General features: G+C 37.0%; 1 protein-coding gene and 2 long non-coding RNA genes across 6 annotated transcripts; 2 read left to right on the top strand and 1 right to left on the bottom strand.

Annotated features, from left to right (window-relative positions):
- The first annotated feature begins 5,849 nt into the window (after positions 1 to 5,849).
- Positions 5,850 to 48,785, top strand: IL17REL (interleukin 17 receptor E like). Of its 2 annotated transcripts, none has more exons than XM_023918599.2 (17): positions 5,850 to 6,687; positions 24,383 to 24,410; positions 30,281 to 30,430; positions 31,155 to 31,264; positions 31,531 to 31,645; positions 32,552 to 32,596; positions 33,433 to 33,572; positions 34,141 to 34,212; positions 36,330 to 36,384; positions 37,036 to 37,199; positions 39,432 to 39,479; positions 40,142 to 40,199; positions 40,521 to 40,666; positions 43,146 to 43,205; positions 44,202 to 44,259; positions 46,816 to 46,870; positions 47,850 to 48,785. In XM_023918599.2, the coding sequence occupies exons 1-17, from the start codon at positions 6,586 to 6,588 to the stop codon at positions 47,875 to 47,877; spliced, it is 1,434 nt and encodes a 477-aa protein (XP_023774367.2). In that variant the 5' UTR covers positions 5,850 to 6,585; the 3' UTR covers positions 47,878 to 48,785. The 2 variants fall into 2 exon arrangements, with proteins under 2 accessions (XP_023774367.2, XP_023774368.2); XM_023918600.2 differs by having other exon boundaries at positions 6,488 to 6,687; positions 39,435 to 39,479.
- Positions 48,786 to 49,560: 775 nt separating this feature from the next.
- On the bottom strand, positions 49,561 to 71,946 carry LOC147653460 (uncharacterized). Its single transcript, XR_015286187.1, has 2 exons — positions 69,872 to 71,946; positions 49,561 to 54,647 (listed from the first exon to the last, which is right to left on the bottom strand). It is a non-coding gene; the product is annotated as an uncharacterized LOC147653460 (long non-coding RNA).
- A 9-nt stretch (positions 71,947 to 71,955) lies between these two features.
- Positions 71,956 to 246,942, top strand: LOC111922994 (uncharacterized). Of its 3 annotated transcripts, XR_015286185.1 has the most exons (5): positions 71,986 to 72,960; positions 87,115 to 87,235; positions 214,907 to 214,975; positions 215,965 to 216,051; positions 244,205 to 246,942. It is a non-coding gene; the product is annotated as an uncharacterized LOC111922994 (long non-coding RNA). The 3 variants fall into 3 exon arrangements; XR_015286184.1 differs by lacking the exon at positions 214,907 to 214,975 and having other exon boundaries at positions 71,956 to 73,188; XR_015286186.1 differs by lacking the exons at positions 214,907 to 214,975; positions 215,965 to 216,051; positions 244,205 to 246,942 and adding exons at positions 106,969 to 107,085; positions 182,429 to 182,650 and having other exon boundaries at positions 71,995 to 73,772.
- The last annotated feature ends 938 nt before the right edge of the window (positions 246,943 to 247,880 follow it).

Below are 247,880 nucleotides of genomic sequence, written 5' to 3'. Positions count from 1 at the left end.
GGAATTCTGGTGTAGCCAGGGTGATAACTTCTGACAAGGTGGTGAGGTTATTTTTTTCTTGTTTTTCTTGTTTTATTGTGTTTTGAGAGGTAGATTTTGAAGTTCATTCTATTTTTAATCTGAAATAAGTCAGATGATTTGTTCAGAGCATGAGAAGGAGAAAGAAAGAGAGAAAGGTGTGTAGTGTGTGGAGCCTTTCAGGTACATGAGAATGTTTCTTTTAATTTTGGAAAAGCTGCCAGTTATTATGGAATTTCAATACATAGAGGGTACTCTTTCAAGTTTAGAGCAGTGCTATTTAAGAGCATGTATCCAGCAACCTCTCTATCCACCTAAACACAATAGGGTGTGCTTTTGGTCCAGACTACTACAGCAGCAACCACAGGCTGCAGCTGCTATTTCTTAAATATTGCAAAATTTCATGGTGGTACTTGTGTGAACATTCTCTCAACATAACACAATTAATTGTATATCTGCTAATTTACTGTATATCTGCTAGAATCCTACCAATTTTACAAGTAGGAAAAGTTAGCGTTTGATGATACACTGTTTTTTTGAAAGTTGCAAAGAGATAGTGACAGTTCTACCTAAAAATAAGCATCTAACTTTCTAAATCTCATGCATGATAAAGACTGTAAACACTGTAGAAGTTCTACATGAATCATTTAAAGTGAAACGATTTTAATATATAGAATAGTGTGAATGTAACTTAACTGTTTCCTTGATAGTTTGTTTTACTTTATGTGGTGAAACACTTTGCATTTGTTTAACTGAATCTGTGGCTTTAAGAGATTATCTCTATGTTTTTAGTCAAGTGAAGATTTGCTTTAGTTATCCAGGTTAGATATAAGTAGATACTCCTTTTGTAAATTATTTGGATGGGAAAAGAAATTAAGGGAAGTTGCACAGCTGATAGAATTTCCTTTCTGCAAAATGCTTATACCAACAAAACAGGCAAAAACACTTTAACCTCCTTTTGAGTCAAAATGGCTTGAGGTGTTCTCTTCTAAAGAGTGAGAGCCATTTAAACAGCTCCTGGTTCTATGTTTGTTTTGGTTTTTTATGTTTTTTGGGTTCTTTGGGTTTTTTTTCGTTATTTTTTGCTGTCATTAGTGGCTATGAAGAAGCAAAGGATATAAAATAGGAGATATTTGCATTTCTGTTGGGGAACTAAAGTGTTTTAATAAGAAGTTAAGAAAATAGAATTCATCAAAAGGAAAGAGAAAAACTAAATAGGCTAAAAAGGATGATTGAATTAAAATTTGGATTGACCCTGGATAATGGTTGAGATGACTGTATCTGGGGTTTTTTTAGTCATCTCAGATTAACAAGGGTAAGGAATGGATGGGAAAAAAAAAAAAAGATATTGTAATAGAGCTGCCAGCCATAGATTCTGCTTTCCAGTGAAGATGAACATCCCAGGGCTCCCTGCCTGGCTCGGGCTCCCTTCCTGCTGTGTTCAGCGCAGCAGAGACTGGACGATCTGCCAGGTGCAAGACTTCTCTCTGCATGCCTGGTAAACAAGGAGCCCCACCATGGAGACCTCTCTGGAGGCTGAATTTTCTCATACCCCGCAAGATGAAAAATCATGGAGGTAAGAGGCACGCTTTTAAAATCATAATTAATGTAGGGCTAGCTACTGATATGAAAAGCATTTCTCAGGCAGAGAAAGTTTCACTGTAAATCTCATCAATATTTTTGTAACTCAGAGCAACACCCCCCGCATATGCCTTTCTTTACCAAATGATTTTTTGTATTGAGGTTTGGCACAGAGTAAATCTTGATAGCTTGAAGCTTTGATTAGAGTCTGCTAGTAGATGATCTGTTTCCACAGCCCAGCTAGAAAAACTGTTAAAAGGACAAAAATCATATCCCTCTCTGAGGTCAGCTTGGTGAGGTAAATGTGTGTGCCATGTTGGAAGGGTTTCTGTTTGGAAATGTGCCATTTCCTGCCTTGCTGGGTATCACTAGAATTAATGCCATGGGCTACTGCTTACCAGGAGTTAAAAAAAATAATCCAGGGTAAAATAAAGAAAAAAACGAGAATGAAGCATCTCCTGAAGAAAAAATAATTATGTGCACATGGTGCATGAATGATTTATTTTTAGTTGTGACCCTTCCACATGTGTTAATAATTCCAGTTTCTCTGAGCTTTAAGTTCATTAAAGTATAAATTATATGTAAAATTTTTTAAGAATTGAAAATACGCTTTATTTTTATTACTGTTTTACTTTTTTCTATTTAAATTTTTTTGAACACTCAAGTTTTAGTTTTCTTCTTAAATAATTGTATTAATTTCATACAGGTCTAAAATTATTTTCTTTATTCATTTAAAAATACATTTTCTTCATTTTATTCTTTAATAATGCATGGGACTTTTAGCAACCTAAGTAGGAACTAGATTATCTTTAAAATCCCTTCTAGCCCAAACCACTTTGATTGTATGATTCTAATCTTAGGAAAGTCTTCAGCACCTGTGGGATGTACCTAGGTTGTAACAGTGCACCTAAGGTGCTGCCTACTGCAATGATTGCCTTCATTGCTGACTACTTGTGACTCTTGACGAAAAGGGATGGGGTGGGAGAGGAGAGTGAGGGTTCCCTTGAATCCCATAGATGAAATGAGTAGTGGTTGTCTTTGGACAGTGAATCAGTAACTTGTTGAATATAGAAGCACTGGGCAGCTTCTGTTTCACCAGCCTGTCTTGTGTCTCTCTGGGGTATAGGTGCCCTACTAGTACCTCTGCTGTATACCTGTCCTGGCTGCACAGGCTCACTCTGGATAGGAGATAGAGGCACACTCTCAGAAAAGTGCAGTTCCCAAGCAGCTCTGAATCCCTTGGGAGTTATTTTGTTGTAAAGATAGTAGCACCTCACACTGTTCCACTCCAGAACATGTCCAGAATGACAAGAAGCTGAAGTTATAAACAGCTGTCCTATGGTTGATTGAGTGTTCCTGAGGCAAGATGTCTGTTGTCTGGAGCAGGCAATACAACTTCACACAGAGCTAAAATAATAGCCAGGGGACTGTTGTAATATGGTATGTGTGCCTGTGTTGGTGAAATTGGGAAGTATGTAGTGATATGTCACAGGATCCTCTTGCAAAGCATAGTGTGAATGAAGCTATTGTGCTCCAAAGGAGGCTGGGACTTCTCCAATATGGATGTGACAGGGACGGGACATGCCTTCCAGCATAGAAATTGACGTTAATTTAACAAAGTCAAAAAATAATGTAGCCAAAGCAGAAATCTCTTTGGAGTTCTATGCTTAAACTCCAAGACATTGGGTCACAAAATCCATTTCTGGCTGCTTAGGTATGTCTGGTGATGCATCTGTCCTAACTTTCATTTTCAAATCTTTTCTGTAAACACTTGACCAGAGGTGGAATTATGTTCTCTTTTGAAGTGGGCCAAGTAGGTATCCAAGCATGCAAAAATTCATGAAGACAGAGACTAATTTAGAAAAAGGTACCTGAGCTGATGTTCCAGAGATCAAACTTGACCAAAGAGAAAATGGGGAATGCAAAATACTGGATTTCACTCTGTACTCTAAGATCTACCTCTGCATTTTATTAAAAACCCCCTGAGCAACCAAGCCACCATGCTGAAATGTGCAAGATTTGGATACAAACCTTCTCGGACTATGAAATGTTTAGATTCTGGCTTTTCTGTGTTCTTAACCAGTGCTCTAATAAAGATTTAGGGTGCAAAATATCTGTATTACCAAAGTGTAAAGGGAGGCTCTTCCTATTAAGGGTTTTCTAAGAGTCTTTTTACTGAAGATGGAGGAAACATTGGTAGAAGCAGAATAGTATTTTTTGCTATTGTCTATTCTTCAGGGATAAAGTAGTGAAAGCATCAAACTAAATGAAAATGTGGATTAAAATATAGGTAAGGCGTAGTAAGTAACAAGGACTAAAAGACATCTGTTAGAAAGAAATTATTTTCAAAACTATGATCAAGAATTAGAGTCCCATTTGAGCAGGGAGCCTAAGAGATATTGGCCCTGTAAACTTTAAATCCATCAATGCTTCTACATAACTGATAGTTTTCAAAATATGTGACGTGGGTCAATTATACTGCCCAGCTTTTAGTGAGAATCTTAATGGGGGTTCTGAAATATGATGTAATATAAACAGTGGATGAACACAGTAATTCCAGAATACAAATTATGCAGGAAGAGTAAAGTAGCTACTTTAGACATGATTTTTAAAAAAGGTTCAAATAAAGCAAATAACAATAAGGCTGTTCCCTGTTGAACTTAGTAACAGCTTCAATCCACACAGAAACTGTCTTGACTGCAACACTGTTCTGCATAGAAAGAGCACATTGTTAGAACTGTGCTATGATCGACTTTATTCAGAATGTGACAGAGGCACCCTAAGGAATATCAGAGAGAATAAAATTTCGTCAGGTGAATCACACCATTAATTTATGTGGAAACTAGAGGTAAATAACACACTAAGGAGAGTCAAAATGGCATTTGCTAGAGAGTAAAACATCCTTGAACTGGCCACTCCTGAATAGTGTCTGTAGGACCCCCATCTTACAAAAGGGTATAGTAAAAATATACCCCTTTTGAGTATAAAGAGGTACATTACTTATCATAAAAAATACAGGGGAGGTATGCTAGAAAAAAAATACTGCTGTGACTATTTTGGTAAAGGTGAGATGAAAATGGATATTCTGTATATTTTAAAGCAACAAGTGGGAACCCATCTGAACTATTTGGAAGCAGTTTCAAAGTCCAAACAAAGCAAATAAACATAGTTTAATTGTACAACTCATTGCTCCAAGAATTTTTGAAAATCAAAAGGATGAATTGATGCAAAGGGTTGTTTTACAAATACATTGAAGAAAGTTCCAGAAGCAGCTCTTAAAACCAGTGTTGTGTATGTGGCTTTTGGTTCAGTAAATCTCTAAGATCCAGGTCATTGAAATTTGTCAGCATACATATTAAAATAATCCACGGAAGCAGAATATTTAACTTCTTTCTTATTTCTTCTGAGTATTTTTTACTGATCCTCTTAGGCATAGGAAAATGGACTCAGCAGATTTTTGACCTCGAGTATTTTCGTGCACAGATGTGTCACATCCCACTCCTGTGAGTACTCAGGATTCATTGATGCCTGTGGTTAAAGTTTTCCTGGACCTATTTGGTAATGGGCCAGGGGGCTTTGAGCATATTTTGGTGGTTTCAATCAACCTCTGCTGTATTGACTCTTCCTTGATATCTCCTGACTCCTCCTTGCCATCAATTCTGTGCTTTGTGTGGTCACCATGGACCAGAACAGGGAAGTGGGCCCAGAAAGGTGCTGCCCTACCTCCATAGGGCCCCCCTTTTCAGGGATTTCACTGTTCTATCAGTGGCCCATCAGTGTTTGAGGTGTAGCAACACATTAACTCCTTAATGTGCAAGCTTCTGTAAGAAGACAAAACTTAATTGTTGTTTTTTAATCAAAACATTTAAATTACATTTTGTTCAGTATGGTGATGCTGCTTATCTAAAAAATAGTCTTCTTGGAAAATTGGCAAATGAAGTATCTGGAATACAAGTACAGTAGATACATTGGCAGAGTAGACCTATTTTACATGTAAAGCCAGATCCTAGTGGATGCTGTTAGTTGTGTATTCCCAACTGTAACTGATGTAAAGGGTTTTGTAAGAGCACTGAGTACTTGGGTCCTGGTACTGTCCTACAATTCTGCAATTTCTGCAATTCTGAAAGATATCTCTCAGTGGTGAGAAAGCCCTCTCTGTGGAGGAAAACTCCTTATTCCCCTTAAGCATGTTATATGTAGTCTCCATATGAACCAGAGAGTGTGTTTTTGAAATACTTGTTCCTTACAAAGGGTAACGGGACTATGTGAAATGTAGCATCCAGAGAGGCATTCCTAGGCATTCAGTTTTGCTAATTGGTATTGAGGTATTGTGACTCACTCCTACCCTGCTTTCAGAGTTGGTGATGTTGAGCTTTAAAAAAACATGCATATTTCTCAAAGCTAGAGATAGGCTATAGAACAAGATACTTCTATTGATATAATTAGATAATAAGGGAAATAAGTTCAAGGCACAGATTTCTAGGTTAACAGAATCTGGAATTCCTGCTGATGAAAAAAAAGAACCTAGTCTTCCAAGACCACCCACCTTGGCAAAGCTGGTTTTCTTTTTATTAAAAGCACTAGAAAACCAGAAAAATAAGTTTGAATACCCGTGAACCTGTCTGGTACATTACTCTAGAAGTAAAATTTCCATTTATATATGGAATTTACAAAAAAGAAATCTGTTCAAACTGATCTAATGCTGTTATGATTAAATCCAGAAGGAAGAGGCTTTTACTTGTGATTGTCAGAAATCACTGTTTCCTATTTTTCATTTTGGAACATATGAAATGACTCGAGCATGCTTTATATTTCCCAGAACTAGTAATTTTCTGTCTTTGGAAAGTTTTACAGGGAGGAGCTCAGAGGTGCTGTGGGAGGGACTAAAATTCATAATAAAGTTTTGGCACGAGGGGGAGAATTGTCAGAATAGAAGGTTTCTTCTGAGGTTTTGCTTTTTCTATTTTATTTTTTTTTCAATTTAGGATGACAAGTATTTATGTTCAGATTCTTCTAATAATTCTCTTTTGGAATGCTGATTGTCAGATTATTCCCAGGATTGAAGAATGTGGACTTTCATGTTCTCAGGTAATCTCTTGTTCCAATTTGCTGTCTATTAATATAGTAGTTATATGCTGTCAAAAAAATTGTAGGAAAAGCAAGAGAGAAAAAAGGGGAAAAATACTTCAGCTGTCCTGAACATTAACTTTATATTCCTGTCCTTCTGAATTAAGTATCTAAAGTGGCAAAAATTACTCTGAAAGGGTGTAGGAAAGTGCATCTTTACACCATTTGCAACTGATGCTGTTAGTTTAAAATCTGTCTTTTGTATTTGAAAAAAAAAATTTGGTTCATATGAATTAATTTTCCAGAGTGAGTTTTTACAACAACAGTGGTGCCAAAGAGATGTGAGAGGGAGGAATGAGAGGTTTCAAAAATTGCTAATTATGTCAGGAATATATTAGCACTGACTTTGCTGTGAATAAACGGATTAAGCGTGAGAAAGAGTAGAATATGTTTTTCATTTTGTGGGTTGAATGTAACTTCAGTATTAAATTTAATGACTTCTGTATGTGCATGAAAGGAGTGTGAACCATACTATCCCTTTAATAGCTTTGGATTTTGTATGATTCCAAATATCCCCGCCAAGGGGCAGTGTGGAGATATTCTGCTCTTGGCATTCTGAAATTGCAAGCATAGAAAGAGTACACAGAAAGATAAATTAAAAAAAAGGATATTAAATAATAGGCAATCTGACTTTCAGTCTTAGTGGAGAATGATAACTGTATACTGGCTACAGAGAAGTGGAATTGATAGTATGAAAGAATTTCTCTGTATAAACTTCTGCTTGAAGATGTCAGTATTTAGGACAAACAGTGAGACATTCTAAAGATTGTTTAAATGTGGTGGCACTACCCAGATATTAAGTTAGTTCATGTTAAAGCAATTTATTCTATATCTAATATGTGTATCCTAGAAAAAGGGTAGGAATAAAGATACTTATACTAGATTGAACAAAAAAAGCCCTCTCTATATTTAAATATTTATGTAATGTAATTAATGTTCCTGTATTCAAGTTCTGTAGTCTCTATCTACTTAGATGTTTTTGGAATAATAAAATATAGCCATAAGAGATTAATCTCTAGATGTACCCAAGTACTTTTCAAGAATTTTTATGTACTTATGTTCATGAATGCAAATTCACATGTATTTTAAATAATTTATGCTCCTTGGTCTGCTGAAATGAGAGTTTAAAGTAGAAATGATTTGCCATTCTAATTTATCCCTCCAAAGAGTGTAGTACTATCAGACTCAGCATGTAAAAATCATTAGCAACCTTTTTTGGTGGGTTTCAGCCTCGGGGATAGGATTTACCTCTGGGGACCGTAAGGGGTATCTTTCTCTGTCAAGTCTTCGATATGTATGTTACGAAGTCTGATTCATAATTGCCTTTAGACACACCCCTGAGGTTTGTCAGACTGAATCCCTTTACCTTTAAGAGTGTGTCTTACCTTTTCCAGTACCGAAGATTGATTAACTGAGAAAGGCATGTTTTATTTTTCTTATTTACACGGGAAATACATTGTTTCCAGTATAGCAGAATTAATCCATCAATCATTTGTGATATTAGGGACAGGATTCAGTTCATGTTCTGTATGTGATGTTTCTGCTAGTTGTATTCAGTAGAATCTTGAATACATTAATGACTTTTTAAGACAAAAATGTTTTCTCAGAGGGAACAATAATGATCTCAACAGCATAAACTACTGCCAGCATAGCATTTTCAATCTAGTGCAAAGCACTTTAGCTACATGAACTTTAGAATCCCATGAATAGCGTGTTAGAATAAACTTCTTCCTTTTCCTTTGAAAGTAACTTCAATTTCTCTGCATAACTGACCATGATTTATGGGCTCAGTCCAGCTCATGAGTTATTCTAAAAGGGAGCAGTCAATCTTCCCCATGATGTGTAACTCAGTGTTCTTCATAGGGGCACTGCTCAGGGTTACAGTTTGCCTTTGTGTGTGTGAAATATGTGTGTGCTTCCTTCTGCTACAGTGCATCAGATCACAAAGTAGAGAGTCAATGACTTGTTTAGATCCATTTCCTTAATGTGATAATGAGGTATTGTAGTTTTAAAACTGTCAGAGATTTCTTCAGCTGCTGTTGTTACAGTGAATATTATAGAATAGAATATATATAGAATGTTAAGTGAATATTATAGGAAATTGGATTTTTTTCTTAGGAAGTTTTCCCAGAAGTTTGCATTGTAAATTTCTCTTTTGCATTCAAACTTGAGGCTATGTGGTTCTTCATAAGGCAATAGGGATATAAAAAAACAATTCATTTGCATTTTTCTGCAATTTTCAAACTATGGGTATTGTCAGAAGTTTTTTAGCAGGTTTGATAACTGAAACTGTTGAATTTGACCAGTAGACTAGATTTTAGTGTGGCTGTGTCCACGAGATATTTGTGAGCAGTTTTGACCTCCATGGTTACTCCTTATCAGAGTAAAGCACTGGTTGTACTTAGGAGGGAAATAGTGACATAACTATCTTGAGGCATACGACTTGCAAAACATCTGCACTGAACTGTTTTCACAGCTTTATGAATCATCCTTAGTTTACCATGGGTATTCAGCATTGCCTGGTGTAAGGCAATATTTGGGTTTCATTACTGTAACACAAACTGTGCATTTGTTCAATACTGGAAAGGAAAAAAAAGAACATTGGATGTTTATGCCAGTATTAGGTGAAATTTTAAGCAGCATGAAAAATATACAGTTGTGGGTTGAATGATGGGAAATGAACTAAGCTTTTATTATGTGCTATGATTTATTTCTCCTTTGTTTGAATAGCTTGGCTGTAGAGGTCATGTGATATTCTAGAATTCAAAGATTAAATGCTATAGGTATGGTCTCCGTGCCCCACCCAATGGGAAACATGGTTATCAACCAAGTTTCCCTGTAAAAGCATAGGGAAATCCCAGCCTGCAATTGAAACTGGGTTTGTGCCCTTCTCATTTTACAATCCACATTGTTTTCAGGCTGTACACAAAGAAATAGGCTTATGCCAAATTTGATTCAACAGCTGGTAAAGATCAAGAGCACTATATTTAAAAAACACTCCCTAGAACACTATAAAGTATTATTTGTATTGTCTGCCATTTAATGCAGTAATATTTCCAAAGTCTATGGATAAAGAAGAAAACACTGAACTGAATCTGGGATTTCCCTCTAATTATAAAGGTTATTGGCAGCAAATCCTTAATATAGCTGCTGCTTGTTTCTGCTATTCATAGTCAAAATACGTGGTCTTTCTTTACTGGATATTTATACCATGGATCAGTCCATTTTTTCTGAATACAACACACTGCGAAACCAGTGCTACAATATGGCCTTTAGTCCACAAAGTCAGCTGACATAAATTGGTATTCTTTGTTCATTATTAAGCAGTTAGTATTTTTAAAGTGGTCCCAAGCCTTTAGAAAATGGACATGGTAATGTAAGTGACATAATTCAGTCGTCCTCTAAAATCTGATTGAAAACATAATTTAGGCATGGGGAATGTCTAAAGAGACTGATCAGAGACCTGGCTTCCTCAGGGTGAGTGAGAGAAATACAGCATGAAATCCCATTTTAGGAATGCAATTCAACACAGACTTTTTTGGGTAGGCATGGATATATCTGATGACTGAAGGAGATGCATAAATATGTGAAACATATCCTTTGGTAATATTTGCTCAGGTGCAGTACAATCCATGAGAGCATGCCCTAGAGAGAAAGCCTGGGGTCTACCTCTCTGCCTGTCATCAAATCACTTTTGTGGCCCTCTTCAAGTAATTTCATTATTCTGGTTTTCACAAGGACAAAAGAGTTCTGATCTTCCTGTGTGGTGTGTCTTATAATTATAGCAGTTTCCATTAACTGCTTTGAATATTATGAGTTTAGTACTCATTATTTAAAACAGTCATACTTAAGAGGCTCAATAATATTGATTTGTTGTATTAGAGTGATATTAACCCATTTGCTTAGATACCCAAGCTTCTCTTGCTTGGCTTCTCTACTGGTACTTAGAAGAGCTGAAATTAGCACATTTGGGTGGCTTATCTATTGGACTGTGTTTCACATTTGCTCTTTGGGTCAAAGACAGCTTCCTGTTGTGTCCTATGCCACTGGTTGGGTGCTGTCACATTTCCTCTCCCCCTGAGAAGGAAACAGCCAGTGACAGGTACAAAAAAGGAACTTACTGCAGTGTTCCTCAGTGTTACAGCATGTACCACCAGTTCCTATAAGAGAAGTACAGATGGAGAAAGCTCTGCAATTCAGAACTTGCAAAAACTGCAATGGTGGCTTTTGGGCTTTTTCCCTTCTCTCTTCCTCAGGAGCTCCAGAGAAAGGTTTCAAGGTCTGGAAAGAGAGTAGCTGCTGAATAGCAATCACAGAATACAAGCAGTCATGAAAGTTGGGGGAACAGACTTAAAAGGTGTTGGAACTGGACCTGACAAAGTGTCTTGGAAGTGAAACACAAGGCAGTGCTAGAAGTTTCACTGTGAGACATCAGCATCAGTCATGTGCAGCCAGTACCCATAGCAGGAGATACATATTTAAAAAACCCAAAAAGGGATATATAAGAAAGCCTAGCAGATGGGAGCAGCTGGCCTTTATTATTGGCAGTAAATTTTAGCTTACAAATCTCTCTCAGCCCTAGTCTTAGGATCTGATCTACCCTTCAGCTCCATTTGGACCCAAAATTAAGTAGTGGGTACTGACAGTTGGAAGTAGGTACTTTCCACAGCCATCTGACTGCTTTGTAGCTGGAAAACTACTTGTAATTTGATCAAATGTGGCCAGGACGGGTTTTCTAGGAGTGGTAATAACTTTAATGAGGCCACATGGTGTGACCTAGCTTGTAATTCTTGCAACAAGGTCTAGGAATAGTTTAGTTTGTACTTTTAGGGAGCTGGCAGTGCTACATTGTCATGTCTATTTTTACTATTCCATTCTTCCTCTCCTGACAGAATGCCTGTGCATAGGAGAGAACCAGGGATGACAAAAAATGAGAAGGACCAAAAGAGGTTTAAAAAACTTCTTTCTAAGGATAGGTTTGGATACTCTCCTTGCTTTTTGGCTCAGCATTGAAATGCTAGGCTTCGTGGATGGATGGATGGATGGATGGATGGATGGATGGATGGATGGATAAATTTGGACCTAACAAAGGAGTTTCCTCCTATCTCTGTCTAAAAATAATTTGGTTTCTGAGGGCCATAAGTTTCTGTGTGCTGTGTTGTGGCTTGGTGGTTGTTCAAACCAGGATCCCATATTTGAAGTTATATGAGTTTTGTTACCATTATCCCCACAAGAGATCCCTAGGTTTTATATACCAACCTGATACAGATGTTTTTGTAGTAGTTTTCATACTGTCAGAAAAATATATTTCCTTATAGTTTTCTTTCTGATTTTGTTAACATTTACTGGCTATTTTTTGAAAACTAGGAAATTACTTGCTGTCTTAAATAAATAAGAATACAAACCTGAAAGTACTTCCCAAACTGCAGTGTGTTGCTGAGGAAATTCCAGAACCCTGAACTACTTGACTGGGAATGATCATGGAACCAGTAAAATCATGTATACTCAGTTGTGATAAAGACACATCACAGCACTACTCCTGCATTCACAACCACAGGAATTCACTGGGCCAGAATTTTCTGATGTCATGAATAAACTGGAAAATTACAGTAACTAATGATGCTGAGCACTAGGATAGATTGCCTGTGGAGCTTATAGAGATCTCCACACACACTAAGAAAATATAGCTGAGATATGTCTAATGTAGCTCACATATATCTCAGAAAAATATAATTCTTCCTGAGGCAGAAAAATAGAGTAGATGACATCTTGAGTTTTTTCCTAAGACAAGTATCTCTGCTTTCATTCATTCATCCTCTTCTTTTTTTTGGGATCTACAGATGGTCCTTCAAATAGTATTTGACTTAATCCTTTGGAACAGTCAGCAGAGCCAAAGACCTGTTTTGCTCTATGGCATGTCCTGTCCTTCCAGCGTGCAAAATCTAGGACTCGCCATGAAAACTGTATGGGACATGCAGTCTCATTCAGGAAGTGTCTATGCAAAAATTAAGAGAGTTTTAGTTTTAATTTGCAAATTACTTGTGGGTCTTTCTCTTGAAAGGAAATGTTTCAACATAGTTGCTTTGAATAAGTGAGGTGAATTTCAATAATTTCTGGAAAACTGTTTGTCTTGCTATTGCCTCTACTTGTCTGCATATTTTCAGAGAGTATGAATCACATAAACAACACTGTATAGTACTAGATGTGCAGTCATTGTCTTTTCTTGGAAAAACTGAGGAAATTGAATTTATTGCAGTTATTATTCACTGTATCCAGTTTTGTTTTTCCCTTTCATCCCTACATATGCAAACTTTCGCCATCTTTTTCCCACTTTCTCATCTCCTTGACCTGCTTTTCTTTTTCTATGACTGCAATGATTTTTCTCCATTGCATTTTGAATTTTGATATCTTTGTTATAATTTTTCATAATTTCAGTTATCATTATAATGTGATGCTTCATGCTTAGTTTTGTTAAGTGTCATGGGGTAGCTTTACCTTTACGACAGCTTGGAGGGAGAGGAAGTTGAAGCTGCTGGTGGCTGATGGGAGTTTTTCCCTCCTGACCAATTATCGGTCATTTTCAAGAATTGACAGCAGATCTGACCATTAAAAAGTGAATTCAACTTGTAAACACCCCCTTAAGAAGTACAGACAGAATTCTCTTGCTCTCTTTGGTTTCCGGCTTCGGACAAGGTAGCAGGCTCTGTCTCGGCCTCCTCCCCCCCTCTCCAGGCCTACAAGGCCGCGGGGTGGAGGGGGGGGGGAGGGAGAAGAGAAGCAGCGCTGGCCAGCCGAGCTTGGTTTTCAGTTTTTGCTGCTAGACTGAAACTTAACACCATGAACTCTTGCAGTTTTCCTAAAGCTTTTAATTCTTTTACTACCTGGATAAACATACAGATTACTCCTTTTCTCAGAAAGACAGAGAGAGAGACAATCAACATAGAGGAGACATCATAGAACCACCAAAAACAGTGAAGAAAAGAGTTAAGTTTAAATAAGAAAGAGAGAATAAGGAGATGCTTTACAGCTGAAATATCTTTCTGTTAAAGCTATGGAGATGGACAATAATAGTATAAAAAGACTCCTTTAATTCATGATAAGAGTATTAGGAGGAATGAGATATTCAAAGTGTAACTTTTGAGCAGAAGAGAGAGAGAGAGAGTGCTTGTGATACTGTGAGTTGCTGGAATTGAGTTGAGTGAAGATTTTGAAGCTTTGGGGGCAAAGAGAAAACTGTTTTCCAGGAAGGCTCACAGAGACAAATGAAGAAGACTTCTGCCTTTGAATAACTTATCCTTAAAAATAAGATTCCTAAACTCTGTGACCCATACACACCTTGGAGATGTGAAATGGGAGGAGAAGATCTAATGACAGATTTCCGGGCAGCTGGCATTAGAGAAATAGAAAACTATGATGAAAAATAGTTTTTCTAGTGAGAAACTCCGTAAGCTAACAGAAAGAGACTTCTGTTTCTCTACAAAGACTGATGAAAGACTGTAGCAAGAATTAAGACTGTTTTTAACCACCAAAGTCCTAAAGTTATTTGTCTCTATGTTGTCGTGTGTACAGAGAAATAGTTAAGATGTAGAAGATAAGGGGGTTTTCTGAAAGTTTATTCTGGTATTCTCATTCTTGTAGTTTGTTAATAAACTGTCTTTATTCCTTTTAAGTCTTAAGCCTGTTTTGCTCTTGTTTTAATCCATATCTCACAACAAGAAATAAGTAGTTTTTTTGAGTTACTGGTTTAAAACCACGACATTAAGTAATATCTCTTTGGAGTTCCCACCCTCATTTTCAACATATTATATTTATATATGATACAATAGAATAATCTTTAGAGCATGGTCAGATTTGTATTACTGTTCAGTAATAACACAGTTCTCTTCCATGTGGAGGTCAAAACTTACATACAATTTTTAAGCAAATGTATGGCATAGGTGGTTTTCAGTAAGTGCTATCATTAAAAATGAGGCATAGTGTGAAACAACATATGAAAGTAGTGAACACTAATGGGTTTATTTAGCTGTTGTAAAATTAATAGTTTCCTGCTTTTTTGGAAGCCCTTCTATTGGACCTCTGCCTCCTTTAATTGTCCTGTGTGAAGTTTAGCAGCTATAGTACATGGAGGATTTATTAAGGTAAACTGATTATTGCACATTTTGTTTCCCCTTCCCCATACCCCCACAAAAGTAAAAATTTTGAGAAATAGACACATATAATGACATTTTGAATTATTAATTTGTATTGGATATGATTAATTTCTCTTTAAATTTTCCAGATTTATATACAACTAGCTTTTCTATCAATTATCTCAAACTGCGAATGTTCGTGCTACAATATACACTGGATATTTTCAGTAGGGTTTCTCTACATGGCAAATTTAGAATTTTTAAAATCTCTCATGTACTATACAGCTATTTCTGTCAGGGAAAGGTGTTTTTGGCTTTTGTTGCTCTTGATAGGAGAGCAAAGGCTTGTATGTAGGGATTCTGGTGTAGGGATTCTGATGTAGGATTCAGACTTTCAGACACCACAATAATACAAATATGAATAGCCAGGAAATAGTCCTCTCAAAAATTTTCAAGAATACAGCTGAAAAACTTTTCACGTACTAATATTTCCCTCATTTTGTTGTGGCTAGAATGTTTCTGTAACTCAAACAAGCACTATTAGAGCCAATCAGGCATGTTTAGCATTGTCTTTAATAGAAGCAGTTCTTTAACTGATACTGTGGCACCAGGCAGGAGATGTCTAATAAGCTTAGGTACCTCTAGTGCTGTGCGGCAATTCATTGGGTATTATGGATCATGGTGCTGAGCTGAGATTACTGGTTTGCTTAAATTATATTTCAAGTTCCCAAGCCCTCTTGGCTGACTTAATCCTTTTGAAAATGGCTGAAAACTTTGGCTTTATTTCACTAGCCACTAATGCAAAATCCTCACGGAGAAATTGCCTTACTTGGGAATGATGTGACCCTTTTCTCACGGGCAAAGCTGATGTTTGAATAGGTGTGTTGGGTTTGTGAAGTTTTGGTAGCTGGGCAGAGGTGGCTTCTGTAAGAAGCTGCCAGCCAGCTCCAAGACAGACCCACTGCTGGCCAAGGTCGAGACCATCAGTGACGATGGTAGCACCTCAGAATATCAGCTTTCTGTCGTTCTCTGATGGAGCAGGTGGACGCCTTAAGGAGGTTGGGGTCCTGTGGGAAGCCTATGGTGGAGCAGGCTCCTGGCAGGACCTGTGGCCCGTGGAGAGAGAGGAGCCACATTGGAGCAGGTTTGCTAGCAGGACTTGTAACCCTGTGGGGGACCTGCACTGGAGCAGTTTGTTCCTGAAGAAATGCACCTTGTGGAAAGGATCCACTCTGGAAAAGTTCATGAAGAACCTCAGCCCATGGGAAGGACTCGTCTTGGAGAAGTTCATGGAGTTCTGTCTCCTCCTGTGGGAGGGACGGCTTACTGGAGCAGGAGAAGGAGGACGAGTATAAGGAGTCCTCTGCCTGAGAAGGAAAGTGTGGCAGAGACAATGATGATGTGATGTGTGATGAACTGACAGCAGCCTCCTTTCCTTGATCCCCTGCACTGCTGAGGGGGAGGAGGTGGACAAATCAGGAGTGAAGCTGAGTCTGTAATGAAGGGAGGGGTGGAAGGAAGGTGATTTAAAGTTTGTTTTTTATTTTCTTGTTAACTAACTCTGATTTTAATTGTGAATAAATTAAACTAATTTCCCCAAGCTGAGTCTATTTTGCCTGTGATGGTAACTGCTGGGTGATCTCTCCCGGTCTTTATCTCCAACCAGGAGACTTTTGTTACATTTTTTTGTTCCTGGTCCAGTGGAGGAGGGGAGTGACAGAGTGTCTATGGTGAGCACCTGGCATCCAGCCAGGGACAACCCACCACAATAGACAAAAAAATTTATCCCCACTTGCATCAAAGTTCATTCAAATCAGTGGAATGTGTCTCACATAGCCATAGTCTTCCACAATTTCTAAATGTGAGCTGTGTGACATTTTTAATTTATAAATTTCACAGTGTACAGCTGAGCACTGTGTGCTGCTCCTGGGACTGACTCTAGACATATATTAAAAGAACAGTTGCCTAGAGCAAAACAGTATGCCAGAACACTGGAAAACCAGGCCTGCAGTATATCTCCTCTTTTTGCTGAGCAATAGTGTTAGGATATATAGAGAAGAGATATATATTACTGAGAAGACAGTATCTGGAATAGAAAAGTATCTTCAGACAAAAATAAAAATACATATTCCCAAAAGAAATAATAACTGCCTTCAGCAGCAGGAGGAGCAGTTCTGTCCTGGAGACTATCTTCTCATAATCTTCACTTGAATTCTTTCTTCTTTTTTCTTTCTTTCTTCTCTGTTCTTTCTTTTCTATGGCAATCTTACTGCCCACTGATTCCAGTCACCTCTGAGACTGCTAGTCTCCGTTGTCAGTGTTGCTGATGGATCTTTTTTCTTGTAGCCTGTTTTGTACTACAAAGGTCATTATAACATCATAATCTCAAACCACAGGATATCACCATGATATCCATGGCTGTCTGGAGGGCTTGTGGAATCTGTCCTCCAGTTTTTCAAGAAATGACCAAAATAATTGCTGTCTTGATCTGGTGCTGGTGACAGTACTGCTTCTAGCAGGAGGCTGGACTTGGTGACCTTCAGAGATCACTTCCACCCTACATTTCTTTGATTCCATTTTATCATCCCCTGTATGAGAACTCTAGTAAGTAACTGAAATAATTAATGCTGTGTCAGTGTCCCTGTCTCATTGTTATACTAGAAGTGCTGATTTGGTAGATTAGTTCTCCTTTCATGTAGCTGAGTAGTCTGAAATTTTTGACACTCTGTGTATGAGATGGTGCTGATTTATACCAGCTGAGGGTATGGCAGTCAAAGTAGATTTTAATTTTACTGTGTCTATTGTATGCTATTCTGTTTTGTTAACAACTTGTATTAATATTGTAGGAAACATGACATCAAAATGATTGACAAAATTTGGTTGTTTTTTTTCTGTTTGGTTCTTTTCACTGCTAAAAGAAAGAAGTTAATGCATACTGTTGCTTCAAGCAAATTCTTCTTCTAGCCCTGGAGCTGAAGCATACAATGGAACAGGCAGCTTTTATTTCAGGCAGTCATAGCTCCCTTTGGTCCAATAAATTTAAAAGCAACTGGTTTATATGTAAGTCCTTTTTTTGTATCTCAACATCACTTTTAAATAAAATTAATTAAAAAAAATTAGGAGTGGGGAATATTCTTCCCAGTTGAGAGACCTCAAAGCAATATTGTTTTTCTGGCTATTCACTTATAGGATAAATGTATGTCACTGCCAAGAGTTCTGAGAAATTACCGTGCTTCTAATTCTTCCAGTTGTTCTGCTCTGTGAAAGGGATTCAACCATGTAGCCACTGCAAGGGCCAGAAGATATTATATGCCACGTGCAGTACTGATAACATATGGAACAGTGCAGTCATAATATAGGAACAGGATTCCTCTGTATTAGTGCAGTGCAGGAGGAAATGCATACTGCCTGGAAAACAGAAATCTCTGTTATACCTGACTAGTAGCAGGTTAACAAAAGGATGAAAATCTAAGGGGGCTGAGGGTCTTAGTCATGTGCACTCCCTGAAGTACTGCTAAGCAGTGATGGAGGTGCTGGCCAAGAAGCAGGTTGTGGGAGACAGGGTCTGTACCTTTGCATTTACATGTGAAATGGAAGGTGGTACAATGACAATTGGTAACAGTCCCTGCTTGAGATCCCTGTGAAGTCTTACTGGAGAGTGTCAGATAATCTTCGGTAAGCACAATCATGTCTTCCCTGTCTGCTCATGGCTGTTTCACTGATGAGCTCAGAGCACATCAACAGAGCATTAACACAGCCAGATGTTACCTTGCTCTGCTGGACTCAAGCCAACTCTCATCCAAAAAGTGCATGACCTCATTAGCACTGTAGTGAGCCACAGCTTGATATCCCACTTCTCAGTAGCAGTTATTCCTTCAGCACTGTGATAATGCGATGGGATGTTTTTTAGTCCACTTGGAACACACAGGGAAAAGACCTGGAGCTGGATAATGTGTAGACATAACTCCGATATTTTGTTTTTAGCATTCTGTAAAACAATCCAGCAGCATCCAGGTGTTTTTGTAGTTTGAAGTAGTCTAAAATAATGCTTTGCCATAAGTTTGGGTGCCTGTTTCTTTTCTGCATGGATAACAGTCCAAATGTTTCCATCTATGACTGCTTAGCTAATCCCACTGCACACTGCTCATGTGTATCAGATCACCACATTGTCAGTAAAAGCTGAAGAACAACCTCATGATTTGCCAAAAACTGAAAACTGTCATTAGTAAAATAGTTTTACCTTGGCAATGAGAATAATTACATATGATGTCAAAACAAATACAGATGCTTCTTTAGGGAAAAGGTCTTTTGAGGGCACTGTATCAGCAGTAATAGCTGAATTTTTAACAGTTCTAAATTTTCATATTAAGTATATTAATCATTGCAATTTCTCTTGTTCTTGGTAAATATAACCACAGTTTTATTCACTTGCCAAGTGTGTTTTGGAGATGTATTATTTTTCCTTTTCACCCACTTCCAAAAACAAACTTTTTTGTATAAATACTTGACCATGATATAATTGTCTTCTTTCAGGGGGAGAGGTATCATTATGTTATCACTGTGATTTCTTTTACTGAAAAGAATTCTGTTTCCTTACATTTGGTGAGATAAATACAACAGTGAGCTTTCTAAGAATATAATGAGAAAAGTTCTGTGAGGTTCCAGTCCCCACCAGCATCAGTGATGTGTAAATTGCAAAGGCATTATGGCCTTTACCTATGAAAATAGCTCTGGAAAATGCTAAAACATACTCAGTTGTTTGTCTCCATGAAGTAATCCCTAGACAGTTTCTGGGGCTGAATGTCTCTGTGTGAAAGGAATTACAGTGATTTGTTGATGGTCTGTGGAGCTTTTGATACAGATAGAACTCTGAATCCTCTCAGTTTCCATCCAAAGTTCTTAAATGGTGGAGATGCATATAACTTTGTCTATGGCTGTCCACTGCTCAAAGAACTTTTCCTTATGGAGGTGATTGAGATCATACTGGCATGCCAGGTTTTTTAGTAGAGGCTGATTTTAAAATGATGCTTCACCAGTTTTTGAAAGTGATTAGCTTATATAGTATCTGTGGTTATAGTCAGGGGACTATATCCAGTGATCTGGGACCTCCTCTCTATTTGTGTGCAGAATAAGATGGATTTTTGCAGAGCATCTCCTCTCAATTGGAAATTAAAAAAAAACATGTTCAGATTAATCATCTTTATTGGCCTTTTGGCTACAGTTTGAACATCAATTATGGCAAACCCACCCTTTCCCTGTGTTGTAAAAGTACGTAGAATCCCATTCTTGCTTTTAATGATGGTTAAAGAATAGAAATTGTTGGAATAGAGAGAAACGTAAGAATATGGTCATGTTCCCTTCTCTCTGCCTTCTCTGACAACTGAACCTAAAGTAGAAATGTAACTAATAGCTTTACCAGTGAGCATTGCTAAAGAGGGGGGAAAATCTTCATTCTACATTCACTGACTAATGTAGATAACTTAATGAATCAATGTTAAATGTCTGACAACCTGGTCCCCACTAAAGAATGCATTTTAAGGCATTTTCAGGCTTTTTACTATTCCTTACAGAGCTGTGGAAGAGCTGCCACCAACTCTTCTATGAACGAGGTCCAACAGAAATAACAGGTAGACTGTGAACCCAAATTTTCCTCAGACTCTTTCCAGCATGACAGAACATCCAGGGAAGAATTTCCACAATTCTTCACTTGATTTAGTGCCTGAAGACATGCGAGGAAATGGGAAGCAGATTTGATCTTTGTTTCTTTTTCGTGGCAATTTTAATTCATGAAAACACTCCCTGTGCCCCCTAATCCAAGTCTTCCTCTGCTGATCTCACTCTCTTCTCTACAGTTATTAAAACAATGGGATATTACAATTGTCTTCGACTGAGGAGAAGTTGCTGTGCTAGCTAAAAGGTTGGCACCACATCTTCTATTCAGAGTGCTGCATGCTGGTGGTGTCTGTTCAGATAACCTCTAGCTACAGTTGAGTAATACCACAAATGGGGAAAACCCCAGAGAAATAGGAAAACCCCTAACTGTTTGTGCATTGTGTAAGTGTATTTTGCTTAGGCTCTTTGCCAAAGAAGATATGAATCAAAGATTCTACCTGTATAAGAGTAAAATGTACTATCATGTTCAGGATCTTATTTTTGCATAAAAGATGCCCTCGGCATTTGTGAAAAGGGAAGAAAATTTCCATTCTGGTTTTAGTGTGTCATGTTTTTCTATTGCACTTATCACTGAAAATTCCTGAAAAAAAAAAGATATAGAAAGTGGGAGAGGAACTTGGTTAATTCGTTTGAATTATTTTTTCAGACAAATGGTCTCTTTGGACTGTTTTGCAAAATGATTGTAAGAGAAAATACCACCCCCACCCACTTGGTATTGTACAATAAAAATAAGCACTTATAAAAATAAGAAATTTGGCTGTGACCAAATGTTGCTGTAACTGGCAAGTGTTTGTGCAAATATTTGATTATTTATGTAAATGTTCCCAGCAACTCCTCACCCAGAACTCAACCAAGTGCCCAAGAATGACGAAACATCTCCCTACCAGAACAAAAGTCACAAAGGATGTTTCTTTCTTTCCTGTGGAAAATACAAGAAAATAAAAGTAAGAGTTCATATGATAGGATTCCTTCATGCAATAGTGAAAACCAATAATTAATTAGGATAGACTAAAAGGTGTTAGAGGATTTCTTTATCATGCCACAGCCCACAGAAGGGGGTGTTTCAGTTTTCCCCCTGCAATATATGTAATTTAATTATTTTACATTTAGTTCTCAGTTTTTATTTTTCAGGTGTCATAATAGGGAGATGACCTTCTTCAAGAAAAAGGCTGAATCCTCTGATTTTTATGAAATTTTTTTTTTGTTTAATTCAGTGTGGTCTTGATTTTTTTTAAATGTGTTTTTTACACTAAGGTTGTAACCAGAAAGAATGGTTAGAGAAGTTAAAGATGCTGTTCTAAGAAATTTTGACTGGCAATTGGGAACTCTGTCAAGCCACCTAACCAAAATATTTTCAACAGTCTGGCTGCAAAATGGGAAGTTAAAAATATGGAGGTAATTTGCTGAATGATCAGCCTCATGAGAGATTAATTTCTTCCAGTAAGTAATGACTGAGAAATTAGTTGATCTAGCAGTTAGGTTTTCTCAACAAAAAAAGTGAGCTCTCTAACTCACTCACTTGATATTTTGCAGTGATTTTGTATATTTGGCTATTCCACTTCCTAGGGCCATAGAGAAGCTCAAAAGTGACTCAATTCAAGTTTTCTTGCAGCACACTTCTGCAGGATTTAATAAGAAAAAAATCAAAATTAGGACTTTGAAACAGCAGTTAAAAATCTGGTAATTTTATATGAGCTGGCATGTTCCACTTCTGTTGGCTTAGTGTTGGACTGAATAATTCAGAAAATTATAGTCTTCTTTTTATTAATGAATGTGCAGTGGGAGCATCACCAAATTACCAATGAAGCTTATTTTGTGGGGAAGAGAACAGAAATAGTTAATAAATAACAAGTATTTATATGATACAGCAGAAATTAGGGCTTATCAGTTACTGTTTTCAGTTTTTCATGGGGATTTGAGGAAATAATAAATCATTGAAATAGAATATCCCAGTTTTAGAACTGTTATGTAAAGAAGTTTGGTGTACTTTAGAGAATCATAAAATTGTTTGGGCTGTAAGGAAGCTTTAAAGGTCATTTAGTTCCCTGCAGTGAGTAGGGATAGCTCCAGCTGGATCAGTGTGCTCACAGCCTCATCCAACCTGGCCTCGAATGTTTCCACCACCCTCACTGTAAAACATTTTCTTATGTCTTATCTAAATCTACTTTCATTTAATTTAAAACCATTACCCCTTGTCTGGTTGCAACAGGCCGTAATTGGAGTGTCAATGTATTATGCTGTAGAAGCAGCCAAAAAAATATCTTTAACAATGTCACAAATAATTTTTCTAATCTTCAGTCAATGACAGTATATGACCATGTCTGTTTTATTATAAAGCATGGTTTAAAATACCACATTTTTTGCATTTGCACTTTTTTGAGCCATAGTAACAAATTGCCAATAGCAAAAGATGACAACTTATCCAAAAGTGATTGTTAAAAAATAGAAGTGCCAAAAGGACAGAAGAACAGGAACTGATTCAGGTTAGGCAGTGGTCACTGGCTTTCTTAAGGCCTCCTGTAAGAAGGAGCTTATTTAGCTCAAATGAAAAGCTGTCATGAAGAACAGGACACACTTAGGTACCCCAGGCAGCTGCCACAGGAGAACGAACATGCTGCCATTTCTCACCTGTAGCAATATGGTTTTGCGCTAAAGCTTTGTTTCTGAGCAGCACAGGATTTCCTGTGGATGAAAGCCTCCTGGAAAACCAAGAAATAGTTATTTTATGATGTGCTAATGCTTTCCCAGGCTGTAGCCTCTGAGTTTCAATTCAAGAACTTCTAGATGTCCATCAGAAGAATTTTGCTGGCTCTAAAACTCAAAGATTCTTGGCTTCTGGACAAGATCCTAAAATGTTTTAAAAGGACTAAGAGCTGCCATCCTGTTTGAGAGCAGAGGATACAAGGCGGTGCCTGCTACTCCTGTGTGTGTGATAAAAGTATCTCTGTCAACAGGACACTGCTTTTAAAGGAAAGAAAATGGGAATATATTCTCTATGCAAAAGAATACTGCTATAAGGGCTATGCCAGAGACCTGAATGCCAGAACAGCAGCAAACAGTATTTGCTGGCTAAGGAATAGTCCTTCTTTAGAATGTCATGCATAGCAGTCAAAGTAAGATTTGTTATTTCTGTACTCTACAAAATTTTAGTGTGTGGTTAAATGTTTATTCTAATGGGAAAATGGATGCAGTCTGTCTGAAAGATAGCTAGAAGCTTGTTAAAATTTCAATGCCAGGTTCACTTTGCCTCTTACAAAAACAATTTCCCTTTAACACAGTAAGTAATGTGGTAATGGAGTAATTTAATTTTCAGTCTTCTAAGCCAGATGTCAGAAATAAAAAGTCTTATTTCTAGACTGCTTTTTCAATTGCTATAATGCTTCTTTTCTAGTGGGATCTTCTAAAAATCATATAATATTCAATAATGTTCTATAATGGATATCTTCCATTATAAAATCATTGGGTTTTTTTGCTCTGGTGTGAACAATTCCATTGTAGAGTTTAATGAAGTAAGGCATAAACTCTTGGTCAGTAGGAATGCAGTATCTATAAAATTATGTCTGTATTTGATGGAACTTTTATGCTTGTTAGAACAATTACACACCTCAGTAGAAATACATGAAAATGAGGATAATGCTGATCTTGTGTCCCCATATGTATCAGGCTGTCATATGCAGCACTTATGTGCTTTTTCATGGTATTGGAAAATATTTTTTTTTAATCTTGAATATTATTTCTGTTGTGGACAATGAATAAGTTTACCTGTTTAAGGTATGTTTACTTGTGTACAATGATTGAGCAATATTTATTTTTATTATTACCTCAGTCTTAAAATATTTTGTTTCTGTTTGCAGGGGATTCACTGTAAAAGCAAGCCTTCTGGTGAGTATACATTATTCACATTTTTACTATGTTTGTTTTTAAGGATAATTTGTTAAAGATATTAAATCCACTATGCTAGTGACATCAGATCACTGTCATAACAAGGCACTTAGCACCAATTCTTTCATAAAAAACATTGGAAATTGGTAAGTTTTGATAAATAATAGGTTAATAATGACAATTGCTTTATAATTTTCCTTACCATAGTGAAGGAAAGAGAGTGTGCTAAGTCACATTACATGTTTTTATTGCTTCTACTCATTATTGATATTGCCTATAGTAATAACACAGGGGCTTGAATTACCTGAACCCTGAAGCCTCCATCAGTCACTTCTCCAGTGCACGCAGTCATTTGCTGGGAAGTACGAGGCAGCTGCCTCGCAAATAGTCTCCCCCAAGAGGACAGTCACAACCCCCCTGAGAGGACTGTCCTAGCTGGAGGCTCAGCTCTGAGTACTGCTGGACTCCACAAAGCCTTTCCTGAATCCATGTGGCAGTGAGTCCGTAGACAGGGAGAAGATGCGATGCTGAGCTCAAGCATGTGAGATGCTGATGCTATGACATGGGGCACGAACTGAATGTCAGCTGACACAACTCCTTACTTGGAATGTGTGGTATTTATGGGATTGTGTTGAGATGGAGAGAAATAATGTGTATATGGAATGGATGCAGTTAAAAGTCTCACCAGAAAAAATCTCAAGGCTTCTGCCAGTCAGCAGAGTGAACTTTCGGTGGCTGGTTCAGAGGCTGTGAATGAATCATGTTAGGGTTAGACAGTTGAGTTGGTTGTTGCAGAAACTATGTGGAAGGTAGAAGAAGAAATAGGGGTGTTGACCCTTGCTCTGCTAGCTGAAGCATGCCTTTACATCCTTGAGCAGTTCAGGCTGAGAAAATCAAGCCCTTCAACCTGTTCTCAAAAGGAAGAACACCCGTAATTCTGTTGGTTATGAGTTAAAATCTGTTCTGTGCAGTTAAAAACAAATGCAGATCTAGACAGCGGAGACTCACAGGTACCACGAGGTGGTGATTCATTCCATCCATTTTAGGACAATGGGATTTATATGCTGGGAGAGAGGCAAGAGGGGTTGTCACTCTCTGTTGACTGCCAGAGTTGTGCAGATCACAGACACAGCCTGGCTGAGGTCAGAAGGGACCTCTGGGAGCCTTCTGGTCCAATCCCCGATGCAGGGACATGCAGATGATGCACGTCAGATAAGCTAGATGTTTCACTCTTAGCGGGAAGGGCAGTGAAAGGTTTGTTAGACTAAAGATCCATGTATTTGAAGGTGATATACGTGAAGCTGGTTGTAGGTTTTTCAGTGCTGTCTGAAAAAAACTTATCAGCTGTCTTTAAGACAATTAACATGTAGGATGACTCAGCCTTACAGGGGTGGTGAAAAAGCATTTTTTGTCTTTATCCTAATTCACTTGTGCAACACTGGGTGTATACTCCTTTGCATACTTCCTTCTCTATATTATTTTTTAAAATTATTTGTTACTTGAGGTAAAATTACCTTAAGAGACCTTAACTCTATGGTAGAGAACCTTTGCAGTAGTTATTTCTTTAAGCTGCAACAAAAGGATATTTCCTAAAATTTGCAACCAGCACCTCAGTAGTATTCGGCAGTGTGGCTTTGACTCTGACATCTTCCTCCTGCTCTTCTAGACTGTTAGGTAGCACATAAGAACTACTGTAGTATTTGAAATTCACTGTAATATATCCATATATTGATATCAAAGTATGAATTTAAAAAAAAATACATTTTCAGAAGATATGGTTGGCACAGTATATCACCCTGTTGTTCAGTATCCTTGAAAGTTTGAAATGTTTTCTGAACACACAACCATGAAACCCTTTTAATTTACTGTACATTGCAATCTATTGTGAAAGAGAGGCTGCCAGTGTAAAATTTAATCAATTTCATAATTTCTGTGAGTACTTTCAAGTAGTGAATTTTGGTACTTATTAACTGAAGTTAATGCACCATGCGGTTATGGTAGGAGAGCATGTCTACTTTGTTGATGAATTTTGGTGAATCATCCTAATGAACAGATGCAGCAGACGCTGTGGTAAATCATATGCAAATAGATTTGAAATACTACTGTAATTTATACTCATGGAATGATATGCCAGTGAAGCAATTCAGATTTAGGCTTTAGAGATGCTCATAGATTTAGCCCTGTCAGTATCCTTAAGTAGCTCAGATTCTTACAATACTTGTAGGGAAGACATATCATATAAAAAAAAAAACAGTTAGGATTTTCTATTGGGTGTTGTCCCAGTTCTGTTATTAATAGGTTTTCTCTGCCTTTTTTTTTTTTTTTTTTTTCATGCTCTTCTCCAATTTCATCTCCTTACCTGAGGCTTCAAATTATTCATCTATTCATTTCTATTGCATATTCATTGCTCATCTCTGGCTTCTAACATCCAACTGTAGATAAGGTGTCCTTTAATGTCGTGACAATTCTAGGTTGATTGCTGCATCATCAGATTAAAAAAAATTATCTGCTGTGGTTGACCTGATGGCAAAAGTACAAGGAAATGTCTACATGCTGAATAATAAGCCTCTTTATGCCTGGGCTTATATATGCCCATAATTAAGTAACCTTTTATTAAAGCAACAATCCCTTTCTCATGTAGGGCTAATTACAGCTATTATTCATAAACACAAAATTTAGGTAAGATTTACTCAGCAGATAGTTTGTGTATCAAGATATATCTTTGTGTCTTCTGAGGTATAGATAAAACTACTTGTGTGAAAAGGAAAATGGGGTGTGTTCCAGAAGAAAATATCTTAAGGGGGGATTAAAAGATGATAAAGTGGGAGTTTACTGAAGAGTTAGTCAGAAATGAGTCTCATACTGTGATGATTTATGCAATGAAAATTATTTTCTGTCTGGTCGTATCATGTATTTACTGTAATCCAATGGTAGTATCCTCATGCATGATATGATCCATTTATTTTATTATTAATGAGTTTTGCAGCATATTTTGCAATTCTCAAAATCTATTATAAAATTAATGGAAAAATATCCAAAGTGGAAGTGTAATTTCATTTCATTCAGTGCATTTGTTCTCAGTTTGATAGTAGAAACCCTGATTAAGAGCAGTGTGTCTGCTGACAGGACAGCAGAGTGTTTGTGCATCTGTCTGATGCTGATCCGATATCAGTTATGCATCCAGGTTGACTTTGAGCTCTCGTAAGATAGTTCCAACTCTGTGACACCTGATGATATCACACCTCAGGCTGTAATAGCTAAGAAGAAAATTCAACTAAATCATGACAATATCCACCCCCCCCCAAAAAAAAAAATATGGCCAAATAATATGGTCAAATACACCCAAACAGAATGACAGAATATTTTGTAACTAAGCATCCACTTTGAATATCTATCTATCTATCTATCTATCTATCTATCTATCTATCTATCTATCTATCTATCTATCTTTTATCTAATATGTCTACATGCATTGCCCTCCCCTTAAATAATTTCTATGCAGACATGGGACTAGGCGAGTTTATAAGCTTGGATCAAGAAATTTACACCAATAACCAAAACTTAAGCAGAAACAGTTACTCCCAGATACCACTGGGTATCCACAACTGCATCTCATATGATGCAGTCAGGAAAATATCTTTTTGAGCAAAGAGACAGAACTCAAACTAATCATCACTTATCACATTATTAGTAATAGTTATCACGTAGTTAAGCAATTCCCAGTTAGTTGTGGGTGGATTAATTGAGTGTTGTACAGTAACTTTCCATCCTGAGATACTTTCAGGATTATTACACCACCTATTTTTGGAACATGGAATACAGTGTTCATATCCAGCTGCTGTGCACTGTACTTCTGAGGGCAGTCTCATTTCTGTGGAAATATTTATAAATTCTTCAAAAGCCAACATACTCCAGCTCTTAAAGCTTTATATGTATATTTTGAGTGATCTGTGTTTTTTCATTGGTTTGCATAAATTGTCCTCTAGTTGCCAATATTTCCTTGGATAATTCAGAGCTGACCTACTGCCAGTTGAGGTAAAGTGTCCTGGTTTTCCCATGCTTTTCTCACTTGATTCATATCAGCATACCCTGCTGCCTCCAAAACATGCTCCATGACACAAAACCAGACAAACGGAGCGGAGATTTGGGTGTGAAGGGTTTGTCTCTTCTGACTGTATGTATGTGCTATGTATCATGCAGGACTTAATTCGCCTGATATCAGGTGTGAGGGCACTTAAGGTCTAACAGATTTAAGCAAAGGTGACACATTTATTTCAGCCTGTCTTGACATTCTGCAGTATCAGTATCTGGTCTTTGACAATGGGCACTGGGAAAATGATGATCCCATAAGTTAGGAAGAAGTCCTGTTCCGGTTAATACACTTTCAGTCTTTGAATTTAGAGCATTTTCCTTCACTTGAGGGGTTGGAAGGATAAGTAAGGATACGTTTTGTCTTTCCTTCTCCACACCCTACCTTTCCTCTGCGGGAGCTGTGGATCTGTCTTCCATGTGAGTCAGTGAGCATCCACAGTTGACAACAGCTCTTGGCTTGACATTGATGGATGCACCCTTTCCTGATGATTCCATTAAAAGTGCTATCCTGAATTTTATGGCAAGCACAGTATTGTGGCACTGCTGTTTCATACTTTCATACTCTTCGCCATTCTTTCTGAAATCCTTCTAGGAGCATTTTGAACAGCTGAATTTTATATATATATATATATATATATATATATATATATATATATATATATATTGTTCTTCTAGCCTCTCACCAGGGGAAAGGATAATGGTCAATAAAATATATTTTTTACTTGGGTGGTTTTTGACTTTCATGCTATGTATGGAAGGAAGAAGGCTATGAAATATTTCAAAGAAGTAATAGTTATATAGATAGAGCTAAAAAGAGCTGTGCTGCATTGCATACCACAAAGCCAAGGGACAAAACCCAATTCCCTGGCTATTTGTTCTGATAGTTTCTTGAATTACTAGTTTTCAGGACTGCAAACAATGGACATGGAGAAGCCCAGGGAATGCATTGGGGATTAAATCCACTGTACCTATATATAAATTCATAAATAAGCAACTGATTTCTATGTAGGGCAGACTGAGAAGTAGAAAGAGATGAAATATACTAACTGATGAGGTTTGGGGCCTTATGTCTATTTTTTCCATTTATACTAGCCTACAGTTTTAGCTCTGCAAACCCATTTCCTAAGGCTTTGGAATGACTAAAATTACACGGCGAAACAGAAGAAGGCATAGTAGCTGTGTTCTTTGCCTACTGATTACTGTGTTCTGTGCCTTGAAGAAGGCCTGGATAATATTTATTCTGCTCTTGTTCTGGTCTAAATCAGAAGGAAATCCAGTAGGTGTAGGGTACTCTTCCATGACTAGGAATGCAATGGTGCCCTCTTGTGTGAAAGTGAAATTTTAACAGCAATGGAGACCATCAGAAAGTCCTAAAATTAAAGTACTATTATGAGAGTGCTCACAATATGCAGGTAATGGTTTTGAAAAAAGTTTATATAAATTATTAGTTTAGCCATGATCTAGCACATCTAATTAATTAAAAACAGTATTAGTCTAGGTGTGTTCTGCTAACCTTAGTTGGTAGAAGTGTGATTGCTTCCTCTTGTGGGTGAACATTTCCCTAAGTCTAGAAATTTATTCCAACCCCCTAAAATTGCTAGTGAAGCCAACTAGGTATGTTGGCTGTGTGAAAGTCTTAGGCAAAGTACTGGCTTTGCTGGTCAGTGGTGACATTCTTAGTGATTTCAGGAGAGCTGGAACTTCCCCTGTTGTGCTTGCTCTCCCCCAGACATCCTGTGTACGATGAGTTTTCTCTGTCCTTGTGTTTGCATTTGCAGGTGGCATTTTTAACAGCTTCTGCCATGATGTCCCTGCATCTTTATCTTCTATGGTACTGAAAAGCATGAAGATCTCAACAGTGATGAAATGTGTCCAAGGAAGCCCATGCTCTCTTCATTTAAACATTAAAGGAACACTGAGTCTGGATGGTAGGAATCAGTTTTGTTACTGAGCCCTTTGTGTTCATTTTTTGCTTATTTCAGCCAAATTTATTCCATATTGTAATATTTTGGACCAAGCTGTTTTCATGTAACATCAGAAAAATATTTTTATGAAAGCATTTTACTACAAAACAGTTCTCAAAGTGACTGAGAACTGAGATAATGAATTCTGCCTTCCAATCTAACACACATAACTTGTCTTCTGCCAGTGCCCCAAGCACACAGCTGCCCTTTTCTTTCTAGCTCTGACATCCATGCAGGCACACACACTAATTCTGTCTGCTCTGATAATCTGGACACGAGTGACTGCCCTTACAGAAGGAGAAACAGTTTATTCATCTGCAGTTACAGTTCTGCACTAAAATAAAATGGAAGTGCATGACCTTCCTGTGCGTAGTCTATTTTTACTAACACCTTGCCATTCATGTGCTTCATGTTACCATTTAGGTATTTCCTAGTTGCTTCACTCAGAGTTAATAGGTTTATTTTTAAAATTTGCATTTAAAGCTTCATTTAAAGCAATCTGTATCAAATCCTTGTTCCTACTCCCATGTGTGAGTTATATATACTGTCCCTTTTTTAGCAGAGATAAAATACATGTGCCTTTCACTTAGAAGGAAAGCTTATGATATGGTGTATTTTAATTTAAGTTTTTGTTCTTCTTAAAGATGCTTAAATTATATTTTTGCAATCTGTTCCTAACTCGTTTCAGAAAATGTCCGTGGGCTGGAAATATGTTCTTTTTCACTGGACACGCAGCAATCTCAGTGCACAAGTGTGAGATTCACTAGGAAGAAAAGCAAGATGCTTAATGGAAAGAAGGTAAACTTCTTTTTGTGAATATTTGGATTTCTAAAAGTGAAGGTGATAGCAACATCCTGGATTAGGAATAATGATACTCTTTGAAATCCTTTTATTAAGTTGTATCTACTTTTACATTCCTAATGCTACCGTATTGACTGCTTAATGCTGCTTTTAAATGCAAATATATCTGAATGAAGAATATTTATTTCTTAAACATCTTAACCAGAGGTTTTTCTGTATCTGGAAGTCATGCATGAACTCAGTTTTATAAATGTTTTAAACAGGTACAGGTCCAATTCAATTGCATTGAAGTCAATGTAGCACAACACATCTATGTGACCATGAAAACTGTACCACATTACTGTGAAGTCAAGCTGAGTCAGCAATACTATGTTGAAGGTAGGAAAACATCTTAAATCAGATGCTTTTCAAGAAATATCTTGCAAAATAAAAAAATTCAAACCAACCAAACAACCAAAAAAAAACCCTCAAAGGCAAAAGTACATTCAAACTGGGTTCTGATTTCTGGGATATGCTGATCTGATGGTAAATCACCTATGCCAGGACCAGGTTTAGTTTATGTTTCATGGGGTTTTTTTTTTTTTTGTTAGCAAGTAAAAGTCTTGACTTGCTATAAAACCCAGAGTTTATATCTAAAAGTATGTGGAAAACTGAATTTACACAAAGCATTTATCCCAGTTGCCCTTCTTGTGATTGGCACGTGCCCTTTCTCTGCCTGAAGGTTCATCCCTGCCTGCTCTCTGTGTCTTAGATGGATGGAGCTTCTGCTTCTCTGCATGGGTGGCCCAGGGGTGGCTTCAGAAGCTAAGGAAAGATTAATAGGAAAATCTATGGAAATTTATTTTTACTTTCATTAGCTAGGTGTTCTATAGCCTGTTTACATGTAACTACTGATAACAGAGAAATGAGCCTGGTAAACAACAGGAGTTGTTTTTCAAGGAAAAAGTAACTGAAATGAATATTATTACTCAAATTTTTGTTAGGTTCTGGGTAAAAAAGTGTGCTGTTATATCCTCAACTGCAGCCTTAACTGCTGATTAGGCTTCCCAGTAGAAACCCCAGACTGGGGAGATAGATCCTTAAGGCATATTGTGATATAATCTCTATGTGTGGGAAGAGTACTTCTCTCTTTTGCCATTTATCTAAAAATGTATGTAAATCTGCCTTTAAAAAGAGGGATGAGAGAAATTTCCTGCTGGGAATCTATTGGATATTTTGGCAGTTTGTTTACACAGTTATATGAATAAAGCAGCACTGAGACAAACTCTGCCTTCCACTTTGCAGACTGCAGAAACAGTGATGTGGGAAAATATATTCCAGCTTGTTCAGGTGAGCTGATCTTCTATGCAACCTAGAACTGAGATATTTCTGGTAACCTATAAAATTACATGTTTTCATTCTTACATGAACAAGGAAAAAAAAATTTTTTTCCAACTATCATTACTTATAATTACCCTGTAGTTGATAGGTAATGTTCTGGAAATGTATTTCTATTGAAATGGTACATGGTAATGTTCTGAAAATATATTTCTATTGAATATGCTACATGGGAGGTAAAGGTTTTGATAATCTATTTGATTTCTAAACTTTTGGAAACAGATTTGTGTTTTTTTAATGCACTTTGGATTGATGTTTTTATGTTTTGCCTATAGACAGACCTCGTAAATAGATCAAAATTAATTTGCCAAATTGCTATACTGCTTTTGGCATACCTGTGAATATATGTATAAAAAAATATTCCTTCCACATATTGCATTTGTCAATCATAGTTGCACATATTCTCTATGTAAGAAACTTACAATCTTGGGATAATCAGCCCTTATAATAGTATTAGTGTGTATATTTCAAATATTTGTACATAAACTACATAAGATTCCAAGTACTAAGGTTCAGGTAAAATTGGGACATGTCTTGGCCTCTCAGTATTACAAGTTCTAAGATAAAAAATGCTGAATGAAAATTATATCTCATAAAAAAGAACATTAGGATTATCAGTATAAAAGTAATAATTTCAAACATTCTAAGTAAGAATCTATAGATGTTGAGTTTCATCTCCATCAAGTTATGAAATATATTCTGTACCTATTATAAATAGATAACATAGAAATAAGAAAGTAATAAAGAAACAGTTGTAATAATTTTATGCTTGATTTTTTTTTTTTCAGCTGGAAAATTAGATTATAATTTAGACAGGGCAAGGAAAATTGTAACAGTGAATGTATCCAACTTTCCCCGAGATCAAGATTATTATGTTCGCCTGTGCCACAAATGGTTTACCTGTGAAGATGTTGGGGCATTTGCTGTGGTGAGTTAAAATCACAGTGGTTTGGGGAACTGGTGGAGGATGCCTTGGAGGTGGCAATGTTCATTAAGGTTATAATAAACACCATATATCTATATCTATCTATATCTATCTATATCTATCTATATATCTATCTATATCTATATCTATATCTATATCTATATCTATATCTATATCTATATCTATATATCTATATCTATATCATCTATATCTATATCATCTATATCTATATCATCTATATCTATATCTATATCTATATCTATATCTATATCTATATCTATTATATCTATATCTAATATATATCTATATATATATCTATATCTATCTGTGTCTATATCTATCTGTGTCTATGTCTATCTAATCTATATCTATATACCTATATATATAGATCTATATCTATCTATATCTGTGTCTATATCTCTATATCTGTATCTATATTTAATCTATATCTATATATCATCTATATAATCTCTGTCTATATTCATTCATATCTATATAATCTGTAGCTATCATTTAGCTTTATTGAAAGTCATTTACTGTCCTGGATTTATGACCATCTTTTTAATTTCAGATAAAAGGAAAGGAATCTTTTAAATCCGTTTCTCTGAAATATTCTCAGCTACTTCCTTGTCTTTGCATTGAGGTAATGCGGTCTGGAATTTGGTATATGTTTGTGTTTCTTATTAAAGAAATTTTATCAGGCATTTGTGCTAAGAAAAAACCTGAAGAAAAAGGCTTTAGATCTGAGTTTTTGACTAAGGCTTTTTTAACCTTAGGATTACATGAATGTAAGGAAGAGATTTTTTAGGAAATGCTAATTAAAATATGGCCATCAGAAGAAAATGGGATAAAATTTACAATAATTTATGAAATTTGTTGTGTAATATTATTTTGACTGATCTTTTATAAAAAATGAAAGACAGAAGACTTAATCTGACTGAATTTCAGCAGCATTTGATATAGTATTGCATGAGAAACTAAAACAGGAATTGAGGAAACTGAGAGTGAGAACAAGATTTGAGTGGAAGATAATACCTGGCTACGAGGCTAACTCAGCAACTCCTGTTGGATGGGCCTGTGCTGATAGGGAGGTTATTTAAGGACGACATGTAGAGTGATTCTCATAAAAATGTTTTCATCAAGGACATGGGCAAAAAATGCATTTTCTGGAACACAACTGGGACGTGTAATCAAACATGGAAGGGGGTCAGGGTAATTGGAAGATACTAGAGATCTTCATATGTGACGTAACTGAATGATGATGAAGTGTAAAGTATGATGTGCAAGTTCATGCACTTGCTCTAATAAAAATAATTCTTTGTAAGATGCAAGTCCTCTTTTACAAATAACAGTGGAAGAAAAAGATCTGGGTGAAATAGTTGATCACAGGGTGATTAACTAGCTTGCTTTAATGATGTAAACATGAACAAAAGTTAGATTATTACAAGCTAACAGAAAGGTATGGGCAAGGCCTTTGAAATACTGTAAGGAATTATTGTATGCATATTCCAGAAAGATTAATTCAAAAGGAAGACGTACATAAGAAATCTGTAGTGGTTGGGAAAAGAAGATACTGTTTTACAAAGGAGATTCAAATACCATGTTTCCATTATCCTGGTAAGACACATGCAAAGAGAAAATATGTTTGCTGTGTAAATAGAGACCAGAAGGGTCACTTAGAAGGAAAAAATAAGTTATGTTTTAAACAAAAGCCATTCTTTCAATGAGAATGAAGGGGGATAAACTTCATTCCATGAATATATTCAGGTTAGTTACAGATTTTTCTGATAACCCGAGAAGTGAGACTTTGGAATGTCTTTTATGCAAGGAATAAAAGGTCCCAAACAAATCTAAAATTATTTTGATAACATAGAAAGCTACGATGTGAACCTAGTTTTCTCAGTGAAATTTGGGGTTGGATTTATCTTGCAGATTAAGATATATAAATGTAGGCATCCAAATATAGATATCCACATTTGAATTAGGTGTCCAAATCCTTACAGTCAATGGAGATGTAATTAATGCAGTCAGTTGCTCAACTGACCAAAGGTAGATGGCCCTTTTGGGATGTGCTGGACAGTGCTGTAGATTGCACAATAAGACTACTGTGACAGGAATTTGGGGACTTCAGTCACAATTAGATATGTACATTGTGGGACCTAAAAGCACATCCCTAAATACACAAGCTGAACCACCAAGTCTCTTCCAAGCCTAAGGATTTTTTTCATCCCACTCTGAATATATGAGGCCACTAGAAAAATATTATTCCTCTCAGTGTATACACAGAAAATTCTGCAATAGGATTGCTGAGAGAACAGATGAGAACTCTAAATAACAGAAACATTTGCACATGAATCCACATAAATAGGGTATAGCAGCAGCCATGCACATACACTTGAAGACTGGGTTAAGTGTTAGCCTTCAGATTTCAAGGATGCATCCTTTACCATTGCCCAGGCCAGAAGATCTTATATTATGATTATTGAATGTTTTGATACTCCTAGAAAGTAATGTCACTGTGAGAAACTTAATGAAAATTAATCTGGAAGACTTTCTAAATGAAATCGGACTAAATATATGACTTAAAAATAGTAGGAATACTAATAAAATGAAAATATAGTGCAAAACTTCTTTTAAAAAACAACTTCCAAAGCTTTCTAACAAACATAGCATCCTAATCCTTTGGTGGAAAATTTTTCTGACACATTCTACCTGAAATGTTAAAATTGTCTGACAGCCTCTAATGTCCACTGTTTGTAGGGTTGGCTGGCATTTCCAGATGCAAGGAGGATACAACTTTGCCCCTTTGAAAATGGCAAGTACTTTGTGATTACTCTTTATAGGAGTGACTTTCAGCAGCTCCATTAGTATGTCACAATTTAAATTAATCTACAGTGAAAAAAATGTATTGCAAAACTTCAAGGAAATCATCATATTGGTTTGTTTTACTGTGGGTAGATAAAACAACTTACTTTCAGACCAAATAGTTCACCAAGTTCATGCCAACACAAACACCAAGTAACTTTCTAGTTATTTCCCCCATTTTCTTAAGTGACACGCAAACTGGCCAGAAGGAATAAAAGGTCAGTTTAGAAGTGAGCTGAGTGCTTGAAGAGTGAGTGCTTGAAGGAGACATTTGAAGAAGGTGTCAAATACCCTACTTAAAGGAGGGTGCAGGGAGTATCCTTGTGCCTTCCATGCTTAAGGGGAAATTACCCACAAAAATATTCCAGCAATGTCTGAATTTGTTCTGAGATGACACCTGAGAATGAAATTGTCTTATTAGCACTTATGAAAGTAAATGTTTTACCAGACAAATAGAAATGAGTGGCCTAAAAATTGTTTTATTGTGTTAAGTCCAAGATTTTGGTTTAAAGCACATATACAGTAAGTACCAGACTTGTTAACTGTGTTGATTCCTGTCTGAACATTTTGAATAATGTTTTTCCTCTTTCTTTGTGCACAGATACACAGGTGCTATGGGACAATATTGTTTATAACCCATCGACACAAACCCTTGCTTGGGAGCCAGCCTGTCCTGTCCTTGTCATGGTTAACCTATGCAGGTTCACCAAGTCGAGTGACCATTGTGAAGATATAGAAAACTCTTTCAAAAATTCTCCCGAGAAAGTAAGAGCTGTGTGGATTAATTCAAACTGTGAGATTGAAGGGCATCACCAAAGGCATAATGTGAAGAACTAGACTTTGGATTAACAGCAGTTGCCAAATTCCTCTCTTCTTCTTTGATACTTAAAACTATTCATAATCACAGTCTGTTCTTGCACACTAATCACATGATTTATTCAAAATGGTCACTGACTCATTATAAAGAAATAAAAAGTGGAGATGACTGGGCAGCTAGTAATGTTTGCTAAATTCTTTGGGGTAAATAGAATCTGCTTTTTATTTATAATTCATGTCAGATTTCCTTTAAAGTAAGGGAGACAGACACATTGTGAGGACAGCTCTTATCTGTAGATAGGCATAATAGGTTGGAGGGATTTCTCTGTGATAGTACTGCCTTCTTTCTACTGTCACAAGTGTCTATTGTGATTAGAAAAGATTTAGATATTTAGACACCAAAACTGTAAATAAGATAAAGCTAAATATCTTTAAAGATTTCTGGAGACATAACAGTACTTTGGTAGGGCACAATTGTTTTGTATATAAGATCTTTCTGAAGTGCCTTCCTCAACCTGGTCCAATGTCTTGAAATTATGGATGCTGAAATCTTGTGTCCCTTAGTTTTTCCAGCACTTTTTTTCCCTCAAGCTGAGAAAGGTTTTCAAATGCATGTGTCTTGAATGGCTTAACACTTCAATCTGAAATCTGATGATACTGAATGCTCTGGGGTTTTGAGGTTCATTAGAATTAATTTCATAATGAAAAGTAAGTTTCAGGCTTGCCTGATTGTGGAGAGAAGATAGTAAACTTAAAGAAAGTAACAACTGAAAAAAAGTAAAAACTGAAAAACAAATAAAATCAAATAATTTTGAAACTTTTGGACTAATATTGTTATTCTGATGACATGATGGGGGGGGTGTGGGGCTGACTCAAGACTGTTGAATGCTTTTGTGATTAGGAACTCCTGGCCAAGCCTTTAGTGATTCTTCAGATTTATCATTTGTGAGTTCCAACAAAGCTTTGATCTTGAAAAAACAGATTAATTTAATTTTAGATGTGGGTGATCCCTGTGGGATTATTCATCTGCTGGCAACAATTTATTGCTTGCAGGAGAGAAAAAGAAAAAAAAAAAACAAACTTAAATGAGGTCTGGCTGGTAATGGTTGTATCTGTTACCAGAACAAAATCCAACTTTATTATGGAGTATGAGTGTTTATCTGTATTTACTGATTGCATTAAAAGGCTGAGCATTAATATTAATCATAGAACCATAGAGTATCCTGAGCTGGAAGGGACCCAAAAGGATCATCAACATTTATGGATAGAATTAATTCCCTTTTTTTCCCCTCATTAATTCTGAAAAGTTTGATAATGAATTTGGTCCATTCATTGTACTGTAACCCTGAAAACCATCTCTGCAGTATGCTGGAAACCACTGCAGATTTCTCAGATAGGGCCAGCTGCTCTGTAAATCCACACAAGGCCACCAATACTGTGCACATGTGCTGACTTAGGCACAAAAGCTGCATTACTCTTTACTGAGGCTGGGGCTTTCTCTGTCAATGACAATGCTGTCTCCAGGTCTGACAGTCAGACTATCTCCAGGGACACTGTTATGTTCTCAAAGGAGGTTACAGGAAGGAAGAGTTTGGCTGTATATTGTGCTCAGTCACTTGATTTATTTAAGTAGGATCACTTATATGTGTAGCAATTGTTTATATAAGACAAAGCTTTTTGTGGTGAAGCCCTTGGTGGGTAAAGAGTTGTTAATCAAGTAAACAACATTTTGTGGATTGCTTAAGTGGATTTCTAAAATTCAGCCTATGTTCTGAAATATGGGTATGGAAAATGCAAAGATTTCTCAACTGATGGTGGAATATTTTTGGATGTCTGTTTAATTGTTCTGCTGAGTTATTCATGAGTGGCAAATAATGGGTTGATACAAGACAACTGTGTAATGACAATTTTGCACAAGACACCATGGAATCAATTAATTAAGCTCTAATGGGTCAGGCTGACCATAAAAAATACTACATGTTGCAGATAAAAAGAAGCAAATTATTTAGTAACCCAAAGCAGCAGTTGTTTCTAATCATTTTATGTGATTAACTTCCTGGGGTGTTTATGAAGTAAACAAACCAGTTGCCTTCTCAGTAATCAAAGCATGAACATTTTCAATAGTTGATTTTGTGAAACTAGTTAATAAAACTAGCTAATGCTGAGTGCTCTGTCTTCCAGCAGATTAAATATTCTCGTGTGGACACTCACCCAAGACTTTGCATGAAGGTAAAGGGATTTCTTTACAAAACATATATTAACTCTCCTTCTCCTGTCTCTAAAAAAATTGAGATGCTGATGGTCTTTATGATCAATGTTTTTTTTTTTTTGTTGCTCTGGTGAATGGGTACTGAGAATGAAAGAAAAATGAAAGATTAGATTAGAAGGTGATTGTTTTGAAGTGCAACAGCAATGATGGATAGGACACAGGTCAGATTCTGCCCTTCATTTTTTCTGTTTAAGGAAACCAAGAAAAAAATGCTTTTGGTCAATGCAGACTCTGAACAATGTGCTAAATTTAACATATAAAGTTTTTTGTAGTGAATATTTAAGAATAAAATGATCAATACAGTAAATTTAATGGCGAATCTCTTACTATTCTAGTTGAGAAAAAAATGCCAAGTAAGGCTAATACAGGCATATTATTGTTTTATTTTAGAACACTTTTAAGTCAGTGGAACCAGGTATTTCTGTAAAATATGCACGATTATAAATACCTGAAGAATTAGGGGATCTAATTTATGTCAAAGGTTGGAAGACACCATAAAGCAGGAAAGCTGTAAATTAATCTTCTGCAACTTTCTGGAATGCCCTGATCATCACTAGTTGAATATTTTGCCACAGATTGAAATAGAAAATTCATTTTTCCTAACAAGTTTCTCTGCTTTCAGTTTACAACCAAACGAGGATCTCGGATTAAATGTCCATTTGCTCATGGAGGATTTCCAGGTAAATACATATTTTTAAAATTGCATAACATTATATTGTGTAAAATATTTAAATCACTAGATATAACCTGTCTCTTAAGCGAGAAGTATTCACAATACTCTAAATTGTAAACTAAGTCAAAGAGATTTGACAGCTTGTTACTTCTGTGTATCCTCAGAACATCTAGTGTTCATTGGTATAAAAAGTAAATCGCAGGAAACAAAATAATTACTTGCACATTGTTTGATAGCACTTACAAAAAGCTTTTATTTTAGGCATCAATTTAGGATATAATGTATGGTATTTGTACATCTAAAAGTAAGTCTTTTCCCCTAATATCAGCCTGGAAAATGAGGACTGCTGCAGTTGCAGAACAAATACAAGTTTTCTTCACATCCCAAATCAAGGCACAGTTCTTAGTGCTTGTGTGTAACAAGACGCAGATGGCTTCATGTGAATCTCTTGGGATGCACCATTCAGTCTCTGTGGTTTGTATATATTATTTCTTAAACATTGTAAGACTTTTAAACATACCTAACTTTATTAATTCATGATTTCATTTATTGTTCTGCAGCTTGAATCCATTAATAAACCATGTACATATTGGAACAATTACTGGAACATTTTAAAAGCATGTAGTTCTAAATCTGATCTTTTACTGAAATAAGAAATAGAGATCCTGAAGTGAAATGAGTCACATCAGAGGATGTGACTATTGAGTGGTTAATATTCTTTTAATGTCATTTTTGTAGTGTAGTATTTGTATTATGTATATAGCAAATGTTACTGTTAATATTTCATGCATGGGTCACTGATATAGCTGACCTGGCAAATCACACATCATGAAATGTAAGACTTGAGCCATCAATCCATGATGAACTCTAAATGTCACAGCTGCCAATACAAATTCAGCATGCAAGAAGGGTTAGGTTTCAGCCAAATTATCTTTCTGAGCTGATTGTATGGCTACACAACTGCTTCTTCCAATAAAGTGGGGACAGAGTGGGAAAAGATTATGGGAGGGTGAGACCTCAGTTTCAGGCAGCAGCTAATCATGAGAGCCTCATTCCTCCCTTGCAGCTTAGTCCACACCCCACACATTTTCAGTGCAGCTCTGTGGTTTTCCCTTTAACTCTGCCAAGTTACCTTGTTGGCCCAAACTGTGATCTGCTGAGAGACACATCTGGAAAGTGAGGTCAAAGAGCAAAAGAGTGGCCATAGCATTATTTTTCAAACAAGAATATTAGCAGGATATATCCTAGTAGCTATTTGGACCACCATGCTGAAAGACATCCCTCTGGTCCAGCATCCAGCTCCTCAGTAGTCCCATGTCCACTGCTAAATATGTGCTCCTGCTGTCTGCTTCACTGACCAGGTATATGAGGTGGCATATGATGAATTTTGAGAAATTTGAGAAATCTAGATATTGTGATTTGAGTTGTTACTCCTGTTACTCCTGCTGACTTCACTTCCTTGTGGAGGGATGTGCTTTAGAACACACAAACACAGCTCCTACATCTGTCCTCTCTTTAAGGTATATTCCAGCTGTACTTATTTGCCACTATGCAGAGACACAATGTGCCTTTTTCAGGTACTTGTGATTTTACTGTACTGCTGTAGAAGAGTGCACATACCAGGGCTTAGCTGATGACCAGGTAGTTATGAACAAGGATTTCTTAAACATAATGGGCTGGACACTGAACACTGAATTTGTTTTCTGAATAATGAATCAGTTTAGATCTAGATTTAGATTAGGTGCTGAATGTAACTGTTAAAAACAGAGTTTTCCAACTCAGCTCAATCTGAGGACATGAATAAGCAGAAGATGAAAAATTGCTCCTCTAGGAGATCCCAAAGCTGAATAATCATGGGGAAAGACCTGGGAAAAAACAGCTATCTTAGTTAATGGACCTGTGTAATGGACCACAGAGGGAATTAATGGTAACATCAAGAGTCTGTCCTTATGGGAAAAGCTGTCTGGAAAGTGCTGTATTACTGGCAGAGATGGAGATCTGCATGGCAGAAAAGTTGTCAACACTCAGGGAACATTCAGTAGCACTTCCCTTCAACTGGTCTATTTCACATGAAATCTGTGGAGTTTCTGGTTTAAAAGGTTCCCTGTGTGAATTGCTAAGTGAAAGGGATAATCATGGAGCACATCTAGATATCAAAGTGTGTGTTTCATGAAGGCAATGATGCATTTAAAAATGATGTTTTCTTCCCTGTGGTACAAAGCTGTTATGTCCTCTGCTACTGTGACAGAATGAGACCCCACATAAATTACATACAGTTCCTGTCTCAACACCATGATCAGTATAGACAAAGTTTTCATCAAGACCTAACTGTGTTCCCATAAACCAATGTTGATCCTTTAACTATAAATTCCTCTTCAGTCGTGCTTGAAAAAAGAAAAAATATATTCACTTAATTTCCCCCAAATTACTTTAGGAGTTTACCACGCTGAAGAGAATGGTGTGGGATTCATAGCTGTTGGTGGAGTAACAAACATTATTTTGGGGACAAACCATAATCAATCAAATATTAAATGTCAAGCCAGTCATTTAGGACAATTTTACCCTAAGGCTCAGCTTGTTCTCTGCATACAATGGGATGGGAAGTCCAGAAGAACTGTAAAGACAGGGTCATTCCTTCAGCTCATACACCAGGGAAAAGAAGTGAAGATGATGGGAGGAAGCAAACTGAGGGGGGAGAGTGTCCTCCTTATGATGCTCGATAAAATACAATAACATTAGCCCTCTTCCTGTGCTGCCACACTGTGCTTGGTTAAACTCTGCCATCTGCTTATGGTCATTGAGATCTGGGACTATCTCTGAAAATAACTAATCTCCCATTAATTTTCCATTATTGGAAACCAAAGCAATGAGCTGGAGAGACACAGTATGTTTTCATTGTTCCAGGGTATGGAAAATAGTGATTTTCAAATTTTATTTATTCTTTTTTCATTAGGGAGATTCTGTTTCGATCCCTATGTCACAGGAAATGTGTGGGTCAACAATTTGCATTCAGGTATGTGTCTTACTTTTGCCAGGTACCTTGTACAAAATAAACTAATAAAAAAATAATTAAAAACCCAAGCAAACCAGCAGGTACTCTCATTGCTTTCTCCTCCCAGCTAAATCTGATTGCTGTGCAAATTGAGTTGGCAAAGAGCATTATTTATAGCTTGGTATGCTGCCACCACCTCTCTTTGAGATGACATTAATTAACTGAGAAGTTGCTCTCCATGATCTTGCTCCTTTGTCTGTGGAAGATAAAAGGATATCATCAGGATATTGCTAATTCTGTCTTTATATGTTCCTTCATAAAAAAAAAAAAAGTTCCAAGCTATCAAAAGACCCAAGTAAATAATAGATGAATTTTCAAAAATTGACATTGACTAGAAAAGGTGAGGTATATAGTAAACAGTGCAGCATCTGCATGGTGTCTAGAATTAGCACTCAAGAAAGTAGAACTGAGCAAATTATTTTGATATTTCTACATGCTATTTCCATAGCTGACTTTTATTAAGAAATTTTATTCGTAGAAAATGAGCATGAAGCTGATAGGTTTATGCCTCTCTGGAGTTAATGTTCTCAGCAGACACTGAGAGAAATGAAAGAGTGGAGCTCTGAGGCTCCAGTAGCTGCCCTTCTCAGCTTCACTTTCTGCTGCTGGGAAGAAAGAAGTAAGATGAAAATAAGATTGGCAAGTTCCTTCTGAGTAATGAAAGTAGTAGTTTCCCTAGTGAAAAATGAAATTTGGTGGGGAGACTCCTGCATAAATTATTTATTTTGTAAATAAGACATTTTCTGTCAGACAACAATAACAACAAAAATTATGATTAGCTCTATCAGAGACCTAAAAGTGATTACACTAGACCAGTAATCTCCATATGTTTATGTTTAAAAACATTTAAAATGCAGTCACTTGAGTAAACTAATAAAGCAATCTCATTTGTTAACAGAAGTGATTAGCAGCAGTTCTACTGAAAGGGGAATAAGCCTCAATTCTTTCTTTTAAAAGGGCTGGAGAACAGATGTAGATTATTCAGTTCCAGTGCAGATCTGTGATACCTACTGTGGTAAGTATGCATGCTAAGAAAAGGAGCATTGTGTCCTGGTTCTGTAGAAGGGAGCATTTTATGTGAAGTGTTTTTTCACTGGGAAACTGAGGGATTAACCTGACTGAATGTGGATGTGTGCGTGAGAGCTAGATGTGCTCAGATTCCTTTATAGACAATGGACAGTACCTCATCAGCTACTTTAATAAGCTGTGCAAGGGCAACTTGTGCGGCTGGCTTCTGCCTCTGCTTTTCCTGGGTGAATTTTCCACCCTGTGCCAGGTTCTGTGTGTCACACCTATATTTGTCTTGCTGTCAGTACATGAGGTAAATAGTTAAAAACTCACCTTGGCAAAGAGGCACACGCTACTGCCATTGCAGTGACTGCAGCACAGCCCTGCTGTCAGTTCTCCACCTCTGCAAATGGGAGATCAGCATTTCCCTCCACTTCCCAGCAAGCAGAAGTTTGCTTCTGGATATAACAACAACAAAAACAATAATAATAATTGTTATAATTATTTTTATTATTATTATTTGATACACTACTCAGATACACTTTGGAACCAAAATATTTTAAAATCTCCAAGCCCTGAAACTAAGGCATTATAGAAGTTAGTGAGTTCAGAGCAAACTAAGGGGCTTTATGGTGAGCAGTACAGCAGTGGATTGACTAATTTAGAACGAAAAAATCTTAAAGGAATCAAGCTGAGAGAAGCCTCAATCTCAGCATTGCCAAAAACACTTCCCCAAACTCACAACCAATCAACCAATCAACATCCTCTTCTAGCTCACTGCAAATATACTGAGTCCTGTGACAGATTTTCCCTATTGTCTAAAACCACCTGTCAGTTAGCTACAGCTTTAGATTTGGAATCCTGATAATAGAAAGAAGGGAGCTTGAAACTGTAGTCTGAATGTAGTTCCCTGTGTAATCATTCTTTTTACCAGTTCAGGTTTCTTCTCCACTGAAAAAATTGTAACAAGCCCACTCAAGATGAAAAAATTAAATAATCAGAGTATTGTGGTTCATACAGTGTGGATGCATTTTCATTTTTCATATTTTCCAATTAACAAATGAAGAGTATGATGAAAGCATGTAAAATAATTAAAAGTTCTAGAGATGTCAGTCTTGGAATTTGCCTGCACCTCATAGTGGAGAGAATATGTCTGTGTATTAAATGAAAATAACATAACTTTAAAAGCTGACTAAAGAACTTTTTGGGCACAATATTTGATTTAAATATTGAAATTTTTGTCACAAGTTTGTTTGTTTGTTTTGTGTGTATATGTGTGGGTTTTTTGTTTGTTGTTGTTGTTGTTGTTTTGGTTTTTTTTTCTTCTGATTAGGAATTTGTGAAGATTAAGAAAAAAAAGGAGAAAATGTGCACTTATCAAGAATATCAGAAGTTTAATATGTGGTCACTGTATTTGTTGCACATTAACCTTATGCTTCATGGATTCTGACATAGGTTTCAGGATAATGTGATTTACATTAGTTTGTAGATAAATCCATCTCTATCTGTGGACCAGTGTTCCCAAAACCTCCCTGTAATCAAGACTGTACAAGTCAGTGTCAAAAGTGGGATACTGAACTGGGTTGGTCTGTCTCATTGCAATAATTCCAATGTTCTTAATGACTAATTGGAAGTCACCAGCTACTTTTTTAATGTATCAGTAACAGCAAAACTCGTAAGGACTTTTGTATACTTAAATGCATATTTTCTATTACAAAGGTAATAAAGCACTTAAACACTAGCTTTTTAAAATCAGAACATGATGAAAGTTTTTTGAAAGAGTCACCGAGGGTGATAACTGTTGCACTGGGATGCTGTAACATTGTGTTTGGGCATAAGATGTTAAGAAAACCCATCCACATAAAGGTGAAGGCAATATTAACCTTGAGATTTGTCCGTAATTTGTGACAATATGATTTATACAAATGTCAAAGCAAATGACAAATAATCTTGTAATGGCATAGTGAAACAGTGAAAATATATACTGTGTACATCTTTGTAAAATAGAAATGTGCATGTTAAGTGTTACTGTTAAAAATACCAAGCACTGTCAGTGTGCACAGAAGACTCACGATGTTATTAAAAAACAAGATTCCAGTCATAACAACATCTATTATAAAAAAGTCAGTGTGTCTAACCATCAGGAAGGCTGCTCTTTCCCAGGCTTCAAGAAGAGCTTTCTGGCATGTAGAATTTATTATTCTACAATGGATTGCATTTTTCTATTAGTATTTATGCTTTGGGAATTACAGTGGCTTGCTCTTGTTTACTCTACAAAGGATGGATATGGGAAAATAATGTGGTGGTTTTTTTTAAAATTTGCATTTAATATCATTGACCTGGAGGCAAAACTTTGTGTTCCTTTTAAATTTTCTATTTTCTTTGACCACTTTTCTGGATTCTATTTAATAAACCCAAACATTTTGAAACATTATTTCACCTATAAAATAAGAAATTTATGTATTTTGTTTGAAACAATAATCCATATCAGTTACTCTGGGAATAAATATGTGAATTATAATGAAAACGAAATGGCAAACTAAATTTGAACTTGTTCCCTCAGGTTTTCATGGTCAGTCACACAGTGATGGAAAACCAGCAAAGGCCATGGCACACAGGTATCCACGTAATGTACAGTTTAAAACATCTGTGGGAATGGACTGAGTTTTTAATCTTAAAACCATACCACTGGCCTTGCTACAGGCACAGAAGGAATAGCTGAATAAATTTTGAATATAGTTAGAAGGAATATCAGGTTCTTAACTCTCCCTTTCCCACTGAAGACATTCCTTGCTTCTGTGTTCTCTCTTCTCTTGCTTTCTCTCTTTGCAGTACAGTCTGGAATCAGAGGTAGCTGCCTTGCTACCAATGTGAGGAGAAAGGGAGACAAATAACCAGTGGAAGTGGGAAGTGTAAAGTAACAACACAACCTTCAAGAGCCCTGAAACAAGCTCAGATGTGCTGTGCATGATTTTCACATTATTAGAACCTGTCCCCTGCTTTCTCACTGATGTTTGCATGCAGATCAGATCCCTCTGTGCTCTCACTGATTAGACAAGTCTGCTCAGCTGTTTCAGTACTGCTTCTTATTGCCACAGTCCTTTACGAAACACCTGTCCTAGCCTATAGAGAAATCAGTAAATAACACAGCCCATGGAGGTATGACTTGGTAGACCCTGAGCCCTTAAAAATTCTCTTCCTTTAAGGATACCTTTCAGAGCCAAACTAGAAGAGTGGGAGCTACCTAGAACTCCAGAGAAAATAGAGATGGTCTGAAAAAGCCTTGTTCAAAAATGGGGAAAAGATGCAGCCTTGCAAAAGCTGTGCAAATCATAGGGTTGAGAAGGGGCTACCATCCTTGCTTTGAGACAGTCTTTGGCTTTTCCCTTGTCAGAAGATACCATTCAGAATAAAGTATCCTGGTTTTATTTGTTCATATAAGCACTGTTTGAACTGTGACAGTCAAATACACAAGCTGTAGACAAATGGTGAGATTTATTACTTTACACCAACTATATATGAATGCAATGAATTTTTTCACACTTTGGAGAAAATAACCTCACAACAATCTTCTTTCCTCTTCTGTTTTTCTCCTAGGATGAAGAGTGTGCAGTCCTTGCATTGAATTCAACATGTTTCCAAGGTCCTCAGTATCTTCTCAACATTGTATTTTGGTGCAACTTGCAAATCTTGTCTAACTGGTCCTCTCTCATGATAGTAGTTTCTAATGACTATTAGATTATACTCATGAGTGAAGAATTTAGCAAGCTGAGCCTACTCTAGTATGACAAATTCAGATTATGATTCCTTATTTCCCAGTATTTAAAAAAAAAGTCTTAGATCACTTAGAAAATCAGGTCCATATTTCCCATTTATTCAAAACATGCTCTGAGTACTTTCATAGTACTTTGTGTACCTATAGAATAAGGATTTCAGATTTTCTTGTTTATAACCTTCATTTTTAAACCATAAGCAATAGTTTTTGAGAAATGAAGAACGGAGGAAGTTTTCTCAGCTTTGATATGTTATTTTTCTTTGCAATTTCCTGTTTCGATTTTGTCATGCCATTCTGATAATCTCACCATAACAGACCATGTTCTTTAAGGATATCTAACAACTGCTTTCTGTGTTTGCATTTGTGTTTGCCTTGGAGATAATTTTCCTGTTTGTCTGAGGTGGTACATGTCTTTGGTTTGATTGCTATTTAAAACTGTCTTGTGGAAATCTGGTCTAGAAGGAAACAGTTTAATGGAAATAATGGAAATATTTTTCCCCATTATATCAGTATTTATACTCAATTGTTCAGGATAATATTACACACTGTACTGATTATTAAACATTTGGCCTTTATTTCACTGAATAGTCCTGTCAAACATCCTTCCTGTTGTGTAACATTGGAATAAAATCAACTAAAAAATGATTAATAGCATATCCTGAAACCATGTGGAATTGATCATGTGAGATCAGGAATATGGGTGAGGTGTGAGGGTCTGGAAAAAGAAGTTGATCAATAAAAAATATTTTCCATCTGAATGTGTGGGGTTTTAAAATTGTTTTGTTTTGTTTCAAGTCATTCATTGACACATTTACAGAGTACAGTATTAGAGACATATCCACTGCATTGAAAGACAAGAATTTTTGGTGTGCCCTGGAGAGGTCAAGTTCTGCTCGACTCCTTTTATATAAAAGCTTTATTGTTTAGACTGCACATCTATTAGCTCTAGTCTTATTCCTTGCAGTGCTGCAGCTCCAAAAGCAGAGGTGGCAGGGCAGCATTCCTAAAGCACTTAATTACTCTGTCCGTGAAGTTGAAGCTCTGAGCTATCCTGACACACCTGAATTTCCTCTAATGCCTCTCAGGCTGCAGTCAGGAGCAAGGCACTCGACCATCCAGTTGAGAGAGCATGACAACGCTACTCTCTTCACTTTCTTCCAGTGGAGAAGTCTTTTCTATAGGAAAAGCTGATTTGTACAGAGTGATTTTTGTTGTCATGATATCTTAAGATCACCTTTATGAATATGTCCTCAGACTGAAAATGAATTAAAATGATACAGTTATATCTAAGACTAAGGCAAAATACCACCTCCAATGACAAGCTCATCTGAGATCCTGAAGCAACAACAGCTGTACTAAGCTGTATGCTTTCAATGAGAAAGTTCTGTTTCAGCTGCATAGATGCTGACCCTTGCAGTATATCATCTCTTGTTGACTGCAGTGCTGACAATACCAAAGAAAATATGACCAAGCACGGTCCTGTTTTGTCGTTCTGATTGGGAACGGCGATAAAGAATGACATAGACTCTCAGGGGAGTCACAACAGGAGAATTCCCCTAGTTTATTGCTCTAGGCTTGTCTTATAGACAGATACGTGGAAAAGTACAGAAAGGAAACTCTTATTGGTTAGTAAAGTGCTACATTACCATCATTGGTCAGTGGGGCTCACCACCCACCCCCCCCGACTTTCTCCTGCAAGGAGAACAAGAGGACAGACAAACAGCACCTGGCAGTTGTTTTCTGTCTCTGAGGATTGTTTAGAAATCCTCCTATGAATTTCTCAGCTAGCTTCTCAGGCAGGACTGAGAGGCCATGGGCCTGCAGTTTCTGCAGCTCTCTGCAGCCTGCTCCAAAGCTAGCATCCGTACTGTTTTACAGGAAAATTTAGATGATGGACATAGCAGATGTCACTTAACCTGAAAGTAAAATGTTCATCCAAAGATAGTAGTCTTTGGATGATGGATGGCCACTGCAGAGAGACAGGTAGTTTCCAGGCATATTTCATTCTGCTTGGGGATTTTTCTTAAAGGGAGCCTAGGAAATTCGACCTAAATGCTTACCATTACAACATTCCTGCTTACAGCAAATGTTTGCAAATAATCCTTAATAATATTTATATACTTTGGCTCAGGTCTGCCTGTTTGCATTTGTGTAGTGAGAAAATTGCTGGTAGCTTTTCTGACTGATTCCCAAGCAGATCTGTATGATTCCTTTCCTAATACTCTGCTTCAGACAAACATTTTCTCTTCTAATTACAAAATTCCTGCTCCCCCGGGACCAACTTTCCTGCTCTTCCAGATGGTAACTGGACCACCCCATACATGTAATACATTTGGAAGAAGGTCTACTCTATCTCCACATGGTGAGTGGAGATATTTTCTAGACAAGTTACAGCCTCTTCTGTTCTTGTGACTTCAAAGCTGCAAAAGTAAAAGTGTTTAATTTTTTTCACAAGACATTTTAAACACTGGTAGGTTAGTGCTGAAGGAAGATAGTAATAAAATCTTTCCTAACCCTAAAAGTATTCATTACACTTTGCTGACCACTGAAATATTTTCTTTCTCTCACCCAAAATATGCAACAATTTTGCAATATTGACCAATGCACAATTGGTCAATGGTGTTGTAACAATAGTCAAATGCAAAAATCCCCCTATGTGTTGCTTATAGACTTGGCTAATTGTCTAGAGCCTCCATTCCTTTGTTGAAGGAAATTCCCTTCATGGTTATTGTGGGCCCAGTCCAAACACCTTATTTTGAGATAACCTGCATGTATTTGTTTTTCATTTAATGTCTACATTCTTAGTATTATCACAGAGCATGAATGTCCCAGTTCTAAAATCTTAGCATGTATCAGAATATCAAAATATAGCAAAAACACTGATAAGATGCTTTTCAGTAATCTTTTAAAGACTTTATGTCTAGTGCATTGCACAAACCTGAAACTAACTTTTAAACACATACAAATAACAACATAAATACAACAACTAACTTTTAACACATAAATTAAACCAATTTTGTTCCACTTATTAATGGGCTTATTTTCTTTCTATGCTGACATGTGGTCTGGTGTGGGAAACCAGCCTGGTGCTGCTGCAGTATTCTTTATTGGCAGTGATGCAACTCAACCTAAATACATTTCCTTGATAGCAGCAAGTTACAGTTGAGTGCCATGCTTGAATTGCCACAACCCTCATTAGAGTAGCTGTGTATTCATCAAGCTGTAACAACAACCACAGCAGAAATAGTCCTGCTCTGCAGGCTGAGTTCCTGAGCTGTCTCTTTTTTAGACTTCTGATAAGCTACTTCAAAGAAATAAATGGGAAGATAAATTATGATTTCTTTTGTAGGGTTATTTTACTACTTATTTCACTTCTGGGACTACAAAATCAGGCCTGTGTGAGCCAGCAGAAGGGAAGCAGCCCAGCTCTTGGGGAGTGCAAACAGTTTGCTCGTTAGGTCCTTAGCTGTCCTTAGTTAGACTTCAACCTGAAGTCTAACACACCTGTGCTTAACAAACAGAAGGAAATGTACTTGCTTCAACTTAGCGGGAAAAGTTCCCCTTACTCATATCCTGTAATATCTGGCTTAAAAAAATGGTGAATTTATCTTATATCCCCTGTAAGTTTCTTTATTGTACACAGAAATATCTTTCCTGGACTAAGAATACAATTTCTCTATCTTATCCAGAAAGGCCTGTAGTGCAAACATGTAAAGCTGCTGTGAACAAGAGAACAAGTGAACAAGTCCAGTAGCAATGATGGGAGCTATTCTTTCCATCCTCCTGCTGGGTTTCCACCACTTCAATGAGCCAGTATCACTGACTCATATTTTGCAGGAATAAGCCCTTTCAATTGGCACTAAGTGCCATTTTTGAAAAACTTTTTGAGCAAGGGTCAGTTCTGGTATTGGGTTCACAAGCACTCTAGAAATTATTATTTTTTAGGAACCATCAGACAGATTAATTCTCCATCTCATATAGATCTAAATGGCTTAGAATATAGCTGATACAGTAAAACCAGGACATCTTATCTACTGAGAAACAGATGATAATTTCTATAGACTACTTTTTTTAATAGGTGAAATTTGTCAGATATTATATTTTCTGTCATTGACTACATTCTAAAGAATGAAACCTAAACTATCCTATTTTAAAGCTATATAAGTTCCTATCTAACTTCTAAAAGTCAGTTCTCAAAATCAGCTGTGGATGAGATTGTGTTCTCCATTTCTGTCTCCACATGAGTGCTCTAAGGTTTTTTACCTTTTCATGTCATAGAAAATAGACTAAAAAAACTCTTTCCTTTGAGTTGATAGCCACTATTCTCATATATTTCAGAGGTTCTAGTGTCTGATCACACACTGCAGAGATTTCCAAGCTTTGTTTACATTGCTTTAATGCATTCAGAGGCTGGATTTGTGCTTGATGAACAGTTTTGTCATAAGAGACTCCCTGACAGGATGTGTTTGGAAATAGAAAGGATGAAAAGCAAAAAGAATGCCCAGAGATAGGATGACTAGATAAAGGATGGGGAGAATGTACTTTGAGTCATCTATGGGCACAGGTGAGGAGATGCACTCAGAAGGAAAAGCTGTATATGGAGCCTGCAGAAGGAAGCCCATAAAGGATGAAGAACGACCTGAAGCTGCAGAAACTGAGGTAGGGGTGACAGGAGGTGGGACAGGGGAGCTCTTGACAGCTCAAGAGGGACTTGAGGGGACAAAGGCTGTGAGGCAGGGGAGGGAAGGGGGAAGTGAAGTTGGCCAGCCTGGGTGTGATTCACATTCCTGACTCACAGCTACTCCTCACTCAGAACCTCCAGGTAAAATGGCAAAATGAGTGGAAAGCAACCACAGATGTGCTGCTCTGCACCCAATATATACATTTTCCCTACCTGGTTGCTTCTCACCTTCATCCCTGTTATACACTATCTTGTCCTCTTCTTCATGGGGCACAATGCCAGGATGAGTGGGAGGCAAACTGACCCAGAACCTCTCTGTATAACAGGGAGTCCTTCAGTGAGTCTCTGGGCTTCTTACCTATGGGACTTCACAGTTTGTTGGATCTTCAACAAGTCATCTAACAACACCTTGTTGGAGCCGGTGGAAACAGCCTGTCATTTTTATTCCCTTCTTCAATAATAACTGTCCTACCAGTGGTGAAGTGGAAAGAAAAGGTGGTTCAAACAAGTGGAGAAACACCAAGATGCACAACAGCCAAACACTCTTGATAGCTCTTTCATGACCATTTACCCCCTTAAAACTAGTGAAACCTTACCAAGCTTTTCCTTTTCTTCCTTTTGCATTACGTCAGTTTCCCTTTATTTTTTAGAAGTAAATTTTCACTTTCTTTTTAATGAATCTATGAATTAATGCTATAATGAATCTTATAGCATTGGACTTCTGTGGCAGTCAGCTTCCTTTCAGGTAGCTCTTTCTCTTCTGTTCTCTGTTCACATTCCTTGTGAAATCCAGAATGTCTTTCTACACCTGTAGTTTTCACGCACTGATATTTTTCTGCAAGACCCTGGGTAGCTGAGAGGCTTCACATTGGACTGTTGCCAGTTCATTCTGGAAAGGCATGGTTCTCTGTATGCAGATACAAATATTATTATAATGCTGGAACGTTCTGATTGTTCCACTGATGTGTTTTTTTGTCTACCCTGTTCCTTATCTATGCCCTACCCAGTTAACACTAATGAACCATGAGTATCTGAAAATTTTGGACGATTTCTAGACCATATAAGCATTTTCTGTCTTTGTTCTAAGATAACTGAATGTGTAGCTGAGTATGAAGTCACATAACTATATTTCTATCATTCTGAATATGGCTAATCTGAAAAGATTTACTGGAAGTCAGATTGATTGATCAGCACTCATGTGGTTTCCAGATTGAGGATAACTTTCTTGAGCCAAATCAGAGCACAGACAGCAATCTGGTATCTATCCTCACTTTATTATATAAACAAAATGCCAGCATTTCTTTCTGGATATATGTTCTGTAGTGTTATTTGAGATGTATTTCCCAAATTCACACTTTCTGTCTTGGCTTACTTAAGATATGAGACTGAGCTGAGCCAAATGAGCTACCTAATTTGGTGTCCCCTCCTTCACAAACTCAAGCTGAGGCTGTGAGTTAATGATGACCAGAAAACTGTCATAAATATCAAACCTGACTCAAATCCTTTATCACATTTTCAGGCAGCTCACTTCTGTGGCTTTTCTGTTTTGTGACCATCAAGTTTCTTCCTAGAGGCCCATTTTTAGCTCTTCAAGGTTATGATACAGATGACATTTATTTGTAGCACCAAGGTATGAGACTTTTACCTGCTTCTAAGGCCAGGAGAATATTCACCAAATAACCAGCTATTGCAGTTGCTGTGCTGCTGCACATATACAACCTAGGCTGCACAAGCAAAGTAAGATTTATCCCATGAAAAAGACCACAAAGATAATATAAATGTACTTGTGAAGGCTGTTAATTACTGCTTGGTGCAGAGACATTGGATATCGTAGGAAATAGCTGTACAAAAAATGCTGCTGTTGTGTTACTGCCTCAGATGAAAGAGGATTCTGTGATTCCTGAATGGATGCTCTTCTGTACTCCAGCTTACCAATGCTCTGTTTGAAAAACAAGACAAAATTAGAGACTATGTTTGAAGAATGTACCACGTGTGCTTCTGGTATTTTAAAAGACCCAAACACTACAAGTTAATTTATTTTGGATTTTCAGAAGGTTCCATTCTCTTTCTCCAGCAAATACCCCAATATATATTTTCCAGCCCACAGAAATGAAGACCCATTGCATCAAGTCTTTAATGGACATAATTCTTGTATGACTCAGCATATAGGGTAACGGTATTCCCTTATCTATTTCTTAAGGTCTGTAAAGAAATGTCTTTTAAATGTAATGGCAATTTTATGGAATTCTGAAAAACTACAGCAAAGGGAGTGTCACTAAAAGAATGTTCATTGTAATATAACTCATAACCACAATTCCCCATGTCTAATCTGACAGTTGTGAATTTTTGTGAAGGGTGTCTGCTGCTCATGTGTGTGAAGCTTGAGACAAAGGGAGACAAAGAATGAACAATTGCTAGAAACTTTCTCTTGCGTATCATCTGCCCTGTGAGCCACTGCCTGACAGCAACAATATCTATGCCTGCCAGAAACAATACTGCTCCCTGACCACATAGTATTGTCACAAAGAAAACAGATATTGTCCTGCTCGAGGAAAGTATGCCTCAGGTCTGTAAGTCATCTGTAGTAATTAATAGTAGATCACAGTCAAATATGGATTCCATTTTTCTTTTGCATTACTATTTGCTTGGCAATATGTGCACACTACTGAGTTTCATTTCCCAGAAGCACAAAACTTGTAATTCTTCTATGAAGTCCAGTGATTCATTTCCAGGTAAATGGAAACCACGTTTTTAGACTATGAGGCATAAGAAGCAGTTTTTGGAGTGTGGGTAATTATAGGTTTATTTCAGAGAGAACAAATCATATGCATGAGGAATCAAACCTGTTTCTCACTAGGCAAATTTTAATCGGCTTTGGATCAGAAAGCTTCTGTGCTTTTGCTGTCATCCTTGCTAGTTCCTCTAAAGGCTAAAATTTATGTCCCATGGATACTAGTCAGGGCAGGATGCTGTTCTGATTTTTGTGGGGTTAGCTACCATTTCATCATGTCCTGTGACAAAGATGTTTCTCCTTCAACCAGGTTGCATCTCATGATGGGACAAGCTTTGTGCCATCTCTAAATCAAGTCCATCCTGAGGAAGGATTGTGAGGCTGGAGCTACAGGCACATATTCCCACTTTGCCATACAGCAATATGTCTTCTCTCCTGTTTGGGGAGCCCAGATGGTTGACATCTGGGAAAACTGAGGGAAAGGAGCTGGAAGAAGCAAAAAGTAAGGTCTGGGGAAAGTAGGAAATCCCAGACAGTTAAATCTTTTCCTCTGTAAATCTCATCCTGCCCTATCTGTTGCAGAGCGCTCCTAGCCAGGAGCAGAACTTCTCTGAACCATTCATTACCTTTTCCACATTCTATCCAGTCACCTCGGGCTTCTCTAGCTTTGTGTAAGGACATAGAGAGTTTGTACTGTGTCAAATCTAATGTTCTTCTAGTTTGCACTCTGTCTTCAACAGATTCATCTGCATTTCTTAAGAACTTAATGAATGAATTAGTCTTGTGTGCTTAGTATTTCTGGAAGGGTTTTTCTTATACAAATTTACCTAAGTGGTTTTTTTTAACTCATGTAAATCTTGTATTTTCTATTCCTCATTTTGTTAAACTCCACAGTTTAAGCAGGTGATGTGTGAAGTATCTGTCCTTGCTCTGAGGTCACCTAGTTTATGACAAAAAGAACAATGAAATGTTTCTCTGTACTTATTTTCCCACATTCCTTATTCTTTATTGACTTCTATGTTATCTTCTCTTCATCTTTTTGTCAGTTTGAAGAATTTAGTTCTATTTAATCATTCTTTATATGGCAACCACTTGAACTATATACAGTATTCAAAATATGGAAACATGATTTTATACAGTGGCATAGAGATGTTCTGTTAATTTCTCTCTTCCCTATCTAATAATGCTGACAACTACCTGCCTGTTTTTAACAAGTACTTCTAAGTACTGTACTGTTGACAACATGGAACTCTTAGAAATTCAAGATCTCAATCCTTAGTGCTTATGTCTAAGTCAGAATATAACTATATTACAAAAAATACAGCTTTATGTTTTCTTCAGACCTTACTTCTTGTAGGCTGGACAGAAGAGACAGATGCTTCATTAAAATTCCTTCAAATAAGCAAATTCATAAGGAAAACCAGACAACTTCCCACACTTCCCTTGCATTAGACAGTTTCTGGTAACTCTTCCATGAATGTTAATATGCCCTATGCCAATCTGCAGGGAAGACCCAGCCACAGGATATTCAGTCTTCACTGGGATGTTTGTACAGTAAGTTGCTCTATATGGTATATATGGTGTGGCCATGCAGTCTCTACATAGCTGGGTTTGAAGGGAAAAGAGTCCTGATCCCCTAGTCCAAATCACTTCTTTCTAGAGGAGCAAGCTCAGATACAGCAGGCTGGACCTGACAGTATCAGATATGGAGTGTAGTATTTTTCTGCAAGACACGCAGCTTTAGAAAAGTTTTGCAACTTATAATGGTAGGATTTTTTTCATGAGTCTACCAGGTCAGAACAGGACACATTCTGTATTAGTTAAGGTTCATGCTAGGACTGGTGATGGCTGTGGTGTTGCCAATGGTGTTTTCTGTAGATACAGTTAAGATTGTTTTTCTCCCTCTACACATCACTTGATTTATCAGCATTGAGAACCACCTACTATTTTATCATCAGCTGCACACTGTTGCAAAACCCATTTGTAATTTTTCATGTTCAGCTTGAATACCTTAGGCTCACTGGCAAATGTTTTATACTATCAGCTGAATATTTTACAAGCATGTTGAACAGTTGAGAAACCAACATGTGCTTCCTCTGTAGCAGTAAAAATGTAAATGTCTTCTCTAACTGATAACCTTTTCCACACCCTCCAAATTGTCCTCATATTTTTCTCACTAGAGACATCATTGTCTTCAGACAGATTGTTAATAGCACAGCTGGGGAAAAAAGGGAAAACTGTGGAATAGCATTGCACTTACTTGCAATTAGCCATGGAGTGCTCCAAGGGGAAGTGGTCCAAAGGGAAGTGCACTGCAGTGAATGATACATCTCCCTGTATTAATCTCTTAATTTATGCAAAGTAGTGTTTGCTTTGGATTAGTCTTTCTCCTTCCCCTTTTCAGCTGTGATTTTTATCAAGTGTTTCTTAACAGCTGTGTAGGTTTGATTAATTGTGAAAAACTGAACACAGCTTTTAAACCATAATGACTGGTAAGGAAAGAATAGACTACCCATTGAGCCTAGGCTCAAAACTTGCTGAATTTGGAGTCTGATGGGGAAATTTCAACCTGTGTTGAAAAGTAGTTCCACAATTGTATAGTTCCACTGAAACTGCGTCACAAAATTCTCCACACAAGATCCAGGACACTTAGTTACCTGCTTGTTTGTATTTCCTTTAATTTGTTTATTCATTTCTTGGTATTCTAGACAAATCTCTGATTTTTCAGTCAGACTATTTAGAAAACTGTCTGGATGCCATTGCTCTGTGTGTTTTCAAAGCCCAGCAAGACTCCCCAGCAGCAGTTCAGCTTCTCTTTCTCTTAAAAGTGACAAAGTGAAGAGGAAATTAAGGCCTTCCCTCTCTTATTGCACTGGAAGGGATGTGGCAGGTGAAACCAACATGTGTCTGAGCTCTGGTATTGACTTTTTATAGTGCCCCGTCTCCACAATTTGGGAATTATGCAAATTACCTATTGGGTCTGAGAGAAAAGAGGAGAAAGAAGAGAGACTCCCATCCAACTGTGCAAAATAAATAAATGCAATAAATGCAAAACAGGGTCTTGAGGTACAGTGAAGAGAACAAACAAGGTTGGAATCTCCCTCTGGGGACTGGTGACACTGAACTTTAGTGCAAACTTGTGATGGTCCCATCCCCACACTGATGTGTCTTTGAGCTGCCTTTGCCTGGTTTGAGTAACTCATGGGAAGGATGCCTTGGTCAGAGCCCAAGAGCTGGCCCCAGAGCACATGGCTGTGCTGGGATATTTGCAAAGGCAGCACTGCAGCTCAGTGGCAGAGACTCTGGGGCAAGTGGGGAATATAACATTGTGGCCGAGTGTGCTGGAAATAGACTTCAAAAGCTGGTGTCTGAGACAAACTGTAGATTGAGAGAACCAACTGTGTGCCAGGAAAACATCTCTGAAGCATTTATTTGGGAAAGAGTATATATAATAGGTAGACGAAATGCTCTGTCCTGTTCTAACACGCTTTTCATAATACAAACACACGCACATACAGTGTTGGTTAACAGATGAGGTACAGGAGGCAGGCCCAGGTGTGGCTCTGTTTTGGCTGCTGCTCATTCCAGAGGAGAGCTGCTCATCCTGAGGTGGATTATGCTGGGCGTGACTTGCCTGCTGCTTCACAGGAAAAGAAATGTGGGTTCATATAAGAAGATGAAAGTCCATTACAGATTAATCTGTTATATTCTATTGTTTCATGGTATTTGTTCCTGAGAGTGATTATCCTAATGAAAAAGAAGTAGTGGCTTTGCCATGATGGCTGAGAGGCTTTGTGCCACCTTCCATAGATTTGGCTTCTTCTGGTTCCTTAGTGTTATTCCATGTATAGCTTTCAGAGGAAAAACAGGCACAAGGCTGTGAATTGTCATAGAAGTTTTTGCAAAGCTTGAAATCCACAGTTCCCTATTTTTTTTTTTTTTGACAAGGCAGCTAAGAACTTTTTCACATCCCTTTTGTTTCTCATGTTTCTTCAGACACCCGTTTCCCATTCACCTCTATCTATCCTCAGCAGTTTCCTTTTCATGATGCTTCTGTTTCAGCTTCAGGGCTCCAACAACATTTTTTCAAACAGAACACTTAACCGCAGTCGAAACAAGTGCTGCCATTTTTTTACCTCACAGGTCTCTTACTCTTGATTTCTAACTAACTTTATTTATTAATATAGTAACATCAGACTTTATAGGAGGTCCTTTCGCTTTTTAAAGGCAAGCATGGAAAGCAAATGCCAGTTTGCAAATTTTTTTCCCTATAAAAATCTCAATTCCGCTTAGATGCAAATGGGAAAAAGAAGGTTGAAAGGATATATATGAGAAGAATGCACACGAGAGGATTGTGTAATGTATGACTAATGGACTTTTAAAACAATACATAAAAGATATATCTGCTGTCAAATTATCCCTTCTTATGAGGTTATGACTGAGGTATGAATTGCAGAGCCAAGTCATCAGGGACCACACATGCACACAATAAGACATAGTTTCTAAGGAGAGGAAATTGCTTGAATGTGAAGCCTGGCTTCTTACATTATAGAGGTATTACTTATTAGTTTATATTAATATGTCTCCCGTTATTGCATAAAGAATTATCTCCATCTGCTTATAGCATCCTGGGATCCAGCCATGCATATCCAAGATTGGCTTCCAGCTCTGCATTCTCACTAGCCCTTCTTCATTTTCATTTAGTAAAAAAACAACAAAAAAGCCCATAGAGATAATATTGTTTTACTGCATTGTGATGATACACTCTCCTTCCTACTCTATTTTCCCAGATATATTAAAATATTTATTTTGCCCTACATGTTCCTTGTGCTGAAAAACTGGCTTCAGATGTAGGTTTTGTGTTTTCTTCTTATCTCAGCCACTTTTCTTTAGTAATTTGTTATCTGCTTTACATTGTATAGTAATTTGCATCCTCCAACTGTTTATGTGGGAATACATAATCTGTCATTGGGTAGGAAAAGGTATATAGTATCAGTATTTGTCTTTCAGGTGAATTTAATTTATTGACTAGTTGTCAGAATTTCTTCCATTTTAGGTAAGAATCTAAAAGGTGTAATCAATCATCTTTTCTTATCTCTTTCATTATCTCTTTCCCCATTTATTTTTTTCAAGACCTCCCTGAAAATTGTTCTAGTTCTTGAACTTTTTTGTCTTCAGGCTGAATTCATGGACTGATTTTTAACTGGATTTTCACCATCAATAGAAAGCATTTAAAGGTAAATTCTCAATTCTCATTCCAGAGTTTTGGTTTTTTTTAGCTTTAGCTGACTGAAGAAGAAAAAGCTTTAAGGTGAATTCCAGGTACTCTTTTAAGCAGATAATATGAACAAGAGAATTATGCCAGAGAATTCAGAGAGAAAATTCATGGTATCAGTGCCTGTTCCATGGTGGCTGTGCCATTGCAGGGAACAATGATTGCAGCTTCCAGGTAAATAAGTTACTTTCTTGGCTCTAATGGCTGCATGCAATTCTGGAGAACTAAGCCTTAGTACAGAAACGGCAATAACCAAGATTATCAGCTGACATACAACCCATTGTAAAGCTGGATATCTTTTCCAGTTACAACACAGCTTCTTTTCATTTTCAGGGGATGGTAACTCAGGGAAAGTTTTCCTACAAGGAAACTAGGCAAATATAATATCAACTGTAATCTGTGTAAATTTGTTCAAAGTTGGGAATTTCCGCTTGACAAGCAATTCTTGGTGCAATAACAACTGGTACAATAAAAAAAAACCACAAAAAAACCCAAAAAAACCAATTCTGTGAAGAGTAACAGTGGGAACAACAGTTTCCAGTAAGGCTGTCATGATAAGACCAAACCACCCAGTGCTGGGAACCGCTGACAGAACTACAGAGCAACAGAAAGTGACAAAGGGAGAAACTGCCGCAATGCAGCACATGCCAGTACTGTCAATCATTTTACATATGGCTGTGTGAGGAAGTGTGACTTCCTCTTCTATGCTGGTTACGGGTTATTTCATATGGGAAAACCCATTGAAATTTGCATAGATAACACCGAATTCTGGCTTTTGCAGGCTGGGATCTTTCAAGGCTCCCCAATGGACTGCACTGCTCAGGGTATGCTCATCTGAATAATCTTTACTCAGTAGAACTGAACAAAAGTAGTTTGTACTATGGAGGGAGAAGGTCAGTCTGGAAGGTCTGAGTTACTGGGGTTTTTTTTGCCATGCTAACCAGTCATGTTCTTAGCCAGTTACCAGCTACTCAAACTGCAAGATTAATGACATTAAATTAAAAAACACCCAAACATTAAAGACCTCTACAGATTTTATTTTTCTTAATGCTATCCCATGAAGGGAGCAAGACAAAGAACATTTAGAGGAGGAAAAACAATATGGTATACCAGCTCCCTGGGTATTTGGAACATGTGTGAAGAGAAGAGGAGGCTTTAAGTGTAGCATCATCTAGCCTGTACCCTGCTGTTGGAAACTGCCCCTTCCAGTTGGGTGCTTTCTGCAGAAGGTAGGTGGAAGGCTTCTCAGTGGTTCAGCTGATGGTTACCCACTCACATTTTACACTGGTGGGATTTTGAAATGGATATTTGGGGTTTGCCAGAGGATCACACATGGAATTCCTGCTTTTAAGCTGCAGCAGTCAGAAGATGCTGTAATAGTTCCATTTTCCACAGAGCTCCAGCTGTCTCAGGGATCTGGGCATCTGAGGACAATCATGATGAGCACACTCCAAGCTGTGTGGTTTATAATCACTCCTCTCCACTAGGCTTTGCGGGAATGAACCACCATTTTCACTTTTAATGAGGCATAGTAAGTATGCAAGTTGAGAGAGTGATTGATTACAGGCAGAAATGCTCTATTTGCTGTAGATGTTTGCCCTTTTGCAGGCCAGCTCCTGCCAGATTTTTGGATGATGACACGCAAATCTGAATTATGGAAATACTTAGGAGGAATTTATTGCTGATATGCAGTAAGCCACAGGAATGTAAGCAAGTTGAGGGTGATAGGAATGTCTACTTCCTCTTTTGGGTGAACTTCTCAGCTTTCATGTGTAGGCTGAATTAATTATGCAGTCCCAGGTACTGAAATGTTGTTCCTTAGCTAATGTACTGTATAATGACTTTTTGGAAAAATAATTACCTCTGAATACATCATTCTGATTAGAGCTCTCTGAAATATCAGTGGCAAACTTATGCTGAACTGGAAAGGACAGTAAGTTTTTTCCCGTTTTTGAATCATGATAGTGTTGATCACAGTTATAACATACAATTCAAATCCTTTATCGAATGGGAAAACAGGATTTTTCCCCTCTGTAAAAACTTCTTTGGGATGTATTTTTGATCAGTTTTTCTGGCCAAGAGTCCTCTGAAACAAAAAGGTTGCTAGTATGTATTTCCATAAAGGACAGTGCCCCTTAATTAATTTCTTAAATAGGGTTAAGTAGGAAAAAGTAAGTTTATTATGAGTTCTATTTTCAAGCAGGAGCAAGCACAGCTAAGCAGCAGAAGAAACATAACAATTTCTGTGCAGATGCAGGCAGTAAAAAGTCCTCAGGGGACTGTATAATATAAATAGAGGATAAGGCAAATTTGTAAAAGTTACCAGGATTTTTAAGACCTAATTACAACCTGCTGGTTTGGTGGTATAGATAGAAGTGACAGTGAAGCAGGTGTGATTTTACTTCACAAACAGATCTGAGAATTGGAGTGTAGGTATCACCAGTCTGTCACCCTACGAACATTCCCTTCTGGCAACACCAGCCATGTGCCATCCAAAAGCTTTTTAAGGGGTATCCTCAGGCAGCTGCTCACTTTTTTGTCATCCTGAATGTATGCTGTGTTCCTCTCAGTAGCTAATTCCAGCAAGGAGCTGCGTCCTGCAGCTGGCATCTTCTCACCAAATGACATAGTTATTTATAGAAATTCTTCCTTCTCCTTCAGAAGCTAAATATTTCCACTTGTTTTCTTTTACTTCCTTACTTTCCATGGATATGGTTTAGTGGTAATATGGTATCACTGGATTAACAGTTGGATGTGGTGATTTTACAAGTTTTTTTCAATATTAATGATTATATGGAAGATGGTAAATTTTTGCCATCTGGCAAGACCAACAAACATTTTGTTGTTTTTTTTTAATTTGGTTTCCTGTAAATCATGGTTGTTTCCATGCCAGCAGAGCTACATCCTAATCAGTTGATTTCCCTTCTTACTAGCTTTTAAAAAATGCTTAGATGCAATTCCTTTTCAGTAGTGTAGATAGATGATTTGACTAATGAGTTCATTTGGATGACTCCTCATTTTATCTTAATCACAATATTTTTTCAATTTCCATTCTTCCTAGAAACCAAAGTACTTCCATGTTACCTAATTCCTAGCATGAACTTTCCCAAGCTGTTTTTTGGTTATATCATCAGGTCATTGCACCCCTTGAATCTTCTTTTGGTTTGTTTCTGGTGCTCACTCTCTTCTCCAAACCAACTGAAAAGGAAACCTCAGCCTACAGAGTGTAGTGACCATGGCCAATGTATGGCCAGTGAATCTCCCGGGGTGGCCTTGCTGCACAGCAGCTTGTGGCTCTGCAGCCCTGTGGCTCTGTAGCTAGCAATCACCTGGCTTTGCAGATAAGCACCATGGATCTACAAGCAGATAATAGATTTGCAATGAGGAACTATACAGGGGACTGGGCATTGAGACACCTGATGACAGGTGGGAGGCAGTGCCTGTGGTTCTGGGAGAAGCGGCCATTAGGAGGGCTAAGGATTAGATAAGGTTTTTGGGTGATGCATAAGGGAAGGCAATGAATTGGTACAGTGGCAATACTGAAGGTAGGTCCAGCTGTTGGGTCTCTGGAAACAGTCTGGGGAAACAGAGACTTGTTTGGGGGGTGTGAATATATACTTGTGCTTGGCCTGGCAGGTAGGGCCCTGCCCCTCCACCTCCCAGCCCAGGAAAGTGGGCTAGGTGCTGCTGTGCATGAAAAAAAGAACTCTTCACAGAATCATGGAATCATAAATTGGTTTGAGTTGGAAGAGACCCTAAAGGTCATCTATTTCTGATGCTGCTGCCATGGCCAGGACACATTTCACTAGACAAGGCTGCTTACAGCTCCACCCAATGTGGTCTTGAACACTTTCAGGGATGGGGCATCCACAGCTTCTCTCCGCATCCTGTTCCAGTGCCTCACCACCCTCACAGTAAAGCATTTCTTCCCAGTATCTAATCTCACCCTAGTCTCTTTCAGTTTGAGTCTATTCCCCCTTGTCCTGTCACTACATGCTCTTGTAAGAAGTCCCTCTCCAGCTTTTTTACAGGCTGCCTTCAGTTACTGGAAGAACACAACTAGGCCACTCTAAGTCTTCTCTTTTCCATGCTGAACAACCCCAATTTTCCCAGGCTTTCCTCACAGGAGAGGAGCTCTGGACATCTAACCATCGTGGTGGCCTCCTCTGGACTCAATGGGTCAATGTCTCTCCTGAGCTGGGTGCAACACTGCACATGGGATCTCACCAGAGTGGAGCAGAGGGGAGAATCCCTTCCCTCAACCTGATGGCCATGCTGCTTTTGAAGTAGCTCAAGATACAGCTGGCTTTCTGTACATAGAGTTGGCTTAATTGACATATGATGCTGAAATGATCATAGAGATCTGAAATGATTTCACATTTATTACATTATTGCGTTTACGTAAAAATAATTTTCTATGTTTATTGCTATTGCTCTGAACCATAGTTCTCTGCGAGGAGTCCCCAGTCAGTCTTTAAACATAAAAATGTAAAAAAACCAACTATGATTCCTCAGGGTGTCTTCCAGTATAAAAAACCTGTATCTACAAGATTTTGTACAGAATCTTAGTTATAGTAATTAATATTTTTACAAAGACAATAAAAATTATGTGCTTGCACAGAGCTGTAATTTGGCTGTGAAAAACCATTCTTTCTCACAGATTTATTGGTCCATAAAAATTACAGGCATAAAACTAGCCTTTGGATTTTTACGAAATCTGTTAAAAAAATCTAGCAATATCAAAATGTGCTATAATTTGTGGCATGCCTTAAGTTACCAAAAAAGACTGAATCAAGGCAAACCAATTCAAATTTAAACATACTGTCTACAGTGCTGCCAAAGATAAAATCATGCTTGAGTGCCACAGCCTTATTTTTATAGCTCATGCCTGAAGATAAATTTTATGGTTCAGATAAGGTCTTTTGAAAATAGACATTTATGACTCTTTTATTAAAGAAAAAATCTTCACTGGGCACCACAGTAATAAAATTGTATCTCTGCAAAACAGATGATAGTGTCACTTTGACTTTTACCATGCAACAGAATGCTGCTTCAAAGCCTGGCCACAAACCACACACAAAAATACTCCAGTTGGGATAGGCAACTGTCTGTGTTATTCATTGTGTGGAAACTGTTACATTCCCTTTAAGGCTAGTTGTCCTAAAGTCAAAAGTGAAATTTTGACATTGGAAGGTTTTGGTTTTAGAGAACTTATGAGCTAAGTATGGTTTGACTAGATTCCAGCTCTCCAATCCATGAGGGGTTCCCAAAGCTAATGATGGACCATTGTTAAATATTTTATTACAGCCTGAAGGTACTACTGCTACTAGATGTGCAAGGGCAAGGGAGGGAGACTTTGATCATTCAGTCTGTTTAGCTGTAGCTTAACATGGCTCTGGTTTGTCTCTTTCCTATCTGCTTTAGCAAGGACACACACAGCCCAGGCATAGCTCTGGGGACAGTTCACTCCAGGCTCTTTTCCCCAAAATAGATGGAACTATCCCGCCTCTCCTCCCCTCTACAGTGATTCCGTAATACATCAGCACTTTTGCCCTCTACTCACTGCTGCAGTGTATCCCTGGGCATGCAATACACACACAACATCAGTCACTATCAAAACACCCTGATGTGCTGTAAAATTCCCCTTACCTTATTTTAAACACTTTCAGATGAAAGCATCAGATCATGCAGGAGCAGCATTTTAGAGGCACCAGAGTATGACTGAGGCACAAGGGTATCAGCTCTGAAGGGAGCTAACCCTTCCTGCTGTGGCCACGAGCCTGTCTACAATGCTTAGAGGCTTTCACTCAGCCGTAGTGAACTAAAAGCAAACTGCAAGCAAGCTAAACAGCGCCAAGGCATTGGCTTGAGAAGTAACATCTATCAGATGTACTGTTTGGTGTTTACTAACCCCTGACCTGGCCCACTTTTGCCACATGACCTTTTAACCAGCACTGCTCCAGAAGGTGGCCAGGAGTGGCTTGAGGGATAATACGAGGAAAGAGGCTGGCTGCAATACAAGGTATAGTGAAGACCATGCTGCGGAAAGGATCCAGCTGTGCTGCTGTAAGCAAGACAGGCCATCCCACTCATTTGCATGGTCAGAAAACATACCCCAGTAATCAGCTGTGGCCAGTATTTTATTGTAATCAACATGATGGTTTGCTACACAAATGTGAAAGGAAAACACAAAAAGCTTCTTAAATATGGTAGGTTGTTTGCTGTAATGTCCTTTTGCAACTTGGTGAGGTGACCTAATTGGATGAACTCAGTATGATTTTAGTGCTGTTAAACAGAGCCCAGTTTCAATCCCAAGAAAAGTTTCAACATTTCAATATTGTTTTTATTACACATGAATAAAAACTGTGAGCATGTAGTTCTCCAAGAAAACAAGATGTTCCCACAAAAGTTGAATTAAAAATCTCAACGTTTTCCTGCTGTTTTTAAAATCTAAATGAAAGGTTATCATAGACCACAATCAAAAAAATCCACTTTGGTTTACTGAAGTGAGCCCAAATGATTCATTTTCAGGTCTTCACCTCCCATCATACACCCAGCATAATGAAGTAGTGTGACTATGTAGAGTTCTCAAAAGAAACATGTATTCACAATGAAAAATTTAGGGATTGAGAAGCCTCTAACCTAGTAGCGGGGGCAAAAATTTTGCTGATGGTTCCATCTGATCAGGTGTAGACATCTACTGCTGAGCTGGATGTCTGCTCTCTAATTAGAGTCACTGGAAGGAAAAAACTTTGGAAAGTGTACAAGGTTCAGGTTCTGAATGTAACTTAACCACACAGACTGAGCTAATAATAAAATTCTAGGTAATTTTAATGAATAGAAACAAGCCTTTTGGAGTGAAATCCTGTGCCAATATTAACTTCAGATTGAGACAGAAAAGGACCCAGAGGCAGGCATAAAACATATTTAATTTGCATTTTTTATTTTTTCATACTTGGGTAAATTTCTGTCAGGTATTTTACTGCCCATATTGCCCAAGACACAGACATTCTTTGTAAACTCCTCCAGCACTGGAGGAGCAGCCCAGAAAACCTGTAAATGGTCTAGCACCTCTCAGGTTAATCAGTGTCAGTAATAACAGATGATGATAATGAAGTGAAAAGCAGAAAGAGCTTTTCTGAATGCCAGGAGGTAATGAAACTTTTGAACTCATGCATATGGCATCAGATCACTCTGTGCTGCGGTTATTAGAACAGTCTGGTGGATAACTTAATCAGGCACATCTTTAAACACAAGTGAACAATCATAGATTCTGGACAATAAGGATTTTCTTTGTACTTGCTGTAGGTCTGACTTGTTTGCAGGACTCACCAAGAAGAAATGTAATTGTTTTTGTTTCTGAAGACCTCAGAGTAAGGAATGCCTTGCCAATGTCTCCTGGACAATGGAGGGATCTCTGTAAGCTTGTTCTCAGCCTCTGATTGCTACAGCTTTTTAGAAAATCAGAGGGTAAGCACATCACTTCACTGAACACAAACTCTCTGTACGCTATTCTGTTGTCCCAGGATGGAGGTGGGAGGAAGAGTACCCCATCACACATCAGCCTAAAGCTATATGGTTTCTATGATAAATGAAAATACTCTCTCTACTAATCTTTGCTACCTTAATTGTCATCAGCAAAACCTTGATAGGCAGAACTACCCAGCTTTATAAAGAGCTTTTTATGTCAGAAAGGCATTATCTAAAACTGTGTGACATACTGTAACTCTTTGACTATTGTCTGGGCACGTAAGAAGCACTGAAGCAGCCTGTTCCTAAATTGCATCATGCTATGATAGCAGATCCTGACTAACTGGACAAGATATTTCTTAAAAAATCTACTCTGTTGAAAGAGAATGGAGAATCTTGGATAAGATTAAAAAAAAATCAATGATGTTTTCCCCCAGAACTATTAGTCCCATACTTCTCATACAGGAATAGTGGCATCAAATTTATGTATCCCATCCTTTGACTTTTGAATTCTATGTTTTGGCTTTTCTTGTGAGTGTAGCTATTGGCCATGATGGTAGCAGAGGGTATGCCAAGCTCCAGTGCTAATCTCCAACTATTCTGAAACTCTCCAAAAGGATATTAGGTTGCATAAAGAACTCTTACAAGATGGTCAAGATGGACTTAGTTGTGAATCTAAGAGTATTTTTTTCATGGACCATTTTCTGTTGATGTTACCACATTTACACTTTCCTTTGTATGGAACAAAACAGAGCATCAGAGACGTTGCAGTAGTGTCAGTGAAATAAAAGACATTTGAAAAAGAAAATCTAAATCTCTGGTGACATTTTAATTTACAGAAGCCTTTGAATTTAATAGTTGGCAAAGCACTCCATACTTACTGTTCTCCTTCATTTCTGCATATTTTGAGTTTCATGTTGCCCACAACAGAAAATCCCTGAAAGGGCTTCCCTTTTGAGATGATTTCTTAAGGTAACTTCTGTTACAGAGTTTTTCAGACTGTGCTGTCTACTTTTATAAGCCTTGTTTTCCTCTGCAAGGGAACTGAGATGTTACAGGCACAGGGTGTCTTTTGTGCCCCTATCATTACCCCCACAGAGTGCATGACCTCTGTGAGTCGATATAGACAGGCATAGACAGTTAAATGGTCACAGTGCTGTCTGCTGAATATACACAGCAAAGAGGCCAGGTATGAATGCCATACATATGCCAAGAGTTCTTGCACAGCTCCACACAGTTAAAATGACTTCTCATTTCTAAACTTGTTTTCTTCTTATAATCTCATTGCTGTCTTACAGCCCATTGTGATGGTAGCTCTGGTATCATCACTCATGTAACTTTTCTGCCAGGGACTGACTTGCAGAAAGGCAGTCACTTGTCCAAGCTCAGACCCTCATTAATAAGCACAGGTACACTGTTTGTCACTTCCATGCAGAATGGTCAGAAAATTACATTAACTTGAGTACAATAAACCAAAGTATCTACTTCAAAAGCTTTGAAGTAAAGGTTTTTCCTCAGTCATAAGCAATGCACAGTACGAATGGGTGTAAGATAAGGGAACATGGGAAGAGAGAAACAAAATACGTCACAAATATCCCCAAAGGCAAATTACCACCCCAGAACATACCAGTGCCAGGATAAATCCAAGTTACTCCCCTGTCAGGGTGGAAGCAGAACAGTGACTCACCTCAGACAACCACAACACCCATCATCTTGTCTGCTTGTACTCTTGAAGCACATTTTTCAGGTCATATCTGAAAATGAAGATCTGGATTTTCTTGAATAAAGCTTTGAAATTCTTTTTCTCTAAGCCAGTTGCCAGTAGATAAGTAAAGCCATTCTCACCTGTGATACAACACCTGAATGGATGGCAAGTCACCTTATCAAATTGTTGATATTTTATATGACATAGAGTTTGAAAGAAAATAATGCAACAAGAAAAGCAAAAAGATACATTGATGCATGAAACAGCTTCTCAATTCAACTTTTTCCAAAGAGAAAGGATAATCCCCTTTATAGGAGCTATTAATCAGTAATTTTTCCACGGTAAAGGCTTTGTAGTATTACTCTGTTGTTTGTCCAATACAGAATGGGCAGTCTTTGCTAGGCTCCCAGGAATCGAGGATTAACTTCAACTGTGGCAGTCTCAGCTCATGTACAAGAATTTAAATGGCTGTGGAACTCTCTCTTAAAGTTTTTAGTTTACATGGTGACTAGAAATTATCTGGCCAACTTCAACCCAGAAAGAATGTAAACTTGTGAGTTCCTCTGCATTTCAGTGTCAATTTCTTTCTGTACCTTCCTGCATAGGGGAGGTTTTGAAATGTCTTATGTATCACAGGGTACTCATATGATTTGGAAATCTCTAATCAGGGGCCAGTCTGAGCTGTCTCCCCCACTTTCCCAGCCTCTCACACATATTCCCATGCTCTGCTCAGAACAGTTAATTTTGGTTGTTTCAGAAGGCTGTGTTGTTTATTCCAAGAACCGGTCTGAAGAATTTACACATTGGAATGCATGTTGCCAAGAATATGGAAATTATAACTGCAATACAAAGGACAGTTAATAAAACCAAGACATGATCCTAATGAGATAAATGCTCATTTGTGTCCACTCTAGGAAATAGATCACTATGCGTGTGAAAGTATAAGACAAAAATTCTTGCTGCTCAAAATGGAGGCATAATTATTTTAATAGGATAATAACTAGGTGAAGACACATTCAGATGATGTCAATGAGATCTATCTTTTACAAACGGAAGTGCAGAAACTGCTCCAGTGAATGGGAAGACAGTATTCTCGTGACTTGTTCGTAAACTGTGGACATGGTCCTGCAGCAAATAGCTTTAATGGAACAGTGGTTCTAGCTGCGTTTGTGGAAATTTGTTGAGATTGCACATGAGATTTAGTATCCCAAGTGGATAATAGTTCTTTTCCACCAATGCAAGGCATATTTCAGGATTGGTATCTTGCCAGTCTTGCGGTGAAATTAAAGCTGTGGTAAAGTAGTACCATTAGAAGCATCAAACAGTGTGACATGGAAGGGTGTGAATCGCTCCAAAAGTACGGTGCTAGTGTTTGGTGTTGGACAGGAACTAGGGCTAGATTCTGAATTCTGGCCGTCACTTAGTTTTTGACCTAGAATAGGACACTCAATTCTTTTGCCTGCAACCACGTGTACAAATGGCACCAAATCATTAGTCGCTTCTTGCTTGTACACCGAGGAATTAAGAAAAACCCAAACCACCCGTTATGCAAATGATGATTAGCGCAGCTCTTGGAGCCAGGACGCTCCTGGAGGTCACCGTGCCTTGCGTGGAATGCCCTTTTCCCGAGACAGCCGCTTGCCCAGACCCACCCCGCGCCTCCAAACACACAAACTCCCTGTGCCGAAACGCACAAATTCCCGCCGAGTTTCGTCCCTGAGACGACCCTCGACTCCTGAAACCCATTACGACTTGCTTAGTACCATCTGGGAATGGTCTGAAATTCCTGGGATTCCAGCTGCTCTTGCCTAGGAAAAGGAACATCAGGTCCCGGTACGGAGGAAGCTTGCTGCCCTGACCGCCTCGCCGTGCCAGCCGCCGCTTTCTGTGGAAAGAACGTGTCTCTGGCTCGGCAACACGGACTCCTTTCCGCAGTGACTCCCCGCTACGGAGACAGAACCAGCCGGGAAGGGGCCTGCTTGCGGGCCTGTGCAGTGAGCGCGGCCGGGAGGCCCCTCAGCCCCGTCCCGCCGAGCCGCGGCCTCCGCGCTCCCCCTGCCGGAGGCGCCGGGGCAGGGCCGCAGCGAGCCCGCCGTGCCCGCCGCGGGGGGAGCGGCCCGGGGCAGGACTGCGCGTGTGCCGGTCCCAGCGGCTGTACCATCAATTAGCCAGGAGGAGTGGACAGAAAGTGCTCTCATGTCTCTCAGTGTTCATCAGGGTGCGAGGTTTTCTATAGGTTGTTAAATAAAGCTGCGCTGTGCAACAGTGGCAGTGCTCCCTTCGCTTTCTGAGCGTTCTGACGTTACAGGACAGGCCAGCAGTATTCAGGGGCGGCCAGTGGGGTCTGGTAGGGAAGGGCCTCATTCCTGAAAAAAACAGAAGTATTTTCCATGCTGAGCTTTCCAATGACTGCCAGCTACAGTGGTGTGCCTCAGTGGTGACGGTGGAGGGCAACATGAACACTCATGAGGCCTTGCACTGCTTGTGGAATTGGTCTGAGCTGTGAGCCAGGTAGGTCCCCCTGCACCTGGGCTGCTGGGGATTGACTGGTTGGGTGACTGCACTGCCAACAGGACCTGGGATACAATAAAAGTTATTGTCCAGAAATGCATCCTTCTGCAACGGTGGCCAGCAGCATCCTGGGCTCCACTGGGCACGGCACTGCAGCAGATCGAGGGAGATGCTACTTTTCCCACCTTGGCTCAGCTTTGTGAAGACTGCAGTCAGAGTGTTCTGTCCAGGCCAGCGCTCTACAGGACAAGAAGGGCACTGACATACTGTGGTGACTCTTGGAAAGGATCACTGAGATGATTAGGGGATTAGATCCAATCCTGATGTGTAAGGATAAACTGAGAGAGATGGGACAGTTTAGACTACAGAAGAGAAAATTCAAGAGGTAATTATCAATGTGTGCAAATAACAGCAGGGACACTAAATGAGATGGACCCTCCTAAGTGGACCCAGTGAAAGAACAAGAGGGAATTGGCTGAAATATGAGAAATCCTGCTTGAATGTAAGGAAGACTTTTAAACTGTGAGGATGCTGAACACAGGCACATGTTGAGATATCCTGTGAGTTTCTGTCCTTGTAGATGCTTGAAGCGTGGCTGGACATCATCTACAAGAACCTGCTGTAGATGACTGTGCTTTGAGCAGAGAGATTGGACCACATAATCTCCAAAGGTCCCTGCCAACCTCAGTCATGTGTCTTCTTTTTTAAAAGAAATGTAATGAAGAAAAAGGCAGTAGGAGAGATTCCCCTTGTTCTCTGTATGCGAAAGGCTGAAACAGATAAGAGTTGTTTTTTGTTTTTTTTTCTCTTTTGTTGTTGAATTGAGTTAGATGAAAACATGAATAAGATTGGGAAGGGCACTGGTAAACAGAATACTTCTATAATTACTCAGTCAAAAGGATTGCAAGCCTGAGAGGGGATTTTTTTTTTTTTTTAGGCCTGTAAATCCATTTGGAATAACCTTGTGTTTTGGCTGGCTGCCTTTTTCAGCAGGGAGATTAGAAATACATTTATTTGTCATCTTCAGGCAGGTATAAGCCACCTTCACCAGTGAACTGCTTGCTATGTGTGGGCTTGTTCACTGCAACCTTTTAAAAATTAATTTTGACTATGTAATTTGAGTGCCCCAGAAATGGAAATTAAGTTTTCAGCTGTAGGCCTGAACATGGATTTGGAACATCTAGCAATACAAAGTGCAGTCCAGTGTCCAATTGGATGCTCCCTGAGGTTAACTGGAACATAGCAATCAGCCTCTCTTTGTTCAACTACACTACACTGCACTACTACTTTAATACAAAACTACTTTAGTTTTGTTAAACTAAACTACAGTGTAAGATCCTTACTCAAGGGAAATCTCATCTTCAGGCTTTGGGTAACTATTGATCCTCTTCATAGCTTTTCCATAAATACCGTGTAGCTAGTAAATACATAGGCTGACTTTTGATTGTGTTTGTCTTTCAGGACATGTATATATGATCTATAATATATATGATCTATTTATAATATGATTTAATTAGGAAATGCTTTGGTTACATCCTGGTGTTAATCCCCATTCCTTAGTCAAAATGTCAGTGAAAGAAAGTGTCATGCTCCATAATCTGTCTTTGTGTCTCAGAGTTTGCTGTGGACTGTTACTCTCTGCTTATGAAACCGTACTTTCTATACTCTTGCAGTCTGTAAAATGCGAGTCCAGATTAGGCAACATGGTAGCAGAAGTTGCAGAGTTCCCACGTGAATGCAAGAGGAAGCATATGCTTCTTTTCTGGGTTGTGCACACTTGTGTTTCATAAAGTCAGTCTTCCAAAGATTTTGATTTCTTGTACATGAAGATGAACTTTGCATGATGAGCGAGCTGATTGCTTATGAGCTAGGGTTTGTGGGCAACCAACATGTGTGTTAGGGTGAGTGTCTGTTACAGAAGGGAAGAAGTAGATGAGGTCTCCTGACTAAAAAATGCAATAAAGGAACATAGAACAAGTAGAAGCAGCGTCAAGTTATTCCTCCAAACCTTGAAGGAACAAAGACACTGTCTAGGTGTGTGGAAAATCAATAAGGAAAGTGAAAGCCCACCTGAAGTTTGCCCATTTCACATTAATTAAAACAAACCATAGAATGAAATAACTTAAATTTGAAAAGGTAGAAATGGTACTGAAATTCACTGTTTGGAGGATTTTTCTGTATTTTAAGCTATAGGGAACTATAGCAGGGAAAACTGAAAAGAGAAGGGCTGAGGCTTAGCTTGGGTGGGAAGAAGATTGAAATGGCTTTTGCCTGATTCTCCCCAAGTTGCTTCTTAGACTAAAACACTTTAAGAGTTTGTTTTTGCATAAAGTTGATTGCCCATGTCTGAAACAAAGTTGAAAGCACATGCAGGTCAAGAAGCTCACATTAAAATTTGTGGGAATTACAAAACTAAGTAATGATATTCTTAAATGTACAGATTTTAGGCTGATGTACTGTTTTGGAATACATCTGTTGGACTCAGATGCTAAAAATGTTTAGACTCTCCAATATAATCTCTCACATTTTTTCAAAAGTACTTGAAATTAGTAGGATTATTCCCCAGAATAAGAGCAATCTGCAGGTCTGCTCTTCCCTCTTCTTTAAATGAACTCAATTCCCAAGAAACTTGGAAATATTCAAGTTTATTATTGAATATGGCCAGTGGAAGTAAAAATTCATAGCTTGGGTAAGAATAAAATTTCTATAAAATACCTGTTGCTGAATGTTTCATTCTGCTTTCAAAGTACATTATTCCTCTTGAGGCTGATAGGATTGGGGTAAAGCTGGAAGATAATTTTCTCTTACTTTCATAGATGATAAAAAAAATAGAATTATCTCTTGCTTGCAGCCTGTAAAGGAATTTTTGTAGGTGTTAAACCATATACACCTTTTGAAATGCAATGTGCACTTTACATATTTATAGTTAAAACGCCTTAGGTATGTATTTTAAACGTAGTTCTGATCTTGTAGTATCAGGAAACTGTAGATTTGCTTTGAATTGTATGTTGGTTTGGATATGAGAATCAGGCTAGATCTAGAATTGATGGCAGTATGTTTTATAGCTGGCTGCCTGTTTTGTATGGCAGGGATTTTAGTACTGTTCTGGTATTTCATACACTTATTTAGTGGGGAGACCAACATTAACAACTCTCACGTGAAGCAGCAGTGCAGTAAAATGATAGCACAAAGGCCTTCCTGCTTGTCAACAAGTCCACTAGATGTCCCTCCAGCTCTTTGTGAGACACAGCTGATTTACTCAGGCTAAATGGATCTAAGACGAACAGCCCTGCATTTTATGTCCATACCTTGCATAAGTAGCTCTTTTTGGATTCCTCTAGCAGTTATGGATACAACATAAATCCAGTTTCAGAAGGTGATGGTAGGTGTCTTCCTTCTGTATGTGTACACATGTGATTTTGATCTGTCAAAAGCAATCTTTCACTGTATGGATAGTGGGCAGATACTACACTGGGGTGGAAAAATTAATGCATTTTTAGGTTATGCTTAAATTTTTTTCCAAAAAAAAAGGACAGTTTAGCTCAGCATTTTCACACAGGTGAAGACTAGTCTGGGAGGTAATGTAACAGTAGTTTACTTGGTGACCCTATCAGACATTCAGTCTTACTATGAAAGTGGTCAGCTCAGAAAACTCAGAAGAGTTAAGATGCTTTTTCACTACTACCTGAAATATGAAGATTAATCTCCTCAGAAATGCTGTTAGCTCTGTTCTGTATTTTCAGCTGCTACCTCTGAATTTGTAATCTTTTCAAGCATGCTGCTGTCCTGATGCTTGTGACATCTGGAAATGCAGTTCCAGAGTTTGGGTAAATATCATGTGAGATGATAATGTATTTTGTTTGAATATCCATACTTCTGTGGTTCGATGCAGAGAAAATTAATCTAAGTCTTGTTCTTTGTATTTTTTTATCCCATAGTCTCTTATTCACCTGCTTTCTAAGGAAAATAATCCTCAATATTTTTTTTATTTCTACCAATACCCCTACTCTTTTTCATCACATTTTCCTTGACTTTTCTCCTTCAATTTCTATGTGTTATGTTTTCCATGGTGAGGTGATTAGTGTAGCATGAATTTCTTTAGATGACAAAACCACAGATGTTGGCAAATTAATACACTAGAAATAATAGTTGTTGGCAAAATAAATTAGTTAATATACAGAAAAAATAGCTCTTTGTGCAGCATTACTCATATACTGGTTACACAGACTGATAGTTATTTTTAATAGAGATAAAATTGTGTTGAAGATAAGGGCTGTTGCTTTATAATTAGGAGGTGCTTCTGTTACTAAATTTAATGTGACCATTCCATAATCTTTTGCTTGCTGTGCATTTTTCCTCTCAAAGCACATCCACTGTACAGTAGCATAGCAGTTATAGCTAGATAATAGAGAATAAGTGGTCTAGGAAACCTTTGCTAGGTGTCAGGGATGTAAATAGTATAGGACAGATGTTTCCATTTTAATCTTGTGTTGTAGGTGTATGGTATAATCTGGGACAAGAGGTCCTTGGTTATTTGATGTGATAACTAAAAGCAAGAGACCTCAGACTAAAATCCTGGTGGTTCAGAGCTGTACAACAGTGCTGTTTAGAATCAGAGCAATAGCTCATCAGATCAGCTTGATTCCTTCTGATCCAACTGTGATCAGCATAGCCCAGTTATGTAATTTAAAATTATTGACCTTAAGATGTGGGTGAGACATGGTGGAAGGAATTATTTTCTCTGTGTGGGAATGGCAAATGCCTTCAACATATCCAACGATCACAGTGAGTTGGAGGGAGGATGATGGGAAAGAGAGTATACAAGGAGACTGTGCAGATTTACTTTGGTAAATCAGACCTCTGGACTCTGCGGCTTGAGCTCTGACTACTTCAAGCCCTTATCAATAAAATGGGCTAATTTATATCCATAACAGAAGCTGGTAAAACTATTAAAAGAAAAGATCAGTTTTTATTTTTCACTGTAGAGGATTTTACCCAAATCATGTAAGACATTTTTCTCTGATCACGGCCGCATAGCAAGTTGAGAAAACCACAAGTTAATTCACTGTGGGAAAAATACTCCTAGTTATGTGTAAAAGACCTCCAACCCCAAGCCAACAACAAGAATATCTCTATGCTTTTAGGATTCCCTGAGTAAGAAGAAGTGGTGAAGCTAGTGTTATTGTCCTGGATGAGCCTATGTTCATACACAAACTGGGCTGCTATGGAGTTTCTTAAGGCGTATCAATAATAAGGGATCTGGTGATTCCCACATTCAAACGGTACCTCCCTCTTGGTTCTTCTAGACCACTTTGATGCTTTGCACCTGCTGTTTTAATTATTGTTCCTGTGGGATTGCCTGTCATGGGTAGGAAGGAACTAAAACCACATTTTCCCCTTTCTCTTCTACTTAGTGTTTTTTCCAACCTTCCTCTCTTCTTTTCTACCATGATAATGGGAAAGCAAACAAAGGAAGTAAGATTAGGGAGGTTGATGAAATTCCTTTTCTCTCTCTACTTCCCTTTCTGATAACATGTGTCTGTACTGCTTCTCCAATTCCTTCTGCTTCTGAAGTTGTCACTTTATGCCTATCTCTCATTCAGTCACCCAACTCTGTTTTCCTGTTCACTTCCTGGATAGGCTAATTACTCATATCTATTGTAGTAGTCCTCAAAAGGGCAATGTCTAAATTCTTTGCTGCTGAAGTTAATAGTTCAGATCTTGACAAGTATCTCATTGGCAATTTTGCAAGTCTACATGAAGATAGATTTGAGGATCAAGTAATTGTTATAGAAATCGGCGTATGTTATTCAAATACTAAGTTGCATCACCTGCACCAAATTTTTTACTTTGGGTCAGGGATGCACTTGTAATAAATTGGGAATACTGTTTGCCAACTCAGACGCGTAAAGATAGATGCATAAACTTCTGACCTTGCCTTACTTTGTAAGAGAATCTGTGCTCAGTAGCCTGGACAGCTGATCATCATTTATCATGTGAAAAGAAACATCAAACTAGGTAGGGTTCTCTGAGTAATATTCTTCAGGGTGGTTGCCACAGAGAAATAATTTACTTTTATTTATTTATAAAATGGCTTTTACTAAATCCCTGCTCTTTACAAGTCTTCCTTGCAAAACATGACAGAGAACAAATCAACCAAGATAATAACATAGGCATGTTTTCCTGTTGAACAAAAATGTCTTGTTTTTGGATTGATTTACAAGAATAATATATTATTTTCCTTAGTAGTATTTTAGAGACCAAGGAATATTAATGTGATAATGGATAATCAAAAGATAAATATTAGTTCTTATACACTGGAATCTCTTTTGTTGTTCAGACAATCATAACAGATAAATAATTCATGACAATAAAGCCAAGAAAGAACAATATTAATTGTTTTCGTTGGAAATATTTCCATGATGAAACTTGCAGTAAGACATGTCTGTTTTTATTATCTTTTAGAAAGTCTACTGCTTGAGAAGTCAGCTCTATAAACTAACTCACAGTAATTGCAATTCTAGTACTTTGGAAAACATAGGTTTAAAGTTGACAAATCAACCTCAAATATATCTATTTGGAGTAATTTTTACAGGCCAAAAGGTAGTCAAGTATAGGCTGTTAGTGATTTCAGACTGCAGACCTGCAATCTAGTAAATATAAGTCTTATACAGGACTGTCACAAAGAGCTAGTTCCCTCTGATGACACTATTTTTAATAAATCTGTAAAAAGCTGGAGAACATGGAGAAACCAGATTGCACCTAGGCTGTGTTTTTGGGGTTGCCTGTACATGGAAATTTCTTTTGTACTTTTGAAGTTCACACAGTGCTTATACTCATGATCACCTTGGTGAGATCATTTGTATGCCCCCAGCTTTCAGCAAAAAAGGACACATTCATGTTTTAACAATTAAATTCTCAACCCATAACTTACTTACCATGTCACAAGAGAGAGGCCATTGAGGTTTATTTTTCTTCTTCATTCTCCCATCCCTTTTTGTTGGTTGATTCTCAGGAGAAAAAATAAGGTGATTGGAAGTGAGCCTAAACCTCTCCTCACTGCTCTTGGAGAACTTGTAAACCTGAGTTTTTATGATCCATTTCTTGTATTTAGTAAACTACCAGTAAAAGAAATCTAGTTTGACTTGTCACAGCTTCCATGTTACGAGTAAGGATTTGTAGTGTATTTGGTGACACCATTAATAAATTACCTGCTTTAGGAAGAACCTTAGATAGTGTAACAAAATATGCCAGTTTCTTAAAAATAACTGCAAGAAAAATTTCTCCACTCTTTCTCTGGCCCGAGTTACCTCTTTTCATAATAGAATCTGTGCACATTAATGGATAATTGCTGTGGGCAGTCCTGGGCACCAAGTGCACATCTTGTCTGTGTCTAATCACACTGGTGTAAGTTTTAGGTGGCCCCCTTCTCTCATCCTCCACAGGCATGAAACCCAGGCAGTGAAGGAGGAGGATGTAACATGTTCCTGCATCTCTGCCAGGACAGAAGATTGGGACAGCAGGGTTAATGGTGATTCTGACATTCTCTTCTCAAATTTAGGAAAAATATGTGCCAATAGGTTTACTTGTAATAAAATACATATTGACCTTTTCTCTTTTGCACCCTACTCTACCACCTACATTTTATACTAATGAGAGTTTAAATTGAAAGTGTGGGGTATCCCACAATTGAAAGTGAGAGGAACCAGTTCTTGTTCCCCTTGTGAAGTGATGAAAATGTCAGTAGCAATTATGTAGAAACAGATTACCTTTACCCTAATTTCATCAGATCAAAAGCCAGCTCTTCACAATTTTATGCATGAGTGTGGCGTTAGCAGAAGCTCTATTACTCTGGTTATTAATGGGTGTAAAGGATGTTTATTGAAAGGTGTATAGTTCATTGAGCACTCTCTGAACTGAGTTTCTCAGAAGCCAAGGATTTGTTTTCTGTGCTGTATGTCATGGAAAACGCTTTCCATTTTAGTCATTGTATTCATTATGTGCTGCTTCTCAAATCTGTCATCATGCTGTTCTTCTTACCTCATGTTTTCATCCTTTTTTCTCTGTACTTTAGGTTATTTTGATCCAGGCTTTTATTTTCTTTCAGTTTGGTAATTAATAGGGCTGACTTCACTTCTTTTATGCCCATGCTGAATTTGCCTCATTTCTGTTTTGCTTTTCAATTCATACGTCAGCTGAGATCTCTAGTTACAATAGCTTCATGTTTCCTGGAAGCTTTGCGTCATGGGGCCAAATTTATACCTGGTGTATTTTCCATTGACACAAAATTACTGCAAGAATGAATCATCTTCATGTTTACATTCATCTGGTCTTATTTTTTTTCCCCTCAGACACTGTTCATTTGTACCAACCATGTAACACTTGCAGTCCTTTGAATTATATGAAATCAAATGTTGTCTTGGGGACTTAGCAAAGACAACAACAATGAAATAAAATTATGAAAATCACAGATCCAGGCTAGACCTGTTTCTTTGACATAATAGTACTCACGGTAAGTACTAAATCTTATTACAGTCTATTTTTCACTGTCTTGAAAAAAAAGCAGTGTATGATGGGAGAACAGATTTTAGAGATAATCTTGCTTTTTCGAGTACACAAGCTCAAGATATCTCTGACTACCATGTAGATCAAAAAGATGGCTAGCAGTCAACTAGCTTTAAAGTGATGCACATTTAAAAAACAGAACAACCATTTTGTGATCTGTTATGGGTGCTTAATATGGAGGTAAACAATGGAGCTTTTAATTTTGTTTGTTAGTAGCGCTAGAAAACGAAACATAAAAATGGTAAAAATATGATCAAAGTTGCAGCTTACTTAAATCTAGTGATTCCCTCCTCAAACACTTGCCATCAATCTTAACAGACAAGCATAAGAAAAATTATTTTTTTTCTTTCTCAATTCAATGCCAGCCTTTGCTGTATCAATTTGAATTGATACAGCCTAAGTATCTGATAAAAAAATAGGCTTCTTCTCTGCATCTCTTGGCCGTGGTACATTCAGTGAGTCTGTGGGGATGGTCCCTGCACCACTGACACAGCAGAAGGAGTTGTAAGAGAGCAAATGAGTTTCTGAACCTTTTTCATAGATTTCCCCCTGAGAGGCACCAGTATCTGGTAATTTTTGTATACTCCTTGCCAGCTGGCTAATATACCAGTTCATGGTGGGGCAAGCTGGGTGTGAGATCCTTCCCTGCCCAGTCCATCCCATCCCATCCCCAGACAGTGAAGGCAAAAGAATTCTGGAAAGTAATCTGGATTTTATCTGGATCATCATGATGACAGACACTGTTGTCTCCCACCACACTGAGGTTGAATTTCAACCCACCATGAGAAGTTTTCACTTTGGTGCCTTGCAGAGAGCACTCTGCAAACTAAAAACAAGTTGTAGAATGTAATAGTTTGATTGATGAAAGAGGAGACCTTCACATGTTAATAAAATATAGTCTAAAAGAAAGTCTGTCTTCTCACATCTGTTCCTCAGTGATGGGTATTGCATAGCACCCAGCTGTTTCTTGTGAAGTCTATTTAGATTTGGGCTTAATAGGTGGGTCACACACACTATTTACAGAAAGAGAAATTATGGGATGTCTGAAGCCTGCTTTATGCATTTTAAACTCATTCTGGGGCTGTTTCTGCCTTGTGATGGGTTAGAAAATTACTCTTAGCTTTGTCATTGAGGTGGAGAAGATTGGGGCAGGATAAATACTCAGGTGGATATTATAGTGTGGCGGGAGGTCTTTGAAAAAAGTGGCAGGTGCAATAGGTCCCAAACCATAAGGCACACAGGGAGAAGGAGATGCAAGGAGAACTGGAGGGGGAGTCAAGCTGAGAGTCTTTTAAAATGCGTATCTTCAGTTTCTTTCACACATATTTTCACAGAAGTAGAACTTGTGATTTCTAATCCTTGCATGCTCTGGTGTTTCTTAAACTATAAATGAAACAAAAAAAAATAGTTTAGATTTTATTTTAGTTGTCAAAACTGAGCAAATTTAGTCCTAAATTCACCAAAACATTGTGTCTAAAAGAAAAAGACAGGCTTTGACAACTGTATTTTTGCAAATTTGTGGTAAAAGCGAGAAGTGACAAACATTGTTCACTAAAGAGTCAGACAGAAAAATTACTCTTCTTACTTCTTCCTACCCATTCTTTCTGGACTGTAATTTTGTAAGATTTGGGGTGAGAAACCCCAATTCGATTCTCTTGCAGTTAAGGGGATTTGAACCCATTATCTTACAACAGAGATCACCAAGCAGTATTGGATATGTTACTCCAGAGTGGATTTCTCTCAAGTACTCTAATGTTGTTTAACATTGCACAGAATACTAAACTCTTTCTGAAGAAAGGTTAGGAACTTTGCTGTCTTGCCTATTTTTCTGACATTACTTATCCTGGTGAATATTTCATGTAAAGTGGACCTACTGCAATAGGAGTGATTAAGACCAGCACTCTAGTATACCTTAAAGTCGTTTAGGCACTCCCTGGGAGGTGGGACATGAGCCTAACTGATTCTAGGAAGTGGAGGGCTCCTGTATCCTTCCAAATAAGCTTAACTCTAGATATCCTGTATTTTTCAAATACTTTAAAGCTGCACTGTTGGTGTGAGTGATATAAGGAAGAGGTGCTGAATATTTGTTTCCTGGTATCTGCATCCTCTTTTCTTGCAAGTACAAGTGCCCAGATACTTTCCTTGTTGTTTCCTTCAAGATTGTCCACCTGTGAGAGACCCAGAGTGAAAGATGTAAAACCTCATTGTGAAAGATGCAAGACTGCACTCACTAAAGCCTTTAGGGAACAGACACAAGTGCCCATCAAAACCTTCAACCAAGCAGGAATGAACAAGATGTTTTAAAGTAATATTTCACTTAGCCTTAACAGGTCCTGCAGGCATGTCAGAAACACCTCCACATCAGAGACTGGTTAGAGATCAAGTAAATTTGGCAGGAATACTTAACTGTTTTAAATGATAAGTAATTATAATGGAGAAAAGAAAAAGCAAAATCACAAAACTACAAAGACTAATAGGGGCATTTTTACATGAATGTGACTTGCAGTTATTTCTTTCCAAGTATGTGATCTTAAGCAAATTCAGACCAAGTACTGTCTTTGTTCACTGCTTTAATAACTACAAGCCTTCCTTAAAGGAAAGATGCATTTACTTTTATCATGTTACCAACTTCATGTGAAACAGAACCTTTCACTCTAATACAGCCTTGTACTGAAGGTGCTTTGCAAAGTAAGAGCTCTGTAAAGACTTATTTTGCACTGACATATAAGCAAATGGAATGGGCAGCTGTGTTTGACAATAACTTTTATACAGAGTTTTGTCTAAAAGTCTGGAAGAGCTGTCCGGCTTTGCTGCATAGTCTTGTTCCTTTTTTTTTAATGTCAAAAGGTCAGTCTGACAGAACTAGGATGTGAGGAAAAGAAGCAGCTCTTAGATGTTTAAGTGGACCTGTAGCTTATCAGGCTTTTGCTAAGCAGTGGTAACTTGGATTATATATAAATGATTTCCATGTGATGGTACTCCTGTATTTGTGAGGTTCTGACATGGGAATGCTGTTATTAGTATGAATTAATGTATAAAATGCTGTTAAGTTGATTAAAAATTTATGTCTTGCAGAACAGCTTCTTCAGTGTTTTCAACTATTATTGACACAATGACTGCAGTTCCCAAATGCAAGTATTCTTGTACATCGGCTCAGATAAATGTTATTTAGCTGTTGTTTAAATTTTTTAAACTAAATTTTAGTTTAAAATTGCAGACATCATGAAAGATAATGCTTGTTTTTAAACGACTGAAAAGGCAGGAGAGGCCTGAAAGGAGTTATTCTCAGACTTAATTTGAAGTGGCTTGCTGACTAGGGGAGTACATTTAATTTCAGAGTAATATCTTTGTTCTCCTTGCAGGTTTTGGAACAACGTGCCCATGATAAATATTTCTCGCCTCCCTCTTTCAAATAGAGATCCAAGGCACAGCATGAACAAATGCAAATTTTGTATTTGAAGAAGCATGATAAGTATTTCAAAATTTATCCCAAATGTAACCAAATATATTCCTTGTTGGAAAGAGAGCCTATAATTAACCTACTGAAGCTTTTTACCATGGGTGATCATGGCTGTTTTAATTTCTTTTATGAGCATGTCACTGAAACTATGTGGCATTTTAAACTATGGATAAAACCCATGGTTTGTGTTTTACTTTGAGAAGATATATTTTTTGCCAAATTTAATAGAGTGCCTTCTCAGAGGTGCATCTTTGTAGGGAATACAGATTCTTTTATGAAAAACCTGGGATTTACATTCTTTCATCTATCTTAGCATGTCTGTCACCAGCTATGACTTCAGAGCACCTTATTTTCCTTTTCTAGTGCTCCACTTCTTTGGACTTTATTAGGATGGTTTCTCATGGCTCGTGATTCGGTTACATTCGCACTGATGCTTAAAGGTGATTAAGCTATTCCCTTCCAAAACACGCAGCCAATAGATGATAGCTGCTGATACTGCAACTTTACCCAGCACTCATTCCATGCAAAAACAGTTCTACTGGGAAGAAATGGCCATGTTCTTTTAGAGAAGGTGAACAACAAGTTTGTACTGTTAGGGCCCTCTTTGTTCTCTTCTGGACTTAGAAACCATGAATTCCATTCTTTATGGAAAAACTGTTGGAATAGAGAAGGGTTGGAGTGTGCTAATCACTTTGTTGTAGATCCAGGCTTGGTTCTGAGGATAGTCTTTTGGGAAAGAAAAGCACCTGAGAAATGCCTTGCATCCAGTTTTTGTACTTGGGATATGTATGGAAAGACCATAGCTCATAGAGTCATATGTCAATCAGTCAAGTGGATTTCTGAGGCACAGCTGGCAAACATGTGCCATCTTATTAGAAACAATTTGAGATGTTGAGCTTCAGGTGAGCATCTCTTCTCCAATGCAGAGAAAAATTTAAACCCTGAAGCTATTGCAATGTCATGCTCCATTTTTTTGGGTAACTGACTTGCTCTTTTCTGTTTGCTTGTGGGAATGATACAGATTGCAGGAAAGTTGGATTGTCTACACAGTTTCACACAGCATACATGTGCTGGAGGAAGATCCCTCCAATTTTGGGAGAAGTGGCATCCTATTCACTATCTTTTTCTATTCAATTATGTAGATACTATGCTCACTGTTTATCTTCCATATATTTCTATAGTGCTGCAAGATACATATTATCTGAAGTTTACACTTACCAGTAGTCAATTATTTCTCTGCCCTGAAGAATGAAGGGTGTCCCCATCTGTGCTTTATCAGAGTAAATGAGTGCTCTTTTCATGCCCTAATTAGTGCATTTGAAATAACGTGTAGTACTTCTTTTCCATAGAGAAATGTAATCTAAGTCACAATCCTGCTGAAAGTGAATGTTTCTCTACAGCCTGGCATCTTTATCTAACCATTCAGAGTCTAATTACATGAACTATTATCTATCAGGTAATAGAATATCATAAAGCCAGAATGAGGGTTCCTGGATATTCAGTTATGATTTAACTCACAGGTTGTGACTTGCAAAATACTAACTGGGCTCAGGTTCCTGGTCGCTGATGCTGCTGTGGACCTGGGCTCATGGGTGCTCTGATTCCACTGAAGATAGCAGGGGACATATCACACTTCATGTCATGTTGCAGTTTCAGGGGAGTTTTTGTTACAGGCATTCCAATGATATTCAGAGCACGTATCTAATTTCAAACAAGCTCTGCTAGTCTGGTGCCATTAGACATATTGTTTGCACAGTTGGTAGAATTTTGAGGAGTGTTGAAAGTAACAAGTGGATTCACTTTGGTCTTTAAATTGCCAGGGAAACACAACCATGCAGTCACTTCTTCCTATGACATTGCCATCCTCAGCCAGCTTTGTTGAAAGTATGTAACTTCAACATGTACAGTATTGATGACTTAAGTTATTCTCTATAATAAGAGAACACTGTGTTTTACAGCAACTGAAACAATTCAATGTATATTGAATTGTGATCAGTGAAATCAAATGGAGTTTTCTGTCTACATGAGGAGTAACAGCACCTTCAGCAAGGCAGGAGGTTTGGATGTGGGACCTGAAATATTCCTGGAGAAAGGGAAGATGAAACACTGAGGAGGTCATGGGGAAGGAGCAACAGTGTTCAGTGAGAATTTGAGAAGTGTGTGCCCCATCTTTGCAACTAGAGGAGTCTGACTGTTGTTCTTACACTGAGTACAAAGACTTGGGGAAGCAGCTCTAGGCAGCTGTTTGGGAATGCTCCATCAAGCAAGGCAACTGACCAAACATATTCAGGAGGGAGTTTAACTTCTGAATCATCAATGAGTGACTGAGAAAAATTGTTAACTCCTTTTACTGACAGGGACTATAAACCAGATTTCTGTCTTCTTTTTGTTGTATTTGTTTAAGTTTTTAATCTTTTTGCCTGTAGCCGAATTCTTTGCAGTATGCTGAATGCATATCAGAGTTTTATTCCAGCCCCTCTCAGGATTTGAGTAAATAAATGGTCGAGGAACTAGTCTCATTGATACTGTTCCCAGAGAAAGTCTCTTTCTCCTGCTGTGTTTCCTTCATCTGTTATAGAGGAGATTGTGAAGAAATTTTTAACCAACTGTGTCTTTTGTTTGCATTTAGCTTTTGTCTAATTTTATAATTTCCTTGTCATGGGAATTGCATTAACTCTGTATGTTACAGGTCTCAAGAGGAAGCATCATCTTCCAGTGTGAGAAGAGCACTGTGGAACCAGTGGAAATTCTGATGTTCTGTTTATGATGCTGTTCCTGCACTTGCAAGGCACAGTCTCTCTTTAAAAGAGGTACCATTTTCAAAGTCTTAAATCTAACTAACTGAAAATTTCACTGGCATGGTTGCACAAAGGATTTAAGAACTGGTCATCTGCAAAGCAACCTAAATATATGTGTGTTTTTAAACAAGTTCACTCCTCTCTATAAATGCCAAAAATTAAATTATTTTTTCAGTTCTATAGGAAACTCAGCTGCTTTTCTAGATTATTCTTATTTTTGCTCATTTTTTATTTATTTCTTATTTCTTATTATTTATTTCTTATTTCTTATGCCTTATTTCTTATTTCCTATCTTTTCTTTGGCCACCAAGATGTCTGACAAATCATACTGCATTCTATAGAAAAGACTTGTTTAGGGGATAAAAATGCAAAACGAGCCTGTAGGATTTTCTTTATTTTCAGCATTCTTTGAGGCTGACTCATGGTTTAGCTTTTTGTTTATCCTCAATGAATGACATCCACACAGAGCAATCCCTCTAAGCAATATTGTTCCACTCACTTTGAATAATCTGACCTGCACAAGGTCATTATAAAAAGCTTCACATAGAGCAAGAATTTTCTGTCCTGAAAACCTCTCATCAGTCAAGAAGCCAGAAAGAATGTGAACAACTTCTGTTTTGAAGTGTCAAGGGAATAGGTTTGAGTAAGAAAATACTTTAAAATGCACAGTCTTGCTCCAGCTGACCTGTGATACAGCTTGCTGTCCACAGCCTTGTGTTCCATAACAATATTAGGATATGCTAGGGCTTCTGTGGCCTAACCTCCTATTGTAAATCACAGAATCATTTAGGTTGAAAAAGACCTCTGAGATCATCAAGTCTCAGTTGTTAATGCAGCACTGCCAAGCCCACTACTACCTGTGTCCCTAAGTTCTACATCTACAAGTTTTAAACACCTCTAGGGTTGGTGACTCATTCACTTCCCTGGGAGCCTGTTCCAGTGCTTGACAACCCTTTTGGTAAAGAAATTTTTCATAATGTATTGCACCGAAACCCTCGGTCATCTGAACTGCTATAAACACTGGGTATTTATATATAGAGAAGGATACAGTGGCATCTCTCTTATGACAGAGGAGGTCTGCTTCATTGCACAGAATAATAAGCATTACTGTGGATGCTTTTATGAACAAATCAGATGAAAATCCAATGTTGAAACCACATTCCTGTGAGTCACTAATAAATAAAGGTCACCTGCTTGAATGTATGGGTGTTGCATATGTTTCAGTTCAGTTCTATAAACCTTCTCTTATTTCCCTGCAAAAGGCTAATTGCCAGCTCTTATGCATTTCTCTTTGCCTATATCAGTTGTGATACTAGTGATATATGTGTTGTGCCTTTTCAAACTGAGACTTCTGCCTATATATCAACTCTTAGTAAAAGGAAGATGTAGTTGCTGAAAGGATTCTTTTGGCATAGTGGCTATTTAAAATAATTACCATTTAGTGAGGAAGCAAGCATTAAAAGTAAGTCAAACCTTGATCACAGTTAAAATCTTCTTTAATGAACTTAGAAATTGACAATATTTATATGGATCCCTTTAAAAATCACCTATGTTGTTTCTAGGTATTTTATGTAAAGGGCCTGGATCAACTGCTGCTCCAGCTGCTGTATATCCAGTGTTGTCAAAACCAGAGCTGATTTCTAAAACAATTTCTGAAACAAGTAGCAGGTGGAAAAACTGTTTTCCTCCATAAATGTATAACTTCCCACCTGCAATATAAGAGTATATTATAAAACATCAGGTCAGATTTAAGGATACAGTATTTGCTAATTGAAAGAGATGGTATTGATTAATGAAGTCCACCTGATATATAAATAAATCTTTGTTTATTTATTTATTGTTTAAAATATACTTTATTTTTATTTGCTTTATTTTTATTACCTTTTAAATCCCCTTCAATGAAAACTTAAAGTACAAACACCAGGGTATGCCACTTCCAAGTTTCCAGTATCTGTTTGCTTGCATAAGTTCACTAAATATTTTATGAAAAATAGTATTTGGAACTGTGATTATATATTAATTTAAGGAACAATTGAAGATCAAACTTGTCATTGATTGACCTAAAATTGATGTTACACATTTATATTGCATTTTGGGATTTTAATGATGTGCTTGCCTGGCTTTTTTTTCTTTAGTTGATGTGTCCATGAAGGAAGACACTTCTAGCCAATGAACATTTTTTTTTATGATGATAATGAATTAGTTGATTTTTGAAGGAAAGAATAGAGTCTGTGGAAGAGTAAAAACACTTTTTTATAGGCTAAATGATCTACAGGTTAGAATGTCAAAGCTGAAATATTTGAAAGTACATTTTTCCTTCTCCTTAAATATATCATCAAAATGTTCTTAGTCTTTTATTCCTTATGCTTTCTATTGGTGGCATTTAATGAAGTAATTCTGATGTTTCTGAGGAATGTAAGATTATGGATTATTTCATATATATTGATCTTAGAAGAATAAATTGAAAGAAATGAGACAATTTTGTGGAATATCTTGACAATAGTTTTTCCAAATAATTTAAGATGAGCTGTAGGTTTAGTCCTCATAGATTCCATATTAGGGTAAGTAAATGTTCTTAATAGAAAATCTTTGTGTCTGCTTCTCAGAAGCCTTTGTATTTGTTGGGAAATTTTTAGACTGGTGATAATATGTTAACTAAAAAGGATGACTGTTTTATGTTGTAAAGGGGGAAAATTATTTAAAAAATCAAACAGACAAATTTGGCTTGCAAATCACATACTGGATCCAACTTACTCATGAATAATCACTGTTTCCTATTGTTTGTGTATTTTTTATCTGCCTCTTAGTTTTCAGTCAATGGATTATAATTTATGTCAATGTTAATGTCTTCCTCTCTTCTAACATACTATTTTAGGGGAAGACAATAAAAGAATATAGTATATTTTATGTCACATTATTCACTAAATTGTGAACAGAGGGAAAGTATTTTTTATTTAATATTGACCCTTCTTGAAACATACCACTCCATTTTTTCTTAAAATGATTTTTATGTATACAAACTTTAAATGTCTGAATTCTTATCTTAGTTCTCCCATTGAATACAAGCAATTGCTTTTAATATTTTTTTTTCATATTTATGGTACTTACCAGGGCATATGCTCATCCATTTTGAATGTTAATTGATGGCAGGGTTCAATTTTTCTGTCATCACATGGGATTTGTCAAGGACAGACAGTAAAAACTAAGAGCTGGGAGACTGCAAAACATATATCTTAGCTGAGAAAACATTGTCTTCCATCACAGCAGGCTTTCAAGTGTATTAGAAAAAAGCTATCATTAGGAAACTCCCTTCAATATTTTTAGTAGTTTGAAACAGTGACACTTCTGCTACAAGTGTATATGGTACAATGTTGCTGAGTGTACTAGCACTGAAGCCAACCTTCCCACCCTATTTCGATCAATTATGTGTGCACATAATTTATCACTCAAAATCTGCATATATTGCTTTCCCATGCAAAGTACAGGTTCTTGCACAATGTTTCCAAGTTCAATGTATCATGTATTGTAGTGTTGTATTTTGAATGTCTGTAGTAGCTGTTACCTGATATATATACAATGTATGTGGGACTGACAGCAGTTTTTGACTATTATTTCTTAAGGGAATTTGAGAAGCTATGTAGTCTTGAATGGCCTATTCTAGTCTTTTCCCTCCTGTGAGCAGTTCTATAATGCACCACCCTGCCATGGCCCAGGACACATTCCAGCCCCCCTGGGACTATTGTTTCCATCCCAGTGACACTGGAGCAGCACTGGTCTCCAGCTCCCCACAGCCTTGCCCTCCTGAGCAGGGCCCACCCGTGGCTCTGCATTCCCAGAGAGCTGCCTGATGCCCAGGGCTGGGGCTGTTCCTGCTGCCCAGCTCCTGGCTAGGGTGGAACATGCACTGGCTGACAGGCCCTGCCCAGACGGTTCTCCTAGGGAGATCTCACCACCCCAAGTGTCTGACCCTGTGGGACCCACCAGCCTTTGTGGTACTTGGGTAATGGAAATGTTTATTAAAACCATATTAATTAAAAAAAACTTTAAAAACCCAAACCAAAACATAAAAAAATCCTTAACTGAAACATTTCCCAAAAGACCTTTTCTTCCAAGCCAAACCTCACATTCATAAGACTTTTGTCTTCTGTGGCAATATGTATTAAATTCAATAGCACAATATGAGTTGTGAGTCAGCCACCATACTCTGAATCATCAAATTCTGCTGTATTATTTCCAGACGTTAAAACCTACATCTTGTTTGAGTAGGAAGAGTAATGTAAGTTTAAGGAATCCTTATGACTCAGTGGTGTGTGTAGGAAGCACTGTGGTGTTGTGTAATGGGACGAACAGCCTGGAATTGATCCTGCCAGTTTTTCCAGGGGAAAACCGCCAGAGACTTGAGTTGTTAAATCAATGTTGCGTTTTAATGAAATTTTTGGCACATCTAATGCTAAAAGTCCCCTGAAGGGAAAATATTGTAAATCCAGCTGGTAGTGCTAGAAGTTAGGTTCGTAGGTTGGGAAGGAGGTTGTTGCTTGTAGTGTTTGTTGGGAACTGGGGAGAGGTGCTGCTTCCTGTCCTGTGGGATTGGCCCTAGGGAAGTAGGGCTGGGAGCTGCCACCTGGTTCCTCACTGTGAGGAGGTGTTTGCTGTGACTGCTGGCGCTGAGCCCTGGACGTGAACAGGGGTGCAAGAGTACTTGATGGAACCATTGCATGAACACTTGTGTCATAAGTGTAGTAAGTGAAATGGACCATGAGCAGACATAAAGGGGAATATACAGGCCATGTGGCTTGTGAGATATATGTGTGTTTCAATATGGGCCAATACGTCATGAACTTCATGACAGTGTACATAAGTGAGAAAGGAAGCAGTTGACAAAATGTTTATACTGAAAATAAAATTTTACTTCAAAGTCTGCTTGTAGGCATCAGTCAGTTAGGCAAAACATGCTTTTTTATTGCTCTATGAGTTTCAGAAACTCTGTTTCAAAGATGCTTTCAGGGTACTTGCACTTGTGAAGTATAGCTAAATATACTAGTGAAATATCTATTTAATAATGATACAGTTATCAATTGGGACTAATGCATATGATAACATTAATTTTGTGTATGTGCATGTGTGAGCTTTCTCTTTCTGATGCCTCTGAGAGTAGCTCATTAAATTAGCAGCCTAAAACTGGGGAGTGTTAATAATTTCCATGTTATTTATGTATATCTTTGTGCATTGTACAGGTTCTAGCCTGTGTAGAATTATCACTTCTCTGTTGGGTTCTCTGTTATTTAACTTTTCTGCAGGATTCCACTGAAAGAAAACAAAAGCACTTCTGTCCCTCCCAGTTCTGGACCCAGAAACAATCCCACTTCTGTTAACTCCTGATTATGGAACTGGGCCAGCTCAGCTACATTTCTCTGTTTCCAGAGTATGCAACAAAATAGTTCTACTAAAAGTAGGAGAAAGCCTGTGAAACAAAAGAGCACTTTAAAGAGATGATTTTATAATCTTAAAGTGTATATTTTTCTCCCATAATGTTATACATCATCAAAAGCTGATTTGAATGATATTCTTCTCCAGGGATAAAGAAAAGGAACAAATACAGCCTTCTGTCTTCTGGCAAGCCCAGAACTCCTTGAGGCTTGTTGCCTCAAAGCCCTAAGCCTGTTTTACTCAGTTTTTGATTGTTTTAATTGTGTGTTTCTCTTTCCATGATTTTTTTCATCATCCATACAAAAGAGTTGATTCTCAGAGTTCTATAGATAAAGCCTGGAGAGGTCATTTTGCAAAAAACATCTACATGCATGTTGGCCACCCTGTAGTGTATTGAGAAGTCTCTCTTTAGACAGGTAGAAAAACTCAAGTGATAACAAACCATTTAAGAGTGGGAAAGGTTGTGATGGAGCATAGTTGATCACATCAATATGGATGCTTATGACATCTCAACATTCCAGACAAAATATTTTATGTGGAAGTTGAGTTCAGACACCTAGAGACTGCTCTGTTCTGTGATTCAAAGTGGGGTTTGATTTATGAATGGGAATGATTAGGAAATTCCTTTTGAAAGCTCTGTTCTGGTCACACTTAAAAAAGTTATGTGCACATATAAAGTTCCAGCTGCTGAGCCTATTTGAAGCCTTGTGAATACCCATGACAATGAAGTCAGCAAAAACTGCTGACAATTTTTCACATGCAGTAGGTGCTTGAGCCTTTGCATTTTTAACTCATTTGTGAACTATTGTACCTTTTTGACACTTGCAAGAGGAACATTTGAAACTACAGTATCTTAATTGAAATCCAGAGTCTCCACCTACATTGTGCTGCAGGAGGCAATCGTGAAAAAACTTTGATAAAAACAAAATATAAACCTGGGAGTGGAAGACAGTTTGCTCACCAAAGCTACTGTTTTTGATGGTCTATAGAGGAAGAGGAATGCAATTTTAAATCTCATTAAGCTGATGAGTGATCTTTCTCTCTTGCTCTCTTCCTATTAAATAATTTTGAAATACCTATGCTGAGAGCACAATTTAACAAGATTCTAATCTGCCTTCTGAATATCCCACAGGGCAAAACCAATAAACATTCAAGTGTGATTTCTAAATTTGCAAAGACAAAACTGCCATGTATATGAAAGTACTGAAAGCCACATGCTTTATAACTGCTATGCAGGAGAAAGGTGGGAAAAATGGACTTTGTAGACCACCTCTACTGGAAACTAAGAGTGTTTGTATGAGCCTTAAGAGAAGGTTGTTCTGTGGTACTGACAGCGTTAAAATGATACATTTTTTTAACGTATTCTGGCTGCATTTGTTTAATAGTCTATAGAATAAACTCTAGTTTACTTATTTGATCCCAAGATTAGCTCTGCTCCTTAAAGCATGGTGCTAACAACACTGAGGGTGTGGGTTCAATCCACATATGGGCCATTCACTTCAGAGTTGGACTTGATGATGCTTGTGGGTCCCTTCCAACTCAGAATAATCTATGATCTACTTTAGGTTACCATACTTATATTTGGAAAGAAATCACTATCTTTAGACCCATATAACAAAGTCTTGGTTTGTGGTCATAGTGCTAAATTATGAAGCACTCAAGCAACTTCAGTATCTCTACTGGTCTTTTCTGTACAGGGTTTGCTAATGAAAACAAAAGCTATGGATGTGACGTTTCTGTTCAAGATATTTGTAGGGAAGAAAGAGGGAGAAAAAGAGAGATTAAAGAATTATGCTTCAAAATATTAGATGTTAAAGCCCATAATAATTTAAATTCTATGAAATACTTTTTTATGAAATGGTAAGATATTTCTGAATTTTGTCTCTTAAAGATAACCAAGAATTTTGTCATTGCCAAAGTTAACTGTGACACTGTGTTGTGCTTTTAGGGACATAACAATTAAATGTAAAATCATAATCTCAAAGATTCAATAATTCGGGTTTTTTTACATGAAAAATGAACTGAAGTGCTTTTATTCATCAAATTAGGTACAATTCCAATGTAATAATGAATTCAGTAAAGATCTTTTCCAAGATTTGGTTTGGTATATCCAAGGTGAGATGTTCAATGAGATTCCCAAGTAAAATCTAAGGCTCTTAAAATTAACAACAAATCCATATTTTATTATAAAATTTATATTTTAATTTTTAATAGAGAAAACTAAAATTGGAAATTTAAGGTATTCCACAAGCCCTGTTTATTCCAGTTTTCTCCTGCCCATTGTAAGCTTGTGTGATTGATTTTAATCAGCTCAGTAGCCTTCTTGCCTTCTTGGTTGTAGCAAACTTTGCACAAACTTTTTGCACTCTGGAGAGTTTATTTTCATTTTTTTTTCCTGGAGGAGAGGGTGGAGACTTGGTTGTTTTTGGTTTTTTTTGTTGGTTTTTTTTCCAGACATGTTAATGCTGTGGTGTTAAGGATGCATTGGTTTCCTACATCCAAAGAACTTTCTGTAACCTCCTGTTTTCAGAGATACATGGCATGGAGTCAAAAAGCTCTTCTGTAGTTCTTTGAATCCAAAATTCTGCTGCAGTCCTTTCACTAGCTTGGCATTACGTTCAGGAACACTTGCCTGTGTTGTCAGTTGTTCAAGAGGGTGCATAAGAACTTGTTTTTTAATAGGCAAATATTTTATTGTTTTCTAAAAGGTCTTTTCCTTTTTGCCCTTTTTAATGTTTGAATGTAAAAGTGAATTTTCTAAAATGCAGGTTGAAGGAAAGCAGACAGGAAAGGTTCTCAGAACTGTATTTCACAGTCCTTGACTATTTTGATGCTAGTGTTATTGTCTCTTTTGAAACAGAAATTTGCCTTTATTTGCAAGTCTCCTGAAATTGCTTCAGTTTTCTTCATATTTCAGTTAATAAATGAAGCATCCCTACTCTCCCCAACCTGTCTTTTATGATACTCTCCATATATGTAATATTCAGTAAAAGTGCATGCAATTTTTCTGTCTTCCACTGTTTGCTAATTGTTTTCAGTGTTTAAATCAATATTGAGGTTTGCTATGAACAGTTGTGGTCAATTTATCTATGAAAAATTATCTTTTCATCAATGTTATTAAATGCAGCATTTAGACTATTTGCCAATTAATGTGCTGTCATCTTGGAGGAATTTGTGTGAAACTGGATTACACTTGCAAAAAGAATTCCTGTAGTTTCTTCAGGATACAGATAATTACATTTAGGATTAATCTTCTTTTCTCTCCACATCTTTCTCCTCCCCCAACAACTTTTTTCTTTTCTCCTCCTTCTCTGTTGATGTACTCATTATTTTCTGAATGAATGCCAACACCGTAGCAGATTTTTCAAAGACTCTCATTGTAGCAGACATTTTGAGCTATGGCTTTGACAGATTGCACATTTTGAAAGTGCGATACTGTAGCAAGCTTTTTAGTAAATTTGGCAGACTACATACTGTCTTGAAATCCACTGATGAAAAGTGAAAAATCTATTAGATGTAGGTTGGCAGGATACATGTGACCTGCTGACAGGCTGTGTACATTTTTTATTTGATTCTAGGAGCAAGAAATCCAATTCTCAGGGGTTTATGAAGAATTGCAGTAAATGTCACTTACAGAATGAAAAAACATATTGGAAGAATTAGATTGAAGAGATGACTAAAAAAAGTGTTGCAAAAGTCTTTGTCCTACATACAGGGATTTTACTTAAATTATAGCTGCTGAGTTAAGAACTTGCTGGACAGCTGGGTCCAGAGAGTGGTGGTGAATGGTGCTGCATCCAGTTGGTGACCAGTCACTAGTAGTGTTCCCCAGGAATCTGTGTAGGGCCCAGTCCTGTTTAATATCTTTATCAATGATCTGGATGAGGGGATTGAGTCTACCATTAGCAAATTTGCACAATGCCAAGCTAGGGCAGAGTGTTGATCTGCTAGAGAGTCGAAGGGCTCAGCAGAGGGATCTGGACAGGCTGGACTGATGGCCAAATCCAATCATATGAGGTTTAACAGGACCAAGTCCTGGGTCCTGCACTTTGGCCGCAACAGTCCCCTGCAGGGCTGGGGACAGAGCAACTGGCTGGTAACCAGAGAGGGACCTGAGGGTTTCAGTTGACAGAAGCTGAATATGAGTCAGTGTGAGCATCCTGGCCCATATCAGGAATAGTGTGGCCAGCAGGACCAGGGAAGGGCTTCTTCCCTTATACTCAGCACTGGTTAGGCAGCATCTTGAGTACTGTGTCCAGTTCTGGGCCCCACAATTTAGGAAGGATGTTAAGATGCTGGAGCATGTCCAGAGAAAGGCAACAAGGCTGGTGACAAGTCTGGAGTACAAGTCTGATGAGGAGCAGTTGAGAGAACTGGGAGTGTTTAGCCTGGAGAAAAGGAGGTTCAGGGGAGACCTTATCTATCTCTACAACCGCCTGAAAGGAGAGGGTAGCCAGATAAGCATTGGTCTCCCAGGAAACCAGTGATAGGACAAGAGAACAGTCTTAAGCTCCACACGGAGGTTTAGGGTGGACTTTAGGAAGACATTTTTCACAAAGGGAGTTATTCAGCATTGGAATAGGCTGCCCAGGTAGCTGGTGGAGTCACCATCCCTAGAAGTCTTTAAGAAAAGACTGATGTGCTACTCAGAGCTATGGTCTGGTTGACAAGGTGGTATTAGGTCACAGGTAGGACTTGATCTCAAAGTTCTTTTCCAACCTAGTTGATTCTGTGATTCTGTGAGATGATTGGTAGAGAATAGATAGGAATCACAATAGTAGTATATGTTATAGAGCTAAAGAGCTGTTGTGATGATGTCCCTTGATTATGTTCTTGAAGAAAGAATTTGCAAACAGAGGAAATCCTTTCATTTTCCAGTGCTTAAAATATAGGCTTACACTTGGAGTTTCAACTTTCCATTTTTGATGTTGGGACTGGCATACTCAGCATTCCATGATTAAACTGCAGGAAAGAGCTCAGCTTCCAAAAGCAGAAGGGGTTTTACAACAGTTTATTTGTAGGCAGAATGCTGCTCTGAGGAATTTCTTTCTGTCTTTGAAACCTGTTACCCTTGGTGGCTTCTCAAAAGGTTCATCTGTTATACACAGTCTTGTATGAAAGGGTTAATACCCAGTGCATACATACACAAGGAGCACCCTGTGTGTGCCTGTGGTTAACTTGCTATATCATGAGTTTAGTTTCAGTTCATGAATCTGGCAAAGGGGTGACAGGACCCTCCTCTGCATCCTTGACAACATATTTTTGCCTCGCCTCGACATTTGTACTGGAATTGCCTTTTGGCAGCTTATGGTTAGTTGAACCAAACTGTTAATCTAACTCAAAACTAATAATAATGCAAAACAATAAAGAAGTTAGCTCACAGCTGGATTGGGGGGCTCAGTGACACATGGATAATAGTACATGTGCAAGAAGAGGAGGAAATATACTGTTAAGGAGGACAAAGAGCTAAATTTTTGTTAGTGCCTTAACTTTGCAGGTTTCTTTAATTCTGTGACACGTACTCATCAGAGAAATAAGTGGCTTCCTAATTCTTACCAAAACTGTTTTAGGACTTAGGGTGATATTCAAACAATCACATGTAATAGTGAAGAATACATTGCACTTCATTGAAATGTAAATGAATCTTAATGGTTGTGTTTTCATTCCTGTCATAAAATTTCTATCCTGGATAATAATAGTAGTGGAATATTAAAACAGATCTTACCAAAACAGGTAAATTGTCTATCACATTTTCTGTCTTGTATGTGTTTGGGTCTTTCACATTTCTTGCATTGCAATAAGAATGTACTGTTCTGTAATTTTAATATTCTGTATTTCCATTGAAAATATGTATCCTTAGCACTTTTGTGATGTACCAGTAAAAAAAGACATAGAAAACTTTACTTATTATGATTATTATTTACTTGTTATGATTAACATTTACACAGGCAGGCTAAAGCAGATATATTTCCTTTCTTTTCAAGTTTTAGGAATATTAAACTGGAAAGAGGATTGATAATGAAATGATGAAACAGGCTGTTTAACAAGAGAAAGTATTATAAAATTTTTTAAAATTGAAAACTACTGATTTTGGAGTCCATAATTTGGGTTTTAATATTCAAAACTGATTCCTACTTCTAATGCTAATTTTGTGTCTCAAAACATGAAATAATGAATGCATTTATCAGATGAGAAACAGTATATAGAAATTATGATTCCTAGCAAATTCTCTAAGTTAAAGCCTTGGGTTCTTTTTAAGACTTGAATAAGAGACCTTAGACTGTTTTAGGGAAACCTAGTCTGTTTTAGAAACTGGCACTGGCACTGGATATAGTGCATAACTTAAAATGTCACAGGAAGATGCAGATAGAAATATTCTAGGGGCCTGGAGGTGTTTATAGTTTCTCTGAGTGAGGATGTGAAAGAGAGAAATTACAGACTTACAAAGATGCTTATAATGAAATTCATACTGATTTTTTCATATGAGACATGGCCAACTGCTGATACTCAGTGTGGGTCTCGCCTACGAGGCACTTGCACATGGCAGATAGATATCCAAAAGTAGTGTTGCACAACTGTAGACCACCAAACAAATCATGGCCACGAGGAAAGGATCTGAAGATGCAAAGAAAAATATGTGGAAAGGTGGTCAGATTGTCCAATATGCGAAGTCACCTTGCCAGCACAGAGTCCTCCCATCTCACCCCAACCTTGCATCAGAAGCTGCTGATGACATGACATGGGTCTGGCAGCCTGCTGCTGATGTGTAAGCACACTGGAGAAAATTAAGTTAAAAATTAAAATTAAAAATAGGTGATACAGAAGGAAAGAGGATAGGGGCAAGGGATGTTAGAAAATAAAGGTAAGCAGACATTGCTAGTAGGGAATATGGAGACACTGGGGTAAAGTGAAAGGAGTATGCATATAAGAGCAGAGAAGGAAGATTCTGGTGTTTGGCATCTTTCACCTTGAAATACTGGGGTGTCTGATTAGTGGCTAACTGTACAGAGGTTAGAGAGATAGAGATGGTCACTAAAGTGGTGAAATTCATAAGGTTGGGTCTGACAGGGTAGATGGTCACACACAATCAACTATAAAAATCAAGATGGCATTTTAGTTTGTGTTCTAAAGGAGATATTTGGAAAGAGTTAAGGTGATATTTTATGTGTTTGCTATAAACAGCATAGTATTTTTCTCTGAACGTCCTGTGTATTCTATTGTGAAGGGCAGCATATCAGACAGAATACAACTTTTCTTCTTTGCTTAACTATGTCAGCTCCCAGTTTAAGTATGAATTTAGAATAATGTACCACCCATCAATCACAACCTCCACGTCTTCATACTTTCCTTTGTTGTCATGTTCAGTCTTAAACTAGCATGTTCCAAATATGTGTCAGTCTTTAATCAGTGTAGCCAGAATGGCATCCAACCTTTTGCAAGTTCTAGTGTACTTTTTCTGAACTGACATCTGATCTGTCAAATTCACACCCCTTGAAAATGTGAAGATGTAGGCAACAGGGTTAGTTTAAGAATTATGTAATTGTGAGAAAAAAATGTATAAATACTTTCCAGTAAATTCTTTTTCTTAGCACCATATATAATAATTCTGTTATTTCATCATTTGCATTAAATGTGTGTTTAAAAAAATAATTCCCCAAATTAAACTCATTCTCCCAATATAAATACATAAAATTATCATCCTTAGAACTGAAGGCACTATCTTTGGGAAAAAATAAAATCACATTGATTGCAGGTCCTTGTTTTAAGGAACAAGATAATTATGAACTATAAGGGGTGACTTTCAAAAGGAGAAAAAAGAAACTCCACAGATTTCATACCAGTGGTCCTTGTTGCTGTTAATTTTTTCTTAAATGCTCTTTCCTCTTTGAATACACACTAATATATTATACTGAACTATGAAACTACTTTCTTCAGTTCACTGGGGAGGAATTGACATTCTTGCAGATGCATGTGATCAAGCTACTTATAGAAAGAACTGAAAATTCCTTGCCAGCTGCATGCATTTGTATTAAATTCAAATGTACAATATCTTTGGACTAATCAGTTTTGCCCTCATATGACATATACAGAGGCATCTGTGAAGAAAGACTGCAACAAAATATATTAGGGACTGGGATGAAGTAGGTGTCCACATGTGACTAAGTGCTAAAATTGCCACGTGAACTGTTCACTTGCTCTCAGGTCACTGTTCAGAAATATGAAGCCCAAATCAAGGCCTGTTGTGTCTCAGAGATAGTGATTAAACTATGTGCATAAGTCCTTGGAGGAGCTTGATTTATCAAGAAAATGAATGACATACTGAAAATGATGAATTCAGTTTATGCTAAAGAAACACTGACTCCTGAGTAGCACAGTGGTTGGAGTACCTATTCAGCAGTGGGAAATATACTGCTGAAATTATAACTTCTGTTAAACTGACATGAATCCTGAACTCCCACTTCACAAGAGAATGCCATGGCCTGTATCAGGGTACAAGCAGGCGGGGTGAACAATTTCACCTGTGACAAAGGGTATAAGCAAGAATGATCAGCTTGAGACACCACAGAAAAACAAGTGGAAACCTAAGTATGGACACTCATGGGGATCTCTATCTCATGATAGAGAATGAGGAGAAGGATGTGGCTGGTGTTGCCTATGTGTTCTGTGTTAAGGACTTACAGAAGGGATACATCAGCAGCACTGGAAAACAGGATCACTTCTCACAACAGCAAATCCACAGAGAAATAATTTGATTTTATTAATATAAAAATGCCACTTGAAATGTTTACTCATTCATTTACATGACTCTTGTCCTAATCTGAAGCCCTCTGAATTTAATGAGCTTTTCCATTTACTTTTACAGTGTAGTCTTAGACTGTAAATTTAAAATTGCCTCTGCCTCTTTCCAAGAAGTGCTGTATTACATTTCAGACAATGTTTACTGGTGATGATATGAGATGTCATTTTGATTACAAAAAGAGGCTCTGCAGGGAATTACTAATAGTATCTCTAATAGAGAGTCAAACCATGAAAGACTAGGACTAAATATAAATTATAGCTGTGCTTTAATTTACAATTCTTGTCTTACAAAAAGTTCTCTGAGGAATCTTTTAAAAATAAGGCATCCATACAGCTCTTTTTAAAGGAAAAAGGACTCTGTCAGAATGAAACATTGCATTGGACCTGTGGACAAAAAAATATTCAGATTATTTTCTTTTAATAATACAGTACAAAATAAAATATTTGAAATACCAAATAAGACATTTAAAATTGAAGGACTGTAAGTCTGATTCTTTTTCTCAGCAAAATGTAGTTTCTTCTTTTATTGCATCTGAGAGCAATACCATATTAACCCCAGGCAGCATCAGCCATAAAGTTAAAGTGACAGCACTATGTTCCTCAAGGGAGAATGTGAAGATGCTTCTTACATTTGCATCAAAGATCAAAGCACAGTTTGGGATAGGTACTGACTGAATGTACAAAATTCAAAGGACATTTAAGGCTAATAGCTCTAATTAGTAGTTCACCAGACTGCTTTAGTGGCAGAATAAGAATTTCATACAGCATAACATAAAGAAGGGAGTCTTTATAGCTAAAACTAAAATCTGATTTCAGAAAAATATTTACCAACTTTTTTGTTTTTGTTGCTGTTTTTTATCTACTAAACATAGTAGAGTATGAAAATAAGAATAAGAGTCAAACCAATATTTATTGTTGTTGTTTGGTTTGTTGTGGGTTTTTTTGGTCAATATATACTTCTCACCTTTCAAAATAGTAACAGCAGTTTAAGATTATAGAAGTAATTTTCAGAGTATGGCAAGAAGCCATATGCATTATCAGCTAAGTGATAATTTGTCATTAATTATGCCCTGTTCCTTTGGGTATGGCAGGAATAGGCAAATCAAATCCTGTCCACAGCTCATTAATAGTGGTCTGAGTCCTTGGGCAACAGGAGTGCTTGCTGCAGTCTGTCATCCTGACTTCTTCTTTTCTCTCCATGCACTAAGCAATATTTAGATTGCAATCAAGAAATCATGCTGATTAAAATCATCCTATTATCATATTTATTTCTTAAATTTCATTCCTGTGGTGAATTTAACTATCTGCTATTTTATGTAATTTCTTATATAAAGCCTCAATTTTAGAAATAAAACACTTAAAACCACACACACTAGCATGGTTAAAATGACCCTTTGTTCCCATCTGCCGCTTACGCAATTTGAAATTCTGTATGCAGGAAATAAGGCTATTTAATACTCTGTGAATTTGCACAGGAGATTGACCCAAAGTGATATTATAGTTTTCCTGTAATTGCAATGCATAAAAAAAAAAAAGTTCAATGACTTCTTTGTCTCTGCTGTTGTTTAAAATTTGTCTTTTAAAATAATAAAAAAATCCGCTTAGAGAAATGAAGAGAAAAGGTACCAGTTGTGACCAGAGTGTAAGAACTGTAATATAATATATCTAAAAACTTATTTGTCTTTCTCTATTGGCTAATATCTGATTTGTCTTTTTCAATTGGTAAGCTTTCCTAAGCTCTGAGCTCAAGCCAAGTAATCCTTTAGGGATGGACAGATATGCCTAAAAAGGCAACTTGAAGCCAGATGGCCCTGGGGATGTTGTAAAATGAGTACATGTTTCAAAAGAGAAGCCCAAATAAAAAGAAAAAATCTGCATGTTTTGCATTGCTCTTTGAGCTGGCATACCCTGTCTGGAAGCACTGAGCTGCTTAGGCATTTTGACATATGAAATTTCACATGCAGTGAGCTGGGATTCTTGGTCTAGAAGGTTTTCCAAATGCCTCTTGAAACAAAGGGAATGTTTTGCATATTAAATAAATTTTCCCTTTAGAAACAATAAGCCCATGGTAAAATACGGGATTGGTGTGGAGTGGCAGCAGTATGTAGCAATCTCATACCTGACTTGAGTATTCAGCAAAGGAGTTACTCTGAGAGACTTGAGATGTCCCACAGAACAAAATGTCCCTCATTTCTTGCTATTTCTCTGAAATTCTGGAACAGGCTATTTCCATATCTCAACATATACTTTGCAGCAGGTTTTGAGAGTAAGCACTGGATGCTAAATTATGAACACTAAAAATATGACCACAGAAAAGAATGTTTTGGACCTTTCTTGCTCCCCTCATTAAAAGCACAGATAATGGAACATTGCTCTTAGGGGAGAGCTGAAGGTGTGCATGCATATTTTAATTAACAATTTAAAAGAAAAATTATTTTCTTTGTGCATATCAGCTTATTCTTAACAGTGGTCAAAATGTTATGCAAGGGACAAAAAAAGGAAGTCTAAAAGCTGGCATAACATGTTATACCTGTGGTTAGATTTCAGACATTTTCTGTATGCAATTTAAATATCTTTGTACAAGATCATATTTAGGAAGTCTGACATGAAGAAATTATTTGGGGGACTTGACTTACCATATTCTTATGCATTTAGTAATCTTTGAAAAGTTCCTGTTAAAATGAGTGTCCAGAATTAACAGTAGTTTTGCCTTTTTAAAAAATTTCCCAATGTAACTGCAAAAATGAAATTTAATGCATTTTTGCAGAAAATCCACTGTGTTTTTTATCAATTCAATTAAATTCAATCCAATCCAATTCAGTTAATTCAATTAAATTCATCCCAATGAATTTTTTCAATAAGAATGCTATTTTTAAAATATTGCCTTTATAAGGATTTTCAGAAAAGAAAATATTGATGTAAAACTTGGGAACAGTGACTTACTATTTATTGGTGTGAGATGCTCCAAACTTTCTTATAAAATAATGGGTCTTTTCTGATGTACATATCTTCAATTTCCAGACTCAGTTATTACTTAGGGATGGATCAGCCACCAGTTGCCTTGAGTGTCCTTTTTCCGTTTATCTTTCCAAGGTGGCATTAGTAGTTATGTCTCCAGGCAGAGCAGGAGCAGAGAGAAACAGGGAGGAAAGAATATCAGCCAGTCTGTAAAGATCTGGGCTATAAGCACATTTTGGTATGTTACTATGTGCTAACTGGTTGTTAAATTTTAGGGGCAGTCAGGAGCTAACTTCATCTCGTTAATACATATTAAGGCACATGGTCATGGATATCAAAATGGTTTCTCCACACCAAATAAATTTATTCACATTACATAAATAAAAAAAAATAAAATAATCTTTGATCAAAGCCATCTTGACATTCTATTAAGTACATCTATTGAAGTTATGTTTCCTAATTGTAGCAGCTGTTAATGAAATCTTGGGCTAAGAAAGTGACTATGGAGAGTGTAAGTTCCATATCTGCTGAATGCCTACTTATAGTTTAAGAGAGTTCAATTCACAGCTGTCACATATGGGCATGTTGGAATACCATCACAGACCCTTGCTCTTTTTCCTGTCTCTACTACACCTCAGAATCAAAAAGCTTTTTATTAACGAAACAAAAAATTATAATGAAAGTCTTAGCATAAGAAATATTGGTCAAAATGCAAAAGGGCATCAATAATTATTTTCAATAAAGTGCTCTGTCTGTTTTTGCTCTGAAACCACTTATGACTAAGAACTGGCCTCTGTGTGAAGTAGAAGAACCCTGCTGATGCTGGATTGATGTTCTCCATAGGAACATGAGCTGCAGAGTTTTGGCAATGAAAGCAGCTTCCATTGTGGCCTTTTTTTTCATTTCCTATTCCTCTGTGTGTGTGTCTCAAGTGCCTAGCTGCTAAATTAAAAGCTGTGATTTGTATTCAAATTGGAGATGGAAGAATATCTACTAACTTTCAATTTAATTGCTTATGTTGCTGAGTGGGTTGTGTTTGAGGTGTTTGTTACATTGCAGAGTGATGATTCTGAAGCTAGCAGAAGACTGCTAATACCACTTAGACACTGCATGTTTTGCTCAGAGGGGGAAACCTGAACATATTGATTTATTCCTATGTTTAGAATACAAAGAATGAAAACTGTACCTTATGCATTCTGGGATCTATGCCTGAATTGAACAGACTAGATGAACTGTAACAAATACAAGAACAAAGCAGTCTGTTAATGATTCAATTTAAAAAGAGAATGGAAATATCTTTTGTCAGCTGACAGAAGTGTCTGAACACTTAACGATATGAGTTTTGATTCAGTAGAAGAATTATCCTATGAACAGCTGGGAGGTCAGTTTACTGTTGTTTACTCTTGGCTTTCTTGACCTCTGTAGAACAAATAGGCAAAGGGAGGAATTGAACTTGTTTAAAAAACTGAATAAATTAAAACTGATAGAGTGAATCCTTGTCAAAAGTGTATTTATAGGTCTGTTTCAAGTAGGAAAGATGAGAAATTCATCAAAATGAAAATGGGGACTTGAATAGATATAATAATGAGGATGTTCCCTATACATTACATATATAGTTCCATTCCATTACATTTTAGATTTACAGATGTTTAATGTTGTACATTTTTGCTTGTGGAAATGAGACAAGAAAAACTCTGTATTTTGCACACCAAACTGAATTGAAAGTAAACAGAAACCCACTTGTAATTTCATTCTGCTGATTTGCCTAAAGTTTGTGAATTCAGTAGAGAAGGCTTGTGGTGGTGTTTCCACAGACAAGAATGCACATGGCTTACACTACAGGTAGAGATGATTCTCTTTTCTGGGTTAACCACCTGATTCATGAAATGGAGGCAAACACTAGGGGAAACTAGAGAAATGGGACTTCTTTAAAGGCTTTTTCAAACTACTATATGAATGTCCTTTTAATCCTCCCCAGGGATTTGTAAGCAGATGCCAGAAATAAACAGCTGACCTAAGGAAGAGAGTTCTCCCCTGTGCATCTGTTTGTGCTATAGGTTTATGGCAGTAGCGAGCTGTGGAAATCAATCTTTTGTAATCTCTGCCCTTTATGCTTTACTCAGAGGGCTGCTGTCACATCTATAAATAATCCATTTGTGGATCTGTTTGAAGATAAAAGAGGTTGGCATGCAAAAAAGCTTTGACGTGCTCTCCAGTTACTTATCCAAAAGTGAATACACAAAACCTGGTTTTGGGTTCACCTGATTGATTTAGATGTTTTTTACTCTAAAATGCTGTTGATGCAGATTGCATTTTCAAGACAAGGCTTATAGTACAGGCAAGAGTTAAAAATTTATGTTGCCTATAAAACCTTAGCAGAATAAGCCTGTCCAACTCTATCCTGTAAGCAAGGGCCCAGTGTATAGTGGTAACACAAAAGAAATATAAAAACCTGCAGGTAGAGCTGTTTATGTCTGTGTACTGTACTTCCCCAAAGCTATTCAAACCAGGGGGAGGAAGGGTTGGTAACATTTTGTTATAATGATTGTATTATTCTCAAGTTTTTGCAGTTTCAAGTGTGCTGACTAATTGAAAACTAGCAATCCTAGACTGAAAAAAACCCCAACCCCAAACATCTGTTACTGTGGCTCCCTTTCCAGAAATGGCTACATTACATGGTAAGCTCTTTTTTTTTTTTCCTTTGTTAACAGCATTTGTTTTGAAGTCTTGTTCATTTGCCACATTGTGGTCCCTCCTCCTTTGGCCAGGTGGAACTGCCTCTGCCTTTTTGCCTCTTCTCTGTTTCCTTGGAAGAGCAGAAGTTTTCCATATGTATTTAGGTGACAAGCCATGGATGAAAGATATATTTTATTACTTTAAAAATACCTTAATTTTTCCTTATCTTTAAGAACAAGACTGTCTTTGCAGTGAAGCAGAGAAAGCTGAAGGGCCCTATGACTTAATATAGAGAGGGGAGAGGACTTTTACACTTCAAAAGTGTGGTTCTCCCATTGTGGGTGTGAAGGGCAGGGGGACTTTTATCTTATAGTCTTACTGCTAATTGAGCTGACCTTCTGTTAAGTGTTCTGTCTCTTGTGTTTTTTTCAATGCTGGGTCTCTTTGGAGACAGCATTTGTTATTTTACTGAGGTGATAGGGACTTCTAATGATGCAGAAATCCAACTCTCCTCCACCGTTTCCTTTGAGACTCTTAGTTTGCCTGTTTGACTATTCTCACAAAGCCTTGTGTTGTCTTTTTCTGACTTATGATTGCTTAGGAAGATATCTTGAAAGTTATGTTAGCATAGGTTCTCTGATTTTGCCACAGTTCCCTTCTATAAGCTTGCTTTTAAAACCAAAAGCAGCAAAACAAGGTAGCTGTTTAATGCACCTCTTCCATTGGTGGGTAAGGGCTGGAAGTGACATGTAGACAAAGGCTGTTGTCTTCTGTGGGTCACATAACACCTCAGTTTGAGCTAAAAATGGTGCTGTGAGGTAGCTCATCTTGTTTTCAGTTTGATTCTTATCTGCTGTTTTAGGTACTCCTGTTACTTTTGGCACAGGTAAGATCAGCACCCTTAGTTAAGTGGATGTCCTCAAGTTTCACTGACTTTTGAGTTTGAAGGAGAATTTAATTTTTCAAAGATATTTTGTAAATTGAGTGATTGGTGTAAAAACAAGGTCAGAATTCCTTACTAGAAAAGAAGGATAAAAAAAACAAGGATGCCATCAATTGAAAAAGATTATGTAGAAAAACGGTAAGTACAATGCTTCCTACAGTGAGGATCCAAATTATTTAGGATGATGAACTGACTTAAACTACACTCTTTGCTCTGTGAAAGTGTATTGAAAGCACACATTTGTTTCTATTATCCTAGGTTCTAAAAAGAACTCTATAGAAGTAATTGGATTTGCCATTGTAAGGATGGCAGCAGCACTATCACCTTGTGTAACTATTGTGTAACTTGTGTTTAGCTAAGGTTATGTTGATGTGATTACCATTTTGTGAGGTTGGACCTTCTTCATCCATGGTATTCTTCACAGCAGGCAGTTCTACCAACTCTGATCTCAGCTTCCATTCCATTCCAGTTGTATTCCTTCCCCTCTTTCAGCTTGTTACTTAGACAAGGAATTCCTGTTTGAGGAGAGGTCTGAAATTAAAAGTACAGCTTACAGAATTTAAAAGAAATTTTAGGAATTATGGTTTAAAAATATTTGCTTTATTTCCTTGCTTGTGGTGGACTTGTTCCATTTAACATTCTCAGGAAGCATGAGAATAGCCACTGGTCAAATATCTTGTTTGGATGCAGTGAGCTCTGCAATAGCAGTGATACAGACATTGGAGTCCTCAATAAAACCCAGGAGTTGTATCTGATGGGAGCAGTTGAAATAGTAATGAGCAACTGGATAGGGCAGAAAGAATTTACAAAGAACACACTCTCCAGATCTTCCTTGGGTGCAATGAGCTTTAGGCCAATGTTAATGCCATAAGCAGCTCCATACTGTAGAAACCGTGTGTCTATTTGTGTGCAGGCAAATATCTGCTAAAATTGACATATTTGTAGGAGCTACAAAATACCTTCGTAAAACTTCTTGCTAAGTATATTTGGGTGACTGTTCTAGGTTAGCTAGCTCTAGAGATAGTTCAATATCAGATCTCTCTGGAATTAGTGGGTTCTGCTGATTACAGTTCTGTGTAAAGTTTTCAGGAGGCTTGATATTAACCTGAAAAAAATTGGAACTTCAGCTCTAGCTTTCAGCTACAAGAAGGGTATTATTGACCTATTAGGACAAGTTAGAAAAAAGTGGCACCTTTGAGTATTTGATTTTGGTTTATAATTGAATCTCACAAACTCTACAGAAGTTTGTTTAGCTTTTGCCTTGACCATTCTGAATATTTAGTATAGGTGTTGTTTTAATGGTATACACACCTGAAGTAACTATTTGGAGCCCTCATTATTCAGAGACTATAACATAAGCTTCCAACTAAACTTTGTACTATATAATGTACCGTAACATCTGGTAATAGAAGACAACTGTAAAGGGCTTTATACAAACATGCTGTGCTTTACTGTTGACATAACAAAGAGACACATATGGAACTTGATGTTCCTAAAGGAATGTGTTGGTCTGTAAATAGAAATGCAAAATGGAGAAATCCAAGCAGTTAATTTCCATTCTACATTATGAAATTAGAAATATGCTGATCTGAATAGGAACTGTTAAAATGCATAATGCCTTTTGACAGAGATCATAAATCATGGGCTTTTCAAGGCTATTAAAACAAATTCCATCCACATTGGCAGAGCTGTTTTTTAAGTGCTTTTGTTAACTAATGACTTGTGCTATGTTCTGAAAAATATGGTCTCCCTTATCAAATTATTCAAGTTTTTTTAAAAACTTAATTTCATACTCAAATTTTCTAATGCAGTGGATCTAAATTTATTGATACATTAACTATAATGCTTTTAAAATGAGGAGGAATGCCGAAGATAAAACCTATGTATACACTGATATTATTATACGGTCCACTAGACAGTAAAACCCAAGTATTAATGTTACTTTTTCTCTGTAATTAATGTGCTTTGCTGTGATTTTTTTTTTGTGTCTAGATTTAAAAACATTTTCAGATAAATTATCTTGGAAAGGCTTTACGAAAAGTTCTGACACTAATAATCTTTCTTTTTCAGAATCTTATGTTGAGTAATATTTTCTTCAGAAACCTGTTAGTTAAGTGTTACTCAGCATTAATAAGAGTATCAAAGTTTTCTCCAATGATTGCATGGAACATATTGCAATACTGAAGACTGTTAAATGAAGAGAAAGGCTTGCAATGTTTGTTCTTCAGAAAACTGAAAAGAGCTTTGGGTGTCCTGAAAGCCTACTGAAAATCTTTCTTTTTATCTCAAAAATGAAACACTAAAAAAGCTTTTATATGTAATATAGGAAAGGACTCAAAGGTTCTTAAAACTCTCAAATGTTTTTCTGGGGCTTCATATGTGTAACAATAAAGACTCCAGTCCAAAAATGAAGCTTTGCTAACCAGACAGGACTAAAACTTTTTTTTAGCAGTAAAAGATAATAAAGGGAGAAATGGTTAATTTGAATATCTATATTTATGAAGATGGCATTTATAGACTTTGATGTTTTTCCCAGAAATGTCAAAGCATTTTACTAACACTCATATAACATAAGCTGCCAACTAAACTTTAAAAAAACAAGTATGTATTAGTACTTCTACTTTACTGAAAAATAAGAAAATAGCAGAGCAGACACTGATTTTCCTGGAGTTGCACACAAAAATCACTGTCAGAGTAGTGGAAATAACTAAAACTTTTAATTCTTGTCCTTGTTTTTAAGCATGGAACAACAGCTTCTCTATTGTGATTGAAATCTGAGATTAAATGGGACAAATGACAGAATGAAGAAAAAAACCATGTTTATATTTCAAGATAGTGAAGTCTCACTTAAGGCAAAATATATGTGAAAAGTTATGTTTTATGATTGAAGTAGTCTTTCTTAGGGCTGTTTTGGGACATGGAATTTATGAAAAGGTATTCAAAACCATCCTCGAATTGCTGAAATTTGCTCTGAATAAAGAAGTCTGTGCAGCTATTTGTGAATAAAATGGCCTAGAAGATCATCCTGCATTTGAGATGTAGATTTATAAGACCATACTTGTTTCTCTTAACAAGAAGAGTTAAGCCAAAGCAGAACTATCTGCTGGCTAGAAAGAAAGGAATGTTTCAGCTGGCAGAGTTTATAAAGTTGGTGATCTACCTCTGTGGTTTTATGTCCTCTGTTAGCCCACAGCTATGTTTAGAAACACCCATAGGTGAGGGATAGGATCTCAGGCTCAGAAAAAGAAGCCAGGGAACATTGTCTTGGTGGTGTAGGCAGGAATTGAGAGTTGTGGGAGTCTCTGCTCTGCCTCTTTATTGCATGATCTAAACCAATGTTTACCTGTATTTCCAGGAGGGAAACAAAGAGGAGGGAGAACAAAGGAAAGCACTCTCTTTTCCTGTTACCCTTATGCATGTGGCTGTAGGTCATTTCATGAGGAAAGTTTAGCCCAGAAGCTTCTTGTTTAATGCACATATTGATAGATGCAGATATTGTTATGGCAATGACAATGTGGACCTACAGATTTTAGCCAGCTGGTGACTACAATCCTCACATCATGCCACTAGGAGGAGTTTTATTGTCTCAGTTATGTTGTGCAGTTATGTTATTTAATTCATGCTACTATCTTGGCTGATAAATACCACCTACACTACATTTGTGTTTTTTTACATTTTCCCCACTCTCCTTAGCCGTCAAGTCAAGCTTGCTGTCACTTTTAGCAGATCTTTTTCAGCAAGCAGACCTTAAAAGCCTGTACTAATACCTAAATACGTATTGCACAGGTCCTGGCTTGGTTCAGAAGAAAATGTTACCCTGCTTCTTTTCATGTCAAAAGAGAAAATTGCTCGAGTATCATGAAGCAGCAGCAGCAGCTCACAAGAAAATGTTTTCAGCTAGGCCAGAGCCTGTCCTTTTGTCTTGTGTCACATTAATATTCCAAATAGGATAATCAACAAAATAGCCAACAAGAACTGTGAGTCTGAGAGTCAATATCCAAACCCTCACAATCCACATGATTTCCCCTGCTTCATCCTGAATAAGTGATACTGGTGGATGCAGCAGCCTGGTTGTCTTTTTTAGCTGTCTCCTCCAGACGGGTAACCCACTGCTGTTTCCACTTTGATTTAGTGAATATTTAAGCACTTTCAGGACTTAGGGTGAGATGTTTTTTTACCTGTTTCTATGACAGTGCATCCACATTCTTTAATTTCTCAGAAGAGGCTTCTGAAAGAGTTAAAGATCCAGGAAGATGGAGATTTAGAGATTTTGTTACACTAAGCTTAACTCCAGTGCAGCATGAATGCTGTATAATTGATTGTTACTGTCAACACATTACTTAATATGTCCCTTTTTCCTTCTTTTTTTTTTTTAATAGCTGAGAATATATTTAGTTCATAGTCTTAAAAATTGAAAATATCCTTAGATTTAGGATTTAAAAATTACATTTAAATAAGAATATGAATTGTTTAGGGGGAAGGAGTTTTCTCTGATATTCCCTGATTGCAGTTTATAACTTCTCTACTTCTCAAGCTGATTTTAATATTTTTCATTAAATTTGGTATAGTCTTTCTTCCCAAGAGACCTGCCTCTTCATTATAACCATTTCCATCAATGACAAGATCACAGAGCATTTTTAATGTTAAGTAGGATAGAAGGATAGAAATTAGTACTTAAAGGGTGAAACTATTAGTATTTCTGAGTGCTTCTATGTATTCATCACTGCCTGATACAGATCAGTATTAATAATGGGACCAGCCAGACATAATCCATCTGCTGGATATTCCTTTTCTTTCTATGCAGTGACTGTCTTGTCTTCTTTCTCAGACAGTGCCTGCTCTGGTCTCCAGACAGGAAATCCAGACATGGCCATTCATCAATGCTGCTATAATCTGTCTGATTTTATTAGCTTTTGAATTTTATCACCAAAATGAAAAGGAAGGGGGGAAAAGAGAGCCCAGTAGTATGATTCTCCTATTCCTATGAGTTCTCCTCAATGCAGTGGATTCAGAACAGAAAAAAAATTAAAAGTGAAAATGTACCTGGCAAATTAATAACCCCCTTCTATCTCTCTCTCTCTCCCATACCCCATCTTCTGTTGCTCCCCCCCCACCCCACCGCCCCCACCCTTTACTTTTAAGACGTTGATCTACATGTTTTTTATTTCTTCTTCAACAAATACCTGCAGTGTACTGCAGTGGGGGTTTCTGGTTGATTGATATTTTTCCCTTATTTTAGGTTTCATGGTGAATATTGAATTCCCTGTTGTTATAAGACCTGCCCAGGATTGGGTCTTGTTTTGGAGAGAAGACATGAACAACTGATGGAAATTGAGTTGTTTGGAGCTGCCCTATGGGCTGAGGAATTCCAGTGCCAGTGGTCCCAGCTGAATAAATTCCAGTTGGAATAACTGGTTGAGGCAAGGAATACTAAACTATGTAGAGACCAATGGAGAGAGAGGATAAGTAGTCTAAAGCCTTTGATTTTTTTTGGCAAAGTGGCATTAATTATTTCAACCCAGGGCACAAAAACAGGAAATCACTGAAGACAATTAATATTTTGGTTGCCTTTACCCCCATTACTGAGTTTCTGGTGAGGCAGGGAGGGTAAAATTTAGGCTGTGAAATAGTGTCTGTCTTGGAACTGTGTGGAAATGATTAGGTGTTCTCAAGGAGAACAAGTCATTTGCAGACTCCTTTGGATATCCTGCTGTGGCAGTCTAGCTGAAAGATGAATGTGGATTCATAGAAGTGTGGTGTGTGCATGCAATGAAGGAATTCCCTACTTACTGTCCTTTGTAGAACTGTACAGAAATGACAGAGTAGTTGCTTGTCTCCAATTCTCCTCTCTATCCTGCTGCTGGGGAGGGAAAGGGGGAGAAGGAAGCAGGGGAGAGAGCAAGCAGCATGTGTTTAGGAGTCTATCAATGGAAGCACTAAATTGGGATAGTACTATCCCTAAGCCCCAAGAAAGAAACAACATAAGAGTAATAAATTAGCTTTCAAAATTATATTTATTTGGATCTCCCTCTGCAGGGTATTTGAGCACCAGCCCAGTACACATCTGCTCTCTTATGCAGAGATTAGAAATGCCCACTTTATTGAAACAGAATATGGAAAAGACATCAAATTGATATCTTTAAAAAGAGGCAGATTAATTTTGGAACTTCCTTGATTCCATGATGAAATTAAAACATTCAAAAGTGGAATGATGGCAGTGGGATTTTTCCAGAATGATATATAGCAGTCTGTAGAAACAGCATTGCTCTGTGGTTTGCTGGCTTTTATAAATTCACTTGCCATCACAGTGTTAAAGTGCCATTACTGTGGCTTTACTGATTTTGCACTTTGGCATAGCATATGGAACAAAGCAGTAAGTATTCTACCAATAGAGATCAAAACAGCTTTTGTAGTACTTGATATGTCTGGTGTCTTGGTATGTCAGTAATTCTGTAGAGAAATGTTCATGGAAACATCTGTAAAGAGTCTAAAGTTTTGTATTGACTTATAGCATAAGTCTACAAGCAGTAGAATTGCACATTTATATAAACCTTGCAGAAAATGGAGCCTATGAGACAGAATTACTTCTATATTTTCAATTTCTCATTTTTTTGGAAAACCAAGAGCTGCTCCATTGCAGTTTATCAGAACTGGAAATACAGAAAATATAATTATTTGGCTGATCATTTGAAAAATCATATAGTTCAAAACTCAGTCTTTTTAGGTTCATAACGTAGCCACCAATGGCTTGTGGGGTTGAACTTATGTATACAGTGACTTTGTCCTCAAAACACCCATGTAGAAAGTGGGAAACTCATAGTTGATCTTTTTGCCCTAAAATGTTCAAAACTACTCCTCTGTCTTTCAGAAATTAACTCAAAATATCATGCTGCAATCTGTTTTCAGATTTTGCAGCCTCCACATCTCTTCTTGGAGCTGAGAGAGTATTTAAAAAAAAAGGAAGGTAAGATTCCAGGGACAGGAAGACAAGCAGGAGAATAAAGTGAGGGCTGGTGCACAAGAGCACCTGGCTTTTAATTTGGTTGTCAGTAAAGTCTTGTACGGGTGAAGAGCAGTAGGTCACAGGTCTTGCTCTAAGGGCTGCTCCTTATAACTGAAGTGCCATCACTGCTTCAGCAGGTCCATTTTGAGAGAAGGCAGTGCTTTCTAATAAACCATGTGTATCCAGGATGTGAGAAGTGTACTCCGTTATTCTGGAGTCAGGCATTGAGTAATTGTTACTGAAAAAGGTTTTAGAACTATAAAAATACATTGTAGGATTACTAAAGTCTATTTGAAGTTATTACTGCTTAAATTTTGGTTTTAAGCTGTATGTGAAGATAGGTGGAAGATCTGTGAAGTATTACAATGCACACCTTAGAAAATAGTTCTTGAAGAAACAGTTCTTAAAAATTTATTTTTGTGTGTTTTGTTGTCTTTGTTTTTAGCTAATTAAAAAAAACTATTAATGTTCTTTATGTAAAAAGGTATTTAAAGTAATAACCTCTAATCAAATAAAATGCTCATGTATTAGGGAGTATGTAAGACTGATTATTAATTTGAATTATATAGATGGTGTCTCAAGGTATTTTTCCAGTTTAAGAAAATGCCTGGTTGTAGTGGTTTGACTTTGACTGTCTGCCAGATGCCACACCTAGATACTGCTCTCTCATTTCCCCTCTTCTTATTCCCCTTCCTCTAAAGAACAGAGGAAGAAAATCATATGGAAAAGCTTATGGGTCAAAATGAAGACAAGGAAATAATTTACCAATTACCCTCACAGCAAAATAGACTTGACTTGGAGAAAAGCAATTTAATTTATTACCATTTAAAATAAATTAGGATGGTGGCAAAAAAACCCCTTTCCTCCCCTCTCTGATTTTCCCCCCAGGATTAACTACTCTCCTTTGTTCCAAATCCTCAATTTCTTTTCCCACTTGAGTGTCACTGAATGGGTAGGGAATCCATAACAGCTCCTTGTGACTGCTTCTTTCCTTTCACACTTTCTCGTATTCTAACATGGGTCCTCCCCAAAGGCTTCAGCCTTTCAGCAAACATCTGCCTTCTCTGCTTTGGGGCTGCAAGTGTGGATACCTGTGCTCCGTGGTCTTGTCCACAGCTGCAGCAGAATCTCTGCCCCAGCACCTGCTGCCAGCAGTGGACACCTGTGCATTGGTAATCAGGGAGAAAGGGAGGATGCACCTATATAAGAAGGTGTATTTATAGAATCGTAGATTCACAATGTCCCTGGGGTTGTCTGCCAGATTTTTGTTTTCTTAAAAAGAAAATCCTTGATCACACGAAGTTGATAGAGTGAGGTCTCCTACCAGCAATTTAACCTGCAGCAGTTCAACATAAGATCTGAGTTTAGAAATGGGTGAGCATGAAAATGAAACCAGTGAAATGCACATCTGGTAATTACTAGTGTATATACTTAGTATTCTGTGACAGATAGTTAAACACCCACCAGTTTCTCTTCTCAAGAGATGAAGTCATGCACTAAGGCATGCCATTGTCTGGAGCACTCCACTTCCAGTGTGGATTTAAGTTTCTCTACAGAGTGCTTAGCTCTCTGCCCATGCATTTAGGACCAAGGACTGGAGCAAACTTATTTTCTGGTTAATATGTAATGTGGACATAATAGCCTAGAACCATTGGATGGCAGCAATCAACTTCCAAGGATACCCTCTTCACACCACCCTAAAAGGTAATGGTCACATTCTGAATCCAGCATATCTTACTGAAATCACATTCCCAAACAAAGAGTGCATATAGACCTCTCCTTCTGCTAGATAGTAGGAATAAAGAGAAAGCAATTATTTTTAGTCAGAAATCCTCATTCAAACATGCAGCTCTGAATCATGATACTTTATTTCTATAATTTCCCAAACTTATCCTAGGAAATTATTCACATTAACTTTTTTGGGGTTTCGTATTACTTTTAGCTTCCTACATACATAATTAGTGTCTTCATTTAGGTGTTTCTTCAGGAAATTTTCAGCTTGAATGGCTCACTTTTGCTTAAGGCTACTTAACAGGGGTGTGGTTTTCCTTGTTTTGAGCTAGTGTGCTTAACAAAGGTATATAATTGATTTAACCTACATACATTCCAGTCATGGATTAGACAGATAATAAATTCTTACTAAAAGAAGAAATCAAGAGAAAGTAACTTAGGATGATTTAAAATAGGAAGGATGGAAATGAAATATGTGTGAATGGGCTGCTTTACCCCCTTGAGACAGAATTATTTACTTGTGTCAAACTACAAGAAAACGTTTCTAAGCATGAAGATAGAGCAAAAACATATAGCAGAGAATGTGATCTATATTCAACTGCAGATTGCTCTAGTTAGTTCTTAGTTACTGTCTTACCTGTCAAAGTGATATGTACAGGACTGTTACAGCAGACTTTAGTCCCTTCCCCAAATGCTTCAAAATATGTTAAGGGGAACGTAAATGTTTTGTAGCTGTATTGTTTCAGGAACAAAAAAATTAGTACTCCCTAAACAAAAGAATTAAGTAACAAATTGGACTAAAAACTATGTTATCCTTCATGTGAATATCTATTCCCACTTTAATGATGATTACCCCTTCACTGTAGTCTTAAAAGGTCAGAGTTGAAAAAGGGCAAGACGTTAAGGTCAACATTTCTTCCAGAAGATGAAATATGCATAGCTTGACTGGCCTTTGCCCTGCAAATACAGAGAAGTTTAAAAAATGTCATCATTAAGTATGACAAATACCATTGATTTTTCTTGTTAGATGAACCATCTGCCTTTTTGATGCTAGGATGAGTTATGTCTACTTGTCAGTAGCAGTGGTGGTATTTGTTATTTTTTCCTCTGGAATGCTCAAAATTTTTTCTCACTGAAGGTCTGCATTCCTAGAGCACTAGAGGTTTCTGAAGCCTTTTGGCACGAACAAACCATCTGGCTTTGTTGGTGGTAAAGGTTACTGCTCTCAGCTCCTTGTTTTTCTGTCAAATATTATTGTCCTCAGACCTGCCTGCGCACTGCTCATACGAGCACTCCCTTTTTTTCCAGAAAAAATGAATTAGGTTAGCTTAAATAGTTTAAAATAATAGTTCTGCTGGATTGCCTTTTTGTTTTTTAAATGAGTGACTTTTGATGAGTGCAACCTTTTAGAATCAGCATCATTTAGGCTGCAGAATACCTTTAAGATCATCAAGTCCAACCATTAACCCAGCACTGACAAGTTCTCCACTAAATCAGGTCCCTAAACACCGCATCCACACATCTTTTTTATATTTCCAGGGGTGGTGAATCAACTATTTTCCTGGGCAGTGTGTTCCAATACTACCTTTCCATAAAGAAATTTTTTCTAATATCCATTCTGATACTATTCTCCCTTGGTGCAAGTTCAGGCCATTTCCTCTTGTGCTATTACTTGTTTCTTGGGAGACGAGATGTACCACAGCCTTCTTTCAGGTAATTGTAGAGTGGGATAAGATCTCTCCTCAGTTTCCTTTTCCTCAGGCTAAACAACCCCAGCTTCTTCAGCTGCTCCTCATAAGGCTCATGTTCCAGACCCTTCACCAGCTCAATTGTCCTTCTCTGGACATGCTCCCAGCACCTCAATGTCTTTCTTGTAGTGGGGGCCCCAAAACTGAACACTGGATTAAATATGTGGCCTCACCGGTGTTGAGTAAAGAGCCCTGCCTTAATCCTGCTGGATTTCAGATAGAAGCCTGGATTCTGTTTGCCTTCTTGGCCATCTGGGCACACACACTGGCTCATGTTCAGCCACTGTCAACCAGCACCCCCAGGTCCTTTCCAACTGGGAAGCTTTCCAGCCACTCTTCCCCCAGGCTGTAGCTCTGCATGAGGTTATTGTGATTGAAGTGAAGGACCCATTACCTGGCCTTGTTGAACCTCGGGCCATCAATCCAACCTGTCCAGATCCCTCTGTAAAGCCTTCCTACCATTCAGCACACCAACACTCCTGTCCAGCTTGATGTTGTCTGCAAACTGATTAAAGGTGTCCTAGATTTCATCCGAATCATCCATTAATATATTAAATGGGACTGGCCCAATAGTGATCCCTGGGGAACATCATGAGTGACCATCTGCCAGCTGGATGTAACTCTATTTACTACCATTCTCTAGGCCTGGGTATTCAACTATTTTTTACCTAGTGAAGTGTATTCCCATCTAAGCCATGAGCAGCCAGTTTCCCCAGGAGAATTCTGTGGGAAATAGTGTCTAAGGCTTTGCTAAATTCCAGGCAGACAAGATCAAAAGACTTTCACTCATCTGCTAAGCAGGTGAAGTTTGTTGGTAAGGACCTCCCTTCCTAAATCCATGCTGTCTGGACATGATGTGGTGTCCTGCACATGCTGTGTGACCACACTCAAGGTGATCTGCTCCATGACCTTCTTCTGCAGTGAAGTTAGGCTGACAGACCTATATCCCTGGATCCTCCTTCAGACCCTTCTTGTAGATGGGTATAGTTTTCTGACCTCTAGTCAACTGGGACCTCTCCAATTAGCCAGAACTGCTGGAAAATAACAGATAGTGGATTGGTGAGCACTTCTTGGATGGATACCTTCCAGCCCCAGAGACTTGTGTCTAAGTGGTATAGCAGGTCATTGGTCATTTACTCTTGTAATATGGAGGCTTCATTCTGCTCTCCATCACTGTTTTCCAGCTCAGGGGCCTGTGTACGCCCAGGACAACTGGTCTTAAAGTCTGAGGCAAAGAAGGCATTAAGTGCCTCAGCCTTTTCCTCCTCTTTTGTCACTATTTTTCCTGTTGTGTCCAACAGAGGATGGAGATTCTCCTCAGCCCTCCTTTTGTTGCTGGTGTATTTATATAAATCTTCTTATTATCTTTTATGGCAGTGGCAAATTTAATTTCTAGCTGGACTTTGGCCGTTTTGGTTTGCAACATCCTTGTAGCTAGGCTGAGTTGCCTTCCCCTTCTTCCAAAGGTCATCAACTCTCCTTTTTATTCCTGTGTTCCAGTCAAAACTTTCTGTTCAGCCAGATGAATGTTTGCAAAGAGCAGGTCTGTGTATACCTGAGACAACCACAAGTGTACTTTACTCTTCAATCAGAATTTAACTAGCTTGTTTGCTGTCAAATAGTGTTATATTATAAGTTCTGACTACTTACTTTATCTCTGCAATAATGTTTTGGAGTATTTCCTTTAGAAAAAGATGCACTGATGCACCTGCAGTCTGTGTGATGTACATTTCCATTTTATGATCACTGGGTCAATCAACTAGAACTTGGATAAATTATAAGCTGCCTTCTGAAGTGCATGGACTTTATGCATTCAGAACACTACCGTGTGATTTATAACACTGAGTTACTGTAACTTGCTTAAAATGGGTTTGAGAGTAAACAGATTGTTTGCTACAACTTATTAGCACAGTGGTCAGTAGTGCTGTAACAAAGCAGTCTGGGTGTGTATTATTATGCCTCAGTGGATAATGAGCAGAGCAAAAATAGACAGAGAATTTGATCAAATAAGCACTTTATGGAATTTTTTTCTAAAAGAGTTTCCAGACTGCTGTGAGGCACTAAATTGTTCTGCCATTCTTGGCTTACAAAAATGCATATACTCATACTTTCTCACTGCTCTGTGAAGTATGGAAGTGGAAAAGTGAATTGAACTGTCACAGTTCTTGGAGCACTTCTGCATTTGGGACGTGGCAGGGTGTTTAAGCCATCTCACTAAGTCAAGCACTAGGCTACTGCTGGAGTTCACTTTCAATTCTAATTTTCTATCTATCTCAGTATTATAACTGTAATTTTAACCAAAGTGCGAGTCAATGATAAGCTCTGGACTTCTTGGCTCAGGCTCAGATATTCTTAATATTTTATTGTATATTCAAGGATTATGTTAAACATTATGGAATTTTATATTTTATGAAAGCAACTTTTTTAGGGAGGAACTGTTCCATTAAAATGATTAAAATGAGCAGAAATTTTTCCTCTTCTGTCAAATTCTGTCATTTGAACACCAAATTCTAATCATGCCAATCTTTGGAAATTGAAACTTTTGTCCTAGCTTTTTTGTCTTACACTATTTTCTTTTCAACTTTTGGTGTTTTTTATTAGTTTTAGTTCCTGAAGAACCTTTGTAGGCAGATGAAACTGACACCAGAGTAGTTTCAAAAATCCCCCTAATTTCTGTAGAAACATTTCACAGGTTTTCATACTCAGCAATGTCTGTACAAGTATATAAGAAGTAGCCAAGGCTCCCTAACTCTCAGGTTCCGTACTCAGAAGTACTCAGGGTACTCAGCAGTACTGTAGGGTCTTGGACCAAGACTCTGAAACACTGAACTTAAAAACAGTTTGTAGCACTGTCTCTTCAGGGTTTTTTCTTTGACAGAGTCTCCTTGTGTTTTCAGCCGTCCCGTGACAAGGGTTCCATGTGGAAAAAGATATATCTTTTATTGCATATCACTTAGTCCAAGAAGTAATAACAAGTTTTGCTTTTCACTGAACCACCCATGTATCTAACATCCATGGTGTTGGTGCTAAGGCAGCTCAGGGTCAGAATTTGGACAGAAATTTAAACAAGCCTTTCTAATGTCTTTTTCTAAAAAGCAGAGTTTGTATTTCTGCGGTCTACTCAGGAGGATTGAGTTGTATACTATGTATGGTGGCTCTTACATATCACCTGAAGGCATGAAACCTCCCTTTGGTGGGTTTTATGGAGCATTGCCTACATGATTTGGACATCTCCAATTGGAATCAGAAAAGCTGCCAACTGCTGTTTCCATTCACACTTTTCAGACCATTACACGTTTAATTTAGCTTTAAATTTGGGTGTTCTGACTGGTAAAATAGTTCTACAATTTTTTATTTTTTATTTTTTTTAAATTTTTTTTTCATGGGTTCTCTGACCATGCTCGTTCATAAGATCACTGCTCCAAGGGTAACTATGGAGGTTTGTGCAGATACATAACAGAGAAATGTAGATTCTTAGATTCTTCAGTTCTCACTGAGCTTCTGTGCAAGTGATTCCACATAGCTGTATATACTCCTCTTTTTGCTGTCACCTTTGAAATCCTGCTAGTTGCTGCATGAACCGAAGCAGCCATCTGTTTTGAGGAATGCCTGCCCTGGACTACACAGAGGGATGTATGACAGTGCTCCAAGAATTGTCAGTGTGTGCAGTTCCCACTGTGATCCAGGGTTACTTGTGAATAGGTTGAGCATGCCCTTTTTATTGTGTCAATTCTCTTCCCTTCACTGATACAGAGGTGATCCTGTCAATGTTTTCTAATCACACAGCCACAACAAACAGGTTTAGGTGCTCAGACATCCTTCTTGCTGGTAGCCACTCAAAGCAGGAGAGGCAAGTAAGCAAACAGAAAGTTGCTCTGTATCCTACTGTTCACTAAAAGGCCTGAAGTGGGAATGCGGTGGGAAATCTATTTTAGCCAGCTGAATGTTACTCACCACTCAGCAAATACCTATTAGGATCACGTGAATTCACAGGTTGAAGGTGGTTTTAAGACTCTGAAGAGGAGCAATGTTCTTAAGGAGCATACCTCAATTCTGGTAAAACATTTGTTATTTATTATTAATTTCTGTTTAAAATACCACTGAAAATTTTGATATAATATATTTAGATTTTCCTAAGTAGTTCTGAACCATGTACATTGATAGTCCCATTAAAGACAACAGAGACGCTCGTATGACAATTTGATGTGCCTTCCTTTTTAGAATGGCATTTTGATGTACTTAGGAGTCTTTCTATGGGTTATGTTAGCAATTTTCTTTGATAATTTGAGAATATTAGCATTTACTACTGCTGAATATAAGATTTTCCTTCTAGAAGGGTTACTAGGGTTATTTCACTTTGACACTTTGCTGAGACTGCTAGAAACAAACTTGCAATTATTTTGTCTGCTCTAGAGTTTTATTTGAAGGAATCATAACAGGTTCAGTTTTCTTCACTGAACAATTTTGTTTAATAATATTTTGCCATTTCTATAATATAGTGTTATATTATTGATGCTTACAAGTTTTTCAAGACAAAATATTTTTCTAATGGGTTTATTATGTATTTTATTTAGGCAAAAGTAGCTGTGGAGCACAATCAGTATGCTCAGATGCAATCTTAAACACTCTAACTTCCTGTAGTACCTGCAGTGCTTGTGTTGCCCTGCAAGCTGAAATTTTTTAGGTGTTCAAACTCTTTGAATACAGATTTTATTGAAGCAATTGAAGTCAGGATATGATTATATTTGAAGGTAATTTTTAAAGTGAACTGATGATTTGTGGTCAGGTATGATGGTGAAAAAAGGGTGAATAGTTACAGATTTGGTCATTTGTGAAGTAAAATATGTTTGTAAGTGATGTTGTGGTTGCACACAAATCTAGTCTGAAATGAAGAAGTGTGTCCAGACCTTGCTCATCTCATGCAATCACAACAGCTTGATGTATATAGGCTCCTAAATGAACATTTCCAAACAGTAAGGGAGTTGAAACAGAGACATTTTTTTATCTATCTCTAAAAGAAAGTACAAAAGAACCGCCAAACAACACACACCTGTCTGATAGGGACATTTATTAAATGTGATGAAGGTTTCAGGACTTGTTTGTGTGCTTGATTTGGAATCAATGCATTTTTTTCTCAAGGAGACTGTGAGCCCATGCCTGCAGTCTTTTAAGAAGTGCATTTTTAGTAACTAGAACACAACATAAAAGCCAGTGCTTGAAGAGCAAAGAGAAGTTGTTTGCTTTATAAGCAGCTCTTTTAGGTCATCTGTTTATATGGGTTCAACAACCCTCTGTCCTTTTTTTTTCTGCAGTCATCACGTGTGCTACCATCATCTCTGTGGATGTGAAAGGACTCAGGGCTGTGATTGCTTTCCACACTTCCTTTTCCACACTTTGGAAGTGACAAGCTAATGGTGTACTTGTGAATAATAATGTACTGTGAATAATTAGATGCAGATAGGTAAATAACCTTTTACTCTCTGTTGATATGTGAATACAGTAATCAAGCACATGATGGTTCTCCTTCACACACGGTGGACACATTTAGGAGTGTATCAGACCACTAATATGAGATGTTTGAATATAAAGGCAGTCATGTGGGCTACTTTGCACCAAAATAAAGCAACAAAATATAACATCTATAGGTGCATGCATAGTGATTATAATGTGATAATAATGTGCGAGGCAGGAGTGTTGGCTGTATTGTGCTTGTAATGACAGTGATAGTCTGGTATGTAGGAAGAACCAAATGGTTCATGACCCATATAATCATGTATGAAAGATCATTGCTAGCCCTGCCTTGAATTCTATGAAGAGTTTTTGCTCAGCTCTGGGTTCACAAGGGTTTCGAATATGCAGATTAGCTGGGGCTGCATTTAGGTTTCCCATGTCAGAAGACCAGACTGTGCTTTGAAATGACATTTGGGCCTACTTAAAAATAACAGTAACTGAAAATTAAAGAAATCCTAGCTCTAACAAAGCTTCTTGTATCAGCCAAGATGAACTACCCCATTCCCGTGTGTTACATTATGTGATTAAAAAAAAAAGCTCATTTCCATGAACACAAAGGAGTCCAGAGGAACTATAATATTGTCAAATTTTGCTAAACAGTTCTAACTGAACTGTTAGGAAAAGTTTGCTACGCAGAGAACAATGCAGGATATTGTCTGGGGCAAGGATGTACAGGACCATTGTTGAAGGTGCTTTGGAGTTATGCAACAGCCAGGGACTGTGGGAACTGAGTAACTTTTGATCTTAAAAAAAATTACTTTCCCAGATGCCAGTGAAACTATGTAAAATCAATCTACCTAAAGTTTCAAGAAGATAGACTATCATGTTCTCTGCTTTCGGTCTGAAAATTTGAATAATATCACTGAATCCTGTTATGTGCCTGCCAAGAACCATCTCACAGTAGGTCTTGTTGGATGAGATAATTCATTAATATAAAAAAAGTACCATAGACTTTTATAGTGCCATAGACTTCTTTGGGGTGACAGATGCTGTAAATACTAATCAATATTTTTAATTGCAGTGGTTCAAAATTTTCTGTTCCTGTCCATAAATTACTTTGGTGTTGTTCTTGGTGTGTGTGTGTGGGTGTGAGTATTGTGTGTGTATTTTGGGGGCTAGAGTGAGGGGGCAGGGAGAGAGATGGAGAAAGGAGAGGGAGAGGCAGAGAGGGAAGGAAAAAAAGAGAAGGGAAATTACTTTCCTTAAGATATCTGAGACTATTTGCTGTACAGAAAATATGTTTGTAAATGGTGAAAGGTACATTTGCTAAATAAATGATATCATTCTCTTTTCTACAAGGTTTTCAGCAGGGGAGAATGGCTTTAGTATTCGGTGACTGGTTTTAGAATAATGTTGAGAGGCTGTAATCCTGCAGAAAATTCAGATACTTTGAATGGACAGACATGTGGAATAAATGGTTTATAGATAATCCCATGTGAATAGATGTAGCATGTCTAAGGCTGGTTATGGATCTTCTGTGTTAATTGGTGAGAATGAAGTTGAGTTCTCCAGGAATAAATCAGAGCTGTCAAACAGTATCTAAAATGATAGTCATTTCCTGGTTGGCACAGATAATAATGCTAATGGCTGTCAGTGGAATCTTTGTACAAAAGATATTACATTTCCCTACTATTTTATTTCCTAGTAATGTTCTTAATGCGTTTTCACTGGTTACACTCTTAAAATATCTTAGAATCCACTAGTTAGCTACAAATAAAGCAGTGGACTGATTTTTCCGGACTGGTTTGTTTGTCAACAATTGAAGAACATGCATTTTGAAGTGAAGTTAAACTGAACCCATTTAGGATGATCTTCTCAGCTCTTCTTGAAGATATTTCTTCCTATTTCAGAGATGAGTTTTGAAGATTTCTGGCCTGCAGGGTGCAGTGGGTGTACCTGAAATCTTCTTAAAGTCCTGCAAATAGTGAGACATTTATTTCCAAGGCTAGATCACCACATCTAAAATTAGTTAGACAGGACAGATCATTCCTGTTGACATGGCACAACATGTCAACATGGCACAACATTGGGTGAAGCATAAACTCCATAGAAACACATAGAAAAGTGTAAATGAGCTTATGCTTTGCTCAGGATTCTTGTAGATATAAAACTTTCCATTTTCTTATGTCTGTTATTCATTATTAAAATTTCAGGTTCTGTTTTCCTTACTCCATGGTGTCTCCCTGGAATAGTATTTTCTAACATGAATTTTTCAGAGTCCTCAAATTTATTTCTTGTTTTGATAATTTTGAACTTTTGCATATGTTGTGAATAGAAATTTGAGTCTATTGACTGCAAACCCAGATAGACAATCAGGAAAAACTCAGAAGGACTGAGAAAAAAATTTGTCATGGATTTCAATGGGACTTGCCCCTCTAAAACTTTAGAGACTTCCAGATCCATTTTTTGTGTCTTATAATGTGCTCAACCCTCTGGATTTCTTCCACTCTTTGTCTTTCAACTACTGTAATTTGACTTATGATATCTAATGATTAGTAGCATTCAGGCAGGATTGGGCAACTAGAAACAGAGTTGGAAAAAAAAAATTGAACTTTAGACTTGGCTAAGTATTCAAAAATTATTGTTTTTTAAACTTATTTACTTAATTACATTAGATTGAACAAAAATTCAGATGTTGATATTTCAGATGCATCTGTAATTACAGCAATGCAACATTTGAAACTGTCTTCAGTGGTCAAAAAATATGTTTAACAACTAGAAAAGAAGGAAAGCAGAGAGAGCCTTTATTTCCTCAAGTGGAAATAATGTGTTTAGATAACTGGTTTCTTAGTATGAGCAGGAGATAACATTGTTAGAGCTTAAAGGTTTGGTTTTTGGATGTTTCTATTTTTAGACTCCCTTAATGGCTTAATTTCCAGACAAAATCAGCAGTTTTTTAAACAAGCAAATATAAAGAAACACCACCTGACCAAGGACAGTAATTTGCTAGCTACCTGTGTATGCAAATGTGCCCCAAACCTACTTAGGACAGAGAGTTATAGCTCAGATGCCAAAGCATCTTAGAGGCTCTCTGTCATCTCTCTGTCTCTCAAGGTGCTAAAACTCCCATTAGAGTCCATGGAGATGAGACCACAGGGGCTTGTGGCCATCTGAGCCCCTTAAGTCACATTCAGATATTACATGAGAAAAGCTGCACTCTTGTGGAGTGATTCCAGAGGCCAAGAAGAATAACAGACCATCTAGATGGAATTATACTCCTACCTTTGGATAATTGAATTTAGCACTCTGTTAGTATGGTGCAAGGAGAGACTAGGAATAGTCAAGGATTGTTGTCCACCACTGGGGATAATACATACTAGTCATACTGATAATGTATTAAGATGTTGCAAATGTAATGCTTTGAAGACCAGTGTGTTATGACAATAAATGTGTTTTAAAAGAATGTGACTCACTCTGATACTGCTGTAATGGAGGTTGTATAAATGCTTAAAGTGACTTAAAAGTGGCTTAAACTGCTTAAGTGAAGCAGTTCTGCAAAAATCAGCTTCTTCATCAGCAAAAAGAGCTTCATTAGCTGAATAATTAATTAACTGAAAATAATTCCCTTGCCCAAAATACCAAAAGTGATTTACACAAACAATGGAATATATTGTAGGAAGATGTTATGTTCTGCCACTTATTGAGGAAAGCAGCAAAAAGTCTTAGAAATTAAATAATTTTCAGACAGAATGTCTGACTTCACTCTAGTAACTAAAATATGATTTATTTGAAGTCCCATTTAGTATAGGCATTGCCTTGACATAGGCAGATGAAATATATAGTTTGAGTGTCTGTCCAAGCTGTTTGCTTCTGACCTTTCTGGGTAGGCACTATTACTGTCATTACTATTATTGTCATTACTCTATAAATAATGGTCTGTTACTGATGAAGAAAGCCTGTATTTCTCTCTGAGTACAGAATGTGGTGTGACCGTGGATTATTTTTATCACATATAAATACTGGAGGTAAAACTTGGTTTCCTCAAAGACTAATTCTGCAGTTGGGTTTCAGCAGTATTATGTCTTGTGATTTACTCAGGTGTAAAGAGTTCTTGAAGGTAGAATGCCATATGATACAGTATCATCTTCAGCATGTCCAGGACTGATAACATTGATTTTACATAAGTGTTTATTGAAAATTTTGAAATCAAGTAACTGGAGCTTACTATATTAGATGTACAGGAGTGCTTGGACTGCTGTGAAGAGTATAGTCATCTTAAAACACTGGGAGAAACTGCAATTCCACAGGAGTCTGAGTTCAGCCAGGGCAGAGCTCAGTGAGATAGAATTGGTTTAGAATTGTTTTTTTTTTTGTGCTAGAATTTATACCTTTTGTGTTGGATGGTTGTCTTGTAAGGTGATCTCTTCACAAGTACATCAGTACAATGTGCCAGTTGAGTGTATTCCAGTATTTTACCTATAGATACCTACCACTGATTATCCAAAATCTACTGATACTGTTTAGGTTTTCACCCCTTTTTGTGACAAAAGAACTAACAGGTCACAGAATTTTTAATTTTCTTTCAAGGCTAACAATTTCAGAGGTGAAGAAACAAAAATATATCAAAACTTAAAGAGAAATAAGAGATACAAATACCAAAATTTGTAATACTGAGAAAATGTCTTGTCTCCTTGTAAATGACTACTTTAACTTTCTAATATGATGTATGTGAAATGTGAACTCATTCAGCATTAACTTCTCTCTAAAGAGATTATGGAAATTTTATTCAGGCAAAACCTGATTTTATTTATAACTGTTATATGTATATTTAAAATGGTCATATACTTACTAGTTCATTAAACTATTTTTTCATCAAAATTATTTTAATTAGCAGTTATAAATTCTAAACTTTGTGGGTTTCTTTTCTTTGACTTTTATGGTGATTATCATATGAATATACATACAGATATTTAGAATGAATGCAATTGGGAAATACTTTCTTAATTTCATTGTAGTATGAATTGCTACCTTTAGAAAGGTTCTGCAATAGCAGATTGCTGGTCATATGCCTTCCTGTATTTTGGGAGAAAAAATGCTATTTTTGATACTCAACAAATTCTTTGCTTCATGCTCTTTTCAATCAAAAGCTACCCTGTGCTGTGCAAATTGCAAGAAGTTGAAAAGATAGCACACTCCATCAGGAATGCAGTGTAACACACCTGATACTCTTGAAGTGAAGCCATGAAAATGAAATGTCATTAACCCTAAATTTGTTCAGTTAGATAAACTCGTTTGAAGAAAAGGAGTTTCCATAATATAACATTACTAAGCATCTATTTGTATGCTCACTTCTGTATAGATTTTTCATTTATACATTGTGCATTGTATTTTCAGATGCAACTTGAACAGGTGTCTTAAACATTACATTGAAAACTATGATACAATAATATATTAAAACAATAATACATCCAAAACTTTAGGGTATAAACATTAAGAAAGCTGTAATGATTTCAGAAGAAAATCTTACTATTAAGAAAAATTCAGATTCAGAGCAAGGAATCTAAATATCTGAACGATAGAAACAGGTATATTTATGACATTGGAGGGAGCAGGATCTATCCCTACAAGAACTTTATAAACCTCTGACACATCCTGAGTCTTAGTTCCCTGCTGTATCCAGTGTGATGGACAGCACCAGTCAGCCACGATGGCCTGGAAAATACACTGTACCCACCCAGCAGCCCAGTGTGTGGGACTTCCTGCCAGCATTAGTCAGTATTGAGTGAGCACACATGAGAAAATACAAACTCTGTAGCATTTAATATATAGAAATAGGCATTTTAGTTAAACTGAGATTATTTTAGAAACATTTTAATTATTTTTAACTTGCTTCAGGTTTCCACTGGAATATCACCAAAGTTTGAGCAATATAATTTGGAGTGCCACAGGTAGATATTATTGACTTGAGCTTCTTACATGCCTCAAATGTGTCTTTATTACTTTGAAACCTGATATATCATATGCAGGAAGTTGAGCAGCTTATGTAAGTCCTTGAAAATCCATCCTATTGATTAATGCGTTCCTAGATTTAGGATTCAAATATGGTATTATTGTACTGCTCATTTTCTTAAAATAAGCAATCAGTTTGCAACTGCCATTTCCATAACTATGCAAATACACTAGTGTGCTTCTAAAAGACAAAGGTACAAAATTATTTTCAAACACTAGTCATTTAGATAGCACTGATTAGAAGCTTTATACATTATTAAGATTGTATAATGAGTTCTTCAGTCTACAAAATGATTTTACATCTAGATTTATTATATGCTTAAACTTCTCTGTTAACACTAGAACCAGATGATCCACCCTGGTCTCTTCCAACTTTGCCCATTCTATGATTCTGGGAATCTTTGGCTTGACTTGAAACCACACTTGGTTACACTTATTCCTTTCCCTAGAAATACTTATGTATACCTTGTAAGTTCCATGTCTTACTATGTTCTCAAAATACGTAATGATATATATATTATTTTTATTTTTCAAGACAAAAATGATGTATAGAAATATTTTATGATTATATTTTCAGTGGTGATTATACACTAAAGACCAGAGATCATAACTAAAAGTCTCAAATTCTTCAGGAAAAAGATTTTATCACTATCCTTTATGAAGATGTGAGTTGAATTAAGGACTAAGAATAGCTTTTAATGTGCAGATATTTTTGGTACTGGATAATACCTGAAAGTATTAATTAAATGGAAGTGAGAACTGCAGCAACTTCCCCAAGAGGTGTCTTCTAGTAGAAACATGAATGTGTAGGGAAGAAAGGAACTTATTTTTCAGCTGACTATTTCTAGAAATGTTCTGTATGAAAGACATAATTTGTTAGGCTTACATTGCTGAGTTTTTATTTGAATTAGGACATTCAATTAGTTTTGATTACTATTATTTAACCAAAAAATGTAAATGCTTTAAGCCCCACTAAATTATCTCTAATAGAGTTGTGAAAGTTTCAGAGAAATGAGATGAAAAACAGAGTGATGACTTCACCATTTTTTCTCAGAGTTCAAATTTAAATTTTTCTATAAACTCAGAATTGTCAGCTCTAAAATGTAGATTATGATATAAATAAATCCACCTATTTTTTAATTGATTAATTATACAGCAGGATTTAGAAGGTAGTATTTTTCCTGCAGTTTAAGGTCCAGAAGTGAAATCAAAGCTATCTGCGTCGTACCTGTAGCACTTGCTCAGGATTATGTGAAATAGACTTGTTTCCTTTTTTCAAAATGCCTTTTATGCATTATATGCTTATATGCCAAGCATATTGAACATTCAAATAAGGTGAAGTAAAATATAGGGCATTTGAAGTACACAGCAGAATAAATTTGCCATTGAAGCATTTTAGAGTTCTTGTAGCTGCCTAAAGTGTATATATTGAATAAATCCTTTTGGTAAGTAAAGAATTAAAGAAAGTTGTAATTTACAAAAACAGTAATATCAAAAAATCAGTTCATCAGCTTACTGGAATAATTCAGTTTGACAAGTGATAATTTAGAAAATTTGTTTTGATTTAAAAACATAGCTAGTTAGAGAAACAGAAATGTAACTGTCTAGTTTGCCGTAAAAGAGAACACAATCTGAAATCAGCTCATTAATTTTACTGTAATATCTGATTTAATTTGGTTAATTGCAAAGTAGCACTGATTAATTATTTAATTACCACAAATCAGAGTCCTGTATATCAAGCCCAAGAAAAGTCTGCAGCTTTATTTAAACTCATTAGGATGCTATTGTGTGGGCACATGTGAATGACTCTCTGGAGACTGAGAGCAGAGACAAATGGAGCAAAGATTTCCACCTCCACACACTACAGGTCAGGTCTACTTTGTGCAGGAAACGTCACAAAACCGATGGCTGCAGTTTTGGCTTTAGTATTTTCCATTTTGTGTTAACTCAAGTATAACAAGATGCAAAGGGCAGGATTCTTCTCCAAATGAAAGCATGGAGGAGTAGGAGTCTTCATAGCACATACACATGGCACTTAAACATGGACTGGATGTCCGAGCACTGTAGCCTTTGGCTAGCTAAACTAGGGAGTCTAGAAAGAGATTTAGGTCATGCTGACACTAAGAACTGCATTGCTTTAACTGGATATATAGAGTGGGTTGGGATCCCTTAGGTGTCTTGCTTGGATTCCATTTGACACTCTAGAGGGCTCCAGAAAGCTTTTTATTGATTCCATGTCATATCTGCCAGTTCCCTGAGGTCTGGCCTTACTCAAGGTCTTGGGCTATCCTAGGTGCCTTGTCCTGTTCAAATTTGTGATGTGGTTTGTGAAAAAAGGAGCACAATCTGTAAAGAGCCAAGAATTTCTTGCCTACCCAAGTGAAATAGGACCACAGCATGTACTGTTCTGGTTAAATGATGCTTCTGCTAAAAGTACAAACTGACCAATTTAAATTATGGGAATGAAATTAATAATGCAATTAAGATATGTATCTCTTCATCTGTATATCTTTATATCTCTGTCTATTGAGGAGCAGAAGAAACAGAACAGATCTGTCAGGGAGTACAAATGAGGTGCCACAGGTGAACCCTTCTCGGGCTGTGCCCTCACTGAAGTGTGCTGCCTTGAAGACCATGAGCAGGGTTAACAGAGCTGCAGTGGTGACAACAGAGACCAAACTGTAGTAACTCGATTGCTTTGTAACCAAAAAGATCAGAGCAACTTGAGCTGTATGACCTGGGTGCCAGATTTACTGGCAGCAGGACTGTGTGTGGGCAGCAGAATAAAGCTCTGTATCCCAGCTGACAGTGGCTCATGGAGACTCTTTGTTTTGGGAGTCTTTATTTAAAACTTCTCCACCCAATGTAGTGGTTGGCAACTCCTGTCCAAAAATAGTACTGAAATAATCACTAATGCCATTCAATATGGCATAGTATTAAGCAACGCTAGGAATATTTAGCAACTGTTTTAGTATGCCCTCAAGTGAATGTTTTTAAACTTGCCACCAGTGCTATAGATGGGAAAAAAAAATTTACACCAGATCTAAGAATGGAGATCAAATACTTGGGAATTTATGCCCTATTCAATTTACTAATAGTCATTAATCTTCAGTGTAACGTGAGAGCCAGTCCCATTTTCTTGGAAAGACATTCCAAATTCCATATGAAATAATGGTCTAAGCAGAAATGTATGATTCTGTAAAATAGTGTAATTATACAGAATGTGAAATTTAGGAGCTCTTAATTCATGAAACAATTGTATTTTACTTCAATACTTTGCATAGCTATTTGATGTACAAAACAGCATGTGCATATGAAGATGTATATGTGTTTCCTTTATGAACACTGTGTGACACATTCAGGGAATGCAGTTAACAAAAAGATAAACTTGCTGTGCCAACATTTTTTCTGCTCTTCCAGACTTAGCAGGGCATGTATTTTTATAGTTTAACAAGCTTTCCTATTAAATTTTGAAAAATGAGTCTATTATTGACGTACTTGAAACATATTCAATTAGTCTTGATTTGGTATATTTGATTTAAAGGCATTTGATTATTTGTTCCATGTTCTAACTTGACAACTTAGAAATGGAATGAAATTAACCTGTCACGATGGATTAATGAACAGATTTTTTTTCACAAGTTTAGATGATTTACAAGAATTTCACTGCAGTTGATCTTGCCATTGAACCAATATTCATTTCTGAAAATGGATTAAAGGTCCATGTGATGGTATCCTATACTTTCATATACATATAATTAACATCCATTTATCAGAGGAGTGAAATGACACCATGTAAAGCAACTAACTGTTCTATACTATAATTAAAGCTTAATTGTTTCTTACATTAAAGAATGAACACATTTACAGATTATTAGTATGTGCATTAAATAGAAATAAGCACACCTGGTGGAATAACTAATTAATTGAATGTTCTTTGAGCCTAGTTTTATTGCTATAAATATCCTGTAAATGTACTACTTAGCTGCAGTACAGAACTATTTATTGACAAGGTGTGTTTCTCTGAGAGGCTTGGTGAACTGTTCTTAATAGCTCTTAATGAAAAAGTACATCAGAAGATACTTCTGTAGTCTGCTAGTAAACTGTGAATAATTCAATTTTCAATGTTCAACATTTTCCAAATTCAGTTATCTCTAGCTTTCATACTCTGATAAATGGCAGCAGTGGAGGGAGCAGGTTTGAGTGTGCCTTTAAAAAATGGTTTCCATTCTGCCTCATCTCAGACTCCAGCTGAGGAGGAGTAGGGAAAACACCTTTTGTTGTAAATCATGTTTGGTCAGATTACCAAGGAAGAAACTTTAAGTTGTAACTTTACCTGCAGTAATTTTCTTCCTTCACTGCATATGGATTATTGTGGACAATAGCAGCAGAAAATAGTTCTAAAATATTTCATTTTCTGTAAAAACTCATTAAAAAACTTTATTTAAGCATTAAAAAGCATATTTTATGTCTGTTCAAAGGAAACATACAGCACCTGACCTATATGTGAAAATATGTTCTTGTTCTAAAGTCTAGTGATTGCAAGAAATTTGTTTTGCAGTTGGATTTTGATTGAGGCAACTGACTGGCTCAACTGAGATGCCTCAGTGACTTTAATGTGATTAATGCAAAATAATTATCTTATTTCTGTGTTGGGATCAGCTGAATAGAGAGACACCTCCTTTCAGTGGATAGATACAGTCAATCAGGTGGTTACACACATTGACTATTAATGCCTGAATTACTGCCTAGATTTTATTAGGGGCTGCAATTTGGTTGTGGTCTGTAGTCAGGCTCAACTACTGGTATAGAAAGGTGAGGAAAAGATGGTAGAACTATGGTGAATAAATTGTTTGGGGAGCAAAACAGTGGATGGTGGCTTTGTTAGAAAACAAGAGCAAATGGAGAATAACAACTGAACAGGGAAATCTGGCTGAGAAGCCAAAGGGAGATATTTTATCAAATAAAAACTATTTCCTCCAGTTTCCTATTGCAGCTTCAGTGTTACAATTACTCTGTTTTTAACATAAATTATTATTTTGGCATTTATTATTTTGTCATCCATTTCTTGAATTGTAAAAATGCAAGGAAGTTTAATTGCCATATTTTTGAAGTCATGCAGAATCTTACCTAAGACAATTTGCATCCAAATTAAGTGAAAGACTCTTGGTAGTTTTAGAGGACAAGAATTGATCTCTGTATTTTAAAAGTACTAAGGAAGATACTTTTAAATTTTTTAGAAATCACATATAAAATGGCTTTGTGTAAATAATGCTTCTTGATTTCACAGTTGTAGAGTAGTAGATACTCTCCCTTATCCTATTGTTCTCTCTATACCTGAGAGAGCAATAGGATAAGGGGGAGTATCTACTTCTCCACAACCTTTTACAAACCACAATATCTTAAACAAAATGGTACAAACTCAGAGATTTCAATTTTTGGACAATAGTTGTAAGTTCCTAACAAGCTGCATGTCAAAGGTTATGTTAATTTTCTTTTGATTTACATAAGAGTGAATTTCATTTTATGCACAGCATGTTCATTTTGTATTGGAACAATATTTTAAAAAAGACAGTTCATTAAGTAATTTCAGTGTATTGACAAATGGGCAGGATTAAAGACTATTAAAACAATGACTTGTCAGTGTATCATTCCTACCACAATGCATTTTAATATTAACAAGAAAACTCTGGATCTCTTATGATGGTAATTTTAGATACAGTGATTTCTCCAGGACATTACTCTTGTAAATAGACTTCAAATTCAGCAAATTGTAAAATATAAGTTATCCTGATAATTTAATTGAAATACAATATAACACATCAATATTAGGAAAGAAAACTCTTACATCTAATTTTTTTTTGCATGCTTTCCATAAGAAGAAGACTTGAACTTTAGCCAAGACAGTTTCTGTGACTTTTCTTTAATAAAATGAAAATAAACTTTGAAGTAAGGAAGTACTAGTTAAGGAACTTGGTAAAATTTCACCAGCAATTTGCACAAATTACTATGACTGCTTAAATTTTAGGTGGATTAGTACTAATATTTTATCTTGAGTAATCACATGTTAGTAAAAGTTACTGGACAAGGGTTAAAATAACCCTAGATCTTATCTACCTTGCAGTATAATGATTCTATTGAATTGATAGAATTCAGAATATCTTCTAATCCTGGGTAACCCTTTATCCTACAAATGGTCCAAGTTCCTGTTGGTCTTTCCTGTTGTGTTGTCTTATAGCCAGGTGGCTTCATCTTTTCTTACGTTCATTTAAGTGTCAGCTGAATAAGCAGCACATGCAGAACATGGGCCTGAGTTCCTGAATACTCTGGATCAAGCTTGGGCAGATAGGAAGACCTCAAGGAGATCTTCAGATTACCATTCTGCTCTGTAAACCAGACTGGGATTGTTACCTAGAATCTAACTGCACTTCTGTGTACCTTCATGTACCTTCATTAACCACAGTGGAACTTGCCTGTGTGTGTTTCTGAACCTTCAGCTCCCTCTTGTCCTAGTGCTTCACTAGAATCACTTCTTATTAGAATAAGAATTACTTATTCACAGTGTGGCAGTTGAGAAGTGCTGTGGAGGGAGACTTTTTCTTGGTATATGCACACACCTCATCATGTTAGTGCTGAAGGAAGGCCTGGAAAATCCGTTCTTCCATTTGCCATCTTACCTTCTAATTGACCCCCACTCAATACAAAATTTATACAGCTCAAAGTATTTTTATTTGCACTCATCACTCCTGAAATGCTGAAATAGTTTATATCCAATAAGAAGACTCAAGTAACAAAAGTGCAGATGATTGATTTTGTGCTTGTTTTGCTATGATGAGATGGTATTGAGGTACATCAGATTTCTGTTTATACCAAATTAATGGATTCAGTGTGATTTTACTCTGGGATTAGATATGTAAAGTTGAATAAAGTATATATGTATGTTGAGCATGACTTTTCATATTTGAAAGTCTCTTTTCAGAATCAAGGCCTTGCTCTGAGGTTTTTTGAATTTAAATAATATTTCTATATTTTCCTGTCTTAGCATAAGGATTATGAAAGTGAGGGTCATGCCCATATAACAGGAATCCATAGCAAGGGCTATTTTCCACAGCTGGGCCTTTGGGATTTATGATTTATAAAGCCACAATCAAAAGAAAATTGCAATAGCAGAAGCATTTTTGCAAAAGGAGATAATCAAACTATTTGTACTATTTTTTAATTTTTCTGCTTTGGAATCTTCAAAAAAAAACCAAACAACAATGCAAGAAGATAGATAGATAGATAGGTAGGTAGGTAAGTAGATAGATAGATAGATAGATAGATAGATAGATAGATAGATAGATAGATAGATAGATAGGGGTTGCTAAAATATTTTCCTGTCTGTGCATGGGATAATGGGGTCATCATAGAAAAAGAGTTGCACATTTGGACCAAAATGGCACAATAGTTGTGCTTCCAGCAGCATCTGACAGCTTTTTGCCCCTCTTCCTGGGGGTAGGATGGTTCACAGAACTACTGGCTCTCAGGCCAGGTCTTTCCCATGAGGGTGCTGCCATAGTTATATCCATAGGAATTTGGAGAATCCTTCTATGGCTATGCACCACTGGAGGTTTACATTTCTGAGGCCAAATGCATTACTTGCATATAGGCTGAAGGTGAAAAAATCTGTCAGGCTTCTTACTTCTGTCACTCCAAGTGTAACTGTATTTTCTACCATTATTCCTTTACATACATGTACAGAATGAAATTTTCAGTGCTTTCAAAAATATTCACAACAGTGTAGCAAAATAGGACCACCTCTATCAAATGTATCTGGTAATAAATATTAAAGAGAAATTGTGGAATAACTGAAAAAACGTGTAAAAAATGGGAAATTTCAGGGTAATAGAGCTTTAGTTCTACTTGGTGGCTGTCAAAGGTTTCACAACATATATATGACAAATTGTGGTTGGTCAAATATTTTTCTTGTTAGTACATTCCCTACTAAATGAAGAAATTTAAAGGCTGATTTAAATTGCAAATCTTGCACAACTTCTAACAAAACTATTACAAAACTATGTTTGGTGTTTTTTGGTTTTTTTTTTTGTTGTTTTTTTTTGTTTGTTTTTTTTTGTAGTGTGTGAATACGAACAAAATTAAAAAAAAAATTCTGCATCAACATGTGCCTGCTATTACATGCACAGAAGGGGTAAGGCTTATTTTCCTGTTTAAAAAAATGCAGAAGTGAACTGCTATTAATATAAAATTATTATATTGTAAGTAGATGAATGCTTTCTGTGGAATGGATAAGCAAAGAGATGGGTTGATGGAAACTTACAAATTTTATAAAAAGAGATCTGCTTCTGCTTTAGAGAAAAAATATAAAAAGAAATATAAAAGAAAAGGTCAAGTGGAAAAAAAAAAAGAGAAAGTAAAAGGGATGTGTGTGTAGAAATTGAGACAAAGAAAGATCTGTTACACAGAAAATTTGCAATAGAGTTGCATGAAAGCTTTGATTGTTTCTAACTTTCTGTGGAACCAGTCTGTTGGAGATCAGGACTTAGTGCTTTGCAATCTCCCTTTGGGCTTACTGAGCCTGTTTGGACAAGTTCAGAACATTTTATGAGTTCAGGCTTTCCCTGCAATCATGTTCACTGTAATAATGAATAAATTGCATCTCAGAATTCCAAAGCAGTAACAAGTGACTTTATTCATCTGTGCACATGCTGAGAATTGTGCAGGGGAATTTCAGTTTTTCATAGAAGTGAGAAACAATCATTTGGCTGGAGATATTTACTTGATCATCTCTCTTTTTTATTGCCTAGCTTCAGACCAAATCAGTGTTAAAAAAACCCAACAAACCTTGAAAACTATAACAAAAATGAATTCTTTGCCTGTTTTACCAAAAAGACACAGAATGTGAAGATTCTCTGGAACGTGCACTCCTTTATATGAAATTCTTTATTATCTTGCATTTTTACCTCATCCAAACAAAAACTGTAATACTACCTTAACTGTGAATCCTCTGGGTGGGAGGTGAGAGGACATTCAATAGTACAGATCTGTTAAAAGGCAGCTGTTATATTTCCATGGAACATGATGACATGGTACATATTTCTAATCAAAATGTTTGGTTAACAAGAAGGTCAAAGAAGCAATTAGTGGTGGAATACAGTTCTACTGTGTGCCACGTACTATTTGACTAAAATACAAACTGACAGCAGGGTGATTTCTGCTGTTGGAATCACAGAGGTGACCTAGGGCACTCTATCAAGCTTAGTTTGACCCTGACAGCTTTTGACCAGCTATTTGTTGTCATATCTTTCTGGCTGAACAAGATGACAAATATACACAAGACCTCATGCTCAAATGCTGCATTCTGTGAAGTGAGACAGATTTTGACCTTTAATTGGTAGAGGTCTCTGGGTCTTGTGACTCCACATCTGCTATCTTTTTTGTATTGTAGTGGACAGAAATTTTGTTAACTACTGTAGCAGTTATGTGCTCCCAGAATAGGAAAAATGTAGCTGCAGTTAAATGGCTTTGGAAGATTTTTTATTCCACAAGACAAGATTAAGACTTTTTAAAATATTTTCTTTAAAAAAAAAAAAAGATTGCTATGGCTTTACAGAAGAAGAGAGATTTTTGCTCCAAGTAATAAGACTCTAAAAATTCATGCTAGTCAGCACTGATGCAGAGGCCTAATGTGACAAAACAGAAGAAAGGATTTGGGCTCGGTTTGAAAATAGTTAAATAAATAAATATTAATTTTGTCCAGGACTAGAACATTTGAATAAATATATCTTTACATTTTTTTCTAAAATAAAAATATCATCAGTTTCAGAAGTTAACCTTTCAAAAAAGGAGGAAGAAATTAATAATTTTTTTGTGGCAATAACCAAAATGAGAACACTGTTTCATTTAGTTTTTCTATAAAGGATTAATATTTTTCATTTGACCTCTAGGACATGTAGATTGCCCAGACAGCATCATTTACCATGGATGTTTTCATTTGCCATCAAATAAAAGTTGACTAAGCCTTGAAATATCATTTTTAAATTTGACTTCCCTCTATTTTGTGTGCACTTACATTTTTCCATGCCTATGACATTGGTATCTGAGTAGGTTCAGTTGTTTGTGGACTTCTGTCTCTTTGAAAACTAAATTTGCAAGCTACAAGTTGAGAAAAACTGCCTAAGATTAATGAAGAAGGCTCTTTGCTGGGGAGCTGACTTGTAAAAAGAGGGTCAAAAATCAGTGAGCAACACAACAACGGAGGATAGTTTATAAACTAGCATGGAAGAGTATCAATAACCATGTGGCTACTCATTCCTGCTCTTGGACTGCTTTTGTAAAGCCTTTAATGGGTGAGCTGGCTAGATGAATATCTTGTGATCTCGGTTCCTTTTGTTTTAGCCCTTCTACACATAGCAGCTCCAGGAAGGCATGAAGAGGGTCACTGCTCAAAGGGACCAGGCATTTTCAAGGTACCATTCATCTGCTTCTCAGTGTCAGAGCTTCTGGTCTCCTGCTCTAACCAGATACTTTTGCCTGGAAAAGCCGTCAAATAAGTTTTGTTTTCCACTTTGCTCTGCTTGCTCTTCCCAGAGCTTGCTGTTCAGCCCCCACTTTTATTGGTCCTGCATTCAGCAGACTGCTACCTGCTTGTCTTTCTAATGACTGTTCCTAAGACTACTCTTTCCTAATTACAGACTGCTGGCCTATAGCTAGAGTCCATCTCACTTTCAATCACATGCTTTTCCCGCTGAAAATCTGGTTTGCTATTTTTTCCCTGTTTCAGCAAATACACCCTAGAATGGTGCCTTGGTCCTACCTATCCTATTTGGAAAGCACAAGACTACCAGTATATTAACACATGTACAACAATATATGCGGAAGTATACAGACTTACTTGATATAAAAATATATCTGTATTATTTAAGCTCTGGTGAATCATTTAAGATCTCATAAAACACTGCTTCCGACATTAATAGAAATCAGGAGCGATTTGAACATCTTCACATTACTTATTATTCCAAGCTATTTTAAAGTGTGGAATGATTAATGGAAGTTACTTATGATGGGACAATGTCTAGTGGGTATCATGCTGTCAGCACTAAGTATTTTTGTCTTATGAGAATGTAGTTTCTCCATGGAGTCTTTAATCATATAGTTGATTTTAGTAGGCATATATATCCAGACTATTTTTTGGCAAGGATTTCCAGATCCAGGAAGTTGTCTAAGAAAGATGTTAATGATAAAAGCAGGATAAAAAAATGTTTTGACAGTAAAACTCTTAAAATACCAGCCTGAGAAGTATTGCAAATACTAGTGTCATCTAGGTAATACAGAGACACCTGTAGAGATCTGAAGAAAAAGATACTAGAAATATAGAATAAATCTATAGTGGGAGAGACTGGATGAATGTGAGGAGAAACTAACCTATAAAACATATATTTAGCAGAATATATAAAAAGAAAATAGGGCAGAAAATAAGACTTTTTTGCATAAAAAAGACCCATAACTGGATTTGTTTCATAAGAAATAACAGAATTCAATCTCTTATTCCTAGAGAAAGCTGTGGTAACAGTCTTGATGAAGTTTGTGCTGATGAATACTCTGTAAATAGTAATAATTTGCAATTATTGCTAGTAGTTGGATGTTGTCTTTTTCTGATTTACGTTTGGTTCAAGGGGGGTGTGAAAGGAATCTTCTACTTCAGCAGTTTGGCTTCTTGTCCCAATTAAAGCTGCATGAAAATAAATAAACTACCTAACTACCCAAACTTAATACAGCTTAAAAATGTTCATGGGAATGAATTTATTTATTTATTTTAAAAATTAAAGTCCTAGGAAATAGGCCATTCTTTCTTCCTAATATATTACCTGTGGTTGAACACTGGGGATTTCTGTTCTGAAATATTCAGGGCTTTATTCAAATGTCTAAAGATAGAATTTGAATTAAGATACCATGACTTAGTCACATGGGTCTGGTTGGGTGCCTTTAAGAGCTGTGGGATACTTGTGCCCCTCTGAAAAGGCAGTTGCAGTATCTTATATGATACAGTGTGTCTGTGTCAGGCAACTAATTTGTTAGTCAGAAATGCTGAATTTGGAAGCATAAAACCAACAATATTTCTTCAAACAAAATTGAATTGTTTCTTAATACAAATTCTTCTTTTACTCTCTGTTAAAATGCACACACTAACAGACTTACAGAAGACCTACATTCCTTGTCTGGAGGTGTATATGGAAGTGTGTAGGTCATTTGGTGGAACAATGTCAAAAGGGGATCCAAGCTGGGCTCTTCCCAGAGCATTTCATTGGGATACATTCTCAAAGGGCCCAGAAGAAATGGGGTATTGAAAACAGACTTCAGGGCTAATTGATTGTTGCTAAAGGACATGGAATGATTCACACAAACACGTCTCAGTGGTATGACAGGAAAAGAAGTAACTTTATTTTCTGACTCCAGTATTTATAGATTCTTGACAATGACCAGGGATTGGATAACTAAGTTATCACCTTCCCAGTCACACTGGTCACGTGAAATGTCTATCAAAGATGTTTCTTAGAAGGAATGTGCAAACACTTATGTTTACAGTTACTTTCCTGGAAAAGTAACTAAAACCATGAAAACAAGATCAGAAGGTTTAGTTTTCAGGGTGACAATTGATGACCTCTTTCCCAGCTGTTCTTTCTAAAGCAAAAATATTTCTGTTGAGCTGATGTACTACCTGCCCAGTGGTCTTGCAAATCCCTGGGTCTCCAGCAGCCGTACCAGTAGGTCCCATTGTGATGGAGGGGGAACACCATGGTCTCTGCAACAGTCAAAAAGCTGAACAGGTCACTTGTTGGTAAGGCATCAAATAGGAGTCCAATACATCTATTTGTTCAAAAGTTTATTAGCCAAGTACTGTCATATACACAATGCAAACCATGGCACATTCAAACTTAGGAAGGTGTGTTTTTACACCTTTCTAAGAAGCTCATGTTTGCATAAGGTCCAAATCAATGATTATTACACTTTTAGAACATTCTTTTTAGTTCTGCTCAAATTCATGCTGAAGAACATCCCCATCTACAGCTTTCTTATGGGTTATTGTTGGATTTCCCACCATCGTTATGTTAAGTTCAGAATTTTAGCTATTGCTACGATCCTAGTGCACACAGCAAGGGTTCTGGGACAAATTTGCCATCTGCTGTTTAATATTACAGTTGTGAATTTATGTTTTGCTGATTTTGTATTATGCACCAAATCATAGCAAGTTCATTGAAATTCCAGGAATAATAAGTAGTATTTTTTTTTTTTTTTAAGATATGAACCTGAACAAGCTTCTTCTGGGTCCTTTGATAACTTTAACAGCAAAATAAGATATCTTCCTCCCTTCTCCCTTTATCTCCTGCTTTTACCTTTCCCTTCGATGTAATTTCCTGCTCCTGTATGCCATATGCCAGGCCCTACATACTCAGGTTCTTAGACTGAATCCCCCTCCAGTAATACAGAAAACAATTATGCCTTGACAATTCTGAAGAGCAGATATTTTTATGACTTAATTTTCCAAAATATATTTTTAGAATATATTTTTCTGAGACACCATTTTTAACTTTCATTTCTATTTATATTCTATTTAATATCTATTTAATATCTATTTATATTCTATTTATATTCTTAACATTACTGTTCTGTGTCATTTAGCCCATGAAAACAGGTTACAATAAGAGGGGCTGCCATCTGACTTATGACTTACTCCTGCTGCTTATTCAGTTTCATTTCACATTTTACTTACATTCAACAGAAACCAGTCCAGCAGCCCCAAATGGTTTTGATTTAAAATCAGCACGTAGAATATCAGCACAGAAACAAATTATAATGTATGTTTCCAAACCAGATTAATGCCTTTTTTCTCTGCTGCAAGAAGTAGAAGGTGTCTTCTTGGCATTCCCCAGATAGTAGCACTTTACAATAGAGCAAGATGTTATGGTGCTGCTTTGCAGTCAACATATGTAAAATCAGATTCTGTCTAGTCAGGTTTAGACACTGAAAAAGACACCTCTTTTGGCTGTGACTGATATTCAGAGATTATGTAGTTTTGTGTTTATCTTGGTTTTCTTTCACTTTGTGCTCCCATGCCAACTTCTGCTCTTTCCCACTTCTTCAGGTGTTTCAAAAGCAAGATAGCACTGTAGTTTGCTCCAAGAGCAGTAGCATTACTTCCCATGTATAATTCAAAAGGAATTGCTAAAATATTTGGAATTTCCTCAGTAAAGATTTTCAGCTTTTGGTGTGGATTTTGGGAGCTTGTGGCTGGCTCTGCTTGCCTTGCCCAGAGGCAGCTCTGCCCTTGGGATGGGCAGTGAGGGCTGAGGGTGAAAGTCCCCAGCTTTTTCCAGTCCAGCTCCCCAGGGTTCCCAGAGGAAGACTTTGGGGCATCAGAGGGAAGCAAACTCCTCTTCACATGCTACATGCAATCACATGTATGTACAATTTATTCAGGATTCAGAGCCTCTTAGGCAGAACTGATGCGGCAAATTAAGACACAAAGAGCAGATGCATTGCTCACTCTTTAAACCTGCTCTCAATCTCTGGCTGATCAAAATCCTGCAATAAGCAAGACCAGTTCTGTGCATACCTCTGTTCAATATTCAGCCTATATTGTCAGTGGTGTCTTGCTGAATTCTTTGAGGTTCAGCACCTTTAGCACCTGCAAGATCAGATCCTTGGCTGTAACCAGATGGTGGCATTGTAGCATTACAGCAGTTTTCAAAGTTATCAATCGGGGTAATCCAGAAAACTGTGAAAAGCAGTGAATCTATTTCAAAGTGGAATTCACTCTAAAAATGATGCATGTGCATCTAGAGCTGAAAGAGGGTGCACAAGCCAAGGGTTCCTTTAATCATTAAAAATACTAAATAAAATTTAAGTTTAAAGAATAATCACCAATAATAATAAATAAAATATTATGTTTAAAGAATAATCAATGTGTAGAAAAATCCAAGCAGGCAGTAATACTTAATTTCTTAATGGAGATCCTTAGTATTTAGAAAAGTTTATGCGATCGATATTGGTTGGGAGAGAAATTTTAGCAAAAAGGAAGGGAATTACACTGGTATATTTCTAAAAATGCATTAAATATGAAAAGATAAAAATAGAGAAATAATAGAATTCTATTATACCTAACCTAATTTTTAACTTATTTTTTTAACTCGGAAAATAATGATATGCAGATTGTGGTATGAAGCACGAAGTGGAAACATAATAATTCTAAATGCAATTCTACCATATTATATTTCACTGTCATTTCCTATAAGTTATTAACCTCCTCAGCTTCATTCTCTTCAGTTCTGAAGTAAAGTGCTGCTTTGTGCATTGCTGCTTGCAATGCTTTCAAGATTGAAAGTACCTATTAGTTAATATCTGCCAAACACATTGGAAAATGTTGCGTGCTAACAACATTTATCATGTTTTTCACAAATAAGGGTCACAAGGGAACCACCCATTCTCTAAAACAGATGTTTTCTGGTACCTCAATACTTGTATGTGGTTGGTGACACTCCTGGAAGGCAGCACTCAGCCCCAATTCTGCTCACTGCCGACCTGTGACTCTTTAATCTCAACACCAGCCTTTCTTTCTTACTGTTCTTTTACCCTGATGAGAATGAAAGCATACCACAAATCTCAAAACTGAGTTTGCAAGAGAAAGCCTTTTTTTTGGGTCTGAGAATGCTCATGGGTCTAAATGCAGGGAAGCAGTGCAGCAACTTGTGGGCTAGCCACTGCTGTCTCCACTTGGGTGGAGTGGTGTCTTAGGGTAATGCTTTTGAAACAGTAATTAAACCCTAGCCATACCATTTGAAGAAGTCATGATTGCCACCTCATAGATTTTCTGAATGGTGGGATTTTGCACAGGGTCTTGATAAGTGAAGAAACTTTATCTCTTCTGCTCAGCTCCAGTCCTACCTGTCCTCTGATCTGCTTCCTGCATGACTTGTCTGGTTCTTGTCAGTTGAGCAGCTGACTGGGGATGCTCAGAACCAGGTAGTACATTGCAGAGAAAAAAGGAAAATGTTGGCAGGTAGGGCTAGAAAGAGCCCAGCAGTTTTGAACAGCTCAGCCCACTGTTACTCTCTTAATAAAGTGCCCGGCTGCTAACTGGAAGATGGGGAAATCTTTGTTGCCAGGACCTGAAATCTGGGGAAAGACCACCATGTAGGAATGGGATTGAACTGAAAATGGGAATAACTGAGATGGAGGCTAAAGGTAGAGGGGTGATTTGAGCTTGTGATACTTTATCACAAGTGTAAGGCCTACTGCAGCATCAGATCTGCTGTCTCAGTAAGTCTGTGAGAGAGGATGATGACAGTTCTTGCTTACATAGTACAGGCAAGGTGGACAGGAATAAAAGGAAAAGTGAACAAATACAAAATTTGTGATGGACTTCTAACTGAAGTTACTGATTCTGGAAGGGACCATGTCCTCACCATCACCCTTTCACTTTGGCTTATTTTGTGCAGGAATTCAATGTAATTGTGAGGTGCACCTTTGCTGTAGCTAGCTTGTATTTGCATACAAATGAGTAATTTCTCTCAAATCAAATCAGTCTGAGTGAAAACAATGTCAGTGTGAAATACCACCCGTCTTTGTAGCAGGACTACAGGCACTAGGCACTAGTATGTGTAGCCTATGAGACCTGCAGGGGGAATCCCACAGCTTTTTTTTTCAGATGCCATATGCTGATTTGCTGTGTAGTGCATTTCCTCATGCCCTGTGGCACTGGCTTGTGCTGCCAACCTGAATTTGCCTGGTGGGTGTCAGGTTTCACTAAAAACCAATCAAGCAGAAATAACCTCTTTAAGATCTGGCATGTTTGCATGAGTTTTAGCCCATATCCTCAGTGAGCTTGTGTTGAACTCACCAAGCTAAGGCATTTACTGCATGGAGAAAACTTGACACAGGAACTACTATAACTCAAGATAATTTTGAAGTGACAACAGTCCACAGAAAATGTGATTTTGTCCAGGATCACACTGGAGGGAATTGTGACGTACCTGGCTATAACAGCTGGTAGATTTGGCCCTACCTTCTTGCTCGAACTAGATTGCAAAAGCATTCTCTCATAATTCATCCAAAAAATAAATGAGGACGAGGAAAAAAAAGGAAGGCAGTTTTCTTTCATTTTAGCAAAAGAAGGGGTTAGCATATGGTTTTTGTTTTTCCATTGATTTCTACAGAAGCCCATTGAGTCTGTTTTGTATCTGAAGCTGAAAGCTTACCACTTGGTCAGCTTTTTGTCTCTTGTGCTGTGGGTTCAGGATGATGTTACATGACATGAAGTCAGAGATAGGGACCCAGGTGTTGCTTCTGACTAAAAGCCTCTCTGCTGGAACTTCCTGACTAATTTCCCTGATTACAAAGACAGCAGGTGTCAAACATATCAGAAAAAGAACAAAAGACTTTATCTGTCCATACTTAATTAAAGGCAGAAGTGCACTCAAGCCTGGCTGGCTAAACCAGAAAGCTGTGAGGGTAATAGTGTTTTAATTTATTTTAACTGTGCAGGAAGAAATTTAAGATGATTGCTGAGAGCAATGCAATTAAAATATAGAATTATTTTCCAAATATGTTTTTTGGTTCTAGTTTGATTTTTGTAGAAAAGGATTGTTTGGATTTCCTCACAGTGGCTTTTTAAAAAATACCCACTTTTTGTAAATACAGCAAATGATATAAATTTAAAATATACAAGGTCTCCTGATAAATATGCAGAATTATATCATCTTAGTTTTAGTTTAAATGTCACTGAAGGAACAGGCTTTCAACTCCATAATCTTCAGTGATTACATTATTGGATTTTTACCAGTTTAAATTTTGTATTACATGAATCCTATCTATTCATCAAGTGAAAATGTGGCTCACATATCTCATGTTTCACCTCGCTACTATATGTTCTGCATGAATTCAGTCACCCTTTCACTTCTGTAAAGGTTTTCAGCATAAAGGATTAGGAAAAGAGATGTAATCTTTGTTCATAAAAGGCACTTTCCAATGAAAGGCACATTACAATGAAAATGACAGTCATATGTTAGTAGCTTAACTATGTAATGTTGTTGTGGAAGATCACTGATTTTCATATCTAGCTTGCAAAATTTGCACAAATTATTGTACAAGGAAACCTCATCTATGCATACCCTAGAAACATTCTGGGAAAATATAGTTGCAGTGTTTTAATATTATTTTCTTTTTTCATTGCAATTAAAAGACTTAAGATCACTGCATATTGCAGTATATGTCATTTCCAAGTTAATAATTCAGAAGACTTATATTATAGAGTGTTTTTATAATATTCATTAAAATGTAAAGGATCTGCTAAACAGCAGGGGTTTAGCAGTGCAGCAAGGGAGATACTGCTGTAATACGGTTAGCAAAATACCATGAACTGACTATTCAAAGATGTAGCATCAACCTGGGGGTTCAAGATGCTTTGAAAATGACAATTACTCTATATGATATATATATATATCTGTATACATATTTTTTTTATATATATATATAATATAGATGTATTATTTCACTAGATTTGTAATCATTCCATAAAGACTATGTACTCTTGTACTTAGCTTAATTTTTTTTACTGTTAAAGAGTTTAGTACCAGTAAAAGTAACAGTCTGAATTTCTGATTCAAACTTCAGTGACCAGGCTGGAAGGGTTCTTGACTGGCTTTGAATCCAACTCCAATATTCTGACATAAATAAATGAAAATATTTCAAATGTATCCTTAAAAAGATGGTTATATCAGAACATAGGAACTTATATTGGACTCAAGCACTTGCTGAACTTATTTTCCAAAATTAAACTATAACTCACAGTTATCCCATGGGGTACTTTATTGCATCTTCAATGAATATTTGCAATTAGATTCTGCTACCATTGGTTAACGTCCAAAGCCTGAAGCTTTTGAAGAATTGTCATAGATATAATTTAACTGGCCTTCTAAGTTTAGTAAGCAGTTGTGGTTATGCTGCTTGGGAATAATTTTGGCTGTACTTCACTATCACTTATGGGAATAACTAGGATGAAAAAATAGACTTGTCACTGAAGGAGTTGAATGTGACATGAGAATACTCCTAAGGATCCTCATTAAATAGAGAATGCTATGTTTAAAATTCTTTTTTTATAATCTTTTTAAAGATGAGAACAACACTAAGTACTTAATGCTAAGACTAAGTATTTATGTCTTTTCAGCAAATTTAAGAAGCTGGCCTATTTCTCAATATTGAACATTTAAAAAACCCCAACCCACTGGATTTCTAGAATATGCATCTGAAATAGAAAAAGCTATTGTAGACCACAGAGCATTGCTCTTTAGTGGAGGAATATGTCTAATAGGAAAATTCTGGATTTTCTGTTCTTTTGCTCTCTTTTAATAATGCCACAATTTAGGGCCCTTGGTCCAGGGTGTAAAACACATAAATGGTAATGTACACTTATTTTTATGAGTTTGTCATGGTGACACACTGGATGCAAAATGGGAAAGCAAGTAATAGCAATAGATTGCCCTAGTAGTTGAATGCTACTAGTATCCATATGATAACAAACAAATAAAAATTAATAACCTGCATGTCAAAATAGTAACTTAGATTGCCTAGAGAAAGTTAGTGCTCTTCCTTAGGGTGTGGATGAGAAAAGCAAAGCAAAATGTTTTCTATTCAGAATAGGAAAGCTGAGTGAAACTGTGATTGAGAAAATGCTTGAGTTTTCCCCACCTAGAATAAATGTTATTCCTCTCGTACTTTGGTTGAAGACAAGAAGTGACCACAGTTATTAAAAACATGAATACCAACAGATTCTCAAAATACAGTTCCAGAAGAACAGTGTGAGACCAGTAAGGTGATAAGCAACATGCATTAAGCTATACCAAGATAAAGCTTCTGACTAAATTTTCTCACTAGGATGCCTGTGGCTGGGCAGCTGAAAACATATTTTAGTTAATCTCTCAGGCTACAGTTCAGGGAAGCTCTTCAGTAAATGCTGAATCAATTTCTATTCAGGAAGACTGTATGTACAAGACTAAAATTAAGCATGCATTTGTACCCCATTGATCTCAATGGGATTTAGGCACAAACCTAATATTAAACATCTGTTTAAATATTCTCTCAAATAGGGACATTACGCCAAATGGAATTCAAAGTATTAGTTTTGCACGTTTCTTTAATTTGTTTAAATTCAAGAGACAAATAAGGAATTTTCCTTCTGCAAAGCATTTTATGATCACATTATATCACAGTCTGTTCCACTAAATAACAGTTTAACTGTTTTCCATTCAGCAGTTAAAATGCTTGGTTGTGTGAAGCTGAGCAGGACCATGGAAAGTAGTTCTGGAAGTGCGGCTGCCAGGCGCATGATTGATGCATTCCAGTGCATGCCTGTTCTCAGATCTGCATTGCTGTAAGGAAAATGTCTATAATACAAAGCTCTGAGAGTGGACTTCATGTCAGTCACGTTTAGTTGTTGAAAACCCTGTGAAAAGCTTTAATGGGTCATCCTACTCTCCTCTTGTAACAAATGGAGAAATGTGGATATCCATGGAGGATGATTCACCTGACTTGTCTCAGATAAGCATTTTAGATGTAATAAACTGCCCTGGGGAGGTGGGGAACATTTAACTATTTTTTTTTTTCCTGGAAATTGCAGGGGGGGTATAAGGTTTGGACACCCACTCCTCAAATATCTAAGTAGGGTCAGAGTCCCACTTCCTGTGCATTATGTATGTTCACACATCGTGCATTTGACATGGTCATTAGTTTAGCAATGTTGAAGTAAGAGAATTATTTTTTACTAAATAAGTCTGTGAAACATCTGTCTGGCTTTAGCTTGCTTGGTGTTTTTTGAATATTACATGTTGGTAAAATTCCAAATGCTGGAAATTTCTATGAACTGCATTAATTAAGAATATATACAGAAACAGTTTCTTCTGATAAGTTATAATTTGACTCCTGTTAAAACACAAAGGTTTTTGTGTTAGATTATAATTTTTGCTCTGAAATATTTTGGAAAATAAGAGGGCTTTTTTCCTGTCACTGTTGGATTCAAGTGGTGGAGACTACACCCTCCTAAATATTGTTAGGAAAAGGGAATGGTGAGAGTGTGCAGCACTGCTAGCTGTTCATCTTCCTTTAGCTGGTAGTCTTGGATTAATTTTCTCTCTCTTGCTTTGTCCTGATATTTTTTGACATCAGAGCACAGAGTACTAAGTGTGCATTCTCTGATCCATTATAATGATATGACAATTTCTTGTAGGAGTCTTGCAGTCTAAAGGTGATAAATATATTTATTTTCCCTAAAGGAATCAATTAATCACAGAAGTCAGAGATCAGGGAATCTATTTTCTCCACTCTTCCAAGCATGGAATATATTCACTCATAACCAGTCCTAGAACAGATTTTAGACAGAAGCTCAAGAGAAACATTAACAACATTAACATTTGGCAGGAGGCAGAATAGTTTGGGGTTTTTTTAGTGTTGAGATTCTTACAATCAAACACTGACGCTGTCTTAGGAAAATTAATACAAGAAAATTTTGAGAAATATAAAGCTTCAAGTTAAATTTAAGCTAATCCAAGAACATCATACAGTGTCTATTTAAAACCAGACCATTTTGATGTTGCCTCTTCAGGCACCCACATTTAATATGTGTGTTTTCTACATTGAGTTTAGATGTATTCTTTAAACCCATGTATTCTTTTATATCTTTGTATCCCTGTCTATGTAAATATTAAATGAAATCAGCTTCCCTTTGATTTTCAGAATAATACATTTCTTTACTTGAGCAAAGCATAATGATCTGTTATGTTTTTTGGTGCTGGATTGCCACCTGTCCCTTTCTGGCATAGTATTGCATTCTTCACTCCTAAGAGTTAAAATCTCGTTTCCATTTTAAACGGCTTACATATTATAGAGGTATATTATGTAAGAAGTGTGGAGTCCTAAAACCAAGATACTTGATAAATAATTTGTACTTATTGTCGTGAAAAGATGGTAAAATATAATTAAATGCTAAGATAGAGAAAATTCATGGATTTGTGAACAGTTCATGGAAAGAAAGAGTAGCTAAGATTTGCAAAGTGAGATACTTTTCCTTGTGCATGCAGGCATGATCCTGAAAATTCATTGTAAATTATATCTCAACAGTTTATGACAAGCAATAATATATGCCTGGAAAAAAAAAGTGCTTTAATGATGCTGCTGAATTTGACTGAAATGAAATAATCTTTGGTTGCCACCGGAACACTGGGCTCCTGGTTTTTCCAGTTCTACTCTCACATGAACTGTCTCCTGCAGAACTGTGCCCTCACTGAAATAAAATAGGGGATTGTTTTCATTTGGCTGTTCACTCCTAACTTTTGTGTGCCAAACACACCACTGAAAGTTCTAATTCAGAAACTAATCAGTCCACTGCAGATGAAATATGCTTTTCTGACCTCAGTATAGGGAACTTAGAAGGTATGTTTGTCAGGTGGGACTAGTTCCAGATTTGGTTTTTTTCCACATACAGACTGGAATGATTTAATAATTTTTCTTTTGCTATCTCTTCTATTGATATAGCCTCAACTACAATATCAATTTTTCTAGGCAGCAACTTGTTAGTTCCTTGACCTCAGTTAGGTGCAATAGCAGTGAGCAAGATGTAGCAGCTCTCCCTGGAAAGTGAAACTGATGTTTTCCCACATATCTATATATAAGAATTGTTTTAAGACTTGATTCTGACATGCCAAGCCCTGAATTTTCTTGCAGCCAATCAATTTTATAATTCTAGAGCTTTTTTCAGGTCAAAGAACTATTTCAGGGAACCAGGCAGCATTTCTCACAGATTTATACATTTGACTTTCCTTGACCCTGTTGTATTGGCATCCCACCACACAGAGCTGGGAGCTGGAAAGGATAAATGTTTCCCATCCAGCTCTCAGAAATGCTGGGCTGACGCTGTGGCAGTTGAAGCACACCTTTAACAACAAAGGCTGACATCTAATAAACCAAGGGACCTGAGACAAGGGTTATGTGTAAAACTAACCCTGTTTTACACATTTTAGTCATTTTTGTATCTTATGAAAAGTGTGAAAGTGTAACAAAATATGTGAGATATGACTAATAAGACTGCAGCTGTGGAGGGGATGGACTTTCTGGTGTAGAATGACATCTTTTTACTTGGGAACTGAACCCACATACTATGGAATCATCACCTTCTTGAGTGCTTAGAACAGCAATGAAACTTTGTTGCATAACATCAAACATACTCATAATATTCACATTTACTATCACTATCTTGCCAGAAAGAATCTATGTGAACCACACAATTAGATTCTACCAGTGGTAATATCCTAGGTAAGTATTTATGGATATAATTGTTAATGAGCAGAAATTATATCTGTTGGGATCATCCTCAGTTTAGCTAAAGCCTTTTAAAACTGTGTCCAATATAACTGTCTAGTTGAGCTATGGTTTTCACCTGGCATGAACGAGAAAATGTTCTTTATGGCAGATCTTGGCTGAAAAACCTTCAGAAATCTTGGTGGTTTGTTGTTTTTTTGTGTGTGCATGTGTGCTTCTACAGCTTCTTTTGTCAAAATTGTAAAGAATTTTAAGTTGGAAGAATCTTTTATGCTTTCTTTAAAACATCTCAGATAATAATGAATTCCACAATTCTTGATCTCCAGTCCAAAGAGAGAAAAGGCTAGACCTTGTCATAAGACGATGCAAATTTAGCTCTCACAATCCTTTGCATTCCAATAATTACGTGCTGAAGTTAATATCTTCCTATCTATTGCCCTCTGGAAAAAGAACTACAGACACAAATCTCAGGCCCAGTGACAACTCCCTTCCCTTCTGGACAGATAATATTTATGGATATAGAAATTAAAAGCAATGGGAATGGGGTCTTTATTCTGGACTTTTTCATGTAGTATTAGCAAAACCTATCTTGATTTGACTTAAAAAATCAACTAATTTATACCAATATACCTATATATTACCAATGTAATTAAAACTTCTTATGGAACTTACCAGATGAATATGAAAATGTCTCAACAGTTTAATAGTAATCAGATATTTTTAACCACAAATTCTTGGGGATTTTATTTAGTTTCAAAAACAGGTACTTAAAAAATGCAGAGAAATGTCTTCAGGTTTGGTCATTTGATATTTATGATTTGGTTCAGTACTCCAATTAGTTCCAGTTTCTCTCTTGAGAAGAAAGTATTGACAAATGTATTTGAAATAACATTGCTACCTAAGCAAGCTGATATTGGGACTGCCGTGCTTTTTTTTTAATGCAAAGAATCCTCAAAATATAATCTTATGTGGAGAAAGCAGTAATGCTGTGTAGAGGCATTCTAACTTGTTGGTTTAATCTGCCAGCTACTGTGGATGCTAATTTTGCAGTGCTGCCAGGATTTTATGTTAATGTTATTGAACAAAAGCCTGAATTATTTTTTAATTTAAAACTACTCAACTATAAAATTGAACTATTAGACTTTCCACGAATTTAAGTGGACAAAGGGAATATTATGAACGGCTCAATTCAGTCACCTTCAAGCCATTACACCTTTTGCAATGTGAGTTGTAAGTTGCTGTGGTCTATTATTTTAGGCTGAAGTCCTACCATGGGCCCTGCTACTACCCTTAAATAAACTTCATTCTTCCCTGCACTCAATGCCAAATATTAACATAGAGAACTTTAAATGAATACACCCCCTTCTTCTATGGGTACTCTCAGCATGCTCAGACAACTTATTTCAGGGCAGCCTAATCACATCAAAATTGGCCACCAACTTCACCCTTGCATGACCTTGCGATTCTCCACACCTTGGGAACCACAGGATTCCAGAATAAGGTGGAACATGCTGTGGACACCCTGTCCTCTTTCTTGCCTTCTGGGTGTAAAGCAAAACTGTAACTGCACTACCTGGGCATTTACATTTATGCATTGCTTTTGTTCTCTGCTTACAGTCTACAAAATAGACAAGAAAGCAGTAAGTGTGTCATTGACATTACCCGTCTTGTGTGCCTGGTTATGAAGTCTGATGGCTTAATTGACCTTGTGCTACAGCTGGAACAATGCAAGAGGAAGGGACCTAGGGATTGGTGCTCTTTGCAGGGTGAAGTCTGAGTCTTTTCCAGAATTTGGGAATGGGAGTTACATCTCCAGAGAGCAAGGCATGAAATCGAGGTGTCCTCAGCACTGAGGGCCAGGGCACAAAAGATGTCTTTGACTTCTGTAGCAGACTCTGAACCACAATACTAAATGCAGAGCCCTATTTATGGAACTAGACAAGTGTGTGTATGCAAGTGTAAGGAGCAATGGCACACCTGTGGGAGCAAACTGTGCCTCATTGCACCCAGCACCCCTTCCCCTTCTGGCAGAACTGAGCCATTGGGTAAATTATTGTGGTTTAACCCCAGCTGGCAGCTAAGCCCCACACAGCTGCTTGCTCTATGTCCCCATTTGTCATCACTTGGTGGGATGGGGGAGAGAAGCAGAAAACAAAAAATGAGAACACTTTTTGTTTTGTTAGGTTGAGCTAAAGATGGTTTAAAAGGTTAAGCAAAAACTGCACATACAAGCAAAGCAAAAGAAGGAATTAATTAATCAGTTCCAGGTATTCGACCTGGCAGGGAGGTATTCAACCGTTCCCAACAATTCCCAGGAAAGCAGCAATCCTGTGTTAAAATTACTTGGAAAGACAAAATGCCCATAAATCTGTATGTCCTTCCTTCCTTCTTCTTTCCCTAGCTCTTTGTACTGAGCATGACACCATATGGAAAGGAATATCCCTTGGGTCAGTTGGGTTCAGCTGTCCCAGCTGTGTCCCCTCCCAAATCCTTGTGCATCACCCACGGCCTCCCTGCTGATGGGGTTGGGTGAGAAGGAGAAAAGACCTTCATGCTGGGTAAGCTCTGCTCAACAGTAGCAAAAACATCCCTGTGTTATCACCCTTGTTTTCAGCACAAATCCAGAATACAGCACCATGCTATTTCTATGAAGAAAAGTAAATATATCCCAGTCAAAACCAACACATACAGTAAGTGATTTTTCTGACCTTTACATGTGTCTGAATTTAGAGACTGTAGCTGAAACAAGAAAGATATATACACATATAAATTTTTAAGAGCCTATCTCATTTGTTGCTGCACAGTAATTTTAGAAAGAGACCTAGATGGATTGCAATGCAATCACGTGTGAAGATGGGACAGTGGACTGGATCAATGATTTAATCAAAATGTTTGAGGCTTTTATTGCATTCCAGTGGAGGAAAAATGCTTTTGAGTACCATGTGTTCAACACTTGCAACCAAATAACAGATGAAATATTTGATTCATTTGCAGCAGACCTTTGGTTACTTTCCAGAAAATGCTCGACTGTTTTTTTGATGAGATCACTGCTAAAGTTGTTGTTGAGACATATTGTGGCACAGGGTGAATGTGTAGAAAACTGCAGTTTTCTACATTTTCTACATTTTCTCCTCTTAAGGAAGAGTAGACTACAAGGTTTATTATCTTCTAGTAAGCAGTTAATATTTGAATTATGTGGAGTCTAGTGTAGGGTATAAAACCTATAGGAGACTGGCACAAGCTGACAATTCACAGACCATTGGATAATCTGGGTAGTTTGTGTGTTCTCTAGAGACAGGCAGGCTTCTGTGTCTTTTGGCCCTTGAATCCAGCTCTCCAAGTTGTATTTTTCATTTTTTATAGAAAAATACCTGACCCTGGCTCTGTACCTATTGCTGACATCAGCAAGAGTTAGGTGTAGATGCTGCATGCCTCATCTAACTAGTACAGGAAATATGCATCTTAGCTCCCTCTGTGAATCCTACTCTGGGCTGCATGATTCTCATAAAAAAAGTGGCATCTCTTTCCTTTATCTCTATGAGAGATGTCATATGTGATATGTGATATGTCATATGATTCACATGTGATTAATTTGGGGAAAGGAAATAGGATAAAGTAGAAGTAGTGCAGCAAAAAGTACACAGTACATGTAAACTCTAATGATTACACAGCAAATCCAGTTAAGAGAACATCATATGATATGACAAAATTAAACTAGGCTGAACCATGAGTGTTTGAAAAGGCACCTCCTTCGTCTGCAAATTTAATACAGAAAGCTATATATGAGTAAAACGTAATTCAGCTGTGGCCATATATGTCTTATTTCTCTGTGACTTTTCTCAGTTAAATGAAAGACTTGATGTTTCTTTAGAATATATTTGTTCTGTGAACTAATGATTTTGCAAAGGTGTTTCCTTCTACATTGTTCCTTAGGCAGAGCTCCAGAAAGGTGATGATTAAATCTCCCATTCCTGCCTGGCTTTGATTTTTATCCCAGAAGGGAAATCTGCAGCAAAAAGGGACAAAATTCAGTCTGCATAACTGTGGCTGAACATGGAAAATGCCGCAGATCTATTCAGAAGTAAAATGTGCCATACTGGTACCTAAAGAATTATCTATTCTCTTCCATGTCTCTATAACCCTTTATTCAAGGATTTGTATGTCTTACCCCACCTCTTCCCCATCTTCTTGGGCATGGTATTAGGTAGGATGAGATATTTGTTGCCATTTAGTCTGTCTTGTAAAGTCAAGGAATGGGTAACATCTTGTCTGTCCTACCTGTGTATTTGTAAATATTGAATACATTTACCTAAGCCTCCAGAAAAATTAATATTTATAGGAGAAAAGCCTCTTTATTGGAACCATACATGTACACATACATTCAGTAATGAGTGGAAGAAAGTGAAAAGAAGGATTCAGAAGCGTGATCTTCTTTACAAATAGCAGCAGATGCCAGGAACTAGCGAGTCAATTTAGTTTCCTGTTGGGGCAGAAAAAAAATCAATGATTCAGAATCTTCATAATTTCTATTTTCAGTTATGTTCTCTGGTTCCCAGAGAGAGTTGTTTACACTTTTTTGTTGTTCCTTCATGCAAGAATGAATCTCAGTAATCATGGTGAGCAAGTCAGCTCCAAGAATAAGACTGGAGAATCTATGTCTACCTGAACTGCCTAAGCCATTCTCAAACTGAACTCACCTTGCCACTACATATAAAGTTCTGTAAGTTGTCTTAGAAACTGAGTTCTGTAGAAAAGCTTTGGTCTTTCTGAAATAGTGGGCCCAGTTCCAAGTCAGAGTGCTGCCAATCATCCTTCTCTTTCACGGATATAGTCATTAACTATGTACTCAGTATCCTAAACATGTGAAAATAAAAGACACAAACAAAATCACCAGGAAAAAATATTTTCTCTCACTTTTTATTTCCTTTCCTTCACATCTTTAAATAACAAAGTCATCACTTCCTGTCCACAATTTTTCCAGAGTTGCACTATTTTTATTTTTTTCTTTCTTTTCCTCTTTTCATTGAGTTGTGCAAATTTTTTCTCCCTCTTAGATTTAGATTTTAGTGGAGGCTAAGGAATGGGAGACATAATTCCAATTCCTCTCCACAGGCTATGTCCCTTCATGGCTGGAGGGGAGCTGCACAATGCTGCTGGTAGAAGGAACCTGCTGCAGAATGCACAGGGCGGGTCATGAATGATGAAATTGCTGAGCGGCTGGAAGGGAAAGATATAAACTTAAGCAGCATCAGGAGAAGGCTAAGAAGGTGACCAAAAGTTTAAGTGTCTGAATAGTAATTTGTAGTTCATAATGTAGAATAGTCTTGCAAACAAAGTGTGAAAAAATGGAAAGCTTTCCTAGTAGAAAAAGAGAGTCACAAAAGTTGGATAGACTTTGCTCTATAAAGGTGAAGAATGGCACTGAGCTTGCCCATTAAAGTATCTATGTTCTGATGTCTCCTTGAGGGTGAAATGTCAAAGCCTCCATTAGAGGTAATAGCAAGCCAGTCAATACAATCCAGCGAAACTTGAGAGCAATTTGGATGACCAGCTGACCTATCAGTTCCTGTTTTAGACCAAGCTGAAAGTATAGACTAATCTCAGTTGACTAGAATGGAAGTCATTCTGCAGTCTAAGCTTTCAGCCAAACTCTCTTTGCTGTCAACAAAGAACAATCAGTCTTGCAGAACTCTCTCATTATAATCAGTCTGTTATTCTCTATTTTGGGCTATCTGAGTCACTCAAATTAAAGCCTGTTAGCATTCAGTGCCATTTTTGATATCTAAAGGTATCTTGTCTGGTTGCCAGCCACCCCACCAGAAAGACATGGATTTTCTATAGCTACTGTTTGTCATATCTGTCAGATCTAGGGCTTTCAAATGGGACTAAATAACTATGTGTAGATGGTGGTACTAAGCCTGAAGGTCAAATTTTAAATTATTAATTGGAGTGACTTTCACCCTTAATCCTGTTTTATGACATGGGTGTTGGAATCATTCAGTCATGAAAACTACTTTTTCATGTATCAACTGAGAAAATCCCAACACCTTGTCATAACTAGAGAGATCAACCCATCAGCTGATGGTTTATTACCGGTGGTGTGGTATACACTCCAGTTTAGCATAATTGAAAGGCTGATGGAAAAGCAGTCCATTGAGTGACAGCAAAGTTACTATTTGCAAAAGGGTCTCAAGAAAATACTGTATACTTCTTCAGCAGTCATAATATAAGCACCTAGAAAAAGGTCTTTTTTTTTTTCTTATATATTCTTTGGTCTTATTATAAACCAAATGCATGTAAGAGGTATTAAATGAAAATACTGTAGTGTGCTTTTATTGAGTTGTCCGTAGGATAGATTCTGCATTCAGGTATATGCAGAAAAAAAAATGACCCCCTGAGAATTTGTGTGCATCACTGCTCTAGAATACCCCTTGGTTTTCACTAGGGCATAGATGAAAATGTTCAGTTTTAGTGTGTTAGAAAAAGATATTGCTAAACAATGAAAACAAAGGAAAAACAAGCATTATATGTTTTAAATAGAAAGTAATTGCATAGCAACTTTAAAATTACTTTCTCACTCATGACATTGAAAACCTCAGTTCAGTATTGTTCACAGTATAAGGAATTGAATATAATTTTTCTTAATATGGGTTAACCAGGGAGAAAAAAGACCCAGTTTTAATGGGAACGACTAATGCCACAACCTTAGTTATTTAGTTGTTGAAAGTGACACTGGCAATGGATCACGTTCATAATGACATTCTTTAGATGTGGTATTCAGACCAAAAATTCTCATTGAAGAAATGAAAAAACCCACGCTTGCATCACACAGAAAATACAAATTTCCTTAATACATTAGTTCGCTCCAGGGCAAGTTAGGCCAAGGAAATCTTAAGCATATTACTCTGCCTGCTGTTCCATATTATTATATTATTTTATATATATTATTTTATCATATTGTTTTGTCTGAAACATAACTAATTTGGCAGAGCTCTAACACATTATTTCTCCATCAGACACCAGAGACAATAAAAATAAAGGTGTTTGGGGGGCTTCTCTGTGGCAGTTTCAAATAAAGCTACAGTGACTATAGGTCTGAGAAGGAAATACATTATAGAGATAAGCAAATTAAGTTCCATACTATTAGATACTCAGTGTATTACTAATTAGTGGATAAGAAGTGCAACTAGTAGAGAGTGTTAAGAGCACAAACACTACAGACTCGCTCAACTTTTGTTTTGTTCTATGAATAGTTCATCAGATATCAGAAAACACAATACAGTCTATTTTGATTTAGAAACGACTGTGCACTTTTGTATATTTCACAGTTGGTGACTTGTAATTAAAATCATTACTTCTGGTAATGACAACGAAAATAAGCTATATAACTGTTTACTATCAGCAGAATAATAAACATTTTTTTCTTCAAAGTATGCAGAACAAGACCTGGTCAAAAGAGAAAAGAAGACTAGTATTTTTAATTAAACCGTAACTTGGAAATCACCCAACGATGACACGTGATAATTGACAGGGGTTATGATACAACAAGCCAAGGAGTAATACAAAAGGTTGACACATCCGGCTGTGAATTGTATGGCATGTTTTGTTTTCTGTGCTAAAAGAATATTCCTCCAGAAAGTATTCAGAAAAAAGTATTTTAAAAGACCCTCATTAAGATAATGAAGGACATGCCTCATTATTATATATTCTATCTTTCTGTCTCCTTGTCCCAGTCTCTTCAATCAGACGTCACAACATTTTCATAACTTTGTCATTATTATACACAAGTGGAATATCAAAGATGAAAGAAGGGATAGAAATTAGATGACTGCAGAGTATGCATGTCATTTGGTCATGTCAGTAGTTGCTAATTAACTTATCCCATGTCTAATCACTGTACAGTACAAGCCATATATACAGCCCAGTGACGAGCTGTTCATTGAGTATTCTGTTAAAATTAACTGTGGCATCTTAAACCACAAAAGCTACCAGTTTGAGAAGAGAACATTGCCAATAATTAGGTCTTTTCACCATTGTACTGGTAACCACCCAGATTACTATAAGCCACATCCTACATGGCTTATTTTTGAGCACTTCTCTCAGTTTGGTCCTGCATGACAACATATAAATATATTGAATATGGATCTCTTCTACTGACTAGGTTTTCTTTTATAATTTTGTTTAAAAAATGTGCATAATTTTTAGTAAGCCTTGAAGTGTTTGATCTCTGCTGTCTCCTGAAAAAGGAATATCTGAGATTGTATGGAGTTATTTTGTTTTGTCAGAAGAGATCATGAAAATAGAGAGATTTAAAGTTTATTAAATTATAAAATGGGAATTTATTGTGTCAATAGAATTGAATAATCTGGTCCATACTGCATAATTGAAACCGTGGAGAATAGAAATACTCAGGTAGACATACCTAACCATTCTTATGAAGACCCTACTGACAAAATAACCAAGCTTTTAAAATTACCTTGGATGGGGTAGTTGTCTTTATGTAATTTATAATGTCTTAGAATATCTCTGTGTTTGTACTCCGCGTGGTGGTGCTGAGGAAGGAGCAGGGAGTCATGTTCTGACCTCCTGCCTGCAAATGCCTCCAGAGTTCTGGCAAGCACTTTTTTTCTTTCCATTTAGCCCCTCATCACGTGTGAGTAAAACTGAACAAAACATTTCTGATGCTATTTCCTTTGGGCAACACTAGCTCTGTAGAGGGAAAATTTTTGGTAAACTGTGCCAATTGTGTCAGATCTCTGAGAGGGGTTAGTATCTGGAAACCAGGGCCTGGGGGCCCAAAAGTCTCCATCTCCTCAGCAGCTGCAGTGTCAAGGGATCACCCAGGCCGCCACAAGCATATTTTGGATTTTCCCAAACTCTAATTTTTAATATTCCTATTATGTATCTAATTCCTATACATTTTGCTCTCTGAATGAATATTTTAAAAAATTTGTCTCAGGGTAAGCCTGCACTGGTTGAAGTTGAGGAGTTGCTGGGTTGAAAAGGAAAGCTCACACATAGCTGCCATTGAGTTGTGCACGTGCATTGTTGGGGACTCTGAAAGCCTGTCTCATTAGGAAACTGCTGCTCTGTGGCAGGGTTTCAATATTGAAATCCAACCAAAAACAGTACAATACTTCTGCATCAATGTCTTACCTTTTCCACTGTATTACAAAAAAAAGCCCTCCAATCACAAGACCTCTCATTTCACCTTTTTCATAATGATTCTCTCAGAAAAAAGTACTATCAGAATTATCAGAATCTTTCCAGTAAAGTGGAGACTCTTTTTTTCTTCCCTGTTAACATGAAATGTTCCCCCTCCCCACCAGCCTACCCTGCTAAAATCCCGTCTGGACAGTTTTAGTGGGATGGGGATGAGTTTATAAGGGAAATATGACTGCATGTGCAGGCTGTCTGCTCTTGGGGTGCTCCTGTGCTAGTAGGACAGTGATGAGTTCATTTGTTACCCTTAAACAGCAGTTTTGCTGAGAACTGAGGACAGTTTCTGAGGCAAAAACAAATTCTGTAAAGGTCTGGAATAAATTACCGGCGGACAGAAAACCTTAACAAAGGTGATGTCTGCTACCTTCCATGAGTGGGCTGTGAGGATGTGAGGTTAGAGCTTCCTGGCTGATTTACATCTCATGGTTGACCAAGGGGAGTGTTGGGAGAACTAGAGGATTATCTGAGGTAAATGCTAATTACCTAATTACTAATTACTCAGATTACTCAGATTGTACCCTAATAATTGGATTTTCATTTGATGCTGAGTGTTACTCAGTTCCCACTGAAGTAGAGGGAAAGGCTCTTTGAATTCAGCTGCTGTTGGAATAAGACTGTGGATGTAATACACTGGCACCTATTTCAGCTGTCAAAAATTTCAGCCCCTGCCATAGAAGTGACAGGAGATAAAGCAGGATTTAAAAACTGAGAAGGAAATTTAAATATGTTTCAACATTTGCTGCATTTGGAAGCTGAAATGCTGCCAGCAATGTGATGTGTGTTTTCATATGCTGTACAAGCTTACATTTTTGTTTGTTTTTCACAATAGAACAATAATCAACAGACTGTGGCCTTAGACTGGGGCTCTGACAATTCTTTCTGCTTCCACTTTATGATCATATGGAGCTCTGGCTTTGCATATTTGGTATTTTATTCTTATCGCAGCATAATTATTCAGATATTGGTCTGAGAACCACCAGTAATAATGCATCCTGCCATTTATGATCCTGTGGTTTTGCCTAATTCCTCCTCTATTCTACTTACTTTTATACTTATTAAAATGGTGGCAGCCTGTGACCACTGACCCATTGTTCTAGGAACTACATACAAATACACATATGTATGGTTATAAATAGTGCAGGCAATCAAACATATGCACCTAAGGTTTAACAATGAAACTATGAGTTGAAAAAGCTGATGGTTGCAGTGAAGAGATGGATAAAGTTCAGTGTCACGCATTTATTACCTTCTTTTTCACTCCAGTGGAAGGAAAAAATGGTCTAGCTGTTTTGCGTATAGACAGCCGTGATGTATTTCAAAGAGGAACAACTATTGTCTGTTGATTTGAAGAAAAATTAGGAAGCCAGTTTACTTACCATAAGCTTGTAAACCCTGAGTCCAGGGGCAGATATTATGATATTTCATGCAAAACTAGAGGCTTAGTTTAGGGTCAGACAGAAAAATCAACATATTGACCACAATGCAAGCAATAAGTTTAGTAGAGTAGATAGTTAGATGAACTTAGAATCATCAAATAGAATAATTTGGGTTGGAAAGGATTTTTTAGAGGTCACCTAGTTCAGCCTTCCAGCAGTGAGCAGGGACATCTTCAAGCAGACCTGTTGCTCAGAGCCTGACCAACCTGAACTTGGATATTTCCAGGGCAATGGGGCATCCACCGCCTCTCTGGCAACCTCTCTTTCACTACCCTTGTAAAAGGTTACGTCCTTATATCCATTCTAAAACTACTCTCTTTTAGTTTAAAACATTCCTGTCTGTGCTGTCACTACAGGCCCTGCTAAAAAGGCTCCATTCTGTCTTATAAACTCCCTTCAGTTACTGAAAATAGATAAAAAAAGGCTTGCTAGATCCTTCTTCACCAGGCTGCTCTGTCAGTCTTCACAGCAGAGGAACTCATCTCCCTGATCATCTTTGTGGCCCTCCCCTGGACTCACTCAAACAGGTCAATCTCTGTCCTGTGCTGAGGACCCCATGCACTGCAGGTGAGGTCTCACAAAGCAGTGTCATGATCACCTCTCTTGCCCTCTGGGCATGCTGCTTTTGATACAGCCCAAGATTTAAATGACTTTCTGTGCTGCAAGTGCACATGGCTGGCTCATGTCCAGCCTCTTGTCCACCAGCACCTCCAAGTCCTTGGCAGAGATGGTCTCAATCCCAGTTCTCCCCAGCCTTTTTTGATACCAAGGGTTGCCCTGACCCAGGTGCAAGACCTTGCACTTGGCCTTGTTGAATCTCATGAGGTTCCTGTGACCCACTGCTGGAGCTTGTCCATGTCCCTCTGGATGGCATCCTGTCCCTCAGGCATATCAATCACACAACACAGCTGTGTGCTGTCCTTTTCTGTAAAAGAAAGGGCGGGAAAAGGAATAACTAAGATGACATTAGCTCCTAATTTTCTCCTGTAATAGAATTACATTGGTAAAACTGTCCTTGTTTTGGAAATGTAGTTCCTGTATAATAAGGTTTCTCAATCTGCATGCAGAATAAATTGACCTGTTTTCCCCCCAGGAAGCTGAGTGTAATTGTGTGTACATAAAATTTGGCAATTCCTGCTCTATCAAATGTGAGGGAGGGACAGTTGCACACTGTGATACTTCAAAATGCTGTGTGTGTGCCTTGGAACTACTGCTGTCCGTTCACTGAATGATAGGTAGATGCATGTTTCTAACCAAAACCTGTTTGTAAGGAAAGAAAGAAAGCAGGTAGGTAATCTGGTGATAAATGTATTACATACATTCCTACATCAGCATCTGCATCTGTGTGTGTAGTTCCAAAATAAATGAGCAGTGGCTAAAATTTTTGTGAAAAAGAGTAAAAATAAAGAAGTTGGTTTTTTTTTAGAAGAAAAAGAGTTTGCCTCAGAGCTATGAACACATTTGCTTTTATTTCCTTAATTACTCTAACTTACAACTGCCATTGCTTTATGGTTAAGTTTCTCACTCCCTTTTTAATACTTTGAATTTTTAACTACACAGAAATTGTGGAAATCTTTATTTTGGAGAAGAGGAGTACTTTAGAAGGACTTAGAAATTAATTTTATGAAAAAAAGCCCCAAACAAACAAGCAGGCCCTCCTCCTCCCTCAACAACTACCACAAAAATTAAAGGTCTAAATATGGGGGTTAGCTGGAACTGGAATTTGTAACCTGGATATTATTTATGAAAATTCTATTGTGTTTTTATTTCTGTCAGGAGGAAACTCGGAAAGGATTAGAAATATCAGAGAAATGGGACCCCTGCCAATTGGGAATTTATAAAGAACAACATTTTATTGTGCTCACACAGCTTTCCTTCAGTCTTCTAAACTATGTCTAGAGACAGATTGATTTAGAATACTTTCTTTAGAACCTGAGTGTAGGAAGCTTATTTCATTTTGCCAAAAAATGTTCTGTGTGGGTAGAAGAGGGGAATCTTGTAAAGTAGGGAGACCAGTGTATTGTACACAAGGACCACCCTTCAGTGAATGAAAAGGCAAAAGTTTAAAGCCTTTCAGGTCTTTCTTAGGTAGGGTATGGAGCTGTCAGCATTGTCAGTACAATTTATTCACACTGTTCCAGTGCCTATGAAAGCTACTGAGCAGCCTGATCTATAAGTGATTGAACAGAACAATACTCTGGAGCTTTGAGTACAAATAAAAAGCCACTATTTCTGGCTCCATGCATCACAACTAGTGCTTTCTAGGAACACTGCCAGTCTAAATAAAACACAATCTTGCTGTAATTTTATACAACACTTGAAAAGAAGACTAAGGCTGTGCCCTTCATGAATGCTGCTCTACCACATTTTTCCATAACCAAGTGATAATTTGACTTGATGATATGCATGCCAGATTTAATTGTGCTTTCATATTCTGGTTTCCATCAACTATTACACTTGTCTTTGTTAGTTGATTATGATACAGAATTTCACTTTATTATGCCAGGATTTCCTGATGCCTCATTTACCCAATTGAGTTGAAAAACTAACATCTAGATGAGATATTTGATCCATTATGCATGTGAGGTGTGTATGTGCTATACAATGCACATTTCATTCATCAAGTCTGGCCATTCTTCAAAGTATAAGCCTGAAAATGCAAGTGCTCTTCAAGGCTGAAACTAAGACACCAGTGCCAATCCTTTTATCTCTATTACGTCCTTATAACACTCTCACTTGAGGTGACGCTGGGAGTAGCCACGGAAGGCAAATCTTCAGTCCTTATTCACCTGAGAACAACTCTCTGTAATGCACAAAACTTACTCTTTCTGTGGCACCATTGTGTTCAGGAGAGCTGTAGCAGAAAGTTTTTAGCAGACTGTTCAGAAGATAGGAACTCTAGTTGATGACATACAACAATTTGACAGTTAATGAATATGATATATCTTGGAAAATGTATGTTGGACTACAGCTGTGGCATTTATTATTTTTAATTCAGTTGGTAATACAAAGACTTCTCTTGTATGCTTAGATATTTTTCTATTAAATTTAATGGAAGATTTCATGAGCAGAGGCCTTGTGAAATTCTCAAGATTTTGTTCACTTACATTTTATGGTCAAGATTTAAAATTTTGTGATTGCCATGTAAACATGCTTTTCCACTGTTATAGAATAGTGTATCTGTGTAATACACTCTTTAGAAAAATATTTTAATTGCAGTTTTTTGGCAAGTCCAAATTGTTGGGGTCTAACCTTAACCTGTCTCATATATATATATATATATATATATATATATATATATATATATATAGTTACCCCAAATATATTGGGGCAGTTTATATTTTTGCCCCAGATACAGGTCTTCAAAATAAGTAGTTTTATGTGAACTAATTTGTGATCATATATTGAAAAACCAAGCACATTTTTTAAACTGTTCTTTCCAACTGTAATCTCTAGTATTAAAAATAATGGGACTGACTTAAAAATGATGAGCTGAAAACAAACAAATTGCAGACCATTTTTTATTTAACTTGTGTTTTGGTCATTTAAATTTCATATTTTCTGGAGTTTTTTTTCTGAAACTGCAAATGTGGATGATTTTTTTTATTTTAACAGAACAAAGGTGACAAGAAGTAATTGTAATAACATGACTTCAGAAGGAGAAAACAATTCTCATGAGGCTAAGATATAATCATGAAAATTTGCACTGTTGGATTCTTCAAAAAAGCTGATTTTTATTAAAATGCTGAAATAACTCTTTAATTGCATCAGGAATCTAGTTTTCTCTGTAAACCAGATTAAGCTGAAATTGGCTTTCATTAAATAAGCAATGAATATCAAGACTTACTGACATGAGCATTAATATTTTGCTGAGGTAAAGCCAAAGTCTACATTTATTTTGAAGGACCCTAAATCTTCAGTTTCTCACATTAAGTTAGTACATGTCATATATTAATTTCCTTAATTTATCTTCTTACTACCAACACTAAATAAAAAGAAAATATACTGCATATTGAAATAAGGTATTAAAGTACTTCACAGACATCGGGCAACAATGAAGTAAATAGATGATGTTTGAAAAAACTAAGCACTGCTACTTCCTGAGCTTGATAGCTGTTACCTGTTCCTGAAAATGTACCTCTTTATGTTGACTCTCCTGCAGTGCTGGTGACACGGTATTTCTCAGGTCACCAGGAATGCAGCCCACACGCTGTGATGAATGGTAACGCCTTGTGTATGCCAAAAGAAAGGCAATGGAACCTATGGCAGGGTCTCGTTTTGCTCATGGGGGAATCCAGACTGTGTATCTGTAGAATAAAGAGTTTATAAACTCTGTGTTTGTAAAGAGAGCCCAGAATAGCTGGATCATTTCAGAAGACGTTGTTTCTGTAACTAGATATACAAAGAAGATGAATTCCCCTCTAGGTCTTCCTGTTATCAATCTCTTTTGTTTTTTGTTTGATTCTGGAAATCTGAGAAGATGAACAAAGTTGCCTATTAACTAGCTCAGCTAATATCGACCTGACATGGCTGGGCTAGGACACCAGACATTCCTCTGTATTGTTTAGTGTTCTACTGTTAAAATAAGGGTTCTCATGAATTTATATGGTGTTTAAAATTGACTGAAGTAATTAGAAAAGAAAATTTATTGGATGCCTTCTGAATCTTATGTCCCAACCTAATAATGGGAAAATAAATGATTTCTGATTAAAAAAAAAACCTGCAAGCGCTGGCATGCTAATATAAACATTTCTCTCCTCCCTGTTCTTTAAAGAGAAAGTGATTAATTACACTTGATTTATAACTTTTATTCCTAGAGCATGAATATAGCAGAATAGAAGCTACTGTGATATAAAAATGTCTGGACTCTATTTTTGTGAAAATAAAACAGCTGTTTAGAATGTGGTAAAAAGGAAAATGGGAAATATGATGTGACATAATCTTAGTTCTTGAAGTGACATTGTGTTTTCATTGCAATGAAATTCTTAAAAATAAAAGGACCTTATGATGATTTCACCTAGTTTATTTGCACACTATTATGTCTGTAGTTTCACTCTCTTAGCTGTAGTTTCCACTTTTTATATTCTATCTCATTACTAGGACCAAAATTTGCTTCTTTGCTGCCTTTCCTTTCTCTATCTTCCCCAATGATGTTCAAAAAATATAGGGCATAAGTAATATAAATCAGTTACAGAAGCAATGAAAAATATAGATAATGAATTTCATAGCAAGTCTTAGGCCTTGAAGACTGAAAACAACTATGTAGCAATATGCAAAGGCATGAAAACAGGTCTAATTGATAGGCTTTGTAGAAGGTGCCGTCTTGAGGTGATGGAAATTTTACCAATGATTGTTGATAACAAGTCCATATTTCCTTTGGGAATATGGAGGTTTATAGTAATGTTAGTGGAGGATTATCATTGTCTAAGTTTTAACACGGTTGCCAAAATTGTACATACTGCAAAGGGTTATACAATAAACTGAAGATGACCTGAGAGCACCTTCTGGAGAAGCACAGTTAATAGGTATGAGGGCTGCATTGAGGCTTTACTCAAATTGGTGATGTTTGAGTAAGCTGACTCATTACATCCTTTTACTCTCTGAAGTTGGTTACAACTATTTGAACACCTGTCCAAAGCAGTTTTGAGGGGAACCCTTTCTATTCCTGGAAAAAGGGGTATGTTTTGCCCCACTAACCACATGCCTTGTGCTTTATGGTTGATATAATCTTTCACATGTGTGTTTCCTTCTTTGTCATGTAAGATTCTCCTCTACAGTTGAAAATATTTTGAAACCTGTGGAAGTCTGTGAGAATACCGTGTATTTCCCATCTTGCAAAATTTGTTTTGGAAAAGTCTAGAAAAAGGAGAAAGTGGTTTGAAATGAGAGGCAACCTGAGGATAATAAAGAGTAATAAAAATTGCTGAGATGTGTGGTACTAAAGGGAGGGAATTAAAAACTGAGGTGAAAGGAGACACGATGGCATGGGGTATTTCTTGGTGTGGGAAAAGAAAAATTATTTGGAAATATTTTCTTGCTGAGAATGCCAAAAATGGTTTTGAGAGAGAGTGATTTTTATGTCCTCTCCATCAAGAAGGACATTTAGATTTTGAAGAAGAAACTATGATACTGTTTTAATTTGTTTGCTTGAAAGTATGTAGATGTTTCCAGTAAACTTGGTTGAGTAGACTAGAAAGAAAGATCATGAAAGTCAGGAAAGGGCTGAGGCATAAACATAGGAATATTTGTAATGACTGTTTCAGATGTTACTCAGGGACTGGCTTAGGATAAACTATACTACAGGCTGTACTCCTTTACTACAGGAGGAGGATTTATTGCTAAAATGTGATTGAAAACTTTCCATGCTCTCAAAATTTGGAGGAGCTATCTAAGAAAAATGAGTGAGAATATGGTTAGAGGTGACTGTTTCTTGTCACACACTCATTTTAGGAGGCCATGGCTCTTAATGTCATCAGACTAGGACTCTGAATAATGAAATATTCCAAGAGAAGAGAGAAAAAGTGTGGCAGATGATCACACAAACTAATATGGAATAAAAAGAAATGTACTGAGATAGGCATGGTTTAGTAGGACCAGTCTACTGACTGACATGACAGCTACAGAGGGGTGAAATAGTGTTTCTTATGTGTGTGTCTTATGACATAAAAAATATATGGATTATTCAATGCAATTACAAGCCAGAAAGCCTAAAATAAAGGAAAACAAGAATTTCCCTCAATAACATGTAATTAAAAACACCCCCAAACTTGTCACCACAATGTGTTGTGGTGGTCTGAATACAAACTGATTGAAAAGGGCATTAGGCAAATTATGGAATAAATCTTGGTCACAGAGGTCTAATTGAAACATTCAGCTCAGGAGCTCATAAACTTCTGATTTCCAGAAACAGAGTTAAGTGAGTCAAAGGTATATTCACTACCTATATGGTTTCTGTTTATATTTTTGTGTGCATCTGCCACTGGCTGCTATCAGATACAAGATATTGGAGTAAGCAGAAAATTTAGTCTTAAATAAAGGAAAACTCATTATATCTTAAACTCAAAAATGATAGATTAATTTTCACAAAACAAACTTGTGAAAACAGAAACAGAAAACTCAGAAATGAAACAAATGGCTTTTTCCTCAACAGGAGGAGTTGAGTGAAAAACCATGAGTTGAGTATCCCTTTTCATAAGGGTATTGTAGTAAATGTTACTGACCTGCCAGGATATAATTTTCTTCCTTGTCTGTGTTTAGAAACATTAAAGCTGAAATAAGTTAAATCAGTTAAAATATTTTCTATGGATTTATTCTCTGATGAGAAAAGAGAAATGGATTTCTTTTGACTGATAGAAAAATACCGGTCAAGTGAGATGGGTAGCAAAAAGTTACCATCTGTCACATGTTATTTTAGTGTTATCCTCAGCCTCATAAAATGGGCCCTCCCAACCCTCCTGTGGTAGTGTAAAGCTATTTCAATTCTATTCACACCCTCTGGGCATCAGTGTGATTTGGAAACCTAATAAAGTAAGTCATCAAAGAACAACCTATGTGTCCAGAATTTGTATTATTACACTATGGGGAGCCCAAGCGGTGCTATCCTTTAAGCCATATGTCTTCTAAAGCTTCATTTAATGACTTAGAAATCAATGTGATTTTGGTGAAAAACACCAAAAAAGACTAAGGAAGAAATATTACACAGGATGCTGACTCTGCACTAAAGTACTTCTTCCAGAGGAAGAGCAATGTACTGGAAAGCTCTGAGGGCCAATTGTTCCATCTTCTTGGATCAGAGGCATCAGCCACTGTCCATTATTTCTGAATTCAAGAATGCAAAAATGAAACAAGGCTTTTCCTCCCCTGACCCACATTTAAAGTTATTTCTGGAAGGAGGAAAATGAGAACCCGTTAACTTCTGCATTTTGGTGTGACAGTTAAAAGAGTCATTGTCCCTTATCTTCATAGGATACCTTTGGAAAGCCTCTCAATGAGAAATTTGACTTGTCAAGAAGAGACCTGAGAAAATGCTGTGCTGCAGACAGTAGTTATTTCATGTCAACACATAGGCTTAGACTTCCTTGATTGCCATGGGAACCTAGTCATTTTAGCAAACTACAATAATTATTTTCATCCTGAACTAGCAGTTTAATAAAGCTTAGATGAACTACATGCCGAAAATGTTAATTTTCCTTCATCAACTGTAATGGAAATACATGATGACTAGCTAAGATGCAGCTGTGTGTACTCTAGATGTGTAAGCATTTATAAGATGAATCTTTCATGTATTGTTCTCCAACTTTCCATGCCCACCCCCTGGAGCAGGTGAAATCTTGTGAACTGCATAAGGATTCAACATGAAAGTCCCTTCTTGATCATGAACGCAGTCAATAATAGGTATAAAGATACATCTGGCAACAAAAGCAAGATGATTTTGGATGATCAGCACTCTGATTTTCTCTGATCAGTGAAATAGTAAAAACTTTAACATTTGGGAGTCTCTCTCTCCTTCTGGAGTGCATCATCAGCCACAATTGCTATAAGTATGAAGAGTGTTCAGTTCTTTTAAGGTTCTTAATACCTAAGAACCTCCACATTATTTCACTATGTGACAAGCCACTGGGTGACAAAGGGGTCCAGATTCATGGGAAGTTCACCTGTAACATATCAGGACATAGAAACAGTCCAGGTCTCAAATGATCCTTCAAATTAATTGAGGAATTAGAATTGAGGATGAGCATAAATCCATTTAATAGGTAAATAAGCCTATTTACCCTTTACATGCCCTTTAATTCAGTATTATTCTAAATTAGGCTTCAGAGTATTGTTCCACTTTCATTACAAATTCAGTTTGTTAATCTTTAATGAAAACACATGCATTCTTCAGAATGACATTATTTTACTTATGCTTTTTGAATATACTCATTTATATAAAAGATCTAATTCCCAAGGAGAGTGTCGTAGCTCTTTCATTCCATTTGTGTGGTACACAAACATTTCTGAAGCAATATATTCTCAATTTTCTTCATAAATATTAAAGGTGAATGTTGAGTGAAGCTAGAGCTGAGTCAGCATTTGTTAACTTTTGTTTGAGCTCTCATGAACTGGCAGGTTTAACAGTGATTGGAGTAGGAGATTGCATATCCAGGTTTATAGGCTCTTTTCACTAATATTTTCTTAAATTCTTTTGTCTTCAACACATAAATAAAATTGTGTAGTTTCTTAGGACTTACAAAAGGCAGACAGAAACAAACCCTCCTAGTTCCTCAGCTTTCAACTACAGGTAGGCCATGTGAGAGAACCTTAAGAGAGGGCTGAGTTTAAGTGCTGATTCTAACTGGAGTTCATAATTTTGTATCCTTCTTTGATCTTATGTTCATTTAACCCAGAGACTTTTAATTTGTGGTCCTAGGTGAAGTCAGGACCTTCTTGCTGAAGAACTTCAGTGGTGCCGAGGTTTCTCTGTTCTCTACAGAGGAAATCAAAGCAAACCAAAATCAAAGGGTCTGGTTCATTACATACCTGAAACTTTAGGGCAAATTAAGTGTCTGTGTTAAGTGAATTGGATCCTATCTTTGAAGCTCATCTCGTTTAAAGACTTTGAAAATACTGCTAAAGAAACTTTCTTTTTATTGAAATGACAAGTCACTTCTAAAAAAAGGAAAATTATTTTCATTGCCATGGGAGATTTAAAAATCCCTAAAATGTCTTCTAGTATTTGAAATAATTAATTTGAAATGCAAAATCATTGAAAACATTTTATGAGAATAAAAGTAGTTGTTTTCAAAATTACATGAAATGAAACTTCAGTATGAATTTTGGAATCCGTTTTTTGTGAAAAACATTTTCATCACTTTTCCAAAAAGTTTATTCATCCTGATCACCTGATTATCTGATGTTTGCTACTGATATTTAAAGTAGGAAGAGTAGTTGAAGAAGAAAATACAACAAAACTTTACTCCCAAGATGGGGAAAAGCTGTGGCATTAGTTTTATTGCTTGTAGTTGGAACCAAGACAATTTTTTGTAATTAAAACAAAGAAAACTGGGAAACCTGTGTGCCTGTGGTGTTCCTGTTGGTTTCATGCCAGAAAACTCAGAGTGAGACAGGACAAACAATGAAGCTCTGACTGAACCTTCTCTTCTAAGCATCATGATTCCTGAGACCATAAACTCTAAACATGTCATAATCAAAGCAGTTGACATACAATATATCCTGGGTATTTTATCCCTCTCTCTGTGGAGGCAGATTACCAGCAGCTGATAGAAAGCCTACTGCAGTCAATATGGATCTTTTAAATGACATCTATAGACTTGGAATGAGTTCTTCAAACCATTTGTAGCTCTGAGGAAAGTGTTTACACTTTATCATCGCTAACATGTCACAAATTTGAAAATGACATTTGCTCAGAACAAGATCTTCTGTGTCATAAATTAGAAAATGTGTTTATATTTTGGAGGAAATTCACAAACTGGAAGAGGGAAAAAATGTTTTGCTAGTAGATGGAATTTTTGCTTAAAGGATGTTTTTTGGACTATCAAAATCAGTCTGGTGGAAGTGGACTAGGACAAGTGGAGTAGGAAATAGAATAAAATATATTATGGCATGTTCAAATTATGTTTATAAAATTTAAAGTATTGTTTATTCCAACAGCATCAGCTTTGAGTGGCTGTGATTTCTGCCAGTCAGAAATGATTAATACTTTGTATGTAATAGCAATCCATTTTTGTACAGATAATAATATAAATTTATGCTGGTAGAGATAATATAGTTGTAGCTAGAATAATTTATATATAAATGTTAGATAAATCCTGCATAATATGTCAGAGTGTACGAGTGCAGTAGAAGATTTTAGGATCCTGACAAGTGAGACTGACACTGGCTTTGGAAGGCTGATCCATAGGCTTGCAGCTTGATCTCTTCTGTGGGAGAGAATGCTTTTCTATAACTGTTCAAGCAAGACAGTCAACCAGCTGTGACCCACTGGGTGCTCCAAAGACTCATATGTTACACAAAAGATGTGCAAATTATAACACAGTCTTAAAATGGTCTCCAGGGTTTAATCATAATAGCAGTACAGGAAGCAACAGCCTCTGCTCTGTGTTTTCAAATCTCCTTAAATCTCTTTCAGTAGTCTGCAGTATAAGACCAACACAAAGTAATTGATATGGCTACAGTGCCAACCAAAGAGAAGAGGGAACTCTATTTATTATAGGATGAATCCCTTCCACCACCTTTAGATGTTGCAAGAAGTTATGCATAGATGCCCTTTAATATGACTAAATTCCTTATAATTTCAAATTAATGTGCATTGTTTCTTAGATAAAAATATACAGAAATTAGGTTATAGAAAGTAGCTTGTGCCTAAGATAAGACTGCTCTAATTTTTGCTCAGAGGAAGCTGAGAAAATTCCTTGTCTAAATGCAGGGATTAGAAGTAGGTAGTTAATAAATCTAATTTTTGCAGCTTTTATTCTCAGGCTTTTAAATTTTTTTTTTTATTTTAACCTTTCTGCATTTAATTAAACTCTGTTGCTTAAAAAAGATATTTTAAAATTTCATTGTAATCTAATGTAGACAGTTATATCTCTGTAATTGTATGAAATTGTGAGTGGGAGAACAAAAGCTTAATGTTGTTTTGGGGGAAGCAAGCCAAATGTAAATTTATCCCTGGGGCTGATTCCTCAAGGGCATTGGCACGTGCCACTGTGTATAGCAAAAGGAACATGACCCACCTAATGCATGCATGATCTCCATAATGGAAAAGAAAAAAGACTAAGGTCTACTGAGGTCTAATAGAGGGCAGGGACCAGAATTTTGAGCAGATGGTATTCAGGGGCCCACCGGCCGCCTGAAAGCCAGGGAGTGGAGAGAATAGGCAGATAGTAATTAGCAGAAGGTGATAAAAAAAAAGGGCAGCTAGGATCCCCCAAACATCTGTTTAAAAGAATAAAGAGCCCGGTCTGACCCTGAGCTTTAATGATCTTAAAGGATACAATTTAATTGTTTGAAAAAAAAATGCGCACACACCACACTGAGCAACAGTGAATTGTGTTTTGAGAGCATTGCAGGAGTTTGAGTTATTATTAATTTGGTGTATTTGTTTCAGAAAGATTATAAGATACAGCATTAAGTCAATAAATGAAGTAGTTATAATAAAAATGCCAACTGTCTTTTCTAAGAATCAGCAAGCTCTTAACAAAAATTTGAATTTCAGATAGCTTACAAATTAATAGTACTTGCACTGCATTCTAAAATGGCTATTTTGACTTCTTGTCATGTATTTATGTGGCTACATCTGTCTTTTTCCTGGGTTTTTTTCTTTCTTGTTTTACATAGAAGGATCCTTAGTTTGTTTATTTGAAGTATTTTGACCTCTGCAGATAGCTGCTAATTACAGCACCAGAGACCTGATTGCAGATGTCATTATTTACTAGTGACTACTTGCTTAAGAACTACTGCTGAACGTGACCAAGGAAAGTGCTGATTCACAATGAGGTTTCTCCTGATTTTCTCTCCATTTCATTCTAGCAATAGTTGGGTATCAAACTCCATGAACAAAGTGTCAGAAAGCATTGTATACATGATAGTTAATTCTTTGTTTCAGACAATATTTGAAAATGTAACTTATAATAATTTAAAATGGTCATTTTTGCTTTCCTTGCTGTTTCCCAGAATGAATAGCTTAATCCAAAGGTAATAAAAAACCCACAAACCAAAACAACACAGACTTTCTCTTTCCAAACCAATGATAAGCAGCTGTGCATTGCAGTATAAAGGTAATGATTTTCTGGAAATGTGTGCTTATGTCTCAGTGTGAATGCATGTGTAAGAACTGATTGTATTGGATGTTTTAATTTGCATTCTGGAAATGGGGGTAAAAAGCTCTTTGAGAAAAATCACAGGTGATCCTAAACTGGATGGTGCTGTAAACATTAGAAAAGAGAAAAATAAGTCTAAAGGGATCTGAAAGATATGAGGAACATGAGAAAAAAATAACAGGGTATGCCCTAAGGAGGTTGAAGGTATGGTTAGTTGATGCAGTGGAGGTGAAGTAATTAAATGTACATGGTTAAGACAGCTATCACATAAAGCTATTTCCTTGCTCAGCATTATTGAAGTCACCTGAATAAAGATAAAAATAAGTAAATTTTAAAACAAACATTTCAGAAGTCAGAAATCTATTCAGAAAATCTGCAATAGCATACATAGAAATTAAGGATAAACAAGACAGTATTTTCAAGATTCTTCATTAAAACATTGTATTAAAAATATCACTTTCCCATTTCAGAGATGAATGTAAATTAAAGATTGCGTACAAATCTTGCTTCAAGACTCTCACATATCAAATTTATTTATTTAATCTAAACTTATATTTAAACTCAACTTTCATATATAAGCACATCATGAACCCATCAGCATTGTGATCAGTTTACTTTGGATGATTTAAACATGTTTTATTTGTTAATTGTTAAATTTGGAAAAAAACCCCCAAGCAGTGAAATTCCAGTAGGTTTTACAAATTCTAAATTGAGAGCCTAAATATATCAAGGTAATATCTGCAAATGTGACCAGCTCCTTTAAAAATCGTGACCTATGCAGTTTCTTTAAGATTATATCTCTGAAGTGAATGGAAAAATGTAAACAGATTCTTGGATGCACACTGATCTCAACAGAAGTTAAAAAGAGCCCATGCTCTACAGGACTCTCCTTAATCAGAGTAGTATCAGTTAAGAATGGGAATGTAACTGTGATATTATTTTTCTCTGTGAATCATTACTTTTGTAATAAGCTTTCACCACAAACAAAGGAAAAGAAATGGGAAATTTAGCAATACAAAGCGTTAATGAATGGAGACCCCAGTTTTGCGTTGTCTTTTGTATGGATACATTCCATAGAGTATCCTTTCCTTCTTTCGTCTCATTCCAGCTTGGGAAGGAATTCTGCTTGGGAAACTGCAACACTAGACAAGAGGTGCTATGAAATGGTGTGAGCCACACATTGGTAATTAGGTGCAAGTCAGTCTGACAGACTTTGTAAGAGCACCCACATCAATATAATTTACACTTTCTTGTACAGTGCCCTTGGCTGAGTTAACCATGGGCTGAAGTGACAAATATAACAGCATGGGTTTGTGCAGCAGTCAGTGAGCACAGGAGTGCATCTACGCAAAATGCAAATTGCTTAAAATTTACACAGTTCTTGTTTCTTTTCATTTGTTTTTTATTCTTTTGGGAAATTTTAGTCATCTTAAAGGACTAGAAAAATATTTTTTTCTCTAGAAAATGCAGTTCTTGTGTAATAACTTTGTTGAAAATCCAAGGCATAAAAAGAAATACTAGGAATGGTGAAACTTATTAAACTGAGGAATCTGACCACAATGTATACATTGTACAAGGGCTAGAGGAGAAAACACACCAGCTCCTTTGTGTAAATCGTCTCTGAATTTTCTTCATATTTTATAAAACCTTATTTCCTCCCTATTTTAGTTTTTCCTACTGTTTCTAAGAGTTATTACATATTTGGCTTACAGTCCTTAAATATTCAGAGTTTATAGCATAAACAGAAAAAAAACATAAAAATAAAAAATTATTTGTGACTCTAATGATACTGCATTTATTTGTTCCTATTGCAGTACAACAGTCTAAACATTTTTCACTACTTGAAAGAATTTACATAAAGCTTCTGATTTCTCCTGGAATGTGGCTTTTTGTGATGTGCTTACATTCTTTGTGTGTGAGCCTCACAGGTGTATTTTTCACATACCAGGCAATGGAATTGCAGGCATAATTGTTATAAACTTTGTAGTACTTACATTATGATCAACATTTGTGGTGTAAAGCACCTGGAATATATTTTGATAGTTATAAGAATACTTCAAATGATGAATTTCAAGGCTTTGATTAAAAAACAAAATGTAAGAGCCCCTGATTTTCATTTTCTGTAAGTACCCCCTGTATCACTTCGACAGCGAACAGTTACTCTCATGCCTTTTTCTAGTTGCAAAGCACAGATGAGGGGCATCAATTTAAATCTGCTTCAGAGTATCCTGGAGCTCTTTGAGTAGAAATACATGTGAAAACGTGGGCATTGCACAGTGTCAAAGGCATACATCCCTTTGTGGGGGCTACTCTAGCTATGGTTGAAAGCAATCCTGTCATCAGGCTGTTGTATGCCATCATAAACTCAGTGTGTCAGTTAGAGGATGTGACCTGGGTTGGAGGGCATGGGCAGGGATGGGGAGAAGTGGGATTGCACTGAGCTCTAGGGATGTGTTGGCAGCAGACAGGACATGCCTGGCCTGCCACTGGGTGCCTGGGGGCTGTGCGGGTGAGGGGTGAGCCACAGGGTGACTCCTTGATGGCAGTGGGATTTTCTCAGGGAGAGCCCTGGCTCTTCCACCCAGTGTGGATGTGGAGGAGAAGTGTGTTGTAGGTTCTGGGTGGACCACTTCAGGAAAACGCTAAAGGCTGCTGGGTGAGCTGGCTGGTAGCCAGGAAAGAGCTGTGGGTCACTGAGGGCGTTGCATGCTCCTAAGCTCTGCCCTGTGCCCATCCTATTTCCCCCCCTACCTGCCTTTCTGCCTGCCTGTCCACCTGATTGCCTGCCTGTCCACCTTCCTGCCTGCCTGCTTACCCATCTTTGTGCCCTGCTGCCTCCCCACCTGCCTGCCCACCTGTCCCTGGCTCCTGCCCAGCGGGCAGCAGGTGAGATCCCACTCCAAAGTAAAACAACTTTCAGTTTAAATAATCTCCTTGGCTGCCTTGGTGAATTAGACCCACCTAATACAAATAGGGGAAGGCTATGAATGATCTTAGTGAATGAATTTAACATCATTAGCTAATGACCTGTTAATGACTCCCCTGACTTCACCCTTTCACCTGCTCTGCCACATGTGACAGAGGAGGCCCATGGTCAGAACACCTCTGGCAGGGTGGGCAGCATGGAACTGACTCATCAAAGACACCAGTGCTAAACACAGGATGATGGGGCTCAGGCACTCCTGGTTAGGTGAAACACCATCTGCTTGGAAAGTAGATGAAATGAAAGTAGATGATGTGACTTAGAAAGTCACACACTATTTGTCTTCCTTAAATTCATTAAAAATCAGTGGGTCAAAGTCAAATGTGACAGGTAAGAGGTGGAATGACTATAAACCATGGCAAAAGGAGCATCATCTGAGAGAACAAGTACTGTAGTTCATGTGTAGCAGGGGCTTTTGGAGGATATTTGTGCTGCATTTTCTTAGTGCAGGTGGGACCTGGTGTAATCTATGGAAAGAGACAAGTGAGATGCTAACAGTAAGCATTATTAAAGCACAGATGCTTTTTGCTCTGTAACTCTAGGGACTAGTGTAATACAGTCCTGATGTTGTTTTATACATATATATTTAGCTAGATAGAAGGAATATATATATTTTCAGGTAATAGATGTGAATAGTTCTCAAAGAATGGGAAATATATATTGGCATGTATTAGGTCAGGAGAGATAATTCTCAGTCTGGGCATCAGTGATCCTTTCCTGGTGAGGGACCCAGATGCTCCAGCACTCTAAAATCCTGCTTAGGCATGAGTCACTATCTTTTGCATTTCAAATTAATTTAAATGCAGTTCTTGCTTACTCGTTATACTCAGTACTTGGGCTTCTGTGTTTTCCTCACACCTGCTGATGACAGCATAATCCATCTTAAAGGAGGAAAAAAGTCATAGAAAAATGCCTGTACTCAGACTTGTTTGGGATGTCATTAGTCATTAGACGAAAATTCAAAATCTGCCAGAGTGAACATAGAATTTTGATTAGTCCTTAAATAATCAGAGAAGAATCTAACAAACTTTAAGTGCTATAAACAATATTAGGATGCAGACACTGGAGATTAGCTTCAAGGGTTTCAGTAAACAAGGATCTGAAGAATCCATTTATGTTTTCTACATGCTTATTTGACTACACTTTTTTTTTTTTTTTTAATGTGTTAAAAGCCATGCCATGCTGGATTGCACTGTATTTCAAGTAACCTACTGTACAGTACTTCATATAGCTGTGTTCAGGACACCTATCTACACAGGTGCTCTTAGAAGTGTACTTGGATGAGTTCTGTCATGCTGGGTTTATGGGGAAAAAAAGAGAAAGAAAATAAACACACCACACCTACATCTGGCAATCTGTAAAGAATAACTAAAGTCATGGTCTCATCATTGTTAAGTCTAGACTGGACATTCATGACCACAGGTGTGAGCACATGCTCGTACAGCAGTGTATTTCAGTTGGATCAGCCAGAGCCTGATGTGGTATTTATGCTGGCTGATCCTATGGCTGCCCAAGATACCAGACTGAGTTACTCCCTAGCTCCAGCTCACTCGGTTGCTGTGTCATTGGGAGGCTGTTCACCTGCACTGGACCCATGACTGCAGCAGATGTCTCCAGCTTGTGGGCAGCCAGCAGTGAGGAGGCCTTGTGATCAGTGTGCTGGGGCCCCAAAACTCTGTGCCTTCCTGTAGCTCTAGGGTAGACACTCCATGTCCATAGTCAGTCCCATCTTTGAAAGTGCTCCCTAGAAGATCAGTGTGAGGAGGATGTCTTTGCATCTGCCTTACATTGCTGTCCATAGCACACCTAGGCTGGCAGTTCTCCACATCTTTGATCCCAGCTCCAGGACTCAGTACTATGCCACGTGAGTTCATGTTTGGCAAGGCCTGTGAAAGTCCCTGTTTCCAGCAGGATCAGGTGATGAAATTGTGTTTGAACAGGTTCTTCTGGGAGAAGCATTGTCTCCTTTTCAGGGAAAGCATACAGTGACAGGATAAAAGCTGGGAGAAAGAGCAAGAGAAGAACCAAATGTCCTGCTAGGCTTTTTGTCCCTCTGCTTGTGAAGCAATATAATTAAGGTTGGAAAGCATGTGTTTCTGACTCCATGGGACACCTGCAGCCATGAGAAAAACAATGCCTATGTAACATGTCATTCTGAAAATATGGGAAGAGCACCAGTGAATGGGGAATGCTGAGGTGAAAAGGTAATTTCATGGAGGTGTTTGCTGTGTGCATTTGGCAATGCAGCAGAACATCCCATGCTCAACTTAGCATTTAGAACAAGACAGAATTTTTCATTTTGGAAGATGACAGCTCCTGAATGTACTCCACTTCTAGCAGCAGAGATTTGAGGTAGGAATCCTGGCATCTGTTCTGTGAATTAGGAGGCAATATTTATCTCTTGTAAGGCTCTTGGTCCATGGTACTTGTGGGTCACATGCACCAAGAAGTCACACACATCAATTACTCAGGTATTTCCTTAGTTTATGTGATGATCATCATATGTTTTGCCATTTCCTAGTTCTTACTTGACAAGGAGTGGTTCTCTGTTGTACTGATGGCCATTATAATAATCAAAAAGTGCTTTACTGTTATTGTTCACTGCCTGATGACTCTACCTCTATTGATCTTGCTTTTTAGGTAGTACTCTGCTAATGATGGAAGTTCCTGAAGATGAGTGGTCTACACCTAACCATCAATGACACTCTTCTTGATGCACTTGCAAATGCAATTATTTGCCAGGAATCGAGCAGATGGATCCCTGGAAGAGAGTCTGACAGATTATCTTTGAGTGTTATTCTTATGATATCTGTGCAATGGTGCTGAAATAAATTTTTAACCCATTGAAGGGAAGCAGAGGGATGTGATAGTCAAATGAAGCCTGATATTGATTTCTACACCAGGATCCTACTTTCTTACCTTAGCTGAAGCAATATGTGTGTCATCAAAGAGACACAGATACAATTGGCTGCTGAAATTTATTTATCTTTCTCTGAGCTGGCAGATAATTTGTGCTTGACTGCTGCTTGTGATTTTACTGATAGATATACTGCTGAGTTTCCACAGCCTTCTTCAGGGCTCATTCTGACCATCCAGGTCCATGTGCATTCATTCCAGCTGTGCCTGTCCTTGGCCACTTTCACCAGTAACACTACTTTTTTATTAGGCTCCCAAAATAACCCCTCTATGAATGGAAGTAAAAACTTTTGAACAAATGAAGGAATAGTGTATTTGGTTTAGACAAAAAAAAAAGTAATTTTATTTATGGAGAAGATATTATCATCCAGTCTAAGAGCAAAAATCCTTAGGTTTTTAACAATGAAGATTAAATAGAGAAATACAGGGTTTTAGTAAATAAAAAGTGGCAGAAAATCAACATACTTTTCAGGGTTCCTACTAGAATTCAGGAGGAGTAAATTTTTCATCCATCTCTGAAGTGATCTAATGACTGTTTATAAGAACAGCAGAATGATGGGATGCTGTTCAGAGGCAATGAATTTTTATTAATGCAAAAAATATCCTATAGCAAGAATTACTTTAAAGTACTCCAATGCATTTATGAGAGATGCTTCAGAGAAATCATAAAATACAGTCCTTAATCTAGAATTTTAGAGGGTTTTGAAATCATGTTCTTGACAGTAGCCACTTTATATCTACTGGCTTTGCAGGATTAGGACTGGAGACCATAGTTCTGCAAATGTTTATGCATGAGGCTCTGAAGGAAGGTGTAAACCAAGAAGAAAGAGCAGTGGTGAAGTCTATTCTGAGAGACAGATTTAGCACTGGAAACAACATGTCATCTCCTCCCTGTTGCTTCATTCTCATCTCTGGCTGTTCTTTGTGTTAAACATTTGCTCTGCTAAGATACTATTTTAATGTGTGTCATTAATAGTGACTCAATTTTCTTTTATAGGAAGTGTAGTGAGTAAAAGTCTCTGTGGTCAGATTCTAAGCATGCATAAACATACATATACTTTTGTTCATTCCACTTTGGGACTGGCAAGTGCCTTCTCAAATACCCAGCAGCTGCTTGAATATTCCATGGCTAAAAGTTCAGGTGATGACCCTGTAGCTCTCAGTATATTGACACACAAATTACATAGTTCTGGCTCTGTTGAAGGTTAGAGTACATTAATTAGTATGCTACAGCATCAGGTTTCTCTATATTCTTCTTATCTATTTATTAAAAGGTGCAGGCTTTTGCTATTCTTTGACACTGAGTTTATAATTTACCAAACAGATTTCTTTTATGTGAAACTGGCCGTGTTTATTGCTGACTTTTATATGGAAGAACTGGGGAAACTGGTGGTGTCTGAAGGGCTTTTGTAACCCTGAAAACACTGGAAAATGTCTGCTTCACCCAGCTTACGGTCACACAATAAGCAGTCTCTAAGCATTTTGCCATGCCTAACATTTTGCTGCCATAGGCAACCACTTAATCTGCCTACACAAGAGCTAGCCCTGAGGGGATGCAATATGTGTTGGAAAGGGTAGATTTATACTAAAACATTAGTTTTCAGGGCTGGTAGAAAAAATAGCTGTTCATTTGAGATTTCCTGCTTTATTCTCAGCTGCTCCAATAACTGAAGTGTTAAAGGTTTCTACAATCAATGTTCCACATGGATTGCTTCTATAAGCAGATTTGTTTCCACCTCAAAATCAGTACCGTATTTCTGCTTTAGGTTCTACCCTTTTATCATATAAGCATCTTCTGTATAAACCAGACTTGAAAGGGACCCTTGTGAACCATGAGGAGACCAAAGTGAAAATCTATGACAGCCAGTTGGAAATGAATTCAGCTCTCATGGTTTGACTCTCCTTTTTGTTTACATTTGCATTAAGTAGCACAGCAGAAGGAGGCACTGTGCCCAGGGTAGAGGGGGAACCCCTCTCCTTTGGGAGGCAAAGTAGACACTGAGTCTCCATTTAAACCTCATTATGACATCAATTCATGTGAAAAAAGAAAAATCACAGGTTTGCGGTTAATGCCTGTAATAAGCCCTTTAGAAACAAGCTGCCCTGGCAACGTAATTTAATCCTTGCTACTTCCAGGTTTTTTTTATAATTACATATTCCTCTGCTGTAAGAGACCAGGATCTGTTGTGAATCAGGTCACCCTGTAGCTGTTTTACTTGAATGAAGAACTCAATTCACACTGCTTCTTAGAGTCTGTTATGACTCCTCTAATTTAAGACTATTACCTGAAACAGACGTATTTTATTTGGCTTTTTCCATGTTGACGGAATGTGAAAGCTTGCAAAGTTATCTCCAAGTGCCTCTATAGAATAAGACTCATAAGGCTCATTGTGGTAAGTGAGAGCAAAGTAACCATAAAACTTCTCAGGCTGTCTGTGCTCTACTTGAGATATTTGGGTCTCAGTGGAATCAAGCATCCCACTCCTCTCACTGAGTGAAAGAAGAGTGGCTTGCTAAGGCTTTTTTGTGAAAGATAGATTTTCCAGGAAAGCCCTGTTCTCCCAGATGTATGTTAAACCAGCCATGAATGACCAGAACTACTTCATTCCCATGTCTTAAGAAGGGCCATGATTCTTGGAAAAATGAGTTTTGAGCATCACAATGTTTTGTATGTTCTATTCTTATCCTAATTAATTATTATGATAGCTAATGAGCATGCAGAATGGACAGGAAACGTGTTCACTGGCAAAGAGCAGCCTTGGTTCTGATTTGAAAAGAGCAGGCTGGATCTCTGGGTAGTCAATACACTTCTCTCTCCTTCTCCACAGGCTGTGGGCTTGATTTTTAGCTCAAGCTGAGATACAGACATTACAAATGAATGAGAACAAGTGTGGTTTTAAGCCACCTTTGTGTTTTGTTGTATTTGCACTCTGGCTAGTGGTGGGGTTGGCCTGAATTACAGCAACTCCAAGGCGAATCTAATTTACACTTGGATTGCCAAAAGTTGTTCTGGCAGTTGAAAGTAGTGACATCTGCCAAGGGTGCAAATGCAGCCCTCTGCTTTTTTCTGATCACGTTGCATGGTATAAGAGCATATGCCACATCAACTGCTACTACTGGCAGCAAAAGCAGTCACATTTTCCTTCCATCAGCAAGCCTTCAGTCTCCTAGGCCTCACTTGATGCATCTTTTACAATGGATGTAGTAATCACGAGTGTGCTGGCTTTGTCTCACTGAGAAAGTTTCAATAAGCAGGACATTTCTAATGTTCAATCTTTTCAATCCTCTTGTCCTCTTATGATTAAATTATCAGAAAGAGACCATTAAAATGTTGACAACTAAGAAATTATGCTCCTGTCTTGAATCTACAGATTTATGAGTAATGTGACCTGGCTCCTATATCTCAGTAGAGGAAGCTGTTTGTATATATTAACAATATTTCAATGTAAAAAAGCAATTTAAATCCTTCCTTCAGAGAGTATTTTTCCTTTTTTTATCTAATTTTTTTTCTTAATTCTCCCCCAAAGTCTGGCACTATACTTTTGCTATGTACTTGTGACTATCTAAGAGCTTATTTTGGTCATTCTGGAGAGTTAATTCATCTGAGTTCACAAATCCTGCTAACAAGCATGAGTCAAGCTTAGCATATGTGTTAATACAGTAATCTTAATTTTCAGAGTTTGGAGATTTAGCAGAAGAATTCATGTGTAATATGATAGGGATCTGTGAAACTGTGGAAAGCATATAGACTCTGTATCAGGACCAATCACCTTCCCTTCCAATACAAGAGCTCAAGGTTATTACATTAAGCTAGGAGAAGGCAAACTCAGTGAACAAGTGGAAGTGTTTTTTCAATGTCTAGCTAAGCTGTGGAAATCCTTTCCATGTGATTTGGGTGTACTGAAAGCTTACAGAAGTTCAACGGGAGTCTGGTGCATTTCATTGGGAAAAAAGAAAAGGAATTATTATATACATATTATTAAACACATAAACATCAGGTCAGGAAGTCACTGAGGCCTTGATAACTAGAGGTTTGAAGATTATTTAGGTCAAGGGTCACTTGTGTTTTCTTGTACTCTTCCTCAGGCATTTGATTTTGGCCACTTTTACAGTCATGGTGTTGGATTTTGGGCTGATTCACTGTGGCTGCTCTATATTTCATTATGTCATTTGTTGCCTGACAGATGCCTACAGTATGTTTGTGGAAACCCTTCATGGATGTGTAAGTCACACGCAATCTTCAAAGGGCCAGCTTCTTCCTAGGGACTAGCCTAAGGTGACAAGCTGAGATTTTTAACTCTTAATTACCAAAAATTACACAAAGTGAATTCTTCCCTGCATGACATAAACATTTCTCAAAGAGTGTTCCTAGTTAAGGGAAACTTGGCTAAGAAAGAGATTGCTTTCTTGCTGTATTCATGAAATTCATTTGTGCAAATAAAGCTTTGCAAGTAGGAACCTTCTCAAGGAACGAGCCCTAAATCAGTCTGAATAACCTGGATAAAAACTTATATTTGAAGTTAGCTAACTGTTTATAAGAAGATTTGTATAATATCCAATCAATTCTAGACTTCTCTGAGCTTTTGGATTTTGAGGGATATGAAGGATATGTTGATATGGATGGTATGTATGTCATATCAACATATATATGCTGATATATATATATATATGTATTGACATATATGTCAATATAATATCTATCAGTCAAAATCATGATCTAGCATTGTGAAATTGTCTGAAGGAACTGCTTGGGTAGCTTACTTTAATACATATATTTAATAGTCTTCAGACTTATATGCAGTTTTATATTAAATTAATAAATATGTATAATGTACAGTTAGTTAGAAATTAAGTGAGGCTACTAATATAAATCAGAAAGAAACCCTTCACTATTTGATTTCTCTATAGGAATGTTGTTCACATGACAATGTAAAAGGGAAATATGGTGTCTTTGCATGGTTTGGTTGTCATAATTGTATGATATTTAATAGGGAGCAGAGCAACACCTTAGAGCATCTTAGAAAATTCCTTTTGATATCCTTGGCTGACCCTTTCTTTGCTGGTGACCCTAAGTGACAGAGCAAGTAATGCTATTACTGTTTTCACGAAAGGTCTCATTGTATTGGTTGAATGTTGACATATTAATGAGGTTTAAATGTAGGTGGAAAAACTGCAGGCTTTGGAGGCAGCATGAAGTGTTATTTGCTAATTAGTGTTTTTCTATAGTCATTCAGCCTTAGAGCTGATGCAGGGCAGGCCTGGAGTGGGGTAGAACATACTTTGGTACAGATTTCTTGGCAGTAATCTGCTTTGCAACTGTTCCAGATGGTTTACAGCTCTTGCTCTAGCTCTTTGAGTTTAAGAAGGTGTTGGATTAGCAGAGAGTATTACACAGAAGAAGTGTGTTAGAAGCCTGTTAAGAATAGAAGCCAGGAAAGACACAAAAGTTAGGAAATGCGGGAAATAAGGTTGTCTTGCATATTTTTACTTCTCTTTCTCTGTGTGCACATTATATCATCCTTAATTATAGGAACACATTATGTTTCATGAGATCCCAATCTCAGTTACTGCTCATTTACTGAGCAGGTATTTAGTATATTGTTTTTGTTCTTCAGTGTGTGACCTCTCACATATTTCACACCTCTCAAGATCCCCTCCCTGTTTTGCTTATAAATGTGATATTGCTCTTTTCTAGACATCAATAAGTCTACTTCCCTGTATTTGTGCAGAGAGAAGTGATGCTACTCTCTTTTTCATGGATGAAAAACCAAGAATGGCAGCTGTGTCAGTCCTAAATGCAGTGTGTGCTCTCCAGTTCTGTACCCATAACTTTCTATTTCCCTTGAAGGGTACATGACTCCTATGTGAAGCATACCTATTTCTTCCTTTGAAAAAGGAAACAGAGCCCTTCTAGAAAAATCTGGGTAAGGTTGCTACCACTCAGTGCCAGTCATGTGCCGATGCTGGCTATGGCTGTACTAATAACAGTAGAACCCAAACATAAAACTTAGAGTTTTATAAACATAAAATAAAGCATGGCCTTGATTTATTTCCAAATACCCAGTTTCTCAAGGACACAGGACTGTTCTCAGCTTGGACATCAATGGTATGGTAGGAAGGAGAAAAGAGTTTCGCCTTGGGAGCTGCACCTTGGCAGTGGATAAAGGACCTGGTTATGTTCACCAAACTATATGGAAACATTGAAAAAGATTAATTTCTTCTAATTTATATGCATATAATCTTGTAACAGAAGTTAGGTTACTTGTGACCTAATCAGAAATATTAATCTTACACATTTTCTTAACAGAAGACAAGGTAGATAGTAGCAAGACAAGTCTTGAGACCTCGAGACCACCTGAATAAAGGCCATGGGTCTAGTCAGGGAGATTTTATTTTAAAGTTATTATGAAGTTATTTATTATTAAATAGTAAATATTTATTTTAAATTGTGAGACACAATTATTATTCTTCCAAAGAAATTTAGAGGGATAGAGTGTTAAATATACAACATTTTCTCTGTTCACTGAGTTTAAAGCACTTCTCAGATTCACACAGCGATGGGATGAGACACAATGGAACAGGTTTTTTCCAGCAGAGACTTGAACTGTGTCTGCTACATGACACACTCCTGACCCTGCCATTAAGAGTGTGGTTGTGAGGAAAAATTAGGAAACCCCTGTGTCATCGAAAGGACCAGGAAAGAGGATGCATGCTTGGGATATATGTCTGCACTCTTTCTTGTTCCTACTCAATTTTTTTATTTCTCCTCATAGTTTCCTTGTCCAGCTAACTTTCCCTCCTCTGGATGGAAACCAGTCAATAAATCAAGAGTCATCTTCTCCTCCCTGCCAGCCCATCTCAGCCATGAGACAGTCCTTCCATTTCCAGTTTCTTTTGTGTTAAGTTTTAACATTACCTTATTTATCCTGTTATCCTGCTTCCTAGTTTTTTGGATATATTTCCATGCTCCACATTCTGAACTCATTTGATCTGAACCTACTTGATCTTCCTGCTGATCCAGGACCTATCAGTTCCCTGTCCTATTCCCATGTTGTAGTCTCCACAACCTACTTAGAGTATTAGTAGTGGCCAGTAATGACAGTAAAGAGGAAGGATGTTCTTCTAGGCTGCTCTCAATGTTGAAACCTGTGAAAAAGACAAGTTTTCTTGCAAATGGGAGAAGAAACAATTTGTGACTTGCCTCACCAAATTACAAACATGAGTCACCCTCAGTTACTCGACAGTTTAGTAAATGTCTTAACATAGAAAATATTTATATTTAAAAAAATATTTAAAATTATATATTTATAGATAAATATATAAAATAGAAATATATTAGATATACTTATATTTTCATAAAGAGAAATATATAATTTAAAAATAAAATTTATATATTAAAATATAAATATAGATATTTAAAATTTATGTACTTTAAAAATATTTAAAGTATTCATGCAGTTTATTTTTTTTTTACTGAAACAAATACTCAGCAGGGAAAACTTCCAACTTAGTGGTTAAAAACTGGAAAAATTATAATTAACTTAAGATATGGGCTTATAATGGAGCATGTCAAGTGACTTTGAATCTAGAGTTGTCAGGGAACTACCACGCTCTCTTTAATGCACTACTTATGTCACTCTGTAGAATACCAGAGTCTCTTGAATCTCATGCATTTGTAGTATGAGTGGCATTGATCATGAATGAAAGTGGTGCTTCATTCCTCATTCTGATGCACAGAGGGAAAAACATAGTAAAACACAGAAGCAGCTGAAAATGTGCCAGGCACTAACTGGAAACAGAAAAAACTCATAATCCTGCCACAGTGTCTCCTAGTTCACATTTCTGGCAGTTCTGATTGTCCTGTCATACTGCCCTTCAAGCTCAAGGGAAATTAAAACTGGTTCATAAATGCTTCATAATGAAGACACCAAATTTGTTGTTTGCTGTTGTTGTTGTTTTTTGTCTGGCAGTATGCTTCAAGAGCCGGTTTGGTACTACTCTAATGTGTAGATTAAATTAATGAGAGACCACTTTTCAAGCTTGGAAGAAATTTTCCCTTAGAAGTTTATTACATAATTTTCCCCTGTGGAGCATTTAAACCTTCTTATGGAGAAGTTGGTGTTCCTATTGGCAACACGGTAAGCTTTATTTTTAAAATAAACCTTCCAAATAAAAACTGCAGCTCCATCAAACCCTTCTGTATTTCCCAAATTCCAACTTGAATGAGTACGCTTAGTTGTGAATCCTCAATGTCTTGTTCATAAGCAAAAAACACCTGCTATTCACCTCCCTTATTGTTGCTGTCTTCTTACTTTAAGACTTTGGGAACATGAAAGACTGATGACAATTTTCATTTAGAATTTTGTCCAGGTAGCATGAACCATCAAATAGAACAGTAAACTAATTCCTTAAAGGTGAATTGAAGACATTAGTTGGTATATGACACAGTGATCAAATTGCACAGCACTTAGTGGACAGTAATGTATCTGAGCAAAACTGTAATGATTTTATATCTAGTGCTTTTGGAAATAGCTTAATCAAATTAGAATCTTAAGTAAAAAGAATATTGAGGTATTTATTTCAGAAAGGATTAAAAAAACCTATTGCAAAATGATCACTTCTGCTATATTTCCTTGGAGAAGATTTCTTTGGATAAGATTTCCTATGATTTAAATTTAAACTAAGCTCTAGTCCTGCTGAAAGGCCCTCGGACATGTCCTGTTTACTTTAAAGTAAGGAGATGTTCTAGATGTTAGATGTTACTAATATTCAGTTCTCCTCTTGAGTAGTGCAGTTTCCCTGTAATAACTTTGTAATAAACCAGTACCTTATTGAACCACGGAAAGAAAGTGGTCCTGTTCTGTTACATGAGAATGACAGCAATCTGTCTCTGAAGTTTGTGATGTTCCTGTGTTTCGATTAGATGATTACTGTATTTTTTTCATGTGGGGCCAAGCATTTTGTAAAAGGGCATGTGCATTTTCACAGTTGTATTTCTGCATGCCAAGAGCTCCCAGCTCTCTAACATACTGTTTTGCACACTTAGATACTAAGTATGTGAATGTGGTTGCAGCAGTTGTGGTCACAGCTTTTAGTACAGTTAAATGTCTCTTAAGTTACATGGCCTTAAAGAAAAAAAAGTCTTGCATTTTTTTACTTTGATAGCTTATTGATAGCATTTAATATGATTTAACATAACCTTAATATGAAAAAAAAATCACTTACTATCTTTTAATAAACATTTCAGAGGCTTGGTTTCTATCCACCCTGAAGTATATATTTTTATTTCAGATCCTCTACCCAGAGTCCATAGTGACTTTGTACACCTATTAAAGACCTAAGAAGCTATGCCATGATAGAATTTCTGTGGCAATGTTGTATTCTTTGCCGGCTCTTTAACACAGAATATATCAGATGGCAATTTCATTAATCCCAAATCAGATACATATAGCTGGTCATCTCCCTTCTTGCCCTTCTTGTGTTGATGTGTGAAGAGTAAAAGAAGCAAGTATCATTGTAGTAGTGTTCATGACTGCATGGACTGCCCATTCCTACCTTTGATTGGTGTATGCAGTGTGAAGAACCCAGACCTGAAAGACAAAAAGTATTTTTTCTTCTTCCTCCCACATCTAGAATTAGAGTTCCTCTTGTAATCTCTTCCAAGAATGATGCAACACTGTGCTCTCCCTAGCTTGGATTTAAATTCCTGCAAAACCAAAAAAGTTTATTCTAGCACAAAATACTGATCTCATAGAAAGATAATTTCATAATACCCAAACTGCCATATCTTTTGAAGTTTTTCTAGAGGATACAAAGGCATGGCATTTTGTAAGGTAAATAATGAGGGTGTTGAAAATGATGTCTTTAATGCTGTCTTAAAAATGTCTATTTAACTTCATGGTTAGCATTTAAACTGCTAGCTTCTGCTAGCAATGCAGTCAGCAAACACAAACCGGTGCATTAGTTAGAGTATTTAGCCATGGTGTGTGTAGGGATATAACAAAGCCCATTGCCACTAAGCAACCCCTTACTTAAGCAAGAGAGATTCTCTTGATACATGGAGTTAATACATTGTGTTTGACAGTTTTCGTGTGGGCTCACATCTGAGTACAATGGCTATTGTAGATGAGGCTAAAAACACATCTCCCTGTCACAGCCTGTGCTGTGTTGAGGACTTTGCTAAGACGTGCACGATTTGCAACTCTCTGCATTGAGTGCTTTGCTCTGCAGTGCTTTAACAAAAGCCTTCCGTGAAATTCTCTCTCTCCTGCTGGCCTGTGATAAATTCCATGTGTCAGAAGCTGCAAAGGCTTTTAAAGAGGATAGCTGCAAGTGCACAGCATCAAATAATTATTTTCCCATGAAAATGAAAATTGCAGTTTTTTTGCATCTGAAATCAACAGGAGTGGCAAGACATCTGGAAAACTGCTTTATGGCAGTTTGACCTTAGTAAAAATGTTTCAATATGATTGTAAAATAAGTTTATTTGCTGTATTGATTAATGTGCAGCCTTCATTATGTACAATTTCTGAGTACCTCCTAGTTCCTAGTTTTTCAGTGGTGGAAATTTCTGCTTTTTTCAAAGCTCAACTAATCATGAAGAAAAAGCTCCCTGCTCTGTGAAGTGAGGATTACAAGTAAGGATTACCTTTGGGGGAGTGAATTAGCTGATTCAGCAGAGATAGTGGACTTCAACAGAGGAAAATTGCCTAATCCTTCTCTTTTAATTTAACTGCAGAGTTTTAGTATGAGACCAGGAGAAACCAAAGAGAAAAGGACAGAATATTGATAGGTTTCCAGCTCTGACAGCAATGAAGACTATAAATCTTTTGACACAGAAAGGTTTACAATGCAAAATGATGAGAAAGGTTTATTTTATATTTACTGCCGAATTGTATTCATTGTAGAGAAAATTGTTGATGCTTTTTCTCTTTTTTATGCCTCCTTGGAATAGACTGATATCCGAGCACTGCATCCTAAGCTATAGATTATTTATCATCTAGAACTTGATGCACAAGCAAATTATAATGACAATAGGAAGATGATTAAGCACTTTTTTACCAGCTAGAATGTGATCATTCTTCCTAATTATCCTATTACACTTCCAAACTGGCTTCCATAAGACACTTGCACATGATGCAATAGATTTTGAAGTGACTGGGACATACTTCACTTATCTCAATGATAGATTTCCCCCTGCTTATGAGTTTTATGAATTTCAACATTTTTGTTCTCCAGTGGAATGAAAAGTTTATATAAGGATACTGAGAATAGTCCTGAGTTTAGTTGTACAAAACCACAAGGTACTTTTATTTACTGCATATGAAATTACAGCTGAGGTTCTTGGTCTGTCTTAATTACATAACATTCACACAACAGTAGAAATAAATGTCTTAATAAAATCAGTGTTACTGAGAGAAACACTAAAGATTCAGGAAATATTTCTCATATTAGGATGCTGAAGCACAGATTTATGAAGTATTCAGATATTTACTTCCCTTTAGAATCCATGATATATGTCAGATTTAGTTCACAAATTAGGAAGTAGTATGACTGCATTCATGTCTTCCAATGTGCTAGGTGTCTCCACCTTGCTGTAATCATGATCATCGGCAATCAGCACTGTGCCTCAGCTGCAGGAATATGGATATGAAATATCATGTGAGATGATCTATAGCATCACAAGTAGACTCCATGTGACAATCTGGAAGAACTCAGGTCTTCCGTAGGACCTGGCATATTGCCAGTACCTTAAAAACCCAGGGAATCTCAAATGTGTCAGATGATTTTGCTCAGCCAACTGAACCAAGTGCCTAGCTGGGGACCCCTAGAGGGGCACAGAGAGTTATTCAGCTCACCAAATTTTAGTATCAAGTTTAAATGCCTAAGTTTAAGTTAATGGCTATTTAGCTTTCAGTTGTCATTTTTTCTCTCTGAAAATTTCACTTGATACCACTTTTCTTTTGGTTTGTTTTGGTTTAGAAAGGGTTTTCTCTAATTTAGTAATCCCACTTAAACCATGTGCCACTCCCTCACTTCCCCCTTCCCTTATCCCTCTCCCTGGGGTTCGATGGAAAGGAGAATTGGAGGTACAAAAGGTAAATAAAGATCATAGGCTGAGATAAGAACCATTTATTGGAACCAGCAGTGAGATAAGAAAATAACCAATGACAGCAGCAATGCTAATGACAGAGGGTACAAGAAAGGGGCAAGTGATTCACACCAAAAACTTTCCCGGCCCCAGGGGACACCTCCGTGGAAGAGACTCCTTTTTCCTGCCCGGCAATGATATCAGGTGGTATAGGGTCACCTCCTGTCCCAGTTGTACCTAGTCCTGGCTACTGCAAAAACTAACCCTGTCATGGTGAGAACCAGGACATGGTTCTACCAGCACATGGGAATTTTTTCAGCTGTAATAAACAGCCGTTCCTGTTACGAATAACTGAGGTGAAGAAAGTGAATAGCTGAGTTTACCTGAATTCTCAAAACAGGGTCACCTGGGTTGTTCACAGACTTGTCCAGGTGGCTTTTGAATATTTCCAAGGATTGAGAGTCAACAACCTATCTAGGTGATCTGTTCCAGTTTTTGACCTCCTTCACAGTAAAAAATATTTTTCTGATATTAAAGTAGAATTTTCTGTATATCAGTGTCCATCCATTGCCTCTAGTCCTTTGATAGTGCCACTAACAAGAGTCTGACTCCATCCCCTCTACTGTCTCCCATGAGGTTTTCATACACATGGCTAAAATAATATTGAGCCTTGTTTTCTCTAGGGTGAAAAATTCCAGCTCTCTCAACATCTTCTCATATATCAGATGATCTAATCCCTTAATCATCTCTGTATCCCTAAATCACTATGTTCCTTCTATTCTCTTTAAAACAGTTGTATTTCTTATTTATACCACACACATTCAAAATCTATTTTAATTTGAAATTTCCCTTCCAGCATTTTTGAAGAGCAAACAACAGTTCCACTTTTAATTATTGTTTATTTTCCCTGATTTTCACCTCTAGCCATAGAATTTCCTAGTTGCCAAACTGTCTAAGGAAGCTGGAAGCATTCCTGAAATGCCTGTCTGATTTTTCAGTGTCCACAAGCCAAATTATTTTGTTTTGGATATTTTCTTTTCAAGCTGCATTAGTGAGCTTGGGAAGAGAAATTATTTTCATGCTCAGACAATCTTCAAAGAAACTTTTAGATGTCATTTTGAATTTTCTTCTCCATTCACAAGCTGACTTTCCTCCCTAGTCCAGTTATTACCACGTTTGCCACCCAAAAAGCTGGAATTCAACAGAGAAAGATGAAAAAATAAATGCATAATATTTGCTGATGATTCTATTGGAGTAAGAATAATCTATGCAAGATTCCTACAAAGACACAAATGATTCATTGAGGTGTAAAGACATAGCCCAATTGAACAACAGTCTATCAAAGACCAATAATAATAGAGACCAATACAAGAAATATGTTAAACTGCCATTGGAAAGAATTTTGTCAATCTTTTGATTTAAATCACATCTAATCAAAGTTAAGGAAAAATGTTACTAGATATACAAAAATGAGTCAAATTCCACTTCCCTAGCCCCAGGGTGGCTGATGAGCTTAATGAATAACCAAAACACCTTATTCTGTCCACTTTCAGTTGTGACCTAATTTTAGCTGCTGGGCTTGTGACTGGTCTCTAGGATCAAGTAAATGATGGCTACCTCAGTCTGATATCTTCCCAAGGTTTTGAAGTTTATCTTTCCACACTATCAGTGGAAAAGGATTGCCACAGGAACCTTCTGCATGAACCTACATTTAAAGAAATATTCTATGGTGATGAGTCTCTGAAACCAGCAATGTACATCAGTGTTTAGCATCAATATTATTATTATTATTATTATTATTATTATTATTATTATTATTATTACAATGAATTTGCATGCAGTGGTACAGCAGTGGAAGTTGGGTATAATCTCATTTAATAATTTTGATAAGTTCACAGGAAAAATATTTACAACTTGAAAACCTATTTTTGACTTGCTCAAGTTGGTGGTCAATAAATATTCCTGGAATCAGGATTTATTTTGTAGTGGTATATTAATGAATCTGTCCTGAACAATTATCTTAAAATGATGAGGATATAAATTAATTTTTTCTCTACTGTTTTGGAGGAATCTTCCACTCAATTCAACTGTCAAATCAAGTCAAATGTCAGCATAATTGGTTGCAAAGTAGTCCTTAATAAGTCCTTAGTAATCAGTATTTCAACTGTCAGTCTAATTTAGTGTGACTGCAACGTTCATAATTACAAGAAGTTTTAGAGCTGCAGTTAACCACTGGAGAGGCAGGGGGGCCCATGGAATGCTTCGGTGAGCTGTCAAGAGATCAGAAACATTTTAAAATTTGAATGTGCTTTTAACCACTTTACTGTGTAAAAGGAGTATGTTAAATGTCATCTTTAAAGGCATCTCTGTGATAATAGCATGGACCCAATGAGATGTGAATAATACAATAATTTGCTGCCATTTTTCTAAGTGATATGATAATAACACTGTGCCATTACTTGGAATACTTCTTATTAAGTGCTTGCAGATTAAATATCAAATGCCCTATTGTTCTACCTAAACAACTTATCCATCAATTTTCTGATATTTTCATCCAAAAGAAAAGAAAATTTTATATGTTACCATAGGGTTCCTATAGTAACAGTTTTGAATGGAACACATCCACTGTGCTGATAATAGGAGAAAACAAAACAAAACAAACATTGCTGAATTAACATAATAAGCAACAAGCTGCAGGAAGATTTGCTTGTTTGACCTTGGGATCCCTGACTGTGACTTGTCTCAGGGAAATTAAGTATAGCATTTAGCATAATCCTACAGAAGGTGATTAATTTACAGGATTTTTTCCCTTCCTTTCCTCTGGTATTATTTAACACTGTCTAACAGTTCTATGGGAGAGATGATTCTGGTAGAATATGGAATTGTAATTCTTTGTATGTATTTCTACAGCCCCTAGAACAGAAACAGTCAGTTATCTGTTGTCACACTTGGCTGAGATTTGCTAATTTTTTTTCCAAATCCCACTGGCTATTTAAGAAATTTTACTTGGTGCGTCTCCCTTAGGGGTAGAGAAGTGGGGCCTCCTGGTTCCCAGGCACCTGGGAGAATATTGCAAATAAGGTCTATTACTTAGAGCAAGATACAGAGGATTCAGCTGACCAAACCTGGACCTCTACAAACTCTAGTATCTTTAGATTCTGGAAGATAACTCACAAAAATGTTGTGGTATAATTAGTCTATCTTTTTTAGATGTCTGTTTGCAGATATAAAACAGATCATTACTTATTCTTTCCATCAACCCCAATTTAGGTGAGATGAGTCCTATATTAAGAAGTTAGTCATGTGTAACTAAGCATCTGATTTGTGTACAGCATTCATACATGCATGTTCCACATTCTGTTGGAAGTTAATTTTAAACTTCATTGGAATTTCTGAAAAGAAGGTAAGAGTATGAGATAAACATGGAAAATAAAATTCTGTAGAGAAACATTCAGCTGCTGTGTAAGCAGAATCATGCTATGGCTGCAGCACTGACAGAAGGCAGAGGCTGCAGCCTATGAAGATGGGAGATGTTTTCAGCGCTTTCTCCTTATAATTTGCAAATTTAAATAATCTTTATAAATAGAATTCCACAGTTAAAAGTGTAGCTACAGCAACTGTGTGTATTTCATGCACACAGTAGTCACAAGTCAAAAACTGGCAAGTAGTTAAAATTGTACATTCATAGCTTTCAGAAAAACTCAGTGAAGAACTTTAAGACTTGAGTTATTGTGTCATAAAAGCTTAGCCTACAAGCTCCTTAGTTGTAATATTATTTTACATTTTTTTAATAGGTGAGCAAAACTCCATGAATTTTTGTTGTGTATTAGGCTGTAAATGGGAGTCATGGCTATGTAAATCAAACTGACAAGAGCTGTGGATGAGTGGAGAAGGTAGTGCCAAAGTGGAAGAACTTTCCCTATAAAAATCTTATTCAGCTTCTGCAACAATTATGGTAATTTTGAAGTAAAAGAATTTACACTTGTGGTTGGTAGAAGTAAGAGCAGAATTTAGTCCACCTCTTGCTTTTACAAGCCTCCATCTTAATAAATTCCTGGAAATATTTGTTTTAACTTCTAGGGTTTTTTTAGTCTCTCTAACTTTGGAATAGCCTGAAAAACTAAAGTTAAGTAATTAATTCCACTAATGTAATATTTCATAATTAGTAATGTTTGGGACATTTTTTTTATGCTTTCCAGCAGTAGGTCATGTTCCTGTTTGAGAGCTGTTATAGCAACTTTAGCACAAACAGAGAGTAGTAATAATTATAGTACATTACAGGACTGCTTTTGCTCCAAGAAAAAAAATCTCATGGATTGTGAAATGCACTTATCTCTATTTTAAAAAAATTACTTAGTGTGCTTTACTTTAAAGATTTGAAAAAATCTGCTTTTTTTTTTTTTTTTTTGACAGCATGTAAAAGGTTTTATTTTAACTTGTAAAGCCAAATACAAATGATACAGTTTAGAAATTTGGATCAGAATTAATTTCTTTTGGTGCCAGACAGTGTAAAGCTGCCCGATTTATGTTTTTGTTAAGATGTTTTTTCAAATTGATAATGGTATCATGTGTACCCTTTTCCCCATGATTGCCAAAGTATATTTCTAGACATTACTGCACACTGTGGCAGTGTGAGGCAGGGGCAGTATGGTGGGGGTCTGTCTATGTTAAAAACAACTGGCAGCTAAGGAACGTTTTCTTTTAATGCTGCTTTGATGTGCTATAGCAATTCAGCCAGACACCTACTTTATTCCACTTACTTTTTTAGAGATGGACATGCAACACGTAATTTTCAGCTGTGAATCTGATATCTCTCTGAAATGGAAAAACAGGAAAAGGGAACAAAATGGGAAAACCAATCAGGTATGATTTTATATTAATAAATTTATAAAATGTATATTACAGAATTAAAAAAGAATTTTTTTTAAATAAGCCTTCCTTAGGTTGTATAGATTCAAAAAGTCAAAAACCCTTGCTTTGCTCCTGAAGTTTTTGTATCATTTTAGATTTATAGAGCCTGTTAGCATTGCACTTCAAATGATAAAGTGGTGCAGTCTCACCTCAAGCACTGTGTGTCGTTTTGGGTTCCACAATAAAAGGGACACACAAGGCTGTTGGAAAGTGTCCAAATGAACACTGTGAAGAGCCTTGAGGGGAAGCCCTGTGAGGAGTGGCTGAGGTCACTTGGTCTGTTCAGCCTGGAGAAGAGGAGGCTGAGGAGAGACCTCACTGCAGTGACAGCTTCCCTTTGAGGGGAAGAGGGTGTGCAGATGCTCTGCGGTGACCTGTGAGGCACCCAAGAGAACGGCCTGAACTTATGCCAGGGGAAGATTAGGTTGGATATTAAGGAAAAGTTCTTCACCCAGAGGGTGTTTGGGCACTGGAACAGGCTCCCCAGGGCAGTGGTCACAGCACCAGCCTGACAGGGCTCGGGAAGTGTTTGAAAAATGCTCTCAGGCACGTGGTGTGACTCTTGGAGACGGTGCTGTGCAGGCCAGGAGTTGGACTTGATCATGCTTGTGATCACCTTAGTGTTGTATTCTGTGATTTTATAACTTGTTTGAAGACTTGGTACATGAAGTTTTCTTAATGTTTTTGAAGCACAGTAATTGAAACAATTATAGTTTCATGAATGTTCAAATGAAAATATCTATCTTGCAGAGTGATATTGTCTATCACAATCCTCTTTTACAGCAGAAGTGGTATCTGTTGTAGATAAATTTTACTTGCCATGTCTTTGTGATTTGAATAGCTATAATTATGTGAAGTTTTACATGGTCATAATATGAAGGGATTTTTTTCTTTTTTATAAAGCCAAAATAATAAGTCACAAAATCAGAAAAGCAAAACTCCAGGCCTTGGTGGTGATTCATGCAAGTAGAAGTCTGTATATGAAATAAATCTTATTGGAGACAAGACTATGGTTATGGACAGAATTCAGACAACATTGTTCTCAGCGTGAATTTTTTTTGCTAGATTTTAAACTATATAAAATGTCAGTGCTGTGGAAACATGAGCCTCTTACGATTAACAATGTATATTATTTGGACACAGTTTTTATATGTAAGCCTTGATTTTGTTTCATGCATTTTTATTTATTTTGTGCCATTGTTAGTGACTTGTTTCTGCAGACAAAAATAGTCCATTATATAATTAAGAATAGTACCAGAGTCTAGCTCTCAGGGTGTATGAACTTCTGAGTAACTGTATCAATTGCAAGTCCTTTCACTTAGTCTGAGATTTTTCAGGCATTTCAGTTAGGCTACCTTGAATATAACCAGGGTGACACAGTGGATTGCTGACTGTTTAAATGTCTGTCTGTGGAAACAAGGCATAACCAGGGTAAGGTTTATTCATTGTCCATGCTCTGCACTCCATTGCTAGAAAGCCTACCTGTAAAAGTTGAGGCTGAAGCAGCAGGCCCCTTTAAAGCACCTGGGTTTGAAACCAGAGTTTCCTTCCATACCCAGAGCCTTAGCAGTGCTCCAGCCTGGGGCTGCGGGGTGGGACTGAGACCCCAGCACATAGTGTGGCACTGCAGGAATGCCTAAATCCTACCTCTTTGTTGGGGGGATGTGAGGAATAGGGTGGTCATGTGTATTTTGAGGTAGGTATGTGAGATTTGACCAGTGGTGAGGAATAGTGTCAGAAGTGTAGCACCCAGTAGAGGGGGTGTCCTGGAGTCTTTTTTGCTGCCTTTCTTGATCAAAGGAGTAGTAGGATCTTAGACTGGATGGAACCTAAGGAAGAGTCAGCTTGAGCTGACCCAGGGTCTTATCCAGCTGGGTGTTGAAAATTCCCAAGGATGGAGAGAGACTGCACAGCCTTTTTGGGCAATTTCTTCCAAGGTTTAACCATTCTTTGTGGGAAAAATGTGTAACCAACTTGAACCTCTCTAGTTTCACTTCATGCTCTTCATGTTTCATCTACTCACCGTATCTGTCATGATCTGTGAAGATCCTGATCTGTCTTCCTACAACCTCCCTGTGGGTGCTGGGGGGCTGTTCTTTTCTCTGCTCAGAGCCATTTCTTCAGGCTGACTAAGCCCATCTCCCTGCCAGAGTGGCAGCCCTTCGCTGCTAATCCAGTCTCCTACCCTGGTGCCTTGAATTGGGTAACCACAGCTAAGTACAGTGCTCTAGCAGTGCTCCAAGGAGTGCTGAGTGCTGGGGACAATCCCTTCCCTCCAGGTACTGGCTCTGCTCCTGCTAATGCAGCCCAGGAGATTGGTGTCTCTCTGCTGCAAGGACACTGCTCAGCTTGCTGCCCACATGAATAATTTAAATACCAAAGAAATAAGCTGGGTTTCTATTTTTAACCAAATAACTTATTTTTAGCTCTCTTCCTTACAAATGTAGTCTTGCAAATATGAGATAGAGAAAAATGATATCTGAAAGCTGAACAGAGGAAATATTCATTTTAGCTTCCAAAGCCTTGCTAGTGTCCTCTATATCTATTTAAATGTCTCCTTTGAGACTAAGGTTATATGTCACCCTATATGTTAATTAATATGGGGGCTTATATTATCCAGCCATCACTTTTCCATTGCCTTTGTGATAATTTCCTGTGCCAGTTTCAAGAAACCATTTAAGAAACACTGCTAGAAGCAAATAACTTCTCAGATCACCCCAAAATCTTCAGACCAGATCTGCTCTTTGGAATCTTGGTCTGGGTGCAGCCAAAGAAATATCAGCTGTCATGAAAATGCCATGAATCATCTTAGGTTTCTCGAGTCTAGTTATGAAACTAATATTTTATCTTTCAGCATAATTGAAAATGATAGGAACATTTTCATTGTCTTTGTGTGTGTTGTTTTTACAAATGCTTTGTGTGACTGCTGTGGTTTTCCCTGTATTTTGTAGCTTCATATGTCTTCTGGGAAAATCAATCATATGCTAGTAAAGAATGCTAGAATATATGTTAACAAAAATGGGTATTTTGGAGGTGATTCTTTTTGTTTTTCTGAATGACAAGGATTGTTTATCACAAACTTTTAAGGCTTCATAGGTAAAATCAATATTGATCCCACAATGAAATCTAGAAGCATCTATTTTGTGATAGTCTAATCTGCCACATTTGACACAACTGCCTGTTTAATAAGGAAGCATCATTGATACCAGTAAGATATTTTTTAAAGTAATTTCTTGAATTGGTTAATATTCATATCTTGAAAAAAAATTATATTATTATATTCCTTGCTTTGGACACAATTACAGCTTTTTTTTCTTTGAGTCCTATTGCAAAATGAATTTGAACTGCATCAGCAAGCAATAAGTAAAACTTGCAGCATCATGAAAGTGATAGAATTGTAACATATCAAAAGGAACAGGTTTCAGAAATCAAATTTTGCATACTTATGAAACCTCTTTTTTCTTAAACTGATGTTTTATTATCAGCCTTTTTTAGTTCTTCTGGGGATGGGGAGAGTTTGTGGTTGTTTGGGATTATTTTTAGAACTTGCAATACAGGTTACAAAATCAACAGATGTTTATATTTTTAAAATTTATCCCTTTCTAATAGCGGAGTTCAGGAATGCAAAATAATCTTTTTTATTCTTAACTAATGTGCCTATTTCCTCACTACTACGAAATTTACTACACCAGTATCTTCAGATTTAAATGCAATGTTTCTTATTATTTACCAAAAAGTCACACCTGGTACTTATATGTAAATTGACTAAAGTAATTTAAAATTACCACTTTTCAATCTCATAATTACTGCAAAGATAGAATATGGTTTATTAGGTATAACATGTGTGACAGTGCAAAAAAATAAAATCAAAATACCTGGAGTAATATATTGTTTACTGAATATTAATAAGGGCACCTATCTAATGGAAAAAAATTCCTTAATGCACATCTGCATCCTTTCTTTGAACCCTTTTCAACCTTTAAGCATTTTTAATAAAAAGACATTTTGGATTTTTTTTCATGCATAATCACACAAGTCTTTTGTTTGATTGCAACTATGACACTCTGAATGATGATGAGATTTTCTCATTCATGCATTTTGTTGAATCTTTTTTTTTTTTGTTTAGCTAATAGAATATCCTGATCTATTACTTTTAAATCCTATCATAACAATGGAAAGTACCACTTACCATGCTGTTTTAAGCTTCATGGTCTTCCCAGTGCCAGTGGAGCTTCACTAAGCAGTATAGCTCTTAAATAAAAACAATCAAGTTAGAACACCTTTCAAATGGAAATCCTACATGATGGCTTGTTGCTAGCAGAGGATCTATGCAGGGGTCTTAGAAGCTTATATTAATGGCCTCACTCTAAAGTCTTGCAGGATTCTAATTGCATGACATGTTAATAGGGTGCATGCAAGAACTGCAGAACTTTCAACAGAGGAAAATGATTACCAAGCTTTAGGAAAATTCTCTAATAGGAATAAAGTATAATATGAAGAAAATTTATTGGGAATTATTTTTTTTGTTCTTTGCATTCAAGAATGGTTTTAAGATCCTTATATAGGGACCTGAAAAGTGTTATGCTTTTTGCAGTTTTACAATCTACTTTGCTTATTTTTAGTATGTAATGAGTATGTAGTTTCAAAAAGGGTCTTATTTATCCTGCTGTAAGAATGACTGTTGTGTATTTTCAGAGAAGAGGAATAGGCTGTAGAAAGCTAAAGGAGGCCAAAATCTAGTGTGAGGAACAGACTTCAAATACCTGCTCAATCTTTGGTACTCTAGAGCTGCGTGTTTTTGTCAAGGGATCACAACCTTTTTTTCACAAACTTCCAAAATTGTTTTGTAGTTGGTAAGATGGATCATTTGGTTTGGGGTTTTTCCTCTTTTTTTCTTTCTTTTTTTTAAAAAAAAAAAAAATTGTTAAAAATTTTTTTAAGCAGAAGAAGAAGAGGAAGGCAAAGAAGTAAAAATCAATACTGTAATCAATCAGAAAGGCACTGAATGATTCCTCTGGCAGTCCCCTACAACAGCAGTTGATGAGGTCAGATAAGGACATGACAGACTGTCAGTGCTGGATAAGCCTTTCTCCTGGGTGAATTAATACAATATTTGTAGCTGCAAGGAGGGATTGCCATTTCTGAATGGCTCTTGAAGGGGTGGCAAGAAGGGTCAAATAAGAGTTATTTCAATTAGCCCTCTAGGTAAATAAAAGTCAGTTAGATGACCTTAAGTCAGTCAAGATGGAAAAAACCAAAACCAAATAAATAAAAAAAAAAATCTAAATGTGAAATTCCAACTTCCTTGAATTTTGTCATGCCCTTTTTTTACTTTGGTAGTCTGTTTTTTAAGTGCAGTGTCTATTTGCTAGTTGTGAAATCAATGTGTGGCCTGTGTCAGTCACTCATATCAGCTGCAGGCTCCTTGCTTTCCCTACAGGCTGCCTGTTATGCTGTGTCATGTAAAGATTATGTATTAAGGAGTAAAGATGCCTTTGCTATCTTTTGCCTTTGGTAACCTGGATTCTTTCAAATTATGATGGTGATAAAAAGACAGAATCATCTCCCCCACATTCTGGATGAAACTACTCAGAAGTCCCTTAATCTGCCAAACCCTCTCACAGGAAAAAACGGACTGTGTAAGGTAAATGCGAGAAGGCTTTTATAAAAACCCAGCCAGACTGCAGCTGACTTTTATTTTAACATTTGTGCATGTTTTTAATGCATGGCAACAAGAATATTACACAAAGACAAACTAAACCCCTGGAGCCCAGTGTGCTCTGTGGAGCTGAAAGCCTCCTGATTGCCCAGCTGAGCTGGGCATTGAGAGAGGGGGGGGTTATCACAGGGCTGTTATCACTCAGATAGATGTGTGGTCATTACTGAGCAGGGCCAACTTGTGAAACCACTGCACTTGTCAGCCTTCTAAGTCACTGGCATGAGGGGATTAGTTGGTAGGATATGGTTTTATCCTCAGCTGTCTTGGCGAACGGAACAGGATGTAGAAATAGCCGATGATCTCTCACTCTAGGAGCAGGTGCTGCTGTCCTGTTATGTAAATGGTAAGCCCTGCTGCATATTTCTCATTGCTGAGACAAAACGATGGTGAAACCTGCAATGATGGCTTGGTAGAAGAGACCTGATTTTAGCCCTTCTGAGTATTTCTGTATTTAAGAACACATATGAACTGGAGAATTGCTGCCCTGGGAGTTTTTGTTTTCTAAGAGAGAAACTGTATTAAATACCTACACTATGCTATTGGAGTGTCTCACACAAATGTTTGCCAACAAAACACCACCCTGAGATTACTTCAATTTATGCTTAGAAATAAGAATCAAAAAAGTATCAGCAAAGAAAGTGTGCAAAATTGTAATTTAAAACTGGTGTTCTGCATTTCCTCCTCTCTATATAAAAAGACTTGAGGAAATTAGATCCTTAGGCATCTATGTTTGGTGATATCGAAACCCTTGTTAGTGCCCAAGGTGGGGATTTCTGTCTTCTGTCAGCAACACCTAAAAATGTGGAGGCAAGTGATTAAGCTTCTTTCACAGCTGATGAAATAAACACCTAAAGAGAGTGATCTATCTTCTCCTACAATATCTTATCTAAATTAAGTCAGATGAATCACTCTCTGGAGGTGACGGTTTCACTGATTAATGAAGTAGATAAGTCCCACTTTTGAATCTGTATTTACCTAAAATATCCTGCTTTGCTTCAAGTAATTGTAGCTAAATATCTGATACCTCCATTATCTGAGCACTCCCCAGGTATCATAGCTATTTTCTACTTTTACTTGTGCCTGTATATATGCCAACTTAATCTAAACACCTAGGATCCACCTATGAGAATCGAGAAATCAAGGCAAACTGTGCCTAAATCCTCAAAATGATCCACAAAATGATCACTGATTGCTAAGAGGGTACATTTATCTCAAATTCTGTACAAATTCCTACTCCCTTGAGATGCCTTATTTTTAGGCCTGTCTCTGCCAAAGCTGGTCATACCTCAGATTTATCTCTTGAATGCATTTAGACATGAACAAATTGCAAAGGTCATCAAGTTTTATATGGGAAGCATGCTGAGAATCCAAAACATGTGAGACCCCATGTCACATCTCATCTTGAAACTATATTTTTTACTTGCCTGTCACTCAGAGGTGCAAAAAACATCATACCTGCATAGGTCAGTAATATTCAGAAGGGTATCTCTTTTTTTATTAGGAGCTAAATTAAAGTACCACCCCAACGATGCTGCACAGCATTTAGTGGTTAAAATTCTAGATTAAGTATAGAGAGGGAACACACCCTTCTTTGTCAGTCAGAACAAGACATAGTTTCTAGTACGTGACAAATTACATGAGCTGATCTAAGTAGTCCAGCAATGAGAAAGTGCTTGTTACAGTAAGGGAATCTGATTATAAATCAGGGGAGTGTTTTCTGCCTGTCCCTTTTGGTACCATAATTTTGCTGCTGTCAGCCTTTCTTTCTGAAAGAACTGAGCTCTGAGCTGCCCTAGAGAAAAGGGTAATGCCAATACTAATGAGAAGGGTAGGAATGTTTGGGACTAACTGGGGAATAATTCCTTTTTGTTTTGTTAGCTTCTGAAATAATAGCAATAAAGATAATGCTAATGAGGTACAAATCTTCCAAGCATTAGTCCTATTTGACCTTGGCTAATGAGGAGCAGACAAATCCTCTTGAAAACTGAGATATGTAGATTGCTGTGAGATAATGACCAACCCAGTTGGGTGGCCTGAGTGGTCACACACTGGGATGCAAATAAAATATGTGAGACAAGACCAGGTATAAAATCTAAACATATTTTTTTAAGGTTAGTTCTATCCCATGCAATATCAGAGACAGCAAACAAAAAGCACTCAGATCTACCCAGCTGCACATCACTATAAAGCTCAAAATCCTACATTAAGTTGTGTACAAAAGATCCTCCTTGAAACCCTTGTTGTAGATTGGGGTGACATTGTCCTTCTTCCAGTCTTCCAGTGTATACCCTGATTTCCAAAGCTTCTAAAATACGGTGGGAAGCCCTTGTGATAACAGCAGCCAGCTCTCTCAAAACCCTTGGGCAGATCATGTCTGTTCCCATCAGTTTGTAGGGGTCAGCTCCTGCAATAGTTCACACATCAGCTCTTTGGTCACTGACAGTGCATCTGTTTTTATAAAGATGTAAGACTGCATTTTCTAACACTGGGGGATAGCTGACACTGCCAGCAGAGGCATAATTTTTTTTTTTTGGGGAAGAGTATCCCAGTGATAGCACTTAGACTTGTGAGTACCCTTTTTTCTGCCCCTAGTCTGTTTTCATGATTCCAGCCAGTCTTAGAATGATGGATGTCACAGCAGGGTTTGCTGTGGTTCAAGGGAGTGTGGAAAATAGGAAGGTCAGTTCAAAACTTAAATTATTACACTTTGGTCTTTGGCACAAAGCAGCAGAACTGTGTCCTGATGAAAATATGTCAGTATTTTGATACCTTGAGTATGCCTGCTTTTTTCTCTTTATTATATATGTCTTCACAGCAAGTTAGAGAAGTACTATTGGAGTTATGCCAGTGATGTTACACATTCCAGAGATTCCTTCAATCAGATAATGCTCTTCTGATCAGATATTCTGGCTTCATGATTGATTTACATTTGCAGTCCCAAAGAGACATCAGAAGCAGTCTTGTGATTTTTGGATTATCTTGCTTTTAATATTTTTGTTAAGGATGTAAGGATGAGTTGAAGAGGACAGGATACAGAAAACACATAATGGAGACCTATATAATCCTATGTCCCTAAGGTATCTTGCTGGAGATTGCTCTTGATAGTTTCAGTTTAGCTGCTTAACCAAGAGTGAACCAGGTTTTTAAACCCTGCCTGACTGACAATGGTTATTTATAAAAACAGGCCAAAAAGTCCAGTTTTAGACATATATTAGCTTTTTGTTTGTTTTCTGTGCAGAAATCCTCTACAATATTTGCAAAAATAAAGAGGCCAGATAACTTCTTGCCACATGTCTGGAATCTGTAGTTCCTGATTAAACCTGACACTAATGGTTGTCACTGAAGTGAGACATGGGTACATTAAAGTGGATTAATCAAACTTCCTTAAACTTTGTGGATTTTACTGTAAACACAGGGAGTTTTAGTGTATATGGCTAGAATTTTCTCCAGCAGTTGTTAAAAGAAAACATCTTTATACTGAAGAACTGAACATTAGACCCATGGGGGAAACCATATCCATTTGAAATTTAAATATGTTTTGTTCCACTTTTTTTCCTTAACATACTTACTATGTTACTGTGAGGACTTGCTATACCACCATTTAGTGGCATGGATTTTTATAATAAGACAGAAATGCCAATTGGTTTACAATTGTATATCAAGAGTAGATGTTTCAAGATGCCCTTCTATCTATCTCTCCCTTAGTAATTTTAACCTCTGCTAAATCAGAAATTTCATTATGCATATTTTTTATCAGTGATTAATTTCACAAAAGCATATCTTACAAAACAATTTTAATCTTCTGCATATGGATCATCACATATCTTAGTGTTAAAAGGCAGAATTAGGGATATTAAGAGAATCTTCCAATTATTGCTTAATCATGACACAATTTGAAGAATTTGATCTTTTAAGAGGAAATATTTTAAATCAATGTGACACTTGAAAATTGCTTTAAATTACTTCATGCATTTTGATGTGTGAAATTCTTCTTGAGGCACAACAGATGAAAAGAGATATTACAATACAAAAAATTCAAGGAGCTTATTTTTTTCATTAAATATTTACCAGACATTCAAACTTTAGTGGGTTTACTCTGCAACAGAACAAGAGACCTTGTAGTTTACATCTGTAAATCTTTGTGCTGGTGCTTACCAAAAGTGATTAAACCTAAACCAAGCCTCTGCCATAATTATAAGTTATTTAGTGCAAATGTTCTCCTGGAAGTTTTAATGGTTGAAATAATAAAACTAGAAGTATTAAATAAAAATTAATAACCAAATTCTTGAGTGCAACAGAAATTATGCATGCACTGTATTTGCATCATAAAAGAAATATGATAAGCACATGTGTGCAATTTGTCACTGGCTCTTCAGGGTCACTCACTCCTCCTTGGAAAAGAAGACAGAACACTGGAGAGAACTGTTTTTCCCAATGCACAGCTTTTCAGATGGGACTATGATGAACTAGTCAAATATCTTAAATTTTTGGTTCAGAATATATTTTTCAATTGCAGTCAAAGATACTACATTTAATTGCTTTAAAAGATATTTTCATATTTTTCTTTTTTTTTTTTTTATTATCTGGAGTCTTCATCTTCCAGAGCAACAGTAACTAGCACTGGGGCTGTGCATGATATTAAATACATTATAAATGTACACAGGAACACACGTGTCGTCATGGGACAGCTTCTGTACTGTTGGTGCAATGTAATTTGTTTAACTGAAGAAAATCAACTAGACCACATTAGACTCTAACTCATAATTTTTCCATATGTGTGTCAGTTGCAGAAATGTTGCTTCTATTTTAGTAAATGTGATTTTGGGGTACCATGTAAATATTTAAGATGGTTTCTAGTTATATAAATAATTCTTGTTTCTACTGTTGGTGAACTGTTTGATATTGGTTTGAGGTGCTTTTTATTGAAAAATAACTTTGTTTTTCATGAAACCTGGCATGATGAGGAGGGAAAAAAGCTGACCAGAAAATAGATTTTTTCTCTGTGAAAAGTTTGGAGTTTTATGAATTCCTTAGATACTTTCTTTTAATCTTTTCTAGAGATTTGAAATTTCTGCCAAATTAATTTTGTACATTAATTCTATTATGTCTATTGTCTATTTTTCTGGAAAAGTTTCATTGGAAACTTTTAGGACATCTTTAGAAAAAAATTCTAATTTAAAAATAAATGGTCAGTTTGTTCTGCATTTAGAGAAATACAATGCTGAGGTAATGCCAGACTACTTAATTCTGTCAAAGGGGAAAAATGTAGCCATTACACCTGCACTTCTAGCCCTGTGGTGCTAGGGAAACATTTTCCTGGAAGTGCCCAATGCAGATGAAGGTGTGTACAGTACCCCCATCAGCCATACAACATAGTCAGATTAAATTGGATGACAGATGGGAGGGAGAACAGGAGCACTGAGCAGAGTCTGTACTTCCAGGGAGTTTCTCCAGTATGGGTGCTGCTCTGCTTACATCTGCTCTGTCTTGTAGTTGGGATTCTTTTTTCCAAAAAATTTAACATGCCCTTACCACCTGATCTTGATAGAAAAACTCACCCCATTTTTACATGGGGTGACAATGCACTAAGGCACAAGATGTGGTTCTTGGGACAGTCTTATGCAGGGCCAGGAGGTGGATTTTGATGATCCTTCTGGGTCCTTTCCAACACAGGATATTCTATAATTCTAGGATTCATCTTAGCTTAAGTAATGTATCTAACATAAATGAAGAGAGTCACCATCTGAGGACAACTTTTTCTAGTAGTGAGAATCTGGAGAAGAAAACTAACTATAAAAATCTTACTTTTTTGTCATCTAAGTTGTCTGAAAGTGATTTTCATCCTTCAGCTGGGACAGCTGGCATATCTGTGGCTTTTATTAATGGTAAGCAGGAACAACAGTGGACTCAACCAGTTAACAGAGAGGAGCTTCCCGAGCTGTCTGTCTTTGTGACAAGGGCTGACACAGTTTGCACCTTGTGAGCTTTTGCCCTCTTTAGTCTTGTTCTGCCTTCAGTCAAAAGCGATTATCACTGAACTCCCATTGAGGTTCAGAAGTCCAGCACTACAGAGGCAGAGCAGTGCTTGGGTGTGATGCCTTCCAGCAAAGCCTCATGCTGCAGGAAATATTTCCACATTACTGTGAAAGGTTCTCTTTTTTCTTAATAAAGCGTGGTAATGGTGGCAGAATGCTGTGGGCAGCAGCAGTGCCCATGATACTTCTCCTGTTATCAGGAGCATCCAGCCAGTTCACCTCTGCTGACCCCTCTGTGCAGCAAGGGGAGCCTGTGGGGCAATGCTGCCAGGGCTGGCTGCCAACAGTGGGGCAGGCAACAACCTCTAGTAAGCTGACAGTGCTAAGGAGAAGTAGACTTATCATAACTGTGTTTCTAATTTCTTCTTTTTTTCTCAGCTGCTCTAGAAAGCAGTCTATGGAAATGCAAATGTTGTGATAACAGTTCTGTGCAAGCTGATGAAAATGTTTGATATTAGGTGAATTGCAGGCTAGGTTTTTTCAGCTTACAGAATAAGATACAGGATTTTTTACTCTTCTCTCTCATTTCTACTCATTTTTTGCCACATACCCTGTAATTTTATTTCAGTAGTCTGCTTAAAATTTCTGGTTGGCTTTTCACTCTTGATTCATATTAGTCTTCTGAACTGTGGTGTGTAAGCTGTGGTGACAGGGACTTTCTTTTGGGGGCGGTTTGGAACTGTAATCACATTTTCACCTTATCACGTCTTCATATTCTCACTTTTTCAGTGTGCTGGCCCCTGGCAGTTGATTCATCATGCGTCCCTAAGCAAAAACATGGACTGGGACATAGAAAGCAATAATAGAGTAGAATAAATCATATTACAGCCTCATGTCTGGGGGAAAAAGATCAGAGAAGGCATGCTAGCTGTGAATGTAAATGTATTGTATGGCTTCTGGTTTGTCAGCTCAATTGGTGTGGTTGTGAATTTATTGAGTCTAGGTTTTGAAAAATGCAGCACTCTCTGCTTTGTTCAGAATCAATACCAGTCAACAGACTGAACCAGATTTGACTGGTCAAATACCCTGGCAAATTATTTCATGTGTGTTTCATGAGAGAAATATTGTATATGTTGCTCACCCTGAAGTAATAATTGCTGATATAAACTGAAATATTAAGTGTGTGCCCATTGCACTGGCACATGCTTAATATTTTTATAGCTAGTACAGGCAAGAATATGCTATTAAAATGAGGACAAGAAATGAATGAGCAGTTCAATCACATATATTTATTTAGGCACTCATTTGTTTGTTTTGCTTTTTTTCCTCCACATAATTAGGTGCTTAATTGTGTGAGGAGACCTCCTGGATTTCCATGTGTGAATAACAGTGATTCATTGAAGAATACACTTGCTCTAAGCATTTGTAATATATTTTCTTGAAACCTGATGTGAAAAATTGCATTTCCAGATTGTGTTGAAATAGTTCACCATTAAAAAAAAAAATAAAATCATTCCTTTGAAAATTCCCACTGCTCAATTTAAAAATGTCATAGATGGGATTTAGTACTAGACATAATAAAATTGTAGATAGCAGGGTTTACAAACTGTTAAGTTTCTTATCTATGTATTTAAAGCTACAGATGTCTGTGATGGTATAAATAAATTCAGTGCAGACTTTACTTGTAATTTTTTTTTCTTATTCAAAAACTTCTCATACTATATTTCATTATCAAAGTACATACAAGAAGGGGGAAGGTTTTTGTTTAGTCTGTACTCTTATATTATCGATACACTTTTGCTTTACCCTGGAAAAATAAAAGGCACGGGGCTACCTCTCCTCTCTCCAGACAAACATGCATTTCATGAAAGTTTGATGGTGTACTATAATACCTAAATTATTATGAACACAGGCTGCACAAAAATAAGATGTTAGTATCATTTGTTGAGATGACAATACTTTCTCTTCAAGTTAGTAAACATAACTAAAGACTGGAATTATGCAGAATTGTGTGTGGTCCTGTCAGGAATATTTAACCTTTTCTTTTTTTTAGTTATCTCTTCACTAATTTGCATGTCCAAAAGTCCTTGTATACCAAATAGAGAACAAAGCTCTGAACATGATATGCTAACAAGTCATACAAGGAGGACATGGACATATTGGAGAGTCCATTGAAGGGCCACAAAGTTGATTAAGGCAGAGCCTTTGGCACAGGAGGATGGGCTGAGACAGCCAGGCTTTTTCATCCTGGAGAAAACAAGGCTTATCAATGTGTTCCTGATGGGTAGTGAAGGCAGTTTCTTTTCAGGGGTGTGTGGTGACAGGAACAGTGAGATTGTGGAGTATCTGTCCTTGGAGATGGATTGTCCAGACATGAGCAAACAGCTGTGGCTGACTCTGCTGTGAGCAGGAGACTTGACAAACTACAGAGGGCTTTGCCAACTTCATGCTTGTTCTGATCCTGTGATTTGTCCAGCCTTTCCACCTCCCATTTTTTCCCAAGTGTCATTAGAACATGATGATCTTTATTTTTCTATCCTTTCTTTATTACTTCTTTACATATGCAGCATATTGATTAATTTAATATTTTCTGGGGAGTTAGTAGATGTGGGGTCTTCTAATGTCTGTCACTCTGTGCAGTGTAACAAAGAATGACGCTTTTTATCTTCTAAGTGCTCTTTACAATTTTTTAGTTTCTGTCACTTTTGCAATTCAAAATGGATTTTATTATATTTTTTTCCAAACAAAGGTGGTCTCTTCTCCCAGGTAACAAGTGATAGCACAAGTGGAAATAGCCCCAAGTTTCTCCAGGGGAGATTTACATTGGATATTTTGAAGAATTTCTTCACTGAAAGTATTGTCAGACTTTGAAACAGGATGCTCAGAGAAGGGGTGGAATCACCCTCCCTGGAAGTTTTCAAAAAAACAATGGACATGGCTCTGAGGGCAATGGTTTAGCGGTGAACAGGGCAGTGCTGAGTTAATGGTTGGACTTCATGAGCTTAGAGGTCTTTTTCAGACAATTCTGTGATTCTAAGAGAGGTAAACACTTATGAAATAGAAGGGGAAGAATCAATGGGTACAAGCTTTCCAGTGACTCCCCCTAAGTAACTACTCCTAGCCATGGTCAGCAGGCTGTGGAGATAACTTTTCCAGACAAGACAAAGTAGTTTTTTATATTAGCTATTTGTTTCCTCATAAAACCCCTAACAACCTACTTGTTACTCTAAGCTCAGAACTACTTAAAACCTGTGGGACTGGAATTGAGGGAAACAGACTCTAAAGTGCTGTCAAAATCTTCTTTTCAGAAAATTATGATTTAGTGGAGTTAAGTTGTACTTGCAAATGGCCCATAAGTATGTACAAGAGTATTCAGTTTTAATAAATAGGTGCTGGAAATACGAGTATTTACATTACTTCCTTTAAGATCCACCAGTGAGGATTATAATCAAATTAATCTTTTGTTAGTCCCCCTCTCAGAGCAAATTGTGTGCTGCTTTTCACAGGGCCAGACATCTGGGGAGCAGTGACAGCAGTGAGGTTCAGGAGTTGAAGCAAAACGTTCTTTAAAGCAGGTGTGTTTCAAGTTTCAGAATGGAACTTGTGCAATGTTTATATTAAAATATACTGCATCTTACTGGCAGACTTAGTGTTAGACTTTGAAACATTTATTTAAATTCTTTTTGCTTCTTTTGCAAAATTGACTGATCCCTCTGTGTGAATACATTAGGTCAGAAACCAAAATGCTGCCTCTGTGATTTCACAATCTGTATGCAAAAAGAGCATGAATGGAAGTTATAAATACCCATTTGGTTTCCTGGATGGTGAAATGTTCTTTCAGGCTCTGATGGTTTAATCAATGGATGAAATAGATTACATTTGTTTATGGTAGTGATAGCCTGACTAATGCATTGACTTCAGCTGGAAAAAGAATAGCCAACAATACTTAGAGGAGGAACAGTTAATCCACCCACATTAAAAACGTAGCAATGTGATTTTGAGAGAGAGGGCCTTGAAATTGCTATGCAAATTTTGTACATGTTACTTAATATGAAACAAAAAATAACTTAGTCATGCTTTAAGTGGTAATAAATAAAACATTATCATAATAATGACTTGCTCAAGTATTGAAAGTATAATTTTAAAAGGTTTGCTCTTCATTCCCAGACTCCTTACACATGTCTAGATAAACTTGCATTATATTATTTATCATCTACTGATGAAGCATGATGGGGTTTTCTGATTTACTTGTCAAGTGATTAGCAAAAAATGTGGATAATTTGTGATTGCTCCAGTTAGGGAAATAAATTAATAATGGACCTATTTCTGTTTCAGGAAATAGAGACCAAACTTTTTTCTTCTGTCTGATTCCAGTGTTTTTGATGCTATTTTCATTAGAATTCAAGCTAACAAGGTTACTTTTTCAACCAGCCCATGAGTCCAGAACTGGTTTCATAAAGGAAATTACAATATTTTAGTTTTAAAGAGGCCATGTGGTACAGTCAGGCATGCTGCTCAGACTTCAGCCAAAGAGGGTTTCTTCAATGTTTTTTTTCCATTTCAGGGAAATGGAAAGTGTTACAAATGGAGAAGCACAGCCCCTTTGAAGTGCCCTTGAGGGTGGCATACAGTCTGGTATAACCAAAGAAAGGTATAGTATAATGTTACATTTGGAATAAGAATAGCTCCACAGCTCTGGGAAAAAGGATTCAAAACTTCTCAGACCTTTCTGCTGGTCTTCTCCACTGGATCCCCCCCTCAACACACACATGCAGACATGTATGAATGCCTGTGTGCAGTCGTGCTCAGGCAGTGAGATTGCAGGTGACTGCAAGGAGAGGGCTTGGCTTTGTGTTCCCAGCTCAACACGGGTGCCCACTGTAGGAGACTAGGAAATAAAGATCCTTCTTGTTAGAATAGCAAATACTCCACTTGAAGTACAGCCAAATAACTGATCTCTTTGCTAGTGTTTGGAGAACTGTAAAGAACAATAAAGACAGTGAAAAGATGCTGGTTTTTGTTGAAGATTTTGTCCATGCATGTGGTGATAGATAGGGATTTGGGCAGGGAGATTCCAAGCAATGCAGATAGGCTCAGAGCTGAACATCCCTCTGCAACCTGGTCAATCCATTCCACTGAACTGCAAGCCTCTGAGAGGATGGCAGGGTTCAACAAAGTCTTCGAAATAATGCTTGGAAACTTGATTCAGTTCCAGTTTGAGCTAAAATATGTTTTTGAATGATATGATAAGCCTGAGTCTACTTCATATTCTTATTTTATTTTTCCTGAAATTTTATGCAAATTTCTATTTAAATGAAAATAGGAAAAATAAGAGCTTGTGTCTCTCCTCACGGTTTCAAGTCACATTTGTTATGATTCTATGACAGCATGTATTTCTCTTTAAACTTTTTTTCTCAAGGGTCCATGTTATTAACCCATGCCCGGTGCTTCTTTTCCTATGATTATTTATTTTTCAAGTAAAATTATTCCAAAGCCACCAGCACATTCCATAACCAAAGGCCAGTGGAAAACATTCTTTCATTGTGATCCTTTTTTTTCAACCCCACCTCACTTGAGGTTGTAACCCAGCCTTTTATTTGCAGCCATGAGAAAGTTAGGTTAGCATATTACATACATAATTCTCAGGTGTTCAAGCTCCTTCAAATTTGTCACGTAATATGTCTAGAGAGAGACTTGTACACACTAAAGAGGTGTCCTGGGTGCCCAGGTGTTAGACTTTGTGTATGAGACTCATGGAATATGTGATGACTGAAATCCAAAGTTTCTGCTCTTTGACAAAAGGAAAAATTCTACCTCTACAACTCACTCCCACTCCTGTCACATGGAAACATTCATATGTTTTGATGGAATCATTCTGTTTGACATTAAACTGTGGTGCTGTGGGAATAGTTCTGGCCCCTTTTGGGCTGGATCTACACTCTCCATCCCCTGTGGTGCTTCCATGGAACACAACACAGTGTGTGGGGAGAGCATAACACTGCATGGTGTGTGTTTGCATTAGGCTCACTGATGGGGGAAATGGGACCTAATGCATGTGGATACTCAAACATGTCATGGCACTATAGTGAGTTTAATATCTCATTGAAGTGAAATGGTTCAGTTAATTTACAATAATGAACATATTTTTAAACATGTTCCAAAAATATTATACTAATATAATTTTTCTTAAGAGCTTTGCAAATTCATTTTTATTCTTTTTGTTAAAAGAATAATTACCATGAGAAAGGTAATAGTCTGATATCTGATTTAAAAGACAAATTCTGAAGGAAAGTCACAGCAGAATTTATAATCAGCAAGGTGTACAAAACCAATTTTCTTACTTTTTGGGGACTTCTAAGCATACCAGCATTACAGATTAGATCTGATGAGTTGGTTGAAGGTCAGATGAAGTAATTAGAGTAGCCACAGAATTTAAGAGGACATATGGGTAAGGTGAGAAAAAAGTATAGAAAAGTATAGAAAAAAGATCAGAGAACTTTGCTGGAGAACTAAAATATTTAATTTTTAAATAGAGATCTTAGGAAATTTATGAAATCTAATATTATTGAGGATGCTTTCTGAGCATTTTTTTTGAGAGCTCCACCTGGGTATTTGTTTGGTTCCTGTGCCTTTATACTGAGGTAAAATACAAAAGAAGTAAAAGAAGATACTTCTGCTTCTTGTACACTGATAGCAAGAAAAGATGATTATACTTTGGTAGTTATTAATTGAAATGGAATAATGAAATATAGCTATATATAGCTATAACCAAAACAGCATATGAAAAGGAACAATACTATTTTTTCCTTCTAAGTTCTGTTATTCAGGGAAATTTCTCTGATATGAAAAGTTTCTTAATTCCTGTACTATGAAAACTTCCCCTTCTGTTATCCATTTGAAACACAGCTCTTCTCAGAGCTTCTCTCACTTCAGAGATTCTCTCACTGATGGTACACATTCGCATCCAGAATTGCTTGGGTACTATACTTGCCTGATTAAATTACAAACTCATTAGGATGGGCAGGTTATTTGGTTATGCATCCTATGAAATACCACATATATCTAATATTTGATTTGTATTTCACCCTCATTTTACCACAACAAAATGCCTAGCTGTGCCTGCTCTATCTGATTTACTAATAACTGTTATTGTCTCAATATAGATTTGCAGAACTAAAACACCTTTCTGTAAAGATAGATGTGATGTTCTGGAGGAATTATCATTTATCTGCAAGACCTCAGATGAACCTTCTCTTTGCACAGGGGGAAACCTGAACTACTCTAATCCTTACAAGTCAATTATCATCTAAACTGCTCATTTCCTGCTGCAATTCAAGATTCATAAAATCTGAATGGGATATGTATTTTTAATGTTATGGCAGGAACCATAAATATTGTTGGCCTTGTTTGCCAGAATCTTAATACAATAATGACTATAAAGCTGCAGGAAGAAAAAATATCTGAGATGCATTGATTCAGTTCCATAATCCAATAATTCTGACAACCTCTTTGAATGATTAAATAGGCCTGGAGAAATCCAGGCCCTGAAGTATTATCTCCATTTGTGAAACCCTAAATGTTTTTCTGTTGATTTTTTTCTTTTCCCCATTTATTCTTTTAAATAATGCAGGAGCAGGTGCTGGCATTTCAGTTCAACTAATTAGTTTCTAATTTACTGTAAACATCTTAGAATTCCACGAGCATGTCTCAGTGGTATCTGAGAGGAAACAATCTACTGGTTCGATAAATCTCTCCTGAAATACCACTGAGAATTGACTGCATGAAGTGTATGGCCTTACTTAATATATCTGAGTTTTTTAGAATACACTGAAAAGCAAGACAACTGTTCCAGGATTTCCCTGATATTATCATTATCTCTGTAAAGACAATCTGAAGGAACCTTGTGTTAATGACCCATTGTTTTAATTTTAAAAGCTATGAAATATTGCTTTGTATCTCAATACACTATTGGAATTGGTCCAGTCATTAAATGTGTTTGCAGTGATATTGCCACAGGAATCTTCAACAATGCTTTGCAGTATTTTTACATTCAGATGATTTGTGTATCTAATTTGGAGATCAAAATATAGACATAAATATTAAAATATTTCACTTGTTTCTGGGTTATTGACCTCATAAAGTGGTTGCATTTACAATGAGAAAATTAATTGTAACCATTCATTAAGATAAACCAGGAACTTTATCTAAATGTCCTTGTTTTTAAAATGTTTATGAACATGGTTCATATATACATGTCAAACTTCAATTTTAATTTTTTTCAAGATAACTATAGTTGGAAAAAATACTTTAATTTCTGTATTAATACTTTTTACTCATGTTCATTATAGTAAGACATTTTAAAATAATGCTGTCTTCTTCTGGTTTTTCTTCATTAATTGTTAAATATCTTTAAGATGAATGAAACCTCAAAAATACAGAAGGGTACTAAGTTATACATGCTTATTTTTTCTGACTTTGCCTCAAAAACCAAAGACAGTTGTCTTAGTACAGATGGTAGTATTTACATTTCACCCTTTGGCTGGAGCCCTACCTTACCTCCCAGTGTGTTAGCAAATCCCTTAGGAATGCTCTGGAGCTGAACCAGCACTGGTGACGCTGAAATCCCTCTCTCAGAATTGCTACACTTACCAACTGCTTGGCAACATATGCACCTTTCCTTTCTCCAGTGCTCATCAGCATCGTTTGTCCTGGTAGAACTATTCTGGCAATTTGTGATGAACTGAGCAAAGAACTGGCTGAGGCTAAAACGAGTTTTGTCCAAGGTTTCACTTATATATTTTTTTTATGTTTTTGAACCAGAAATATTTTTTCCAGGACACATGAGAGGGCAATGAGGGAGGACTGAGTTGCTTAAAACTTCAGTGTCACCAGAGAAAATTTATTTATAAGTGTACTTTCAGAGGCAAAAAGCTAGATATGCGGAGTCCTGATGAAAATGTGTCAAGACCTATTAATACAGGAGTATACCAGGATTTCAGTGTAGTTGTTAATACAAAGATATTAATTTTTTATCATATTTTTAAGAATGTTGTTTTTCTGATACGCAATTTCCTTAATATTTCATTGGATATTATGTAGTAAAAAGTGAATGCTGATATAAATGCTTAGTGTCTGTTTATTTACAGACATAATTTATTTTGATATTTCAGATTCTTAAACAGTAAAGGAGATCTTAAAGTACTTATCATAGATTGTGTGAATGGCTAAAAAGTTGATGTCAGCTAGAAAGAAAAAGTGTATAGACAACTCTGATGCATATAGTGCTAATTCCTATGCTTTTGTGCAGGTTTTTAATCTTTGCTTTCATTTGCTATCTAATTTCTTGAAATAAATTCTATCTTGCTTAGTATGAGAAAATTAACATTGTCATTAAAGCAATGTGTGTTGAGAAAAAAATAAACCAGCTGAGGCATTTTGAAGAGAGCTGAAAAAAAATGAAAATACGTGTAAGTTTATGTGCTGGGAAAAAGTGTAAACTGAAAATTAAATTGATCTACATAGGAGGAATTCAAATTGATTCAGAGTGGAAAATTATGTAATTGCTACCCTTTGTGTTGCAGGGCTTGACACATAAACTGATAAAATCATCAGGCTCTTTCAGATGGGTTCTCAGTTACTCTGGAACCAGAGCTGTGATGCACTGCACTGTCCTTGTGCCAGCAAAAGAAGCTTCAGCCCTCTGGCTGGAAACATTTTTCTCATGAGATCACTTGTATCCTTGTTTCAAGGTTTCCTTGGCAGATAATCCTCTGTCCTATAGCCTAAAATAAATTAGTGTAATTCTATTTAAGTAAGTTTAATTGATTAGACTGAGAGTGATGTGTGTTCTCAGTGCATATTCCATGGTAAAGGAGGAGCCTCTGTCCTACTTCACAAGTTTTAAACTTCCTCCCACTGCTGATAACTCTGTTACAAGCACTAGAAGAAAACACCCCCACCAAGCTTAATTACACAGATGCAACTGTTTATGAGAGAAGGATTTCCCCCCCTACAGTTTCGATATTTAGAAATTTTCTTTTTAATATCCCCTCAAATTTCCTGAACTGTTTCCAGACTGAGCTGGACTGTCATCCAAATGGCCTAAGGAAATTTTATGGCTACATATCTTTATTCTGAAAAAATGCAAGCCTTTAGTTTTTATAAGGAAACATTGAATTTTGTTTCCATGCATAAAGGACCAGACCAAGTTGTCAGAAGATCATGGTCTTCCCATCCTTACCATAGATGCTGGGAAGTAACAATGTTTTTTGTAGAAATCTGAGTCAGAATGAGACTGTAGTGTTGAACAAGGAAATGAACAACCTCTGCCTCTCTGTCTGTGAAACTGGGTCAAGTAAAGCCCATTTTAAGGCTAATAGCAAGCTATTAATTACTGTTTGTAGAGCTATTTTGAGTTCTCATAAGGAAGATTTTATTTATATGAAATGATCAGCTGGGATTTTCTTAGTGACCCTTTTCGTTTCTCACAACCAATTTTGCTTTTATAGCTAGGGAATGGAGGATTCTGGAGTGTGATAGATGGTTCATATCTTTGTGGAGAAATAGGAGTCTGAGGTTAGGTAAGTGAATGCTTACCAGCACCTCAGTAAAGCAGCATTGCAGCAGGAGGCTACCTGGATCTTTGCAGAACCAAGATCTATCAGAGTCATTTAGCAGAAGGCTGGTGGATTGGTTTGGTGCCTCAGATTTAACTTCTGCATCTGACTGCAGTGGTTTTTTTTTTGTGTGGTAGTGGCTGTTATCCTTTCCACACATGTAGCTTTTGGCTACATGTACCTCGGTTATTAAGTCCTCAAGTTATGGCTTGATGGCAGTGGACAGAACAATTTCTTAGCAGAAAATTCTTAGCAAGTGCACAAGTGACTGTTCAGTGAAGCATTGTAATTAAAGTAGTGATGGTATACAATCTACTAAATTACTTCAGACTGTCAAGGTGGTAAAGCAAATGCCAGTGCAGAATAATAAGCTGAGCAGTAAACTCATAAAATACTCATTATTTGTTCTGACATGGATCATTTAAATCCCTTTCTCTCCTAATTCAATACCTGGAGAGAATCCCATAAATATTTCAGGTAAACATAAAAATGATTCTTTAATATAAAACTATTGGAGCCTTCTATGGAAGGCAGAAACTGATAATTGTTCAGTACTGCATTCCTACTGATGATGATTTCTAGCAATGGGATAATGTTAACTCTAACACACTGGGTTTTGTCATGTGAATGTGGGAGATATGTGTGTTCAAGTATTACAAATTTCTATTGCACTGACATCAGTGCTTTTTGCTGGCAATTATTTTTTTTTTTTTCCTTACTTTAAAACATGTTATCCTAAAAGTATCTCTATATATACACTATAATTTCATCCATCTTTTACAGGGCTATAGCTTTAGTAATTTCATGTCTTTTATATATAATGAGTTGGTTTTATGGTGTTTTATGGTTTTTTGTTTGGGTTGCTTTTGAGTTTTTTGGGGTGCGTGGGGTTTTATTTGGTTTGTGTTTGTTATTTTTTGAATCAGAGCACATTGTAGGAATAAAATAAATCTCGTAGGCTTCATTTTCATGCCAGTGTGTTTAATCACTGTCCATACTAATTTTTGATATGTTCAATAGAGCAGAAGGTAATGAGCATAGAGTGGCTAAAGTGACTGGATCACAATCTCTGGCATTCATAAGTATGAAAATGTACTGAAGATTTTTAATTTGTTTTAAATTGATGGTGAGTGTGGAGGAGAAAATAAGAAATGGTACTTCTCTCTCAGGATATCCATTTGGTTTCCCATATATTTTTTAACATTTGAACTTTTTGCCATTGGACTTTTGCCTTTTAATACTATTTAAAGGTAATACTTTTAGCACTTCTTCCATATAATTAAGGACTCTGATATCCTCTTGGGTAGGTGTAGGTTTGAAAGAAGAAGCAATTATTTAACAAATTGATGGTCTCTTTGCTCCCCTTGATTTTTTGAAAGCTCCTGGAATTGTGGCAAGAGTTCTGTCCCAAATGTAAGTGTCTAAAAATTACTTACCTGATTCATATCATAGGATATTATCATAGTAAAAACTACAAACACCTCCAAATGGTGTTTTATTTTAAGGCTAGATGTGGAATTATTCTGTTCAGATAATTGTAAGTTTCCACAGAGACAGGCAGGACATAGGGTAACATTAATATCTCTTAAAGTAGGCATCTAAAACATATCAGATGAATCCACATTAGGAGAAAAGAAATATGCCCTAGTGCAAGAAAAGAAGAATACTCTTTCTTGGCATTCACTATCCAGGGGCTTAGATGATTAGTTTAGACTGGAAGTCTAGCTTGGAAATGTATTAAGTTGATTGATACTTGCAACACAGACTGATTGTAAACAACCAGCTCTGCATAATGAGGTAACTGGTTTGCATAAAGGATGTAAGTCCGTGGAATTCAAAAGAACTCTGAATTTACAACAGTGCCTTCTCTTTCATTGGCATAAATCAGTGCAAGTGCATAGGACTGAAAACAGCCATGCTGCTTTACAAGTGCTAAGAGGTTGATGTAGTAAATATATTGAAAATTTTGGTTAAACTCTTTTAGAAAAGCTTAGAATAAGCTTGATCTGCCATCTAACCAGCCATTCTCTAACATAATTATCTGAATGCTGGAAACTTTGAGCTGTATCAACAGCAAATGTTCCTTAAAATATGTAAATGCATACTGATTTAATAACTTTACACTAAGGTATAAAATACCCCTAGATGGATACTGCAATTCCAGAATTCTGGAATTAACATACATTTTTATTGTCATTCTATTGTTGAAGCCCACATGACTCTACACTTTGGTCCTTCTGTAACTGACAAAGGTGATATGAGCCAAATGTTCAGCAAGGACTAAGCTATGACATTAACTTATGTCCCTATTTACCGTTATCTCCCCTCCTCCATACTCTTATTTCCTCTTTTTTTCCCCCAGTTTGTCCTGCAATACATGCAGGTGAGGCTGTCTGCCTCCACTGAAGGTACTGGAAAAAACATGGCACATTACTGGCATTTCAGTTTAGGCTTCCTAATTTATTTCTGGTATTTTCTGGAGAGACATTCATAGGCAACACGTAGTATATTCAAGAGATATTTGGCATACTGCTCTTATTCATGCACAGACCACCTGAGAGGTGTGTACTCAGTATGTCTGAGTCCTTGGACTCCTTGGGTGCTGTAAAATTCATGTGCACATGAAGAATGAACATTATCAATGTTGGTCTGGCAGCATATTCAGTCACTGCCCTTCTGCACTGCCCCATTTTTCTAGAAGGCCCAACCCTCAGATGCAAGTGTACATTTACTGCATTATATAAAAATTCTCTATTGTACCTCCTGGTAACCCCAGTGGAAAGTTACCAAGTTCAGTAAAAGCCTTCCTTCTTGATTTCTTGATTTCTTGATTTTACTAATGGCTCCCAATATCTTCCTTTTCCTTTCAGTTTTTGGCTGACAACTGCTTCTCATCTTACTGTAATTATCTTTTATCATGCTCCATTCATTTGAAAGTCAACTAAAGTTTTGATTAGGATGCATTGAAGCTACTCTTTCTCTCAGCAGGATAAATAAAGAAGAGAATATTAAACCTGCAATCTGATTGTGGAATCCCTGCATTTTTCTTTTGTTTGAAAAGCAGAACATACGGATATTTATTCTGGGAACAAGTTTTCTGGGACTGCTGTTGATGCTCTGACAGTTACAGCATCTTTGCGAGGACAACTCTAGCATGAACATGAGAAATGAAATAAGGAGCTTTAGGAAAGCTTAGTTAGATATCTCTATTATACTCAGTTGTGATCTGTGTCATGCCAGACCTACTTCTTTTCAATCTATGGCATAATAAGCTTGTCTTTAGCCTGTATTTTAAATAATAGAGCCTAACTATGTCCTGTTTTTTCTTTTTGAAATTGGATAAATTAATTTTTAAAAAGTAGTGTTTGCTTTAGTTTCTCCAAAAGTGTGTGGGACTCAATTCAGCTTACACTAAATGGCATAAATGTCATTTAAACATGAGTTAAACTGGTGCCTTAAAATATTAGAGCACAAAGTTTGCTTGCTTTATTCTAGGTTACATCATCCATGACAGGACTAATGCTCCCTTCCCTTCCCTTCCCTTCCCTTCCCTTCCCTTCCCTTCCCTTCCCTTCCCTTCCCTTCCCTTCCCTTCCCTTCCCTTCCCTTCCCTTCCCTTCCCTTCCCTTCCCTTCCCTTCCCTTCCCTTCCCTTCCCTTCCCTTCCCTTCCCTTCCCTTCCCTTCCCTTCCCTTCCCTTCCCTTCCCTTCCCTTCCCTTCCCTTCCCTTCCCTTCCCTTCCCTTCCCTTCCCTTCCCTTCCCTTCCCTTCCCTTCCCTTCCCTTCCCTCTCCTTTTTTGAGGAAAATTTCAGTGTATGCACAAAAGTCCATGCACTAGTTTTTAGTAGGATATTTTTTCCAGTATGTTTATAGATTCTTCCATGTTTACAAATATTTTCACATACAAAATAGTCATGAATAATTTGGCTTCCTAGTTGTGATATTATAATAAAATATATTTTTATATTTAAAATAAAGGATGTATTTAATTTAAAGGAAAGAGTAGTCAAGTAATTTTTATTTGATGTCTTTACTAATCAAAACTGATCTGATTGTTAATAACATCTTTTCCTTGAATCTTTTTAAACTTAAAGTGTTCACACAGACCAGCTTCATGTAATTTAGCAACCTGGATTATGTTCAGTTCTATAAAACCTCCCAGACAGACCCATAAAAATATAATAGATCATCTACAGGGTGAACACCTCTGCTATTACACTGTTGACAGCAAAAAGTGATTACATACATTTCATTGCAATGGTATTAGTAGTGACCTGCAGGAGATACATTTTCTCCTGTGAAGCCTGATGAAAAGTCATTAGTATGGTCGATGGTCTGACTGCTATAGATACACAAACATACATACTGCTTGAGTGATGAGAACGTTAAACTAAATCTTTATGCACTATGTAACAATATCCAGTACTTCTGCAGGAGAAAAAATGGCCAGTGATGATGGACCTGTACTGCCTCTTGACACATCAATAAATTTTTTGCTTTATAAATTATCTATGACAAATATATCTTTAAATGAATGAAGGATCCCAGTTATGAAGCAGACTTTTCTCTACTGTTGTGCTCACTGAGCAAATGTAGAGCTGAGAAATGTCTTTGATTGCTTTGTTTACCTGTAGAGAAAAAAAAAATATTGTTACACAGATCTGTTGCAGCTGTTCTCTCCTACCTTCTCCTGTGGGCATCCAAATTCTTCAGAGAATTAACTCACAGCTGATAGGAATAATCCACCTTGATTTTCCAAAACACAGGGGAGTCTGCCCTTACTGTTGAATGCAGATTTACACTGTGCACAGCACTAACACCTGCTTTGTACAGTGCAGGAGTGCTCCTGACAAATCCCAAACACACAAAGGCAGGCAACAGGTGGAGATGACATGATGGTGATGAAACAAAAGGCAATTAAAAGGATACATTGGTCAGAATGATAAATAGCTGTCACTATAAACCATCTGCTGAAACAGTATAAAGAAATCTGTAGTCATAATACTGGAGCAAGTATTTGTCTCATTTGTATGGTGTGCCAAGCCACTCAATATCCTTTGAAACTTGGGCATCCTCGCCAGTAAACAGGAAAGTTAGGATATTATTTTAGGTTTTGTACTTTGACAATATAGCCCAGACCTCCCTCTCTCACTGGTGGGTATTCCTGCCTGATCACTGAATATCTGAAACAGAAAATCCATTAACCTGTATGAAGTGTGAAGGTGTTGTAAATTTATTGGCATCCATTAACTCATGAAATAAGGATGGAATGCTATTAATTTTTTTCTTTATCCCTTGTCCTCCCCCTGTGCACCTCCCCACCCCCTAGATTTTATTGCTAAATTTGAACAGCTTGATCAAGAAATTCAAATCATATAGCTGACAAAATTAAATGGGGCAGCTATTTTTTGTAAATGTCCAGCTATTAGATCTCTGCTATAATTTTAAGAAGTGTAGAAGTAAAGTTTTATCTGAAATATGATAATAAGGAGCCTGAATGTAAAGAAGAAATTTTCTGAACTTTGGTCATTCAAGGATGGTCTGTTAATCTGAGTTTGGGAGCTCTTCGAGAAAAAAATGTCATTAACAATGGATTTAGAGAATTGCATCCCAAGCATCCCAAGTATCCCAAGTATCCTAGTCCTGCCTGGGAGATATCTGGGATTAAAGCATTTGTGTAACATAGAATTTTCTCTCAGGGTTTTCCTCCCAGAGAAAGCCATAGCTCAGGAACTTGCTTTTAAAGACGGTTCAAAATTATGAGTGTTTAAGGAAACATTCTTTGAGGCTCTTCTGTAATCTGAATTAAGTGTTTCTGAGGTGATGATCATAATGAAGAGTGATCATAATGGTCTTTAGTTTTCTCAGTGTTTTCATTTAAAAATTTAAAAACACATTTTAAATAACTTAATACTAAAAAGCAATACAAAATATAGATATATGACCATAAGTGTCCCATAACTAACTATCTAGTCCTTTTACAATTCAGTTTTTAAACTTTTTTTTAAATGGAAGAAACTCATTACAATATTCACAAGCACTGCTCAACTTTTTTAATTTTCTGTTCCCTATATTTTCTCCTTTATAATTAAACTTTATTTCTACAACCAAATACAACTTATGCCTGGAAACTTTCCAGCATTTTAGCTTCCTAATTCAAACAATAATTTTTTTAAGATTTGGAAGGTTCAAACAGTACAGACATAAGGTTTTCTATATGAAAAATATATATATGAACTTTTAGAAGCTGAACTATATTACTAGAGATATCTGAATTATGGTAGGTTTTCTAAATACAGAGAAGAAGCTGAGTGAAACAATAGACATTGCTTTTGTTTTAAAAATAGATTCAGTATCCTCCATTAAATATTTTTTCTTTTTTTCTGGAAAAACAAATGTGAATTGAGGTGCTCATTTGAAGCACAAATCTTAAATATAAATCTGTAGTCTGGGGACCAGTGTAGGTGCAGACCATTTGTTTCCATCTAGAAGCTCAATTTTTGAGTTAAGGGATGTGCAGTCTTGCACAGATAAGAGTCATTATGCTGGTTGCTGTCCAGGAGCCTATACTTGCAAAGAAAGCAGGCAGGACAATAGAATTGGCTCTGCATATATTTATTAGAGATAATGAATATGCTGTTTTGACAGCAGCTGAGAAGATGGAATTTCTAGGAGAATTATGCATGCCTAAAGTTGTGGGTTGTGAGAAAGCCAGGTCTCATTACTTGTTCCAGTTCATGGAAGGTTTTGTTCTCTGTGCTTCTCATTTCTCAAGAAACTTTTCCTTTTGGTCTTGTACAGTGAAAGCCAATATATGAACTTGACCCTGTCCTTAAGAAAGCTGTTATCTATCCCACAGCTGTCTGAAGTGTGACTTAGGTACAGTATGGTCAAGGAGAAAATCATAGAATGATGGAATCTTAGAATGGCTTTGGTTAAAAGGCGCCTTAAAGACCATCTAGTTCTAACCCCTGTGCCATGGGCAGGGACATCTTTCACTAGACCAGGTTGCTCAAAGCCCTGTCTGACTTGGCCAAGGATGGGGGGATGAGGCATCCACAACTTCTGGGGGCAACCTGTTCTGGTGCCTCATGACCCTCACAGTAAATATCTTTGATACCTTTACTCAGATATTCAGACAACTTTGCAAGCAAACATCCAAACTACTTTTTATTTCTTTTTATTTTTTTTCTTGTGGAAAGGCATCCATCGTTTGAGACTATTAGATAACTGTGTAATGAAAAACAAAATCTTTGTTTTCACATGAAGTTTTAACATACAAAGCAATTTGTATGTAATTTCAGCCCACTGCATGATAAATTACCAATTCCAGCTTCCATTTACAGATTTAATTTTCAAATCCCCACCTTTTTCTTTTAATCTCGTTCAGTGTTTTTAAAGCAGTTACTGCAAGTCAGGCTTTTAAAAACGTAAATTATCAGACACAATTGCTTTCAACCACATTATCAGCAAATGGTTAGAGTGCAATCAAACTAAGTGCTCCTTCCTGTTGTCTTCTGCACACACACACTCACACATGCACCCGACAAATGCAATCACACTCCAGTGCACTCAGCTAAAGCAGCAGATGAAACATTTCTTCTGCTATTCCCCTGTGGCAAGTGGAAGTACGATGGTGTCCCTGTGAGGTGGTACCATTCCTTTCCCTACAGCACTTTCTTTTCTTTGCATGGTTGGGCTGTCAGTCCCACTCAGGGGACTGAACACCACTTTAGAGGGGTCATGTTTTCCTCCCACAGCAGCTGCTGCTGTGCTTTCCCCCTTTCACCTTCTGTATTCAGTAGTCCTTTCATTAGTGAAAAAAATCAGACATCCCAGTGCCCTCAGCCATGCCACTGTGTGAGAATGGACACAAATCAAAGGATTTTAAATCACTCTGAGCAAAATACTGTGATCTCAATGCAGGACACTTCCAGGCAGTAGTGGGAGGTGGTAAAGGTTGTTTAGTTGGGAAGCTGATTTTCCATGCAGTCTCACTGCTCTAATAGGCTGCTATATTGCAGGAATCTGGAATAAGAGAGAAAGGACAAATTCTCACCTTGTGTGTGAGAAATCGGCATCTCCTACAATACTCTAGTTCTGATAGAATGCTTCAATTTAAAAAATGGCCATGTCTCAAGGACAGGCTGTTTTATTCACTTAGATGAAGCAGTGTCACGCAAGTGGTTTGTAACCATTTGCAGTGATCTCAGTCGCATATTCTTCTTGATGATGGTGCTGATCTGATCACTTGGGAAGTCTGTAGTAAAAAGGGATATGATAGCTACATCTACAAAATTATTTAAGTACACTTCATTAAAGGCTGCAATGCTTACACTCCAGCATAGCCTGGTACTTTCTTTCTTTAAATCTTGACCCTATCTAGTCTAAATATTTGAATTCCTTCTAGGTCCTCGTTTGGCTTCATGTGTTCGCTTCCTTCTACATTTCTCTATGAATTTATTTTCCTTTCGCCTTTCCCATTTTTGAGATTGCTTGACAGCTGCTTCTCTAAGTACTACTTAATCTTCTGTACAATTTTGTGCCTAAAATAATGTGTGACTTCTAAATTTTCAGGTGCAGGGAGGTCAGGAACTGAGAGGCATGAGGTGGTATTCAAAATTGAAGTTTACAATCCAGCTGTACATCCTGTGCTAAGGTGTCTTATATGGAAATGACAGTTTAAGATATATTAAGCATTTCTCAATCAAAATGAACTTGCTTCTGTTGTTTCTCAGGGAAAATTTTGCTTACTGATATGGTAAGCAAAACAGTACAACAGTTCAAGTTTTTCAATTACAAATTCATAAAGCTTGTGGACAAAAAAATTCTTATTTCTTCTAAAAATTTTCCTGTCTTATTTCATTTGCCAGTGTAGCAGATGTTATATTTTTTTCCCCCACAACCTCTCTTACCTAAAACTGATACGCTTCTAACAGATGACTAATTTTATTTCATAGTCAATAGGTCAATAGAATGATGTATTTTTTTCAATTCAAAAATAGTTTTACACCACTCCAGTTGTGCTTGCTGAAATCTAACCCATTTCTCAAAGAAATAGTTAAAACAAAGGTGTAAAACCTGTGGGAAAAAATCTCCAATATATATATACTCTCACTGTTTCACTGAATTGAAATCTGTCTGAAGGAATCTAAACTCATTACTTTATTTCAATTTTTTACTTAGTACCACAGATGATTGGACTTGCCAGATGCTGTGCAAAGAAGATAACTGTGTAATATTCAAAATGTTGAGTCCCATGTTGATGCCCAACCACAAAGCCAAAGCTTTGCATCTGTTCAATGGTCTAATTGAAATTCAAGCTGCACTGCCAAAAATTACTCAAAAATGTTAAGCTTTATCCATCTTTACCAGGGGACTATAAATGAATATTTGTCATGATTTTTCTTGAGCTGGTATACACTGCATAGTTTTTCTGGCAATATTTTCTTTCTGAAAACAGTTTGAAAATATCCATGTTATGAAAGCATGCTGAAAACAGGGCTTTATACTACTTTCTTTTATAGCTTGGCCCATGGAAGAGCAAGTCTGTGCTAATCAATCAGTCTGAGCTGGTATAATGGTGTATTTTAGAAAAGTAACTTGGCCTGGGTAAGAAGAGTGAATGCAAACATTAGTTGTGTGTAAGGTGCACTCCAAACTTTTTGTTCTGAAAAAGGCTTTGTCCCAAAACTGATGACGCCAAAAGGCAATGAAAAAAATTCAGATTGGCTTAAGCTGACCATTACCTAAGCAGTAATCAAGGGACTAGCAATAAAACTCTCAGGAAAGGAGTTTAGCTTGCAAAGCAGTACGGGAGAAACATGAAGATATGTGACAGGGGAGAGACCCCCAGGGAGCAAGTGGGGCAGACAAGGTGGGCAGGCACTGCCCATGCTATGTAAGTCAGGAGGTGCCTTTTCTATTTCTGATTCCTATCCTGAATGTAGAATTCTCCCATTGGTTAATTATATCATTAGTAAATCAATAAACTACTTCCATCCTGATTTCATTTAAACCATGCAAGTTAAGCTGGTTTTCCCCATGACAAAGAACCAGTTCTGCTGTAGGAGCAGAACCTTCGATGCTGGAAAAACTGATCATTACAGCTACAGGGCTGGAGTAGCTGCATTGGTATGTCAGTGATTTGCCATCAAATTTGTTTTCAACATTTCTATCAACTCAGTCCCTGTGATCAGATGAATGTGGCTCAGTAGAAAAACTCAGCTAAATTTTTTTCCCCCTCCACATCCCCTCCCATTCCCTCATCCCCAAAGGCACTGAAAGGTATCCTGGGTTTCCCTGTGCAAACCCAGTGATTGAATACCTGCCAAAAAAAGACATTTAATCTGACATTACAGTGGAGATGCAAAATATACAAGAAAGAAAGGCAACAATGCTGAGTTATGCTGGGGTGCCCACATATTTATAGCTGTGAAATGTGCTGGCTTGACAAAGGCACAAAGGCAGCCAAGTGTACTCTAACAAAATTGCAGTGTTGGCAACTGTGTCCAGGGACAATAGGTACCAGTAAAAGTTCCTCATGTAGAAATCATGGCTCTAGCACCTTGATATTTACTTTCATTCTTTTTCTGATCTTTTTCTTTTAAGACATTTTTCTACTGTCTTATCCAATTGCCATTTATTTTTTGTAACTCCCTGGCAGAAGAGGAGACTACATTTTGATGCTGTGTCCATTAAAAAGTGCACAAATACATATTGATGCTATATGTGCACTGTGTTGAATCTATGCAATAGCAGTCAAAAAATACTGTAAGAAGCTGTAAGAGAACTAAGCTGAAGTCTAAATCCACATTTCTCTTCAGAGACTGTTTTGTCTGAATCCTATTTGATGTAAATTGTGTTTTGTAACCATGGATTTTTAGGAGGCTGAAAATTTGCATTTGTTCTTAATTCAGAGAGCAAAATAGCCATCATATCTGTGGACATGAAAACATACTATATATCATTCTCTGTATAAAACAAAACCCAGGCTATCAGGATTGTATTAATTTCCCATGGGTTGTAAACACGTTCTAGTCTTCTGCTTGTGCCACACTCATCTTTTCTTCCTTTCAATTGCACCATATCAAGCTTTATTATCTGTCTTCTTAAAATTTCTTTTCCTCCAGAATAATTTAATGTCTTCCTTTTTTTCCCTTTTTTCTCTACTATTAATTCAGTCTCACCAGCTTACTGTTACAGCTGAGGATCCTCATAAAATCGTTTTATAGGTGCATTATATGAACTGTGGGGGCTGTATGCCCTACTCTGGAATCTGGGACCTATGCTATAAATATAGCACTTGGTTAAATGGTGAACCTCTCTGTGACTCTAAACTAAAGATGCCAAACGTTTAGATGGATTAAAAAAACAATATGATAAATGAGGGAAGAAAAAGATCCATCAAAGCTAGTTGAACAGAAGAGTATTAAATTTGGTGCAGGAACCTCCTAAATTGCAGAACAGAGTAACCTAAGAGATTGTAGCCTGAAATATATCACTGAATGCCTGTCTACTTCTTATTCTCCCCTTTAAGCACCCAATACTTAATATTTTTGAATGTGAGGTAGCAGGCTGAGTGTGACTTGTTGTGGTATGGCTATTCTTATATAGTCTTATGTAGATGCTTATGATGACAGATGGCAAAAGTGAATTAATGCTCACCCATGGACTAAGAAGAGCGTGGACTTATTTTTTGTTATCATATTTTCCTTTCTTTCTTAAATGTAGAACTGCACTAGAGGAACATCTTGGGGGCAAAACCCCTAACATTACAATTCTTTATCATCAGCACATGCATTAAATATGAATTTGTATATTTTATTTTGCATGGTGAATATGCATATGACTGGTATTCAGAGTTGACTGGTGCAGTCATCAGTGGTTTCACTGCTGGTAGGGTACTGACCTGAGCACAAAAATTACACTGCTCCTCACTTTAACTTTAATGTACTTTTGAGTCTAAAGATTACTTGTTATATTTCCATGTTGGTCCTTTGTTCTCTAATGACAGGTGCTGGGTATGCATACAAATTTTGCTACTACCTGTTTTGATTTTTTCTAAGTCTTATTACGGGCCATGATGGGCTTCAAAGACCTTTGAATATCAGCTGTCCTCTTTATGTTATCAAACTAAATGAGAAATAATCCCTAAGTGTGAATGAACTACCATGAAGAATTATATATCTTTAAACAAATATGGGTTTCTATCTTATTTTACGTCATGGTGGCTGATATTTCCTGGAACACAGACCAGCTTAGCACAAATGTATTTTCTCTTCCAATGGATCTAATTTTTTTTGGTTACTCTTTGTTTTTTTAAGCCCTAACTAAGGCATAGTCAACACAAATGTAGGACCATTTAGAAATGTAATGTAAAATATAGTAAAACTCCTAGAACAGTAAGCAGAGTGGCTTAATACCCTTTGCTAAGGTGCACATTGAGTCAAATAATGCTTATAGTAAAACACTGGCATTGAAACAATGTTATCTCTAAAACTTCGATATCTTCCATTCTTTCATCTTTAGGAGTTTAAGCTATATAGATGGACATTACATGAATAGTGTTTTTCAAAGTTAATGAACCTTATTCTTTTACTTCTGCAAAATATAACTTATTCTCCTCAAACCAACCTGTTTCATCCATCTTTGCAGCTGTCAGAGATCAGAATCTGGCTCTTGCCAGATTCTCGCAAGGGCTATTAAGTCAAAGGCAGGTTTTGTTCCAGAAGCAGCTGCTGAAAGGGAAATGAAGCTTCTCAGGACAGAAAAAGAGAGAGAAAAAAATTAAATTGTCAGGAAAATAGAAATTAGTAAAATCTTGATGAATAGTAAGTTAACTGGCTCTTACCATTCATTTCAATGCATTTTGACTCAAATTCCATGAACAGGTAGCTGAACAATTTTAACTGGAAAGAAAAATATTACTGTTTGAAAAGGAATTGTCCTTTCTTTTAGAAATAACTTAGCTGTGGAAGTTATATATACACTCTCTCCCACATGCAAATCCTCTGTTGTGGATTTCATACTGGTTGAAAGAGTTCATTGAAATAACTGATTTTCCCAGATCATTCAGAAATTCACTTCTGTAGAATCCAGCAGATTAAAGGAGTCAGGGGTGAGAGGGAGCCCTCAACCCTAATGTCACAGCCCAGGTCTCCCTGGCAGGAAAGGCTAAAGCTCTAAGTTCACAGTCTGAACCAGCTTTTTTCGGTTGAGAGGAAATCTGTGGCAGATTCTCACTGCAGCTGTAGTTTCATTGACAGCAATGATGTTTCTGTTTTGAAATGATGGAAAATATGTTTGTGCCTTTCAGATTTGTTTGCTTTTGGGTCAGAGGTCTTTTCACACCTTTCATAAATGATGGAAAAATACAAATTAACTTGTCTAAAAAATTAGACCTACAGATTATTTTCAATGTTTGAGTAACAAGTTTATTCTTACCATAACTTGGTACTGAAATATTCTACACAAACATTTTATGTTTATGAGTTAAAGAATTCTTTAGTTCTCACTATTCATTTCATATTTACAGAACTGTAAATTATCTGATTATAACAATAAAGCATAGATACGATGGTATTTAGTTGTCATGCCTAATAGTATGACATTGTTAGTGAAACAATATAAATATTCCCAGTTGATACAACATAATTTTTTATTCCAATTATCACAATATTATATAAACATTTCCTTGAAAAGGGAAAAATAAATTATTATAATGTCACTTTAGAGACTGAAGTTTGAAGCATAGTTAAATTAAATTACTTAATCTTGTGAGGCAGGAGTTAATGGAGATCCCCTAGTTTAGAGTCTATTGTCTGAAATCCAGCAATATGCATACAACACTCCATCTATTTTATTCTTCCATCCACCCAGGCAACCTTTTGTTTCCACTTTCTTTACAGTGTACTAAATAGTGCCTGATTCACAAAGATAGGGAAAGAAATTAATCTAGAGAAAGGGAAAAAAGTAAAAGGAAGATTGTAAGGACAGAATTATCTCAAAAGCTATTTAAGCTCACTGATATTACTTTTTTGGGGTATTTGTCTAGCCTGTCTCTGTAGTCTTCCTATGCTGGAGATTTCCGTCACCTTCTAAGGCTGTTCCAGTGCTTTATTATTTTTGATGTTTGGAGTTTTTATAATGTCTGTATTTAAATCTAAGTCAATTATTTACTTTTTAATCTCCTATTTGTGTTGAAAACTCATGTTTGGACAATAGCTTGCACAGAAGAAGGTCACCGTGTCTCCTCTCTGTCCTGTAGGAATTTTTTTATAGAGGGAGCATCAGGAAGTGACAAACACAGCTATTAAAGAGGAAAAACTGTTCTTAAAAGGTAAAAATGAATTAAGGATGAAAATGTTAAAAAAATAGGAAAAAGTATTGGATGACTGTGATCTGTAATGCCAGTGAAAATCATCTGAAAGTATTTATTGGCTCTACTGCTACACTAAAATGCTAAAAATCTAATTTTAAAAGAGTTGAATGATATAAATAATTCCTAAACCTTTACAGTTGCAAAGAGGTGGAATATTTATGGTGTTTAGCTTTGTAAGTGAGGAATAATATTTTTAAAGAATGTGTAAAGTGACAAATTTATATAGGAGACAATGAATTCAGGCTCGGTTGCATTATTTGAGAATCATTCCTTCTGCAGCTAAATTCAGAATAAAAACTGGTTGACAAACAATTCACAATCTACTTTTACTTTTTACTAACCATTAAAGTACTATATTTATTTTATTATTTGTTATTAAATTAATATTTTAATTCATAACCCTATCATTATGACAGATGTTTGGAACTTTGAGGCTGGACTTAAATGAATCCCATACAGTATAATTATAATTTTCTACTGGGGATTCTTAATACCATGATATAATATCATATAATGTGGTGGAAGGATTCCTTTGCAGAAATAAAATCCCAAACATTTACAAAGGCATGATAAACTGATATAATAAAACCAGAAATTTTCAGTTTTAAGGTAATAACACCAGCAGAACAAAAAAAAAAATTTTTGTAGTTGAGATATAGCCAACTTGACCTCAGTGCTTTATCTTGGAAGCTTAATTTAGACTAGAAAATAAGTCAAATGGAGCAATCTTGCTGTAATTCACACAAAGAGAAGAATTTTGTGATTTTGAACTTCCAGTTTCTCAGAAGTATTTTGGTTTCAGTTGGTGCTGAAATGCTAAATTTCCCAGCCTATGCTGTTTTATTCCCAGTGCAGTCTGACATTGAGTTACTAGAAGGATTCCTTTGATTGGAGTTCCTCAGGTCACAGCCTGTTCCACTGCAATACAGCACTGCTTCTATTCAACTCAGACCTTTTCCAACAGCAGGTCCTGCATTAGGAACAAAACCTAACAAGTTGTAAGAATGTCTCTCAAAGTGTTCAACCACATTGTAACTGAGTCAGGAGAAGAAAAGAGTGAAAAAGTGATAAAATTTGCTGCCAAGAAGTAGCTGAATACTGCTCCATTTGAAACAATAGAAATTATTCTTATTTACCATTAGAGGGCATACATACAGTATAAAATACATGATTAAATAGAATTCCAGTTTGCTGGGTGAAAGGTTAATACTTCTGTCATGTAACTGATTCACAGTAAAGTCTCCTAATACTTGTTTCCACTCAAAGCTGTTATGTCTAAAGAATCTTGGACTCTCTAAATTGAATACTGTCAGATGACAGGACAAATAAGTGAGTGCTGCCAAAAGTTCTGTGTCTGTTAACTCTGCAGCACTGCTGTGTTTTCAGCTCTTGCAGCCCTCTTTCACATTTGCCCAGTTCAACAAGGATTTGCCATTACTTTAAGTTCTGTCTGTTAACAGACTCACAATATTCTCCATCCCTTTCTAGTTGGTGTCTGAGAAAAGGAATCACAAAAAACAAATTTGTGTATCAGTAGCCCACAACAAATAAATTCAATGAATACCTAATAAAAAAGAAATACCTGAAATTCTTCTCCCACTGAGAGTGCTGTTATAAATTTATAAGTACTCTAAGACAATCTGTCATGGCAATGCAGTAGCTACTGTGACAAGGTGACCTGCTAAGCACGAGGAGAGCACTGCTCTAAAATGAGTGAGGACTTGACATACATTTTGTGGTCATCACATTGTAAGATGTATACTGCCATGGTTTATGCTATGAGATTCCTCCTGGCTGGGTCAGAAAGGAGGGAATACAGCCCAAGGCTGCAGTGGAGAAAAGGCCCTGATATTGGCAGGGCTTGGTAGGATCATCCTTTTCATTCTGAAAGCCTTTGTGCCAGGTATATTTCATATATATATATACCTGAATGAATGAAATATATATTTCATTTTATATTTTGGCATGCTAAGCAGCTGTTCTTGACTCACTGGGCTGAGAAATGTTCAGTGTTCAGCTTCAAATATAGGAAGCAGTTATTTAAGGACTGGAAAAGGGGAGGAGATTAATGTACAGCTAAAGCTTTCTTTCTTAAATATATGGAGACACAATTTAAGTCAGGAGGAGACCTAGTTTAGACAAAAAATTAATAGTGGCACCTTGTCTACAAAAAGACCCCCACTGAATTTGTGGAGGATCGGTGAGTGTAATGGAAGAACTTTCAGATGATAAAAATAGATATATTCTCTCCTGCTTCTTAGCTGATGGTCAGGTCATCCTGACTCATTAGATAATATCTTAGTAGCAGATATCTGATGCAAAAAATGTCAGGCTATCTTAAAGCTGTCTCCAAGTGAAACTGCTTCTTCCCTTACTTGTGCTGGAATGGAATTTGTTGAAAGTCAAGGCAGTATATAAGCACATTCTCACAGAGATGTGTACAGCAAACTAGATTATTTAGATATTAAAGGAAGTATGCATAGTGCCAAGTTTTAGTACAGCTTTTCGTAGTCCAAAGAAACTCTTTCAACTAAGGGTACTGTGGATCTGAGAAATAAACATTTTCTCTAACAGCCTAACAATGATGCAGTGAAACACATTCTGGGCAGACGAATAAAAGCCTAAAGTAGCCTGGAATTAAAGTGTAGGTGTATAAGGGATGAATAGATGCCAGACTGACCAACATGTTGTGTTGCTTGGTTTGGAAAGATATTTTTCCAAGTCTACCATATTTTTTTTTCTTGTTTTTGTCACCCAAATGAGGATATTATTAAAGACAACCTTGTCTGTATTTCCAAAGTCTAGCACCTGAACTATATTTTAACCTAAAACAGGGGTAAGTGCAGCAAGTGTTGCACTTGTTAAATAATGGAATTAAGGGAATCCCTCTAAGTTTGGGACTACTAGAAAACAGAGGTCGTGGAGAGATTCAGTGAATAGGAAGACTAGAAATATTTCTTGATTTTTATTAGGTCTTGTTGCAAGGAAAACCTACTGAAATTATGTAGTTTAAATTAAAACAGTATCAAAGCAGGTTATTGATCTACTAATGAAATATAATTAGCCAGTAAACAGTGAAGAGTGTCCAACAGAGAAGCAACTCTGCCGAATCCAGGCTTAGGCTGAGATGCTGGAGGCAGCTTGTTCTAGTGTCAATCCAAGTTTTGACTGCTGCTGACTCTGGTAAAAGGTCTCTATTCCCCATTGCAAATGTTCACACTTTGATGCTTCTTTTCAGGTTGACTCCTCCTGTTTCTAAAAAATATCTGTAATTCTCTTCTCTTTAATCTGATCTGTTTGGAGGGAAATGTTATTCCAGATAGTTTTGAGCATTTGAGCCACTTGCATTGGATATTCTCCATGTTTTAAGAGGTGTTGATGTCCAGGCCATTTGCCAAAGGTCAGCTCTGCATTCACTCATCACAAAGTTTCTAGCTAGTAGATAATTATGATGTCTTTTAATTAAATATTTTTATATATGCTCCTTTCAGAGTTCCTTTGGACTTGATGACATGTAGTGTTCAGAAAATCTTAAGGTCTTGCCAATCTTGTCAAACTAAAAGCTGGGAATCAAACTTTCATGGTATATTTTAAACAATTGCTCATAGATAATTATTTTATTACTTACATCGTTGCACGCGTTTATACTAAACCAAGTGGAAATTGGAATTTCCATCTCCTAGGAAATATCTGCAGTTCTTTGAAAAAAACCAAAAACCCAGTTGAGAGAAAAAGGTTGGAAATATGCTCTCCCTTTCTTTATCCTCTTTTAGGAACCTTAGAGAGAATGATTGCTTTTTGGGAAAGGGTGAAGAGAAGAGGTGAAGTTTATTTATTTTCTCTTATCAGGTCCCATTTTGGCAGCACATTGCTTTAGGGCTTGAGGGCCTAAGATATGAGGTACTGAACAGTACTTGCCCTCTGGAAAGATCTTGGGAGTCTGTGCTGTGTAAGAATATGGCTAAGTTACAAGAGCACATTTGATAAGCTGCTAAAATGCAGGGGCGCTGCAGTGATTTTTTGTTTCATAAATTGAATTTCTGATGCAGGAGAAAAACACTAGTGTTCATGAGTTTTCCTATTTGACTGAGTTTGAACCATAATCCTTACCATGTTTATCTTAGTTCAGTTATAAATTGTATTTTCTTGAAGGGAGTGGCGATAGAGACAATCAAGAGTAGTGAAAACACAGTACAAAAACTGGTATTAGAAACAGGATTAGCATTTTTTTTTTTTTTTTTTTTTTGTTAAAACCACCTTCTCTGCTCAGGTTTTCCAAACCTGGAGATGCATTTTCTTTCATTGCCTCTATAATACAATGTCTATCTTTATGGGTAAGATTTTCATGGTTGAATTTATCCAGCTCTTCCTTCCAGTTATTTCCTTTTGTCAACAAGGCTGAAAAGTCCTTCTTTTTGTCACAGGCTAGTTTGTTTTTTTATCTTTGAATTAAAAATATCTCTACAGAGTAATCGTTTTCAACCTTTTCTTTTCTGTTAGCTCCTGAAATCCTTCCTTAGAGTCCTTGTTTTTCAGTGCTTGACCCTTTCTGCATGAGTGTCTTTCCTCTGAACTTCAGCTGATTGTACAGCTTTCTTGAGATAAGGATTCAAGGCTGAGCAAGAGAAATTTATCTACTCTGTTATTTACTTTAACAGTGTAAATTGTCATTTGGTTGGTTTTCTTCTTTCCTATCAAAACAGTGCTTTGGATGTTCATGTTGAATTAAGAACAATGTTTCACATGTATCAATTTAAAAATTAAATAATTTTTTCTCCCTTGAATTTGTTTTAACAGATGATCTTGAAATACTGTCACTTCCTATGGGATAGAAATGCTGTTTACTTTTTCAAGACCATTGATGGGCACCAATATCTCTCCCTATGAAAATTAAATCTCTCTTCTGATTTGCAAGAGGAAATAGGAGAATACCATTTCATCTTAATAAAAACATAGGGAAATTAAAAAAAAGTAATGAAAAAATATTCACTGAATTGAAGAAAAAGGAGGGTGGGGATTGTGACAGAGGGTAAGAGAAATAGTGTGTTTGTGTTTTTGTTAAGAAAATAAAAAAGGATTTTACAGTAAGAAGTGGATTTTGCAATAAAACATGGACTTTACAATAAAAACTGTCTAGACTATAGTCTGGGCCACATCTGTTCCCAGAAGACAAGGTAAAGTGCTGACCACACATCTTTAGTGTGTTTTGAGAGCAAAGCAGAGCAGCAAGTGCCTTCTCTGAGCAGACACTTGTACTAAGAAATGAGATGATGACAAATAATGCCCTGTATGGATGTTTGCAAGAGCAATCCTTACATGAATACATAATGTCCTCTCACTGAATACTTCAGGTGTCATCCTCCTCTGAACTTCAGTGGTCCTGTTGCTAGAGCAGAGAGCTGAGTGCAGCATGTGGAGCAGTCTGTATCTGAAGACAAGGGTGGGGTGGTGAGAAATGCCCTGGACCTGACACGTCTCCACCTGTTTGAGAGGCCATTCAGAGGGCTTGCAGAGCACCCTGGCCCTGAGTGCAAGTGTGTGTGTAGGCTGGAAGAACCTCCTGAGTTCCATCTTGCTTAAGCATCAAGACAAATATCAGAAACAGATGAGGAGAAATTCATCAGCACAAGGAAACTACAAAAAAGTAGGAAATATGACGTGTGGCTCAAGCAGGAACTGGTGGTAGAGTTCTTTGAGCTCTATTTGTGCCTTAGCTATATAGCTTTATGACATTGTGTGTCCCTTAAATGTATTAGTGCTTGTGTTATATAATATATGCCCATATTTGACCTCAGGGGTTTACTTCAGAGACTCATTTGCGTTTCAATAGAATTTGGTGATTCTCAGGGGAAAAATATAGAAATGAGTCATTATTAAACTATTGCATGTCCAACGTAACTTATTTTCTTGTGACATTACTGCTAAAAGTTTTTCTGTGGTTTTTATAATGTATACTGAGGGACTCAAGCATTTTAGATTTTAGCAATTCTGAGGTGTTGTCGGTGGCTTAGGACAAAAGCAAATTGACAAATATAAGTGATGTAAGACCATTGTGATCATTGCTTTCATTACATTCTTGTTTAAGTGATTATTTGGTACAGAATTAGGAAGGAGACCATAAGGCCTTGCTATAAAAAGAAAAAAAGTCTTTGCAATATATAAAGGTTTTAGGTTTCTTTTTCTTTTTCTTTGTCTTTGCTATGAAAAGTTGGAAAGAAAAATGCTAAATATTCCATTTGCTTCTAGTAATTCTGTCAGCAGAATCAACAAAAAAAATACAAACCTGAAATCCAAGTTCCAGCTAATGGGGCAGGGAGCAGAGATGCACAGCTAACAGGAGAGGCTTTGAGAGTAGGCAAGGAAATGTCCAGCTACTGGAACCAGGATTAGAAGCAAGAAGATTAATGAGGAATAGGAGTGGCTGTTGAAGAAAGGCTTGTTGCAAGATCAATGGCAGCTTAAATCAGATCTTGCTACCCAGTAGGATTTAGTAATTATGCTGAATGTGATACTGCTGCAGAAAAGGGAAAGTAGCTGCTGTGTTTGCATCCAGTGGTTGCATCCAATGATTTCAAAGTAATATAACTGTACTTTAGGAATCAGTTATTGCATGTTGCCCTTTATGTTATATGTTATCCTTTTTTTCCTTCTGCTAGTAAATCTACTGTTTTTAAGGCATTTTTTTTAAAAATTGAGTTTCAAAATTCATACTTGCCTTGGAAAAAACTAGCACACAGAGACCAGAAAGCTTAATATAATTTTCGAAGTATTCTGAACCAAATGAAGGTATGTTAATAGTGATGCTTTTAAACATAAACTCAGCCTTTGCTGCTGTTAGTAGGTTATTGCAGAAGGACTTCAACAATTAAGGTCTATTATTATACACGTAAGAAAATCATGAGTGACAGACAAAGGTAAAATATTCAGTTTCTCAAAACACCAAAACTATCAATTGTGACTAGAGGCTTAATATAAATTTGAAAAGCAAAGAGAATACAAGTAAAATCACTAAACTAAAGAATATTTAAATGTGAAGTATATGGCTAAGCTAATGACATTTCCCTTTAAGCATCAGTGAAACAAGATTTAGGGTTTTTTGTTTTTTAAGCATCCCATCTTCCATCCCCTTACACTCTTCTGTGTTAACCTTCCTTCATGCATCATTTTATTTCTGTTATTGCAAAAACTCCCCCAAAATCTTCAGAGGGAGACAAGTAATTTGAATATTATTAATAATTACTAATAATTACTACTTAGTCAATTAACTAATGACTGGCTTAATTGTCCTTCACATTCATTGAAGTGGGAGAAGTAACTGGTTTATTTATCAGCACCAAAGGTAAAGGAAAGAAGAAAGTGGGTAAGAGCAGGAGCTGTGAGAGAGTGAGGAGGCTGCCCAGGTCTGGTCGTCCCTGAGCCAAGGTCTAAGGTGATGTGACCCAACTGCAATCTGTCTGGATCACTCCCATCAATTCCAGGCTGGGAGAAAAGTGGTGATTGTGGTGGATACAGGAATCAACTCAGGGAAGCACAAAAACCAAGGGTCAGACGGCCAGGAACATATGACAGAAATGTCTAGGCCTGATATTCACAAGGGGTTTGATCACCCACACTCAAAATGATCTGCTCTAGGTACAGTTGATGCCTTAGGGCAGTTTCAAAGGGATGCAAAATACATTTTTGCCTGATGCTGCGATGCTCTCTATGGCATTTACAGGCTTTGCAGGGGAATCCTGGGTGTGGTGCATACTCAACATTCTACTTTCATCATTACCTCTAACAAGAGATTTATTTTTTCTTAACAGATGGAGTGCAAATCGAATTGGGATGCCAGATCCTTTTCTGCCTCCTGGCCAGTAGGGCTGAAATTCCTCCTTATGTCTGGGAAAAGTGGGAAACCTGGCTGACTGCCAGCCTGCAGATTAGGGCTGCTGAGATGCTGTCAGCAGCAGTCTTGATGGTAAATATTCATGAGTCAAATTGTGCCAATGTTCATGTTTGGTGTATTGCATATTCAATGTTATTATCCATACCACTTTGTAAAGGTCATTCTGGCATCTAAAGTCAACGGAAATGACTGATTCACTGTAAAAGATCACCATTCTCTTAGAAAGTGTGAAACCTGTGCATTTTTGAATAGTCTATGTGGACCACTTGTAAACACTTCTGTTTCTATTATCAGGTGACAGTCCCAACATATAGAGTAGCTTTAATTTAGCAAGAACAGCTGTTAGTCCTGCCCAGCCTTTCTTGATTCTTGCTATGCCTTATTTGACTTTGAGATCATACAAAACTGCATCCAGAATCTCATAATTTCACTCTCTTGTACAATGGGCTTTTATCTGCAATGCGATGCAGCAAAGCTGTCTTTCCAGTTTTTGAACACATTTTATTAAAAAAATTTAAAAATCACTCTACTTAGCTTTAATTCATGAACTTATTATTTTGGGACAGAGCAGGGAAATCCCACATTAATTTTCAGCAACAAGAAGATATTGCTGTGGGTGAATTTCTGTCAGTGCCAAGGAAATGATTTTTTCAGCCACAAGAATTCAGTGCTGCAATGTCATAAGAGCATGTAGTTATTATTCTGAATGCTACACAGACTGTAACATAAGACAGAAAAAAGTGCTCACGAGGAACATATTGAATTATAATAAATCTGTCTCGTCTGGAGACAATGATGATCTGGCACATTTTGTCAAGTGGCAGTCACATAGGATGCTGTGCACTGCATACATATTACTGCATTAGCCATAGGCAGCGAGAGGATGGCACCAACAGGGAAAGTGCTCAGACAGATAGGTTGATCATTTGTATTCCAGAGCTCAGCAAGTGCTCAATTCACTGATCCAAACCAAACATGTTGAAGTCAAGGCCTGTTTCTCTAACATGTTTGATATACAGCTGAGCAGTAACTGAATCAAAACAGCATCTCACTATTGCTGTCTGGTGCCGTACTGGGTGGTGAAAGCAAGTGAAGCTTTTCCTGGCACTGGGGGTATGTTATATGCAAATGGACCATCTCAGTGGTAAATCTTTAATGTGGCAGACAGAACATTAATTGCATAGCTCCCCAGGATCATGTTGCATGCCCAGTTTCCTTAAGTTAAATTATTCCAACGATTCTTCTCTTGATGGAGAATTCCAGGCGTTGCAGTCCTACTGTGTGCCATGAATTTACTCTTCTGCTGTTCAGCTTCAAGTCCTGCCTAAATCCTGGGGCAATACCATTCATATTCACAGTGTGTATCTAACTGAGACAACTTAGTGTGTTTGCTACAGTCCATATTAATATTCTGAAATACAAACTAATCAGTAATGTGATATGTCTGCATTTACATCCCTTTTTTGTAGGATACCAATTCATCTTATGAAAATGAAAAATCTGCTTATTGAACTCTTTAAACAAGAGAATGCCTGAAGCGCTCTCCCCCTACATGTTATAAAACCAGTTCTTGACATGTACACCATAAGGATCAGCACTTTGCCCTTTGAGTCAGTACTATATTGAGGCCAAACAAACATAGACAGATGTACACACAAGTACCCACATGCTTTGGTCTAGCAGCCTGCACTGAGACAATCTTCCCTTTTATTGTCTGCCCATAATTTAGTACAAGCTTAGTTTTTGCCATGAGCAGGGTACAGCAATTCAGCAGAGTCAGGGGTTAACAGCATGGCAATGAAATCCTTTACTTTCTCTGAACATTTTCACCTTTTTTAATCTACCCCCATCTTCACAGAAAGGTGAAGATCTCTCAGAAAGAGAGATCCTTTTAAAAGCTGCTCAAATTTCTATGTATATGTAGCAAACAGTCACTTTTACTATTCTAGGGAGAGTTTTAATGTAGTCCTTTGAACTGGAATGAAGATGCACTATTTTAGATGATTAGTTCCATTTGCAAAATGAAAAAGAAAGCTCAGTCCTTTTCAAAAAGAAAAGCTCAGCATCTCCTCAGATAGATTTCATTTGATAGTCTAATACCTTGGCCTTGCTCCCATGGTTCCTTATTACAGTATACTTTTATCCTTCAAGAGAATTGGTCCTCTTGAAAACACAGCAGGTGGAAAAGAAAAGCTGACAAAAAAAGGGACATTTTAAATAAAAAAATTGTACAGACAAAAACATAGTTAGAAATGGGGAAATATGAGGATTACATAGAAAAGATACAAATCTTATTTATGCAAATCTTATTTACCAAACTAAGATTAGTTTTAGGTTCCAGTGAATTGCCTCTTACATTCCTTCAACAATACATGAGATGGAGGTGCAAGACTGTCCACAGTAACAAGTAAGCAGGGAAGCCATGTTTCTGACCAAAATGTCTGGTAGAAGGGATACCCTCTGTGACCAGATTTATGTCCAGGACAGTCAACAATAGGAACAGAAGTGATGAAAAGACTTTATTTTCATGTTTTAGTCAAAAATTTACATAAATAACCAACTAGACTACACATGAAAGGCTAAGAAAACCTAAATCAAAATGGAAAGTATTCCTTACCCCATGGCTGTGGGCTGAGCACAAAATAAAGAGAAAAATATATGTAAGTAAATGTTATTCTCAGCTTGACTTAGTTATCTAAATGTTTGGAAACACAGAAGTGCCTTTAGTATGCAATGACCTGTCTGCTAGATTTGGGCTTGCAATATTGAACACGGGCTTAGTCTATGGTTAACTTGAACTTCTACAACAGAAGTAAGGGATAAATAGTACTTTTTGTGCAAATATACCTGCTTGTAACTTGTCTGATAGCCAGATCAGAAGATTTTATTTTTTCATGACCATATAAAAGACAATGTTTTTTTCCTTGACAATATTAAGCTCCTAGTAGGAATAGGATGATACAGTATGCAAGCCTCACTTTCTTTGGAACTGTGAATCTTAGACCCATTAAAGAAAATATGTCGCTTAAATTTCCCCCTGCATTTATGTCCTGCACTACTAATTTTTTCCCAAACTTTCAGTTAACTTCCAGTGGAAATTATTCTAAAGTACATAAAGATTGTGACATTTTTTTTCCTCAAACAAACAGATTCCTAGAAAAGACATGGACCTGTTGAAGCAGCTCCAGACTTGAGCCATGGAGATTATAACAGCTGGGGGTTTTCCAGTCTGGAGAAGTGAAGGTTTCAATGAGACTACTGTAAAGATGGGGACTTAAAAGAAAATGGAGGCAAACAATTTAGCAGGGCCTGTTGTGAAAGAACTAGGGGCAATGGCTTTAAGCCAAAGATTGGTGGATTTAAGTTAGATATGAGGAGCAAGTTGTTTTGGTTTTTTTTTTTTTTGTAATGAGGTAATTTTTATAATGGTAGACACTGAAACAGAGATGTGTTAGATACTCCAGCCCTGGAAACAATCAAGATTAGATTGGAGTAGGCTCTGAGAAATCTCACTGGCAGGAGTTGGACTAGATGACCCTTAGAGGTCCTTTGCAATACAAACTAGTCTATGATTCTATGATTTAAGTGTTTCT

The sequence above is a fragment of the Cyanistes caeruleus genome, chromosome 4, assembly GCF_971803275.1.
Source record: "Cyanistes caeruleus chromosome 4, bCyaCae1.hap1.1, whole genome shotgun sequence".
NCBI lineage: Eukaryota > Metazoa > Chordata > Aves > Passeriformes > Paridae > Cyanistes > Cyanistes caeruleus.
This window is presented reverse-complemented; position numbering and strand designations above follow the sequence as displayed.

Bases quoted from the DNA above. Each gene is read 5' to 3' on its own strand.
- IL17REL (XM_023918599.2), top strand. From the start codon at position 6,586: ATGACAAGTATTTATGTTCAGATTCTTCTAATAATTCTCTTTTGGAAT. The intron at 34,213-36,329 runs GTAATGCGGTCT...CACTGTTTGTAG, and splicing joins TTCCTTGTCTTTGCATTGAG to GGTTGGCTGGCATTTCCAGA. The intron at 40,667-43,145 runs GTTTGTATATAT...TTTTTTCATTAG, and splicing joins TGCACCATTCAGTCTCTGTG to GGAGATTCTGTTTCGATCCC.